General features: G+C 40.1%; 15 protein-coding genes and 3 long non-coding RNA genes across 27 annotated transcripts in view; 7 read left to right on the top strand and 11 right to left on the bottom strand.

Annotated features, from left to right (window-relative positions):
* Nucleotides 1–3,752, bottom strand: part of pde8a (phosphodiesterase 8A) — a gene marked incomplete in the record, with an annotated part of 21,392 nt that extends 17,640 nt beyond the window's left edge. The window contains 1 exon segment of the mRNA XM_038701362.1: nucleotides 2,230–3,752. Within this exon segment, the coding sequence (XP_038557290.1) occupies nucleotides 2,230–2,382 (153 nt within the window).
* A 7,520-nt stretch (nucleotides 3,753–11,272) lies between these two features.
* Nucleotides 11,273–16,327, bottom strand: gatm (glycine amidinotransferase (L-arginine:glycine amidinotransferase)). Its single transcript, XM_038702200.1, has 9 exons — nucleotides 16,176–16,327; nucleotides 15,071–15,289; nucleotides 14,705–14,900; nucleotides 13,879–14,069; nucleotides 13,484–13,621; nucleotides 13,021–13,185; nucleotides 12,831–12,894; nucleotides 12,629–12,745; nucleotides 11,273–12,516 (listed from the first exon to the last, which is right to left on the bottom strand). Exons 1-9 carry the CDS (start codon nucleotides 16,242–16,244, stop codon nucleotides 12,404–12,406), a joined length of 1,272 nt encoding a protein of 423 aa, XP_038558128.1. The 5' UTR covers nucleotides 16,245–16,327; the 3' UTR covers nucleotides 11,273–12,403.
* A 2,623-nt stretch (nucleotides 16,328–18,950) lies between these two features.
* Nucleotides 18,951–28,571, top strand: zgc:158482 (uncharacterized protein LOC100009650 homolog). Of its 2 annotated transcripts, XM_038702198.1 has the most exons (11): nucleotides 18,951–19,322; nucleotides 20,199–20,254; nucleotides 20,456–20,665; nucleotides 20,843–21,001; nucleotides 22,475–22,599; nucleotides 25,522–25,716; nucleotides 26,129–26,219; nucleotides 26,364–26,562; nucleotides 27,244–27,341; nucleotides 27,496–27,626; nucleotides 27,769–28,571. In XM_038702198.1, exons 1-11 carry the CDS (start codon nucleotides 19,018–19,020, stop codon nucleotides 27,943–27,945), a joined length of 1,746 nt encoding a protein of 581 aa, XP_038558126.1. In that variant the 5' UTR covers nucleotides 18,951–19,017; the 3' UTR covers nucleotides 27,946–28,571. The 2 variants fall into 2 exon arrangements, with proteins under 2 accessions (XP_038558126.1, XP_038558125.1); XM_038702197.1 differs by lacking the exon at nucleotides 20,199–20,254 and having other exon boundaries at nucleotides 18,951–19,501.
* LOC119890799 lies at nucleotides 28,491–36,050 on the bottom strand. The gene is made up of 3 exons (XR_005442307.1): nucleotides 32,690–36,050; nucleotides 32,199–32,438; nucleotides 28,491–29,490 (listed from the first exon to the last, which is right to left on the bottom strand). It is a non-coding gene; the product is annotated as an uncharacterized LOC119890799 (long non-coding RNA).
* LOC119890798 (very long-chain acyl-CoA synthetase-like) lies at nucleotides 30,436–40,049 on the top strand. The gene is made up of 10 exons (XM_038702199.1): nucleotides 30,436–32,433; nucleotides 36,057–36,266; nucleotides 36,379–36,537; nucleotides 36,749–36,873; nucleotides 36,999–37,193; nucleotides 37,377–37,467; nucleotides 37,539–37,737; nucleotides 38,474–38,571; nucleotides 38,972–39,102; nucleotides 39,619–40,049. Exons 1-10 carry the CDS (start codon nucleotides 31,953–31,955, stop codon nucleotides 39,790–39,792), a joined length of 1,863 nt encoding a protein of 620 aa, XP_038558127.1. The 5' UTR covers nucleotides 30,436–31,952; the 3' UTR covers nucleotides 39,793–40,049.
* Nucleotides 40,050–40,186: 137 nt separating this feature from the next.
* On the bottom strand, nucleotides 40,187–44,126 carry hdc (histidine decarboxylase). The gene is made up of 12 exons (XM_038702196.1): nucleotides 44,048–44,126; nucleotides 43,728–43,900; nucleotides 43,529–43,642; nucleotides 43,287–43,409; nucleotides 43,042–43,179; nucleotides 42,819–42,962; nucleotides 42,222–42,288; nucleotides 41,939–42,101; nucleotides 41,701–41,791; nucleotides 41,511–41,609; nucleotides 41,265–41,366; nucleotides 40,187–40,987 (listed from the first exon to the last, which is right to left on the bottom strand). The coding sequence occupies exons 1-12, from the start codon at nucleotides 44,073–44,075 to the stop codon at nucleotides 40,223–40,225; spliced, it is 2,007 nt and encodes a 668-aa protein (XP_038558124.1). The 5' UTR covers nucleotides 44,076–44,126; the 3' UTR covers nucleotides 40,187–40,222.
* Nucleotides 44,127–48,584: 4,458 nt separating this feature from the next.
* usp8 (ubiquitin specific peptidase 8) lies at nucleotides 48,585–60,361 on the top strand. Its single transcript, XM_038700918.1, has 19 exons — nucleotides 48,585–48,714; nucleotides 49,406–49,582; nucleotides 49,799–49,943; nucleotides 50,082–50,167; nucleotides 50,281–50,419; nucleotides 50,891–50,933; nucleotides 51,040–51,211; nucleotides 51,432–51,594; nucleotides 51,732–51,873; nucleotides 52,446–52,732; nucleotides 52,840–53,331; nucleotides 54,259–54,333; nucleotides 54,520–54,818; nucleotides 55,788–56,009; nucleotides 56,100–56,310; nucleotides 57,428–57,664; nucleotides 57,794–57,936; nucleotides 58,173–58,305; nucleotides 58,753–60,361. Exons 2-19 carry the CDS (start codon nucleotides 49,479–49,481, stop codon nucleotides 58,909–58,911), a joined length of 3,252 nt encoding a protein of 1,083 aa, XP_038556846.1. The 5' UTR covers nucleotides 48,585–48,714; nucleotides 49,406–49,478; the 3' UTR covers nucleotides 58,912–60,361.
* Nucleotides 60,362–72,835: 12,474 nt separating this feature from the next.
* mapk6 (mitogen-activated protein kinase 6) lies at nucleotides 72,836–89,459 on the bottom strand. 2 transcript variants are annotated; one of them, XM_038700642.1, is made up of 8 exons: nucleotides 89,262–89,459; nucleotides 84,191–85,068; nucleotides 83,743–84,060; nucleotides 76,746–76,890; nucleotides 76,241–76,405; nucleotides 75,918–76,113; nucleotides 75,530–75,647; nucleotides 72,836–75,262 (listed from the first exon to the last, which is right to left on the bottom strand). In XM_038700642.1, exons 2-8 carry the CDS (start codon nucleotides 84,425–84,427, stop codon nucleotides 74,156–74,158), a joined length of 2,286 nt encoding a protein of 761 aa, XP_038556570.1. In that variant the 5' UTR covers nucleotides 84,428–85,068; nucleotides 89,262–89,459; the 3' UTR covers nucleotides 72,836–74,155. The 2 variants fall into 2 exon arrangements, with proteins under 2 accessions (XP_038556570.1, XP_038556569.1); XM_038700641.1 differs by lacking the exon at nucleotides 89,262–89,459 and adding an exon at nucleotides 85,891–86,035.
* Nucleotides 89,460–108,617: 19,158 nt separating this feature from the next.
* Nucleotides 108,618–119,363, bottom strand: leo1 (LEO1 homolog, Paf1/RNA polymerase II complex component). Its single transcript, XM_038701895.1, has 14 exons — nucleotides 119,240–119,363; nucleotides 117,659–117,807; nucleotides 116,154–116,443; nucleotides 115,340–115,548; nucleotides 114,905–115,009; nucleotides 114,713–114,810; nucleotides 114,341–114,489; nucleotides 113,943–114,027; nucleotides 113,666–113,760; nucleotides 113,431–113,565; nucleotides 111,807–111,942; nucleotides 109,501–109,693; nucleotides 109,269–109,366; nucleotides 108,618–108,949 (listed from the first exon to the last, which is right to left on the bottom strand). The coding sequence occupies exons 1-14, from the start codon at nucleotides 119,295–119,297 to the stop codon at nucleotides 108,833–108,835; spliced, it is 1,917 nt and encodes a 638-aa protein (XP_038557823.1). The 5' UTR covers nucleotides 119,298–119,363; the 3' UTR covers nucleotides 108,618–108,832.
* Nucleotides 119,364–122,610: 3,247 nt separating this feature from the next.
* tmod2 (tropomodulin 2) lies at nucleotides 122,611–142,787 on the top strand. Its single transcript, XM_038701122.1, is given in 11 exon segments — nucleotides 122,611–122,743; nucleotides 129,031–129,253; nucleotides 130,583–130,739; nucleotides 138,158–138,280; nucleotides 138,656–138,730; nucleotides 138,815–138,945; nucleotides 139,039–139,081; nucleotides 139,084–139,145; nucleotides 139,243–139,386; nucleotides 139,862–140,006; nucleotides 140,601–142,787. Coding segments are annotated over 10 exon segments (1,038 nt in total). The 5' UTR covers nucleotides 122,611–122,743; nucleotides 129,031–129,127; the 3' UTR covers nucleotides 140,633–142,787.
* Nucleotides 142,788–146,621: 3,834 nt separating this feature from the next.
* LOC119890490 lies at nucleotides 146,622–149,914 on the bottom strand. Its single transcript, XR_005442237.1, has 3 exons — nucleotides 149,799–149,914; nucleotides 148,442–148,496; nucleotides 146,622–147,438 (listed from the first exon to the last, which is right to left on the bottom strand). It is a non-coding gene; the product is annotated as an uncharacterized LOC119890490 (long non-coding RNA).
* A 382-nt stretch (nucleotides 149,915–150,296) lies between these two features.
* Nucleotides 150,297–155,730, top strand: lysmd2 (LysM, putative peptidoglycan-binding, domain containing 2). The gene is made up of 3 exons (XM_038701786.1): nucleotides 150,297–150,740; nucleotides 151,818–152,158; nucleotides 154,869–155,730. The coding sequence occupies exons 1-3, from the start codon at nucleotides 150,495–150,497 to the stop codon at nucleotides 154,918–154,920; spliced, it is 639 nt and encodes a 212-aa protein (XP_038557714.1). The 5' UTR covers nucleotides 150,297–150,494; the 3' UTR covers nucleotides 154,921–155,730.
* A 111-nt stretch (nucleotides 155,731–155,841) lies between these two features.
* scg3 (secretogranin III) lies at nucleotides 155,842–168,892 on the bottom strand. Of its 2 annotated transcripts, none has more exons than XM_038701784.1 (12): nucleotides 168,421–168,892; nucleotides 167,517–167,569; nucleotides 167,315–167,357; nucleotides 166,896–167,123; nucleotides 165,374–165,516; nucleotides 164,889–165,047; nucleotides 164,567–164,801; nucleotides 164,033–164,149; nucleotides 160,819–160,902; nucleotides 160,243–160,353; nucleotides 159,023–159,112; nucleotides 155,842–156,763 (listed from the first exon to the last, which is right to left on the bottom strand). In XM_038701784.1, the coding sequence occupies exons 1-12, from the start codon at nucleotides 168,521–168,523 to the stop codon at nucleotides 156,645–156,647; spliced, it is 1,485 nt and encodes a 494-aa protein (XP_038557712.1). In that variant the 5' UTR covers nucleotides 168,524–168,892; the 3' UTR covers nucleotides 155,842–156,644. The 2 variants fall into 2 exon arrangements, with proteins under 2 accessions (XP_038557712.1, XP_038557713.1); XM_038701785.1 differs by having other exon boundaries at nucleotides 166,908–167,123; nucleotides 168,421–168,891.
* Nucleotides 168,893–169,086: 194 nt separating this feature from the next.
* On the top strand, nucleotides 169,087–169,953 carry LOC119890489. The gene is made up of 2 exons (XR_005442236.1): nucleotides 169,087–169,651; nucleotides 169,785–169,953. It is a non-coding gene; the product is annotated as an uncharacterized LOC119890489 (long non-coding RNA).
* A 6,912-nt stretch (nucleotides 169,954–176,865) lies between these two features.
* Nucleotides 176,866–199,424, bottom strand: tnfaip8l3 (tumor necrosis factor, alpha-induced protein 8-like 3). The gene is made up of 2 exons (XM_038701836.1): nucleotides 199,074–199,424; nucleotides 176,866–177,970 (listed from the first exon to the last, which is right to left on the bottom strand). The coding sequence occupies exons 1-2, from the start codon at nucleotides 199,117–199,119 to the stop codon at nucleotides 177,408–177,410; spliced, it is 609 nt and encodes a 202-aa protein (XP_038557764.1). The 5' UTR covers nucleotides 199,120–199,424; the 3' UTR covers nucleotides 176,866–177,407.
* An 11,233-nt stretch (nucleotides 199,425–210,657) lies between these two features.
* On the bottom strand, nucleotides 210,658–213,626 carry LOC119890709 (aromatase). The gene is made up of 9 exons (XM_038702087.1): nucleotides 213,386–213,626; nucleotides 213,104–213,254; nucleotides 212,849–213,003; nucleotides 212,565–212,729; nucleotides 212,317–212,431; nucleotides 212,084–212,195; nucleotides 211,795–211,957; nucleotides 211,313–211,554; nucleotides 210,658–211,115 (listed from the first exon to the last, which is right to left on the bottom strand). The coding sequence occupies exons 1-9, from the start codon at nucleotides 213,579–213,581 to the stop codon at nucleotides 210,858–210,860; spliced, it is 1,557 nt and encodes a 518-aa protein (XP_038558015.1). The 5' UTR covers nucleotides 213,582–213,626; the 3' UTR covers nucleotides 210,658–210,857.
* A 3,638-nt stretch (nucleotides 213,627–217,264) lies between these two features.
* On the top strand, nucleotides 217,265–222,251 carry gldn (gliomedin). The gene is given in 10 exon segments (XM_038700834.1): nucleotides 217,265–218,006; nucleotides 218,877–218,928; nucleotides 219,017–219,034; nucleotides 219,172–219,270; nucleotides 219,763–219,864; nucleotides 220,046–220,171; nucleotides 220,461–220,544; nucleotides 220,634–220,759; nucleotides 220,946–221,096; nucleotides 221,186–222,251. Coding segments are annotated over 10 exon segments (1,743 nt in total). The 5' UTR covers nucleotides 217,265–217,487; the 3' UTR covers nucleotides 221,652–222,251.
* On the bottom strand, nucleotides 222,207–269,588 carry dmxl2 (Dmx-like 2). Of its 7 annotated transcripts, none has more exons than XM_038700827.1 (56): nucleotides 269,165–269,588; nucleotides 262,836–262,961; nucleotides 262,520–262,591; nucleotides 262,279–262,357; nucleotides 261,934–262,078; nucleotides 260,918–260,984; nucleotides 260,645–260,817; nucleotides 259,245–259,425; nucleotides 258,949–259,129; nucleotides 258,178–258,393; nucleotides 257,810–258,081; nucleotides 255,213–255,434; nucleotides 254,742–254,971; nucleotides 254,319–254,524; nucleotides 253,728–253,849; nucleotides 253,170–253,259; nucleotides 252,947–253,055; nucleotides 252,724–252,843; nucleotides 252,359–252,586; nucleotides 251,021–251,307; nucleotides 248,513–248,685; nucleotides 247,766–248,417; nucleotides 247,167–247,496; nucleotides 246,962–247,081; nucleotides 246,315–246,450; nucleotides 243,465–243,575; nucleotides 243,117–243,286; nucleotides 242,424–242,521; nucleotides 242,139–242,304; nucleotides 241,352–241,616; nucleotides 241,007–241,209; nucleotides 240,038–240,430; nucleotides 238,326–238,508; nucleotides 237,925–238,221; nucleotides 237,624–237,815; nucleotides 237,422–237,498; nucleotides 236,981–237,111; nucleotides 236,306–236,551; nucleotides 235,822–236,004; nucleotides 235,430–235,513; nucleotides 233,977–234,167; nucleotides 233,699–233,835; nucleotides 233,528–233,613; nucleotides 233,140–233,341; nucleotides 232,095–232,212; nucleotides 231,088–231,153; nucleotides 229,789–229,875; nucleotides 229,398–229,519; nucleotides 228,042–228,180; nucleotides 226,801–226,861; nucleotides 226,515–226,642; nucleotides 226,340–226,417; nucleotides 226,119–226,210; nucleotides 225,966–226,018; nucleotides 225,647–225,864; nucleotides 222,207–224,104 (listed from the first exon to the last, which is right to left on the bottom strand). In XM_038700827.1, exons 1-56 carry the CDS (start codon nucleotides 269,249–269,251, stop codon nucleotides 223,895–223,897), a joined length of 9,411 nt encoding a protein of 3,136 aa, XP_038556755.1. In that variant the 5' UTR covers nucleotides 269,252–269,588; the 3' UTR covers nucleotides 222,207–223,894. The 7 variants fall into 7 exon arrangements, with proteins under 7 accessions (XP_038556755.1, XP_038556757.1, XP_038556756.1 ...); XM_038700829.1 differs by having other exon boundaries at nucleotides 254,319–254,521; XM_038700828.1 differs by having other exon boundaries at nucleotides 262,279–262,354.
* Between the last annotated feature and the right edge of the window lie 18,770 nt (nucleotides 269,589–288,358).

Below are 288,358 nucleotides of genomic sequence, written 5' to 3'. Positions count from 1 at the left end.
ACTATTTCACTTCAAATAGTGAAAAAATCAAAAACATTTCACTATTACAATTTCCTTAAGCCCAATGTGACATCTTCAAAATGCTTGTTTTGTCCGACCAACAGTGAAATCCCCCCCAAAGACATTCAGATTATAATCACTTAAGACAAAGAAAAGCAGCAAATCCTCACATTCGAGAGAAGAATATTTAGCATTACTGGTTATCAAAATAGTTGCCGCTTTTAGTTTCTGTCGATTAACTAATGGATTAATCAACTAATCGCTTCGGGTCTACTTTCTACTGATGCCTACTGGGATCTGGTGCAGCTCTACTGTTTCAAATCAAACAGTGACATCTCTCAAAGTCTCTATTCCCAATTATATTCCAAATGAAATGCAAGAAATTAGGGTTTTGAAATGACAATGTGCTGCAAAAGGCCTTTTTAAATCCAATCAATGGCTGTTATTGATCTCTTTTAGGGAGAAGAAATCAAAAGAGCGACAACCAGCAGCAATGGTAGGTATCACTGACTCTGATGGGAATTTTGATGAGAGTAACTATAACTTACTTTTCTATACATTATGATAAAGTTCAACCTTCCCGATCACTTGGGGAAAATACAGAGGATGTTAAACAATGACACTTTACACAACAGGGATTAACCATTTCCAGCTGAATGAGATTTGTATACCATTAGTCAATCAGGGGACTAATTCAATCAAAGGCACAGTGAGTGTCTTCACGTGGGGGCATCTGTCACACTGACTTCACACTGCATCCTGCAGTGACATTTGGCCACAAAATTCAGCTTGACAGAGGCCCTCAAATAGCCTGCGGTCTGTCAGACAAACGCACACATATTCATGAAAACAACCAACACACAGACACACTCATGCACCACTAAATTCACAAGATCACACTTTTTTATGGACATTTTGTGTTGGCAGATGCCTGCAGATGTACACAAACATTACAGCGTGAGCTTCCTTCCTTTTATTATCAATGCGGCACTGCTTGAGGCTTCTACATCATTATTCTTCATTCAGACATAAAATAACTGTTCATAACTCAATATTGCTCAATTACTGCACTTTCTACAAATGGGATGGGGCCTTTTGCCAGTACACATGAAAACCAGGATCTTCACTTCTTAAGTTTGCTGCAAAACAATTACATCTTTCAAACTCCTACAAACACACATCTGCCTATCAATCTGAATAGGAGTGACAAGTTGTTCTTATGTGCATAACCTCTTATAATAACAGGAATCATCATCATCTTGATTAGAAACACCTATTTGGTCCCTGCACACAAGATGGCACAGCACATTTTGTTATCCTCTGTCCTCTATCCTCTGTATGTAAGTGTAATTATTTGTGGTCCAATACACAAATGGGACTGTTATTTTTTGGGATGATGTAACACACTGATGGCAAATGTTTTGCTATTATGTCACTCAATACTTTTCACTACCTACCCCTACTTTCCATTCAGAGATCCCTGTCCACTTTTTAAAACACTTACAGTTAAATGCTTCTAATGCATGAAACACAAAGTTTAGGCCTTTATAAGATCCAACAAAACAGGACATCCTATTGAAAACCGCAACTGACAGAAAGGTGAAGCTGTGTCAACTGAACCATGTTTGACAACAGATGTCAGTGCTTCATGCTTAAAATTTTAGTCGTATAAAGCGCATTACTCTAGCAGTAAGATTATACACATCATGTAGACATAAAGCGACTGAGAACTGCTATAAAAATTTTCTGTATCCTGACTCTTACAAAGAGAACAATACCTCAGAGGTTAATGTGGAGGCCTGTGACCCCACAACCCTTCACTGAGTGTGTATCATGGCCTATTTGTGATGTCAAGCATGGATTTTTTTGTTTGTTTGAACTGAGTTAAAATGAAAGTAATGCAATGTCTATCAAAATTTAAAGAAACTGCTATATAGCAGCTGTGCTGTTGTACTGAACAGTCAAATTTATAATGGCTTTCAAGTTTTCCCCTATTTCGGTCTCCTGGGATAATCTACTGCATAGTTCTTCCAAAATATTGCCAATAAAAATTAAGTTTTGGAAAAATTATGGTATGGTGTCCAAAAAAATCATAATAGGAATCATATAGTTATTGGCCTCTAGCAGAACAACTTTATGTAACACACACACACACACACACACACACACACACACACACACAAATTGTTCCTGTGTCTCTGTAAATATAATGAATATAAGTTGCCTCACCTTGCAGCTTGGGGGTTTTAGGGGTAGTCCCAAGGCAGGATTTCCTTGATGCTGAGTGGTATTAGTCTGCTGGGGTGAGTGGGAATCCTCGGACTCTTTTCCACTGTGGTAGACCACCCTATCAGAGATATGAATACTTGAAGCACAGCCCATGCTTCAACCCACTTCAGCCTTTTTCTTTTTGCGCAAGTGCTTTACTTTGAGGCTACTCAAGTGTCATTCGCCCTCTGTTTTTTGTATTTTTTTTAATTTTTTTTTAAAAAGGTCCACCCTTCCTCCTAAGGTTTCATTTTTTTAAATATATATATATATATATATATATATATAAATACATATATGTATCATCTAGGCCACAGCAAAGCCGGTTCTCCAATTGCTCTGACACAAGGCATGAATAATATATTTTTCTATCCCCCACCCTCAAACCAGGAAGCTGATTTTCTCCCTCTCTTTTTTCGCATGAAGTTAATTGGAGGTCTTTAATCAAAGCAGCTGTCTTATCCACGAGAACCTGGATTCCGTTATTCTTCAGCTGAGCTGCTCAGATCCCCAAACACGATTTTATCCCTCATTCCGGCTTCGTACCACATCACCATTTTCTCATTTTCCCCCAACTTCACTGTTATCAAGTAGGCCTTAAAAACACACACCATGCAGTCCCCCCGCCAGCTTCATGCAATAGTTTTATCCATTTTTTGTGTCCACGGTTTCATGTGTAGTCGTCCTCCCCCACCCTGGAGCCATCAAAAATGATGCTTTTCTCTCTCTCTCTCTTTCTTTCTCTCCCCCCCCCCTCTCTCTCAAACAAACTGGTTGCCCACTTCAGCTCAAGACATGGGCCATAAACCGGTTCTCACGACACTTTGCTCCAGTCCTGAGCGGTTCATCATCAACAGGCTGAAATATTCACACTACAGGGTGTTATTCTGGCCAGTCGCTCCGATGTCAAACACCCGTCGTAGAACATAATGCCGTGTAGTCCGGCGGAACACTCCATTTATCAGCCCAAATTCACCAGTTTAGGAAGCGAAGAAATCTTGTTGGATGGCTTGCAATCTCCATTCAGGCATTCGCTATCAGGTTAAGGATGATCCGCCTGATATAAGAAGTCCAAACCCGGGTGCAATTGGCTACAGTGTTACCAGGCTCCGCGATTTTCTCTCATTCTGAATGGGGGGAATAGGATGTAGAGGCTGTCAGACTGTAATGTGTGGATGTACCACCTCTGGAGAATGCAATCGCTTGAGAGAGACACATAGAGAAAAAAAAATCTAAAAAAACAACAACAAAAAACCCCCCACAAAACAAGACCGCTCCGTGTCCACAAGTTTCGGATCTGTTACTGGGGACGGCTCGGTTATTCACGGTTGACGAGAGCGGCAGTAAGGTAGAATCGAGCTACATAATGCTGATTTTATGTTTGTCTTTTCTCTGCCTTTTCTGGCGTTTGCCCTTCCAATTCTTCAGCACTGCTTGACAGCGGCACATCCAATAAAAGCACCCGCAAGGATTGACCTACAGCCTTTACTGACGTTAATGCAAATGAGCTCCGCGCAGCTAATCGGCGTCGTGCTCTGCGCCGCTGGGTGGTCCTCTGCTTTCCGTGGGAACTTTGAAAGCAGGAAAAGAGCTCACACAGACAAACAGTGAGCTGGGTGCAGGTGCATTGGACGTTTTCTACAGATTGCACATGAAAACCAGGGGAAAGGTGTTTTTGGTGGGTTTTTCACGGTTCTATCTAGTGAAAAACAAGCCTAATTTACAGTGGTAGTTACATGTTTTGGAACAGGCAATGAAACGGTTTCCTTCGAATCTCAAGTGTATGGAATAACATTTGTGCCAAAATTAATTATATTTCAATCATGCTTTATTAAAAAATCTGTAAAACATACAGAAAACTATAAAACTTAACTAGTACAGAAATGATGAAAAAAATCTGCATACCTTGCTTTGATGTACTGTTGACACAGTTTTTCCAACTTTCACACAACACTTCTCAACAGTTCACTGGAATAAATTCTCCTTTATTTTATCATTTAGTATTTATAATACCGCACTGTTCTTATGCACGTTCTCTAGTAATTGAGAAACATTCTCTTCAGTCCAAATATTCAGGAAAAAATAAAACTGGGGTGGTGATGGTGCAGTGGATAAGACCTTTGGTATGAGAGACCCGTGTTCAATTCCCCCATGTGACACATCCATCAATGTGTCCCTGAGCAGGATACTTAATGTCTGACCTCTGACATATATAACAATATTAAGCAGTGATGGCAACTTAAGTTGCACACACAGTGACTTGAGACTTGTCCTCAAAAGACTTCAAGACTTGACTCGAGGTGCGGGACTTTTGAACAATGTTTATTTTTAGGAAACATCTGATGAGCTTGCTGTTACTCCCCTCACTCTGCTACCTCACATATGAGAGAGGACAACAAGCACGGCAGCTGCTGAGCCATTCATCGTAAACTTTGGCTTTAAAACTTCATACAATATGACCCAAACAAAGAAGCGCTGAACACAAAATAGGTTAGTAACCTGAGGTTAGTAAACATGTTTAGCTTAGCATTGGTCATCTAACGTTAGCTTGCTTCTTGATTTAGCTAAAACCTATGAGAGGTTAACTCTTACTGTCGTTCGTTATGAAAAGAAGAATGAGCGTTTGTTTGCTTGCCAAACGTCTGGTAGTCGATTAACGTAATCATTTGCATCCCGCTGGCTGACATAACGTTAATTGTTAACGTTGGCTGCAAACAGGTTACAGGTTTATTGCTGATCATGTAACGTTACAGTTTTATTTAGTTAACATTAACACTGGGTTTGTGAGTCTGAGGAATGTGTTGACTTACAGTAGTTTATAAGCTGTCATTGATTGCATTGCAGATTACATGGTTGTGCTCTCCTGACAGTTAGTAAAAAACAGGTTACAGAATCCCTTATAGCTAAGCAGTATAAAAAAACAGTCTGGATTGAACACAGCAGGTGATACAAAATTCTTTATAACCACGAGTGACTTGACTTGGACTCTTGCTCAAAGACTTGAGACTTGACTTGGACTCTAGCTCAAAGACATCCTATAATGCATCCTATAGCTGCTTTTCATTAGACCCCCTCTCTCTGGCAAACACTTGTCTTTCAAATGCTATGCCTCAGGTTTATATCACAGACTTTCTGTTATAAATCTGTAGTCTTAAAGGCTGAGAAAAGATAAACCTGATAACATCATCAGCATTCTTAGAGTTAAACCTGCAGAGTGAAACTTTTGTCTCCCCCTTCTGACAGTGACGGTAATTACACAACACGGTCACATGCTTCTTACATACAGTGTAGACTGACATACTGAGTTGCTGCTGTTGTCCACCATGATGTGAACTTGTTTGCCAAGGGCTTGAAAGTAACAGATGTTCATTTATATGTAAAAGTCCTGTACTCTAGCTTTGACATAGGTCCTCACAGGCAGAGTAGCACTCCCTATGACAAGAAAACTGACCTTTTATGTATAAAAAAATATGGTTCCCCTTTAACATGTGTCAAACAACGCCTCTGTGTTTTGCCTTCCATAACAATGAGCTTCAACAGCCTAAACGCTGCACAGAGTGGCTGTTTGTTCTCAGTGGGATTTGCAGTACTAGCAACCCTTTCACATTACAGATTATTGATTCAAGGTTAGTACCAATAATAATTTCTATTTGGAGCTTTAAGCAACAAATCATATGACGGTGTGATTAAATTTCTTTAGACAGTGCATGAAACTTCATGAAAATCACTGTAAATCACAGCCTCAGCTAGTTTATTGCTTTGCTAAAACAAACACAGACCAGTGGAATACAAATAATCTAAGTGTTAAATAACTCTATGTTAGAGATATGATAGATGACAGTATATAAATGAAGCCACTGACAGGTCATGCTCAATTCTTTATAAGCTTTTAGTAACACTGGCTGCATTATTCATGAGGGGATGACATGTTTACTGTTGCCTTATTTGCACTTATGTCATTTATGTGTGTTTGGCTGTCAGTAATTGTCATTGTACTTTGTGCTGCTACATTCTTTAGCTGGAGCACTTTAGAAATGTAAACTTGTAATGTGTTTATATTTGGTTCACTGTCAAACCACATGTTTCGTCTACAGTGTAGACACTATATGTAAACTTTAGTGGTGTCAAATTCCTTTTCCACTAATTATAATTTGCGTTAAAGTGGATATGCCAAGTTTTACTGTCCTATGCTCTGTAGTTTAAAATACACAAAATTGCGTACTTACCAAAAATAAAAATTACAACATTGAATTGTTATGTGAAAATTAGCCTGATATTGACTGAAGCATGTCTTCCGATATTATCAGACCAAAACAAACAACTGCATTTCTGATATGACTTTTAATATCAGTGTTAATAAATCAACCTCCAATAACACACAAAGTTACCTTTTTTCCCCTCTAATAAATCAAAGTTTAAGTTGAACTACCCTTAAACTGTGATTATTTCCATAACTTTCATCAGAATCAACAGCTGAACAGTTGAGATAATCAGATTTTATTTGACGGGTGAAAGTATTCCCCGCCATTCTGTTCTATTGCAATCAAATTAATTTAGTTATTGAGATTTCTGATGGTATAAGGTTAATCACCACCTTATGATAAGACATAAGTGGGTGCAACAAAAGCTGTACACATGTATGCATTTCCTTGCAACACTTACACATTACCAGGCAGTCAGAAGACCATTTTCAGTCAGTTTACCTAAATCAGAAAGTTGCACATAGTTTCTGTGTTATTTGCAGGGATTTTGAGACTTCTCTCACTCTCCTAAACAATAGAGGTAAACTGATTTATAGTTATGTTTGGAAATGTATAATTAAAAAAGATGTATCCAGGGCATGTACTGTATGTAGTATGTTTTAGGCAGCTAAGCATCTGGAGTGTATAAAGCTTAAGTCATCCATTACCATTCACTGAAAGGAGTTCAGCGCTAATCCTCCTGTAGTTCACCCTCCACTTCTGATACCCCATTCTCTCTGTCTGTGAATAGGAAATAAAAAAGCCCTAGAAGGAAAATGTTTAAAAGGAGCTGCACAAGAAACATATAGTGCATCAAAGAGTTGGTGTGCAACGCTGTGATACTGTTTCTTCTAACATTCAAGGTCATCTTCTGTGTAGGCGACCATTTTAGTTAGAGAACACCAGATCGGCTTACAATAGATGTCTTGGTGAAATCTGGTAAGAAAACTACTGTACAGTCATTCTTGAAGTTAACAGTTATCGTGGCAAAACACTCACCATTTAGTCATGGAAAATATGAGCATGCAGAAGGTCATGGACAAACTAATTACATGCAGACTCCAAAACTCTTGCGTTTACATATGTAGGCAGGTAAAACATTAAATAAAAAAACGTGATTTGTGATATTGGGCTGTATAAATAAAATTTACTTGACTTGACTTGAACTCTCTTATAAATAGACTCTTATATTTTAACTTTAGGGGTTCAGTACAATTATTTGAATGAAATATTTCTGTTGGCCTATTCAGTCAAAACCAGAAAAAGTGTTTTCTGTTGCTCTTTACTATCAATTACTACGAAAGATTCAAAATGAAAGTCAGAGTGGTTAGACTGTTTTGCTGAAGGCAGTAAATTATAAAAGGATGTCCAATTTAAAGCAAATGTTAAACACAAAAAATGTTTTCGTGCTCCACACATTTGCCTGGGAAAAACTATATACTGACACAGAGTTTGCAAATGTTGGACTGTTTTGTCAGATTTTAAACTTTTTAAATAGCTGCAGAACAGCCTGGATATTACAGCAGACAATATTGTAAACTGGGCAATGTAGAAATTGGTAGCCACTCCATTTCATGTCAACAAATGTCTATTGAGCTTTTTAAACAGTTCAGTGGCTCACAGTATATCCAAACACAACACAGAAAACAACATTATTACTACACTGCTGCGATGCTGCTGTATTAAGTATTGTCTGCACACATTGTGCTTGCAGTATCTTTGTTCCACATGCAGTTCTTGGCCAGGATCCAGTGCAAAACTGTCATTCAGGTTACACTAGACAAGTTAAAGGACACCTTGTTCAAATGATTATATTAAAACCTCTGCATGAAACCACACTGATGTGGATGAATTCACTTCTACACTGGATCCGTGACCCACTGCTGAATGAATGTTGTTTTATATTGTTAAATAAAGATTTACAATGGCATTTATATGAATACTTCAGACAGACAGAGGGAGAACCCACAAATCACATTGTTGTTTGGTTGACAGAGGAATAGTAATATACAAATAAACCATTTTGACAAAGAGGAAAACGTTGTGTGACCTGCAGTGAGCAAAGTTCTCCGTGCAACCAGCTTCATCAAATAAATGTTTATGCTTGTGATAGTACTTTAACATACTTTTACATACAAAAAGGGGATAACAAAAAGCTAGTAGTGGTTGCATTATGGGGGATGTAGGATTGTCCAGGTTTCTTGAGCTTGACCAATACCATAGACTTAAAGTCAGGATATCCCATTCTTTTTAAAACTGACTTTCACAAGTTCCCCAAACTTTATGGAAGTGCAATACTAAACCACTGGAGAGGCCCTTTAATAAGTAGGTCTTATTATTTAGTATGTAGGCATCCACATACAAGAATACAATAGTCTGTATGACTACTGTTACTTTATTTTGAAAGGTGCTATATATTATATAATTGACAAAGAAGATGCAATCTAGTGAAAAGGTGCAACAAAAGAATATCCAACTACCTTCTGGTTTACTTTACACTGTGAGTTGGAAATATGGTTAGTGCATTGGACAATTTTGAAAAAAGATGGACTTGCTGAGCTCATGGAAAAAGTGATGTTCACCCTGGATGTCTACCCTGTTCTGGACCTAATTCAGACTGTATGTCTCCCTTTGTCAAAAGAATCTGAGAGGGTGACAATTGTTTTCCTGCCGATATTGAAACATGATCATTACTAGATCCCAATCAGTTTTCCTGTTTGAAGGCAGTTGTTGAGGCTGCAGTATTAGGCACTTAGGCAGCTGTACAAATAAGCAATACATCTGCGGAAGACTACATATAAGCACGAGTGGGGTGGTAATGGAGGTATGACTGAACAGCTGCAAAGAGAAGCGACTTGGCTTCAAGTGAACCTGTACTGACACACTGTCACCTTCTATCCAGAGTGTGATTCTGAATGTGATCTATCAGTGCAGGAGGCAGCCACTGGCCACACCTGTAGCCTGATAGCATTTACCCTGTAGTGACTGATCCAAGCCACATTGTGACAAACTGAAGCAGTTAAATAGGCAGCGTGCTTGTGCTGAATATCAGAGAGCTGCACATAGTCAGGATGTGTCTACTGGCAGCAGACTGTTTTGGTCCCATTAAAGTCATATGCTGTCAATGAATTCAGACTACCAGCACAATGGGATCACTCCTCAAGTAGGTTGTCACAAATCCTGTTTACTTTAGAGGTCTTAAGTGTCTACCTTTGGCCACACTTAAGAAGACACTACAGTATATAGCTTTAGTTTAGAGTGATGCTCTCAAAAGAAATTAAATAAGAACTGACTATAAAGATGGAAGAATTTAAAGTTTGAGAGAGGGTACAAAAGGTATTTAGATTTAATGTAAAGGAGTTTTAATTACCAACAGGTTATGGAGAACATGTATTGCTTTCTGCAAATGTATTTCACAACAACATCATTGTCTGATTGTGTCATTCATAAACTTTATTTCTAATTGTTCAACATTGTTAAACCTTGGAGTGCTATGTGTAATTTTCACAACTAGATGGCAGCAGAATGCTGACATCAACATGCATACAAAACTTTTCTCACAGTTTATTTCAATGCCGTTTTTTCTGTTATTATGAAACCTTTCCAGCATGTTGTAATTTCTAATTTATTTGGCATCATACAACAGATCACTATATTGATACCATTTATAAAATAAGCTTTGACATTTTCTTTTTCAAATCTATTGTCTTACAGACTTCAAACATTAAATACTGAGACATTCAAGTGTGGTTCTCCTAAGGTACACTATGCTATACTACAGTATACGTTTTTGCACTTTAATCTTTAAAACTTTAAAACTGCCTCTGACCACAACCTAGCCATTAATTTTAACATAATAAAACAGATCTTACTTTTCCAGATAACCACTGAATAAACTGTTACCAATACTTCACTGCCTTCAACTTAAATAAAAGTAATACAGCAGTTAACATTTTTTGAATCTTACAGTAAAGTCTATTCCTATTTGCATTGGCAGTAGTCCCGTTTACATGATAATATATGATGCAATATTCCCCTCCACTGACACCATAGCCTAGTTAATGTTTACAGACATAAAGGTGTTAGAGTACATGTGGTGCGATTTATCCAACAGGTGAATAGATCCCAGGTTTGCAGGTTTGTGTGACCCACAGTGGCCTACTTTATTTAACTAAACATGTGGCATTCAGCAGTGGTTTGAAATTAAGTATATTTACTCCACTACTCTCCTGACAGTACACTTTGTATTTGTGATGTTTTTGTACTTTACTTGAGTATTTCCATTTTAGGTTACTTTATAATTCTACTCCAATACATTTATTTGACAACTATAGTTAGAAGTTACGTTTCACATTGAATATTTCAACTAAAATATATGAACAGCCTAGAAAATATTATGTATTGTTATAGATAAAACTCCTTAATATATTAAGAAGTTGAAAAACGCCACCTTAACAATATTAAAATGCTACCAAAACATTAATGCATTTTACATACCTCTATGAAAGGGGCCACTCTGGCATGAGTACTTTTACTTTTGATACTTTTTTGCTGGTTTGTTTACCTAAGTCCAAACATTTGATTGCGGGACATATCTTTAACTTAGTGGTGCTAATACTTTTACTTTAGTAAAATATCTCAGTGATATAGATTAAAGGTCAGGAAATGCAATGCTACAATGTTTTTTCACACCAGTAATGGTCCCATTAACAAAAACAAATATCACAAATAATATAATCAAAAGAAAATTCCCAATCACAAAATCACATACAGCTCTTTTTAATTACATTTAATAAGGCTGCATAATACAAACCATCACTTGCATTGCTCTGTTGAGCCATAACTTGAATAGCTTGAACTGATTGTTTCCAAAGAAATATCATGGCAGACTTGAACAGGGAAAACATCTTATATCTAACTGTATAGGCAGCAAAGGAATCATAAAACATTACAACAACACTTCACAACAAAACACACAAAAGCAGCCAAGCACTGAGAATGACTGGTAGCATATAACTGGCCCAGATTTGCAATAGGAGAAATCAGCCGAGGCAAAAGGTATACAATATCTGATATGGACTGCATACTTTTTATGTAAATATATAAAAAAAACTAATTGTTGGGAAATCCAATAAAGAGTATGAAAAATATAAATAGAATGGAAGACTACATATAAGCACGTATGTTCAACAACGTAACAACTTATACATTTCTTTAAATAAAAAATACTTTGGAAAAAGATAACATGATGGTTTTTGACTTTTCATGGGGAGGTAGCTTCTCTCCTCCTGTGTCCTTGTTTGATGACTCTCACATACCAAATTGTACCTTGTCCTCAAAGTTATGACTTTTGATGTATAAGCCATAAACAATTAAGCTTCGCAAAAGCCAGGCCAGAAATGCAGTTAATATTGAGATTACTGATTCAAGTAAAGTAATGTAAAGTAATGTTCATCGTGTATATATACTGTATAGAACTGTTTGCAGAACTGTTTGCAAAGGCTCTGTGATGCACAGCAATGTCAAATCAAGACAATTCATACATGTAAAATTAGGACATAAAGATGCAATCTAGAAAAAAGACTTTGGTGCCACCTGTCATGTTAAGATTGCCCCATTATTAGTTTGTTTCACACAGGTTAGTATACAATACGTTTCACAGGTTTGACTTGCTGCAGGTGACGCCCATTTTAAACATACACATATTTCAAATGTGTATACTTTTTGAGATTGAAACAGTAGATTTTTGTATCACAAAGCTCCGCCCTTCATTAACCTGTGTGTACATAAATGATTAATTCACAATTAAAATTTAACAATTACAGTGGTATTAAGATTTGGGACTGAGTCTTTAATATCCAAAGCTCAATAAAAACTGCCTATTTCTGGCAAGGCTAGTGGAAGTAGGATTGCAGGGTACCACGGCGGCGAACATCGGTTGTCCAGCAGTGGAAGCCACCCCCCAGGGAGTTGGCATGACGAATGCTCACCTTTATGGTCTTGATACCTGCAACAAAAACACATCGCAGCATAGAGGAAAGTTTGTTCCTCATAGATGAATGGGAAGATCAAAAAATTATGCGAATGTAAGTTGGAATAACTTCAATATATGAACTCACCGAGACTCTCAAACATTTTCTGAATAGTGCTTTCACTGGCGTCAACCATAACACGCTTCTCATCCAACATCAGGACGTTCATGGACAGCCATTTGGAGGACATCCACAGTGGGTGGTCTACATAGAAAGGGAGAGTGTTTTTTTTCCAGTAAATATTCCAAATGTTCTGCTTATGTAAGAGAAGATAAGTTTTAGTACCCACCATCAGGAATCAGAGGTGTCGGAGGTTTCACAATAGTCCAGCCAGCCTTCTTGAACATGTCAATCTAAGGTAAAGGAAAAAAGAGAAGCGGTGAACATGTGGCACTTTGTAGTGTTTATCAAACCAAGTTAAAGTATCAGTCCACAAGAGGGTAGCATAGGGCAATGTGAGCCGTTTCCTCTTACAGTACCTGGCGACATGGGCGATCAGGGTTTGACAGCACAAGTCCTGGCCCAATGATGTTAAAAGTGGCATCAATGTGCATGGGGTTTGGGTCCTTGAATGAGATTATGTGGACCTTGTAGTCTGGGGCAAGATGACGACGCATCCACTCAATTCCCATGTAGTTTGTAACCTGCAAATAAACTCCAAAGTTTCCAGTGCAGCCTTATTTTATGCAGGCTACCTGTATTAAGTGTTGAGTGAATAGCCTAAATGGTGATCACAAGCTCACAGAGACTTTTATATGTCATCTACAGGTGAGCTATAGCAAAATGTTGCTTTATCTAATCTCTCACTCTGCACGTTGCACATCGCTCTGCAGGTCACTGACATTCAAGCAATGACTGTTATATAAGAATGAATTTGCTTTAAGAAAAGTCACCCTCCTTATCAGATAGCAAGCATGCTTTTTAGTTTAACAGCCTTCATACCTGACTCCTCTGTACAAAAAGATCCCTCCCAGCTCGGATGAAATCAGCAGCATCGAAGCAGGGCTCGTGCTCTGTGGTCACAAACTTCCCCTCAGCGGCCAGCTTGTGTCTGTCCTCCACAGTGCGGATGGGGTAGTCCTGAATGACACCGTGCAATTGATGATTTACATGCATTTATGCAGCAATATATAGTCTCTCGCCACGTACAGTGCAATAAACAGCACAGGGCTAAGAGGTTTACAGGTTGAGTGTTGAGATTAAACACATAATCCCAACCCTTCAAGAAATATAAATCCCACATAGTCCATATTTGAAACATTTAGCATGTGCTGTCTTGAGCATTTACCAGCAGAAGGTATGGCATCTCAAATAAATCTCACAAAATAAGCCCTCACCTGATCATACAGGTCATCGGCCATAGTGGGTTTAGGAGCAGTGGTCCATTTAGCACCTTTTCTGAAGTACTCTTTGATCAAAGGTCTATAGGCTCGGTACTCAAAGAAACGAGCCCTCCAGGCCATAGGAGCCTCAATAATCTCATTTCCCACAACCATAAGGATGTCTCTGGGCATGGCAGCATACATGCCTACAACATATTGAACAATACACGATTAGCTTACATAGAATATTTAATAAAAATACAACATTAAATGTGAGACCAGCGGTGGGAGTAGTCTTTAGATCATTTACTTATGTAAAAGTAAGTAAGTAGGGTAATACTAAGTATTACATTACTTTAACATTCAATTACAAGTAGAAATAATTGCGTCCAAACTTTTACTTAATTAAAAGTACATAAGTAGTATTAGTTAAATGTACCTAAAGTATCAATAAGTACTTGTTAGACAGAATAGACCCTGTCAGTGTTATCATGATATTACAGGACCATTATCATTGATGCATTAACAAGTTAACAGTACTTCAGTGTTGTAGCTGGTTTAGGAAGCTGATTTTATCTATAAACTGTTTGTGTACTTTAATCTATAAAAATGCATCATACTGATCATAACAGATCATATGCTTAAAGTAAAAAGTACAACATTTCCCTCTGAAATGTAGTGGAGTAAAAGTATAAAAAGTACAAGTACTAAGTTTGACTTGTGACTTTGTGGATTATTGGCTTTGAGTAGTGATCTACTTCTTTACACATGTTTTAGACATTTGATATTAGTGGGAACTGAAAATATATAGTAAAGGCTTATCAGTGAGTATTTTTTTTACCTGAGGATGTGAAGTCTGGAGTTTTGTATTCCAGGGACCAGTTGATGGGTTCTGGCCTCTTCACACTGACGCCCTCGTGACGCAGAATATTGCACATTTCTTCAATCTCGGCGACAGCCTTTTTCAAGTGGTCCTCAGGAAAAGACTGACCCCCATACTTCTGGTAGAAGGGCCAATACTTCTCATATGTGTTAGCCTGTTGAGGGGTTTACAATATGACAACATGGAGTTAATCTCATTGCCTCACAGTTCAATTTAGGTCATTTCACAGTTTTGATGCTCTCTTGGTAGAAAGCCTATACAGCAGTGGCACACACGGAAATATTCTGCATGTTTCACAGACGTTATCTTGACATTCTGGCTTACTTTCACTTCCACAGTGAAAGGAGGCACACAGGCGTTTTCAGCACGACCCACGATCACCTCCTCAAGAGGGTCCCATTCATTGTAGCTGCAAACAGGACATTCCTGCTGCACAGGCTCAGTAACATGTTCCTCTTCAACGACATGCTGCGTCTGTGCAGCCGCTGCACTTGAAGTGCTTTGGAAGGCCCTCTGCACCCATCCAGTCACCGCCCGGCCAAGCTGAGGAGGGAAAGTTTTTATTGTTTTATATTTTGCAACACAAAAATGTGCTGTGGGTGTGACATCACTAAAACCAAGAAAGGCTTTTGTATAAAAAATGCCATTTCTTTACATGGAAGACTTTTTCAGATAGAAAATACAATGTATACATATTAATACAATTTGTGTATTAGTTGTAAACAAAATTATGTGTAATTTACGTTGCTGTGTATTCTGTTCTTTTGTTTTAGTGCCAGAAATGAATGAAATTAGAAGTCGTACAGTCAAAGAAATGACCCAGCTGGCAGCTCACATACAAAAAGGCTAATTCAAATACAGTAAAACTGTGTAGGCTGATAAAAGGAACTCGGTGACCTTAGAAATCAATGAGAAAGGCATTCAATTTGTTTGGTGCCAAAGTACACGTGTTATTAAGAAGCAGTATCTCCACAGATAGTGTGGCATCTGCTGGCTCAGGATCAGCTCATGTGTCGCTGAGTTTGGGAGTGCACCTGTGCCAAACAGTTGTTCACTGTCACTCAGGGACCAAAGGAAAAAAAGATTCTCTCAACAGTTGCAAACGAATAAAGGAATAGGTCTGTTTGACTTAATCTGTGTTTTTCTTTTTAGCCCGAATGGTTGATTAGATTGGATTGTCTTTTCAAGATTTTAGTATTTCAATCAACCAAAGTGCAAACAAACAATGAATTGATAAATCAGTTAAACTGATCTCAAATGAAAGAAGCAGCTCAGATGAAGCCTAGTGAAGAAAATGTTGAATATAATATAATACTTTATTCCCATTGACTGACATGTGCTTTTAAATTTTTTTTTAAACAAAAATATTGTACTTTGTCTAAAATTTTTGAAAAAAAAATAAAAGACATGAAACCACCATAATACCAACCATGGCTCCGATCAGATGGGCCGCCTCGGCCCCCCTGCTACCTCCTCTCAGACACCTGACTCGCAGCATGGTCCAATGTAATAGTGAGTTTGTCAGTGAAATCAAACAGCAGCGCAGGATCCACCTCTGAGTTTGCTCTCATGAATGAAGGCGCCTCATCTTTATAGGAGTGGGTCTACGTGCCTCTTAGACCATTGGTCGCTTTCACATGACTTGAGAAAAAGCATTTCTGAAACACAATCCCTTATGCCAGCAAATTCTTATCAGCTGGGCTGAGTTAAATGCTCCAGAGGAGAATATTGCTGTAACATTGTGCAGAATATGTTTTGTCAACCTACAAAGCAGTGACAGGGGAATGGTCGTTTTTGCTCATAAAATAACTAACAGTATAAACCGATTGAAGACATTTTTGCATTGCAAAAGCAAATACCAGTGACTACACGAAAACATTTGCTACTACATAAAATACCAAAAACACATAATAAACACATAAACTGAGCATTTTTAGTGAGTACATTAATTTATTCTGTAATTCAGAAGCAAGATTCAGAAAAGGAGTTCACACAATCAAATAGAAAGAGTGCCTTGTGCGTGCTGTGTCACCACATGCTTCACTGAGGTGTGGTCACAAGAATTTCACAACCCAAAGACCTTATTGACTCCTGATATTACCTGGCCCTCTATAAAGAAATCTATGGTTAATGCCCAAGGTTCAAAGGACATGCACTAAGGATGCCTTCAGCTCCCAATAGTCTGCTAGTCACAGGGAGAATTTTGAGAAATCAGCTATTTTATCATTAAAGCTGCATTAATCAAGTCATTGGCCACAGAGGGTAAGAAAAACTATCTATTCGAGTAGATAGTGTTGTTTAGTCTAAGATATTGAATTGAAAGATAAAATTACTGATTAATGCTGGTCTAACAGAACACAATTGGAAACATTTGCCAGTTTCAATTTAAGTCAATAAAAGACCCCCGTGCTATTTTTAGACCTGTTTCATAGCTACGGATCTTTAGTTTTAACTTAAAGTCCTGTTAAGTATTCACTTAACTCTTATTATCTTATTATTAATCTTATTATTGTTTGTAAATAAACATAGTTAATACATATTGACATACTCCCCAGCATACATTGTATTTGGGCTTAAACAAAGCCTTATCTCTTCTATGGATAAATGAAAACATGCACTGTAAAATTGTTCCAGTTTCTTTATATTTTATACAATGCCAATATGTTTGAATATTTTTGAACCTGAAAATAATCTTCAGTATCTTGCTTTAAGTTGTATGTCCATCTTTACAAACCCACGTAATGAGGCCAAATAAGGGTTTGTTTTTAAGAGCAATTGCTTGGTGAAAAGTTGACCACATACAAAAAAAGAAAAGAGTGCCACCTGCAGGAATTTAAAACTACTTCAAAAGAACATCCGGAGAAAAAAACAGTTCTTGTGGGAAATCGCCATTTTTACAATTCTGGTATCACCAAAAATAATAGACTGTGTCTGAGGATTAAACTTCTTAATATTTGTCACTGTGTGCTGCTGTTTGAGTTTGTGTCTGTGTGTATGTCTGTGTGTATACCTGAATGCACATCAGCCAATCATCAGAATGTTTCAATCCATAATCCATCTTTAAACACAGGGTTAGTCCCATTACCAGTGGCGCAAAGTAACTAGGAAAATATCTTAAGTTCTGTACTATTTATTATTTTGAGGTACTTGTACTGTACATGAGTAATTCTATGTTATGCATCTTTATACTTCAACTCCACTAGACTTCAGAGTGAAATATTTTACTTTTTACTCCACTACATTTATTTGAATGCTGGAGTTACGAGCTACTAATCATATTAACAGATTTACATAAAGGTAAACATAGGACACATTGTTGTAGATGAAACCAGTGGTTCCCAACTTTTGGCTTGTAACCTCTTACAAACAAGAAGTGTCACGTGATGGCCCCTTTTCATGTTTAAGATGTCTGAGAGTAGTTAGCAGTCCCACCAGAGACAACTCCCAGCTAAACTTCACATGGTTTCATTTAAATAAATGTTTGAGGCCCAAGGTTAAATAATCCACAATTTCATAAAAATAAAAAACAAAGATTAGAGAAAAGTCAAGTAAATAATTGTGTAATCTGTAGCAGAACTTTCCCCCCATTTCCCCCCCTTCTTACCAGCCCTACATCATCTTCCACTGCACAGATTTGGATGGTGACTGACCCTTAGGTTGAGAACCTGGACTAAACTGCTTATCTGTAGGCTATATAACTGAGTGGGCTAATACCGGTCCATGTTACTATGTTACTATATAATGATCAAAGAAACTAAAAATGTAATTTTTGTCATGTTAACCATTGGAGAAACTAGCAAGAGACAGAAAGCAGTCCCCTCTTCCGTCCATACTTGCGGCTCCGCCTACTGCATCAACTGATCCCAAAAAAGCTGCAGAGCGTTAGTTAGGCTACATATTTAACCTCCACAGCCTTTTACAGCTGACCTACACTGACCTTAAGTGTAAGAGGTATGTGGGTGTTTCTTGTTTCTTGTTTAATATCCTTTAACCTTTTCTTCTCTAAATAGCCTAAATCAGTTTTGTCACTTCCAACTTTTCCTCTTTTTTTGCAATAAAAGTAGCGATACGCTGCTGCTGAGCTTTGTGTCCTTCAATCATAAGTATTCCAAATTATTTAAAATATTTCCCCTTTTCCATGAACTTAACTTACTTTCTGAGAAAACGCCCCGCCCCACTGAAAAAAATCCGTCTTTGTAACATTCCCCATTTTGCAGCAGGAGCTGCACTTATTTTTTACAGGACCCTGTGGCTTTTTCAAACGAGAAAACATGCTGGAGATGTATTTAATTTCAGTAATTTTAGCAAGTATCCTCGTCTTACCATTCGCACTCAAAACTTTTTCCCCTTATCTTTGGATGGATATTTTGTATTTCAGGGTTCTGCTACGGATTTTAGTGACTTTTGTGTCGAGACGAAGAAGGAGACCTCTCTTTTTTGTTTTGGATCGTTTCTTGGAGCAGACCGCTGCGCATCCAGACAAGCTGTTCATTGTGTTTGGAAGTGAACGCTACTCTTACGCTTACACAGATACAAGGAGTAACCAAATAGCCAACGCGCTCCAGTCTCATCCTAGGTATAAAGCTGGGGATACTGTTGCCCTTTTCATGGGGAATGAACCCGCCTTCATGTTTACCTGGCTGGCGTTGGCTAAATTAGGCTCTCCTGTGGCTCTTCTCAATCACAACATCCGCACCAAGTGTCTGCTGCACTGCTTTAACTGCTGCAAGGCTAAAGTGTTGATAGCAGCACCAGGTATGCATGTGTGAACTTAATGAGCAAAACCTTTAGGGAGTTGGGCCAGCTTTTTAAGGAGCAGGTTCCAACTTGAACCACCCATTCAAGTTGGATGTGAGTTTCTTTTACATAGCTGTGACATTTATATGGTTTCTGATTTCAATTTAACCTCTGTCAAGCCTAAAGGCCTAAAGGGTTTTCGGAGAAGAAGAAGTTAAAATGGGAGTGGCACAGTGGAAAATACCTTTCAGTAGTATTTGGCCCATATGGGGCACAAACACTGAAATCCTTTTACATAATTAGAAGTGCACAAATGAATGAACAAACATAAGTTTGAAATTGTCATGGTATGCACTCAAGAATTATCTTGGATGGACCCCTGCCTGATTGATTTAACACTACAGTCATGTGGAGGGGAAGGGACTTAAGCTTATTAAATGGTGGTGACATACTTATACTAAGACTTAGTATGACAGTCTCATACTAAGAATATTTGCCATTTGAAGATAAATCTAAAATAATTTCATATCCAATTGAAGTTGAAATTTCAAGCTCCTGTGAAAAATAGAGATTTCTGTTTCTTTTGTTAGATGTTGTTGTTACCCTTCAGGTACACAATTTCTCCCTCATTTTCAGAGGTCTCAAAAAAACCTTTCAGGTTACTGGAACAGCTTTTAATACTACAAACAGTATTTTTGTTCTCAAATTACTGCAGTGCACGTTGTCTCCGGTACCATAGTTCACTGACTGTCCTCCAGCATCTAGGCTCAGGTGATTCAAATCAACTGTCCACATCTATAATTCCTATAACTAATAAGTGAAAGTTGAGTTTCCATAAGCCTTCAATCATACTTGCATTTTCTGTAAAGCTGCATTCTTAACAAATAATATTGCGCCAGTATCTAGGCAAGTCTTTAATTAATCTAAAACTTCTATCCAGTGGTTATGATTGAGCTGTATGTCCCTTTCTAGAGCTACAGGAAGCAGTGAAGGATGTGTTGCCCTCCCTGACAGAGCAGGGTGTCGTCGTCCTCCTGATGACCAAACACTGTGACACACCAGGAATAGAGAGCTTCTCTGATAAAGTGGACGAGGCATCGGACACCCCGCTCCCTCGATCCCTCAGATCACACATTACATTCAAAAGTCCTGCAGTTTATATTTACACCTCTGGCACTACAGGTATTTGAGTGGCTGCATTGATCTGATTGTTTTTCAGTTGCATGTGATAATCTGTGACCACAACATTATTGTCTTTAAGGTTTGGACCCCTGCCTGATTGATTTAACAACTACAGTCATGTGGAGGTGACAACATAGTATTTAAGGTTTGTGCTGTTTGTGTCTTGTTGTATTTCAGGTCTCCCTAAGGCAGCTGTGGTCAACCAAAACCGCCTCGTTACAGCTCTGGCTGTTCTATCTTCAAACGGTGTAACGGCTAGTGATGTCATCTACCTCAACCTGCCTCTGTACCACACAGCTGGATTTGTTATAGGCTTTGTTGGCTCCATTGAGACAGGTGAGACGATGGAGATGTAGTCTCAACAGACAGACCAGACACATATGACTTTGCGAGACTGTGAGAGATTCCTTACAGACTGATGAATACCATAGTGAGATAACAAGGAGTTGTTAGGTTTGTTTTATTTTCCTCCATTTGTGTCCTAATTTGGAATTGCTGGGTACAGCAGTCCTTTTCACGGCTAACACCACAGTTGACCTCTGGACAAGGCATCTATGTTGCAAGGTGCTGAAAACCAAATAACTGTACTCTAGAGTTACTGTTTTTCAGGCCAGACTGTCAGAGGTTACAGGTCACACTATCCTTCCTAGTGTGTAAGCAAACAGGCCACAGGGAGCATTTTTATACTATAAACCAAACAAAACTTCAAGATAACCAAACAAAAGGATTTGTGAGTGGTGACAGTGAATGTCACACAAAATGTAAGCTGAGATGGGTAGTCTATGCCAGATCCGGGTTCAGTTTGTTTTCATACAAGGGGTGGACGTATTAAATACAATATTGCATTAAAGATTATACACAGGTATCATAATGGTAATTACATCCTGACTTTAATTTGAAGATGTGGGTCCGCTAGTCAGTGAGGTCATGTGAAGTTTAGGAAAAAAGGTAAGAGAACATTAAATACTGCAGTCTATATGAAAAGTAGATTTTAAACGTCTTAGAGTATTTCTTAATCTAAAATCTTCAGATTGCCCACACCTACGTCATACAGTTTTTACATACAGTCACTGTCACAGAAAATTTGGCAATTTTGAAATCTTTAGATTAACAGATGGTGGGTGTTTCTTCATGGTTTGAGAACATTCTAAATAAACCACTTAAAAAGTCACTGAATTAGCAGAATACACATTATCACAAAGCTGACAACAAAACTTTTTCGTAGCTCATGAAAAGTTGACATTTTGGAGATAATTGGTTTTCACAGGACAGTTATGATAGTTAGCATACAATGATTAATCAGGCTGTTTCAAAATCAGCTCTGAGTCATTTCACTAATATGGGAAGGGAAGGCGGAGGGCAAGTAATTTGCTTATGCACCAACTGTGCCCCTGAAGATTATGTAGATTCATAGATGTGGCACCTTAATAAGTTTCTCACACAACCTAAAAATGAGGCTAGTGCTTTTTGAATTGTATATAATTGTAAACGGAATTTAAGTCATTTCTACACGACACAAAAGTAATACCCCTGCTCCACTTCTACCTCCCTGAGGTTTTCCAGCCCCTGGGAAACTAAATCAAAGAGTCTTTTGTCACTCTGAACCAGTAATCTGTACAGAGCTGGGTCGACCAAAACCAGATTACTTCTCCTTCCTCACTGCTATTTTCTAAATAGGCTAAAGTTCACGCCACTATTATGTCTGGGTAAGCAGCACGCACGTGTGCTCGTACACACACACACACACACACATAAAACTGAATCTGTTGTCATCATATTTTTATGCTGCTTTCCTGTCTTATTCTGAAGGATCAACTATCATTCTGAAGAGGAAGTTTTCTGCCTCCCAGTTTTGGGATGACTGCAGGAAAAACAATGTGACCATTGTCCAGTACATAGGAGAGGTGATGCGTTACCTGTGTAGTACACCGAAGGTAAAATCACTGTCACTGTTCCCGGAGTTTCACAGAGCGTCGTTCAGCCATGCAGAGCTCAGTACTGCAAAACTTGAAACTCCACAGTATAGCAATATTTCAGCATTTTTTAAGTATGAATAATTTGTTTTGCAGATATAATGTATAACATATAGTCAAGCCCGAAATTATTCATACCCCTGGCAAATTCTGACTTAAAGTTACTGTTATTCAACCAGCAAGTTGTTTCTTGATTAGAAATGACACAGGCGTCTCCCAGAAGATAATAAGACGATGTACAAGAGGCATCATTGTGGAAAAAATTATTAAATTTAATACTCAATTATTAAAATTAATACTCATCTTTTATTTACATTTGAACAAAAATGGCATGTCCAAAATTATTCATACCCTTTGCAAACTTTCATAGTCTATGGGAAAATCCAAAGATCTATACCATTCCAAATAGTCCAAGCTGTTCTAAAGCATCCTAATTACCCTGAGTCACTGGGAACCGCTGTCTTAATCAACTCAACAGGTGAAAATCAGAAGCTCTCTGCTGTTTTGTGGACAGTCATGGCTAAGACAAAGGAGCTCACTGAGGACCTGCGGCTGCGCATTGTGGCTGGCCACAAGTCAGGAAAGGGCTATAAGACCATATGTAAATGTTTTGAAGTTCCAGTGGCTACAATGCAAAGTATTATTAAAAAATACAAGACGTTCCACACTGTGAAAAATCTCAGAGGATGTGGTCGGAAGCCAAAAGTGACACCTGTGCTGGCCAGGAGGATAGTGAGAGAGGTGAAAAGAATCACCACCAAGGCCATCCTGATGAATCTGGGCTCTGCTGGTGGCAACATCTCAAGGCATACGGTCCAACGGACACTGCACACCGCTGGGTTCAACGGACACAGACCAAGGAGGGCACCACTTCTCCAGATAAGGCACACAAAAGCCCGCTTGGCCTTTGCAAATGCTCATCTGGACAAAGAAGAAGACTTCTGGTCTGTTTTATGGTCAGATGAAACAAAAATTGAATTGTTTGGCCACAATGATGTAGCCTTCATTTGGTGTAAAAAAGGAGAAGCCTTCAACCCTAAGAACACCATCCCCACTGTCAAACATGGTGGTGGGAACCTAATGTTTTGGGGTTGTTTTTCAGCCAGTGGACCAGGGAACCTAATCACAGTAAATGGCACCATGAAAAAGGAGCAATACATCAAAATTCTCAACAACAACATCAGCCAGTCTGCAGAGAAACTTGGCCTTGGGGACCAGTGGACATTTCAGCACGACAACGACCCAAAACACACAGCAAATGCGGTGAAGAAATGGTTAGCAGACAAAAACATTAACGTTTTGCAGTGGCCCAGTCAGAGTCCTGACTTAAATCCCATCGAGCATCTGTGGAAGGAGCTAAAGATCAGGGTGATGGCAAGGCAACCCTCCAACCTGAAAGAGTTGGAGCTCATTGCTAAAGATGAATGGGCAAAAATACCAGTGGAGACATGCAGAAAGCTGGTCAGCAATTATAGGAAGCATTTGATTGCTGTAATAGCCAATAAAGGCTTTTCGATTGATTATTGAGACGGGTATGAATAATTTTGGACATGCCACTTTTTGTTCAAATGTAAATAAAAGATGAGTAATAATTTTTTCCACAATGATGCCTCTTGTACATCGTCTTATCTTCTGGGAGACGCCTGTGTCATTTCTAATCAAGAAACAACTTGCTGGTTGAATAACAGTAACTTTAAGTCAGAATTTGCCAGGGGTATGAATAATTTCGGGCTTGATTGTATACATATTAAAACTGTAACTATTTTAAGTTGCTGATACTGCCCATTAATTTTCATCTTATGCCAATAAGCATCAATTATTCCAGGTTCACCCCATTTTGTTTTCTTTGTAGTGTGGAAGAGCCTTTGCAGCAGTGTCTTGATCATGTGACAGTTAAAACTCTCAAGTGAAACCTAAACCAGTGGCATTCAGGGTTGGAAGAACTTTAAGATGACCCTCCCTCTTACTCAGAATAGAAGTCAAGTGACAGCTAAAATGGATGTATTAAAGTTTCTGTCATCTGTGGTTGTGAAGGGGCTGTTATGATGTGATAAGTAAATCGTAACCCTATTTACTAACCTGCTACTTTATTTATTAACCTACTTAACCTGCTGTAAAAACTCCTTCGCTTGAGACATCTGCCGCCATTGAGGCAGATCTAGTCAGAGATTAACTTCCCAAATCTGTACATTCCCACAGTGCAGCACAGCTGGCTTACCAAAATAGAAATCATTAAATCTCAACTATCGGGTTCCAGCCTTCTGCGTCATTTTCTGTAGGCGATTTAACAGCACAAAACATTATGGATACATACAGGAAAATACACATTTTACATTTTAAGTATCAGAATGAGTGCATACTTTTGAGACCACTGAAAGGTGCATCTATGGTATTTTAGAGTACTGCAAACATTATGTCTACGTGTAATTCCATTCAGAGTATCTAATTGCATCACATGAAGTGCAGTCTCAATTTACTGCGTGACCTTGTCCCCCGAGCTGGTTTATCTGTATCTGGTCACCTCAGGAATAGATGCTGGCCTTTACTTAGAAAGACCATATCAAGTAACTTGGCAGCCAAATATCCCTGGACTAGTACGCAACTTTAGGGTCACATTTGTTACAGTGAATAGTGTTTCTTACACTGTATTTGTAGTAGTTTTTAGAGAGATGAGTATTTTTAGGTCACTCTGATATGTCACTGCTACTGTGAACTGGTTTCTAATGTCACATTCTTACATATAGGCAGGGATTAGGCATACTTGATCAGAATGAAGAACTACGACTATTCATGAATTAAGTATAAAATGATGAAATGAAATAAATGATGTAGCACTTGCAAAATGCTTAATGTATTATTTTTTATTTTTATATGAAAATGCAGAGAGAAAATGACAAGGACCATAAAGTAAGACTGGCCATTGGCAATGGTGTCAGAGCAGAGATATGGAGAGAGTTTCTCAATCGCTTTGGGAACATTCAGATCCGAGAGTTTTATGCCTCCACTGAGGGAAATGTGGGATTTGTCAACTACGCAGGGAAAATTGGAGCTATTGGACGAGTCAATTTCTTGCATCGGGTAAGAATGAGAGTTTTTTGAGATGTTGAATCCAGGGTGAGGTTTTGAAGGAAGACTTTATTCATTCCATTTATCAGAAACATTCAAACTCAAAATCACCAAATGTGGAGATACGTGGTTTTCACTTGACAGGAAGAGTATGAAAAATTGCAATCTAAAAAGTAACTAGTAACTAAAGCTGTCGGACAAAGAAAGTGGCGTAAGAAGTACAATATTTATCTTTGAGATGTGGCGGAGTAGAAGTATATAAAAGTGCATCAAATGGAAATACTTAAGTAAAGTACAAGAACCTTGAATTTGTAGATGTAAATGTACTATTGTAATAATAAGAAGTATATGTTTTAGTTCGCTGTTGGTATAAAGACGTATTGGGAACAAGATGCAATACTGATGTCTTTACTTCCTCCTGTAGAAGCTGTTTCCCTACACTCTGATTAAGTATGACACAGAGCGGGATGAACCAATTCGAGATGCCAATGGCCTCTGTGTGGTGGCACCCACAGGTGAAGAAATAAATCCTTGTATGACACTCTGGATGTCTTGTCATCAGGGACTATTTACCAACCAAATCAGGATCCCAGTGATGGGGCAAGTAGTCCATTGATAGACACTGGCAGTAAAAGACGTGTCTTGGCTTTTTCTTTAAGGTGAGACTGGACTTCTGGTGTCGAAGATCACAGACATTGCTCCTTTTGTCGGCTACGCCCAGAATGAAGAACACACAGAGAGGAAGAGACTTCGTAATGTTCTCAAGAAAGGAGATCTTTACTTCAACAGTGGAGACCTAATGAGGATCGATAACGACAACTTCATTTACTTTCAGGATCGTGTCGGTGACACCTTCAGGTACAGAATGCCTCTCCACCAGGATTTAATTTTGAAGCATAATATTTTCTTTTTTCTTTTTTTTAACAGAATTACTTATAGTTTTATGCAGCAATATCAGTCATATTATACAACTACAAATGAAAGACTTAAACAAATAGAGGATAAAACATCACAAGGGCAGTGACCTTTTACTGTTAAAAGAGAAAAGCAGGACAATAGTCAGTTAAAGAATTTATTACAGGCAAGATCCATATGAGACGTGTCGTGTGTTTTAATTTCTGTAGAGTTGATTTCTTTCCTCATTAATTTACCTGCATTACGTTTAAGAGAGACATTTTTCAAAAAAGTTTTGTTTTTTTCTCCCAAAACCACTTGGTTTTTTCCTTTTTGTATTTTCATGAATAGCATCTTTCAACCGAAATTTTCAAAACTGGAGAATTTTACATGACAACTTTAATAGTAACATTTTGTTCTAGCTCACAGCACCATACATTTCCTATTGAACACTGAGTGCCATTTTTCAGCAGTCCTGCAACAATAATTTTGTCTACATGTTATGCACCACGCTCCTTTAGAAAAGCTATGTTTCTATGGAGGATATGTTTCCTCTCATGACTTTAAAATGTACTATTGCTTTATATTTAAAAATAAAACAACAAGAAAAATTGATATGTACTTGTAACTTGTTTGAGCCAACAGGTGGAAAGGTGAGAATGTGGCCACAACCGAGGTGGGTGACATTCTGACGCTCAGTGATTGTCTCAAAGAAGCCAACGTTTATGGAGTTCAAGTGCCAGGTGATGGTCCTTTTCTCTGTACATTTTTACCTCACAGTATGTTTAGTAAGAATATCATGACTTCCAAATGACACAACACTGAAAGTAGATACTGATTTTATAATAAATTAAGCAATAAAGACAAGTGCTTTGTCTGTTTCTGTTTTACTTGTAGGGCACGAGGGGCGGATAGGGATGGCAGCTGTCACTGTGAAGGAAGGGGCCCAGTTTGATGGAAGTAAAATATATAACCATGTGGTTAGCTACCTGCCCTCATATGCCCGACCTCGCTTTATAAGGATACAGGTAATTTTGTTTCACACAAACTTCACTGCATTTCACTTTTGGAAGAAACACCATGTACATTTAATTACAGTGTTTGCATCATGTGAAAAAAAATGATGATATTTTGAGACTGTACCTGAGTGAGTATTTTGATTCCATCTAGAATGTCATGGAAGTGACGGGGACTTTCAAGCAGATGAAGATGAAGTTAGTGGAGGAGAGTTTCAATCCAGGACGTATTCAGGACCCTCTTTACATCCTTGATGATCGTGAGAAGAGTTACATACCGTTGGCAGCTCAGGTCTACAGCTCCATCATATCAGGAAGCATCAAATTATGAGTAGGTTCTTAGTGTTCTGTCTGGCTGCATTGATACTTATAATAATGAACTTCCAGCTCTGTGACTGAATGTTTTTACTAATACTCATATAATTTGTATAAAATAATATGGACACATAAACGCCTTTATTAAAAGTAAATGGGAATCAGAAGTGTAGGATTCATTTGTAAGGATTTGTGTAAAGGGCTGGAATCAGCCTGCAAGGGGAGGAGGGAGTTTGATAATATGAATGACATATTTACTGGCAAGTGATAATATAAATTGTATATTTACTAGCATGATGACAGCTTTCCAGTATGGGGACTGCTGCTTTTACTTTGGCAAGTCTGGTAATAGTGATGCTGTTGGGATGGTGGGAGGGGTCTCCCATCGCAGCAAAGACACCAAAATTTATAAACAGGAACGTATTTCAATGTGATGCTTCTGACAGACTCCATGGAAAACTAACAATAAGACAGTGGCTACTGGAATTCCTCTCACAGGTACTATCTTTTGTGAGTAGCATGTAGTGGTTTAACAGTTACAGAACAGATGTAGAATGGGGCTTAACATGATTTTTATGTTTATGTGCCAACATCTGTAAATATGAATTACTGTTCTGAAAATTAAAGTGATTGTTACTGTAACCAGAAGTAGTTTTCATGTGTATGTCCTGATTTTACTCATCATAGTGACAACAATAAAAAGAAATATTCTAGGTTTGATAGACATGGACAAACCACAAGGTGGAGACAAATGCACACGCTTGTCTCAGTCTTCAGTGTAGTTTGGATATACATATACACTACATCGACAAAAATATTAAACAAATTAATGTGGACACCTGAAAATTACACCCAGGGATTTTCTCCTATTCAGCCTCTCTGGCATTAATGATTTTTAGCATTAGTAGCAAGGCCTGGCTCACAGTTGACATTCCAGTTCATCCCCAAGGTGTTGGATGAGATTGAGGTCAAGGCTCTGTGTGGGCCAGCAAACTAGAAAACCATTTCTTTAAGTAAAAAATATAAAGAAAGAAAACGATAAAGCATGTACTAAAGGGTCAAGAATCCTAAATATAAAACAGACAATAAGATAAGATCTGAAAGAATTATTATGTACTGTATGGCTGTTAGTTAAATTACAGTTTGTGCAGGGATGTTCAAAATATTTACATGGGATTTACATGTTCAAGAGTTTACAGTATAAGTGTCCTGTATTGTAAGGATTGGGTTAGGGGGGCATGTCAGTGGGGGTCGTGGACTGTAGCCTTCTGGCGTAGGGGAGTGTCTGAAGCGGAAGTAAAAATCCTCTGCTGGGCTTTCTTAGTGAGGGAGCTGATGTTCCCAAGTGGATGGACTCCACAGTGTCACCTGGGTGATGTGGGTGGAGCTGGGCTCATTCTGCAATCCACAACCATCTCTATTGTCTTAAGAACATTGAGCTCCAGGTTCCTGATAGTCTGGGAGTCAGAGACATGTTTCCTAGCCTCACATGCTGCCTCCTGTCAGACAGGAAGTCTGTGATCCATTTGCAAGTGGAATCACTCAGCTGGGAGAGCTTGTCCTGCAGAAGAGTGGGGATGATACTGGTGAAGACTAAGCTGAAAACCACAAACAGGATCCTAAACACTTCTTCCAACCACAAAACAACACAGAAGTTGGAAGCACAGTATTGTCTTAAATATTTAGTGGTAGACAGTAACTATGTACATTTACTCAAGTACTGCCCTTCATTGCAAATTTACTTGAATGTTTTCTTTTCATGACGCATTATTCTTCTACTCCACTACAATTCAGAGGGAAATATTGTACTTTTTACTTTACTACATTATCCTAACAGCTTAAGTTACTTGGTACTTTAGAAATTAAGATATTTTACACACAAAACATACAAAGAGTCAATAAAATGTGTTTTGCTTTAAATAAAAGGACATCTGAAACGATTAGTTGATTGATAGAAAAAAAATTGGCTATATAAACTATTTTGACTGTTTAAGTAACTTTTCATTTAAAAACATTTAATGGTTCCAGCTTCACAAATGTGAAGATTTGCTGCTTCTCCTTGTAATTATTTGAATCATTTTGAGTTATTGTTTATATTTTAGAAGTTTGGACTGTTGTTTGGACAAAACAAACATTATGAAGGTGTCACTTTGAGCACTGGTTAATTGTGACAGCATTTCTCACTATTTTCACAATTTTTCCAAACCAATAAATCAATTGATTAAATGGAGAAAATATTCAACAGATAGATCCATAATGAAAATAATCCTTCATTCAATATGAGCGCCACCTCGTATCAAGTTCTTTTTCCTGATTATACTTACATACTAATAAGTATAATAATAATAAAGTGACATTTTCAATGAAAATGTCACTTTATTATTATTTATCATTTATTGTCACTGAGCGTCAGAATGTCACCCACCTCGGTTGTGGCCACATTCTCACCTTTCCACCTGTTGGCTCAAACAAGTTACAAGTACATATCAATTTTTCTTGTTGTTTTATTTTTAAATATAAAGCAATAGTACATTTTAAAGTCATGAGAGGAAACATATCCTCCATAGAAACATAGCTTTTCTAAAGGAGCGTGGTGCATAACATGTAGACAAAATTATTGTTGCAGGACTGCTGAAAAATGGCACTCAGTGTTCAATAGGAAATGTATGGTGCTGTGAGCTAGAACAAAATGTTACTATTAAAGTTGTCATGTAAAATTCTCCAGTTTTGAAAATTTCGGTTGAAAGATGCTATTCATGAAAATACAAAAAGGAAAAAACCAAGTGGTTTTGGGAGAAAATTATTTTCCAGTGTGGTATTAGTATTCTTTCTTAAGGAAAGGATCTAAATACGTAATCCAACACTGAAAATATTGTGTGCTGAAGTACTAACATTTCTTTTAGGTAGAATGAAGGAGCCCAATCCATGAAAAACAGCACTAAGTCAAATGTACACAGAAGTATGTGGAGAGGGATGTCTATATAGTTTTTACCATGTTTGCTTTTTTTGTTTATTATGGACTGACATGGACAGTGTATCTGTTTAGCCCCCCCTACAAACTACTGCAAGTACAACTTTTACTGTCAAAATCTGTCAGTTCTAATCAGTTAAATGGCAGTTCAAATGTCATGTTTTCATCGATATATACAGGAAAATAGTAAATATACAAACAGACCAGACATAACAGACGCAACAGTTATGACACAGTAAGTAATTTCCCCCCAGGCCCCGCCATCTGAAACCTTTGAATCCATCACCCTCAAAATTGCTGTTGTTGTGTAATTGTAGTATAATATATACCCTGTGTCTCAGCAATCCTGGTGGAGGAAATGGTGGTTTTATTCTTTTATGATCAATTTGCTGCTTAAGATAAAAAAAGACGGAGATTTACAGGAAGTTAATCTTTGATTTTAAAACTGTAAAATTCATCAAACTTGTTTTCACTGTTATTGTCTTGGTTAAACAGTGCCACAAAGCAATTCTTGTAGGCTGTAGGTCACACTGATGTTTATGCTAATTAAGTGTATTTTTCTCAGTATCATGTCTTAATGATGACAAATTATTTTTTTACTCTTTATTAGTTGATCTACAGTACTACAGAAATAAGGACAGAACAATGTTGATAAAAAAGATTTTGTGTCATTGCTGCCAAATTATTATTGGCAACAATTTAATCATAACCTGGTTTAGGCAGCGTTCACTGCAAATAGGGAGGCTGTTCTTGTTCTGACAAAATAATGATACCACGAAAATAAAACAAACAGTAAAGACAAACAGTAAATGCTTTAAATGTATCCTTTCATAGAATTGTGATCATTGCCACTATTGGCAACAGTTGGAGAATTTGTTTCAACTCAGGAACAAATTGGCCTTTGGGCTCTTTTGTTTTACTCGCCAGAGAAGAAAATAGTTCAAAGTTCAAGGGGCGTAACTGAATAAGAGTATATTCAGCTGTAAACTGCTGAAACTTGAACCTTTGAGGGCACTTGCAGCTGCAGGACTGACACATATCTCCTGATTACAATGTATGAATATATTTTATACACCGCCCTTACAGGTTTGGCAATTTTGCCATTATTGATTTACTTGAGAAATCCTTATATCCTGAAAGATTTGAACTATGCAATTACTGCAATTAAAATTTCTATGCGAGTAAACAAATTCAAGAAGCAGAAACCCTTTTACAGTATTTTGGATTGTTTTCTGGACAAAGTCGCGAGGCAGCCGCATAAGAATTTTATACTTTTCGAGGAAAGCTCCTATACTTACTGCCAAGCTGACCACGAAAGCAACAGAGTGGCCAGAGCTCTCTCCACGCATGCCCACCTGAAGGAGGGAGACACAGTGGCTCTCTTCCTGGGCAACGAACCGCAGTTTGTGTGGCTCTGGCTGGCACTGGCCAAGCTGGGATGCATAGCTTCTTTGCTGAACTACAACATCAGATCCAAATCTTTGCTGCACTGCTTCTCCTGCTGTGATGCCAAAGTCGTTGTCGCTGGTGCCGGTAAGCTGGGAGGTGACCGAGAAGGATTATTATCCCAGATTTCCGTCTTTCTGCATAATTTATTTCTAAATGTTGCATTAGGAATACACTGTGACACTGGTTTTCCAGAACTCCAGAACACTCTTAAGTCTTTAATAGGGGAGACCGGGTATGGTTGTAACACTTTTTGCTACAGCAACTATACTGTATTCAACATACTATACTACTCATTGAATTTTGTAGCTAGAGTTCTCAAACTTTTATACAAAGTACTCACATTTGTTCACTGCAAATGGCACCAATTCAATCCTCTACAAGAATATCACAGACCTCCTGAGTTGATGTCAAATGCATTGTGTTCCCTTGTTACAACCTACCCCAATACCAGGGTAGGTTGTAACACATGCTGGCAGGGGCGCCACCATATAGGGGGGGGAAAGTTAGGACAATTCCCAAAAAATAGGTAAAAACTAACATCAAATTATATTTATATAAACCATCATCAATGAGTATTTTAAATATAATAATACAATTAATGATATCTTTGTTTTTGGCAATAGAAGTTAAATATCCCCATTGACCAAAAAGTCAACATCCATATTGACAGACCACCTCCCATATCTGCATGAAATGGTTTGGTCCTGCCTTAGCGCGCTGTATCAGTGACGGTCATAGACTGTATGTAAAAAGGTGGTGATGTTTAGTTGCAATTAGTAGATACGCCAGAAATACAGTGATCACAATGTTGCATAGTAAACCAAAACCTGGTTTTCAAAAAAGGAAAGAGAGAAAAGACAAAGGAAAGGATGTCACTCTGGAACCCAGTTTTTCACCAAGAAAGGTGGGTATAATAAAAGGCTGTGAGTGGTGTTAACCTGCTGGCTTAATGTCAGCAGTGAAATAAGCTAGCTGCAGACAAGTGTTAGCCTACATTTCATCAACATTCAATCAGTGCAGGGAAACATTTGTTGGAAACAGTGAGTAGATTACCTCAGCCTGCATGTAATTTACAGACAATATTAAAATAATCCAGTTTGATACATTTAGATTTAATTATGGCTGTTAAATGACTTCTATAGATAGTTAATTTTACTATAAAAATACATTGAGACTGTAAAAGATTGCCTTAAGGACGTTTTTATGGTGGCTTTTAACCTTAAATCAAATAGTGAACTGCATAGGAGAGAGCCGGGACGATTGAAACGCGGGACGAATGAAACACAGCGATTTTCTCAGAGCCCATACAAGTCTGACATGCCAAATTACCTCAGCACATACAGTCCTCAGTACTTAACAGAACCGGGGAAAATCAGGTGGATACGTCACACTTTTACGGAGTTATACGAAAGAAGCTGTTTTCAATCACGGAAAGTAAATTCACTGAAGCAATCTTTTTTTTTGAATGAGGAGTTGTGTTTATTGTTCCATGTGCCATGGTCATGATCACATGAAAGATTAGTTAGTACTTCAACACATCCTGAAGTTTTACAGTTTAGAAACTAGTGAAGTTGTCTGTAGCATTATATTTTAAAATGACGATTGAAATGATGATATATTTGAAAAGTGTTTCAATCGTCCTGGCTCTCCCCTACTGTATGTAGACTTACATGTACAAATCACCAGTATTGTGTTAGTACTAGTATTGAACTACAAGAAGAAAGACAGTTGCAAGCCTTTAATTAGAGTTATGTAATGCTTTTGATGGGACAGTTAGGTCCTAGAGATGTGGTGACGACAGCTGCACAAAGGGGGCCCAATTAGATTTTTTGGCATGGGGCCCAAAGTTTCTGGTGGCGCCACTGCATGCTGGGGTAAGTTGTAACAATAAGACAAAAGAAGCAAAAGTAGAAGCCACACCATGATATGCTTCAAAAACATGTAGTTATATAAAAGAACTATGTTTCTCTCTCACACAACGGACTATGTCTGATGACTCGCGCGCATGTACAGTATGTGTATGTAAATTAATCTATAGAATAAACTTGTTCAGTTATAAATACTACTAAAATATACTTTAAGAATATCTTTGTACATCCTTCTATCCTTCTATCAAGAAAGAGGTGTGTGTCTATGTTTGTCAATGTGTGTATATTCTTAATCAGACTCACAGTCAGTGCTTTAAGTGGGCCGGTACTCACCGGTACGCAGTAAGAGTTAAAAAACATACAATTTTATCTGTATAGTATAGATACTAAAGAAAATAGTCTTGGTCAAAAAATTTACTTTCTTACCTCAAAATCATTTTTTTCTCTATATATTCTGAATGTACCTGTTTCCAGACTTGATAACCACCATGTCGGATTGGGGAGGAAGAAGGTAAAAAATGAAATGATCACCTAAATCCTATCTTATCTTTAATTGATGGAATTGGTGTTGTTACAACTCTCCCCATGTTACAACCGTGCCCGGTCTCCCTGTTGTCCCACAAACCTGGGGGCGGCAGTAGCTCAGTTCGTTAGGATTAGGCTGGGTTCAGTTCACCTCCTGGAGACTGCCAAAGGTGGCCTTGAGCAAACCCCTGAACCCCTAGTTTGCTCACTGAGTGGCAGCCCCCTCACTCTCTCCATGTGTTGCTATGGATCTTGTTTGTGCATGTGTTTCGGACCTGTGTGTGAATACTAACAATAATAACAGAGTGAAAACATTGAATTTCCCCCTGCGGGATTAATAAAAGTATATCTTCATCTTCATTTAAATTTCATTCTTCTTCAGTTCTTTAGGTAGGAGTCTTGTCTTGAGTATTGTCCTCTTCTTTAATAAATTATCAATGATGTTAATGATGTTTGTATCCTCAAGTGATTATGTTCTTTGCATGTTGTTTGAATATCAACCGATACTGGATGTTTGAGGACAATGCTGATGTCGATATCCAATAACTATATATCACCCATTAAATAAAGCAATTTTCTTTTAAAATAGGCCTAAACATGTACCATGAAATGATGAAAAAAATGTTAAAATATGATCAAGAGACATACTTTGCAGACAACGGTTACTTTTCAGTAACAGTTGTTACTCAATTATTTGCTTAATCTCTCACCAGCAAGATACAATTTCCACGACACATGACATGTAACAAAACAGGAATTTAACTGAAAATGTCTCAAAACTATTGTATACTGTAACTATTCATTTTTCTTTGGTAGGATGCACTGGTGGCCAGATACTTTGCAGTTGAAAAATCCAATTCAGTTCAGATTAGTTCTCTCTGGTGGACAAATTATTATGACATTATTATGGAGACACTAAATTAGCTCAAACCTACTTTGGAATTTCTGTACTGCAATTTCTTGTTACTTACAGTAGCTATCGCCTGACAAACACACCGATACTGATATATCTGCAATAAGCTGATATCGGTAGATGTACTACCATTTCTATTTCAGAGTCCATTTCCTTTTGTTGTCTCAAAATACAAATAAAGTATTAATTAATAATAACAATAATAATAACAATAATTCTAATAATAATCTTAATGATAATACTTAAGCATTAATTAGTGTCAGTTGTTAAATTAATATCAAAGCTGGACAAGTTCTGAATAGCCTTCATTCCCATGATTCTCCACATCTTTATAGATTGTTTTCCCAATTCCGTTGTCACTACATCGACCTCCATGAAGCTGTCTTATTTTTGTCTCTCAGAATTGCGAGGGGCTGTGGAGGAGGTGTTGCCCACCTTGAAGCAGCAGGGCATCCGTGTGTTTATCCTCAGTGAGGACTGTGATGTGGAGGGCATTGAAAGCCTCTGTGATAAAATCCGGCAGGCCTCAGACGAGCCTCTGTCACCTCGGCTGAGAGCCAACATTAACATTAAGAGTCCTGTGCTGTACATCTACACCTCGGGAACCACAGGTAATCTGAACTTCTAATCTGTGTTCGTATTTTTTGTGTGCAGGCCTTGAGCGACAGAAGTAGGACAAAAAAGAATGCCACGTCTGTTTCTAATGGTGATATTATCTTTTAGGTCTTCCCAAGGCAGCTGTAATTAACCACGAGAGGCTATGGATGTCATCTTTTCTTCAGTCTATTGCTGGCGTATGCTCAGACGATATCATCTACATTTACCTGCCTCTTTACCACAGTGCTGGCTTTCTGATGGGACTTTGCGGCGCCATAGAAAAAGGTAATTCATGTCATCATAAAACTTCAAAATACGATATCCAATTCTGATGAGTTTACTAAAGGTTAAACTAACAGGTAAAGGACTTCAAATAACCATCAGTTTAGCTCTGATTTCCACTGTTTGTATTTCAAAGTCCTCATGATCACAAATACTTACTGAGCTCTGAGTGTGATATTATATGTTGCTGAAATCTGTGCCTCTCCATTTCTAGGCATCACTGTTGTTTTAAGACGTAAATTCTCTGCCACCCACTTCTGGAATGACTGCAGAAAGTACAATGTGACTGTTGTTCAGTATATAGGAGAAATTATGCGCTACCTCTGCAACACACCAAAGGTAAACCTCAGGATAATATTACATATAGTTATATTGTGTCTGACTTGCAGCAGTCAGACACAAGACCAAAGGTAAACATAATGTGTTTATTATCTCAATTTCACTGGTCCTTCACTCTCCTTTAGAAAGACAATGACAGAGATCATAAAGTCCGACTGGCTTTGGGGAACGGGATAAGGGCTGACACCTGGGCTGATTTCCTGCAGCGATTTGGAGACATTCGTATATGTGAATGCTACGGAGCCACTGAAGGAAATATTGGCTTTGTCAACTACATTGGCAAAGTTGGAGCTATTGGCAAAGAGCATTTTCTCCAAAAAGTAAATATTTGTCCCTTATGCAAACAAATTTTATTCAACTTTTACAGGCGATAATTGCATCATTACAATATAAATAATATGTATAGTACAGTAATGGTAATAATTTTAATGTGGGAATCAAGCTTCTTTATATGACTGATAACTTTATTCTTTTCCACGTGTTTCATTCTTGTTTTTTTTCAGATGGGATGTCCATATGCACTGATAAGATACGACACAGAGAAAGAGGAGCCAGTCAAAGACTCCAGAGGATTTTGTATTGAAGTACCCAGAGGTGAGCCAGCCTCCTCCAAAAATATGTTCAGCTCTTACTACATATATCGTGATTGTTGTTTTCACCAACAGGAGAGACTGGTTTGTTGGTGGCAAAGATTGGAAAACTAACACCTTTCAGTGGCTACGCTAAGAACAAGCAGCAGACAGAGAAGAAAAAGCTGAGAGACGTGTTTGTGAAGGGAGACTTCTACTTTAACAGTGGCGACCTTCTAAAGATAGACAACGAGGGATTTATCTACTTTCAAGACCGCATTGGAGACACTTTCAGGTACGTGGGTGTGTTACGACCCGGCTCTCAGGCTGCAACAAAGAAGGAGGATGCAACAGATCAAAACAAAAGAACAGTGTGGCAACGCATTGTGGAAGGCGCCAGCACCAACCTTGGTGTCTTGGTGGGCAGGCTTAAATAGGCTGGGCTCACTGGCCAGGTGCTCCCAATCTCCTTGTTTGCCTGCAACACACACACATACACACACAACACCACACAGGTCCCAGACACAGCTCCTCCACAGGATGAAACAAATTGAACCAATTTGACAAGGACAGTAAACAATGGAGACAATGATTACAAATCTTGGAACAGTGGCTAGAATTAATACTGTTTCATGATGTGGAGTCTTCATTATTTGCTCAGCTTGTCAAATTTGTTTCATGTCAAAGGCAGAACAATGCCTGAACTGTGTAATATGGTTGACCTTTGTAGATGAATGTTATCCAGAATCCCTGCAAGTTTTACCAACTTTAAGTTTGATTAAGAAATCAATACATCAAATATGATTATATTTAAAACAGTTAAAGGCCTTGGATTTAGATAACATAATTTCAGGAAATGCAGACAAAATTAAGAATATTCATTTAATTATTATTTCAGCATTTTCTGCAAATTTTAAAGGTTTTCTCCGACTATGCTTGTATCTAAATTATAACAAACTGTTCCCAGTCCTAAATGAAAACAATGAAGCTAAGTTATGAGCATACTATATTTGTGTTGTCATCCAATATAGGTGGAAAGGAGAAAATGTGGCAACCACAGAGGTGGCCGATCATTTGCTCATGGTGGACTGCGTCGAGGAGGCTAATGTCTATGGTGTGAAGGTGCCAGGTAATAATTACATTATTAGCAATGATTTAGGACTGATAAAGGACATACTCATTGGATAACTGTTATTAGAAATATCTTATGTGGGGTAAATTGTGTATCTCCAAAATATGAAATTTAGTAAAAGTCTTTCATCTGACCACTATATCTGTTTGAATCTGTTTTGGGTTTATAAATATTTAGTAAGACCTCTTTCACATTCCCATCAGTAGTGAATCATTGTAACCATGAACCATGTAATCCTGCAAATTAAGTTAAAAAACACTGAATGAGAAAAATATGAAACAGGAAAGCATGCATTTAAAGTGCCCAAATACTTTGCCATAATATGAAACATTCAAAGAACTGTTTGTCCTGGCGAAAACAAAAAATGACGCGTACTACTTTGACCTTCACTGATTAGGACATGAGGGACGAGTTGGAATGGCAGCACTGAAGCTAAAAGAAAACATGGACTTTGACAGCAAAGCTACATATCAACACGTCAAAAACTACCTCCCCAGCTATGCAAGGCCCCGTTTCATTCGCATACAGGTAAACAAAGTCCTGCTGAATTTACTAACAAGATCATGATGTTATGGCAGAAAATCTTCTTACATTTAATCCTTTTATGTTTTTTTACTATTATTATTATTACTAGTATTGTTATGTCTTATAGATATACATGTATTGTTTTTTATCCTTAACCTTTCCTCTCCTATACTCCTTATGTTAGTCGATATTAACTAGGGTTTAGGTCAGAGCTGTGAGATTGTTTTGGTGTTTTCCTCTCTTGTTGTTCCTCTCCTCTCCTGGAATGTTCATTTAAGGCTGAGAGAGGATCGCTGTTCCCCAAAACATAGAAACCTAGACTGTGTAAATGATGATGCATCCCTTTGCTCGGGGCCAGATGTCCGAAGCTGCCCTAGGCAGCAGGTCTCTGGACCAACTGTATATGTGTTTTAGTACTTCTCTGTTTATTCTCTTTTATTAATAAATTCTTTAACAGGAATTTAACTGAAAATGTCTTGAAACTATTGTATACTGTAACTATTAATTTTTCTTTGGTAGGATGCACTGGTGGTAACTGGGACATTTAAACAAATGAAGATGAAGTTGGCAGAGGAGGGCTTCAACCCTGCTGTCATCAGGGACCCTTTGTTCTACCTGGAGGACAATAAGGGCTACGTGCCCATGACTCAGGAGATATTCAGCTCCGTCGCAGAGGGAAGAATCAGGTTCTGAATGAGATCAACGTTTATTACTGGATTGTCAACCTCAAATAGTAGATTCGATTTTTATGTTTTAGGTGATATAGGATGCTAAATAATTAATTAATAATTAATAATTAAAATAATGCTAAATGACCTGCACGTTGAGTGTTTATGTACAGCGCATTTCATGAGGTACTTCATCTTCTGTGGAGAATATTGTGTACTGAAATAATTCAAGGGATGTCATTTTGTTTCAAATACATTTTAATAAAAATATATTGAAAACAAGATTGTAAATGAGCAAAGCAATCCCAATATCACTGACACAGTTAGATAGTGATCTTCAATTTGCCAAGATCTGACAGTGCTGGTTTAGCGCCATCACACCTGGTATAGTAGTAAATTGCTTCATTATCAATGGCAGTGTGTGTATGAGCTACTGTACACTGCTTTCAAGGTCATTACAGGTGCTTAGGTGCTGTGGCAGTTTCCAGAGGAGTTGGTGCAGGAGCTGTGCTGGCTACAGGAGAAGAAGACATACAGTTCATTCTTCTGCAGGTTGAGGACAAGTGTTTTTGAGCTGCCTGTGAAACCTTCAGAGGGCAGCACAGCTGGTGGCGGCCACACTGCACCCACTGGTTGCAGAAACTGGGCACACTGTAAAACTTCGTCAGCTTTTTAAGGACTTGTTTACCCAGAAGATTTGACGGCGTGTCTGTAATCTTAAACACAGGGCCGGATCCTGTCATTGATGGAGTGGGGAGGGTACCTGCAGCATCTTTAAGGCTAGGCCTTGTTTCAAAGTCATTGCCAGACAGCGGCCCAATGTAAGTGTAAGGCAGAGGCTCGCTGTTGCAGCTAAGGGAGCGCATTGGCCTCCTAGATCGAGTCCAAACCTTGTCAATCCACAGCTCCACTTCAGCCTTCTCCAGCATGGAGGCAGCGTTCTCTCTCTCCTCAGAACTGGTATCTGATTCTGGGTTTCCATCAGACCCTAACACCTCATCTTTCCCTGATTTTGGTTGGCCTGCATTATTCTCAGCCAGAAGAGTGGAACCCATTTTGGAGATGGTGCTCCAGTCCTTAAGGATGTCCTCTGCGGTAGTAAACTGCGAGGTCACCGTAAATCGGATGATGCGTTTGGTGTGAATGTCTGCAGGGATGAGGTACATGGTGCCTGACCGGGTCAGTCTTCTCAACAGCTCCTGGGTCAAAGCATTTCCTCCCTAGAATAAAATAAAATCACTTAATATATTCATAAATGTTGCAGGGCCAAAAAACTCCAAAGCTTCCAAACAAAATCAGTTCAAGGTTTCTGCTCTTTTTAATGATCACAGATATTGATCTGCCCTTCACCTGTGCTTGTTGACCTTTGAACAAGGTGTGACAGGGAAGTCTTACATCACAACAATGATTAGCCAGACATGTTGCTTAACAAAGATAAAACTCAATTTAAAATTTTAGTAGTTTGCTGTGTAGATAGTCTAAATGTGTGCTACATACTTTCAGACAGAAGACCACTAGGCCAAGGTGCCTCTCAGCAGGAACCTCAAAATTTGGGTCATTTCTTATGTGAGACTCCAAGAGCTTTGCCATCTCAATCCCCTAAAAAAGACAGAATACATTTACATGTCAATTCTGAGAACTTAAAAACAAATAAAATTATGTGGGTTACCATAGAATTCTCTCATCTGACAATATCTCATATTTATTCTTATAACAATTTGCAGAGAACTTAATGCCACTTACATGTCTGATATGAGCCTGGAGGTTTTTCAGTCCAAAGGAGCGCATAACAAACCAGAGTTTGAGAGAACGGAAACGTCGACTCAGGGGAATTTGCCAATGCTGGATAACATGAAAGAGTTGTAAGATTGCACAAAATGATTCACTATGATAATTTAATCTTTAATTTGGTGAAGACATGTCAGTATCATACCATAAAATCTGTGGCTGCCTGTGAGTTTTCATGTCTGAGGTAAATGGGATCAACAGTGAACGTCTGTTGGAGCTTGTATTTATCCTTCACCCTGAGAAAACAATGTTAAACCATATTACCAACCAACAAGCATCTTTCACATTGAATTTGGATTTATTGGTATTTAATTTCAGATCTAATTTCAGTGATACTGTTTATTTCTATAGAGGTGAGATAAGGCTTCAGTGTTCTTTCTCACCAGAAAGCTGTGCAGTCAAAATGGACCATCATCCACTTGGAAGGGTTAAAGACAAAAGAGTGAGCAAATTCAATGCCCTCCAGGGACCAGCGGAGCTCAGGACAGAAGTAGGCTGAGCCAGCGTACGCAGCATCAACATGGAGCCACAGTCCCTCTTCTGCACCTGTAGAAAATATTTAAAGTACTGTAATTCTCCTAATGCATCCCAATGGAACAACACAATATTTTGATTTTACAGCCAGTGTTAAAGCAGACATTGTGGGGAGTAAATTTGAAGACGTACAGACTGGTCCCAGTTCAGATAGATTGTCAAAGGCACACACTCCTGTGGTTCCTAAAGTTGCACACAACTGAAAAGAGGAAAAAACAAAGTTCTGATACACACGTTTTTATCACTTTTTCAGACTTTTTCCTAAGCTTTGCTTTTTCTTTTTTCTTTTTTAGAATATTAGAGTTTCCCTCTTTGAGACCAAAGCATTGTTTAATGTAAATCATCTGAGAAGTCTACAGAGGAAATGTCTATTTGAAATGTGACAAGGAGCCACAACTAGACACTGCTTTTATATGAGGATTCACAAACCAAAAAGGTCCGAAATCACTAGGTTAATCTTTATTCATAATTATAATGAATATATTGTATTTTATATGCTTGTATGTATTTTGTAAAATACTTTTTTGTGAAGTAACTAGTAACAGGTAAATGTAATGGAGTGGATATTGGATTTTCCTTAAATGCACCGACATGAAAGAGATAAATAATTCCTCCTTGCTTAAAATAGTTTAAACATGAAAAAACACTGGTAAACACTGGTATGATTCTTAAAATCTCCACATAAACACAGCCTTACCTCCATGATACCCACCAGTGTCCAATACCTACCATGAAAGGGACCAGTCCCCTCCTCCTGTCTTCTTGTATGGCTTGTTTCAAAGTTTCTCCTCTCAGAGACAACTGCTCATCAGTGGGCAGAAACCTGATCTTCACCAGAGAGATCAGACCTGCCTTCTCAACTGAGGAGTGAGCCTATAAAAGCAGTTGCACATCAAATCAGTTTTATCTGGTTGATTGTGTTAGTTATTGTGAAAGAAGTGGTAACACTGACCTGATCTGAAGCGTAGGCCACAAGTCTCGAATTTAGGACAGAGTCGTCCACTTCCTGGTCAAGCTCAGCCCGCAGCTGCAAAATTCTGTCTTTCCTGGCTGCCAGCAGAGCAACCAGTGTACTCTCACTGACAGTGCTCTAACAGGAGAATCAGGTAGAAGAGAAAGATAATAAGCTCCCTTTTAGCGCAGAGACAACTGTATGAAGATTTTGGGTTTAAAATAAACAGATCAAGGTGTTGTAACCTGCAGTATGCCTCCACCTCTGCTGCCAGGATGGTGATGCAGGAAGAAGGAGGGGAGCCCCAGTGCTTTACACAACCAGTCCATCACATTCATTTCCAATTCTGTACATGCAGGGCTGGAGGCCTGTTCAAAACCAAAGATAACCAATATAATTAATTTGGATTGGCATGACTTTGTTATTGCGATGTTTTTGTTGTTTTTAGGTAGCGTAGTGGAGAAAATAGTGCAGGTTGTCCCCTCACCCAGGTGAATCCAACACAGTTGATGGCATCGGCCAGCATGTCCCCGAGCATAGAGGGCCATGAAGTCAGACTCGGGTAGTAGGCATGCATGTGAGGACTCTGCCAGTGAACCACCTGGGGGAAAAAGGTATGAAAACACATGCTTCCTTGCCATAGTTTCACATTTCTGATATGATGATGGAAGACAGTAGGAACCTACTCCTGGCATGATGACTTTCTCAATGTCGTTGAAGATACTTTCCCAGTCCTCCGGCTCTGCAGGTGCAGTGTCAGGAAGAAGGTCCTTCATGTAACCTGGCTTCACATCTGGAATCACCCTCCTCTCCCTGATGGTGCCCAAGTACTGTGTGATGTAGTCTACCAGCTCCTTACCTGATCAGTAACAGATACTGTAACAGCTGGAATGATATTCTTATTAAAATGTATCAATCGTCATCCTTGGCTATTTTTATAAATAAAGAAATACAACAGCACAGACAAAACAAGTCAGTATATAGTAAAATAGAACCTAATTATTACCTCTGCGATTGTATTCCTCAGCCTGCATTTTTTTTAGATGAGAGCTCTTTAAGTTAATTTGTTGCGTGTAACAGGTGGCTGCAATGATGCTTTGTGTATTCAGTGGCCGAGATGACAGAACTATATAGACCCTGTTGTGAAGAACACGCCCTTAGTTGGTGACGCATTTCAACCACCAAACAAATGCCCTTCACATGTTCTTTCCATCATTTGAATCGTTGCTCGCATCGCCTTTTAACTCCACATTTGCACTAAATATTTGCCCTCCTCTGGTGGTAATGATTTATTTAATCACATCTCAGAAACATGGAACTGTATTTAGCACAATAGTACAATATTTTTAACAGTATAACTGACAGTTTATGTAACAATATTGAAATATTCTTTGTGCAATATACATCAATCCTTTGGCTCCTGAACACACATTCTCTATATAGAGAGAAAATGTCAGGTGTAATTATTTTATGTGCAATATAAAATCATATACTTCCTATGTATCTAAAATATATATTTTCTATAACTTGTCATACATTTAGAAACATGTTTGGAATGTATTACAAACATTATACAAACATAATGCAATCACACACACAAAGATACATATATACAATATGAATACCTTTGAGGTAGTGTCAGGTGTTTAGTGGAATTCCTGAAAGTGCCTAATGCAATTTGTCCATGTCTCTTCCCCATGTCATGTTTGTGGTGGGGGGCGGGAGTGGTTGGGGGTGACATTTATTGGTCACACTGATGGCCTGACGTTATTATATTGGTAAAAGACCTACTGATGCATCAATGCACATACCATTTTACTGTTGTAGCTGGTTGAGGTGGAGCTAATTTTCCAACCTAAAGTTCAGGTCCCCTCCAAAGAGTTAGGAGATACATTTTAAAGGTATTGAAATTAATAATCAGAGTAGAAAAGAAGCAAAAGCAGAAAAACAAAGTTCTGCTACAGACACCTGAACTTTCAGACAGTCTGAAAAGTATAGATGTGAAAACACTTACTAGCAGATCCACATGTTGGGAAATATGTCTAGGGTTGTTGTTTTTACACTTTTGTTTTTATATGGATACGCTACATACAATGTGTTAACTAATGAGCTTTAGAGGTGCTGGTAAGTGAATTTTGTTACCTTTGGACAGAGCCAGAGTAGCTTTTTCCTGCAGACTTTGTGCTAAGCTAAGCTAATTGATTGATGGCTACAGCTCTATTTATTTGCCACACTATATGGTACAGATGAGAGTGGTATCAATCTTCTTGTCTAACTCTTGCAGAGAAAGCAACTAAGCATATTTCCCAAAATGACAAACTATTTTTTTTAATATATTCAAGGCCTGGCCAGAAGATTTGACTCCAATGATATATAAAGTATATATTTGCATCATACACCTCTAAAACAGCACTGCTCTCTCACAAAAGGGTAAAAATAATGTTCTCAGAGTTGATACAAACAACATTCTCTTCTATTACTTCTCATCTTTCCTGAACGCATTAATGAAGCTGATTGTTAAGGCACAGCAATATTTGGGCTGTATGATGCTTCTTCAGAGGCAAATAGAAAGATTAAGTATAGGGGACATTACAAAAGGATGAACAATGAATGCGCACAGTAAAAGGAAATAGGATGATGAAGGCAAACCTATCTATGACACAGCTAGTAGCTGCCTTTTAAACTCTGACAAAAGCTGGAGCAGCACCTGGACTGTTCACACACTCTGCATTGTGCCAGCGGTTGGACGCAAATCTAACAATAATTCAAACACGTTAAGCACACATCAATGTTATATGAGAAAGACTATGATGACAGGTGTTGTGAGAATGAGATAAATGTGAAGAAAAGGACACTGGTAGCTACTGTTTCTGGTTCTTGAGGGGCCTTCATAAAGACCACTTGATTGCCTGGACACATATAGTAACATGAGTCGCCTGTGCTTTAACTCTGATGGCCTGTGTTTTAACTGATAATTGTTGTCTGAAATACTATCTTATATTTATATTATATTTAATGTGTCTCTGCAGTCTCTTGAGCCCTGACCTTTGCTTGGCCTCCAGAGACTTATGGTTGTACATGTTCAGATTTCAGATTAGATGTTGATTTCCAGTAAAAAGGAAGCGTCTGCTCTTGCTGGTATCGCAACCCTTAAGAGGCATCCCTGAGGACACATGCGTGTACCTCGCTCACATGAAGGGAAGCATGAAAGGTGGTGTGAAGATAACAGGAGGGTCAAGAGTTTTCATCATTTGAATCTATATTATGTGTATATATGTATATTATATGTATATATGTATATTATATGTATTTAAAATGGATTTTCATTTGTGTATATGTATAATTTTGTTTAAGAATTCCAGGTTATGTGTTTAGTGCCCTACTCTCTGGAATCTAAAGTGAGAGAGGAAGAAGGGACTAGGAAACTTTTGAATCTAGAGTTAGACATTTAATACTGACGGTTAGGCCAGTACTTAGTATTGAAATTAGCTTGTTTTAAGAGGTCAACGTTTTTTCTAAGTGGTATCTGAATTCATAATACACTAAGAGCGCCGGGAGTTGGTGACCTGAGAGATCAGGGTTTCCTTGCGGTGGGCCACTTGTCGCCACAGAGGCAATCAATTCTTTCAAATGATTCAATGAAATTAATAAAGCACCAGAGGATGTTTATCTAAGCCATTTGAAATCTGTACTCCTGTTCATCAATATTAAACCTGCAGAATTAATAAACCTGTTGATTTTCAGAAAGTTCATTAGGTAGAAACAGGGCATGTACACTTCATTATTTATTAGCGCCATATACATGTGATTGTCAGACATACTTGTTTTTCTGTCCAGCACCTGTAAGAATCTAGCATGCGCACGCTTGTTTCAGCTTTTTCACCAGGAAAATTCAGCATCATTTTTAATGTAGATTTTTGGCCTTTCATTCACATAGGTGCATTTCTTGTACTGGATTCAAACAGCAGCATTTTTCAAAAAGACATCTTTGTAACACATTACTCACATTCAGCAGATATAAGTCATCAGCTCTATTACACAATGTTTCTGTCATTAAGTACAAACTGTTAAATTTGTTAATCACATGTTTTCTGTTAAACTAGTTACATTTTAAAACATGGGCAGTACATTTGTTTTCCACAAAACATGACTTGAAAGTTTTCTGAATTACAGTTGAGGTCAAAATTCTTTGAATCTGGGCAATAACTGCTTCACAGACTTTTGATCCCACTGAAGACAGGAAGCCCAGTACCAGGCAATGACTAAGGTAATGGTAAGTGTGTGTGTGGTACAATACAGAGAAGTAAGTGTTATGTGATATGGCGCAGAGCACACTGTGACTATTGTGCTCACTGTGAGCCTTTACATCTGTGAGTCTGAACCTGATGAAAGCAGGTTTAACCATAATTGTGAAATTGAAGCTCTAGCACTGCCTTGTGACATCAAAGTCAAAGTGCTTCCTGATGGATCTTATTCTGTTGCTTTTATTCAAATAAGCTGAACGTATAAACATGACATCAGCCAATCACAAGAAACAACATTGGGTTTGATAATTTAAACCAAAAGTCAGAAACAATGCATAGACAGAGGATTTCATCACTTAGTTGGACATGAGTAGGAGCAGAAAAGAGACACTGATAATGGCAAGAAAATTGATGATGATGAAAAAAGAGAAACAGGAGCTAGGCGTAGGTTTAGGTTTAGAAACTTGGTAGCTGGCTCATGGTAACAGCAACTTTAGCATATTTTCAATTAAGAGTTCAAGCTGTGGTAGAATAATAACTGATTCAATTCATTTTTACTTATATTGTTATTTTCTTTCCCTTTAGCATTCTTAATTTATTACTGGAAGGTTGATATCTGGACTGGCAATATAAATCTAAGAGTAGCAGCACTTGCCCTTCCCTTGTTACCACCACTAAACTTACATTCTTTTATATTTGTATTTCTTTATAATTTGTTGTTTTGTGTGTGATTGTGTATTTCTTTGAAATTTGATGTTTTATTATGTTTTGTATTTGTTCTGTCTATTGATTTTGACACAAAAGCTTCCTGTTGTGGATGTGTGTGAGTGTTAACAGGACATTCCTGAAAAAGACACCACCGCTCTGCTTTTGTATTTTTGTTTTATTTTATTCCTGTGCAGTACTTTGTTAACATTGTGTTTTTAAGCGATTGATATACAAATTCATGGAAAGCAAAACTCCTTCTTCTGGATGCTCTTTGAACCCTATATAAACTCTTTATTGGTTTATGTTTGATGTTTTGAAAAGTTTGATCTCACAATCAAACAATAACATACAACAGATTGCAAAACATTTATGATATATGGATTCATTTCAATGCCACTTAAGCCATCCCCACAATGTATTGCACAAGACAACAATGTAATTGGACAGAAAATGATGTCCTGTTTCATTTAGGTTTTTAGACCACAATCTTCCACAGACACAACTAGTAGTTTATATACAACTGTCCCTTTTTAAAAAATATTTATATATGCTTGTATCTTTGCTTTGATAAAGATGTGTAAAGATGTTCCAGAAGGTGGCAGTAATGCAACATTAAGGATGCCAGCTGCTGCAAAACCTCAAAGAAGAAGAGGAGAAGGAGGAACAAGGAGTCAGCTGTCAAAAAAAAGTAGCTAAAGTGTAAGCAACCGATCAGAAAGAGGTAATATTCTAATTAACATTATATTATTAAACAATCGTCCACTGTGTATGTGTCGGCATTATTACGAAGGGACATCTGTTTACTGCTAAATGTGATTATAGCCGTGACAACCTTTGTTAGCTAACCTAACGTTAACGCTCAACTTAGCTCAGAGCGTAGTTTGCTAACTGACGTAGCTAGCTTAGCTGGCTAACGTGAAAGGTAACACGGCTACGTTAACATTTAATTTGGTAAACGGTGTTTATATTAACCCAGTGGTTGGTTTGTGCTTGTAGTTATTCGTAGGCTGGCCAGCAGTCACCCAGTCATGGCAAATGGTCGCGGCTAACATTAGCCAGGAAACTATTTCATGTTGTTGTCGTCCATATTGACTTAACGTTTAGTTACCTGCGCCAGCTGACTACAAGCAGAAGCTACCTAATTTTGGCTAACGCAAGGTGTAACTTATAATCGACGACATCCTATTTTCATTGTAATGGTCCTTATTCTGTCCATTTTCAAATGCTTAATGGCAGCTAACAGCAAAGCTCGTTTAATTGTAATTTCACTGAGACGTGACTGATAATATTGGAAGCAAACAGTAACTTAACGTTAAATGTTTAATAGATGCGATTTGCAACAGGAATTGTTGAAAGTTTTCGAAACCGCGTGTGTTGACTTTATTTTGCTATCACATGTCACATGTTTCCAGAGATGTTCAGAGCTTGTGTACAGTACAGACCGGTTGCCTGCCTGTGAGCTTTGACTGAACAAAACCCGCGAAGATGCCTGCAGTATCCACCGGGGTCAAGGAGCTGTATCTGTCCACATCTCTAGGTGACCTCAATAAAAAGGCTGAAATTAAGCCAGAAAAGACAAGCACCAGAAGGTAACGTCAGGTTTCATGTTTACTGGTATGAACCCAGTGTGTTAGCCAACAGCAATGATGTAATGAATCAAAAGTCCTGGAAAACACACTCATTACACAGAGCAACTGTGAATTTGTCTCTGTCTAGAGATGGGGGAAAATGCAACAAATGTCCCCAGTCAAACTTCAACTACGGACATTGCAAAAGTTGTTGGGTTTTTTTTTGCTGTGTTTCAGCTATGTTCAGAGTGCCTGCAAAATCTTCAAGGCGGCAGAGGAGTGTCGCCTTGACAGAGATGAGGAGAAATCTTATGTGCTGTACATGAAGTATTTAACAGTATATGACATCATCAAGAAGAGACCAGACTTCAAGCAGCAACCGGTATAGTTAATAATTGTAAAATTGTAATCTGTGTGTTTTCTTTGTTAATCTAAAGGTGTAGTGTTTCTTATGTAAATAAATGTCTTGAGTAAAGGAAAAATATTTCTGAGTAACTCTTTGCTATTCCAATGTACAAAGGAGTATTACATGACCATGCTTGGGCCAAACAGCTTTAAGAAAGCAATTGAAGAAGCCGAGAAGCTCTCTGAAAGCCTTAAACTCAGGTTGGAGACTTTGTTATCTTACACTGTACGCACCTTATTATGTAATGCGCAAGCTGCAAGCTAGGACACCAGAACATGAGCGTGTAATCGTGTAAACTTTACATTTTAAACAGGTATGAGGAAGTAGAGGTTCGAAAAAAACTTGAGGAGAAGGAGAGACAAGAGGAGAAGAAAAGGAGGGAGGAAATAACAGAGAAAGATGCTGGTCGAGGCTCTCCAAAAGCATCAGTAAAAAAGAAGGACAGCAAAAAGGTAGCAATGTCAAATAATGAATATACTGTCATTGTATCTTCATATTAAAGAAACATGAGGCAGATGCTTCATTTAAATGAGAACTATTTTAGTCTGTGTGTCTAAAAGTGTTGTTTTGCAAGTTGCAAGTTTTTGGTTGAGTCTAGTAAAGCATTTACCGCACATTTGTGTGCCTATTGGGAAAGAAAATGTGATTTAAACCTTCAAACATTTTCTCTGCCTATGATATAAATGAACTTGGTTAGGTTTTATTTCAATCTACTCTCGCTTCATAACAGTAATAACATAACACTACTATCTTAATGAACAAATATGAAAGGCATTGATGTAAGTAATGGTATTTTCGTTATCATTTCTGAGGTATTTTATGTAAGAAGAAATCAAGCCCAATCCAATCAGTCAAATCAAAATTGTTAGCGTATTAACAAGATGATGGTTTCAGCATCGATTTCTTTCATGTCTGTATGTCAGGTAAATGGAGAACAGAATGAGCTGAAGACTGCAACATCAAAATGTAAGCAGTGTAACACAAAAGAAGTCTGAAATTTCCTGCCATTATGTTTAGTCCTGTACCCATGAAGTATAGTCTTTTGTGTTGATTTGATGACTTTATCTGTTAGCTGCGGGGCCAGCTGGTGGGATCACAGCTGAGAAACTTTTCCACATGATGAAGGACCAGACAATTACAATAATTGTTATGGATGCCCGCAGCCACACAGACTTTGAAGAGTCTCACATTCAGGTCCCCGCCCAGACCTGCATCTGCGTGCCTGAAGAGGCTATTAGCCCAGGGTGAGAAAAGGGTTTGGGGACAAGGCCTGGTTGTTTCTTTGATCTGATACTGAATGTGTAATCTGGTTTTGGTTGTGATAGGATGAAATAATCTAAATTCTTCTATTAACTTGTTTTTCTGTTTGCCCTGTTTCTGTCATTAATTGTCAAACAATGACAGAAGAAAGTCTGAACTGCTTAACCTGATCTCCTGAACTGAAATATCATCATGCCTTTTCAGAATCACTGTGAATCAGATTGAGGCAAAGCTTCCAGAGGTGTCCAAAGAGCATTGGAAGCGAAGGGGATTTGTGGATTATATAGTCCTGCTGGACTGGTTCAGTTCTGTCACTGACCTTACACTGGGCACTACATTGCGGAGCCTCAAAGATGCCCTGTTTAAGGTGTGTGTGTGTGTGTGTGTGTGTGTGTGAGCGTGTGCGTGCGTGCGTGCGCACGTGTGTGTGTGTGACTGTATAGTATGAATTACACCAGCAGAATTTTCCCGTGAGGTACAATAATGTGTTTGCACACTCCACAGTGGGACAGCTTCACCTTCCTGCGTAGTGAGCCGCTGGTGCTGGAGGGAGGCTACGAGAACTGGCTGTTGTTTTACCCTATGTACACAACCAACGCTAAAGTTCGGCCCCCTAGGCAGAATATCACCAGCACCCTCCCTCAGTGTGAGTATAACTAGAATGCATTTTACAAGCTATGTATTTTTAGTTGGCCATTTATTTATTGCCAGGGTTAGTGGTAATGTAGCTGTTATTTTATTTTAAGAAACTGTCAAAGAAAATCAGTACATTTGTAAAATAAAGTGTGCTTTATTCCATCCCAGATTTTATCAAAATGTCATACTTTCAGATTCACCACAGAATCTATTCCTGAACCTTGCATCCCACACTGTGCTTATGTTTTCTGAATTTGATCCCTTCCTGTAATGTCAGTACACCAAATAAATGATGTCTGTTACCAGGTTTTACTGGTCTCTTGCTATAGGAAACTGTTTGTGTGTAATAAATATACACAATAGTTTCCAAAGCACATTTTAGAGGCTCTGAAAGGCTCTTAAAATAAATGTTCCTACATAAACTATATTGCACATTATGACCAGTTTCAGAACCTCCATTCTTTCCCAGTAGCAGTGTAAAGGCTTGTGTTAAGTACAGTGTAGCTGAACTCTTTAGTCTAATGTTTCTAAGCAAGTCATTCTCTCTTGAATTAATTTTATTTTCTTTGATGTTTTCAACAGTGAATTTTAGCTACCCATCCCTAGAGGAACCAAAGCCTCCGGCCCCACCTCAACCAGAGCCTGAGGTAACACCCGAGCCTCAGGAACCTTCCACTCATGTGCTGGTGAACGGGGTTGTGCCAGCAGAACCCCCCGCATCCAAAACTTCTGTGGTTACTGACAGGTTGTCAGACATTATCGGTTTGCCCGTTGCAGGCTCCACAAATTCTGGGCTAGACCATAGTAACAAGGGCCCTGCTGCACCCACATCCAGCCAGACACCTGCAACAGCCAAGGCCTTCCCACAGGTATTGTATCTACCCTGACACTTTTGAAGAAAACCAAACATTACGACTCTCAAGTGTGTCCAAACCACACTCATGTTTTGTTTAACCCTCTTGTTCTCCTGTCCCAGTTTGACCGTACCAAGAAACCCTCTGTCCAGGTGTTTGATGAGCCTAAGCCCAGCCAGAACGGATCAGCGAATGACTCTGCCCAGAATGGACCACTTGTTCCTGACCGCTCAGTCAAACCACCCTTAATCTCCAACACGTCTCTGTCTAAAGAAGAACAAAGTCAAATACACTCTGAGGTGGTGGCAGTAATGGAGAAGGCGAGGCAAGAGCAGGAGAAACGCATCAAGGAGCGTCGTTTGGAGGAAGAGAGGCGGGAGAAGGAGAAGCAGTTGAAAGAAAGGGAGGATAGTGAGAAGAGGAAGGAAGAGGAGGGGTCGGGAAACCATGAGAAAAAGAAACTGGAGAGGCAGAAGGCAGAAGAAGAGGAAGTCAAAGAGAACAGGGTGTGGGAGGACAGAGAGAGGAGGGGAAAGGAGCAGAACCCTGACACACCCTCAAAGAGTATGTCTCTGGACTCCCCTATTCCGAACCATATTGTTAGTGAAATTAAGGTGAGTTCTCTTGTCTTTGTTCTTTACCACTACAGTTTGGTGTTACATTTCACCCCATAGTTTGTGGGAAGGTACATAAACAAAATGAATGTTAAAGGCAGGTTTAACATTTATGCTATATATTATTTTTAAAGATAAAAGATCTAATAATGTTATACCCCTTTTTATACAGCTGACTCATGTAAGTTGTGGGTCTACAAAATGCATATTTAATCCACATTTGACACAGAGATGGCTGGTATCTGCAAATGTGGTTCACACACTTCTGCTAAACCATATAATTACCCTGAATTACATTACAGAAGAACCAATTAAGTTTCCCTTTCAGTTCTCTCTGTAGGCTTACACTCTCACGTCTCACCCACTAACTCTTATTGTCCAGCTCTCGTTATCTCTTTTCTGGGAGTCTTTTCATTGATATTAATTCATATTCGTTTAACTTTTTTTCCATCCTTCTCATTTCCATTACTAATGTATTGTAGATGCCCATTGACCCAAGCTGGTTCACTCGCGTTGACTCATTAAGCTAGACTGCCATCATGTGTTTAACCTGCGTCACTGTCAGTCAGAGTGGAGTATATGACAGACCCAAATCATAAACAATTTGATAGATAAATGCAACAACCACATATGCAATCTAAATACTGGAGATGATTTTGTGTTGCAGACATTCTTAAATTGATTTTGTTTAAAATGTTTCCAGTTGTCTTTCCCAATTATTATTTCTACATTACAGAAATGTGACTTTTTGGTAAATGAATAATACAGTTGAACAATGCCAGACATGTTTGAGACACTGGGCTTCAGAAACACCTGTTGCCCTGAAACTCTGTCATAATTGTTTTTGTAAAGAACTTTTAAGTGAAGTAAGTGTGTGTGTGTGTGTGTGTGTGTGTGTCGGTGTGTGTGTGTGTGTGTGTTTCACAGAGGGAGCCCCTGACGAGAGCAAGGAGTGAGGAGATGGGTAGGAGTGTGCCGGGCCTTCCTGTTGGTTGGATGAAGGTACCAGATGTTTAAACCTGAAATACGTTAAGTCATTTGGAGTTTTTGAAGATGAAAGATAAAAGTTAAAAAGGGCTATCTATTAACTGAGAAATAATTATTTTCTCACGCCTGATTTGTTCTGCCTATTGTTCTAAATTGAGTCATGTTCCCCCCCCCCCCCCCCCCCCCCCATTTTTTTGCTAGTTCCTTGACACAGTAACTGGGACTTACCGCTACTACCATTCCCCAACCAACCGTGTCCACCTGTACCCTCCTGAGGTCACTGTTCCCCAGACCCCACCCTCCACACCGCCAACAGTCAAACAGAAACCATCACAACCCGCTGAGCCAGACACCAGCCGTGAACAAGAGCGGGAACAGTCCAAACTGAAACGCTCCTACTCCTCCCCTGATATCAGCCAGGAGCTGAGAGAGGAGGCCCAGAAGAAAGCCACCGCCCTGACCACTGCTGCTGTCATACCCACCATCAACAGAGAGACCAAGTAAGGCTCACAGATGTTTTATGATACACCAGGCAAACAGTGTTATGTCTGCTTGGTATGATTTGTCAATGCAACTTATAACATACACTGAGTGACCAAAAAATAAAAATCCCTGTATATTATAAATTATTATAAAGCCTAATGGATAATGCCTCTGTGAACATTTTTGATTGTTGACAGTGTGTCAGAGAGATGTTGATTCAACCCTATAGCTTCTGATATTGTTGTATTTGTGTGATTTAATTACATTTTTTAATATCTTGCCAACTAGTTGAGTTGACTTTTTTACAAGTTGTTGTATTGGGGGGTTTTCTTCTGGTCACTGGGCATGTATGGATATTTAAAGCTGATTTGTGTTGTTAACCTGGAACCAATCCCAACAGGGACAACACTGAGTTTTGATTTAATGGTCACAGCATTTCAGTTACTATATTTCAACATGTAGCCAGAACCTGCTTCACAATGTAATATAGTCATTTGGATGCTGTTGAAACAACAGTAATATGTAACCTGGGGATCAAAATGTTCAGCTTTCAGCCAAATTTAGAACAGATCTAACCGAAATGTGTGACATAATATGACAGGCAATCTTCTGAAACAGTGCTTACTGGGCTCAGCCTCCAGTCATGTTCAGGCAACTGTGATAAGTGGACAATGTATGCATGAATCATATACAGTCCCCTCCAAAAGTATTGGAACAGTAAGGCAAATTCCTTTGTTTTTCACTGAAGACATTTGGGTTTAAGATCAAAAGATGAGTATGAGACAGGAGTTCAGAATTTCCGCTTTTATTTGCTGGTATTCACATCTAAAAACACGAAAAACTAAAACAAAGGAATTTGCCTTACAGTTCCAATACCTTTGGAGGGGACTGTATTATCATAATTGAGTTACACATTGTATTTCGTTGAGTCTTATCTCTGCAGAAACAAGTCTGATATTCTCTCATTGTGCTCCTCTGCCCTCCAGACCTGCTATTGCTAAAGCGTATACTAAAGTAGAGATTGTGCGACCTTCGGCTGCCAAAATTCGCAACCTGAATCCTACATTTGGTGGTCTTGGCGCATCATTGACTGGCCTTCGTAACATGGGCAACACATGCTACATGAACTCCATCTTGCAGTGTCTGTGTAACACTCCTGCCATGGCTGAGTACTTCAACAACAATTACTACCTGGAGGACATCAACAGGTCAGGTCAAGTGGAATTACCTACCATAAAGAATCAGGTTTAATTAAGGAAATATTTAACATCTTTGTCTCTGTTCTCTTCCTCTGCCAGGTCCAACATCCTTGGCCATAAAGGGGAGGTGGCGGAGGAGTTTGGTGTGATTATGAAGGCCCTGTGGGCCGGTCTGTACAAGTGCATCAGCCCGCGGGACTTCAAGATCACCATCGGCAAGATCAATGAGCAGTTTGCTGGCTATGACCAACAAGACTCCCAGGAGCTGCTGCTGTTCCTTATGGATGGACTCCATGAGGACCTCAACAAGGTAGTGCACACACTTACAATTCTTAGACATAACTCACCTTTGAATTAAATATTGAGTGAATAAATAATGAGTAATTTATTCCTTTTAACCATGGCTTTCTAAGGCTTGCTTTCTACTACCCCTGTATGTTGTTGCACATTTGCCTGTTAATAATAAAACTTAGTCTTTCATCATTTTCTTTCTTTCTGTTTTTTCAATGGGTTTCATTTTGATGGCAAATTAGAGAGTAAGTAAATAGCTGTGTGTCCTTGGTCCACCTGCAGCAGTGTGAGTGTAGCGTGTCTGCATCTGTCAGAACCTCTGCATGTAGACCCAAGACATGCCTCATTGCCTGTATTGACTGATTGTGCTGGCTCCATGTGCGTTTGAATGGAGGCTAGGACTAGGTGAATTGGTGAAAAGACAGAAAAGGATCATTTCATAGCTTAATTTTTATGTTATTCTATTTTTAAACTTACACAAAACAGTAAAACCTGATCATTTTTCAAAGACATTTTTCCTAGCAAAGGCCACTGTTAACCTTTCAGAGGAGATGGTTTGGTAGCTTTGAGATACTGTGATACTGTCTCCACCTGGGGTTGAGTTGAAGTAGCACTTTCACCCCATTTAACATAAATAGCTATTCAGACTTTCAAATTTAAAGGATATTGCCAATTGGGTTTTAACAGCTGATGACATGCATTTCTCATGACACACTCTCCATCTCATCAAGTCCCTTTTGTGTGATGTTCAGACCTGTCTGCCCTCAGGCTTTCCCAGACCCAGTCTACTTTGTCTCTCCAGGCTAATTGATAAATCAGTCCGTGTAATTGATGAGATATTAACTAGCAAGTTTTCACCTGCCTTTCACATCTTCCTGCCTATTCTAACGAGAGTGAACTGGCTGAACTGCATGCTAATGAAACTGAAAGAGATTAGATTTTGATTATTAGGTGTTGAATACAAAGTTTATCACTTAGAAATTCAGTCTGTAGTTCTCAGTGAGTTCTGTGTTTTTTTTCAGTGCTAACTGCAGTAGTATAATTATGACCAGTATAGTCTGGTAGTCTGTATCTGCTTTAGTGGGCTGCAGTTGTTCCTGTGTGCCATCATGTTGTTTCTCCATCTCTGGTGTCAGGCGGACAACAGAAAGCGTTACAAGGAGGAGGAAAACGACCATCTGGATGATCAGATGGCAGCCGACCTGGCATGGAGCAAACACAAGCTGCTGAACGAATCCATCATTGTAGCGCTGTTCCAGGGGCAGTTCAAGTCCACTGTGCAGTGTCTGACCTGCCATCGAAAGTCACGGATATTTGAGACCTTTATGTACCTGTCACTGCCTCTGGCCTCCACCAGCAAGTGCTCCCTGCAGGTCGGTCATGTGTATGTCCTTTACTGAGGCACAAAGTGTTCTTGCCGTAACAGCATTTAGATTTATTGTTGAGGGCAGTGAAAAATTATTAAAATAATTAAGTTTGAAATGTTTGTTGCTTTTTGGCAGGATTGTCTGAGGCTCTTCTCTAAGGAAGAGAAGCTGACCGACAACAACAAGGTGTTCTGCAGACACTGCAAGGCCCACAGAGATTCCACCAAGAAACTCGAGATCTGGAAGGTCCCACCCATTCTCCTGGTGCACTTAAAACGGTCTGTAGTGATGTTGACATTTAAAATGATGTAGACCAAGACTAAATTCTTCTTTACTTTTAGTAATACTATTTCTTAATTGATGTTTGCACTTTCACTGTTTGTGAAATAAGATGAGGAAACTTTGAAACAGTCCCAAGAATTTTTGAATTTTTAGTTTGGACTTTTATTTTTGGCCTTCTTCTCAGTGTTACCACATTGACCCGATATTTCTTTCATGTGTGTATTTCCTGCAGATTCTCCTTTGAGGGAAGATGGAAGCAAAAGCTGCAGACATCTGTAGACTTCCCTCTAGATAATCTGGACCTGGCCCAGTACGTCATTGGACCCAAACAGAGCCTGAAGAGATACAACCTGTATGGCGTTTCTGTAAGTAGAAGTGAAATTAATTCTGTGTATAATAATGTAATAAAGTGTATTGGGTGGACAAAAGACTGTAGGCTTATGCCAACAGACAAAACAAAAAACAAGAGAAATATGCTCAATACAGTCATAAAAAGAAGGTTAAGAAATGCAGACAATGTATGTAGTATTATTACTATTGATATGTAGGTATATTTTGTACTTCTTTCATAAAGCTGTCAGATCTTTGGTTGGCAGGGTCCATAAGTTGTTGGAAAATAAGACAATAATCTACTTCTACTTTTCATAGCAATGTGTTTGGACACTTGACACTTTTTTGTCTTTATAAGTATCAAGTATAAGTTAAGCACACACTGAAAACTCCAGCCTCAGTTTTTTTTTTTTTATAAGTGATGTAAATATGTGTTACCTTGCTGTTTAAATAAGCTTAACCTTCCTCTTTTCCACTACCAGAACCACTACGGCGGTCTAGATGGCGGCCATTACACAGCCTACTGTAAGAATGCCCTGAAACAGCGCTGGTACAAGTTCGATGACCACGAGGTGTCTGAAATCTCCACCTCCTCCGTCAAGTCCTCTGCAGCCTACATCCTGTTTTACTCCACCCTGTGATGGAGGCTGTAGCACACGGAGAGAGAATTCTACACCAGGGTAGCGACGCTCAAGCCTAGAGGTTGTTTTTTTCTTTTTCAAATCACAGCTCTGAGGACCTGGTGCACGTAGTTACGTGTTAACTAGTCGTGTGTGTGCGCGCAAGGACTTGACTCGAGCGAGTGGCTATGAGATCCCGTCTGGCGCAGATCGGAGAAAGGTGCAGGCCCACTGTGCAATGCTTCAGCTCCTAGAGGACCTTATACCTGTTAAACATGCCGTCTGTTCATATTACTGATAATCTAGAGACTAAACGGATGCTCCTTTTCTTCTTCTATACCTTGATGGTTGTGTTGTAGGGCTGACAGCTGGTTCAGATGCTCTTCACTGTCATTTCTGTTGCACTCAGTGTGGATGGCCGTATCGCAGAACTGATCTTGAGCTTTCTTTTACCTTGTATACACCAGGGTTAACAGTTAGATGGCATGTACATACTTACCACTGCTGATGTTGCACATTTAAAAATGTAAATACTTGAGGACAAGGTGTTATCTGTTAAGTGACCAAATTATAATTTTTTTTTTTCTTGAAAGTAGCAGCCATCATGGTATCACCATATTCATAAAGTCAAACCATATGTTTTAGGGGTTTAACTCTATAGCCTTTTGATGTTTGACATGATCTTAAAGGTGGTGGAAGTGAGTGCAGAATTTGGCATTCTTCATAAAGAGAAGCAGGAACTGAGATTATTGCTTGTTCATATTAGCCCAATTCTTGCACTTACACAATATGCAATCAATTTAAGTTGTTTATGTAGGACACATTGTTTAACAGCAGACGAATCAGAATGCTTTGAAACGATACTGAAGCTGAGATCTTGTTCGTCTTACTCGGTCCTGCCAGTGACAGAAAAAAAACGTACCTGCTTCTATAAAGGTTGTTGTAGAATTAATTCTCTGTTAAACATACTTAACTCTTTACATTATTATATTCAAACACAAAAAGTATTTAGAGGAACAATTACTGGGATAACGTGGCCTTCTTGGCTTATACAAGTGATGCTGGTTTTGAAGGAACATGTTTCTAGGAGGCTGGAATTTTGATTTATCTGATTAAATTTAGTACTGACCCATGAGAATATGAAGACGTGAGAAATTGACCTCATTGACTTTTGACAGGAGTGCGTTACTGTCAACATTTGATGCCTGACTTGCTGACCGACCGACTGACAAGGGCAAGCACAAACTATACTGATAATTGTTTTGAATGGACCACAGATCTGAGGTGGCAGGATTTGACACTCTGCTTCCTGAGTACAGTTTTATTGCCTAGCATGAGATCATAATCGTTTTTTCTTTTTACTTGTACATGTTTATTTTATTTCCTAATGCTCTAAACAATTGTTTCAGATATAACAATTATATTAACCTCAAACTACTCATGACTATTTATTAAAACTGCTTCAAATTAGTGTTTGTGCCTGTGATTGTTTCAGAATCTATAAGCTATAGTGGTGCCACATAAACCATGTTCTAATCCCTTTTCTGGTGAAGTTATAGGACAATATGGTGTACAAACATTACAACAGTTGGCTATAATAATGGCACAAAAGTCAACAGTTGATCTTTTTAAAATCTATTTGGAATAAGGTTTAAAAAAAAAAAAACAAGCATCAGAGATGTTGTCTGACTATGGAAGTTCACCAATGAGGAGCAGATTATTGATAAAACCCAAACAACAAAAAGCTCAGTCCGCTCATGGATTTAGTCAGAGAACTCATAGTCCATGAATCTTTGGCTTTTGAAAAGGCTCGCGGCTGTAGAGCAGCATGTAGGCATTTGGAGACTGCACCAGGCTGTCCTCTACCTCTCTGACCGCTGAGTCGTCAAAACAGTGCCAGGTCTGGGTCAGGGTGTTTTGGCACAGAGCTGTGTAGTGACCCATGTTCAGATTACCTATATGATTCTAGAGAAAGTAAGAGTTCATTTAGATCAGTGCTTCTCAAACTTTTTCTGTCACTCCAAAAAAAGAATTAAGTGTAAAACATGAAAACGTCTACCTACACCTTCCGTGTTTAAATAATCAGCCATTAGATACAATTTACTGCCATCAAAAGATATTTCATCTTGAAATTAATTTATGTGTGTATGTGTTTACGCACCACAACAGCATAAAGGCAGTAAGAGGAATATGAGGTATTCTCTATCGAGCTGGATAGAAACGGGGTGAGATCAAGCGTCGCAGAGAAGAAAACATTAGTCCTCAGTTTCACTTGATTCTTCCCCTTGCAACCAAACCTGCAGAGGAGATAAAGATCACATGGATTTAAGAAGCCATTACAGCTGATAATACCTACAACATTAGCTCTCTAGTATTTCCAGGGTAATGCATTGTTTATGTACTTCACAAGAATGGGCCACAACTTGATGAATGTTTATGCTCACTTAAATCATCCATTATTAAAATGTCAAATTAGTGTTTTTGAGTATCATCACCATCACCATCACCACCACCACCACCATCACCATCACCACACATTTCTACCCACCGTTTCAGGTGCAACATGAGGATCTCGGGAGGTTTGTCCATACAAGTAAGGACTGCTGTTTCTCTCCTCAGCCCACATACTGAACACAGCATCTGCTCGCCTCCTGACAGGGTAGTCTGCTCGAAGAACAGTGACAGGCAATCCTGCACAGCATAAAGACAGAATTGTGAGACAGCACAGAACAAGACCACCAATATCTAAAATATGACATGCATACAGTCTGGATGATGCTTTTAATGTTGCAAGTTGGAAGCTGCAAGCACCTGCAGCTGTTACAGGGTACCTGAATGGAGCACTTAATGATATCTGTTGGAATTGGTAGTGACAGTACAGTGAAGGTCTGTGTGCTGTGTGCCTGGTGGTCGCAGTGCATGCAGAGAGTCATGTAGCTCAGCTGGCCCTCAAACATGTGGGTGACAATGGTGGACTCCACCGCTGCAGTGGCACAGTTTCTATTCTGTGCTCGTCTCTGCTGTCGCATTGAGGAGCACTTCTGGCGCTTTGCAACCTGGAAAACATACACAAACACACACAGATTGACTCTTTCTGTAGGTGTAGTAATTTGCCACATAGAGGTACGTGGTGAGTGATGGTGCACATGTGATAACTGTAGCTGCACCTTTATGAGGTCGTCATGGAGTGCATTGAGGAGAAAGAGCAGCAGTTCCTGGGCGTCTTGCTGGGAGTCATTGTTAAACTGGGGGAGGATGGAGCACAGCACAGACCTGGCCTCCACAGGAGCACAGCTGGAGCTCCTTCCCATCCACATCTCCTCCAGTAGACGCACAAACACCTCAGCCACCCGGCACTTAGACCTGCATGAACAGAGGTTAACCCGGTGGGGAAACGAAATGTCAATTTTCAAGCAAGTCAGAAAGAGAGCTGGTGGGTGGTCTTACCTTACCAGCTCTTTGCGAGTGTCCTGATTGAGGAGGTGCTCTACAAAGGGCACAGTGGAACACAGACACTGTAACACAGCGTTTAAGTAGCAGGAGTTGCCGGAGTTGTCCAAACCGCACACTCCTGGTCTGTTCCACCTCTGCTGCCTCACTGCAGAGCTGCGGCATTGTTTCTTATTTTCCATTATCTGACCACAGCTGAAAGTATTTACCCTGCAAGACCAGTGGCAGAACCACATTCTTATTCCTGGGCAATGTTGCACATTGTATCCTAATTTAATGTAGTCACAACATTAAAAACTGGATGTGGCACCTTTGGATCTGGGAAATTGTGTGTGAAATTTTTTTTCGTTTGTTTTGTTGTTGTTTTTTTCCCAAGATCTAAAAACATGTAGGATCTTATTAGACATTAGAACAAAAAGTAAGACTAACCTTTGCTTGGAAGGATTTGTTAAACTTGTCTCTTGGTATGAAGTGCTGTTCAGCTGTGGCAGAACAGGCACAGTGACATTGCTGTCCATGGCCAGCTGAGAGGCCAGAGTCCTGGTGAACTCGGTCAAGTGGAGCTGCCTGTTTGAGCCCTGGCTCTGCAGAGTGTGGAGCATAAATGTGTTGATGCAGAGGATGTGTAGCGTCGCCCAGAGGCCTGGGAGAAACACATCCGCCACTGATCCTTTCAGGTCCGACTGAGGAAACAGAGCAGGTCCGGTCCAGCCCTGCAGGTGGGCTACATGTTCAGACAGTGAGCCTTCACATGCTTGTTGGAGCTGATGCTGCGTGACTTGCAGAGCTGAAGGTGATGTTGGGTCCGTGACTTGCCTTTTAACAGTTGGAACAAAATTAATATCCACCCCTAAGCCATTGAAGGTGTCTGTGAGCCTGCCCTCCATCCAGGCAGAGCTGTCCAGCTGAACTGGGTGTCTGTGGCTGCAGAAAGGTCTCAGCAGGTGTCCGACCACCTGCTCAACTACAGGTTTCCTACTCTGCCTCTGGAGTTGCTCTGGACAGTACAGAAACATGTTACAGATGAACCCTGAGCTCATGTCACAGAGGAGGGCAAGAGAGAGAGAGCAAGGACTGTGCTCGTAGGAAAGTTGGTATTTCTTCACAGCCAGGTTGTGACCAGGTGTGTATAAGGCCTGGTAGCGTCTGGTTAGGTGGCAACAGAAAGCAGAGAGGGCTTCCAACTTGTCTTCATCCCCGAGTCTGGTCAGAGACAAGAGGTTGGTCTGGAAGCTGTTTCTCTTCAGAACACCCTGCCAGCCATCCAGTTTTAGGGTCAGCTCAGAGCCAAAGCTGCAGTTCTCTCCTACAGACAGACCGCTCTGTAGGACTATAGAGAACCATGTTAGCGCCTCGGCATACTCCCCTTCAGAGAGATCTGCACTTTGGTCTCTGTTCTGGCTGCATGACGGACGGTTAGCTCCAGCCTTCACCCCAGCAGCTCTCCTGATCAGCTCCCGGACGGCTCCTCTGTCCAGCACCTCCAACAGAAACTCTCTGGCTGTGTGGTAGACTTGGTAAGTGGGTCCAGTCTGAACCCTAGTGAGCGGCTTCACTTTTTTGGACCTGAAGATGTTTGGCAAACACAGTCCGTCTCTCTGGGGGTCTCCGTGCAGTTCATCCACTAGGTGGCACTCCTCTGACATCCAGGTGCACTCCCTTACTGACAAAGCCTTGGCCTTCATCTTAGCCACTTAGTCTAAGAAAAAGCCATCTCAAAATAGTGATGGCTTCTCTCACGCTGATCTGAAACCACTATGACATGGCAGAACAAGCCACAAAAAAGCTGTCTCCCTGACGTTTCTCCCTGTATCCTGTTTAGTTTAATGACAAGAGGAGGAGATAACTAGACACAGTGCACTCAAGTGTTGCTCTTATCCTATAGGGTGTCTGATGTACTGTGTGTGTGTGTGTGTGTTGATCTGCTTTCAGGTGAAACACTCTGACACTCATGAGAATCTGTTGTTGAGGTAAATCACCAGGCATCCCCTGTAGCCAGACAACTGTGTCTTGGCAACCTATAAACACAACACTTTTACTCTCGTGACATGTCTTTGTCCTCTTGAGTGTCATTTCATGACATGTGTTATCACTTTGCTTCTTAGTTTTACTATCAGTCATTATCTGAGGTTTTAACAATCTTTCATACACTCCACCAGATGGATCTCTATAGAAAAATGTTTTAGATGCAGATGTTTTAAGCTAATCTTAGAAATACAGCTCTTGTACAGCAAATTCTGCTAGTGACATACCATAGAATTCTTTATATGTGATTACATTTTCCCCATTTTTTGTGATGTCATATACAAAGGTCTTTTCTTTCTTTCTTGGCAGCAGATAGAAATCTTCAGTTTGCGAAGCGTGAATGCTCTTCTGCTGTAACGTCCTGCTGCACACTCCACATGCACAACCAAGCCAAAGGTATCAGTATCAGGTATTGTAAACGGGTCTCTGTGTTGGAGGGTGAGTGATTTTGTCCAAGCGTCACTTGTGCACCCAAATGCATTTAAATTTTTTGTGCAGATTATACAGAATTCCCTGTTCCTTTGGTGGACTGGCATGTCTTGTGGTTGGAGTGGCCGGCTACTCCTGAACTTATTCCTGAAGGCACATCCTGTGATTCAAATGTAATTAAAAGGGTAGCCCCATCACCAATATTCAGATACAGCACTGAGGCTATGTTATCACTCACAAATTGATTAACATGTCTTTTATTACATAGACTAACACCAGACAACAACAACAAAATCTAGAAAACGGCTGAAGTCATGAATGATTTTGATGGTAATTTGCAAGAATCTGTCTGTTTTTAGGCAGTGTTGCCTGTGAGATGCAATACACAAATGTCTTTGTTCCTTCCTTTCTTGGCAACAGATAAAAATCTTCAGTTGGCAGAGTGGGAATGGTCTCCTGCCATAACGTCCTGCTCTACGCTTAACCACAGCCTGATTTGCTGGCCAGGGAGCAGCACTACTGGTGCTGTCCATGGTTAAGTGCCTGGCTCAAGAGCACATCAACAGTGGTAAGGAAGGAAAGGCTCATGCAATTCAGTAGCAAAGGGAAGTAATAGCAACGTCACTTTAAACCTGGGGATTTAGACGTGATCATGTTGCCCCCTACATGTAGAGAAAGGTATAGCATACAACTTTAACACTGGCAAAAATGTTGTTAATCCATAAGTAAATACTAATCCACATAGTAAAAGGCCATCAAGTCTACGCTTACAAATGTTGTCAAGCATTAACAAAGTTTCTCACTCCCACCTGACATAAACCATAAAGCCTGCAGGCATGAATGCTAGTATCTCTGCATTATCCTTGCTTGCAGTGGCAAGTTTCAGTTAAACAAACATTTGCAGGTTTAAAATTTAACAAATAAATCCTCTAACGCACACGTACACAAATAGCAACTAGAAAAACAAAAATCCCTAATTGCATTGAAGTGTAGAAGCTATTATTTTGCTTGCCTGTAGATGGCACACATCACCATGTCTACGTTTGTGGGTCTAAACTGCTTTTCGAGTTTACTGGTTTCAGGTGCATTAGCATCAATGGCAGTGGTGTTCTTGTTTCATAGAGTGCTTTCCTTTGGGGTCAGATCAGTTGAACACATAAAATCTGGTAAATTTCAGCCAATTTATTCAGCCAGCATTCTATGTTTTGACAAAACACATTTTTGCTTCTACAGATTTTATCCAACAGTCACCATATGGGACCAGAAATATCGGTTGGAAGCTTTTATTTTGGCTTCAGCACAATTGTAATATTCCAAGTGGTTAAGCTGTGAAATGCAGATATATTTGGCAATGAACACACAAAAACAAGAGGCATTTTCTCATCGCTGTTTTGACTGATCATGATTAAAAACTACAAAATTAGTCCCCTGTTCATTTCACAAAAATTCTGCTATTTCCATTGTTGGTCTAACGTTCACCTGGGATTTTACCTGTAACCTCCAAAAGAAGGTATAGTTGAGATAATATTGTTTGATTAAAAGTGTATTTTAAAAAAGGTATGATCATAACACATTAAGCCTCAGTACCGAATGATATGATGCTAACTCTGTACATTTCTGTCATGCTAAAGTAGGACTTAACAAGCAGTTTAGAAACTGTTTTTTTCCACAGTGAATTTACTGTATATGCTGCAGCACCGGGGCGTCATGGCAATACCCTGCCTTCTGTCACTGGAGGTGGAAGAATCACACAATTACCTTGAGGGCTCTGGAAGCTCTCTTGCATAAATCACAGCCACTTTCAAGCTCAAAATATGTTAATCCTCTAATATCAAAGGACGTCTTCTCTCCTTCAGTACGTCCTTTGAGCTTTATGCATTTTCTAATTTGAGGCCTATTCATTTACCCACAGAAAACATAATCCAGTATCCACTGTTACATGATGTGCTTTACTGTGAAGTGGCCAGTTCATGTCACCCACACAATGAATAAGAAAATACAAAGGCGATGATTTTATTTCATGTAGGATTCTCAAGTGATACATATGTAGGCGATATTTTGCAGTACAACACCACTCAAATTATCTCCTGAAAACACCGGGGCTGTTTTTCCTTTTGATGCTCTGTTGGTGAAACCACTTTCTCAGAAACTGCAACCCCTACTCTTTTTGTTTTTCTCTGTGTTGCTTCTGTTCTCTGGAAAACAGATGGACAAAGTCTTTGATTGACAGAGCTTTGGTGACTTTTTGACAGAGTTCTTCGGTGGATGCGTTAACATTTTAAAACTGTTGCTTCATTCTTTGTGAGCTACAGTATTGTAAACATAAGTCATTCACCAAATACAGCTTTAGTAACAGTTTAGTCTTGATTTCATCTCAGTTCTAAGGTACAAAGGTAAGATATGGCCAGAATTTTAGCTTAACAAGAATTAACTAACACAATCAGAAGAATGTAAAAAAGTAACAGCTCTGATGTCGTGTCAAAGACTATATGTATTGTGTTACAGATATATCTACTGAAATTACCATGCTAACCTGCTAGCCCCGGCCCGGCCTGTGTTGTAATAACACTTGTGCCTTGACAGGCGATAGTAAGTCACTGTAGTGTCCAGTCTGCCCTCAGTCCAACGTGAGAGGACGAAGAAGTAACTTAGAGCTGCCCTGAGGGCTTGTCAGTCACTGCTGCTACAGGAGCTGCTCTCTCTCCCTCGAGAGACTGTATGAACAGCCCAAATGGTTAACATAGTCTGCCCAGAGTGAGCCAGTGTTGGTAGGCTACAGCCACTAATATTGGCAACCCACTGATATTCTAATATAAACCAAATAAATTCTATTCTATTATAGATGTTATAAATGACCTTATTCTGATAAATGATGAAATATGCATCCTATGCTTGACAGTCCTTTTGATTTCTCTGTCCCGCTTACCGCTGTTATCCTGGAGTTTCAATCACCCCCCCTCCCACCTAAGATTTTGTTTTAATTTATTACGTAGGCTACTTATTCCAAATAATTGTCAGTTATGTTTAAACCGAGTAACTGAGAGGAGTAGACCTTACACAAAAGTATCTGGTGAGAAAAGTTTTAATACAAGTCTTTAGCCATCTGATAAACAGTCTGAGTACATTTTTCTACAGTGGGTTTTGTCCCCTGTCTCTCACACTGGAAGTCCATTAAGAAGGGATCTCTTAATGCCCTGTATGAACAAGAGGAATATGCTCAGCAAGTGAAACCTGGTTAACTGTTCATATGAGCACCTGAAAATTTTGTGAACCTATCTTTTAAAATCAGTATAACTTCATTTAATTTAAGAAAAATAGTGATGGAAAAAGTACTCGGATCATTCCATTCCAGGCTGTTTGATCTATAATGCATGTTGTGTACAAAAAAATCTTAAAGTAACTATAGCTGTTTATTAAATGTAGTGAAGTGGAAATCACTATTTCTCCTTTTAAAATATAGTGGAGTATAGCATCAAATACAGGTACCTCAAAATTATACTCAAGTACTTGAGTAAATGTTTCACCACTGAGGAAATAATATAAAGATGTCAGTGAAGGTGACATTGCTGATGCTCCCTCATTTTCTCTGCTAATAACCTATGAAAGGTCACGTCACATGAGTTAGTCTGACTAACAACACACACCACAGGGGCATCTTGTCTCATTTTCCCTTGGCCACATACTGACTGGGTGAACTCTTTGTACAACCATTCATTATATGCATTAGGCACACACATAGTTATTTGCATGCTTGGTAAATTCAGAGTTCATTTCAAAGAATAAGCAAGATTGTGAGTGTTGCAGTACACCACACTGTAAGTGCTGATGCTGTTCATTTCCCTGCACTCTGGTAGGTTTAGTAATACACACAAACACAGACAACACTCACACACACACACTGGTTCTTTTTATGAGGAACAAATTGTCCTCCCCTTTTTGCTGCTGTGCTCTTGTACCAGGGTGTTCACAAATTTGCAGTGCAAATGAATATAAATAAAAAGGCAAAATACACCTGTGTGAGTGTAAGAGGGTGGTGGGAAACTGCATTTCTAATTATAGCCGTGGTGTCTCTGTGGAAAAATACATTATGCTGCATTTCTGCCAGAAAATACACAGTACTGCACATCATTGATTATAGAATAGTTTATCTAGATACACATTGGATGTATCTTACTGTACCTTTGTCTGAAACAGAAATGTCTTTTTTTTTTGAGTGAAACCATACAGTGGAAACATCAGAGTCCGGCAAAAGGTCAGCTTTGTTTTGGAAACAAGTAATCGTTATTGTGATGGGAATGTATGCAGGCTTTCTTGTGAGGGTGGCTTAGAAAACTGGCCACAATGTGGAAAATGAGGACAACTGATAGGTCTATCTTTCTTTCCCTTTTTTTTTCTTTTCAGGCCTACTCGGCCATTCACCTGCAGACCTGAGGACATTTGCTCACAACTGTGAGTACAGTACAGTGATCCTCAGATATGTTTATCCATAATGTTAGTACAGATCTCTGGAAGCCCCCAAAGATGATTATAATTCACTCAATATCAGTGCTACTTTCTGGACACATACAGTATAACAAAAACAAACAATAATACAATGTTGTGGAGAAAGCTTCATTAAGATTACTATATAGGGGGGGGGGAACTGTTTTCAGGGAGTCCTTTCTCAAATAGACCTTTATCGTCTTCCTGAGGGCAGGAGGTCAAAGAAGTGATGAGCTGGATGTGATTGTTCTTTGATGATGCTGTGAGATCGGCGTAGGCAGGTTCTGCTGTCACAGCGGACCTTCAAGTACTCAGGTTTAAACGATTGGGTCACATTCTTCATAAATATCTGTGTATCGACATAGTGACCACTCTCTTCATGAGCAGTTCTCTGAGTATCTCTGTTCTCTAGTAACTCTCCGTTCTATATCATCTATACGGTCTGAGATTCTGGGATATTCGGGAACTACTTTATTAACAATTCATTATCAGGTTATCCGATTTCAATTTATGAAATGGGGGACAAAAGATAATGAGGCTTCAGCAGTCTGAATCAGCCAAATCAAGTGGGTATATTCCTGTCCCCAGACAGACAGTTTCCTTGCTGAGCTGCAGTGGAGGAATAGCAACACAAAGAGGGAATTTCATACTAAAAACCACTGTAACTTCAGAAGACAGTGACACAGTTTGTCTAATTCAAACAGCTGAATCTGCATACTATGTGTCCAATGTCTAAATCGAACAAGGAAGGCTTTTCACAGCCAGTATGTAGAGGTGGAATTGACACTGCAACCACAGTCTTTCAATGAATATGTTGGGATGTGACATTATCTGCCTCTTTTTTTTTTTTGGGCCACTTACTTGAGCCCAGTGCAAACAAGTAGTGAACACAATATTGACACATTCATCTTTTCACAAACATTTACTTATTTACACATCCAGCAGTTTCAGAGCAACATTATCATTCATTTGTGTCATACGTGTCCACTGTTCCAAGTCCAACTTGCACTCTCTTTTAACTCAAGTCCTCAGGGAAATTGACATACTGACCATACTGGCTCTTTAGCTGCTCAATGCAGTCACTAACTGTGTCTGTCTGCTGTTTGGTGATGAGGAGGTAGTGTACAATAGGTTTTTGCAGGAAAACAGCTGCCTTGTGCAGCTACAACGATGTTATCAGAGTGGTGAGTGTGAGCAAAAACAGTAAAGTTATGGGCCAGGCAGCAAAACAATCAACTGCAATTTGTTAAAAAACCTCTGATAAGCAGATGGAAGCTGCAGATTAAGGTTGTCATTTAATTCTTATGATAAAAAATGTTGATTATAGCTGCTTTAGATTTTTTCCAAATCTGCAGGTGATATTTTTACTTTGGTGGACTTTGCTCTCCTGCAAGGAATCAATCAAGAATGCTGAATTTGGAAATCTGACATCAAAACCTTTCTTAGAAGTCGTATAAAATTATAAACTGATCTGATGTCAGTGGTTTAGGACACTATGTAACATTGGCAGTAGTTAGTGAAGGTCCCTGAGAGCTGATGTCTATTTATAAAGGCACTTTGTGTTCTAACTTTAGTACCCAGCGCTCTGCACAACTGAATATGGACACACATTTTGACACTGAGGAGCCATAATGAGAGCCTCGTTGTAGCAGATAGCTATTGGAGGCTTGTGTTTTGTCTCCACATTTATTCAACTACCCTGCAAAGACCTCTGCCAAACAGATCCTCTATACTGAAAGTAATTTCAGTACTTTCCGTTGGAGAAAATTTTGTAGAAACTTACATTGACTCCAAAATATCACACTATCTCAATATTTAAGTTTAAGTTAGATCTTCAACATTGACTTTTAATTGGACTTTGAAAGAGAATAGTGTTCATGACCTTGCAGGTGATGTGTTACACTACTGTCAGCTGACAGATGGGGAGCTGCTTATCCTGGATTTGATTTTTAATCTGACAACCTCCGGGCCTGAGGGACACCTCAAAGGGTGAGGCACGAGTGGTAGTCAGGAGAACGGAGGAGGGAATGTGGGAAATGACGTATGTAGGTGCAAGACTGGGGGGAAATTCGTAGCACTTAGTGCGGATGAAGTAGCAGCAGAGTGGAAGGATGGAGGAGTTTGTCTCATGACGATGGTAATGGGGAAACCGGTGTTGACATTTGAGCAGTGATGCAGACAATCAAATCAGAATCATCACATCTTTCTGTAGAAGAGAGAACAAAGACTGAGAGAAAGAGGAAGCTGCAAAAATGATATGACATAAGATAGGACGGGAGTGAAAATGGCACATGATATTTAGATTCTGACCTACATTTAGTCTTTAGGCGCTCCTCTTATTCTATCACCTGTCAAAGAAAGTCAGGCATCTTAGTTTACCTTTCATCAGAGTATTCCAGCAGGGTTCAATCACTATGGCTGAGGATTGCATTGTTACCAAGTGAACAGAAAAACAATACATAGCTGGCCTAAATTTTCCCAGCAGGAAGTAGCAGCAGTGAAAAAACCAAGCACAGCTGTAGCTGATTATAGGAAAACAACCCGCGCCTTTGTACCACAGCTTTCCCCTTTCTGTAAGGTTAGAGTTGTTCAAATGAGTCTCTGGTCTGGACAGAGAATCATGTGCATCATAAACCAGTTTTCAACCGGTTTGGCTCACGTATGCAAGTTAGTTAAAATTGGCCCAACCTCGATCAGCTACAACTTGCATCAATAGTAATAATTCCATTTGAAATGGTATGCTTTACATGTTATGCTGTTTTACTTTTATACTCAAGTATGTTTTGCACACACATCCTTTTACTTAAATAGCATTTTGAATGCAGCAGCTTTTTACTAGATTTTTACTGGATTAACTGCTCCTACTGTGAGATCCAAAGAATCAGGTTTACTCCCATGTTGGCGCATGAAGCCAAACATCTATTAAGAAAAATGCAGACTATTAATGTACACTGTAAAATATCACACTATCTCAGTATTTAAGAATTATGCACTACAGGAAACTCATGGCTACATGCTTTTGGATAAATAAGACACCAAAATGCCCTTCTTGTGGTGAAAATGACTCCCCACTAGGTGTTCCAGATTCCAGAATTGACAGTCAGGGTGACATTAGCAATGTCACCACAACCTGCAGGGACCCACTGTCATAATCTGATGTAGTCAAGTTGTCGTGAAATTTCAAGTTTTAGAGAACTTTAGAAATACACATAGTAAGTCCAAGTAGGTTGTGTGTCTCTATTGCAAAACAGGCAGCCAGAAAATGTGCATATTAGTTATGGAATTCTGTTTCTCTGCAGCGTTTTATACCTCAAAGCTGGTGAGACTGTTTACCAAGTCGACAGCTCTGATATGGTGGTCTGAGCCAGAGCCACATTTAGCTGATGATTCAAAGCTTGTGTCCCCAGCACTCAGTGTAATTTAGTCTGCCTACTTATCATTAAAAGTGGGGTCTAGAGGTGACAGCACTGTAGTCAGCACGTCTTCACCGAGAAGGATCTTGTGGCTGTGCCGTCATTAGGTTAGTCATCCCTGACCAAAAAGAGAGATACAGTCTGAACTCTTTGCCAGTAAATTTATTTTGAGATATTTTGTAGAACAGGGGAACCAATGATTACAAAAAAAGTCCATACATGTTCTACATGCTACACCTTAACCTAATCCATCATGCTTGCCTGGAAAAAGTACATAGAAATTTAACAAAAAGTACAATTAAAACTGACATACATTATACTCACCATTAACTTTACTTTTGAATGTACCTTTCCTGCCTCCATGCACGCAATTTTTTTACATTACATTTAGATAAAAAAAAATTAAGACTTTTAGGCGCTTCTTTAAACCATTAAGCAGTTTTTCCACTAAAGACAGAATGCACCTATAAATAAAAAACAAAATGAACAAAAAGAATATCCATTTCAACAATATTGGTGGAAAATGGAAAGCCTCAACTTGTTTCAGAACATAACAGATGAATTTGCATCCTACTGTAAAACAAAAAGGACACTTACACGCCCATATAGTGCCGAAATGAAACTGGAAGTCTGTCCAACTCCTAAATCTTCAATAATCACATTGAAATAACACCATTTTGATAAAATAAATATCGCACATCTGTTAGAAATAAATAATGATTACTGAAACAACTCACTATGTTAAATGCTAAAGTGAGACAGATTTCATCTACACGACCACTTCATTTCATGGTATGAGGATGGTCATGTGTGTAAAGCACTAGTGCGGCTTCGAGTGTCTCTCGCGGCTGTTACCTTGAGGTAGATAACACATTTACATTAACGCCTACGATAATGGTTGCTGCTGGCATCATGTGTCAGATTTACAGTATGAAAGGGTTATTAAGGAAGCTTTCACCGGGGGGAAAATATCAGTCATAAACAAAAAGTTAAAAAAAGGACAACCCCCCGTTGTATCCCATCCCAGGAAGGGGTGTTTGAAAGCACTTTTAATGCCTACAGCAATGTTAGCGTCAACCTCCATCCTTCCTTATGTCACACCCAAACCTCATCTCCTTAATCAGAATTCTTCTCCTGCCACCCACCCATCTTTCTTCCAGCCATTTCTCTTTCTGTTCATCTACAGTACTTCAGTTTGCAAGTGACATGCCATGTTTAGCAATGAGGGCGTAGACATTAACCCATGAAGGCCTGGCGATCAAGGCTCAGAGTGATGACCACAACTCTTTAAATATAATAACTCACTCCTCTCAACTCTTAAAACAACAAAATATAATAATTAAAAGTAACCATAATAAAAAAAAAGGTATGAAATGATTCAAGTACAATAATATACCATATTATTATTTTTTTTTAAAAACATAAAAACAAAACTGCAAAGATTGTGAGGGAGGATATATATTTCTTTAATTAAGATGTTTGAAGATGCTGCTGTATGTTTTGTGGGCAATTTGTGGGGAGCATTTGACAGCGCAGGGAGTGAGGGACGCCTGGATGGATTTTAGAGGCAAGTCATCAGTGCTGTCAAAGCCGGGCAGGGCCAGAGAGTCCAGCTGCATATTAAACACAATTTCTGTGTTCCTGCCGAGGAAGCTCTCGTCCAACTCTCTCACCTCGGAGGGCTGCGGCTCCGAGCAGGCCACAGTCTCTCCAACCCCCTCTTCCTTCCGGCTGAACAGACGGTCCAGGTAGCTGGTGTACGAGCTCTCCTTCTGGAAGTGGTCCTCTTTGCGAATGTCCCAGCATGCTTCATCTATCAAACAGCCGTTCTCCCCGACTCTCTCCCCGGAGCCGAAGCTCTCCCAGGGCTGAGCAGGCCGGACAACGTCCCCGCAGACGACTCCCGACCCTCCTCCGCCTAACTGGGCAAGGTTTACCAGGCACTTCTCTTCCTTCTCCTGACTGATGGACTTTGACATGGAGCCTGAGCGGGGAGCCTCCAGCTGAGAGACGGAAGAGTTGAGCTCATTAAGGAGGCCCACCTCGTTGAGCAGGGCCACCTCCTGACAGGGCTCTGGCTGCAGGCTCAGTTTTATGGTGCTGGCGATGAAGGAGTCAAAGTCAAAGCCTTGGTTCTGCTGGCCTTGAGGCTTCTCTGTCTGGTGTTTCTCCTGCTCTCTGTCCTTCTCCACCGGACTCTGGGTCTTCTCTGCCTCCTTCAGAGCAATCTGGGCCTTCACCAGCCCGTTCTTCTCGCACTTGCTCTTGGCCTTGCGATCAGCCTTCTCCTTGCTCTGCTGCTCCTTCCAGTTGGAGAGGTCGATGATGAGCTTGGGTTCGTAGTAGTGGTTTACTTCACTGTCTCTCCATATGAGGTTGTCCAGGTAGGAGGGCGACACAGCCTTGTAGTTACAGGTGTGGCTACACTGTAAGTCACAGTATTTGTTCTCGTGGTGCCCATCATCGTCATCGTCCTGCCAGGATCGCTCAGGCAGGAACAGAGTGGAGTAGTCGAAGGATGGCTCATCGAGGAACTTCTCCCGATCTCCATCAGCATATTTACGAGGATCCACCTGGAACCAGACAACAACCACCATTTAGCCTTTATCTCTTCAAAAAGACACCTGGTAAAGCTTTAGTTTACAACACTGAAAGCCATTTTCTATTTGTTATGTATTCTTTTAGCGCAATACAAAAAGCTTAACCTATGTATCCTCCCATCTGGAAGCACATTTTCACAAAACTCTTATCTATAAGCATTCAAAATGAATTTCAGCTAAACAGAAATAACTAATTGTTTGAACAGAAGTATACGATGTTTGTCAAAATTCAACACACACCTGGACTTCCTCCTCGTCCGTTACGTCAGAGAGTGCCCTTGGGTCCACCTGAACTTCATCTGGGTCGTGGGTGCTGTGCAAGTGCCAGTCAGCCTCTGACAGCTGGCTCTCATGATACCTGACGGAGTATGAAAGAGACGGACTTAAAAACTAAAAAAAAAAAAAGCTCTAGTACAGGATCTGACGATGCAAACAAACCATTAACCAATACAAAAAAAACAAACAAAAAAAAACTGGTGACCTGTCTATCCATATTATTACTGTTTATTTAGCAGACCACAAAGCAAACTATTCTCCACTGAAAAATGTCTGAACAGGGAAAATACATAACTTTGCATTTCCGAGCCTGGTCACAGAGCGCTTGGCGAGGGAAAGTGAGCAAGCATACCTGTCCCAGTTGTGGCTGTGGCTCTGGTCCATGAGCAGGATATCATCTACTTCATCCTCAATGTGGAAGGGGTGCAGAGAAATAGGCTCATCTAGGGGGAAGGAGTAGTCAGCCATATAGGGGTGGGCTAGGGCCTCCTCTGCTGTCAGGCGATCCATGGGGTTGAAGGTCAGGATCTTCTCCAGGAAATCCAGGGCTGGAGAGAGGGAGGACAATGAGATTATCGAGTTGGAAATTTTCATGCGAGATATGACCTTGACACCCGTCTTTGGTCTGTACTTCACAAGCCTGCAAGTACTTCTGTATGAATAAGTGGTACTCACCCTGGGCACTGACATCAGGCAGCAACTTGGCTAGTGGTGTGTGAGGACAGGACATGTCGTTACGGATGAAGACTGGGATGACGCTGTGGAGCTCCTGTCGGTCTTCCTCCCGCAGTACAGGGATGGACTCCAGGATCAGCTGCATCTGTTCCAACTCGTGGGCCCCTGAAACACCGGGCAAACAAACCTCAGGTGCTTTCTTAGAAGAGTAAGACAACATTCAACATCTTTCGTAACTGAGTTAAGTTTGTTTTGTTTTGAGTGCAGCAGATCATAAGAAAAGAGTTTTTTCAGTTCAGCTCAAGGCAGTTTCAACAAACAAGAACAGTCAGCAGCAGCTGGATTTGCAAAGGAGAGCAATATGGATAATAAAAGCAGACTGACTCTGAGCCAATCTCTGCTCTATATTTACCTCAGAGTCAGCCGCTTCAAATATTGCTTGCCGGCATGTTTGCATATGAGGTGTTACAGTGAGTCACACATAAGATAGTGAATCAACATTTACCTGCAAAGAGGGTTTTCCCTGTGAGCATCTCAGCAAAGATGCATCCAGCTGCCCACATGTCGATAGCTTTGGTGTAGTTGTTAGGAGAGAGCAGCAGGCGGGGAGACCTGTACCACTTGGTGACCAGACCTTCAGAGAGATGGCCCTGTGTTTGAAGGAGACATGGAGTATTTAGTGAGGGAAAATAACTCAAAATGAAAGTATGAAGAAAGTACGACAACCATATTTTCTAAACCCCCCCCCCCCCGTTTATGAACGGTTATGTCCTCATGTTTGGTTGAGGCTCTGAAATCCGTTTACCAATAATGTGCCTGCATGTTTATCTACTGTTAACACAAATCCAAGAACAAACCATGCCTGCTAGTCCATGCTAAACCACACAACCCCTGTGCCGTCTCCTTGACAGACCTGACCTGGTCACGTACACAACACAGCACAGAGACAAAGACCCCAGAGACAAATGGGGGGGCCGACACGTGCAGGCCCTGTCAGCAGTATGAGAGCGCGATAATCCCCCGCTGCCATGCACTCCACTCTCACACAGTGGCTGACTACTCACTGAACACTCAACACAAAAGGAAACTGACCTGTGTGATTGTGTATGCGTGTGCACACACACACACACACACACACACACACACACACACAGAGGGGGAGGGGTGGTGGTAAAACAACACCCATGCTGCCCTCTCTCCCCCACATGCAGTGTAGTTTGTGGTGAGACCAAAATGGTCGTCTCACCACTGACCCAGGCTCATGTTTCTGCCCTATGCTAGCTGCAAATACTTGATGTCACTCTATCCTGGAGTGTATCACTGCACGTCCTTGTTTTGATGGGCCTTAGGTATGGGCCGGTTACCAGTTTCAAGATATCCCGTGGTATGAAATAGCCATGGTTTCAAAACCACTAAAATTTTCCGTTCCTGCAGGATGAGCAGTTTTTATGTTTCATCAAAGACAGAAAGTGCAGGAATCCTGCAGGTTGTGTGCAGTAAAGAGTGTAACACGACCTCTCCCCCTCAAGTTGGTGCGAGCAAGTCAGTCAACTGTGTATAGGATGGCGAAGAAACGGAACCCCTGAACATTTTCCCCTGTCAAAAAATACGGAGGAAATAGGACAAATTTGACATCCCATCTATGGGACCACCCATCATTCTTTGCTAAATTCAAGACAACATTTTCTTGAAATTAACATTTGCAACATGCTAACAGTCAGTATTACTATTGGCTTGTTACCGAGGCAGATAACAAGGCTAATTAAGTAGCTAACATCAGCTAGTTTCACCCCTCACGTTACTACACAGAGCGAGGAAGAGTACTAAGCGATTTAGTATAATAATTAAATTTAGCTGGTATCACGTCTATACTTGTCTTTAAGTCTTACATTCGTTAAAAATCATGACATTTAAAAAACAAAAAAAACAAAACAAAACGGAAAATAAAACTGCTGCTGTTTGTGGTGAGACCATACAGACGGGGAATGTGAGAAACACTCGTGCTCTCTCTCCTTATACTGTATATGTGCATCAACACTGAAATAACAATCGATTTTATAGCATTACTTGATATTATTCTTAGCAGCAGTAGTGTATGCTGTTGTTGAAAATTAAATTATATTGTGTTCAATGGAAAATGTTTTTTACCCAAACATTTGAAAACTAAACATTTTAGAGCAGTAATTGCAATACCATGATACCGTGATATTTTTGCTTAAGGTTATCATACTGCTAAAATCTCATGCCTAATGGGCTTATAAATTACACACCATGTAAGACTGCAGATAGAACACCTTCCTTTAGGTAACCAGCTAATCTGTTTGTCTCAAGTGTAGCCGGGGCTTTTACCAAGATGCTGATAAAGTGGTCGAGGGGTTATAAGGGGAATTACAAGGTACTGACACACACACGGCTGTCAAGCACCCATTCTGAGAACAGAAACCAAAATCAGAAATACTTCATTGATCCCTGAGGGGGAATTCTTGTGTCACAGTTGCTTTCTTTGCACATCAAGGCACTGAAAGGAATAGAAATTTTATAGAAGTACTAGAAGGTTGTTATGTAGAATATAAAGAAATATGAAAATCTGAAAATAAATATAACAGTGTGGAAATGCACAGTATATGACAGACGTGTAATGCTAAATTGTAGTAGTGAGTACTGATAGTGTTGAGGTGGAACATATAAATCACTAAAAAGTGCAGTATTCCACAGAATACCGCACATTATTTCTGGAGTTATTTCTGAACAGCCAGTAAACTGTCTGACCTGTGTGAATGTGGTAACAGTAGAGAAATAAATGAATAAATGCAACAAACTTAGTTGCTACAGAGATTTGATTAGGTTAGCTTCAGTTCATTGTGTGGTGTATGATGGACTCTGAACTAAGAAGGAGCAGATTAGAGTTTGCCTACCAGCTGAGGGCATAAAATGCATAAGGTAAACATTCCAGTTCACATTTTACATTTACTGATCTCTCTGTGAGCCACTCACCACACAAGACAGACACACGGGCATTAAAGCATAAACCATCTCAATACCTCTGGCAGTAATTGGTGAATAACTTAACCACCTGACTAGACCAGGCTGACATTTAATGATTCATAGAAGTGGTTAGTCACAGCAACCTTTAGCAGGCCTGACCAGATGTCAGTAAAGGTGGTTTTGCTGCTTCACAGAAACTGGTGACTGTGGACCAAAATGATTTACTTGCTGACACGGAATATATTTGAGGCTTAACTGTCAGAAACAGACTCCAGACTGGCATGAAGGCCCGTCGTCCTCTAGTGGGATCTGTGTTTACAGCCCAGCACTGTGCAGCTCGACTGGATTCTGCCAGAGAACACCAAAATTGGCAGGTCCGCCACTGGCGCCCCCCCCGTTCTCTTCACAGACGAGAGCAGGTTGACAATGAGCACGTGACAGACCTGAAAAGAGTCTGGAGACGCTGTGGTGAACATTATGCTGCCTGCAACATCATTCAGCATGACCTGTTCGGTGGTGGGTCAGTGATGGTCTAGGGAGGCATTTCCTTTGACGGCCACACAGACCTCCATGTGCTAGCCAACGGTACCGGAATGAAATCCTCAGAGCCATTGTTAGGCCTTACGCTGGTGCAGCGGGCCCTGGGTTCCTCCTGGTACAGGCCTATGCCCGGCCTCATGTGACCAGAGTTTGAATCCAATTGAGAACCTCTGGGATGTTATGTATCGTGCATCCGATGCGGACAAGTAGCACCAGACTGTCCAGGATCTCACTGATGTCAGGGAAGAGATCGGAAATCCCCCAGACCACCATCCGCTTTCTTATCAGGAGCATGCCCACAATATGTTGATGTTGTTGGGAGTGCACACAGGTCCGTGGTGGCCATACACCCTACTGAGTACATTATGAGTTGCAGTGACTTCTTTTTCGGTGAGATTCTGAATCCAGCCCTCACTCAGTTGCTGATTTTAGTTTTCCATTGTTAATCATTTTGTTAAAAAAAATTTACAATGTACAGTAAAGAAACTTTGAACTATTTTATTCATCGAGATCTGATGTGTGATTTAAGTTTATTTCTATCTGCTCTATGGCTGATCACCATAATTCCTGCTACTTGTGCTTCTTGAAGACGATGATAAAACTACAATTAGATGCAAGAAACTGCAGGATCTTTCCAGGTTGGAGAAAAGTAAGGGAAACCACCTCTCTAAAATTCAATAAGCCTTAAATCTGTTCCCCAGCATTTTTCTTGTTAGATTCTGTGAAGTCTGGTGCCAGACAGGCCTGTTGCTGGCTGAATAACTAGGTCAAATGTGTGCGCGCTCTTGCAGTTGTGGTTTGGAGTGTGCATGATCCTTGTGTGGCAGAAAGGAGCTCTGTGAACCCTTCAACCCCTCTTTTTATAACATTCCTGAAAATCTCTATATCTCCACAGATTGCTGAATTTTAAGCTGAGGCACAAGATCCAACAATTAAGAGTTTTCCAAGTTTACATTAGTGCAACTACTTTCACTTATAGCAAAATGCAAAGACAATTGTCTACATCAATATAATATCTGTATGTCCCACTCACGTCTGTCTTGGGCCTCTAGCCTTCTCTTCAAAGGACAAGACTTATATATAGTAAATAATTTGACAGACTCAGATAATGTGACATGTAAAACTAAACTGGGTTTCACCTCATGCGTTGCCACACTGAGCAGATGCGATATCACTTAACTAAGGCACACATTAAAATGTGTTACACTATGCTGGAGTAGTTTACACCCTCAGCTTCATTTGAAACCAAAACAGCTTCCAATGGTAAACCTAAATGGATGAGTGTTATAGCCACAGCCTTCTCTTTGTCTTGTTAAAAGGGCGGGCTACAACTGGAAATGTACACAGGCTTTAGATCAGCTACAAATAAGGCCCTGAGCAAAACTCCCACAACGAGACAAAGAGCTGGCTGGAGAAAGGAGGGGAATAGGGGTTGGAGAAGTTGGATGAGTGCACGTGAATTCTTGTCATTCTTGATCCTGGGCCACCACGATGGCCGGCCTTAAGGTTTCACACCGGCAGAAACAACTCGCTTTCCCAAAACAATGGAAAGATAGCACAGAAATACAGGTAGTCTTGGCAAACTTTATACAGCATACTTAAAACAAAGCCACGCAGGATTAATAAAAGCCTGAAGGGAATCATGAGGAGTTATATTTTTATTAACCCAAGCAAAGCAAAAAAAGTAGGAACGTGTAAGGAAAAGGTGTAACAAATCCTTGAGCCTACAACACTGATGCATCTAGATACCTCATTACTGAAACTATGCCAAAACCGAGGTTCACTGGTAAAGAGCGCTTCTTTATTTAGAAACAACGTTATTCAAATAACTTGCACTCAGCCACACAGCCGCTCTGGCTCACCCAGCCTGCAAGAAGTAGAGCGTGGTTGTGAAAGTAAATTTGCCCCCAGTGATTTTACCCAAATGTCTGTCCAACACTAAAACCTGTTTTTTATAACACCTCCACACTTCACTGAGCACCATAGTATCGTGTAGGGGTGATGGGATCATTTTCAAAACAAGTCTGGTGTGAGACACCAGATGCACAGTCAATCAGATGACGATAGGTGTCATGAAAAAGTGGCTAGTTGAGATATCTCACTCCCCACCACCACAACTATTGTTATCATAGTTGAGACAGACAAAACACAGCAACACAGTTTGGAAAGGACAGCAGGGTCAAAGCCTATTAAAGTCAGTCTGACTGTAGCATTTGTATCCTTGACAAAAACTCAGCAGCAATAGTCTGCTGCAGTACTACAGCAGACAATAGTCAAACACAAGAGAGCGGAGTCCCAGTCAAGCAGCTTTTAAATACCCACTTGCCTGCATGGTTTCCATCAGCCAAAACTGCTTATATAGAAGGGAAAAAGCCCGAAAGGCCTGCATTAAGGGAGGAGTGCAGTAATGTTGAAGGGGGGCGGGGGCAGGGGTGGGGGGGTTGAGTTTCTCACACAGTGACTCAACTGTGTGAGAAAGTCAGCTAACAGCCTGCGCCTTCCTCTTCCTATTGCAGAGAGATCTATTGTCTCCATCATAGATATGAGTCATATGAGAATACAGAAGTGTATGTGACTACACCGCTAAACCTTAGTAGTCGTGGTGAGCTGGAAATGAGCAGTTCTGGTAAACAAGTGTGTGTAAAGTCTATCTCAGTGTAATGTGTGCTGTGAGCAGGATCAGGCTGTGTAAGGGATATGAATGAGGGTATGCCAGACAGAGGGATCAAATCACGTGAGCCAATTTCAGACCCTCCAATGACTAATCTGAGACACGTGTAAGCATATGACTGCCTCGGTGTTCTAAGGAGATCCAGCAGCTACAGAGGAGAGACTTCCCAACCTAGATTTCCCTCACACCACCATATGGCCTTCAACTATAATTTTCTCATCTTTTATAAAGGTGACAGAAACACACAAGGGTAATACAAGCCACCCACCTGGCTACAATTAGACAGGGTGATCCATATCTTTCTAATACAAAAGCAACCCATACATTTATATTGCTAATTACACTGCAACACAAAACAAAAGTTTATAGAGTGTATTAAAATGTGTACATTCATCATCTGGTGTGTTGACATCTGGCTTTTAATGCACTGGTTTACATTATCCCGAAATGTGATGAGACAAGGAAAAAGCCAGTGACACAATGAACAGTCGTCTGCAAGACCCAATTTTCTTGATTCGACGTGATAATGGAGGTCCGCCCTCCTGCAAATGGAACCGAGGGAAAACTAGTACTCTGATATAAATAAATCGTCATATATTTTAATGCAGCATGTCCATAACAGATCTGCTGCAGCCTCAAGCCGTCAACATCATTAGAAGCTGACAAAGGCTTAGGGCTGAACTGCGCACGCTACATTCAAAGATTTGATGTTTTTTTTTTTTCACCTGGGAATGTGGATTATCTTCATCTCTGTTAAGCCACATTATCATAAACCCACTCATTTCAGTTTTTCCCACAGAATGACTAACTGTGGCGAGGGACCAGGTGCATGTGTAACAAAATACTTCTCTGCAAAAGGGGTCACCAAATATACTTTGGCGGCCATTATTATCTCTGTGCGGCCCGCCCATGTACAGTCTGTATGTGGGAAACACACTTTGAATTGTTACACCCGTAATGGAAAAACTCAGTTCCCAGGGTTGGGTTTTCCACTGCCTCACTTCTCCTGACAAGGGAAACAGAGGCGTTACCTCAAGGAACCACACCGCATCTTGTTTACGTTCTGCTATGAAACTGCGTCACCCTGGGGGCCACCACATTACTGGGCAATAATGTAAACATCACGTGTCAGAGCCAAAAAAGCACTCATTTTTGGCCAGAAAGTGTGTAAACATAGTTGTGTTTGTTCTTCTTAGAACTCTAGTCAATGTAGCATCCGCTTATGATAAACCCCTATGAAATTCAGATTCCAAATTTCCCACAAATACAAGACTGACTGCAACAGCTACTTAGAGACTGGTCTTACCTTGTGAGAGTAGTGAGGGTCCATGATGCGGGCCAGCCCAAAGTCCCCGATCTTCAGTACCAAGTCCTCTGTGTTGACAAAGAGGTTGGCAGGCTTGAGGTCGCGGTGCAGCACATTGGCAGAGTGAATGTACTTGAGGCCCCTGAGGAGCTGGTACATGAAGAGCCTAGCGTGGCCCTCAGACAGAAGCCCCCTCTCTAGCAGCTGACACAGGTCTGTCTCCATGTACTCCTGCACAATGTAGACAGAGTTGAGCTCTGTCAGGGACACCACGTCCTCAGTTAGCCTGCGACCGCTGGGGCCCAATGTCTCAAACACCTGGTGACATAAAAAGAAGGGTCAGTGTTTTTAAATTTGACATGAATTCATTCGGTTTTCTTTCAACCTCAAAAAAAATAAAAAATATAACTACTCTTTGCTACTTTGTTGCACACCCCTTGCAACCTACCTTGACAATGTTGTCGTGGTCGAGGCGTCTGATAATCTTGATTTCCCGCAAGGCATGCTTCACACTCTGGGGGTCGGTCAAGATAATTTTCTTCACGGCTACACGCTTATCACAGTCAGTGTCAACTGCTGAGAACACCAGGCCGTTCCCTCCGTAGCCCAGAGGCTTCAAGTCCATGTAGCGCGAACCCAGATCAAAGCCATGGATGTTCATCAGTGACTCAAACTTCTCTGCCATGATGACTATTTTTGGCGTTTGCGCCAAGCTTCTGCTATCTATAAGCTTTGGTCTCTGACCGGTGTCAAGTCCAACTTGAACACCAACAGGAGTTTATCTGACAATTCCCCCACCACTTTAGAGGCTGAGCTAACTGACCCCTGTACAGACGACTACCAAGTCCCCCCTATCTGGCCTTCACTGTCAGATGTGGGGCACTAATATGTGGGTAAACTTTCTTTCCATCTTGAATAAGCCACAAAAATAATAATTTAATTCCTCCTCCGATGAGTGGATATCTTTAACTGAACAGTTCCTAGTTGACTAGTGTTTATAGACTGCAATGGAATGGACTGGAATGGGGCCAATTAAAAAACACAGACTATGTTAAACTATAAAAGCATTTAGTTGCATGTTTACAGTGCAGATACATTCAGTGTATGACTGGTCCTGAGCAGCTTTATATGATATGTGCTTAATTGCACTGTTTTCAGATTTATTTATGTATCTGTCTCTTGTAATTTTCCTGTCACCTGATCTATGAAACTGAAATTAGTCTTGACCTTAATGTCTTCAAAGTAATGTTTCGCTCTCAATGATCAGGTGGCTCAAGCTCGCCACAGTCGCAATCAAAGCTATCCTCCATTTTACTTGGGAATAACCTGAAAGACAAGGCAAAAACAGAACAAAAAAGCTAAGAAAACAATAGATGGAGTGGCAGAATAGAAATGAGTTCATGTAACAGGATATTTCCACAAACTAACCCGCCCTTCCAAGAAGTCACACCTCACCATTATTACGTTTATAATATGTTAAGGATTTCACAAAAGCAATAGACAAACAAGAAACTGTGTTATTCCGGCTTTAGGTTAAGCGTGGTGTCAATAATAGAAACTAACCCTCCCCCGTCCGGTTTAAACGCTCGCTGCTCCGGTTTCTGGGTATCGATAAAATTGTGAGATAAAACACAAGAGGCTGAGCTATGATTAAAATCCGCTTAACGTTACATACCATACATTTACAGCAAACCCACCCGCTTTTATTCCGAGTTGTACATGTTCATACGGTCTATTTTGGCCTTCACTGAGTCTGTGACTGGCTGGCGGAAAAACCCCAGGAATAGAAGCACTACGGCAAGCTGACTTGCTAACGTTACTAACAGACCTCCGTCGACTTGGTTTTAATTTATCACATAAACATTGCCACCCGCTAACACACACACAATTATACGTGGAAAACAAAGCTCTCAAGACACGTCCTATTTCGTAAGTAGCAAACAAAACGTTAATGTGAAACCCGAAGATACCGCGAACAAAGGGGCTGTTGTTGGCGGAGGCTTCTGACTACGTGGTAACGGCTTTCCTTGCGCTAAGCCGCACAAAGCCGACGTTGGTTAAACCGCTAAAAAACGATCGCGAATCTCCGGTGAAATGACATACCATGTAAATAACAGCACACAAATCGACATATACGAAATTACTTACAGTCCGTATTCGTCGCATTGGTTTCGTTATATATTTAATCAAACCTAGACGAGGTTTGACTGCTCTCCGCTCTCGAGTTCTGCGGATCTGTTGCAATCGCCATTTAGGCTGAAAGGGCGGCGGTGACGTCAAAAGGCCGCCTTCATGAACTATCGGAAATATCCCTACTTCTTTGAGAGCCCTTCACAGATTATACTGTGTGATGAGGCGATCATTTGCTGTGATGATAAGGTATGGTTGGCCTATTACAAATATAAGTATATAAATAAAATGTAATATATTTTATATATTGCTGTATTAGCTATAAATTATATTCTGAAGCCACTATTCTGTTCATTCGCTAATTTAGATGCAGGAAGCTAGTGCAAAAACGGTTGTTAACTAACATTAACTGCTTTATCACCAATTAAATTAAAAATATATTTATTACATTAAGTGACGTTATCTTATATGTACATTTTCATATAGCTATTTTTCACAATCCCAAAAACAGTCTCTGTCTCATCTTTCTTGTAATGCCTTTGTTAGAATTTGTTAGGCACTTATAAATATGTAGGCTAAATGAATAGAATGTTTTTTTTTAAATATTTGTCTACAAATGATGGTTGAAGTGAGGTTTTATATGTAAAGTACATAATTAAATAAATAAAACAAAAGCCACAAAAACAGCTACTTAAGATTATGGCAGCCTTAAATACTGTAATGTGTCAGATATTGTGGGCTGTCTAAGTAAGCAGTACGGAGCCTGTCGTTGTAACAGCTCCGAGCCGTACCTGAAAGCAGCAGTAGTCGTATTCAAAACGTGTCTGGCTGAATGAGGATCACGTGACAGCGGTAGATTCAAAATCCAGCAATATTCAATATTTATGATAACAGCATCAATGATGCCAATAACGCTGTCAGTAAACAAGATTGTTACAAGCATATTTATGTAGGCTAAATATAACACCTTCAAAACAAAGTTCAGCCACAGATGCAACTTGAAACAAATAAGCATCGACTAGGCTATATGCCTTTTAATCCCAGTAACGTAAAGAAAGACATACAGATTTTACTAAACATGTAAAGAAAGACAGACAGATTTGTACTTTTATAATTTTTTTTGCTGTCAATAGTTTTATTTCACTGCCTCCAATAAACAAAATGATCTGTGATAAAAGATGAGGGAAAAGAACATTCTGAATTTTATTATCTGTCCAAGGAGAGATGAAAATGCTGCAGACCAGGCGCTGTAACAGTTGCATATCTTACATGAGTTAGAGATCGCGCAATTTATGTTTTCTTCTTTCTATTTGCTGTTTATTATTTCACATTCTTCCCAAATAATATACTATAAATGTATATACGCTAAATAATAAAAATGTAGGCATAGGTAGGCCTGCCAATATCTAGACCCCCCCTCTCTTTACAGGCTGGTATTTCTCCTATTTTACATGCGTTTGTTTTGTTTTTTAATGTAGGCCTACAGCGCTTGTTTGTTTTATCTTAGCAAATACATTCTTGTTATCCGGATTAGTCCACAATTTGTTTCCCCAATTGTTTTTTTGTCTTTGGTGGGAATTATTGTTGTTTTCAGCTTATGGCACGCAGTATTGCATTAGTCAGTGAGAAAATCGCTCATGCAGGTCACTCACTGCGGCTTGCGGATTTAGAAAGTCCATCTGGCACCGAGATGCGCAGGGTGTTTCTCTTTTGGCGGTCCGCCCTGATCTTCCTGCGGCTTACACATCCCGAGCAAAACAAAGTCAATAGATCAACGAAGGCACTGTTTTTCCTTGCTCAGATCCGTCATTCAGACTGCGGATTTACGGTGTCCTACAGCGCATGGCCCTCTCTGGCTGTGGATACTGTGAATGGATGAATGGATGCATGCAGCAGCATCACAACCGCAGCAGTCTACATCAGCATCCGCAGGCAGACCATGTGAGAACCCATGTGCCCGAGAATGCAGATGCCTCTCACAGGTCGGGATGGGCTCTGCGATGGAGAGCAGAAACTGCATGCGCACTGAGAGGGATGCGACAGACTTGGAGAAAGACTCATTGTCTTTGTTATTAGAAATTATATTGGGCCTACCTTAGTAAGCTATGTATAATGACGTCGTAGTTTATGACGAGATTTTGTCTCACACCAATCCCAAAGACATAAAGTTAAGTAATAATGTATAATTGTATCTTGCTTAGCTAAAGACAGACAGAATAAAGGGAGGTTCATGCAATAGAGCCTCGGTTTGCTGAGATATACTTAGTACAGCCTACTGTGTTTAAGGTAAGTTTATTGACTTTGCCACAAGAGAGGAAAGGCTTGAATGAACTAGGCCTACTTTAAGAATTGTAGGTTTGCAATGAATGTTTAGTAACTCCTGCTAAAACCATCCAAGTTTTGATTTCCATCCTCTGGGCTACTCAAAGGTCAGAGGTCATGAGACATTTTGAACCAATGTCCTCCTGTTGAAGGATGCACTACCTTTCCTCCCAGCCAAGACACTTTACATCCTCCACAAGTCAGAAACCATAAGAGAGACAGTTTAAAATGTCCTTTCATTAGAGTACATAATATGCTCAACTTGCACAAGCCTATGGCCTCCTTTCACAACCCTCCCTGATTGCTTCTGATTAAAGCTATTAATAATTAAAAATCACATTTGTGGATAAGGTATTGGCACTTGCTTGCCCCATGAGTGCTCTTTGCCCTCTGCTGTAGATGAATGAATAGAGGGGAGAAGGTAAAGCTGTATCTCACCCTACCTGTAGGGGTCATAAGATAATTCCCTCGCACTAATTGTTTTGGAGAAGACATATTTAAAAAAAATAGTCTCCCTCTTCTTTATAATCGTATTCCAGTCACAAACAACTACTAACAGTGTGTCTCCAATGGGGTCCATACAGCCTCTTCTGCAGGCCTCCGACAAATAGTTGACATCAAGTCTTCACCCAACAAATTGTAAGATGAATAGACATTACAGTGGCATCTATTGGTGCCACTTACAGTTACTATTAGTGCTGTACTACTGTAATGCTCTATATGGTCCAAATCTAACACTGTACTGTGCTGCAGTCCAGTGTCTCTTGTGTGACGAATGAAGTTGCACACATGTTGTTTACCTAAGTTCATCCACTGGTGATGGTGGTATCACTCCCACACACACTTTCACCTGTAAAGAGAATCTGAGTGTGTCTCAGCCACATTCCTGCATTACTATACTCCCACTTCAACACCAGACGTATCACCTGTTCTTTACGTTTTACCTGTTCTCCACGTTTAATTGTTTTGACCTATTTCTTGGCAAAAACTGGAATATTCTAACATCACTAACACATTACAAATGTCTATTTGTTCCTTACGGAAAATGCAATCTTCATGCCACTTACCGACACTGAAATTCTCCTGAGACGACCGGAGCAACATGGTACAGAAGTTAATAGTCCAATCCAGGAAAATTAACTGTATATCCAACACTGCCAGGCAGACAGGTGGAGGGGTTTTCTGCGCAGTCCAGTATCTCCCTGTATATGTGTGGGTATGTGAATGTATTCTCAGAGCTTAGGCGGTGTGTTATCCTACTCCATGTGCCTCTGGTTGTGAGGTGGAGCTCCATGGACAGTTAATATAGGCCAGGGAGGAAAGGGGAGGAGACTGCTCTGTATGGCATGGCCTGTCAGTGTGTCAGACCCACTACCAGAAGAGTTCAGTGCCACCACCTCTCTCTGTCTCTCTCTTTCACTGTTAAATGTCTTACTCTCCCCCCAGCTAGTTAGTGATTCATGACTTTTATCTGTTAGCTTAAATTAAAGGATTACACTACCCTAAAGGGTTATGAATGTTCTGCATTTCTTTGGCTTAGGAAAACGCTCCAAAACACATTTGATTGAAATGAAAATACATGCACATATTGCCATAAACAAGGCAGATTTTTATAACATTACAGCACATGCACACACCATACTGTCTGTGGAAGAAGACACTTTTATGTGTTTGCAGTTCTTCCTCTGAACGGGAGTGTTTTGTGTTTATCAATGGGGGGTTTATGAAGTGGTGATTCTAAAAATGCCATAGAAGAATCTGTTTTCCTCCTGCCCGACAACTCCGATTTCTTTCCTTCCTTCAACCCATATCTGCTACCCATGTCTGCCACTCTCTGCTTGTGAGACAGGTCCTGCTGGCAGGGCTCCCTCCTCTGTCTCAATCTGCTTGTCAGAAGGCAGGTTGCTGGCATCTCAACAGACTTTGGACTGTAAGGAAATGTGTGCATGTGTGTTTGATATTTAAACCATACTGCTGAAGGGACCGGACCAGCTGTGTGTTGTCAAAATATCTGAATGGACATATGAGGAAATGAGGGCAAAGCTATGGGTTTTATTGTTGTTTGAGTATATATTGCTTTTCCTCTGACTGCTCTCTTATCATTTCTACCTAAGATGAGCATATGTTTGTGTGGGCGTGCCGCTATGTCAGTCTACTAACACCTAACACTCAAAGGATAGCCTGTATGGGCACCATTAATGAATTTATCACTTATTACCCTGAATGAGTACAGTGAGAGTCTGTCTGATAGTCTGTCTCACTGGACCTGAAGCCAAGGTGAAGAATGGATCAAGACAGGGCATGAATTCCTGCATTGCCATTCATTTTAGTGGCCATTTGACCCTTACAGGAGCTGTCTCATGTTCACTTCAGATACCACATAACTGGGGTATTTCACAGTATTGTGAAAGAGGCCTACACACCCTCTGAGACTGTGTCTCCAGTATAAGGAGCAACATGTTTACGTAATGGCATCCTTTATGATTTGATCTACAGTAATTCACAGGAAAAGATTTCTGCATTCTCCTATACTTGTTTGATTACTTAATTTTTTTTAAACCTATCTGGTCTTTGCTTGAGATTTTGGAAAAAGCCTCCTGTTCACACCAGTTGACTCAGAGCAAACTGGCTGTCTAATCTAACTGCTTTCTGTTCTGGGATGTTTCCCTCTTCCTGTGTCTGCATCGAGGATGTCCACTCACAGTCAGGTAAAGTAAGATTAGCGTGTAAAGAAACACACAAATTTACTGTGTGCAGGACAGATGGGATGGGATTTGAATGACTTACTCCAACTGTTAGTGGTACGTGATATGTGATGAGGCTAGCACGCTTGTCGAGGGTCTATCAGTTGTGCATATTAATGCAAAGAATAAATGTTAGAGCAGCAACAAGTCTTCCTCAATTTATGAATCACTTTTCAAGTCTAAATGAAAAGAGAGGAGAGGAGAGGACCATCAGCTGTCCTCTCACCATGTGCGAGTTGATTATGCTAATACCTAAAGGGCTCTGTGTGTGTGTGTGTGTGTGTGTGTGTGTGTGTGTGTGTGTGTGTCTTGGGGGTATGAGCCATGCTTTCAATGATGTGATGTAACCCGTTTTGCTTGCTCCTGGCCCTCAGTTAAACAATAAAAAATCCTGTCAATTCTCAGGATTTTCTGCAGAGAAATAATTAAGCATCTGGCAGGGACATTGTGTCTATTGTGTGTGTTTGATGTGATTGAATTTGTTTGTATGGGGTCGGGGATAAAACTCTGTGTTCTGTGGTGATGTAAGAGGATCAGAAGCTCTGGAATCTGGAGGTTTCTTAACAGGACTAAAACAGAAACCTTTCACTCGTAGGTGCTTGTGTGTTTAAAACTACTCTACGGGTTCAGATAGCAAACAGCTGGTCAAAGTCACTGTCCCGGCCAAATGTCCAAGATCTTGGCATAACAGTGAATTAATGTGGCGTAAATTTAGATGTAGCCTTAAAAGCCATGGAAGTTTGCCTGCACACATTTAGACAACTGGAGTAATCATTTTAAAGTATGTTGTGTAAAAGCAAACCTTATACACTATCCAAACATGCTATCCTCTCCAGGACAGGTATTACCAAGAAAATAACTTCCATAGTCTCCAGCGGGAGTTTGACTTATTGTAAGGGATTGAAATAAATCCTCTAAGCAACCTAAAATTCGGAGTAGAAAATAATCTTACAGTTCTTGGAAAGTCATTTGAAAAATGTTTGACATAAGTGGAAACTCTTTTCTTCTTTTTTATGACAGTAAAACCATAAAGATAAAAAACAAGGTCAAAGTCAGATGCTGCCTGTGTTTTCATCCACAATAGTGATGGAACAAATACTGGAAAAGCTCACTGTTCAATGTCTGAATAAGGTCATAAAATCCTGATTATTAACGTCGAACACACTGCCTACAGCACTCCAATGGAGAGAGAGAGATAGAGAGAGATTGGTAGATTGATAAAAGGCTGTGTATGATATCTGCTATGTCGATGTGTGATAATGTTACCATAGTACCTCTGTCCGCTCCCTCTCTTTTTACTGTCTACAAGGTCTTATTACTCATAATATTTGGGTTTCAAATAAGATCAAGGACAACCTGTGTCATCATTATCAGCTGTCTACTATCTGAACATATTTCATAACTCCTGCTTTTGTCTCCCTCAGTCTGGTTTGTGCATGTTGTTGGTACTGTATCCCATGATTTTACTGATTATTATCTCCGTGTGCTGTGTCAGTGATTGACTAATTTTATATGTCTGCATGTAAATGCTGGTATTTTGGGCAAATAGAGCGTATCTGTCTGCACTTATGTGTATTTGTGCAAGTCGAGGTCATGATGCTGTTCCCAGCTAGAAGACCTGCGACATCATTTTCAGCAATTACATAACATTTCTCAGACTTTCAGGGGGACTCATTTGCATTTCTCTCCAGTCCCAAACAGCCGCAGCATCAAGCCTCTTATCCCACATCGGGTCACACCAGCAGTACGTGTAGGATTGATTGACCTCTCCTGTCAGAGTGTGTGTCACAGGTGCTGAACAGCAGCGCTTTCCATTAATCACAGACTGATCACAGCTGAACCTGAAACTCACACAGATTACTCGCCGTGTTGGACTCCATCCCCATTCAGTTTCCCATCAGCTAAACTCAGGAGGACTACAGAGTGGATGGTGCATCGATGTGTAGCAATAATGGGCAACACAGCCAGCCAACGGTATTAAGATTACCAGCAAGTGATCAGGCAGCCAGCTTGGATCAGGCCTGTCTTTTCAATGTGGCAGCAGTCTGTGAATAGCACTGCAGCTGCTCTCCCTGCCCTGCTTCCTTGGCCTTCCTGCATTGCCTCTGTGTCTGTCACTGCAGATCGATGCAGCACTACAACAGGGAAAAAGCACACAATGTTCAGTTCCATCGGCAGAGTGTCAGGTCTAATGGGGAGCCTGTGTGACCAATCTTGGCATGACCTAGCCAAGCTGTCACTGCGATCTGCCCACCCCTGCATACAAATCATTGGATTAAAGGTTTCACAATGCTCCTCTTGGATTGGCTATCTACACATCTCTGGGCTGACATCACCGGCGACCTTCTGTAAAAATGCTAAGGGTCCTTATCTGAGATGTGCCCTTATCCTCTCCAGTTATAACTACATGTAACACAGCTTTAAAAATGAGATTTTCCAGTCACACGGCAAGCAGGCCTGTGACAGCCTACAGATTGGCCTGTGAAAAATATCAATCATTAACCTGTACTACTATAGCATGGTGTGATAGGAAGGGAAGTGGAAAAACACATTGCTGTTGCAGGTCAACTGCACTGCATCCTTCGTCTATCAGGGGACACTGAACTCAGGTTTGTTTTGCAATAACATGTAATCCTGTACCACGGAGTGCTACAGTTCTTGGACCAACTGAGGTGTGTGTTCATTTGGTAATCTGGAGACTTGTGTGTGTTCATGTGCGTGCGTACGTGTTTTCCCAGCTGCATTACATGCTCCACAGTAGGCCTACACCCTTGTGTGGGATGATAGGTTGGAGCAGAGTGTTTTGGTGGATGGGTCATTGCAGTTCAGTTTATCTCTGCTCCTCTGCACTGCTGAGGAATATATTGCATAATTTTATAAAAAATGAAACGGGATTAGAGTTGGTTTTTTTTGCATCTGTTGAACATTTCTTTGCAGCCTACATAACTCTTATCAGGAAGGATTATATTGGGAGATTGGGCAGTGCAGAGGATAGAGGGATTGTATCATTATCCAGTGGTTATATAAGGGTAGATGACAGAGGAGCCCCTACCTCTGCTCACCCCTCTATATCCTGCTGAACCGTTTCTTTTCTGTCTAAATGAAAACACCTCCTGTGATGTCCCTGCGTAAGTTCTCCAGTATAGATGGGAGAGATCAATACACTGGGTTTAGTACGAGTATGTGGTGTGTGTGTGTGTGTGTGTGGAATTGCATGTGCAATGTGATACATCTGGTAATGAATGGATGACCATGTGCTTTCAGACAAATCCAGTGCCACAGACAGGCCAAGGTGACAAGCCAGAGCTAATGTTTTACACCTCTGTTAAATACCCCCTGACGCTCAGGAATGTAATGAAAGACTTTATCCAAAGACAAAGTTCAAATTTGAAATATTTTGCCTCTACTTCTCTGCATTTAGATCAATAATTTGCATGTATGATCACTGCTATGTAGATTAATTTATGCACACCTGCAGTAGAACTCAGTTCAAGTAAAAACAGTACAAAGAAGACAAGCCTGTCTCCTATGATATGTTTATTAAAGGCATAGTTCAACATTTTGAAAAATGCATTTATTATCAGAGTCAGATGAGAAGATACTCACATAGTTGTCCATTCAATATATGGCTCCTAGTCAGCAGCTTAGCAAAAGACTGAAAATAACTATCCTGGCTCTAGGGAACAAAATCTGACTACCACCTCTTAAACACACTAATTAACACGTTGTGTCTTGTTTGTTTAATTTGTGGAAAAACTGAAGTCTAAAAATCTGTGGTTTTATGGGGCCAGAGTATTTCTTGGACGGGCGCAGTCTTCACCCTGGCCTTGCAAGGGAACCAGCAGAGAATCCAGGCTTTCTCCTTATGTTGGTAACAAACATTATCCATGTGGATTTAATTTCCAAAATGATTAAATGCACATTAGTTTTATATAAACTTACTTTCTAGGAGACTGCTTTGAATAAGAATAGTGCAACATGGATTCATTTGACCAAATAAATAGACTTGATTGGGTAATCAGAATCCAATTTATTAACTTTTGTACATCAGGGCAGATAAGAGAGAAATCAATGGCTGTTTTTGTTTAATTGTGTAACTGGTCTTAGTCATGCGTGAGCAGCTAAACTCTGCAGGCTGTGTTCCTTTTCAAACAGCAGAGGAGCACAAATAAGCAACGCAAGTGTCTGATGTGGAGTGGCAGCTGAGTTTAAAGCACAAACAGACAGAAGACAATTACATAGAAGTGGTAGGATGGTGCTTTGAGGTTTAGAGTTTCATCATAAAGCCATTGACAACCTCTGCCTATCTTTGTGTCTCCTAGCTTGCTCTTCTATTGTTTCTGAGATTTTTGACATTTCAGGATAACACTTACACACCTCACCCAGATTTTCAGCTGCTCATGGCAACGTCAAACTCTGTACAAGGAAATGACTATGGTATGATCTGTATTGGTAATGTGAAAGGTGAACAAGCACAACCACACTATTTATTTTTCTTCTGGTTGATGGCCTGACGCTTTGTTAGCAAGCCTACCACTTCTGCGTGTGCACTGTTCTCACAGACAGTGCATGAACAAATAGGCTACTTCCTTGCAATAATCCCTTTCACGAGAGAGGGGAGCGTCTGTGGCCGAGAGACAGGCTTAATAGAGTCATTTCATGCGGAAAAGAAGTTGCAAAAAATTAAGATCTACACTTCACAAAGACAGAGCAATATAATTGGAGAAAGCGGGAAAGATACAATATAGCAGAGATTTATTCATTTACATTGCATTCAGTAAGAAATGTACAAAATGTGATTACGTCCGTATGTCCACAGATACATTCAGACATTTAGACAACAGCACAGGAGTTTCTCACTGCAAAACAACTTTACAAAACGGTACAAAAAACTGTGACTCAGGAATGAGGGAGGAATGAATCAGGAATGACCTGATGATTACTTAATTGTTAAATTGTAAAAAGTAGTTTCTGAATATCTCAGAACTGAGGACCGTATAGACGATAATGGAAAGTTACGACAGAACAGACTGAGAGATACTATATTAATAAATCATTACATAATGATTAGTTCATTACTACCTGTGAATCAACATACAGACAACTCTCTTCATGAGTAGCTCATCTAGAGTTAATGAGTAGCTCAGTAGAGTAGTAGTAGTAGTAACTTTTGCCTTCCCAAGTAAAGTGGTAAACCATTTACATGGTTAAGAAGTGGGATTACTTAGCAACTCCTTAGTATAATGTATCACTTTACTTGGAGATTCAGAAAAAGAGTAAGTAATGATTAATGAATTAAGTAATATTTAAATCCTATCATTTTGTGCCACTCAGAGTTTATCAGGAACTAGAGTGGTCAGTATGTCTATTGATAGATATTTCTGAATTAATCATTATGTAAAGATTCATTAATGTGGTATCTCTCAGTCTGTTCTCTAATAACTCTCTATTATCATCTATAGCCTACAGGCCTCAATTCTGAGATATTCAGGAAATACTTATTAACAATTAATTAATTATCAGGCCCTTCCTTCCTTTAAGATTGTGTGTACTGTATTGTAAAGTGTTTCCAGAATTACAGTTCTGCAGTTCCCCTCAGCTTTAAGGAGCTTTTTAGTGTTTTTCAGCTCATTATTCGGCCTGTAACTTTTGCCAGTTGAACTGTTAACTATCACCACTCTCAAAGATGTTTTCGACTGCATCGAGCAGCTGTTTTCTGCAAAAAAGCTATGCAAATCCACTGTTCAACACCTCATGTGAAAGAGGTGTGTTTTAACATCCTATATTCAACTATAACCCAACTACCGACCATGCAATGCATCACCATGTATTAACATGTTGCTTCACCAGGGTCTTTTGTGTTATGGGAACTCTTCCTCAGGAGTGCTAATGAGGACCTAAGAGTCAAACAAAGGAAACAGCAACACAGGTGAGTACAGGGGGTCAGCAGCTGTTTGCTTTTTCTTCTTCTGTGTTGATGCAGACAAACAAGAGACCTCACCCCAGGCTGGCCTGTGTGTTGATTTGCTTTCTGATGTGAGACTTAGGGCTTTACAGGTAGACACACTGGGAGTGAGTTAGCAAATGTGCCCTACTTACTGATAAGAAAGCAGAGCCACAAAGTGTGCAACAGTGGTCTTACATCTGCTGCCAAGCACTCGCCCTCCCGTCTGCCCATCAGGTTTGTGTGTGCAACCAACCAATCTCCCACATGTTACTCACATACAGTAAAAGAAACAACACACGACAGACTGAACAGTATGTACTACAAATTCACAAGTAAATATGCGTTCTTGTACACGCTCCTGAATTCCTGAGGCTGTACTTAAGGCTTCAGAAGTCAGTTATATAATGTAATAGCGTCAGAACAGGCAGCACAGCATCTCATTCCTTGAAGCAAAATGTCCAAGTAGCCATGCATTTATGCTGTGCTAGTTGGGCTGTGTATTAAAACACAAAAGTAACAGTTTTATTATTACTCAGTTTTATGTTACATATTCAGACATCACATGAGAAAACACATGACCTTTCAAACTCTCATATACATGGCTTAAATATATGATTCAATATCATGCATTTTGATAGCTTTTTGGAATATGATGTACTATATCTCTGGTGCATATGTTTGATCATGTCCTCATAAATTATTCTTCATCCAAAGGTTGGCCCCTAAAGTCTCTCTGCAATTCACCGTCCATTTCCCATGGCCCACTGTATCAAATATCTGACATCATACATGGGAGACATTTTCCAGTTTAGGGGTATGCCTCTTTACATTGATCAAGTAATCTTGCCTTGATCAAGGTACTACATAAAACTCATCTCACATCAGCGACAAAACAGCTTGTCTCCTAGTAAAATACTGACCTCAGTGACACAGTAACTCATTGCAAAAACGACCATGTAGCCTTGTGCGGTGTTGCATCTTCCGGGAAACCCACCAAGAATCACTGAAGTCACATGGTATCCAAATGAACTGATTCAACTATGCCATGTATGGATCTCTGCAGGAGTGTCTTGGGTTATTCTACAATATATTGAACTATAATAAAAGTATTTTGTAAGAATGGGCAAGTTGATTCACTTCCAAAAGCAGGTCATGAGGTTAACCAGTCTTGTTTTATTGGTGCAGCACTCTATTTGATGTCTTATGCAATCAAATTGAGCAAAACAAGTGCCAACAACACCGGCACTATTAAAAATTAGCCAAACACATCAAGCTTCTTCAGATAAACAACCAGGACACACTGTGTTTGTACAAATGGGTATTTTTCTCATCACCACCTCCTCCCATCCTCTCTCCATTTATTGTCCTCCTTTTCATGCCAAGGTAGTCATACGCACAGATTTTGCCGTCAGCAGTTTCTACAGTGTGATTTGGATGTTGTTCAAGTTTAAAGAAGTTGTTGTAGTTTTATACAATGCGTAAAAACAATCTTGCAATTCTTACAACCATATACTGTATGTGGCCAACAATCAGTATTCTTCTAATGTGGTAAACCATACATTTTCAGAAGAGACCTGCTTTAATTATCTCACCTTTATTAGACTAACAATAAAACAAGAAGACAAACACTAAGTGTGACAATGGTAGTAAAATGTAGAGTAAATTTGTGACTCATTTCCTTCTCTCCTCTGAGAGCATATCGTCGCTGTCGGGCAGAAACTCCTATCTCCACATTTTATCATTTTTATTTTTTTAAATAAATCAGTGTTATTGGTCACCCTTTACGTCTGTCTGTGGTTTTTACAAATATTTTACCAATACAAAGTATAAAAACAGCTTGTGACTCTCAATGATGCCGTGTTCAATTATAATAAAAACACAGGGTTTTTTTTATTTCCTGAAAAATCACGAGTTGGGACATAGAAGGTTTGTGCCCGACAGCGACGGTATATTACCACATGTGCTGATACAGCAGACACCTTCGTCCTTGCTCTCCCACGGTTATGTGGCCTGCCCAGCTCCTATACTCTACTACAGCACTGCTTTACTCTCCTGGAAGATTTAGCTCTTGAGAACCTTTAGCCTACATACCATGAGAACTGGGAGAGGCTAGTTATTCCAAGAAATAAAGTTAAGCAGTATTACCGACCTCCTGTCAGACAGGTTGACACAAAAGAAATTCAGACAGTAAGGCGGTGAAACAGAAAGAAAAGAAAGGTCTGTGGAAACTAATGAAGAGTTTCCATGGGGGAGGAGGGGGCTTTAACCAAGGAGACATGTCATGGCCAGCAAAAATGTAGTCTATCTGATTAATCTGGTAAGAGGCCAAGGAAATAAGGTGTTGAGTTAGGAGTTTTGTTATATGTGCGCACTACAGCAAATACAAAAATAAAGTAAAATACAGTTTTGAGATGAGTGAGGAAAAGATTTGACAGATAAAGAAAAAGAAACAAAAAACTCTATTTGACCTGGACATGAATGGGTTTCTATTTCACATCTTTTCCAAGAACCAAAATCACATATACGGTGCGGCCTATTTTTAACAGCTTGCCATTTGCATCATGCTGTTACTGTAGATGAGAGGAGTATAGATGCATGGGTAGTGACCTGCAGCATGTCATGTGGCCTGCATCATCATGAAGTGATTAATACTTACAGAGGAAATCAAAGCAGTAAATATGGGAAAGATTTGAGGACAAATTAAAACAGCAGATCATAGATGCGAAGCCCCCTGCAAAGTTCAACAGTATTACATAGTGAATGGTCTTAGTCCAATTTGTTATCTGTTCACATTGCCAATGCACCTAACAGTCATAAATGAAAGAATACACACGAGAGTAAGCTAATTTCAGAAGTGCTTCACACAGAGGTGGCTGTGTAGTGAATGACGTGGAGGCAGTAGGTTTAGGTCAGTGAGTTTAGTTTAGAGGGGGTGAAGAAGTCTTCGCCTGTGAAGAGGAATCTGCGTCCTCAACAGAATGTGCTGCTGTTTCAGTTCAGGCTTGCCGTGGGGATTCCTCACTAAGAGAGGGCCTGGACCTCCCAGCATGCAACAGAGCATGCTGACATTTGTTAATTCAGTCAGTCAGTCAGTCAGTCAGTCAACCAGCCAGTCAGCCAGTCCCCCTTTCTTGTGGAGGACTATGTACTCAGTGCCACAACGAAAAATAATCATTTACATGTAAAAGTCTTGCATTCAACCCTGCATGAAAAAAAGTAAAGTCAAACAAGTCTTGGCAATCAAATTTGCTGATGATCCTACAGCTGGAGAATATTTTCTTTAAACTCTATCTTTCCAAAACTAGATTTCTGGAAGTTAGTGGAGGAAAAGTAGAATGTCTTCGGAAATAGACATATATAAAGCAAGTCTTTGTAACTTAGGCATTCAGAGAAATAACACATTAATTCTACAAATGATCCAAACCTGGTCCATTTGAATAAATTCATGGTCACTCTTGTCACCAAAGTCATACAATCATCCTTCATGAAGTTTGGATTTGAGGGTATATTTTTCCCAATATTAGAAAGCATGTCTCTAGGTGTCCCAGTCATGTCCCCACTGTTCAATTTAAAACATTGACTAGTAATCATCTTTGTTGACTTTGTCTGTGTCGTCAGAGCTCTTTTATGACTGCAAACTGGCATTCAATCTAATGTGAACTACATGTAACAGCACGTTGTAAAGGTGATTCGGGTTCGAATTACAGGGGGGATTGGGGGTGTCTGACCCCCCTAATTATGGCTTGGACCTGTTGGCAGTTTTGCTGTAGAATAATGACCTCTGACAACAAACGTTGTCGTGTGGTATGGGACACCCATGAACTGGTGTAATGAATTTGATTTATCATCTACAGACTGCACACATTAGTTAAACAAGCAAGGATATTGTAAGCATTGTAAGATTTTAGTTTACTGAAGCCGCGCCTGCGCTGTACTGGGTTTTCTTTCTGGCCTGGAAAAAAAGTGTACCCGCCCGGTTGTCACTGTATAATTTGCACCCTGGGTGATTCATTTTTAAAGTTAAAGTCTTTTCTTATCACACTTTGACATTGTTTTGTCTCTCGTCTGCACTTTTGACATTCTGGAAGGCAATTTACATCTTGTTACCGATGAAACGTCTGCAGCATGTGTGTGTGTGTTCATCTTAATCTGCTGAGCTGTGATTGTTAATATGATGTTGAAAGAGAAAATCCCTCCTCACAGATCAATCCTCTTAACTGATTAAAGCTTTACCAGAGGTTCCACTCCCTGCAGCCATCTATAGGTCAGCCGCCTGCTGTTATGGAGCACATTGGGTTCAGTACTGATTAGGGCCATTACAACTGTTGCTGTAATGAAAGAAATAATGTTAAGCTAATGAACCTTGATAATTGAAAACTGTAATATATAGCATTACACAAACAGTAATTATTTTGAGTACATTTTGAGCACAGTGCTCAAAAAAATTAAACAGATTTTTTGAATTCGGCCAAGTCTTTTCATTTTTGAGCTCCATTCACTTCTAACAGGCAATGTGACTACTAACAGATAGTAATTTCAACCAGGAAGACTATCTTTATGTGTCACTCATTCACAAGTCACTTTCTCTCATACACCCTTGCTGTTATTGCCCTCTAACAACTGACTCTGGGCGATCTCCCTTAGTTTTCCAATAAGGTTTTACCACAATCAGCATAGCCAATGAAGTCACAGTCAAACTTTAAAACCCTTCTCTCCTCTATTTCTATGCCTCTACAGCTGCAACACCCCAGTAAAGTACCACGTCATCACAATGGGGTCTAATTGCCAAATTAGTTTTCACGTTCTCCTATTCAGTGCACCACATGTCAATAAATTATTGTTGTTTTACTCAGTCAAGTCTCTCCTGATTGACTTTTATTGCTTTCTCCAAATTCTACTTTAGTCTTGACCCAGTTTGGACACTTTCCTCTGTGTCTGCATTTATCTGCTATGTCAAAGTTAAAGAGACTGAAACTGGGTCAGGCTGAGCATGTGAGGGGCCCTGAAAAGAGGCTAACCAGCAGGCTAGACCATTGTCCCCTCACTCCAGGTATGAAATGAGAGTGTGTATTTGTGTGTGTGTTTGTTTTTGGCTTCTCTTTAATGCACTGGGTGTTCTCACTCAACCGATGCTCTATTTGTGGAAGTATCCATGGCAATAATGACTTGCAGTCATGGAAAAGGGGCGGATGGACAAGTGGATGCGTCTATTTAGCACACATGGTCGAGATCTCTGTTCTCAGCCAGTCTATTTACCTACTCAAACAAGAGTGGGGGAGAGGGTTGAACAGGTTGTGAGGCTAAGGATGGGTAAAAATTTCAAGAAAACCAAAGAGAATTATAAAAAGGAAAGAAGGAAATTGGAAGTAAGGAGTTTAGGGAGTGATAACAAGACCAGAGGCCCCAGGGATAATTTGGATTTGCAACAAGACACAATGCTTTACTTTCACAACATGACTAAAGCTGCTGCATTCTGCTTTCCCAAAGTATATGCCATTACATAATCAGCATCCTACGGCATTAACGATGCTGTTTCTGAATCATTTACAGTAGGAGAAAAGTACTTGCTCACCAGTAACACATTGCACCAAGTCACAAGAAAAAGATCACTGACTGGACCAGTGATTGTGCACTGCTGCAGCAGATATACAGGGACTTCTGAGAGAGGGAGGGAGAAATGGAGACAGGGTGGGAAAACAGGTAATTAGCTGAAAGCAACTGTTACCTGGAGACTAGAGATGAGAATGGGTGGAAGAAGGTGCGCGCACACACACACACACACACACACACACACACACACACACACGATAACCAGATTTTATAATTCCCTCTCTGTCGGGAGCCTGTTTTGAGCAGAGAAAAGGTGTTAACTTCAGCAAAAACCAGCTCTCTTGCTCTGCAGCACCACTCTCAGCAGTCCACTGTGGAGTGATTTCATAGACTCCACGGAAGACAAAGACAACAGAGTCCTAATCATCAGTCATCAACCAATCAAAACAGACATCTAAATGAAAGTGTCCCAAAGGGAATATAAATGCATTGCAACCAGGAATGAGGGAACAACCCATCCCTGTTTGCAGTGCTTGCAAATTTGTTCCAGAAGACTGAGGGACATTATGCCATTAAAGCTACATTATGTAGCATTAAAGCTATCAGATAAAATGCTAACAACTTCTTGCATCATTTGCATTATGCGCTGTATAAAAGAGCAACTATTTAAGATCTCTTCAGATTTGTTTCAGTGTTGCTCTGAAATCAAGGACTAAATATCTGTGTTACTATGACAATTGTGAAAACAGGTGGTTACCACCGTCAGGAATCACTTAAAATAAAGTGATCATTCAACCAAAGTCTGTGCAAATGCTCGTAAGAGATCGTACATTAGTCACCTATTATCCTGCTCTAAATGCTTTGGCTTATCTAACTGAGGTGGTGAGACAGGGGGGAGATGACACATAACTATGATGGAAAGATATAGACAGAGAAAGAAAGAGATAGTTTGCTTGGCTTGGTGCTGGCAGGCTGGTTAGATAATTGAAGGTCAGGAACAAGGTGTAATGTGCTGTGAGTCGCACTGGGCTCTGAAATACCGCAGGCCTGGGGAGACTGGGCAAGCTTTCGGCCCACACATGACCTTTTTCGCATCCTCTGTTCTCTTTTACAACATTATTTTCCTCTCTTTTTTTAACGTCCTGGTCCAAGATACACATCCTATCTCGTTTATACCCAGTTAAACCAGAAAACTGACTAGTGAACAAACTCTGCTGCGCAACCAAATTTAAATTAATTCACTTCACCAGGGCAACACAGGATGCACAAGATAAGTGTTAGACGATTTGTGAGTGAGCGAGTCAAATTTGGGACAATGTGCGTCAATTGATTCATATACAAGACACCTGTAATATTTCTATATTATGAAATAGCGCAACCATAGAAAACATCCTGGTTAAGAATATTTCACCCAGTGTAAGATTATATAGCTTCAATAAACAGTATGTGCAAGCTGATATAGTATATACCATACTGTCAGACAGTGTGAAACAGAATGATTTTAACAACCTTAAAACTATGATCAGGGTCAATCAGGCCTGGTAATCAGATACTTTTTGGCATCCTACCCTGTGGAGGAAGACTCCAGATCTTCCAGGTTGATAACAGTTTGCAAACAATACTGCATGGCTTAATGCAAACTGGAAACATTTAACAATCACACCCCTTTGACAGAACCCCTTTTTCAAACCTGATGTCCCATGATATCCCGCATGTCAAGATGTTTCCACAAGATGCAGGCATGACACCTGGGTCAGAAATTGTGTAACAACATTGTCTAATCTGTGAATCACATGTCCTGTGTTTCTCACTGAGTAAACAGTGATGTAAGACGTCTTAAGATCATTTACTTAAGTACAAGTACCAATACAACAATGTAAAAGGCTATATTACAAGTAAAGGACCAGTATTTAACTCCTACTTAAGTATTTGAGTAAATTCTCATCTGATTAATATATTATTATATATGACATTATTAGATGATTAATTCTGATGCATAAGTTTGTAATCAGCATTTTAATGTATTAGTTAGCTGTGGTGTATGTAGTAAGGGTCTGGCCCCCTCCAGTTGGCAGTACCTTCATCTTTTGGTGAAATATTGGATAATTTTACCTCTTTGAGACTCAGACTGCTATTTAAATAAAACCATTTAAGAATGAAGTTGATAAAACACATCTGAACACATCTGAAACATGACATGGGTCACCAATAAGACACTGCTTTGTGTAAGGAGTCAGTAGTCAAAAAGGTTGGGAGCTACGGTTTAATCTTTAACAATGCATTGCATTTCACAAGATCAGAATGTGTGTTTTTTAGGTAAAAACCTAATCTGAAAAGTATTGAGTCACCAACATGACACTGCTTTGTGTAAGGAGTCAGAAGTCAAAAAGGTTGGGAGCTATGATTTAATCTTTAACAATATATTGCATTACTCATCATGTATTTTTTTTTTTTGGTAAAAACCTAAGTTGAAAAGTAGCAAGTAACTCTAACAAAATTTGTGACTGTAAACAAAAAGTACAGTACTAGAGTAAATGTACTTCCACCACTGAGAGCAACCCTTGTGAATGTGCATGGGTCTGCCTGAACCTGGATTCAAAAATCCATGTGGGCTGCAGAACACTGGTCAACCCTTTTAAAAGCCTGTAATTACCATCCTTTACTCACATCTGAGCTCAGAGAGTGACAAATCAAAACTGTTTTGGTGCATGGTGTATTTGGGGGTTTAGTGAGGCAGAAGAGTGTGCCTGGAGAAGCTGTGCCACAGAGGGTCAGCTTGCTTGTTTGTTTGTTGTTTTTTTTTTTGTGTCTGTTTTCGGAAAAGCTCAAGTGTAATCTGTGCGCAGAGCAGCTCACAGTTGAAGGTGACCCGTTGTTTTCAGATTAAGCATCAGAACAGGCTGACCCAAATCCTTAAGGTCAGAAGGAAAAAACATATCATACTGAACTGTTACAATTGTGCTTGTGTGTATGTGTGCATGACTAATGCACACCTGCTTGTGCGTAAGGGAAAATGCTAAGACCCTCGCTGCAGTCTCTGGGCCAGTGTCATGTGTGAGTGTTTGAGGATCCTGTGGTGAAAGTAGAGTATTGTGTTTCTATTTTATTTATTAGGCCTCTTATATAAGCACCAGCAGGGAGAGGGGGCATACTGAGACAGGGTTAAAGGGCACTGAGCTATGAAATACAGTCAGGGTACACAGAGTTGTGTACTGTAATTGAGGTAGTTAAATTAATAGTATAATAATATGTGAACAACAACAACAAAAGAACGATAATAGACAGAAAAAAGGACCTGGGCCATATAGAAATCACACCAATGATTGTCGGGAAATACTTGACTAAGTCTGAAATTAAATGGGAATTACACATTAAGAAACTCAAGTTCAGTGCAAAATGTATCCTGTTTCCACCAGAGAAAACAAACTTAAAGTCTGTACTGTTTGTACCTCTTATACTGTATATTCCTATATTTTATGGTTAAAAATATGTTCATGCAAGCATCAAATATAGCTCAATAGAAAACAGAAAACAATCGATTTGGGTGAGACAATACAAATTATGAAAATATAAATATACATGACATTCAATATATTACACACAATGTAGAAAAGGGCTTTAGGCCATCCCAACAAAGTCAGACAACAAAGAAGGACAAGTACAAAAGTAGGTAAATATTTTCACCAATCAAAAGAGAAAAAGAGAGAAAAAAAATTTCATGTGAATAAACCCTGTTAATAAAAATTTAGCATGAACAGGGTCAGAATATTTTCTGTCCTGGGAGGAGGCACAAAGCATTAAGTTAAGTTTAGTGTACTGATTCAATGACGGTCTTTGTTAATTTTCAAATTAACACCACTCTAGCATCATAAAAAGCAGTGTAACTGATGAAATTAAGGTATGACTCAAGGAACATACGTAGTTGTAATATCTGGATACACACACAAACACTCAGGTCAACCAGGGCATCAGTGCAGGCAAACAAAGAGGAGGCTGAGATCACTCAAAACGCATCTCTGTTTACTTCAAGGAAGCACCTGGCCTAATACTGACCCAGCCGCTGGCTCCCCTAGCCCTGGGCCTAATCGGCAGAACAGTGGCCAAGTTACCCCTCAGTGACATCAGTGACTCAGCTGTCTTTCAGTGTGTGTGCCTGCAAGGCTCTAGGAATTGAAAACATACTCTCTCTGCTCTGCTTTTGCCGCTGTCTGTGCTTTCTTCACAGAAAATGTGATGTTACAGGGAAGAAGGGGTAGCTGGGAGAATCAACTGAAGTGATACAGACAGAAAGACAAAATGAAGGGGGAGGAGAAAGGAAAAAAGCAGTGTGAAATGCTGCAGCCCTCCCCTCTGTCTCATCCCCCACTGCTCAGTGCTGACTGTGTGTAGCAGCCCCTCCCCTTTCCTCCCCAATCCTTACTGTGTGGAATTGGGTTTACATAACCCACTGCAGTCTGAGATATCGCAGCACATCACTACTGGTGACACCTTCTCTTTCAAGGCAACACACAACATTTGCATGAAGCAGCATTAAACATTCATAGTATGTACTATATATTGCTTAGCATGCGCTATACAGAGGACTACTCACTGCAAGACAAGCTAATGCTGCTGGTTACAACTAGCCCTAAGCAATGAGTGTTGTAGTCACACATAACCTCATTCCAACCAAGCAGCTTTATTATGTATTTTCAGGGAACTGGTCAGATTCCAAACACTCAGAAAATACCAAAGGCTCGGCTGTCCTGACAGAACCTCACTTGTACACACGCGTGTAGAGTGTGAACAGTGCCCAAGAAGTCTTTGATACTTCTCTCTCTACTGACAGTAGTCTATGGCCATGTTAAAGCAGTGCGTGTGTGTGTGTATGTGTGTTACAGAGTCCGTTGCCAAGAGAGAGAATGCAGCCAATTTATGTAACACTTACTTAATCACTTATTATATTTTACCAGTTTTGTATTCTGGGTGGCAGCCAGTCCTGCTTAGACAGGGCTAGGGGAGAGGTTAGATTTGAGGGTTGTCATCCATCTCTGGGAACCCAATTTAATGCTTCTGTGTGTGTGTGTGTGTGTGTGTGTTTGTACAACACTGTGCGTCATTCTGGCTGATGAACTTGAATCAGTAACTGGGACTCCGCATTCCCCTCTCACTCTGTGGCTTTAAAAGGGATCAAGTCACAATGCCTCACCAAAGCTCACTTGCTGTCTAACAACTGGAGCACTGACGTACGAAACCGGACTGGAATTCTTTCTGAGAGTCCTCAAATTACTATTTTTAAGTATTTCATAATCATATCACACAGTATGTTTTGAATTATACAATTGGATTTGAAACCTGAAATTCCTCAACTTCAACATGTTAGCATGCTAAATTAGCATTCAGTTTAAAGCACCTCTTTGCCTCTATCATTACATCCAGCCTCAAGAATCTGTCTTGTTTGAGTGCATTTTGACGTTCACCTTTGATTTTAATGTCATAGACAAAAACATTTACATTTTTAAATTCAAGCACAACAGATGTTTTTATGTGTTCAGTGGGAGATTTTGGGAAAAGTGTCCAAAATTTTTCTCTAAATAGTTGGGCATAAAAAACACAATGAATAAATAAATAACTTAAAGGTTATTTCCATTGCAGTCCGTGTTGGAAAGCTATCAAGCTATTGTCAAAACCCTGTTAACTCAAGTAAAAGATGTGTTTCACAACTGACCAAATATATAGTCATGTAGTCTTCATGTTGTTGTTGTTTGGCAGAAGTGGGGTAACGGTGTGGGGAAGAGTTGGAAAATGGAGAGTCAAGCTACACTCCTTCCCCTTCCTCAGGGCTTGGAGGCAGAGGACCTTTGCTCACGGTACTACTCAATTCCCAAATCTCTTGCCACTCCTGTCAGGTGGGGTTTAGTTGGTTCTTTCAACACCAGTCTCCCAACTATCCTCTCCAGGTCTTGAGGGCACCTTTTTATCCACATGAACTGCATGATCTTCAAAGCCAAACTGATCTGGTCAATGCTGTGTTTTGTTATGTGAATAAGTGATAGAGTAAGTGGCGGGGTCTGTACAACACTTCAAAGAACCTCCTTTTTGTTTGGAATATGGACTAAGCATTATGTTTCAAAATCTCACAACAGTGTGATTCATGCATATGAATCATAATGCTTAAAAAATAAATATAACAGGGCCTTGGGAAGGTTTGGTTACATAAGACAACCATTTCTTTATTTCTCACCTCTGCTGTACACAACATGAAGAACCCCCCCCCCCCCCCCACACACACACACACACACACACACACACACACATATACACGCAGGTCTTAAGAAAATCTACAAAACAAAATATGGCTGTTTATATGCCATGTGGGCCGAGCACTAATAATACAGTGGAATTATAAAAAAGTGAATTATTCGTCATCCTCGTCCTCGTCCTCCTCTTCATCGCTGATGACATATTTCTTGGCCTTCTTGGTGGCCATTTCCTCGTCATCCTCTGCCTTTCTCTTTCCTGATCCCTCGCCCTCCTGCACAAACCAGAACATAAGAGGTGACGCACTGATATGTAGTCAAGTGTCAGTAGTGCTGACAACAGCGAACATTCTGTGCAGCTTTTCAGTACTTTCAGTTTGTCATGTTACAGTTGAATTTCTTTCCCTGGCGGTACCACAACATTACTTTTTGCAGAAACACTCAGTGCAAAATGAAATGTACGTTCAACACCAGGACCAGTATTTTCTGTCCTATTCAGTTCACATGAGGGTAATGTGACGAGTTGGCTTTTTAACCTCAACAGTGTACTGCATCACACTGCCCCCTGTCTATCCAGCAGGTTACTACACCTACCTCATCGCTGTCTAGCTTCTTGGCCTTCATCAGCCTCTGGGCCTTGTCATCGTCAGAGCCTTCATCGCTGTCTGATGAGTAGATCCTGGCTCGCTCCTCTAGATTGGGTGGAGATGGGGCAAAAGCAGGAGGATGTTCATTAGACGTCAGTGGCTTCATAAAAATGGTCTCACTTGTGAGAGAGTATAAAAAGAGAAAGTGACTGCGGTAAACATAACGTGTTCGTCCACACCTCTCAGGCCTCCTCCTCCCTTGTATTTGCTCTTGATGGCTGCCAGGCTGATGGCTTCCTCGCCCTCCTCCTCGTCATCGTAGCGGTCGGGCTCCAGGTAACTGCTGCTCAGGCCTCTCTGGTGCTGCTTCTCCCTCATCCTCCTCTGCTGCGACTCTCTGCGGATAGATGCTCGCAGCCGCTCCTCCTCTTTCTGCCAGGAGACACCAGTGGGAATTATTTTAAGCACTGGCTTCAAGTTTGACATTTCGTTTATAGCTAGTTATTTATTGTAAAATCGTTTGGTTACACTTAGGTAAGCGCATAAATGTGTGATAAAAAATTCACTGTGTGGTACTTCTGTGATGAGTAGCATCTATCGTTTTTCCAACCTACTTTAGATGAAACCCTGCCTACTTCTATATGATGAAAGCCTCAACAGCTGCATGCCCATGGAAATCAGTATGAGCAGGTAGCTATTACGTTAACATTAATAGCTGGATGTTGTTGGTAGCATGATTTGAGAAAACAGTGACTTGGAATGACTTGAAAGTAGATTTCATAACAACCTGACATAATGCTTTAGAATTTTGTGACAACACATCCATAAACAGTAATCATGGACTTGATAGTCTTACTGTTGCTCTTGCAATATATTGAAAGTGAACTTTCAATATATTGCATGTATCATATTAAAATGTTAATCAACGAAAGATTTAAGATCTTTAGTGGAGGCACACCCTTAATGGAAACAGCAAACAGCCATATATTCCTATATAACATGGGTGCATTGTTTATGTGAATAGTTTAAACCACCCAGCCAGTCTAGCTAGCCAATTCTTGTCTCATTTGCGGTCTGATAAACACTTAATTCATAAAATTCAGTGAGCATATCGCTATTTCCAAGCCACGTGAGCTGTCATATTATCTGTATCTGGACACTGCATAGACCTTAAAATATTGACAGTTTTTAAAAATGTTTTTGAAAATTAAGACACATTGAAAGCAGCATTTAAATGGACACAGCTTTTTAAAACACTGATTACTCATCACAGGAAACTCTACTGTGATTGGTTCCCTGCCACTTGTGGAATGTGGGACTCCTGGTTTTTGAACCAGGGACGGCTACACGATACACCAGCACCACCCAAGCCATACTTTATGTAAACAAGATTACTGAACTATATTTATACAATAACTTTAGTAAAACAGATGTAAAATAGGACAAAGGGAAGGTGTTGTTCTCAGGAGAAGGGGGCTAGAGGGAGCACATACAGGTACAATGGCATCCTGACTCTGGCTAAATCTACATCTGTCCACCACAGAGGCTCTATCCACAACATGGATGGGTAACTAGTATAATGAGTTTATTAGTATAATATAACAAATTAAAGGCATCACATTAATTTTAGTATACTGTTAACATAAATATATGACTATATTAATTATAGGATGTTACTATATTCTTTATAATTTCACATAACAGTATACTATATATCTTATCACTTGTATAATATTACAGTTACAGTAGTTTCATTTTTGTGGGTTGTTTACATCCATTAAATCTTTGTGCATGAAAAATGGCCTACATTGATCTCTAATTTGTTGATGCTAATTACTAACTTCATAATCAATAATCCTAAGCATTCATGCATAATAATGAGTTCAACATTTGAAAGTTTGCTGCAACAGTCAACCTTTTTATAATGCCCCTTCCCATCCAGACTTTGATTGGTCAAGTTACGAAGGGTGACACTGATGAGCGCAATTGACTTAGCACGCTATGTATCAATCTTAAATGGACATCTCAAGGTGGGAAAAAAATAAAAATAAAGAAGAAAAGGGAGTAGTGGGTTGAAGTCCGCAGTCAAACTCATCTGCTGAACATCTGTCATATTAATCTGTTTAACAAGGTACAATGGGAACACTAAAGGAGTTCTGTGTCAAAATATGGAATATAAGCATGAGTCGCAGGTCACACAGATCTGGTGAATCATAGACCCCATTTACACCTTGTATTAAAATGCAGTTTGGGTAATCAGACTGCAGTCGGATAGAGCTTGACCTCATCAAAGTACAGATGTAAATGTACTCAGATTAAAATCATATCTAGATACCTCCCAGACTTGCAGACACTACATCCATTTCACTGACCACTGTGTGACATCATAATGTAAGCATGTCTGGTTATGTCTTTATGTGACTAGACATGATGCTTGTCAGCAACTCATGCAAACTCTTTTGCTGCCTGTGGTAACAAAAGCTTCTCAAACAGGGCGGAGAAAATAGAAACAGAACATAACAGATGGACAGTGTGAGAGTGTTACCTTAATCATTTCGTTGCGATGTGACTCTGGATCTCGTCCAGCCATGGGAAGGATTCTGATCTTCTGCGTCTTGGAGCAGCGGTCAGCCAGTGACAGGGTCATCTTCCTGTGGGTGGCGCTGTCTGTAGAGTGGGGCCTGGAAGAAAACACACCACGTCAGATTAAAAGTGAATGTGTACATTTCCCCAGTGCTTGTTCTTTTTTTTTTTTTTGGTAATTTGCAAGAAAAGCTTAATTAACCACAAAAATGATAAGATTTGCATTGCAAATTGGCAAAACACATCGATGTACTGCCAAACAATGCACTGAGAAAAGTAGCAATGAGCCAGAAAAGGTAAGGAATAAGAAGACAGATATAAAGCCAACTTGGATGTAAACAGTGTAGGTTTATATTCTTTTAATTTGCTGTTTGCAAATGGTTTATGAGGAAGGAAATTCATTCAACATGTTTGCTCATTTAATGATGCACACAATGTGTTCCGCTGAAAAATACTTAATGCAAACATATACATATCTTTCAGCATCATACAGCTAAGACAGCTTGTGGATGGTTTGAAATTGGCAGCAGACCTCACCGAACACTAGCCTGTTTTCCACGCTGTGCCCCACCAGTAGATCCTCGACCTCACCATTAGTTTTATAAAATTGTCTGTTAAATGTTTTTGTACCAAAGTGTTTCAGTGGAATAAGCGTTTTATTCTGTTTCTGTCTGCATAGATACCAACATGTATCGCTGCCTCAGCTTAGTCATTTTTTTATATAAATCATTTTTACTCAACAAGAAGGAACTAAAATGACTCCCTACATTATCAGCTTTTTTGTCATATTAGATTTATTTTTGCAACATTTTATCAAAACATTTTTATAATTTAACCTACAACTAATTCATGATCCTGCCCTGAGACCATTAGAAGCCTATCAAAGCAGAAAATGTTGCAGCGAATGAAGACATACTTTTTGTTTTCAGATCAATGCGCCTATGATTTTTAGAATCTCTTCTGTTTGGCAAATTGAGCCTCATTAGTTAACCAGCAATAACAGAAGAAAACTAAGCCTAAACTCTGTATCCATGTTGCTTGAATGTTTTTGTTCCATTAATTTCTGTAGTTGCCTAAAGCTCCTCTTTAAAAATAAAAACACTGTGTCCTAACCATTTGTACCCTGAGCAGCTTCAGCCCTAATCCTAATCAAAACTCTGCTCTGATGATAATACTCAGTCAGAACAAATAGTAAGGTCCTGTCTGGGAGGCTGGAGGGTTGTTGTGCATTAAAGGAGCTTTGGCCAGTGTCCTACTAGACCCATGTGGTCTGAGAAGACAGAACATCCAGGTAGACTTGGGGGCGCTAAGAGGCTTACACACTTCTTATTGGGAGAAACCTGGGCAGCTTGCACAAGGTGATCCAGGGACTTAAAGCAAAGAATGCATTTCTGAATGCAACTTGAATCAAGGCTGCCATTGTCGCTGTTTGAAATTAGAGGCAGCCTGGGGCTTATTTAGTCTACGGCTGTCAGAGAAAGGAGGAGTATCCCTAGCAACTCATAGTTTTTGCTTCAGGTCTGTGTGAGACTCTGGTCTTAATAGCAGCCCGTCAACAACACAACAATGGCATGTTATTGTATTACCTGAATGTGAGTTTGGTTTTGAATACAGCCTGTCCCTGCAGTCCAGTGCCCTGTCGGATGAACAAGTGGTTGTGGTCTCCCTGCAGAGGAGCTTTGTAAACATCAAACACCTCGTTTCCCAGGTGGAGGGACATGCTGCAGCAAGAAAAAGACATTTGAAAGCATAAAAAGTACATAGCACGTCCCGTGTGTCAGAGTGTAATAACCTCAAAACCCAGCTAGACATAACACACACCTGCCATCAGACCATTTGACAATGCGAGCGTTGCTCTCTCGTGTTTCATTACCCTCCTCGTCTCTCTTGGCTCTCCACCGAATGGTATTCTCCACCTGCGGGAGAGTATTATAAACTCTGGTCCATCGTTTGATAACAAAATCGAGTCACTTCCGAATGTCTTGACAAGTGTCACATGTGTTCTTAGAGGCTGATAATGCTTTCAATGTATTTCCATTTCAACCCATACAGACAACTACAAACCCATTCATATACACACATAAGATGGACTACATACCTTCAGTTTGAGCCTGGTCCGTCCCTCTTCATCCAGCATCTCTTCATCTTCAAATTCATCCTCATAGTACTGAGGATCAAAGGGTCTAAAAAGGGCAAATCAGTGAAAATCAAATATATACACCTTTAAGTTACAGAAAGGCTTTTATGGCCACCAATAAAATTTAGGCAAACACCACAAAGGAAACTTAAGTAAAAACTCTTGCAATTCTCCTCCTCACTAGCAGCAGAGTAAAAGAATCCTACCGGGTGATGTCTATTGAAAGTTTCGGAAAAGGAGTGAGGAGAGGCATATTTTCAATCTTTTTATCTTTTCCCCACATTTTAAAAAGGACATAAGAGCTCATCAAGTACAATGGGTGTTTTTAATGTATTTATTGACAGTGCCATGGTTCTGACCTGGGCTCCACAGACAGGAAGTTGGGCAGCTTGACAAAATAAAGGTCAGATCCCAGGTCTGTGCTGACTTTTGGAATCTCTACTTCGATCCGCGTTTCGGGCGCGGGTTCCTCTTCGGCCTGCTCCCCCTCCATCCCATCCTCTGTATCCTGGACACAGAAGGGAAGGAGAGGAAGAGGAAGAGAACATTTCAAAAACAACACTGTATGATTCAATGACCTGCAATAATAGGGATCAGCGCAGAGAGGCTTAGCGGGAGGCTCTGAGGAAAAGAGATTTGAGAACTCTTTATAAAAAAGGATTTGGCACAATTAAAAGAGGCTTGGTGATCAGTGGAGGAAAGAGACGGAGAGCGAGAGGAAAGACAGATACCAGGGGCTGTCCCGGGGTCGGAGGCTTCTCTGCATCGCTGTCGGAAGAGATGTCGTCAGCCTCTCCAAACAGGTCGTCTGCTGCTGCTGCCGTCTTATCTGTGGAACAGCATGGAAGAAGGACTACTTTGAAGTACACATGTCCAGTGGAAATGCCAAATTTAACAGTTGTATAATGTTAACAGTTTCTTACTTTTCTTTGTTCCGATATCACTGTCTGAATCTGAATCAGAGGCGGTTTTTGCTTTGGTTTTCTGTCTCAGGAAATCATCTTCACTATCGCTCCCCTTTGCAGACTCTGAAAATTAAAATCACAAGTGATTAACAGTATAATTTCCACATGACCGCATGGACTCTAAAGGTACAGAACACATCTTACAAATGAAAAAAGGAACATTACATCACATAAAAAAACACTAAGGGAAAGATTAATATCATATTAATCTCAGAGTTCTGAGATTAATCAGAGTTCTGAGATTAATCTCAGAGCTCAGGATAAAATTTTCACATATGGCCTTAATCCTCTTCCACAAAACGTAATGCGTGGAGATTAACACGAGAGGCTGCCTCATGATCCAGGTCAAATACAATATTTCTTCCATATTTGAACACCAGACCCCGGGAGTACCTGGCTTCCTGTTCCTTGGTCCCTCGTCATCAGAGTTCTCTCTTTCTTCATCAGAGTAATGACGTTTCTCCTCGTCTTCCTCGGACAGGTCGCTCTTAGCCCCTCCTTCCCACTTCTCATCATCTGACTGGTTTTCCCTGCCAGAAGCTTCTCCATCAGAGTGAGGGGTGCCAGGCCCCGACTGCGGAGTCCCAGGATCGCTGTGCATGCTGGTTTAAAACAAACACGTAGAAATAGATCAAGAAAAGAAAGCCTGGTCCTCCAACAACAAAGGAGCACGTCTTAAAATAACTTTACAGGTTAGGCTGTTATTTTGCCCACACAAGTACATTTTGTGATGAGGGCTAAAACAATAAGTCAATTATTAGTTGATCAGCAGAACATGTGTTATGAATATGATATTTGAACTGATTCATTGTTTAATTTATTTTTAAAACATCCACTTTTCGAGCTTCTCAAATACGAGGTCTGGCTGCTTTTCTGTCACCACAAATTGGATTTCTTTGTGAAGATGTCTCCTGGGGCTTTGGGAAATTACCATTTGGGCATTTTTCACAAGTTTTTCAACATTTAATGGACAATACATTTAATTGTCAAAACAAATATCATTGTCAAATTTTTATTTGTTGCAACTGTAGTTAAATGGTAAGGCTGGTAATATTCCATGTTTTTACTGTTGTCAACAAATCCCTTAAAAAGACCAAAACAAACACTCATTACTTCCTGACTTCACCAGTCTGTCTGTGGCACTTAGCCCAAAGCAAATTTAGTTATTTACAGCATGGTCTAATATATAATATAATTTATGGCGTACCTTCTGTCTGAACGGACACTGCCCCTCTCAGATTGAGGGCTCCCTGCTCCAGACATCCCACTGCCAGCCGGGCTTCCTCCATCTGACCGGTGGCCCCTGTCCTCCTCGTCATCATCCTCATCTTGATGGCCATGCTCTGAGCCGCTGTGCTGCTCTGCGTCAGAGTGATCGTTGTCCCCTTGGTCTGAGTGCATGCTGGCGTCCGACTGGTTCCCTGATGGTTCAGACTGGTTGTCGCTGCCGCTGCGTTGACTGTGTGGCTCATCCTCGCTGTCGTCTCCAAACAGCTCCTGTTGGGTAGAAGGAAAGGTGAGTGAGTTTAGCTGATGTACATACCGGCATCATCACAGCATACTGTACTCTGAAATACCATACCTCTCTGCCATGTACGCACACACACCCATCCTGCAACTACAGACACAACTGTGACTGTGAGAGAAGCATACATAATGTTTGTACTGTTGCTCAGTGTTTCTAGCAGGGGGTGACAATTTAGTTATTATAGCTGAACCTTGGGGTAAAAAGGTAGGGTTCATATGCAGCCAGGGAAAAACCATTACAGCAGATAGTTGAGAGGCTGCCAAACATTCACAAGCTGACTTTCAATTAGGGTATTCCTTTTTCCATCTATAGGAGTGCACATGCAAACTTCCACTGTACTTTTCAATCAGTCCACAGTTAGTCTATGCAACATTTTTTAAAAGAAATAAGATGTATTTTGGATGAGGGCAATTTCAATGATCAGTGGTATCCCATAAAAAAAAAAAACTATGGTAGACATTACAGAGCAATGACTTTTGGTGAAATTGTTTCTATTTCTCCTCTTGGGTATGATAATAAGCAGAGTCTTATGTAACTGACAAACGTGAACACCCAGGCTCAATAAAATGAGAATGCAAGACAGAAATGTTCATTTATTTCTTGCCTTTATACCCCCATTCCTCCTCAGAGGTCATTGTGGGACCTGAATTATAAAAATGACAAGCTGAACATTTAATTAAGTGACTATTGGATAGGATTCAGGCTAGGGCCAGGCAATAAAACAATAATGACAATTATCCCAATGTAATTTTCCTCAATAACAATATGAATAAATATTCAATAAATTAGCAATTACTTTTTCTATTAAGATATTTATTATTAATTTTACTTCTGCATATTTGTTAATAATAATAATTATCATAATTGTTCTGAATGTTCTACCTCAGATATGTTAAGTGATCCACTGTTTGGCATCAAGTGTTTGTCATGTTCTGACCATTAAGAACCAAAGTTCACCGTCAGGTTTCTTCAACTTTCACTCTGAAAACAAAAATCAGCCTTTAAACTTTTTGACATTTTCGTGATCGTTTTCAATGTCAAATGATTTGAATTTTTTTATTGTGATAAAATTTTTGGCCACATCGCTCAGCCCTGAGTCAGGCAGAGCATGTCTACTCCTGCACTACCAGACCGACATCCACACTGTTTTTACCGAGTGTCATCAGTCAAACACAGACACACACCTTATTTATACTGGGTTTTCCTGCCTCCTGGCCTTCCTCTTCATCATCATCATCCCGTTCCCTCTCACTGTCACTGCCACTGCCTGAAGCGTTGCTGGCAGATCGCGGTCTCTCCTGCTCTGAGTCTGAACCAGAGCCAGAGCCAGACTCTGAAACACAATAAAGACACATAGTTCACATCAGTTCACAGAGGGTGGTTGTGTCTTAATTATCATTATTCTTATGACTCTCATTACACACTCTACAATGATAACTCATTTTCTGATAACTGTAAAACGTAGAGTGTAAGAATGAGTAAGCATTGGCGATAAATACAACAACAGATTACATTGCTTTTCCAATTGTAGCGTGCAGTGGTGTTGTCCGGGACTGCATTATAGTGGCAACACCACTGCAAACTACAACCTCAGTAATAACATTAACATTATTCTCTGTTATGTTGCATTAGTATATATATGAAAAATAACACATACTGCAATAAAGGATGTTGTCCATGTCTTCCACCCTAATGCTTCCTTTGAATACGTTACATACGTTTGAATGAATATGTTTGCAGCTGAAACTGGTCTTTGCACGGCATAAGATTTGACTGATACTTTTAGCTGTCTGTAGACAAAAGTACTGGGACACGTACAAATTACTTTTATGACATCCAATTATAAATCCATAGGCATTAATATGGAGTTGCCCCCCCACCTCCGCAGCTAAAACAGTCCCGCTCTTCTATAAAGGCTTTCTACAAGATTTTGGAGTGCATCTGTGGGAACTTCTGCCCATTTAGCCAGAAAAATTTTTGTGAGGTCAGACACTGATGTTGGATGAGAGGGCCTGGCTCGCAATCTTCTTTCTAGTTTATCCCAAAGGTACATGATAGGGTTGAGGTCAGGGATCTGTGCAGGCCAGTGAAATTCTTCCCACACTAAACTGGGAAAACCCTTTGTTTATGGAGCTGGCTTTGTGCAGGGGGACACTGTCATATAGAAACAAGAAAAGGCCAAACACAAACTGTTGGTCTAAAAGTTGTATGTTGCAGCGTTAAGATTTCCCTTAACAAAGACCACACCATGAAAAAAGTAGTATTAGGACAGTAGGAGTGTCCCCAAAACTTTTGTCCTTATAGTGTATGTAACGTTGCTGTTAAAGCTCAGTGATAAATTAAAAAAACAATTGCAGCATACTCTCTCATACTGACACAAGCTGCCCTTTAGAACATTAATTAACAAGTGTTAAAACACGATGCTGCTTTCACGCACAACAACGTTTACACTAACATTTGGCCGACTTCAACATGTGCTTGAGAAACACTGTAACGTTATTGCAGTAGTTAGTTTGTTTCATGAACACTGAAGGGTGGTTAGCTTGTTAAAATAAAAACTGACAAAATGAAGGGCAGAACAAACGTTTAGTAAGTTACCGTTAAACATCCTAATCATAAGACACAGCTGTGAAATCTGTGTAAGGTTCAGGTCCCACTGTTCCCGATCATCACATGGGCAAAGCTACCTTCGGCTTTGCATCGGTAAAACCTCGATACCCATAAAAAAAAAAAGCAAACTTCCTAATCAAATGAGACTACATTACCTCGCTGATCATTGTCGCTGTCTCCATCACTCCCGAACAATTCATCCATGTCCGCCATTTCTTCCCAACTGTAGTAAAACTTAACCTACAGGAAATGATCGCCGGGCGTTGAGGTTTTGTTTCCGAGTTCAGGCTGAGGCGGACACGCCGGTGTAGTGAGTGTTATCAGCCGCAAGGAGTCGACATGCACCACGGTAAACTCAGGGGCCCTGGTCACCACAAAATAAAATACTCAATTATTACTCTAAATGCAATGGTTTGATATTTATTTTTTGTTTAAATAGTTTCCTTTTTAAACAAATAATAAACAGCCAAATATATATTTAGAAATGACTATCTATAACACTTTTTTCCCTGTACATCTTGAATCTTGAGCTGCTGTAACAAGCAAATTTCCCAGGTGTGGGATCAATAAAGGTTATCTTATCTCATCTTAAGATATAAAAGAAGATAAGCAAGAAATTCAAGGTATCTGTTAAGTATCATAACACACAGTAGACTCAGCTCCATCTTGCATCCCATGTGTGAAAAAATCTGGGATATCATGGCTAGAATGAAAACCAGGCTGTAAATTATATTGGTTATTTGTTTCAGCAATTTAAACATTGAAATCCATTTACATTTTTCTCACAAAATTCCGTTTTATTTTTAAATTGTTTAACTGTCTGGAAACCCAGCAGCATATTTTTATCATTATCTAACTTCATATTGGATCATCTCAGTTATAACATTTTAACATCCCAAATGTAACAGATTACATACAACTGATGTCTTTACAGTAGGTGAGTACAGTACTTCTTATTTCATGTGAAAACCCACAAAGCAATCAAAAGTTGCCATTTAATAGTGTAATATGGACCTTTGCACTGTTATTAATGTTCATGTATTTGTTAAATGCCTGTTTTATTATAATACAATAAAATTCATCACATCTTTGAAAAAGGAGAATAGATATACTGGCAGGTTACTCAATGCAATCTGACTCCACTGTTGCATGACGTCCACATACATTGACAGTTGTTTTTTGGTGCATAAAACCTACATTTTACTCTATATTTTAGTTTGTAAAACATAAACGTGTTATTCATACTGTACTGTACATGCTACAATTGTTTTTACCTTGATTGGCTTCCTTGAATAAAAGTTTTCACAGATATGCCTGAGGCATTTAGCACATGGCCATCACAAACGGCCATCTTGGATTGATGGAGTCATCAAGCAATGAATATCTGGAATACAAGACAGTAACCACAATGTTGCCATCAATCAACTGACACAGTCCTCAAGTGGCTTGGAGAACATAAACATGACACATTAATCCAAAATGGAGTTTAAAGTAACTGTCCACAAATGTGTCTTGTTGTTTTATTTATATTGTTTTTATCTCACTCTTTCTTCTGTACATTTTGAATATCAAGCTGCTGTAACAAGCTAACTTCCCAGGTGTGGGATCAATAAAGGTTATCTTATCCCATTTTAAGATTATCAGGAGAAAAAATTCATAGCATCTGTAAAGTATCATAAAGCACAGTAGCCTACATCTTCATCAGTGATATCATGAATAGAATAAAAACCTTGTTTTCTATTTTATTGGTTATTTGTTTAAGCAAAATTTGAAGTTGACTTTCTATTGCTATGGGAATATTATGGCAATATCATTGTGATGCTATGGAGGATTATATGTATTTATAAAAAACATAAATTATTAATGAGTAACCAAATACTGACTTTTCTATTAAAAACTCCAATAGGAAAATGAACGCACATTTCAGCAACTGTATTTATTGGAATTGTCTTCCTTCCAGCCATCTGCTGATGTAAGCTCAGGCTTTATTGGTGTTTCACTTGGCAGCTATTGGAACAGTGAGTCTCATTTTTCCTAAACCCAAGGTAGGTTAATGTGTGAATGTCTATATAACATGCCTGCCAAATCCAGGGCATCTGTGTCTGGATAACCCACTGAATCAGCTACCACCCATTTGCCATACCTGATTATTTTTGACAGTCACAGGGCATTGTTTATATTTTAACACCACAGAAGATTTTGACCATGTTGACTACCAAGTGGTCTGTCACCCTGTAGTAAACCCTGCCTTCAGCTGATATGTATTGATCCATGGACAGACACTCATCTGTGGTGCGAAACTGATTTAAAATGACAGCAAAGTCATCTTCCTCTCTGCTTAGCTTAGCTGATTATATCGTTTATCTGATTTCAGCAAAGGCTACTTTCAACATCTCATCCCAAACCTTCTGTGCCACATGCAAGGCATCTTGTTGCAGTGAACATATTGTGTGAACCGAGAGGGTACATGAAATTCTATCTCCACTATTGTATAACACGGTGCAGTAAAAAGAAGATGAGCTTTCCCTGATCTTTAAAATCAAGAATTTTAGAGCAGGCCTACACAAAGTGTGTCAGTGTGGGTATTTGTGTGAGTGAGGCAGGGGAAAGAGAATTTAGTTTTTGTATGAGAAAAGGAAATCAGGTAAACTCTGTACTCCCCTGTGCAGCCAGAGCCACAAGTCAGAACTGTCTGTGTCTGTGAGTTTTGCCTTTTGTGTGTGTATAGTGTGTATTGTCTTTCCAGGTCTCTGTGGTGCTAGGTAGCTTCTGGTCCACTGCTTGGCGTCAACTTGAAGTTGCCTCATATCTTCTTAGATCCACAGACTTCACTCTGAACACATTTACATTTTGCCTGAAACACTTTACATAAGAAATATTATGTTTGAACTTTATCACTTCATTCTTATTTTCTATCACTATATTTCTTATACATACATTTTCTCATATCTTATCTTATCTGAATCTAGAGTCTAAGGACAGATGGGGTCAATGTTGTGCACATTGTGGCTGTGGTGTGATTTGGGGCCATACAGTTATAAATCACCTTGACTTGACTTTTCACTCTATTTCTGTTTTCCTTACTTTTGATCAAAAATAAACTATCTGCAATAATTCCCTTTAGATAAAACCCATGTCAACTCATAATAGTGTAGTAGTGAGAAGTTTGACTAAACAACAAATCTTAACTTATGGTCCACTTACCAGATTTTTAGGGGTCTTTTAACTACTTCTTAAGGTATCCAACAGCAGATGGAGTTTGCTTCGTTATCATGGAGATACAGAGTTATCATAATGAGCATTTATAAGGTCCTGGTTCATCGGATACTGATTATGTGCTTTTTAGACAGTGAAAATGTAATAGACTGAACTGGTGGCTAGTAGATTATTTTATTTTATTTTATTTTATTTCAATGTCCTGTCTCTCATCTGATAGGTCCTTCTAGATAAAAAAGGTGGGCTTATTTACGCCATTGGTCCATGCCTCGCATACTCTTTGTTTATTGGTTCAATCAGACGTCACTCAGAGAATTCTCTCCCTCTCTCTTCCTGTGTTACCGCCCTTGGGCTGAGTGAGAAATCAACCGCTGAAGACATCGCGTTTATTGGGAAGACTGGCATTATTTGGAGATTCCTTAGTTGGGTCCTACCAGCCTCAAGTAAGGAAAAATATACATCGGGGGTTTTGGAATTAGTATGTCAATTCAGTGAACTTGCTAGCCGTACTGTTTTACACACTGTCACTTGAATATGTGTGCTGTGTAGCTGGGTGGTTTAGCTAAACGGCTAGCAACTTCAGTCAACTGCAAAGGTTAGGGTGTTAGCTGCTACATGTCATCGCATGCTGTTACTGCATCCGATAAATGTAGCTACGTTACTAAAGTAAGTGTCCTGTAAACCGCTTGGTGTGACTTTAGCTGTTTCTTGGCTAATGTGTGGTGTCTTTTCGCTAGACGACGGTAACCACGACGAACATGTTTAAGTTACTGTCAGCGTGGTAACGTTAATAATAAACATGTCAAGAGCGAGTTAGCTAACGCCGTTCCGTAGCCCGCTATGTCCACAAGAGATGGATGAAACTATTTCAGCGAAGGCAGCAGCCACCAAAGGAACATAACGTAACTTACTTGATATATATTAGATTTGGAAGTGCGATATAATGTGTCATTTTATGACACTAATATATGTTATCTAATGATTCTGGTGTCGGTTGGGTCCATATTTTTTGTTTTATTGTGTTAGATAGTTGCTAAGCAATCGTACGACTAATTTAATCTCAGCCGCCCATCCCTGTCAGCCAGACAATACATTTTAAAAACACGGCATCAGTACCGTCAGTGTTTGTCTGTTTAACTATAAAACAAGACTTTCAGTGTTTTTTTAAAGGTCGTGCTTTTGGTGGGATGACTAACTCCACTGTGGAGGGTAAGGGGAAAGGCGTGGCTTTAACAGTAAAATCTGTTAGATAGGTACGAGGTCATTGTACGTGTGTGTGTGTGAGCGAGTGAGTGAGTCTGGTGACACACTCCTTTTCCAAGAGCTGATTTAAGAGTTATGTGTGTTGTTCACAAAGGTAGTTTGACCAGCAGGAGCTCAATGGTGAATGAAGGGTGTGGTTCAAGTCTGAAGGAGGACGTCTGCAAAGGGAAGATTTGTTTGCTCTTTTAGCCTGAAGGCAGGTGGCCCTCCTGAAGCTGTGAAGCAGGTATTGTAACCAGGAGCAATTTTATGGAGACTGCTGATATGGCATTTTTGGTGATATTGTTTACTGTGTCACATTTTCTGCAGTATGGTATTGCAGATAAACAGGCTCCCCAGATAGGATTAGTTTAACCTGCATACCTTTCATGGGAGAATGAAACGTGGCTGCGAGTTAGTGCCTACTTTCACCCTTGGTGTAATGCAGCCACACTAGAGAATAGTGACTGAATAGTCTTTAAAAAGGCGTGAAAGTGGCAGCCTTACTTGAACCTGTATTATTCACACTCTTACTCAGATGCTGAGTTGAAAGACGGCACCCCTTGAAATCAGTTCTCATTATATAATAATGGAGTGCGTGTCTGGAGTGTGCTGCTAAAAGAGGGGAGTACACAAATCATGCATGTTTGTTAGAGAAGCACCCCACTTCCTGCCTAGCCTGACCAAGAGTTGGAGGCTCAGAATAGTAATGATGTAATGTAAATGATGATTTTCTTTTTTTCTGACACATATATGCTGCATTTAAAATCACATACTTTCAGCACGTACTGCAGCTGCCCTTAGTAGTACTGTTGCATGCAGTATGCATACAATTGGGAAATACTACTTCATCATAACATTGCAACATTTTCTGGCATACTTAATAGCATGGTAGTATGGGTATTGAAACGCACCCATAATTTTATTGACAGATGACATCTGCATGATAACTATTTAAACAATTTTTATTCTCCACCATATCTTAGTGACAGCATGGATTGACTCTGTTTCTATCTCTATCTGCTTCCATCTGTTTTCTATCATTTCTGACACCTTAGGAGGCTGAATGCAAATAGAATACATGAGAACTGAGCAACAACAGGGTGGAGAAACAGAAGGGTAGCGAATAAAAGTGGAGAAGAGTAGGTGGGAGGAGGAAGTACAGACTCTTGTCCCATGGGCAGCAGAGCTGGGTCATTCTAACTATAGTCTTTTTGTGGGTGTTGTTCTATAATAATGTAATAACCAGTTAGGGCTTCCTGTTCATGTCTGAGCTGCAAGTTACTGTTCCTCCAGCTTCTGCCTCTGAGAACCAAAATAGCACAGGCAACCTGAATGTTGATCACAAGAATTATACTTGATGGAGATAAACTTAGTATGTTTTTTACATGTGCTGCGGGTTATATGATATAAGCCACTTTTTAAAATAAGACGATCCCTCACCATTTGACTTAAAACATGGGTGAGTTTTTTTGGAGGTAGTGATGATGACAAAGGTAGAAACAAATATTTTACATTTCACTTCCCCTTTTCTATTACTTCATTTCTAAAAGAACGTGGCCCGTATTCTGCCCATGAAAGAAAGTGAAAGAAACCTATTCTTACAGTAACTTTGTTTTAGGGCTGGACAATAAAACAATATGAATAATTATCGCAATATAATTTTTTTCAATAACAATATAACAGATGTTCAATAAATATTCAATAAATGTTTAATTTTATTCACTTGAATCATACACGAATTAGGACTTTTTTTTTATTAAGATGTTTATTTTGTTGAGGAAAAAGGACTGAAAATTTACTTAATTTTAATTTTATCATAATTATTTTGAAAGTTCTGTCTCAGATTTGTGAAGTGATCCACTGTTTTGCATCAAGTGTTGACCATAAAGAAGAGTTTAAACCACAATTAATCATCAGGTTTCTTCAACTTTCACTCCTTTAAACTAGAAAGAAATAACGATTTGTTACTTATCGTGATAATTATCGATAATGAAAGATATGAAACTTTTTTCGTGATAACATTTTGGGGCATGTTGTCCAGCCCTTCTTTGTTTAATATTTTTTTGTGACCTACTACTAAATTATTTAGTCTCAAGAATAATATTTTTTGGTCTTTTATGCAGACATGCAGTAGATGAGATTTTCTATTTAATTGTAGTTTACCGCTGAAAATGTGATCATAGTAAACATCTAGCCTGTCAGGTGAACTTAAATTGTGGTATTTGTGGTTCTGTCCCTGCACAGTCCTCAGTCATTTGTTTATGAGTCCAACAGTACCGTCTGAGTGTACGGGTCAGTGTAGGAAAGCGTTGGTGAGTGTAGAGTGCAGACAGGTTTGCAGTATTATTGGCTCAGAGCCATCTGTTGTTGCCTTGAAGGATTAGCAGAGAGGAGAAGGAGAAAGGAATCAATCAGATTGGACTAATGGATCCTCTGTGTCTCTGCCTTGGCCTGAACCCACCCATTGCCATCATTATCCTTGTCTGCATGCTCCACTACTCTTCTGTCTGCACACTCAGAAGAACTGGACCATTGTAAACAGTGGCTGTTGTTTTAAATGTGTTGTGTGTCTGTAAAGTGGGAAGTGTTTTTGAGTAGGATAATATGGTAAATTGTGTTATTTTAAGCTGAGCTTGTCATAAGAGCATTATGTGTGTTTGTGTGTGCGTGTGCATGCGCTCGTGCACAGTGTGACTTAGCCCTTATCCCTGGTTTGCGTCTGTGCATTTTTCAGATCCCTGCCAGAAATGTCATCTCGTCATTGCCTTATGCACATCCCAGAATTAGTCTGGGTAATTTAACCAAAATTAGGACCAAGAAAGTCATAAATCAAACTTCATAAGATACAAAAACCATTCTTTCCATACGCTCTCACTGGCTAGCAAAGATTGGGTTGGAAGTAAATGAAAGGAGTTAGGTTTTTATGGCCGAATACATCAAACGTCTTCATTTTCAAACATATTTCTAGATTCTGGAAACCTGGCAAGCTGTTAAGGGGGGGAAACAGTCATGATCACAGTAAAGCCTCCATATGTTTTTCGTGTCCCTGGACATCTTGGTGTTGATTATGAAATACAAAACTCCCTTTTCCAAAAACATGCTGGCAAAGGCTTGTGTAATTACATCAACGTTACAGAAGACTGCTGTTGTGAAAGCAACACGCAAAACGATTTTCATATTTTTTTATTTGATTTTTAATCTGTCAGATAATGCTTAACATAAAACTTATTTGGATGTACGTAGTGTTTCTTTAATGCTGTGTTCATAATTTCACCTTCATGTAATTTTTTCGGGCATTGTCTCCTCAGTCTTCTGGAAGCAGTTCGGTTTTGCAGTGTCTGCCCTCAAGCAAACCACTTTCCGCTGTTTGTCTTAAGTCTTCAGCAACTAAAAGCAGCCTGGCTAACTGTCAGATAGAGACATGCAGTGGGAAAAGTGGGTTGCACTGTGAGTTGCACAAGACAGCAGTAGACCTAAAACACCTGCTAAAAACAAGGTGACATTAGCAGAATTATTTCCCCTTAGAATCCCATATGAGAAGATTCTCGGATGGAAAGACATTACAGATGTATTTGCGTTACACATTGCCAGAGATATGGTGCCCATATAGTTGAAAAGCCTGGGTTCATCCACATGCTGAATACAATCAACCCCAAATACAAGCTGCAAAGCCGAAAGTATTTTGCTGAAGTTCCTTTGTCTGTGTAGGATGTTTTTAAGAAAACAATTTGGGTGTGGTGTGAAAAAGTCAGAGCCATTTTGCCCAGCCCTACTTACTTGTCTAGCACTTATTATCTTAGCTTTAGGGCTAACGAATATTTTCATTGTCTATTAATCCGTAGATTATGTTCTTGCTTTATCAGTTAGATGTTTGGTCTATAAAATGTCAGAAAATATCAATCAGTGTTTCCCAAAGTCCAAGATGACATCCTCAAATGTCTTGTTTTATCCACAAAGTTATTCAGTTCACTGTCATAGAGGAGTAAAGAAATCAGAAAATATTAACATTTAAGAAGTTGGAATCTGCGAATTACTTCTGAGGACCACTTTCTTAAAAAATGACTCAAACCGAAATACTTGTCTATTCATTTAGTAGCCGACAACTAATCGATTAATTGTTGCAGCTTGACTGGCTGATTTCCTTCCTCCCAATTAGCTGTGACAGTATGCTGCAGTAGCAGTATACTAGACATTACTGTGTTGACTCTGTTTCCCAGGATCCGAATAAACATCTGTACAGTAGAACGTTGGGGTGAGATTATTATTGTCGATCATTATATTCATACTCTTTGATTAAAGTCATCGGTGTTGACATTTGGGCCCAGCTTTATGTGCTGCCACTCGGACATGCAAATGCCCCTTCTCTGACTCTCATAATCATTTCAGAAATGAATGTGTGTAGTTTTAGTGGTCTAATGGAGGAGGGAAGGGGAAGGATTAGTCCAGGACAGAGCTTGGATTGTAGTGACAAGGAACCAAACAGTACGAGAAACACAGACTCTTCAGGGAATTCCTCTGAATTGGAGAAATCACTCAGGCGGCTCTGGGGAAATGGTACTAATTGTTTAAAGAATCCTTGGCTAAACCAGAGTTTAAGCACAGGGTATTTTTTTCTGCTGTCACTGCATTTAGAGATGGTGCTTTATTTCACTATGACATGAATCAGTGAGACTGATGTGATATCCCTAAGTGCTTGTGCTCATTCTGTAATTACACACACAACGTTGTCTTTACTGCAAAAGTGTTTTCTTTTTTTTTGCCAATACTGCGAGCCAGCCAATTGGCAAAAGACTCGTTTTAGTTCTAGTGTGCGTACAGTAAAGTGTGTGTGTGTGATTAGGACTAAGACCATCTGTGGAGTCCTGCAGGGAATCTGGAAATCATGAGGTCATTTTGTGTTCGGGCTGTGGCGTGGGAGAGGGAACTGAAGGCTGAAGCCTCTTCATTTTGTTTGACAGGGTACACACTCTCTCCCTTACTCATTCACTTATCTGAGCTTTATTTAATCTAAACTGTGGTGTTATTTTCTTATAAATCTATTCAATAGTTTATTCCAGTATTTCCTGGCACTGTTACGATTACAATTAATTCTTCAGGCCGTTAATCCCTAGAAGAAAAATATAAACATGCACTTTCATATCCATTACCATAAGCTTATTTTGTTTCTTTTTTTATGTTGATAATGTGTTCTGAAGTAGCACAATGTTGTTGGTGATACTCAAGGTAGTAGTCAGATGATTTTTCTGAGCCGGAGAAGTTCTTCTTTGTTCCAGCTGTGTGTGTTTGCATCACTGCAAGATGTCATTATTCAGCCCATCTGTGATGGACTATTGTTTAACAGGGATGAGATAAACAATGTTTACCTCATTTTACGAGATAACATTACATTACATTGTTTTAGTCCGCTAAATTTAAAGGAATTATCCTGCCTGTCTCTAATCATGAATGTTTATTTGTGTGTGTTTGTGCCCTTGTTTGTCTTCAGGTAGCCTTTCCCTATTCTCGAGCAGTGAGCCTGAGAAGAAACAGTGTGGCAGCGTGGTCTGCACCTCAGTGTTGCTTAGAAAGCTATAGCCAGCACCATGGCGCTGTCGTACAAGAAGGACCTGGACAAGTATAAGGATCTCGACGAAGATGAAATCCTCAACAACCTGTCGGCGGAGGAGCTCAAACAGCTGGAGACAGCCCTCGAGGAAATGGACCCTGAGGTCAGGCCCCGATGAGGGTTGGAGGAGCTCCAGGGCTCTTTAGCGGGAGGGAGTTCCTGTGGCAAAGGGATTTATTGGGAAATGGCCAATTTTAAAGATAAAAAAGACGTGCATTTTTTGCACCTATAGAAGCTTATAAATATTTGGTGTCATAGATAGTTTTTTCTCAAATAATGTACAACACTGCAATCTTAGACATGCATAAAGTTGTCACATAAACTACATCTAGTTTTACAAGGTACAAACAAGTGTATGCCTCTCGTCTTTCCTGAAATGCATTGGACAAATGAAAGGGTGGATTTTTCCCAGCCAAATAATAATTAAAGAATAATTTAAACAGGGAGTCTGAGTTGTAGTAGCTCTGTCAGCAGCCTGCCAAGTGTTTGTTTGTTTATTTGTGACTGTAGAGTAGAATGAAATCCCTCCCAGCGCCTGGGCGTTTTAGTTAAATTCCATCTACCCCAAGTGAGATCACCCTACATTGTGACCCACAGGAAACAGTCAGCAACAGTAGGGGAATATCAGTATCTGGATCTTGTCTCATTAAGTAGACAAAGTAGAATTTAGTGTGTCCACAAAAAGAAGCACTGCATTTGGTTTAAATAGCTTCAGTGTGCACAGGCTGGATAGTCAAACGTTTCACATTTTTCACACATCCTTGTTCCCCTCCCCCAAGTTTTCACTCACTTACAACAAATGGTCCACAGTTGGTTAGACTATTATGTTAGGTATTTTATGCCATAATGTTTTGGTTGACATATCAAGTTAAACTAGTTCATAGTATGTTTATTTCCTGTTCTGGGAACTTGTCAAACTCATATCTGGCATTTATGCCAACTACCACACAGATCTGAAGATACAAGGGATATACAGGCATTTGCTTGCAGCGCTGTATCTGACAAAGAAGTTTGAGAACACATCAGGGTTTGGAACAGACAGGCACCCAAACCTTAACCTGTGTGTGCTTAGTACACACTTAAGCAAAATGCTTTTAGAGCAGAACAGCCTACTTAAATAAAACTGATGCTATATGGATGTCATAGTACATGTACTGTACCTTCATCAAGATACTGATATCACAAACTGGCGTTGGGCCAGATTGGGCAGCAGAGTGGCAATACAATGAAACCTGTATTTTGTGCTGCATGGCACTGTTTCAGGAATGTTCAACTAATTGCATGAATGGATATGTTTTCGTTATATAGAAGGCGTGTTTGTATATTTTACTGCTTACAACACACAATTATGATTTTACCCTTTACCCAAGTATATAGCAAGTGTATTTAAGCCTTCAACAGTTGACAACTCTAATGCGTCTCTTCTCCTCAGAATGCTCTTCTCCCGGCTGGCTTACGTCAGAAGGACCAGACGGCTAAGAAAGCAACAGGGTCATTCAACAGGGATAGCCTCCTCAAATACCTGGAGAAGGAAGCCATGGAGCACAAGGACAGAGAGGATGTAGTGCCCTTCACTGGAGAGAAAAAAGGTGCGTGGCTGTGTGTTTGTGAACAACTGTCCACGACCGTGCACCAAACAGAGGAAAACAAAGAGGAACAGTCCGCACTTGAATGATCACACTTAAGCATATCAGAGTAACTTTCACTGATAGCTTTTTTTATTGTTGTGTGGCATTTCGACTTTAAATAAACGTCAGTACTTACAGGTAAAGTACAGATCAACACAGACAATGTAATGAAAGGCTTTCCAATTGAGGAAAACTATTAAGGTCAAGTGATGTCATTGAAATGATGACAATGAAGCTGACTCCAGGTTGTACAGTGTTATAAAGTGTAACACACCTAACTCGTGATTAATATCATTAGTGTGGTGCTGTCACATGTTAGTAACATATGTCTCAGGGGATGAAGAACCGAGGTGTGTCTGTGTGTGTTTTTGTGTCTGTATCAGCAGTACAGATACACAGCAGTAATTACTATCCAGCTGTCTTTGTAGGTATTATTAATGCATGTCTGCTCTTATGCAACATACAGCAGTGAGGGGGAGGTATGTTTGTACCAGGGGATTGGAGGTTGTTAGTTTCAAAGGAGGAGGCAAGGTTAGGATTAAATTTATTGAACCTTTATTTATTGATGTTTTTCTTCTGGCGTCTCCAATTGTGTTGAGGCCTGAGATATATCAGCAGTTTAAATATATAATATTTCAATATAATAAAAGGCTTAACGTAGGGCTGGACCCGAATAATCGAATATTCGACCATTGGGTACACATTCGATTTTCAATTATGAGATTTGATTATTATTTGAGGGTTTTTTTCGCGCGCCTGACCTCCGCCAACAGCAGTGAACGTAACACTCCAGTTCACGTCAAAGGGAAAACGAAATGAAGCCCTTAGCTGTGTGGGAGCACTTTAAACTGAGTGATGACAGCAGTAGTGTGGAAGTTATGGTGTTGATTAATTTTACAATTGCTTAATTTCATTACAGATCACACAACAGTCAAATTTCCTAAATTTTAAAATTAATCAGTATCAAACTGTAGGCTGGAAACAAACAACAACACAATGAACGCATTTAAATAAGCCTAATTATATTAGGCCGATTGTAGAAGAAGAGCATTTTGTCGCTATAATTAAAGTTAAAAGTGAATTTTGCATAATAATGTGTTAGATTTAGTTTCGCTACCGGAAACACCGCTCATCCTGTGCGCTCTCTGCCTGGACCCCCGACCAGCTAAACTATTCCCGGATTCTGCTCTGGACCTGCTTGGATCAGACTCTCTGCTACGGTTCCTCCTGCTCTGTACAGCAGGCCACCAACCCGATTTGGCACGCATTGATTTTTATCACTTTTCTCTAAAACCTATTTTTGCAAACTCGTCCCAGACGGTTTCACCAATCGACCTGAAACTTTGGCAGGATCATCTACAGACGTCGCTTTTTTTTTTTTTCCATAAATTTTGACTTATGTGTCTTTACATACAATTTTACATAAATGCCCGTAAATCAAATTTGGCTTAAGCTATTGTAACCAAACTTGATGTGTCTGTTCAGATGCTCAGTCCGAGCTTCGCTGAGCAGTCCTGGGATATTCTTCTACTAGGGGGCACTACACTTGCAAAAAGTTGATACCTCGTAATTTGCTGCATGGAGTCGTACAAAATTCGGTTTGTACGATCTAGGGTCACTACTCAGTTGATGCATAATATTTGATAATGATTGCTCAAAGTGGGTGTGGCTTATTACAACAAATGTAAATTTCTAGACATTTCTCATTCCAAACTTCAAAAAATCTAAGAAAATTACCCGTACGTCCTAGAGAGCTGACATTGTTTCAGCACAAACAACGTAACGTGACAAATGTTTGCCTCACTGTAACCTATGGTCAATTCAGAAGTCAGTCACTGTATATTTTTCAGAATGTGCTAATTCTATTAACATCTGTATCTCCACAAGTCTTTCTTTAAACGTTACGAAAATCAACACAAACATTCTCTAGATGGCCGATCTCAAGTGTATCAAAGGAACTTCAGATCTGTCAAACAGTGGGTCTGCAGTGATATTCAGTATCTTGCCATAACTTGTACAGTATGCACAACATTTTCTTCTTGGCTCAGTGTTGGATCAAATGCCACCAAAATAATTGACAACACACCACAAACCGGCAGAATCATGTGTGATTTTTGTTCTCTGAATTTTCTCACCGTCATCTTGACTGTTTTAGGCATTTTAATTTTAAACTGACACAACTATCTGGGTCTGGCACATGTGACGTCACTACCTTAACTTGTGAGAAGGTGCGTGGAAACAGACTCTCACCAGTAGCTCAGTCAGTAAGTCACCTACTCTGGAGATCTGAAGTTCCAGGGTTCAAATCCCCAGGTGACTAAGTTAAGTAAGCTGAGATTGGGGGTGTTCAGATCATAGTGAGTCTAAGTTCTCTATTTTATTTGGATCTCGTGACCCTTTATTCCTATTCCCATTATTTTTCTCTGCTAAAAAGAGTTTGTGCAGCTTAAACTTTAAATCTTGGAAACACAAAATGTCACAGGTGGGTTGAACATTCTCTCAGTAGTCCGGTACATATAATGACACTCTCTGTTCTCAAGGTGGTGCTGTAAAAATCAAGTTTGCGTTTCTGCAATTATCTGAAAGTCCAAATTCTTTCATCACTTTAATCTCTTAAGTCATCTGCATCTGTTCTTCTCTTCTGAAAATGTCAAATGTTGCATTTTTCACGACTTGTTTGGATCCCGATCATTGCCACTTGTAGCTATATTGATATTTATTGTCTTTTGTAGTCTCCTCTTGTAACTATACAATAAAGTCCTAATGCTATTGAAAATAATGTTTAATTTTACAGCAGTTGAATGGAAATTATAATAGTCATAAAGTTGTCTACACAAAGGGGAACACAATTATCAGAAGTTTCCTGACATTTGTCATAACACAGTTGATGTTTATGGTGGAAATTGTCTCACAAGAAGATGAACTTAGCAAACCACTGCTAATGCAGATGGGATTCATGTTGCTGAAAAACTGAAATGACCTGATTGTCTCAAGAGAAACTAGTCCTACTCAAACAGGTCTTATGACATACTTGTGGTAATCTTTCAGGAAGATAGAAAAGGGAGATGCTTTATGTGACAGCACGACAGAAAATAACTGAAGTGAGTAGAGTAGAAACATTACTGGATAGAAATTCTTGTCCAGAGAAATTACTTTTCTTGGGACCTCCGTAGATCTTAATGCTTCTCCCTCACTAGAGAGGAAATATGGAACTGATGTCTTCCCCCCTGACCCTGGCCTGTTAGAAATTATACTCTGTGTTTGTGTGTGTGTGTGTGTGTGTGTGCCCCCTATGACAACATGGAAAACTCAAATAACTGGTGGTTCTGTGGAATGTGGCTGATTCTCATCCCCTTGTTATACTCGCCCCCTGCTGATAAATTGTGTGTGTGTGTGTGTGTGTCCTTTCAATAACGCACCTAATTTCAGAGGAAAACAGCCTGCTTAAATGCCATGGCAACCACTGCAGCCTTTTAACCACTTAAATGTTATAATATTGGGTCAGTCATTCTTATTACTTTCCTATAAACAATCCTTTCTAATTGTTCATTCCTTCTGTTCCTTTTTGATTTCCTCCGGTGTTTGTCAACATTATTAACATTAACATGTTCTGGCTAGAGGGTGTTTGAAGTTATATGCAGAGAAGGGTGATGATTGTATGTATTTTAAGAGGTGCACATTATTGGTGGCATGTTCAGTGAGGTTCCGTCCAGAGCAAAAGGAATATTTATTCAAGTTTACAAGGTTGTTTATATATCATTATACAACACAAGGTTGTATGAGGACTGTGTTTGAGCACCAAGCATCATCAGTGTAAAACGCACCTCCTGAGTCTTGCGCTGACAGCTCGGAGCATGGTCTGCCCACCGACTGCTTGATCTGGGATGTTGGGTGGGCAGTTCTGTAAAGATGTGTGCACAACAGTCTCTGATTCCATTGCTTGGCCAACATGAGTCCAATTTTGTCCAGACTAGACCTTTTTAAAAGCAGCCTTAAGTCAAAGCTGGGCCAACATGGCTCCTATCCTGGCTCTCTTTTCTCTCCTCTCAGCAATCACCGCACCGGTCGTGGTGCCTGTTCCTGTTGATCTGGCTGGTGGATCGTCTCAAGGTCCGCTGCTCTTAAATCCAAAAACCCTGTCTTCCTTTTCCAATGACTGGATTTCTGTCATAGGTTATTTGTGTTTCAGCAATAAAACCGGAAAAAATAGATGAAAAATGTTGAAGCGATGAAAAAAGTTTAGCAAAGTTTGAAGGAGCTACTGGCTGCTGCCGGTTGCCTTAGCAATTATTGTTATGCTAATTGGAGCATTCAAGGCAAGGGTCTGATAAACATTTGTTGTTAATGTTTGTTAAGGTTATAGTGGAGGCTGTTGCGCCAATGGAAACACACAAACGTAGCTCTGTAATGCTTGCCTCCAATGTTCAGTTTTTCTTGTGAATTCTTTTAGAGTTGAAACATTAAGCAGCCATGTGTAACAGTGAACTGGTACTGCAAAGGCAATAAATCAGTTACTGCAAATGTACTACTGAAAATTTAATAATAGTTCAGTTATTTTGGTTGGTTTGGCCATGGATGGCCTTGTAGGTAATTAATAAAATATTAAAATGTATTCTAAACGTAATGGGCAACCACTGCAGTGAAGCTAAAATTGGTTTTGTGATATAACAGGACCTCTTAGATTTGTTTAGTATTCTGGCTGCTGAGTTCTAGATAAATTGCAATTGTGGGAGGTAAAATGAGAGTCACAGTAGTCCAGGTGGGATGATATAAAAACATGTATTGGGTGAACAAACCCACAGCTTAGAGTCAATGAAAGCCAACACTTTATTGTAAACATCAATAATAATTTAAAAAACAATATCTGGGTTCAACTGACTATCCCACTTACTGTAGTTGTAGGTAAACAGTTTTCCTGTGCAATGAGGGGTTATTACCATCATTGCGGTTACCTTTGTTTAGGTAATCTGGCTAAACTGCTTGGAACCTATCTAATATTGTGGACGCTCATATTTCTTGCCTCATCTGACTTTGTTATAGTGATGTCTCTGCTTTCCCAGACCTGAGTAATTACTTTGTTGAGTAAAGTGTTATCATAAGTCATGGAAATGATTTCCAAAACTGCTTTAAGTTATGTACTGTTATCTTGTGTTTAAAAATCAAACTTTACAGTACTGTGATCAGCATGCACAACATAAGGATGGTGCATCATGAGTGAATGGGATGACTTCTCAAATTAAAATATGCTTAAGGCATTGATTGCACGAATGACAAAGTCTGTTGCATTGATGGGTAAGAAATTGCAATGGAATCTGCTGGGATCCTGAGTGTCAAGTCAAAGCTCTTCAAACCAAGCATTTCCTGCATCTGTCTGATACTCCAGACATGCCTGATACCACTGTTACAGGCAGACACCAACATTATTGATGTTCCTGTTTTCCCCTCAGCATTTGTATAATGTTGTACCCCAATGTGTTTTGCTCATTTATTCCATGATATATGCTCCTGTGGGATCATACAGATGACAGGATTTTGGCCCCGTCTTCTTTTTGCCTCGGGGGGGGGCTAAATGTTGCTCCAGAGGCGCTGGCACAGGATGCTGCCTGATGACTGTATTTACTGTTTACTGGCTTTCAGGAAGTGCCAGAGCCCCCATGAGGGACCAGTTTTAACAATTTGGCTGGCTTGACTGACTTCGATGTAGGGAAAGAGGGGAGGGTCTGTTCTTGTGGTGTTTTTGTTTAAGGAGACAGGCACATAGAAAGGCAACGAATGGCACCGACTGGATGGTCTCTCTGTCCAGTGCAAGTGTTTGTTGCTCCAGCAGTGCAGTTTAGATTAGAAGCCAGTCATTGTTCCATGACTTCCTGCACTCTTTCCATTTCGTCCCTCAGATAGGTTACCATGGTAATATCACGGTTGTCAGACAGTCATGGCCGGATTGAGTTCAGCTTGTCTGAACCACTGATGGTTGGGAAATGTTTTGTAAAATAGCAGGAGACCCAAACTTATTCCAACAGCACATTTCTGTTGTTCAGACTTCAGCTCCTTTTCAGAAATATTACAATTATTGTAAGTGTTCTAAACAAGAATTTCAATTGTTTTTATATTTTTAACATTTAATAACAGTGGGTATAATTTGGATTTTGTAACAGAAACAATACAGTAAATGTCAAATGAAGTGAAAGGGCCACAAATTGATCTGTGCTAAATCCCTGTGCATTGCAGTAAAACATAAAACGGTATTTTTCTGTTTATAGTAGGTTATTTGTTATTTCACCATTTTACTTCAACTTCATTCTCCTCCTTATCTTAGTGTTTTTTTTGTTTACTCACTACTTGAATTTACTCACCTTGCATTTCCTCTCACTTTTCTTTTCCCCACACACGCACACACCTACATGTCTAGCTCTGGTCTCTTACTGAAATACAGCGGCATGTCCCGCCTCTTTCTGTTTCTCTCTCCATGTATGTGCCTGCTCTGCTGACTTTCTCCATCAGCAGTATGTTTCATAGAGTTGCCGAAAAGACACAGAAGTCGTGTTTTGGATTTTCCCACCTGCACTTCTGTTTTTACAGCAGCAGCATAGCACGTGCGGGATAGGCTTATTTATGACGTAGCCTATCGAAACGGTCGAAACCAACTAGGGTTGGGCAATGTCTACAAAATTTCTATCGGACAATGTCTACATTGAAACACCGGGATGGACGATGACATCGGTTTCACTCGCACAGATTTCACTCAGTTAAAAACTTGGTAGCCTATGACTTCACAAGTCGTGGTGGATATTTTACAAGCACAGACCAGGTAATGTTAAAGCAGCATTGAACACATAGGGTGCAGATGTTGGTTTCGGTTGTTTGATAGGCTGCGTCATTAACTAGCCCACAAGAGGTTCACCTGCTGCCGTGATAACAGATCGCAGGTGTAAAAATACGGAAAAAAGACTAGTTCTGTGTCTTTTAGGCGACTTTATAAAACGTACTGCTCATGAATTTAAAATTTCTAATGATAATGTCCGTGGTGATTAAAACCTGCTTAACGTGATGATGTCGACCCAACCGTAAAACCAACATGGTACCGAATGACATCTTGTATGTCTTGTAACATAATACCAGATAACATCTCTCTCTGTGTTTCTCTGAAAAATTATAAAATGGGTCACCGTTAAAGTCTCTGTGGGAAACACTGAGATTATAGAAATTGAAGGTTGTGTAACATCTCATAAAACCTTCAACCGGCCTGCATGTACCTGTGTCTTCTGTCTGTGTTGATGTTAAAGTAATTTATTGTCTGCCCTATTTTTATGAGGGCTGAATCACCTCCTACTGAGTTTAGAATTTGAATTAAATCGCCCTTTCCCTCTTTCTCCATATAGGTAAAGCATTTGTTCCTAAGCAGAAACCAATGGAAACACGCAAGGAGGAAGTCACAACCCTCGATCCAGAATTAGAGGAAGCCCTGTCCAGCGCCACAGATACAGAACTGTGCGATCTCGCAGGTGAGAATGAATAGATGCCTTTTGAGAAAACTAAGAAGTCATTGTTAAAAGGCTTTAAAAACATCAGTCTGTATGAGGGTTTCTTTGAAAAGGAAGCGGTACACACAATGTTGTAGTTGTGAGAAACGTTCAGTTTGCCTGAGCCCAGTCTCTGCTGCGACAGTAAAACACAAGCTCCTTTTACTCTGACTATCTTTCCCAAGGCACCACCCTTTTTTGTGTGCGATGATGGGGGAATAAAAGGGCTTACTGAGCAAAATAATACCACTTGTCTGCAATGATCTCTAGATTTGGTTACAGTTACCTGTAGAACACTTGCATGCACACTGATTCCTCACCACAGCTACTGAGTCTATGGTATGCTTTTGTTTGCAGCGATCTTGGGTGTTCATACACTGGTCACAAGTACTCAGACATATGATGGGACTGGAAGTAAAGAGGGTTACAACAGTAAGTACAATCAAAGAACTGTATCTGTTAATTCAAAGGTCCCAAAAGGGTCAATATCTTGACCTCTGTCTGTGTCTTTTCTAGATGTGATCAAAGGGGAGAAGATGAATCCAGTGTTTGATGAGCCTCCCAATCCCACTAATGTAGAAGAAACTCTGCAGAGGATAAAAAACAATGACAGCTCCTTAACAGAGGTCAACCTCAACAACATTAAGGTACACAGAAACACAAGTGTGTGTGTGGAGAGTGTAGTGTGTACTGTGTATATCCCTGTACCAATGGCAGTGTGTCTTTTGTTGGTTTTTCAGAACATTCCAATTCCCACGCTGAAGGAGTTGGCCAAAGCCATGGAGAAAACACGCACGTCAAGAAGTTCAGCCTGGCAGCAACACGGAGTAACGACCCAATTGCTGTGGTGAGCGGATTGTGGGCTTTTAATAGCTTTGTTCACACCCGACAACTCCATATTCACGCCTTTGCTTTATTTCCTCGCTTCCTCTTTCTCCTCCCAGGCGTTCAGTGACATGTTGCGGGTGAACAAGACATTGCGAAGTTTGAACTTGGAGACCAACTTTATCACCGGGACAGGGGTGCAGGCTTTGGTCGATGCATTGCGAGACAATGACACACTCACAGAGATCAAGATAGACAACCAGGTACCAGATGCTTTGTGACACATGTCTACACATGCACCAGCACACCAGGATCTGAAATTATCAGAGGCTTTTTAGTTTTTAAAAATCTTTAAGAATTCCTGTGAAATTAAGATTAGGATGGTAAAAAGTATTTTCTTTTTTGAATTTCTCTTTGCTAACTTGTTATGTTATTTATAGTTGTAATCATTCCGTGTCACTGTAGGTGATTACAGGGAACTTATGACTGAGGTAGTCTTTGCACTCTTTTATATAAAGTGGTTTCACACAGCCTGAAGTAGTCGAATGTTCTGTGCAGCTGAAGAAGATGCCAACTGACACAAACCACTGGCTGAATAAAACAAAATACCTGTTGAGAGTTTTCAGTAGTGGAAAAGTTAATTAAGTTAAACCCTATCACTATGGTCTGGGTCTTATATTCTTTTCTGCTATAAACCAAAATGAGGTTCTGACTGTAATATTTGTGTGTGTGCTTCAGAGGCAGCAGCTTGGTACCACCGTAGAGATGGAGATAGCTAAGATGTTGGAAGAGAACAACAGCATAGTGAAGTTTGGCTACCACTTCAACCAGCAAGGACCTCGCTCCAGAGCTGCTGCAGCTATCACCAAGAACAATGACCTGGGTATAACACACACACACACACACACAAACACACACAACAGTTTGAGATTGCAAAAGCAGGGTGAATTGTCGCCCACCACATTACCTTCCACCTGGTATCTCTCTTTGGGAGAGTGGGTCATGACAATTCCAAGATCTCAGCAGTTCATTTGCATTTACAAATGTGTTTTTTCCTCATAAGACGTCCGTCAACAGTGACCTCTCCTCTCTTTTAGCCCCGCATCCTGTCAGAGTCACGGTAGCACAGGTGTGATGCATGGGTGTGGCTATACTTGTGTCAGTGCATCGAAGTGTTTGAATGACGCATTCACTGCATTAACAGTATGGAAACTGACACGGTGTGATGCAGCTTTGAGAGTGATGACCTCTCACTTCTTGTTATCTGTACATGCTGACACACGCTGTTGAATTGTGTAAACGCGTAGCTCTTGATGACTCACTTAGTGTTTACATGATAAACTAACAGACCTGTTTAGGTTGAAGGTTGTGTAGCATGTTTGCAGTTCAGTCTTATATTCTTAATTCTGTCAAATCAATTGATTTGGGGAAAAAATTAATGCTTTTGCCTCTTTTTCATTGTACTTTTCCTCTCTAGTCCGCAAGAAGCGAGTGGAAGGGGACCTGTAGGGACGGAGCCTGACCCCTCTCCCAGCCAATCCTGTTGTTTCATCTCACCTTGTGGAATAATTTCAGCCAATGACCTGGTCTCATCTCACTGTGTGGAAACTTTAGTCTTGTGCCAAACTGTGGGGCAAGGCGTGCTTAACCAGAACATACATCCGAGAAGAAGGGAAATAACTGGAATTGCCCTCTCCCATACACATGTGTATACATATTTGTTTATTATTATGTTGAAGATGTAAATCTGTTTAGTTTTAGTAATTTCATTTCAGTTGCTCCTTTTTTTTTTTGAGCCTTTATATGATCTGTTTAGACTTTTTACTTGCATTTTTCCTTTTATACAATGCTATAATCATGTGAAATAAACGTGGAACTACCAACTAACAGAAACAACAATAACAGCTTTGTAAAAACATTAACTCACATTAAGAACGCCCTGTATCCTCAACCATGATAGTTTGCTATTGGGCCTAAGCTTCCAGTGAAATTCTGTATTGAATCAGCAGACTTCGTTATTAGAACAATGGGGATAGCATACAGAATGGTTAAAGCCTGGCCATGACTAGTACCCTGCAAACCTTGTCTGACTGTACAGCTGTAGATAACACATCTTATCATAAGATAACGTAAGTCATGTAGTAACAAGCGGACTCTAGGTTCTGATGATGCTGATCAGATCACTGTTGTACTTTCCATCTGCATGGTGGTTTGCAGGTGTTTGTTATTGCCTTGTAAAGCCAACTTGACTGTCTGGCTGATGTGGAACGGTTACGTTTGTGCTGGCCTCATGCTGTAGTCAGTCTGAGAACAGATGCTGGCTCACCCCTTCTGTTAAGTATCAGTGCATGTTTTATATTACTTTACTGTTTTATTCTAACAAAAAAAAATCTTGTTTTCATATGGTTCAAATTCTGATGTTGGTTATTCTGACATTGTATCAGAGACGGTTGAGGAAATTGTAATTAGTTTTTGATATTTTGAAACAAGTAAAAATGGGATTTTACTGTAAAAGGAACAGGTTATTAACCCCAGTCCAGACTGAAAAGGCTGAAATCTTCTCTTACAAATGATGCTGCAAATGTCTGCTGAACACACTGGCTTTCTCTGATGCTTAACCATGCCAAAGACTAACACATGCAGTGCTTAAAGTATCAATATTGAACTCAATAGTCATTGGTTCAGGTTTTGGCTTTGTCAGCTACAGTCACTTCCTTACGGTACAGGTCTGGGAAAGGAGTCTGGGTTAACAATGATATGGACTTTGTTTTGTTTTTTAGATCACACCATGCCATTACATTTCCCCCCCAATTTCTGTCATTTAAAGCTAAGTGTTCTGTTCAGTGACAGGTGAAGAATAGTTGGCGAACAGTCTGTGTGAAACTTCTCAGGTTGCAACTACTTGTGAAATGTTTCTATGAATTATATCTCCCAGATAGAAAGTCTTGTACAGATCGTAAATTTTACTTTTCCCAGTCCCTCATACAAACACTTTCACTTGGCTCTCAGCAGTAGCAGGTCATTCATTATGTAATAGATGACAACATGCTATGTGTGCCTCCAACTGAACTTCCGTAGGTACACTAACCTGCTTGAGATGGGTCTAACAGAACTAAATCAGGAGTTACTTGAAACTTGTGTATATACTGTTTGTGTTATAGGAACAATATATTGGCATGAAGTCATCAGTTGTGATCATCATGTTTCTCTCGACCAAAAATGCTCTTTCATCTTAACATCCTCACATTCCTTGGACAAGAGCTGTATGGCTAAGTTCAGTACTTTGGGCTTTATATCCGTGTACTTCTTCCATGATCATATCAGCTAGTATTTTATTCTGAATCTTTTTGTTTTTACATCGCTGTGCTTTGCTGGTGGACAGTCAGTGGAAAACTGCTTCTCTGCTTGGGCTTGTTGAGAATATTCTGTGATTCATATTATGTATATTGTAAAATTGCATCTCAAATTCAAAGTGCACACACACACTTTTATGTGTTTACCACACAAATGTACACAACTCCTTGCTGAGATTTTTTTGTACCTTAAATCAATCCCACGTGTATACTCAACATCAGGAATATATGTTATTATAAAACCACAAGACTGGTAAAATGCACTGCTGAATATAAAACATCCTCAACAATAAATGTTTTTACATACTGTCTATGCATTCTTTGTCTTTTTAATGTTTTTATTAATCATTAAATTGTACTAATACAGCATTTAATATTGACCCAGTTTCCTCTCCTCTGTTGTCGTTGAGATGCTTTGTTGTTGGCAAGGGAGCAAACTCCACCTGCTGATAAAGGCCACCAAATGTGGCTGGAAGCTCCACAGAACTGTAAGTGGACCTTGGGCTAAGATGTTTAGTCAAACTACTTTTTCCAAGGTCAATCATGAAACTTCAAGCTCAACTATATTGTAAGCGTCCTGTGTACGTTCATAATTCTGCATGAGATTTTGGGCCAGATTTACTAAGAAAATGTCTCTGGGCAAATGTGCGTTGTGGTTTTCATTGAGTTTGTGGCTGCAATGTGTTCATTCAGCTTCTGATTTACTAAAATCTCCTGGTGCTGAACCTCCAGATGCACTTTTGGCTTTTGTTTATGTCTCCTTGTCAGAGATGGAGAATTTCCCACAGAATACATAATCAACACTGATAGCATGTCTCTTATTATTTCCTCCCTTAATTGCATATGAGGAGAGAGACGCACCAAAAGCCTTAGTAAATCTGTCTCTTTGTGTCTTTTAAAGCATCTTATCTAGAATTTATATTAAATGTAGATTTAAGCAGTTCTTGTTTGCATAGCAAAAATGCATGACCCCAGAGGATCCAACAGGGTAAGAGAATTTAAAACAAGTAGTCATGCTAGCTCCTCATTGCTCTGGGCTTAATGCTAACATCAGCATACTAACAATGGCAAATATGCTGTTAGTGTTGTAATTAGCACTAAACATAGTACAGCTGAGGTTGATGGGAAATTGGGAATGTCAAATCAGAAGATCACCAAGGTACTTCCTCTGGCGACCATGAATGTAACAAAAAAAATGGCAATCAAGGCATGTCATTTAAAAACCTAAAATGTCAACCTGGCAGTGGCTCCAAGGAAAATGTCAGTGGGTTATCCAAAGTCAAAAGGATCATCATCCTCTATGGACCATGAATGTTTGTAACAGACATTGAGATATTTCAGTCTGTACGAGAGCGGTCGAACAACTAACGGCCTGACTCTGTGTTTAACTACTGAGGGGAATTTAAAAGTGGCTGTGGTCAAAATCTCAAATTCAAAATCTATTTTTAATGACTGATAGACAGGCCTTTTGGTTTGAGAGGTATCCTACTCTAGGTGGTGTATACATACGGACCCTTTAATCAGATCCAGTTTTTCAGATTGTTTGCACATGCCTGAGAGATGATGTAATGTATATGACTACATCCCTCTCTGGGTTTCCTGTGCCAGAGTACTGCGGTGAGCTGCTGTCAGAGAAAACTCTGCACTGCTGGCAGTGAACTGTGGCCGGGGGAAGGAGGGGCGTTGTGTGTGTGTGAATGACTCAAGTGTTTCCACTCTGTGAGAATAGAGAGAATGTGAACAGCAGGTTTATATCATGTCTGTTAATCACACCAGGAGGCATAATTTCAAAGAAAAAATCCAATCCTAGAATCAGAATCTGAAAGTAAAATACACATCTGTGTGCTTATGTAAGTACAGAACAACTATTCCCTCAGATCATGACTATTAATAAGCACTGCTCCTCCGCATGTGGAAAAAAAAGACTTTAACTAACAGTTTCTAGTACATGTCGTTATTTGAGGTTGATGCTCAGAAAGCACTGTCATAAATAGGATGTTATGTGTCGTTTTAAGTAAAAGAGGGAGTCTATAAAGACAGTGCCTATAAAGGACATATTCATGGGTCATATTAAACATAGCTTGCATGCTGACTATACATTACCAGAGGTTATTACAAAATGGAGACATGTTGTAGCTGTTAGTCAAGGTTGGTTTAGTATGTTGCCCCAACACCAGAGTCGACTTGTGTCCACATGAATGTGATGCAAAAAGGGAGCAGATGTTGTACAGGTGTCTGTCTCCTCATCCTCTCGAAAAATGTTTGTGCTGACATATTTATCTGAGAACACTTTAAGTCATATGTATCAGTGTTTTTAATCCCCAAACCTCTGCTCCTCCCCTTCTTCACTCTCTCCACCAGCTTTCACACAGGAGCTTTTTTTCCTCATTGGCAGGTATGTTCATGTGCTGTCCTACAGTTGTTTTTCCATCAGAATGAGTGCTGTAGTTAGCCCTGCCAGCCCTGAACAAAACTCACAGCAGTCCCTCTCTTGCATGACCTCATGCGCTTGGTAAACAAAGGCTCACAGATTACAAGAGAGGAGAGAATGGGAAGGGCACTCGCACTGTATTCACAAACAGGTAAAAGGAGTGAGTCAATCAGTCCCTCTGAATCAAGTACTACACCACAGGTAATATGTTTATTTTAGTGGAAAGCCAGTGCCAAGCTGAACTTACACCCATGTTTTAGGTAAGAAATAAATAGAAATCATCTCAATACATACACTTTTGGGCATTGCTGAAACTCCTCATTATTAGAGCTGACATGTTATCAGTACCAAGAGAGCAAAGGATGGTGTCTCCCAAACTAGACCTCATACCTGACTGGGCTATGTAATTGTCCTAAATGAAAGCAGTGAAACTTGAGAAGTAAGCGACATCTGTGAGTGTGTCTCATTGCAGACATGCAAACTGTTTGGCTAAGTGTACTTCATCTAACTATTAGCAATAGCAGACAGGTCACTGTATACACTGATCAAAATTATAAACTTTAGTTTTTGCCCTCATTCATCATGAGCTAAAGTCAAAGACTTTCTGTGTCTATTTCTCTCAAATATTGTTCACAAATCTTTCAAATCAAATCATTTGTGTTAGTTCTCCTTTGCCAAGATAATCCCTCCACCTCACAGGTGTGGCATGTCAAGATGCTGATCAGACTTTACTTTTGTTCAGTGCATAAAAAGTGATGGTGGAAATATTACTTCTTTCAAATTTGAATTCAGGGAAGATGTATGATACGCCATGGGTAGTCCTAATGAATAAAAACTGCATCCTATAGTAAACAAAAGCTTCAACCATGAATGTATATAAAAAGGCTTCATCAGGAATAACAGCCATCTCGATCACAAGGCATCCAAAGTAATGCTGTTGTATTTATTTTCCTTCCTTTTTTGTTAAAAATAGCAAGTTGTCTCAGTCTCAAAATGTCAAACATATTCAGCCAAGTGAAAACACCAGTGAAATCCCTGTTCAGAGTGGGAAAATAATTATTAGCAGAACTATAAAACAATAGCTGGCTCTTGAAATCCTCTCTGTGGGTGTGAAAATAAGAATTTTACAATTTAAAGAACTGCGTGGACATCTGAACCAACTTTCCTTGAAGGAGTGGATCGCTGTAGCATTTTGTTGCTCAGTGTCCAGATTAAGAAGTTCTATACTATGATTAGTCTGTATATAAGCAAATCAAACAGTTCCCTTCAACAAAGACGCTCAGATTCTTCTGAAGTGTGTGGATTTTCTTAACTTCAGAAATATTATAACATACATATCTGAGTAGTAGACTCATACATGACAAGCACGTTCAAATGAGTGATTAAATGGCACCATCTAGTGGTTGAAAATATTAGGGACCAAGTGCAATATTATAAAATGTCCAATAGGGGTCAGAAAATAACTAAATGATCCATATTTGCACGTTGATCATGTTTCGACATTGATAATAGATCGATACCTCTATCCAACCTCATTATCCTAACATTAATCTCATGTAGATGAATACATTTCATTTTTTGTAAGCCAAAAACAACAGTATAAAACTTCATGATAAAACAACAGCGAACTTTTAAATTATCTGTGTATAATTGGAGCATAAATGCTCCCATGTGAATCGCTTAATTATTATTATTTATTTTTATTTTTATTTTTTTTCCAGTTCAAAAACAAACAGTATGAGTACAGAGCAGAGAACTTGCCAGGGGAATAAAAACACATCAAGGAAAATATTATGAATACATAAAAAGATATAAATAATAATAAAAAAAGACCAAAACAAAATGAAAGGAGCGGGGGTTATAAATCTACAAATATATTGTGTAAAGTAAATAAATTCACCGTTTTGATAGCTTTCTTGTTTTGGAATGAGTTTATCATTCCTATATATAGATTAATTTCTTTCTTGAGTAAGGTAAATATTGGTTTGGCATTAGTAAATTTACATTTGTGGATACAATATTTAGCAAAAATTATTATCAGGTTAATCAAAGGTAATTGTCTTCAAGCTTACATTCAACATTCACAAAACCAAAAACAGTAGTTCAAAATCACTGTAAATATTATCAATCACAAATCTACATACATCTTTCCACAGTTTCTTGGTATAAGTACAATGCCACAATAAATGGGCTATTGTTTCTACATGAACATCACATCACAAGGAGCACATAATGTCAATATCTTTTTTTAACTTCAACATGGTCTATTTTTCTTTAACAGTTATAGACTGAAATGAACCTCGGTCCTCACAACACAATAAACCTTGAAGCCCTACAGGCTAAATCAGATGTAGCCACCTTCGTGATAAACTGATTGCAAGAGTGATATTGCACTGATTGCAATATCTTCTCTGCCAAGACCTGTGGGTGCAGTTGGATCAGGAGGTGGCTCATATGATTGTTGTCTTAGTAACGTTGTGACAGATGACTTACAGTGTGGTTGCGCCTCCTCCCTCATTGTTTGTTTTTGCCTATAAGAGAAGGAGAGGGTGGGGCGATGTTAATGAAGTAATCTGATTCCTACTGTAGTTAAGTCTGCCATTGAAGTCTCCTGTTGTTGGTTTGACTCCTGACTAGAGCTCAATATAGATATAGATTTTAAAAAACAGTTAACTTTTTCGGGGGCAAATTGGATCGTTTTAGACTTGTGATCTCTTTACCTTAAAAAAGCATTGATTGTTGCTTCTCCTCCTCTTAACCTATACCTACCTATACCCATGTGTGTTGGATAAGTCAAGACCAAAGATGTGGAGCAAATACAATATAAATAATGAACTGATTCACAATTCAATCTAAAAAGTGTCATCTTACATTGAGAACATCGTGTATAATTAATGAATTAAGCTCCCTCCTCCTGGTCTCTCTTTGTACTCATAAGTTTAATGACCTGATTTCCATTAGAAAATGCCAGACAGTGAGATTACCACAGCATAATCTATAACCAAGAGAGACTAATTGAATAAATTAATCATTCAGGGATCATGAATCCTCTTGTTGCATCCCAGTGTTTGTTCCTCAGCAAGTTATATTTCATGGTACATGAGATACATCCTGTGCATCCCAAAGTAGCACCTGCAGTCTTTGTGTTCCCCACATTACTAAATTTCACCAACACTACATTAAAATGAGTGTGTTAATAATATTTGTACCATCCTTGCTTTCCCCTGCAAGCACTGTGTTTCTATGAGTAAGTAAGCACATGTTTCTAACTTCCTAACACAGTGATTCAAACAGGAGAAAACAACCTCAGGGAATTCAGCACCATTCTGGCTTCTGAATAATCATGCCTTCCACAGAGTGCACAGACGACAACAACAGGAGGCAGTGAAAATTTCCACCAGCTACCATCCAGTAATGAATACATAATGAGAGTCCTGCCCGAGTACACATATTGGCTATCGTGTAACTTGAGATTTAACTGGGATTTATCTTGTTGTTCATCTTTCATTTGCCGCTGTACAATGATTAACTGACCTGTCGCAGGCTGCAGGTTGATATCTGACAATAATTCTCAGGTTTTCATCCCACCCTATAGAGAACAAGAAAGATTAGATAATTTAATAAATAATAATTTATTGCTGCAGGAAAAGTAATTTACTCTTGTCAGTGTAATACAATGGAAACACCAATTTACTGAAAACCTGACAATCACAATGTAATTATTGGCGTAACCAAATAAGTCAAATCAAAATTAGCCACAAGTGCAAAGTGTAAAGGCTTGAATGGAAAAAACATACAGCAAAGCCCTTATTCAATACACTGTCGATGGAGTGTAAGAAGATTGAAATAATTTTCTGCTTGATTTTCTCCATCTTTTTTACTACATCACTTAATTTACATTCTTCCTTTCAATTCTAAAAATAAAGGGTAAATGTTTTGTTTGCGTGACTGATGTCAATATGATTCCAGTGAATATGGAAAAATTACTGTATAAACAGTAAGGTCCTCACTTGACTTTATGAGATTGAAATCCCAGCTCAGGAAAATCCCATGTTTATAGCTTTTTCCATGCGGTGATAACGTTGTTATTTTTATGAACGGTTGATCATGAGACTGTTAACCAGCTTCCTCTCACAGGCGCCATCCAAAATGATCCTGCATTTAACAGCACCGGCTTCAGATGCCACATGTAGTGGTTAGTGGTCACAAAGACCTGCTGAATGTTTCCACCCAATGTGAAAGAATCTGTGCAGTCCCCCTTCATATATGTGTCCGAAAAGAAAAATGAGTTATCTAATGATAAGCTCAGTGTAGGATCTAAGGAACTTTCATTGTAGCTATATATGGAGAGATTATTTTACTGCTCATTTACAAGGTCAATATGGCAAAAGGGATAACCAGCACTACTATTGAGTCCAAACTCCTGGACCAGCTTTGTATTTGTTAATGATCAATAATTTGTGCTAATTTATTACACGCATTTAAATTACTAAAATACAACATTTAGCCTAAGCACATATACTGAAACAACAAAGCCCTTAAAACTTAACTCTGGGCTCCTGTACAAGATATGGCCTCAAGATTAGGTAATAGATGTTACCTTAAGGTCCCTTTTTATTGTATATTCAATCAGTCAATCAATCAATGAAAATTTATTTATAGAGCACTTTAACAGCAATCCCGAAGTTGCACAAAGTGCTGTACAAAGATTAAAAGCAAACATCAATTTACAGGTTATCACATACATATAATGTATACAGTTAAAAACACTAACAAATGAGTTCCTCCAAGTGTCATCCTCAAGGGTCAAAAGCCAGATTGAAGAGATGGGTTTTAAGACAAGTTTTAAAATCAGACAGGAAGCCTAATGGTTTAGTTGTTTTAGTCTTACCTAATGATAAGAGAAAGGGCATTCCACAGTTTCATGGCTGCCAACGCAAAAGCACTGTCCCCTTTAAGTTTGCGACGAATTTTTTTATATTGTGATTTAGTTGTGCATACAGTATTAATAAACACATCTGCAATTAATTAAATGGCCAAAAATACTAATTAAATGTGTCACTACAAACAGGTGACTAGGCCTACAACAGCATCTGTCTTTCCATACTGCACTTTATCATATCTCATGAATGTCTAGCTTCTCGGGAATGGTTGATTCATAGATTTTAGTTCTAGAAAATATGTTGGTGTTTCAGTTGAAGTAAGATTACATTTTTAGTTTACTCTAGCAAATTCCAATTACTTGCACTTCAGTGTCATTAAAAAAGTTTCAACCAATGTTAGTCACTATCATATCAATATCTTCAATTACTTTGAAAGTGTCACCGGAAATTGTATTACTGTTGTTCCTCCTGGACGTCAAGGCGTCCTGTACGTTTTTACGTCAACATAACGTATCTATGACAAAGCGAGCGGTGAGGTAGTGGTCCCCGAAACATGTCTCTTATCCCCTGGGTTGACATGCTGAACATGACCGGACATGGGAATCTCCCAGCCGCCTAAATCAGCGATTTTCTTTGCTGCAGCTGGTCAACCGGCGCGTTAAAACAAACAGAGGCCAGCGGGCTCTTTATTTATTCAAGAGAAGATGGCGGAGTTTTCGCCCGTCCTGCCGATGCGGGATGGAGGAGGAAGACTTGGCCAGCCCATCTTCCCTCGGTCCAGGTCTGGTTCCGAGTCAGAGAGCGAACTGTCCCAGAGCCTGGCCCGGACCAAGATCCGCTCGTACGGAAGCACAGCTAGCGTCACGGCCTCTCTGGGGGAGAAATACATTGAGCATCGGGTTACAGACACTGATACCCTGCAAGGGATTGCTCTCAAATACGGTGTTACGGTAAGGTTGCCACACAGCCACTGCAATGCTAGTTTGTGCTTTGATGTTCACCTTGATAAGAAGATCTGATGCAATATAAAATCAGTGTTAATTCTTTTGAGCACTCCCCCTCAATGACAGATAAGAGGTGCAACCCACAACATCACTTATATTTTCTCTATAATGTGTACCTACATCACGTTTGCTTATGAAGTCACTAATCTGTCAGGATCTGTCCCCTTTAAAGTCAGTCCACGGGACAAAGTCATCTTTAGTACAGAAATATCACATTATAGCCTTTGAGGTGTTGCAGCAGCAGACAGAGCTTTTTAGAAATGCTGTTGTGAAGGAAGTTGTGACCCATTACATTAAGAGTATTACTGTATTTCACTTCATCTAGTAGGATTAAGGGGTTACTTCTCGATTTTACTTTAATATTCACAGCATGTGCCAACACCAGTGTGGTGAAAGGTGATGCCAGCTCTGAGAGCCCACAGTATATGCAACACAAAAAGGAGCTGGAGAACAGAAGCAGAAACTATTCATATTCCCAGTCATGCCCCTGCTCAGAACAGTCAAAGCAGCCCAGACCACAGACTGAAACTGAAAGATTTATTAAGTTTGCATGTATACTTCTCCAGCTGAGGCTGGATTACCAACCTGGCAAAGTGGCAACTGCCCCAGGGCCCAAGTTCCCCAGACTGCCTTTAGCCCCCAAAAGCCCACTGTGTGTTAAATGGTTGATTTAAGTAAAGGCACATTTATAAAATTTTGCACCAGTATCTACTAAATCAGATCTTGTGTGCATAGGTTTCCCTATCCATTGGATTTAGCATGCTAAAACAGCTGCTGACAAACCTGATCTCCAACCCTAATCTCAAAGTTAAGATCTTGTGGCCAAAGATGGACAAAATAAAAACAGCTCCATATTTGGATATCTGTGACACCACACATTTATACAAGGTGTTATGGGGTGATTTGGTCCTAATGTCTAAGCTAAACTGCAAAGGAGCAAAACAAGAAAGGTGGTAATTTAGTCATAGAATTAATCATACTATTTTAACCCTGTCATTTCCTCTGTCAACCCTGATGTGCCAGATGGAGCAAGTCAAGAGAGCCAATAAGCTGTTCAGCAATGACTGCATTTTTCTGAAGAACAGCCTCAACATCCCTGTGGTGTCAGAGAAGCGCTACATATTTAATGGACTGTCTCTGGAGTCTCCTGATGGGGACGGTGAAGCAGCATGCCAGGAGGCAGATACCCCGTGTATAATAACGCAGGATATCGAGGGACCCTCGCCTTCCCCTTCCCCGCCCCCTGCAGACTCCAAACCCCAACCAACAGAGGAGCTGTCAGCCAAAGACTTCTTACATAGACTGGACTTGCAAATTAAACAGTCAAAGCAGGCAGCACGCAGGCTGAAGGAAGAGGAAGTAAGGTGAGGTGTTGAACAACCCCCAGCTAACCGCTGCTTCTTTTCTCTGAGTGCAAATGTTTGGTGTACACTCTTTCAGACCAGGTTGTGAACACATTGCCAGTGATTAGATTTCTGATTTGACCAAATTAAAGTAAGTCACCTGGACTAGTTCTTCCTTATAGTAATGAATATGGCATTTAATCACATATTGTTAATTCTGGGTGTGATAGCTAACATTTGTGTCATACAAATGATGGGTACCTGTCAGCAGCAAATTGTGCTACTGTTTCTTGGTTTGGATAATAGCCACATGGGGGTCATAAATGGTGAATCATTTCTTCTGCTTGCTGAACTTTGGTGTATTTGTTGTGTTGGTAGCGTTTCTATAAGGGTTTGGAGACAGGATATATTTGTAAGTATGCTATAAATTCAGCATTTGTCTTGGGTGTTTTGTTGCTGGTCACTGCCCCTTTTCCAAAAAGCAGATGGCCACAGTTCAGCTCACAGACTTACAAAGGGACTAAAGATCATCTTAGCCTTGAAATGCTTGTAGGAAGTCTGACCCAGACTCTCATCCCTGAGCTCAGTAGGTGATTGTCATAAGTCCCAATCAGCAAGAACAGAGACCAAATGCAGGGACGTGAAAATGTTTTCAGAGAATGACGATCGAAGATGGGAATCAGGGTTTCGCTGTTCTGCTGCACCAGTCAGATGCCACGCTAAGCAACAGTCTGGCATTTAGGAAGATTTGGCCTGCTGAATCAGACTTGAGCATGTCTTCCTGACACTACATTTTGAGACAGAGAACGCTCTTACATCTGCTCAGTAGTGAGGTAGAGAAACAGGCTTTGCTGCTATCAGTTTAGGCAGGACTGAGTGACACTGCAGCAGTGTCCTCTACAGATGTAGAGTATAGTTGTTTTTCCACTTCAGGCTCTCTAAAAGAGTTTTGCTCATACTATAATTTGTTTGAATGGATTCAGCTCCTCCGGTAGCAGCTGTTATGTTAATTTCCTTCCTGTGGGCCTCAGGGGAACATAACCTAACCATTTTGGCAGCTGAACTGGCATCAACTGTCCCTTTTTATATCTGATTTCTTTTATCACTGATGGTCGGAAACCATCTTATAGAACTTTAAGATCTCCGATTTCTGCTGAAAGAATAAGGAAGGTCTAATTAATCACATTAATCTACTGAAACTGAGTTCATATCATATCCCTATAATTCAACCGTAGAATAATACAAGGATTGTGTTGTCCTACATCCTGTTGTCTTTAAGCGACAAGAAATCCTCAAGGCAGCTATCTTTATTAACATAATGTGATGAACAGTCACTACTTCTCTGTTTGAAATACCAATAAAATACCATCAGCCAGTGTATCAAGACAATATGGCAGCACATATTTCATCGTTGTATGACCACTGACTGTTCAGCATTTCCTATTAATTTTGTCACGATGTGCCAGTAGCTCTAGACCTGTGTTTTACAAAGGCATGAGCCTTGAGTAAATGAGCAAGACAAAGTTTTATTTTCTCTTTAAATGTTTACCTACCAGCTGAGGCAAAGCTGAGCAATGTGTTAAAGCTTTGTCCCTGAATACAGCCACATCACTCCGTTGTTTAAACGCAGTCCTAGAGCAAACACAGGCTGCATGCCAGTTTGGCTTCCTCCCTAAGATGAAACAAACCACAAACCTCTTAAGCTAAACTATTGGGAATAGTTGACTGTTCACTGTTGAGTGATACATTCCCTTCATGTTCATAATAGTTTGATATCAGTAACTATAAATTCACTGTATGAACTTATATTTGAAGGATTTTAGCCTGAAAGTGATCACATATTATTATTCCGCAAACTCAAAACTGTGAAATCCAGCAGCTTGCTTTTAATCCAAAGACATCCCTTCTGTCACTTACATTTATTGCAATCGTAAAAGTTTATAGTAAAGTAGAACAAGAACTTAAAATGTTAAGTTGTTAAATATGTAAATATATGATCAAAAAATATTGAATGTAATAGAGGATACAGCGATAATAGATTGATAATAAAAATGATTAAGTTTGGAATATGTCGTAACAGTTCACTGTTTCCATTAATGGCCTCTAAAAGACCAAACAGCACTTAGCACTTGTGGGGGGTTATTCTTAGTTTGAAATATTGATCCTGTCATCATCCATCAGGATTTTTCTACTCAAAGAAAAAGCAATAGCTCTTTAGCAACATTCTTTTAGTCTTTATTCTTCTCTTTCCTCCCTTATATTTGTCCTGCAAAGATATGGTGTAAAACCTTCCTTTTCATCCTCTACTGAGTTTGATCCTTTCATATTTCTTCACCTTCTTAATTGTAATCCTTGCCCGCTGGACTGTTCTCTCGACCTTGTGAATAGTTTGGACATAAAATACAGATTCTTCTCAATGAAGGAATTTGTGACGGCTTGCAGTTCTGAAGTAGCTTTTCTAAGAGAGTGAACTTAAAAGTTCAACTTTATGATTGAGCTCAGGACATTGGTGTGCTGTACTCTGAGGCACTTGTCTGGCCAGGTGAGCCTTCAGCTGTGACGGAGAACAATACGGCGGTTTGGTTAGGCTCATCCATTATTCACACGCGGTGAGCGGTTAAGCAGTGATAGAAAGAGAGGAAAGTGTGTGTGTGTGCAGTCATATTAAAATGTGTTTCAACTGTGGAAATCTAGAAAAAAAATTAAACATGTTCTATCTTCTTATTCGCAGGAGCAATGAGGAGGACTACACCGCCCCGACAACGTCATACCAGGACATATAAAGGAGCATTGTGTTTACCCGAAGCCCTGTCTCAGATGCAGACACATACATGCTCACACGAACACTATCACAACCTCATTGCTTTTTTTCTCCCCTCTCTTTACCTTTTTGCTTTTACCAAACCATGTTGAACAAAAGTGTCATGTCTCTGCCTTTTTATTTATTGATATGCGATTTTGATTGTGATTGTTTAGTACAGTTTTACTGGGATATTTAGCAGCGCAGAGCAGCATCTGTTATGCGGTAAAAAGCATCCAAGCACACATGCCCATCCACTCGTCTTATGCTTCTGAAGCTGCTGTACAGAACCCACCTGCTGCATATGTACACACACACACACACACACACACACACACACACACACACACACACACACACACACACACACACACACACACACACACGCGCGCACACACACACACACACACACACACACACACACACACACATACATACAGCTAAGCAATTCCAGAAGGATTAGCTTGTTAGACTTGCTAACCGCTTCTGATGTTCTCAATCCGATCCTAGAATAGTATCATTGGAAAGTATATTCAGGCCTTCCTCATCAGTGTTTACCCCTGTATGAGCTCACCTCAAACAGAAGTGGTGGATAGACTCAAGCCTTTGAACACGTTCCGTTTTCCTCACAGAAACTTTTTTCTTTGGGAACAGACGGGACTGCTCTATTTTCTGAGGTGTGAATGCATTATTTATGTGTGGAGAACTGTCTGTTACAGCTGTTTTAATTGTGCTTTAAAATTCTGTTGGTTTTATTTGGAAATATGAGAAATAAATATGTATTTAAATCAGACTGAAGATGTCAAGTGTTTTCATGACAATGCAGGTTCTTGTGAGCGTGTGGATGTCAGTTATTGGTGTGTTTGTTTTGTTTCTCCTTCATTGTCACAGTTAAGTACACAGGTAAAGAAAAGGCAATGTTTTAATTGCTTTTTAAACTTTAGGAAAACATCACAAATATTTACATTTAAAAATACTTATCTTCTGTCTCTACACAGATGGAAATGTTGAACTCACAGAGACATGCAGAGAGAATTGAGGATACAGACACGGCCTCCTAGTGGGCCCCAGAAGAATTACATCAGAACAGAACATACGAGTATGGAGGGCGCCGACTGACATGACACGTGACAAATATATTTTTGGTAAAATAAAAAGCAAGAGTACATTAAGATCTTGCACATAAACTGGGAAAAAGAAATATAATAGGCTAAGACAGGTTACACAGAATGATTACGAGTTGATATATATGTGATTTTGTTTGCAAAAATGCATTGAAAACAGTAGTTGATGACAAAGCTACAGCATCATACTCTTATAACATTCATTTCCCACAGGAGTCAAGTTGGAGTAAATGCTAGAACTTAGTTGGACGTGTGAGTTGGTTACATAAAATACTTTGATTTCTCTCAATAATATACTAGTGATTATTACTCTGCTATCTTGGCGTGCAAATATCAGTTAGGTAGCTGTAAAGAACAATTTTACTGTTATGGTCTGGAATGATTAAATCACCTATTTTGATCAATTTTGGGAATGTCTGGGAGGGTAAACAAGTTCCCCTTAAGCAGGTAGTTTTGAATACACAGTTTATACTGTACCATGCCGTGGGAAAAAACTAAGTAGTCAGGGTTGTGTTGGAGATTTTAAGTTTCAGATTCAGTCCTGTGTTTTAGGCCAGGGGTTGGTTGGAAATGGATGACGGCGTTACAGGCTGCTGTAGATCCTCTTGATGGTGTCGCCTTCGTCCTTGGCGATGATGCCCTTTTCAATGTAGGAGTCAACCTGTTGGTCCATGAAGTCCTTCAGCTTGGAGAGGTCATAATCTGGAAAGACAGACACAGCAAATGGTGGGTTTATAATCTGAGATTCAAAGAGGAAGATCATGAGGTTATGAGGATAGATCAGACATTAAACTCCTGAAGCACTGTCTTCATAAGACAGCACACCCAAACAAGCCATAATCTGATTTGGTAGTTCATTATCAAGGAGGATTAAGGTCAGAGTCAGCATGTTTGGGGTTAAGAGGATGCCACATACAAGCATGAACTAAGAAGGCCAAAAGATCACAGAGTGAAACATAATTTCCCAGTGCTCAAAATTAAATGATTTCTAACATTCAATTTCAGTGTAATCAGTTTCAAGTTTACCAAATCAGTTAACTCAAATACTTCATACGTCTTTTAAAAAAGTGTGTTCACCTTGCTCTAGACAACTCATTGTCATTACATGTACCACCATAAGGCTGCAGCAGGATGTGGCTATATTTAGAGATGAACACAACCTTACTCTGTGTTATCCATCATGGTAACAAATGAGTTTTAGAGAGCAGGCAAACAGCTGCTGCACCACTTCTCCCAGCTCCAACTGAGTAAAGGCTGAACAGAAGGACAGAGGACAGCCAAGAAGTCGCACAACAACTTCTGCGCCTTCCTAATAACATTTCTACGTAGCAACAGCAATTTATTGCATTGCTTCAAGAAACAGTTGCTTTGCTGATGACAAGCATGACGTGTGTAAGGGATTAACAGAATGTGATTAGAGACAGTAACCTCTTCTCTCAATCTTGGCTGTGAGGAGCCAAGAGCCAAAACCAGGATGTTGCCTCTACGTCCATCTGCTCCTGTGGCTAATCTGTGTAGTGTGTGGGCGTATGCACACGCACACACACGAGCGTATGCACACATTTAAACACACAGAGCGTCCGCTGAGATTGTCCTAATGGGTGCTTCTGGTAGAGTAAACACAATAAATGGCCCGTCACCACTCTGTTTCTATGACACTGTTTTTTGTTTGAAAAGACTTTTGTTCTGCTGCAGCTGTAGCTCTACCGAAGAGGGAGAAAAAATATAGAGAATAGGAATGAGGTGAAATTTAGAGAGCAGTTAAACATGTAGGCTCAGTGTGTGTGTTCAGTCTGAGCTTGCCTGTTCTGAGACCATTATCTGTCTGTGTCCTCTGCCCAGATCACTGACAGGCAGGCGGGGAGGCCCCTGTTGTCCCAGACAACCACTCCACAAACTAGAATGCTAATGAAGTGCCCTATATAGAGCCCGGTCGGAGATGAGCACCAAACAAAACTTCCCTGCTGCTTTGGCCCCCTCCGCTCTGGACTCTGCAGCACTATAAGCTCAGTGTCAGCTTCTTTCAAACTTTGTTTTTATCTGCAATTTCTCTGTCTTTGAGCTGTTTTTCTGACTCACTAGTGGCTGAACCACTTATCGATTGGCCCAGATTATTTTAGGCCACTGAACCTCAGCAGTATATATAAATCTGACTGAGCTAGAACTTGTTTTTAGTTTGAGATGATTGCCAGTGGGCTGATGGCCTGAATAGTGAGAACTCATTAACATATCTTTCTCTGCTGCTTAATTAAGCACCACTGGGCATTGATTTGACACTGTGGAGAGTCCAACAGCAGGCTTTCTTCTGTTAGACGAGTGCACTGGTGTGTGTGAAACTACCACCATTTTCACAGCTCTGCAGACCCGGAGCAGTTTCTGGGTCACTTCTTTATGAATGCTGACAGTTACAGTAAGGATGTAAATAAACAGTCAGAAACACTGCATGAGCAGACTGATAACAAAGACGTGATAGTCTTTTCAAGGCTTTTTTGTGTTGTTGTGATAGAAATGCTAATTATGCACCAGACGCTATAAATGCAGAGGAACAGGTAGGAGGGAATAAATGAATAGACCTTTATCTCAAACAAGAAAGCTGCATCATGAGTAATTAGAACAGACTCATCAAAAATTATCCATATTCATGAGATCTGGAGAGAAGCATCTATCCTGGTATCCCACACTCATTTTAATTGCAAACTGGGGCTAACAAAAAAGCCTTCAAATTTTCTGTTCTTCGGTGCGTCACCTCAGACCTCTGTGACCCACCACAGTTTAGTGAGAAGTGGGTTTGCAAAGGAGAATGTTTTTCTTGTTCTGGCTCTTCAAAAATCAGAGAAGGGGGAGCAGTTTAGACAGACCGGTTAAAAAAATGATAGTGTATGGTCATTTGATAGACACACAAGACTTTGGTTTGGTAGCTGGTTTCTCTCATCTATCTCTTAGTAAGGGAATGCACCTCACCCTCTTTGCCTTCTTCTTTGCTGTGTTTCTTCAGCCACTCAATGTTCTTCCTTATGGCCTCCAGATAAGTCTCTGACTTGCCAGGCTGATCTAGTAATAAAAAGAGAAAATGATGAAAAGGAGACATTAAAAACCTCTTCTATGTATTAGGAGGTAGAAAATAATAGATCCTTCACTTCTGTAGTACAGTAGCGCTCAGAAGAGTCTAGTTTCCGCCAAAGAGTAAGACAGTGATAGCACTGACTCATCAATTATTTATACCCCACAATTTTCCTAAAGCGTTATGAGTTATGATTTTCATCTTTCAAATTTCAGCAGCAATGGGAACATGCTGGCAGCCAGGATTGTACTTTCATGTTAAACTAGCAGCACAATAAGACACATTTTTTTCTGGTCCAAAAAAGACACTCAATGTGAAGAAATGGCAGCTACAGTATGTTTATGATAGCTATAGTTTGAGATTTAACCAATAACCAAAAATGAAGACTAGACTAGACCAGACTGCAAATAAAATTTGGAATATAATTCATGCCCCTAACTTTCCATGAATATTATATTATGAAACTCAGTGCAACCTGTTAACATACAGGTAATACATTACTCAGGATTTACTTAATTTCCTGCTGAAATGAATGTCCTGGTGGTAATCCCTCTCGATATTCCATTTTGTTTGTCTTTTCTATTCGTGCCTGTGTTTGTGTGGATCTGACTGATCAGCGGATAAAGTACAGTGTACAAGGACAGAGAATAATGTCAGCTGTGACAAGCTTTCCTGTAAGTGTTATTGGACTGGCCTAGTTCAGGGACAAGCATGGACTGGCTATGACTGGCCTGCACTGCACAGTGTTGTTTATTCCCTATCATCTCTAGTGCGTGAAAACAGAAGGTCTGAAATGGTCTCGGCCATTACACTCAAACAAAATTTGTTGACCTTTCACTGAGATAGAGCAAAGAAGATGTTTAGCTTTATTAAACTGATGTGGTGGAAATTTGCTATATTTGAGAATTCTGCATTTATTTAAGACACAAAACAATAATAATGCATAAAAAACAAACAAACAAACAAAAATGAGTCATGCAATTTACAAGGCACACAGTTTATAATTTTTGAGGGGCAAAATGGTATAGAATTGTATCAAATTATTTTATCGAATTATCAAATCACTACACAAATGCTATTCATGATTCCTCTGGTCATCAGGACTGGATAATGGACTGACTGGTCTCAGTAGATGGCTGCTCCTCCTTGGTTGAGTCTTTCAGGTTCTCATACTCCTTCTGCATTTTGGCAGCCTCTGCCTTGGTGTTGTCATCCTCATCCAAGTTTTTTCCTACAGCAGAGTCAGTACATGGGGCATTAAGAAGTTTTGCTGGTAGAAATACTTACAGCAGTAGTTAAACATTTTGGTAAATACATGCTGTCTGGTGGAGACTAACATGTTAAATACTGTTTGTTTAATCTGTGCAAAAACCGAAGTGGAATATTAGCTGTTTTAGTGAGGTTTGTCTTCCAGACTATTTCTTGGCTGGGAGCAGTAACTTAAAACACCTCCATAAAAAACTGAACTGTCATTTTTTTGCATTTAGGATTTAACAAACAAAATATAATGTGTTTATTGACTGGCTGCTGGCTATAGCCTTATATTTAACGGACAGATTTGAGAGTGGTATTGACCTTCTCAACGAACCTTCGTCAGAAGGCACATAAGCATATTTCCCAAAATTACATTTGACCATGTCGAAGAAAATTATATGATTACATTGATATTTGGAGGATAACTTGTGAGGTTGTTTACCATTGGGTCCAGAGAAGTCAGGAGGTCCAAGAGACTTGCCCAGCTTGTTCTTGGTCTGCATGGCTATCATGGCATCCAGGTTCTCTGCAGGTGGGTGAAACATGCCAAACATTTACTTTTAGACCTGGTTAGCATTTTGTGTAATCAGTTCACTCTGCAGACAATGAATGAAAACCTCTTAACTTTTTGAGTCCCACGCTGTCCTGTGTGACTCAGAGGGTGATAATCATTAGAAAAGGGTTTCATCTAATTAATGAAAAGGATCCTCTAGAGTTTGACAAGAGTGATAAACAAAATGTGGTTGTTTTCCATGTTCGTTTTCAATAAGTTATTTATTCAGTAGACTAAATATTGAAAAAATATTATACAGTATAGGAACTTTACTTCTAAAGGCTGTATATAGTATTAATTATATCCCTCTCCCCTACAACATTTACAGCATCCCCGCTTGAACAGAACACAAAACAGTTTCCCATCTTTATAAAAATCTAAAGCCATTTATTTGGCAACATGGCTATAGTTTTTGCTTTAGCAAAACAACCACATATATTTGGGTAGTTAATTAATTTTTTCTCAGGGTCTGTTTATATTGTATATATTATACTGTAATATTACAGTGAGTTTCACATTCACAACAAGATTACAGAATTTAAAAGTCCCCAAATCAGCCAGGGAATGACACAAACAAATCATATGGTTTAGTTTTAAGAGACTGAAGTTAAGTGACAACTGATCCTCCATGGATTTGCAAAGGGGTGAACATGATGTTAAAAAATAGAGGAAGCAGATGTTCACACACCCCAGGCATCAGCTGAAACTTCATCCTTTATATTACGTTCCAGTAACACTTTACTTTAAGTGCCCCATATTTAGCTTTTAGAAACTCTCTTTTAACATTTAATACCTGGTTTATAACACACTATAATGCAGCTGTATACATCTATAAGGATATATATCTGTTTATATGGCAGCCTCCAGTTATGGGTGCCTCACAGGAGGAGTTATAGTTATAAGATATACATTAATGAACACTTCTAAGTACAACTATTATATGTGTTGTAAATTTAATAAGTGTTTATATAGCGCAACTGCAGTTGTTAAATAGAGAGACATAAAGTAAAGTTCCTAAGAAGCACCTCTCCAACTGAGTAAATATTCTGGATTATAACATACATATTGGAAATTTTGGCCATTTACATTATGCAATGAAGGACACAAGAGAAGAAAACATAACTACAAGTTGAAGCAGAGGAACAGTTTTTTTTTTTAAATTGGGTTTAGAATATTAGATATCTGGATAGTAAGACAGCCTCGTTTAATTTCTTGTTATCTAAGCATCTCACTTTCACTTGCACTTTCTGTCTATTCAAGCCATCTCCTCCCACCTGTAGCACAGTGGAGGCCCATTCTTTCACCATCAGCCCACACAAACAAACATGTACACCACTCCCACCACACACACTCTCTTCCTCTACATCTCTCTTTTTCTAGCTTGGGGTCTGTATCACCCTCAGGCAGATTAGTGTTGATTGACAGCTGTGTGTATTCAGTTGTGTACCTGGGTGACTCACTGGAGCATCACAGCCAGTTGGGGGTGGAAGTGGGGAGGGGGACATTAACATGTTGCTAGGAGATGGTGGAAATCCATCCGCTTATCTCCTCACAACCTATGCTACATAAAGCCAGAGAGGTTGCCTTGGAAACTCACATTTTGTGTAACGATATATGCCTGTTTTGTTCCAGTTTGTAATGTCAGTAGGGTCATTTGCTCCGCTGTAAGAGACAACAATGGCCAACTGCTGCTAGGGGTCATCAGAAGGAGTATCGATTAATCCTCCCACAGACTACATAGGTCAGCTTTAGTTATAGTACTTGATATCTTATAGTGGGACATACACATTGTAAACCTATTCTGATTAGGTGCTAATTATATTTCTGATCTGTGTTAAGAGTAGTAAAACAGGTAGTTACTAACTTGATTGGCTGATAATCAGATAAATATATAATAAATCTGGAGCAGTTTTTGATTATCATTTAAGTCTTTTACTGACCAAAAATCCCAAACATTCTTTGTTTTAAGCTTCTGAAAAGTGAGGATTGGCTGCTTTTCTATGTTTTATATCACTGTAAATTGAACATATTTCTGTTTTGGGCTGATTGCAGGCCTAAGTGAGACCACGTCTGCCAAGCTGATTTTAAAGCACAATGACATCTCCTCCCCATGTATGAAAGAGCATGTCATTTCTATTTTTTTTCTGCCTGGAATGTCATCTGAACAGAGAGAAAGAGATGTTGGGTCTGGGGTTTCCAGAGGCTCATACGAAGAGATGACAGCTGTCCCTTATAGGTGGCTGACCTTTCCACTGGCTACTGATGTGATGGCCAGCTATGAAAACCAGCTTGGTTATATAGGGCGCCACTGACACTAATCTGTCTGTGCAGGCTTCACACTCCACTGCACCGGCTGATGGGGAACATTAGCTTGACTGAACACAAATAGAATGCAAGGAAAAAACACACAACACACACAGAATGAGCAATGCATGTACACTAGTTACTAATGCAATGGATAGATTGAAACTTTCATCCACATGTCAGCTACACATACACAGAGCTGTTTAACAAGATTGAAATCAATATCATATATGTATTAATATATAACATGATATGTGATTGTCTGTCTTTAAAGTAATCCACTGTAATGCATTATGTCAAAAATAAAACCTTGTAACCTTTAGTTACAATTTGGAAGGAACCCTTACTTTAGACATCATTTTGTAACAACAACACAATTTGATCATATAATCCTGACTTAATTCCACAGAAAGTAGATATATGATAAATTCAAAACAATACCTTAAATCAAGCTCTAGAATATATTTTATGGGTTTTTATAGCTGACTTTTTCCTGGAGCTTCTAACCACAGCAAGACTATATGGTGGTGGGGATGAAAGGTTTGTAAAAAGCTAATAAATCAAGATTGAGTTAAAGTTATTTTATCAAGCTACTAATCCCATGGTCAAGAATGAACTGTCACACAATATCACTGAATAATTGCCCTGTCCTATGTACTGCAAGCATAACATTATTTACCACAAATGCAGAGAGGTCTTCAAGGACTGTGGCCCCTGTCATACGATTTCATGCCTCAATCTCTGACACTAAATGTACCGGACTATAGATAAACAGTGCTGGTATTGTGTTGTGTCTTACCCAGATAGGACACTCCCTCCTCTGGCGTGATGGTTCCGTACTTCACCATCATCTTCACAAAGTCAATCAGCGTCTTCATGATGGTGATCAATGTCTCTCTCTCCTGATTGTCTCGATCTGCAACAGCAAACCAGACACATTCAAAACCAACATCTATCATTGATGTTTTGTTAATGGTAATTGGTGTTTCTGTTACCACATGGTGTTTGACTGTGGGGGTCATGATGATAGGATTATAAATAATTAGTAGTGTGTGTGTATGTGTGTGTGTGTGTGTGTGTGTGTGTGTGTGTGTGTGTGTGTGTGTTTCATCTGTACTTCATCTGCAGGAAGATGTGTTGTGGAAACAAAGGCAATCAAAAAAAATCATCGACTCATCCTTAAGAACAATATCTCCATGACAACAACAGCTCTCTAGTCCTGTTCTTGATCTGAAGAACTTCTATTGTTGGATGAAGGATGCTGTGAAGTGTCGACTATTGTGCCTCTGATCTAAAATGTCACAGCCAGCTCGATGTGTGTTTGTGTTTTTACCTGAGTCGAGGCTCCTGAGCAGACGGTAGAAGTTTGGGAAGTACTGCAGGTCCTGGAGCCCATCTTCAGGGCTCACCTCATTGCCCTCCTCTGTATCTTTGTCCCAGCTGTTGTCGACTGTGTCGCCCTCCTCTTCTTCTGCATCCCTCTCCACCTCATCCTCAATCTCGTCATCATCTTCTTCCTCATTGTCCTCGTCTTCCTTGTAGCGGCGGCTGGGTGGCTCCCATGTGTCCTGGAAATGCCAGAGTGTTGGTTGTTACTGTTATCATCCTTTTTGTTATCACTGTTGCCGTTACTATCACTTCTTTGCAGGTTTTACCGTGTTTGTGTCTGAACCCTGGTCGTCCTGCTCTCCCCTGGTTTCTTGGTCGTTGCTCTCAATGTCCTCAATCTCGTTGTTCTTGGCATTTTTGGTGATGAGATCCTGGAGCGCCTCAGCCACCTGGTACTCCAGAGTATCCGCTTGACTATCTGTGATCTACAGAGAGACAAAGGAAAAAGAGACAGACTGAGAACAATTGCATGCAATAACAAATGTGCTGTGAGATGTGATAAACCTTTATGTAGCTCATATTGATCACTGAGAGATTCATCTCAGGGAGCCATTTGGGCACTGTCAAACTACTTATTGAGCGCCAAAAAAGTAATTCACAACCAAAATGAACAGAGCACAATTCACACATCTCTTCCTGTTTCGGTGAGGAAGCAAGCAGTGCAGAGAAAGAGAGATTCCTGTTGAGAAAATGTCATGCTGCATGCTGTGTGGAATTGAACAGCATGCGAGAGAACAAGCTCATGACCTACCAGCCCCAGTTTGAGCAGTTTGGAGACGATCCTGTCGAACACCCCTCTGTCGTCCTCCTCGTAGATCTTGTTTGCGATCTTCTGGACAATGTCTTCTGCTGTCAGTGGAGTGCCGTCGACCTGACGGAAGCTTTCTGGGTCATCTGAGATTGGACAACACATATGGTGTCATTTGTAACTTTATAAATATGCTTACTAGCTGTGTGCAGGCATAAAGCAGGTGTCTCTGCTTAAATTCTTAATCTATTTGACTGAAAATACTTTTTGAGTACTATCATAACTGATAATATTATGAAATATTTTTTCATCTTTTCTCCATTTTAACCATTAAACACAAGAGTTCATGAAGCTCGTTGTTCCTTTCTCTACTTTACTCCATCCATCTTTTCTTCTTCTTTGTCTCTCTATTGTACCATAAAATGTTAAAACTACTCTCATTAGGTGGAAAATGACTCGTTCAGTAATAAAGGACTTGTCCTCTCCTTTCCTCATATTCAACACATTTATATTGCCATTACCACGTACAAAATGTGCCACTGTTACAGCTTGACTCTTACATAACAGTCCCTGATGCTTCCAAAGGTCCACGCACAATAAAAATAAGCATTGCCATAATACTTCTGCCTGTATTGGTTGGTTGAATCATCAGTGATGTACTTTACCTTCAAACACAAGGTTTATTTCTGTCTCACTCTAGGAAATAAGAAATGATATCCAGACCGTGCATGCCAAATTTAGATGTGGAGTAACCTGACAAGCTGCTTGTCATTGCCGGGCCGACAGCATGAATCGATGAAGTGTAGCACTCATCCCTTTGTGTCTGAGTCACCTCACCTCAGAGTCTCTCTGCTTTATGCTGATGATTGAACTGAATTATAAATTACATTCACATACAGTGAAATGTGTTGTGATCTGAAATCTACTAAGAGATCATATCTATGTAGATATCAGCAAATGATTGGATTTTGAGTTGACTAACAAATTTGAATTCAAAATTAATCAAAGACTTTATTTGGAACAAATTGAAGACAGGATATGGAGACACATATGTGGACATATTGAGATAATGCTAGATCAGTCAGAAATGTTGGATATTTCTAATTCTTCATTATTCCAAATGAGAGGGAATCCTCATTCCAAGCCATGTATTTAAAAGTCTCCTGTGAAGAGATAAATGAAGACACTGGTAAAGTAGCCTTTCACAACTGCAGTGTCTGTGAGGGAGAGGATAATCTTTCTCTCTTGAATGCACGTGTTCTGTCTTTGGCTCTTTCTATCTGTCTGCTTATCCCCATTACACATACACGTGTTTTTCTGCCTACTCTTTCTTAAAATGTCTGCCTGGTGGCCTGTTACTGACAGATAGAAGCACACAGCATGATGCCTGTCCTTTGATGAAGGGGGAAAAAGGCACACAAGCAGAGTGGCTCAGACCCAACACAACAGCTATCCCACAGCACCTTTACAAACAATGCCAGGATGTGTACCTGCCAGCAAGGTGCATGGTGACAGGTGTGCATACCCTGGTACTTGCCATAGTCCATCCCGCTCTTGGTGGAGTCATAGTCCTCAGCCAGACGCCGGCTCTTGGTTGAATCTGATTCATCTGGAACGTACTGGACCTCCTTCTTGAGCGGCAACTCAGTGGCTTCCTTTGATTTCTGGCCATCGGCCAGTGACTTCAGCACGGTTAAGTCATCAAGGTCCTGCTCCGACTCTGTGTCCTTGGAAGCGGTGGGACGCTTACTCTCTGAAAGGCAGGAGAGACAAACTGATCAAACTGGAGAAATACAAGAGGTATGATTGTGGTTACTGTAGTTCTGATAGTTCTTGTTTCTCAGTACAGATGAAGCCTGTTTTACTGGAAGTGCTGCAACATGAACCCACTCAGCAGGGCGGGAATAAAGTCATTCATTGATTGGCAGTAAGGTTTCCTCTTACCAGCTGACTGTACTGCAGCCTTCACGCTGTCCGCCTCAGCAATCTGGGGAAATGATGAAACAAATAATTTCCACTCAGGATATAAGCTGTGATTAATAATGTTTGCTGGGCTAATACCTGGGTTGTTTGACAAGTGACCATAAAGCCCATTTGGCCGGATATTGGATGAGAAAATTAGGTACATGGAGAAAGAGGGACTTACCTGCTCTTGTAATGGTTTTTCTTCTGTCAACTGTCTATTGTACACAGTTTTATCTGCAACAGGGGAAAAATATAGATGTAATTGCTAAACTGGTGGCTTAAAGCTAACTTGATTATTAATAAGCAGACCCAGATTTTGTAGGTCACAAATGTAAATGGCAAATAGATAAACAGGCTATGAATAGATACTAATGTAACCTACTTCAATTAAAAAGTAGCCTATCACATTTTTTTCTTTACTTTATTGAATTTTTATTGACTGACTTTGTCATTCTAATGCATTTCCAGTTTTCAGACTTATACGATCGTTTCTGTTCTGACAACTCACCACTGCAGAGGCAGAGCTTAATCGGATTATCAAACAAAAGATTAAACTGCGGCGAAAATAGACCACAAGCGACCATAACGTGCGACCTGGTGTCATTTAAAACACCGCCAGTCACTGCTGAGCTGGAGCTGAAGTTTAAAGGCACTGCTTTTTGCAAAAATTTGTTAGTCAACAGGTTTGTAGTTGTAGTTTATAATGGAGCGCCTGAAACAGTAGCATTTAGGCTACAAAACAGATAAAATCTCTACAAAGATGAACAGAAATTGTCAAGACATTCATATAATATCAATGCCCATACTGTATGAGGTGTATACAGTGTGTAATGGCCAAATTTAGTTTATGAGTTTATCATAACATTGTAGCATTTTCTTTTTTCAGGCACCATGTGTGCTGAATAGAGAGTTTTTTGACCTTACTGCACTTTGTGGCGTTTTTAAAATCTCCTTTGTTATCACTGACTGCTTCCAGAAACTGTTCTCTCCAACATTTCTGCAGTCTTCTTGCAATAATACCTCACAGTACACAAGACTACTATACTACATTTTTATGTCAAGGTTAGAGGCGATGACCAACTCACCACCCGCTGAGGCTGTAGGTGTAGGGAAGGCAGATATCTGGATCACTACATTCAGGGCTAGAAGCTGGAAAAGGACGAAAAGGCCAACGGATTTTGACGCCATCCTGAAACAAGCTCTCTCGGAGTGTCCAGGAGGATGATATATCCTGGCTGACTTGCTGTCTGTGGTCCCCACCTTCAGAAGAAAAGTGCTGAATATGTGGACAGCTCCGCTCCGGTCAGGCCGGCCGCTGGTGCTGAAACTGCCGCGGAGGCTGCGCCCTGGGTACCCGCTCTGTCAGACGCACCGGGCGGGGAAGGATTGTCCAAATCTCCGCTGTGCAATGGAGCTGTTGACGAGTCACGGTGCTGAAACCAGGTCACCTCTCTATAATTATAATCAGATAAGCAGGGAGGCTCTTCAAGCCCCGTGTGAGATACAGCATCACCGGCCAAGGCAGTAATAGTGTCCACTACAAGACCTGCCCCCTCTGTCTTAAGTGAGGAGGAGGAGGAGGAGGAGGAGGAGGAGAAGAACACTGCAAAAAGTGTCCGATCTACAAAGACGTTTCAGCTGGAGTTTTCCAGGGGAAACAATATGCGAAATCAGTTAGGCTATATGATATCGCGTATTTCTGTCGTCAGAATATTAAGAGTTAATTAAGTTTAAAAATAAATAAATGGGCTATAGAATAGTCTCGATACAATTGGCGTGAACGTTTGAACCATTATTCAGTCACTTTTTTATCAGAAAAATCCTGATACACGTGAGAATGCACTGGAAGTGACCAAAAAAAAAAAAAAATGTTACATCACATGCTTAACTGCTAACCCATAACATCGCTAAGTGTACGGGCGGATAAACAAGCTGCTGAGTTGAATACTTTTCGCAGCGTTTGAGGGGAAAACCCGCCCATTTCGTGCGTCACTAACCTGCGTCACGGTTGTAGATTGTCCACTGCCCAGTCAATAGCAACCGGTATTAAAACGAGAATCAATTAGATACATAAACAAAGGGGAAGGCGTGATAGGCCAGTTTTATGACCACTTTGCTTTCATAAGCTCAGCGAGTTGCTAATTAGATGTAGGCTTACGTCTGTTATGGATGATTCAGGAGTTATTGGGATCAGTTTCCAGTGGCCTATTCAGTTCCCAATATAAGGCTTCTAACAACACTTAGCTGTTTAATTTCCCAGGTTTTGTATTACACTTTAGTAACAGGAGAATGTGCAGAAGAATCATTTGCTTGAGGGTAAGTATTCTTGTCCTTGAACTGAAGATGCTTCACCTATTATAGAAATTGTCTTCAAATAGATGTAAAATCAGATCATCTTCATGAGAAACACTTGATGATCTACATAAACAACACATTTCATGTCTCACAGGGTGAAAGGAAAAGGTGGAGTGTGGGACTCCTTCATAGGAAGCTGTCTGGATGCAACAAGCAAGTCATTAGTTGCTTCAGGGCATGTGATTTGGATGATGTGGCATGTCACTGTTAATCCTCTGGTTTATGAAAGCCTTATGTCCCACATAAAATGCACTCCAATCAGTGATTGGTCAATTCTTCTAGCAGAGGAATCATTTCATTTCACTCCACACATTTGTTTGTGATGTTTGACAGTCAGTAAACTGAGATGAACTCTTCGCTTCAATATCTTTCCTTTTGGTAGTAGAGTAAATAGCTATGACTTAATGCTCTTAGCAATCAGTTTTTCCCCCGCACAGTATGTAGGAGTGAAGTTTTGTTAGCTCTCACCCTGTTGAGATTTAATATCACGCTTGGCTGCTGTGCGACATTAGTGGTTTGTGTGTGCGTCTCCTATCTGTTCTTTATCAGTTCAGCTTGCTTTTTGCACATTTAATAGAATACAATATGATAATGTCATGCTTTACTGTGATTTTTTTTACAGCAGCTTTGTTGGCTTGTAGGAAAGGACAGGAGTCACTAATGCATTTACTACAATTTACTACATCATTAATCTTATTATTTACATCTGTCCTTTCCCTACCATGAAAACGACCTATACATGGTGCAACAAAAAACAGGAAAGTGAGGAAGAAGTCAATAATGCTCATTCTGCGCATGCCCACACAATCCTGATAAGTGGTCTAATTGAGCAACATAAATGAAAACACCTGTGTGGCTGAACTAATGATTCAACCTAGAAATTTAATAATAATAATAATAATAATAATATTTTTCTGTTTACTGTCTATACCATGTTAGTTTTACTACAACAACAAAAATCGGTTAAAAAATAGACAAGTGTATTTTGTTTGAACAGCATAGTTTTTTAAAAACATAAAATCAACTCAGAAGGTGTAGTTGTGATATTATGACAACTGCAAGCTGGTTTTCTTTCTTAGTAGCCAGCATATCAGACTCTATCTTGTTTTTATCCTGCGCTGTCTCAAGGAAGGTTTCAGTGAGTGAAGACCATGAAACATACAGTATTAGGCTACACAATATACCCAACATTTATCAAGCAGTGAGCACTATAATCACTTCAGATCTATTAGTAACAGAATGAACAATAAAAGTTAATTATTAGCAGCTTTAACAACATTGACAGAATAGCTTTAGTTTCATGAGGTATAGGTGATCATGTGTCCAACACATGAAATTAAACATTTAGGTTATATAGGGGGTGGACAAAAGTAAGCTAAAGTTAATCAAATAGTCCAATACAACAACGTCATTGGTTTAATGTTCCTGGCATTTATGCAGTTATGCTCATTATACAGAATACACTAGTTCAATCAAGAATATATGTATTCATCATGACCATTTGTTTCACATGTTGAGAAAACGCCCATTCTGACACTTCATAATAATATAAAGACTCACTGTATCATCGTAACCACCACTATTAATTTTAAATAGCATTCATACTGGTGCCATTTTGCCAACGCTTTAAGATCGTAGAAGTGTTTCTGCTTCATCATTATGCCCTGTGCAGGGCAGGATGGGATGTTTGCCACCTTCTGTGGGATGACTGTACTTCCTGTCCTCTGTCTGCTTCAGCAGCAAGAGTAGGAGCACTGCCAAGAGCAGGCCTATCGGATACTCAATCCAGTAAGAACCCCAAAGGACACCTCCGGGGAATATCATGTAATCATCCAAAGCGGTGATAATCACCAAACAGATCAGGGGAGATTCTGAGGCTGTGCAGCAGCGCTCATTTATTACTACAAATATTTTATTTTTCTTGCTGATCCTTTCAATATCTGTCTCAGATTAGCCTGTCACATGTGCTAAATGTGCTGCAATACTGACACCTTGTGTGTAGAAACTGTAATTACACATTCTTCTATCATTCGTTCCCTTCAGAGAAGACAATCTGTCAGCAGCCACCCCTAAGAGAAATTATATTCCCAAAGACTTCCTGACCTCTGATGCAAAAAAAATCTCCCGTAAACACTTGGTTTGGCTCTTTTATTCCATAACTGGCTTATTCACAGTTTTCCTGTAAACGCTGCACCAGTTCATTTTTCTTTTACTTTATGCTGTTCTGAACTGTATGAAAGCCTCTGAGCCCAGTATACTTGTTTAAAAAAAATAGATGGTTTCTTTCATCAGTCTATAAAGTTTCCTATTCAAATTCTAAGATAAATGAAGGTTTATTACTACAACACATCTAAAATGGACCACTTCATCATAAATAAAACAATTAGAACTACTTGTTTTATGTTGTTTTTAGCATTCAACAACAACAGTCTTAGCCACTGAAGCCAGAGTCAAAGTCTCATAAGTGAGATGTAACTGTTCTTATAATAGGCTAATTGGGCTTTTATCTTTGTTAAAATTAAGAGTCTTTCAAATCTTCCTACACGCTAGTAGAAACCCATTTACAGAAACTTCTTTAATGTATTATCTTTTTAGAAATGATGGAAAAAGCATTACATGACAAAATACTTGAAATTAGTAAAACATAAGCTGACTTATTGACTGAATACATGAAATGTATAGAGAATGTGATTTCTTTTTTCATTTAACCTGAACATCCATTAATCACATTTTGGTCTCTTCGATTTTCATTTGGTCTTCAAATGCTTTATTGTCAATTTTCACCAGCAAAATCTAGGTTGGCTGTATGCGATTATTCCCAGATCAAGTCTGTTACACATAGTGGATATACTGCCATCATGTGTTTACTGAATACCACAGTTTGTGCTGAGATCTGGCTTTGGGTTGGTTAGCTTTTAATAAAATTGTACATCTCATACAGATTCACATATTTGGTGCAGTGATTATAATCTAGATCGCAATTATATATTATGTAAATTATTTTTAATAAAATAAGCAGTAGAAACTAGAGAAGCTAACATAATTGCTGGCAGCTTCTGAGTAGCACAACATTTATTAGTACTGTTAGCTTGTCCACACATTTGTGTTGCTGGAGTTGTTTTTCATTGTTATAGTGGGTGAGCCAGGCCTTTCCATTCTTAGTTATTAAAGTGAGAATTTGAAGATTACAACAGAAATTACTTCGTATCCAACTTTGTGGTAACAGTTTGAGGAGGAAAGCCCTTTCCTCTTTTCATCATGACAATGTCCACGTGCACAAAGTAGGTCCATAAAAAAATGGTTTCCCTAGTGTGGTATATGGAAGAATTTGACTGGCCTACAGAGCCTAGATCTCAACCTCCTTTGGGTTGAACTGGAACATCAACTGCGAGCCAGTGGACAAAACGTGATAAAGTACCTGATAGAGTGCCCTCTAGGATGCCCTTTCCAGTTGACAAATCAAAATAGAGTGCCCACTAGGGTGCCCTTACACTAGATAAAACGTTATAGAGAGCCCACTAGGGTGCCCTTCCAGTTGACAAAACGTTATAGAGAGCCCACTAGGGTGCCCTTCCAGTTGACAAAACGTTATAGAGAGCCCACTAGGGTGCCCTTCCAGTTGACAAAACGTTATAGAGTGCCCACTAGGGTGCCTTTCCAGTGGACAAAACATGGTAAAGTGCCCTCTAGGGTGCACTTACACTAGACAAAATGTGATACAGTGCCCACTAGGGTGCCCTTCCAGTTGACAAAACGTTATAGAGAGCCCACTAGGGTGCCCTTCCAGTTGACAAAACGTTATAGAGTGCCCACTAGGGTGCCCTTCCAGTTGACAAAACGTTATAGAGTGCCCACTAGGGTGCCTTTCCAGTGGACAAAACATGGTAAAGTGCCCTCTAGGGTGCCCTTACACTAGACAAAATGTGATACAGTGCCCACTAGGGTGCCCTTCCAGTTGACAAAACGTTATAGAGAGCCCACTAGGGTGCCCTTCCAGTGGACAAAACATGGTAAAGTGCCCTCTAGGGTGCCATTCTGGTGTAGAAAACATGATCCAGTATAGTAATGGGTGCCTCTCTGGAGAAAATGCAATACAATATATGGGCTGCCCTAAATTCTAGAAAATTAGTTGGCCTCCACATGCTCCAAAGTGCGAGATAGTGTGCCCTCATGTGCCCTTTTTTTCTTTTGTGCACCAGTACCCCACAGCATACAGCTTGTGCCATTCAAATTTTGTTTACACCTGTCCCTCAAACAGCCTGAGCTGACCATTGCTGAATGGGATCAAATCTCTGCAGCCAGGCTCCAAAATCTTGTGGTTTTTAACAATAACATGCTGTATTTTTGTTATGTTCATGTATCAACATACCTTTGGCCATATTGTGTAGCCACGACTAGGAAAATGAAGGATAAAAAAAGGATTGGTGCAGCAGAACCAAAGATTCTGTGCATTCTTCTGCCTTCACATTTATCAGCGCCTCAAAAGGCTTTATACAAATTTTCTTGAAGGAGACCATTTATGTTTTTCATGGTTTGTGACATTTACCTGACCTGATAAGCAATTATAGTTGGGGGACAAATTGAGAAAAAACAAACACAAAAATATGAAAACCATAGTCCACCAAGTGTGTGTTTGAGGGAGAGGTAGTGGGGAGCATTGTTGACATTGTATTTATTTGTCTTTTTCTGTTGTTTGTAAACGCCCTCTGAGTCTCTTTTGGGGAGGTCCAAACAGAGGATTTCTCCAGAGAACAAGGCAGAGATGGAAGAACATGAATTTTCTCTTTTATCCCAGGGGCAAGCAGTTTGTAGGACTTCAAAGACTGGAGCAGTGACTTAAGGATTCATTCCAAAGGAAATTCAGGAGGATGAGGAGGGGAGAGGGCTTTGATATTTCATCTATTTAGAGTCTTTACAAATACTATGTAGAGGACACTTTTAGTGTTTTTCAAGAAACCCTGTGGTTAGTTGGAACAAACAATCCTTTGTGTGGACACATTGATCCATTCTTTTATTCAGATTGCTATCTAGTCACCAGGTTGATGTGAATAGGTCCCATTTGAAGTGGTTTCTTTGTTCCATTTGAACAGCAGTTATGACACGTTGTAACTCAATGAAATCCCTTTTATTAAACCTTGATAGGAGCAACTTACTTCCAAATGACTACAGTGTTTTCCCAAATCACAGCTGTCTCCCTCAGTGAGGTATTCATTTATGTGAGGAACCAGCTCACCACTAGAGGTCTATGCTTTCCTCTAAAAAACACACAGTGGAGAACAAAGAGCAGATGGACAAGTTACACAGAATCAGAAAAGGGGAATGAGGCTCAAAAATACACATAAAATATACAATATATACAAAAATATACATAAAAATATGAAAAGAAAAGCAAAAATCTTAACAATTCTCCTATTTGAAACTATTTAATTGGTTTAATTTGAGACTAATTCTGGGTAAAAAGACTGCACATCTGTCACACTGCCAAATCCTGGTTAATAATTTTTCTCAGCTTTACTAGGTGTACTATTTTAACATTTTACCACCTACAGGAAGCCATATTGAATGCACCAATAGTTCTCTGTGTTCCTCAAGGACATTTTGAAAGGTCACATGTGCACATCTAGCCTACAGAGGGGATCAAACATGTGACCTTCCAGCAGCGTTATCAACAGTTGGGCCTCCATTTCACCAGCTGACATTAAGTGATGAGGCTGGTGACTCCTTCCTCATCCTCTGATCTTTTGGGTGGCAGCTTTGGGAGTTCATTAACAGCCACAGGCTGTTTTAGTCCACCAGCCCTCCTTGACATTGAGAAGATATGTGTGTTGTGTGTGGTCTTGTTTAACTGCACTTCTGAAAACAGTTGTAAAATGTCATCTGTGGCTCTGGAGGAACTTTGTCAAGTCTGAGAAAATGACCCCATAACAATGTCTTAGGGGCTATTTTTGCTAAAGCTTGTAGACAGTGTTATAAGCTTTGGACATAGAGTTTGAAAGATGTGGGCAATTTTAATGTATTACTAACGTGCAATACTTTCAAGGACATTCAAACCACTCTTCTATTAAATATGAAGCTATGCTGTTGGCAGGAGGCCACAACAAAAGGGATATCACGTGTTAATTAGTGAGCTTTAGAGATGCTGCTATGGGGATTTTTTGACCTTTGGATTGCGTCAGGCTATATTATATTTTTTTATTATATTATATTTCTTGACGTTTCGAGTCTTTATGCTGAGCCAAGCCAGCCAGCTGGCGGCTCTTGCTTCTTATTTACAGTAGATAAGAGCCAAATCAAGCTTCTCGTGTAAGGTACAGCAAGAACGTGAATAAGCATATTTCCCAAAATGGTGTACTTTTCCTGTAAGAGTAATGCATTCGATGGCAGGACCTTCTAAGGAGATGGCTTAGAGAGAAATTTTGATTTATGGTAAAATTTTCTCAGTGACCTAAACTACATATGAGATCAGAATCAGCAGGAGGCAAAAAGAACAAAGGGCAATATAAGTAAATTAGGTATGTGGTTAATGGCATGAATGCCACCTTTTTCTTGATGTCCAATAACAGTTATAACTAACTACATAACTAACTTAATGTGTGTCTCACAGCAAGTATGTGAGTCCAAATGAAGGCTTAATGTGTGGGTGGTCTGTCTGTTTTGTGTCTCTACAAGGAGACATAAAACTGAACTTCTTCTTCACTGGCTGCCAAAATAATTCAGCTGGAGTCACACCAAGCCACCAGTAATAGGTTTTCCTGGACTGGAGAGTAGAATAGACCAGAGGGCATCTAATGAACCAGAAATGACAAATCACTAATTTTCCTGCTCATTTCAAAATGAGTGATGGCAGATTTATTCCTGGTATGCATGTGGGTCAAATGGACAGGAAAGTGGTAGCTTAATGCACAATTTGTGGCTTATTTTCCAGATCCGATCCATCCATGCAATTTCTATCATGGCTGTGCCCCTTAAAACAGGCAGCAAACTCTTTAGTTATTTTAATTTTAGTACATTTGAGGCATTATTCTGAAAGTAACTGGCAAATCAGTGTTTTCCCTCACACATCTAAGAAATGAGGGAAAATTATCATTATGACTCCCAAAAAGAAGGAACATACCCATCTATCCTAAAACCTTTCCCGTTCACATGGAGGTATTGTTGTCAGAAGAACTGCAAGATAATGTTTACAAGAAATCTTTAATAAAAGACAAGTGTTACACCCTTGTAGAGAAGACTGACATAGTCACAGATACATAACACACACCATGTCATAGTTGGTCTTATATACAAACACATTATTCAAGAGAATCCCACACACACACACACACACACACACACATACACACAGAGCGAGAGACTGATTACTACCACTGATTATCTTCCATATCCAAATACCTAATGTATGTTTTTTGGCCATTGGTACAGTACACTTTTGCACACAAAAGGGGATGACTTGGAATGCTTTAACACTGTGCAGCAATGATCCACTGAGTGGAAAGACAGTCTCAAAAATCCATCATTGAACACAGCAGCAGGATAGTTACAACTAGCCTCATAGAAATGGATGAAGAAGAAACAGGAAGACGAGAGCAGACAGGCAGACGATGTGAGTGGCCAGGAGTGAGCAAGTGAATAGGAAATAAAAGGAGGCAGGAGAGACCAGCGAGATAAGGAGCAAGAGGATAAAGAGCTAAAGGTGAAAGAGGTCAGATGTGAGAGGTTAAAGCGTTCCTTCGTCCAGCAGTTTGTTGATGCCGTTGCAGATCTTCCTCAGAGAGAGTCTATACTCCTCTCCGTCCCCGTACAGCTCGGCCAGGAACTCCCCATGGGCAAAATGGTTGAAAACATGATCAATGCGTGCATGTGAGCGCGCGGTCAGGTGATGCTCGACCAGGGTGTGAAGCAGGTCCCTGCACTCCAGCAGGAGCTCAGACAGAATATTCCTGTCAAAGGTGTACTCCACCTCGTAGAACGACACTGCCGTCATAGCCGCTTGGTTCATCTTCTTCTTGAAGCGCTCCACTGTGTCCAGCTCGTCAGGGCTGAACTGGTGGTTGCGGTACAATATGCCGATCTTCAGGGCGATCTTTATGACGTCCTTGATGATCTTGTGGGCCTCCTTCTTGCTCTTGGTGAACTCCCGGCTCGTCTTGTAGAGCTCGTCCAAGATCTCGCTGCTGGTGTCATCTGTCAACATGTTGGCCACCACCATGGTCGCCATTTTGCTCAGGATCTTCTTCTGGGCCTGCAGGGCCAGGGAGCGAGAGTTAAAGCTCTCCTGCCCTGAGAGGAGAGAAAAGAGAAAGACAGAGAAAGGCAAGTATGTCAGAGTCAGTCCTTACGGTCAGAAATCTTCACTATATCATATAATTTTTTAAAGGAGGAGTGGAAGGAACAAACCAAACAGTGGAATAATGATCCTTCTCAAGTAGCAGCTTTTCATGCACTGATACTTTAATGCAGTATTAATAGATTGTGTTGGCCTATTCTACTCTCCTTGTTCTGGGCAACAGAACAAGCTGGCTCATAAAGTTGATAATGCAAATGTGCCTAGTTCTACATCCAACTTACATGGAACAACATTTGTATTCATTTGGAGTTATGTCTCTGCGCACTTGATGAATGTAAGTCCAATATTCATTCTCCTTTTAGCCCTGTGTTGGATTCCACCAACTCCTGAGGGAAATACTTGCATCTCTAGCTGCTAAATGCGGCACTAGTCGCTAACTTTGTCATTTGGTGCTGGGCGGGTGGTGTACAGTCCTATTTTGTTGTTGCTAAAAACAGCTATCTGCTAAGAACATTGTCCTATCCCACCTCAATAGATGTTGTCCATTTGTAGATGTGAGTCTTGATGTTAAACACATTGGAAAAAATAAAGTGTATCTTGTTTTTAAGTTTGACTGAAAGCAAATTTGTAATTCAACTATGGTACTTTTCAAAGGACATTAAGAACAGGCAGTATGCTGTGCCTTTAAGAGATATTGAATGGATAAACTCAGATATATTTTCATGAATACACTAGACTGAGTATTTGAAAGAGATGGAGCACTTTTCCAATACATCTTTATTCATCTTTTTATTATGGTGTTTAACCACCTCCCTTAAATTTCAGCATGTTTACATGTAACAGCTGACTTCCATCTGAACAAATGGGCTTTTGAACCTCTGTTGACCCATTGTAATAAAAAATATGGGCACTTCCTTTCTCCAGTTTTCACTGACACTACTTTGTCCTTGCATAAAGAACTCTGTGTTTTTGGTATGAAGAAAGGCTAAATCCAATTCCAAACTTATAACTGAAGCTAACTAAAAGTTTATTTGACAAAAAAGTATTTATAGAGTTTTTAAAAAGTTACAAGTTACAAAAATAATTCAATACAGAATACAGTCTCAGTGCATGAACACATGTACAGCAAGGCGGCGTCCTTCCTAGAGCTGCTAGTGATGTGGGCAGGGAGGAATCTGCTCTGGATAACATCAAACAGCTGTACACTGATAAGAACTTCTTTGCACACTGTCTCTCCACAAGTCCAGATTGATCACAGTTTTGTCCCACTGAAGTCGCTATTCATCATAGAGGAGAGCATCAAAAGCTGCCTGTATCTTCATACAGCGATGCCAGCAGCTTAACATGTGTCTGTGTGAATGTGAGGAGTGGGAGGACGGAAAGGGGTTTTATTTAGGTGCCACCCAGCTACAAATTACACACCAGTTAACTCCTATTATGATTACAGCTCAGGAAAGAAGCCTCACTTTTTCCTCCTGATCCCTGGGCACATTGTCAGCCTCTTCCTCCTCCACATATATGTCCAGAGAGAAAGAGAGAGAGAGAGTGAGAGAGAGACAGAGAGTATGGAGGCGTCATTGCCCAGTGAGCACAGAACAGCAGATGAGCCAGAGAGTAGCACTTGCTTTGTTGTCACTATAATTTTATTAAAACAGACAGCTACGTGACCATGCAGAATTCACACCATCATCGTATCATCTGTGTGTGTGTCTATATACGTTTGCTATTTAAATACACACATACAAGAGGTTGAATGCTGCACAACAATTGAGAGAAATCCCATCCGTGGTATTTCATGTGAATGAGCAAAACTGACATTTCATGTGTTGGTCTGAAGCTAAATGGCATTTCGTGTGTGGACATATAATTTACTGTGACATTTACAACTAATAAGGCAAATGTCTTTGTCTACAGTCATTTCCCAATACATAAGCTTTGATGTACTGCTCCTTTGTTCAGCTTTGTGAGAGTAGGGGTGAGATCTATTGTATGTTAGACAAAAGAGGAGTGGGTAATTATAAAGATATCATACCGATGGTAAGAAATTGTCTCTGAAAGATTTCCAGTGTGTATGTGAGTTAAATTAACACCCACTGCATAAACACAGACAGGTGGGACACAAATGAAATCCTTGTTCATGGGTGGCATCCTGACTAATTAAACTCACCAACCAATTCCTTTCCAATCCAATGAGGCTCTTTGAAGTGATCAGCATGTTTTTAAAAAGAAAGTTTTATTAAAGCCTTTGTTACTGTTAACTGAATGTGACTAAATTCCTGATTGTGTCCTCATTACTGCTTTTTCCATATTGTATTTGAGTGCAAACTTCATAAAAAATCCTCTTGATTTCACTTAGAGTGAAAAGTTGTTATGGCCAACATATTAGCTAATAATTGCCAATTCACACACAGCAAACACATACAACATTACCTTACATTTTGAGTAGTTTTTCTGGTGACTTAGCGAATGGAAGTCCTGTATTCACTCATCTAGCTCTGTTTCTGTCTCTGTTAACTCCTTAGAGAAACAGCCAGCTTTTTAGCTGCAAAATGGATCACTTTCTTCACTAGCTAGTTGCTAAGTTAGTCCGGCCTTTGTGCAGCTGATGGAAACAAAGTTGATGAGAGAGGTGAGACTGGACCAAAATGTTTATGCTGTGGGTCACTAAACCAAAAAAATAAGCTGAATGCTAAATCTCTCTGCAGAGCTGAGGGGATTGCAATGTTAGGGGATAGTTCTCTGTGTGTTCATCACTATGAGCTACTCCTTTCACATTATGGGTAGTCATACAACAGTAATTAGTGCAGCTTAAAGTGAATCAGAATTACCTAAGAAAGTAATCAAAAAGGACATGTACACAAAAACACGTACATTGGTGGACAGTATATAAGTTACTGTTCTGTACTACTGACACTACAACTACACATAAACACATTAACAATACTGTGGGGAGCAAAAACAGGAGGCCAGTTGATTTTACTTGAAATAAAATGAATAACTCAAACTCTCATTTTTTTTTATTTCCCTACATAAATCATGTTCATCCAACTAAGTTGCACTCGATAATTTTACCCTGGTCATCCCCCTGGTAGCTCTATGCCCCCCAGTTTGAGAACCACTGCTCCAGCCAATGACTCTGTATAAATCCTAAACTTTCAACAGTCAACGTCAGTCTGGAAGAAACGAGCTAGTGTCTTATTCCTGCAGGCTGCTGTTTAGAGAGTGCTCTTAAAAACATTTATACCAAATGTAAACTATATGGCCTGAGGCAATGAAGAGATAACATATGCGAATATACTGTATGTTTCACATAAGGAATATTTCCACAATATTTGAATAGCAACACCAGGACATGTGACTGTGGTTCTCATTAGGCAGATCTGTGCCTCTCATCAACAGGCTCTCTTTGTCAATGTTATTTCCTGTTTCTCTGAAGCAGCTCTTTGTTCCAGTGAGCCTCTGATATTCAGAAACCCAACTGGATAGATTTCTGAAACCCTGGCACACTGATAAAGGTGACAGCTTGCTCCATAAAGCCGGCCTTGTCAGGCCAATGGTCATGCAGGCTATGTGGATTTGGATCCAACCAGTGTGTGTGATCAGTCACTTTCTAAATGAATTTCTTTCTGTGCAATTAAATAATTAACATCTGTGATTATCACTGCAAAGATTAGGTTAACTCATAACTGCAAAGAGTGCTGCATGAAAGTAACTGATTTGATCTTTTCTGTTTTTAGTGCAGAGCTAAAAGTAGACTAATTATTCTTCTGCCACCCCCCACTACACAGCCTGGAGCCTGTTTCTGAGGACCAGCAGGTGGCTATCGACTAACTTGCTTTGACCCCTGTCTCAAGTCTGTTCACACATCCCAGAGTGGTGAAAAATGTAAGCAAAAATGAAGGAGTGTGGGGGGAAAAATACTGTGAAGAATAGCCATGAGGGTGCTTAAGGTGTGAGTCAGAGTGCTGAGGATGGAGGTGGGTGATTCAGAATCTGGCTAGAGATTTTAGCACATCACAGTAAGTGAGGGTAGATGATTAAGAGTGCACATGAAGACACTGAGAAGTCTGAGCTCTCACACACTCACATACCGCCTGTCACCCAGAGGCTGAGATGAGTGACATGCATGGGCCAGTGTGTCAGAATGAGTTAGAGAAGAGCCCAAGGTGTCAGGAGAGAGATGCCCAGAAAACTGTCTAGCTTGTTACGTATCTCTCACCTGCTTTCACACTTTCTCTCTTGCCTGCTCATTATTTTCTCCACATCACTTGTCCTCAAGTGTAAAGTTTTCACAAAATAAAGTGGGTATTGTGTATGGCATGTGGGAATAAGTTACTGAAAACAAACCAGTTCTCCACCAATGTCAGTCCATCAGAGTGGTTACATAAGTGTGTTTTGGGAGTTGTGAAGTTTACTTTTAACATCGGGATTAGTAAGGTGCTTGCTGCTCTCTGGCCGCGGCTGTTGACTAGACAGTCTCTCTTTGTTCCGCCTGATGTTTTTAGAGCGCTGAGTCAACAGTTTCTGCTGCGCTGCATCAGAACATACATCCAGTGTGGAACATGGAGTGCAGCCAAACCTGCCCTGCTAAAGGTGCCCTGCAAAAAATGTCCATCTGGACTGATTTATTTTCATTTCAGTCAGAGACACTTTTATCAAGTCACCATTAATAGAAAGTGGCTATACAGTATACCAAAACTAGTTTGCCATTTTAGTAAATAGGGTTATTCCTTTTCTGGTGGAGTTATGGCGTATTCATATTATCGTTTGAGTCTCTGAAACGTACCTACTGCTAGCAACATTTGCACTATAGCTAAGGTGGTGCTGTTTCGTAATATTACAGCTAACTTGCTTAGCTAGGTGCAATTCACGTTAACTGTCATTTTAACCAGTATGATAATTTTGTCTAACAAACAACAGGCTTAAAACTAAATGTGCTCACCAGAGAAAATGAACAGCCAACTCCTAATAAGCTTTTTCAACTACGCTGGTATTTTTTTTTCCCCATCACTTTATTTGCTGCGCTGGTTAAATTGACACAAGTAGCATGTAGCTGCAGTACTGGAGGCTGCAGTTTCAGGACCGCAATCCTAGGACCGGAACTGCAATTCCAGGACCCTTGGTTACTTTGATACTGCCAGCTAGCTGACTGGCTAGCTAGCTATGTTACTCTTTACAGCCCCCCGAAGGCAATTACCCTTACCACAACCACCAACGAGTGTGTGCCTAAAGTTATTGATTATATGCATGTTGACCGGTTAACCCTACAGCTGCGCATGGCCGACGTGCTAGCAGACAGGGTTAATCTCCTTCGTGTTGCTGTGCATTACCAACACCACTCCACTAGATGGCACTGTCGCAAAAGAACTAAGGTCCTACAACTGCGGTCCCAGGATTGCGGGGGTCCCTTTTTATATACAGTCTCTGGGGGGTCCTGAAACTGCAGCCTCCGGTACTGCAGCTTCATACTATTGATTGACACAGTGCCGTTGGTATGAATCAATCTAGCCTGATTGACAGGTTGCCATAGTAACGACTTGTCAAGCACAGATACTCCCGCCCTGAAGCATACTCTGCTTTATAGTCTATTTTCCTCAAAATGGGACCATAATTTACTAAATGAATATCATGTTGTATTGACATGAAACTAGCAATTGAGACCATAAACTCATTAGGAAAGTGTTTACTGAGGTAATAAATCAGATGAGAAGTAGAGTCATTTACCATTATTTCTAATGGAACCAGACTTATTTTGCAACCAGAAGAGTTACCCCCTTGCAGGTTTCGCGTTCGCCTAAATTCTCTGACCGTAAGCTTCCCACTTGGCTAAAACATGTTTAAGAAGATTCATACATACAAATGTAGGGGTCCAGCCAGCAGCCATTTAGCATAGTTTAGTACAAAGACTGGAAACTGGGGGAAAGAGGTAGCCTAGTTCTATCCAAAGGCAACAAAATCTTCCTAGTGCCTCTCATCTACCAGCAAAATCTACCAGCGCCTCTAAAGGTCACTAATTAACACATTGTCACAATGGCTGTTTCACTTTTTACCAAAACAGAGAAATATGACAACATCAGCCCTGTTTTTGGTTCATTACACTGGCTCCCAGTATGTTTTAGAATTGACTTTAAAATTCCCATACACACCAGCACGTACCTTGAGATACTCGAGCAGAGGTCTGCTGTCTGTTCCAGAGTCTCAATTGAAAACTGAAGGGGACAAAACATGCAGTCAGGGTCCCGAGGCTCTGGAACAGCCTGCCCGAGGAAATCAGGTGGGCTGAGTCAGTGAACTCTGAAGTCCATTCTTAAAACATACTTTTATAGGAGAGCCTTACCTGATTTTTTAAAAGTTGATTTTATTCTAATTTATAGATATTTAATATTTACTTTAAACATGTATTTTAGTCTCCTAAGTGTTTTCTTGCTTTTCTCATGTATTTGTTTTTGTGTTTTTTTGTCTTTGCACTTGTTAAAGCACTTTGTAACTTGTTTTTGAAAAGTGCTCAATAAATAAAGATTATTATTATTATTTATACTTGTCTTCATTTCGCTCAGTCTGCCCCTCTGTCCCTGCCTCCCGCTACTTCTCACTTTCCCCACCATGTGTTTCTGATGAACCAGACCAGATGCCCTCACACCTACCCACAAATCACCCCAAAGTCACCTGACTGACTCCCATATCCACCGAACACCTGGTCACATTCCCTGTATCATCTCCACCTGCTGACACACCTGTCTCTCATTATCTCATCAGTCCTTCAGTGTATATAACCAGGTCGCCAGGTCACCAGCTCTTTCTCTTCGCTAGTTTGAGCACTTGTTGTGCTCCTGTGTTCCAGCCATCTGTGTCTCTTCCTGATATTCTGCCTGACATCTTCTACCCGTGTTTTGACTTGCTACCTCTGTATGACCTGCCTACTTTGACCCCCTGTGTTAGTTTGCTTGTTTGGATTATCTTCAGTTTAGTTGTATTTATGTAGTGCCAATTTATAAGTAAGTAGTAATAAGTAAGTAATCTCATTACACTTCTCATATAGAGCATGTCTAGACCATACTCTGGTTGTATTTACAGTGATTCTCACCCTAAGCAAGCAGCTGAGGCTGACAATACTAATAATAGGACTAATAATAATATTTGTAGCAGTGGGTGGCAAGCAGGAACATGGGGGCAGTAGGTGGCTTGCAATCATAGATCCAGACTCTACAGCTCCGGAGGCAGAAACACCTGCTGAAAGTGAGAAGAGAGAGACAAGAAAGCACAAAACCAGGGGGAGGGAAGATGTTGTGTAAGTAATATGCATAATGGCATAAGATTGAATGCAGATGGTGAAGGAGAGGGGAGAGAGGATCTCCATGCATTATGGAACTCTTCCGGTTGCCTAGGCCTAGAACAGCACAACTAAGGGATGGTCCAGAACTCACCTGAGCCAGTTGGGGCTGGCTCAGGTGAGTTAGCTTTATCATAGAGGAAAGTCTTTATCAAAGAGGAAAGTCTTAGCCCTACTCTTAAATGTGGAGATGGCGTCTGTGACACACGTTATATCTCGTTTGTTTACTTCCAAAAAAAACACGTTAATTAGTGAGCAGTGGACACTGCCATTATATTATATATATGATTGGACATAACTAGTCAGCTGGTAACCAGACAGGATATGAATGAGTCAGTGAAGCATGCAGGTGAAGCTGCTAATGTCAATCAGCTAATGTAAGCGTAACTTCAGTGTTCTGCTTGAACTAATACACTAATGAACCAATGCTCCATGGTCTTTCTCAGTTAATTAAGATACCAACATCTTGAAAAAAACATCTGTTAAATGAGTAGACTTTCAGTGGAAGTTAAGTGAACTGATTCTGGAACTTTTCTCCAGGAGATTTAATATTTGTGTAAGTGATAAAACTCAGCACTAGATGAAATGACTGGCTTTTCTGCAGCATGCTGGGCAGCTGGACTATGAGATGGGGTCCCAAGGCTTGTGTTGGTCTTGTTCCAGAGTAACCACAGGAATGAGCCATTAGCAGGACCAGCAGCTAACACTGACAAGGACTGACTGGCCTTTACTGAGTCAACGCTGGAGGCACTTGTGGGCTCATCAACCGGAACGCTGCACAGAACACTCGTCTGACTGGGGCGACTGTGTGAGTGTGTGTGAATCTGTGTGTCTTTCACTGGCTGTTGGGCTTCATGTCTCGACAGCAGAAAAAACAACAAGAAGATTAATAGAATACAGTCAGTCGTTTTCACAATTTAGATATAAGACTGTTAGATATTGATAGTAATAACCAAATCCATCTGCATGGCCACTAATTGGCCAAAGTGATTAATTAAACTAAAATAAAAAGCCAAGGAAAGTAAAAAAAAAAGACTTATAAAATGAAATCAGTAAATTAGATGCAGCATGTATTCATATAAATAAAGAATATAAATAAACAAAGATAGGATTAAGATAACAAAATGTAATATATATATAATATGTCGTATAATATTATATATGGTATCGTTTAACACAATAACAAATGTAAAACTAAGCTGAAATTGAAAAAAAGTTAAAAATAAATTAGGGAATTAGTAAAAAAAAAAAAAAAAGAACCCTCCACCTGAGTGCAACGTTCTTTTCTTAAATTGTTAAAATATTTTCTATTCTGAGCTATTTAGCGAGTCATTTACTTCTGCAGCCATTAATTACATGATGGTTTTGCTCTGAACTATTCAGAGCTTCTGCAGGGCTAAAAATCCTGCCTGTATCAGATATCTGAGACACACACACACACACAGGAAACACAATGCTTGATCAGTGCTTTCCTGATTGGGGTTGCTAATGACAACATGCTCATGCTCATCTCCAGTATTGGACAATACCAGGTCACACTCTCTGCACAGGTGCATCGGATGTTGTTGTTTATTTTACCAGATACATGTTCACCACACATTGTCGTATGTGCTCACACAACAGACACAGGTGTTCATGCACAGTCGTTCATTAAGGTTGAACAGGATGAACATGTCACAGTCAAAAAGAAATTTAAAAAAGCATCTATTTACCAAACTTTTAACTGCTTAGCACCTGTCACCCCTTCCTCTAAACATGATCAGTTTAAACAGCCAAACTGTAAAGGTTGCTGACCAACAACCTAGCTCAGAAAGTCAGAAAAGTAGGAGAGGATTGAAGTGTTTTTGGTGAGTGACAAACAAAAAAAAGCTCTGAGCCCTGAAAAGCTTCCTTGCAGCCCAGTTGTAGCCATCATTAAAATTGCCCACTGTACATCTACTTTCCATGTGCAACCTATTTTCCATTTCACGGGCAGTAATGCATTTTTTAACTGAATAGCGAATACAAGGGTTTCTGAAATGAACAGTTTCCGGGTGTTTCTTTGCACCCTGTAAATGCTAGAACAGCAATAATTTTCCAGATGTTTTCCTTTTCAGATATTTTCTTTTATAAGGGGACTGCACCACAGTGCTAATCCCTTTTTGCCTCATGTGTACTGTAAAGTTGGACTTCTGCAGTAGTTGCATACATTCATATTTTACATACAATAGACAGACTTTAAAGTCTGCTAGCTTTTGTGCTGTTGAAAGAAGTCCAAGAAAGGCTCACACTAATAAAGTATAAATAATAATAAAGTCACCCATCAGCACTGCCATTTCATAGCGTACAATCACAACCTTAACAATGTATCAATAAGAAAATGTCAGGGAAAATGCTCTTTGTACAGGAGAGGTAAACAGGGGTGACAGCTTGACTTCCACTTCTTTTGCCATGGCCTTTTCATCTGCTTTTGGTTTCCAGTTAGGAGCTGCTGCAGACTCTCTGTGGTTGCATTTACAAGGCTTGAGGAAAACAATGGAGCGGGTCATTCAGCAGCAGCAAAGGGGTTTTTAATAGCCTGCAGGGTTAGTGTTAAGCAAGCCTGAGAGGCCAGTGGACTTGAGTGGATGGTGTGTTGTGCCAGCTGGTACCAGAGCTCAACTGGAGCTGGGAGTAAGACGTATTTTATTTAGTGTCACTCTGCAGGCTACAATCTTTGTGTTTCTCAGTTCACTTCTGCGATTTCATTTCCACACATAGACCTATAGTTATTAGAGCGTGTAAAGATACATCACAATACAGGCCTTCATACACAAAGGAAAGAGCTGCAGAAGTGTCTAGGCAGTGGAATAAATTTGTTTTGTCATTTCATGTCTCTCTTCCACGTACTCTGAACCTGCAAAGGTTCCGTTCTGGTGTATTTTTGACTGCCACAGCTAATCAGAAGATGACTCAAACATACCACAATCTGCTCACTCTCTGTCTACCATGCAACTGTAATGCATGTGTGTGTTTGTATCTAGATGAAAGTAACTGGGGGTGATAAAGACTTTGAAAGATATGGTTTCTTCGGAGTGAAAGAGATTGAGACAGTACAGTGTAGTGCACTGATGTGCATTATTCATAATATGTAAAGCCAGTTTCTAAAGGGTTGTCTCGTGCTGAAAGAGGTCATTCACTGTGTCATTAACAGCTCAGGATGTAGAGGAACATTCAGACCTTAAGGGTTAATAAATAACTGCTTTCAATACCTTGATGACTCTCATTTGTGTGAACTGAGATTAACAAGTGTAAAGTTCATTCCTTTTTTTAGATGTGGATCATTTAGTGGCTGAAAGTGGAATGTACAGGTTACAGCTAACTTGCGCTTTACTGGAAGAATGTGTAGTGGCAGGAAATACAGATTTATTCTCCTCAGAGATCCCCCAAGGCTCATAAAAAGGCCTACTGCTAACTTTGTCTAAACTTTGTGGGCAAGACAAATGGATGTTGTGTTATTTGTGTGCTGTTAATGGTTTGTGCAGGTGTTACCGGTCTCTGCTTTAACCTAGTTCTTCTTTTGTGCCAAATTGGGAACATAGATGGGGTGAGGCACAAAAGACACTACGTCCTCACAGAAAAACCCCACGAGAAACATCAAGAAAAAATACAGAAATACCCGTCAAGGGAACATCATAAAGGGCAAAAACAACTAAGAAACCAACAAATAGGGTTAGGGATGATAAAAATTATAATGTTGATAAAGTACTTAATGCAAAGGCAATAAATGGTCAGATCAAAACCTCATCCTATGAGTCACTTTTTATCATGTTTTTGTTGGAGGATTTTGAATTGAATTTTATCCTGATAAGAGGAACATGAATAGCAAATGGCTGAAGAGGTTTGAGAGCCTCACCACCAGCGCAGGAAATCAACAGATTCATACTTGACTTGATAAATCTGTAGGGTGATGTATTGGCCAATATTTTTTCAGTGCAGATACTGTATATTGGCATCCGCCGCTGATAAGTAAAGAACTGTAGTGCAGAAATGCCAAAGATATGTTTTATGTTTATTTATTTTAAAGCACTGACAAGTTCGTGTTATTCTGTAAAATATCCCCCTCAGTATGCATGTTGGTGATAATTATTTAATAACCCAAATTATTGGATTTTTAACATTGTTTATGTTATGTGTTTATGTTCAGCTGAACTATCATTATCAGATATCTTTTAAAGCTCTCAAATATCACTATTAGATTAAATAATCCATCATTTGGAGGGCTCTGTTATACACATGTTAATTTTATATTTATGTTTGGATGACATTATACATGATACAATTGCTGCACATATTTTATTAGTGAATTGTTCTGAAATTCTGATTATGCTTTTACATTGTTTTCTGTTTTTGCAACACATATTTGGTTGCATTTTCTCACTTTGCAGCATTTGTTCTGAATGCTGCAGTGTTGTCAAATTAATGAAAATGTTTTCCTCATTTGCTTGTGTTCGACCCATTTGCTTGTGTTTTCTTAACTTGCAGTGCGTTGAGCTCTCAGGGGCACTGTAAAATAAACCCTTCACTAACATCTTCCTGCCTGTTGGACTTGTGAGTATATTGGTTTCAGTCAAAAGAAACACGGATTTCATTGAATGGAACTGTCAAAACTCGACTCAGCATTTCTGGCAAATGCATAATGGAAGAAAATCATATAAACAGAACTGTTAGAAGTGTTTCCCAATAACGTCAAAATTGATGTGTGGTAATGTAACTGTAATGAAGAGGCCTGATAGTATGAGACCATTTTTGAAACTACTAAGTGTGTTTTTCCTGGGACTGGTCTAAGTGCTTCTCCTGTGACTAACAGCCCAGGGAAAAGCACTTAGGAGTCTCTCTGAGTCAGGAGGGACACATGATTGCCGTTGACCACCACACAGCTTTACTTAATACCCCATCCCTCATCTCTTCCTTTGTCTCTCTCTGTCTCTTAGTTTTAATGGCCATGTCCCTGTGGAGTTGAACCAGAGTGATGAGGTGAAATGTTGCATTGGCAGGAGAAGTCTGATTGATTAATGTGCCGCTGGCTTGATCGCCTGTCACAAGGAGTGGGAGGGTGGAAATGGGGGAGAGAGAGAGATATCAGAGGTTTGATCTCCACCTTTAGTTCAGCCCTTGGCTATCACAGTCACTCCTGGTTGTGAAGACACAAGAAACGGCTGGTATCCAGGACATCCTGTTAGGACACAGGGTGGACTGCAGGGCCCTGTAAGATCCCCACCATTTGACCTCTAGTCTGCTATAAAGCTAATGTCTTCACCAGCTGTGGTTAGCTGAAGTTTGCCATTGTTTGGCTAGATCCATGCCCAGTTACTGTATCTGGCTACCCGTACATGGGAATTGACTGGAGGCTCTGCTTCCCTCCTCTGGGAGTGTCTCTGTAAACCTTCTCTGCCACAATCATTAGCTGACAAATTCTGTCAGGTGGGAATTGGTTGGTTGTGAATAAATTACATATTTGCTACTGTCTGCTGAGACTTTCTGTAAAATAATAAGGATTCACTATTGCAAGGTTTTGCAGCCAGTGTTAGGCAGGTCTCTGAAACTGTCCTGGCTCACAGGAAGTGATGCTTTTTACAATTTTGTAAACACTGACTGTGCGGCCAACCACCATGACTGGACAATCAAAGGCGAGAGTGCTAACTACAGTCAAACTTCACTCACAAAAAAATGCAAAGAAATGCGAGAGCTCAAAAACAGTAGCAATATATTTATAGAAAGCTGGGTACTATGGGTGTGTGTGGACTATAATGATAGACTGTGAGACTTAGGCCTAATAAAAAACAGAGGAGGATAAAATATTGGGGCTTTCCTTACTTTATCTGTCCTGGAACCCAGACACAAAGTTCCCTTAATTTTTTCCATCTGAAATAAAGTAACAAATTTACAGAGAAAGAAAGATGGACATTGTGGGCATAGCTGGCAGTATGTGCCATTTCATTTCACAGCATTCAGTCAAGATTAATAGTGAGCAGGAGAAAGTAGAAATGGGGAAAGCTGAAAAAATGAGAGGAAAGATAATGCGTTTGCTTGAAAAATGCTCTGAATTAGCGTGGATAAAAATAAATACATCAATATACAATCACAGCCATTCTGACTGTCTGCAGATGTGTCACTTCATTTAAAAGGAGCGTGGAGGACAAGGATGGAGGAGGTGGGGGTGTTAAAGAAAGAGAGGTGAAATCATATGTCCATATTTTGATTGTCTAGCTCCTGTCAGTGTCCCTTTACGTCAAACACAGACCCACACAACATCAAAAGCATCTTCTCACACTCTTTCCCTTTTATATCATCTGCAGCTGTATTCAGAACGAGCTGTGGCGTGGGTCTTTGTCTTGCATTCATGAAGCTCTCGTCTCTTTTTGTAAATCTCTTCCTCTCTCTTCATTTCTCACCAAATCCACACTGAGCTGAGCATGAGTGGCAAGGAAGTAAGTGTTTTCAGGCCATGGGTGAGTCGCTCCTCTCATAGACCTCGGCCAAGGCTCAGCATGCCGTGGCATCGTTTACAATGACAGACAAATACTCGCATGCACAATCATCCAGGCCATGCCAGCTTTCCCCATAACTTTGGCCTCCTGGTTTGTTTACTAGTTCGCCCACCCTAATTAAGTTTACGAGTTTAAAGTGAGGTAACGGGAAGTTTCAAATCACTAGAAGTGCAGAGGTCCCAAGCCCCTGCCCTAACTATTGCTGTCATGAAAAACTGAAAGATGTTACATGGGTTTTATTGTACTGGATGGGAAACTTGACCCTGCCACTTTAACAAAGACAAAACAATGATTTTGTTAGGTGTCCACAAGTACAGCTCCCATCAGGCTTTGACTGCATGCCAATGGCTAATGGGATGCTAAATGTATTACAGTGACATCTGTAATAAGTAGCCGTGTAAGGAATATTAAGATCTTTCACTTAAGTAAAAGTAACAACGTCACATTGTAAAAATACTCCAGATACAAGTACTTAAGGATCAATTATTTTTCCCATTTAGATTTTATTTTTATGATATGATAAGAAATATGACAATAGAAGGACATGGCTACTGCACTGACAAGACAAACCAGTGGAAAGAGGGAGAGGGAGGGTTACAGTTTTTTATGCATGTTTTTCTTGTTGACTCTTGTCCTTAGGAACACAGGCATGCACATGATCTTACATCAACACATGCTGTGCTCCAGCAGATACTATATTTCCTGGTGAAATATAGTGGAGTGTAAGTATAATGTAGCTTAAAATGGAAATACACACGTAAAGTACAAGTACATCAAAATTGTACTTGAGAAAATGTAATTTACTTACTTTTCACCACTGGTAATAATGCAAATTACAAAAATCCAGCCCACATAACTTTACTCATCAGGATACAAGGCAGTTCAATCAGTTTGTCGATTAATAGTTCTGTTTTTACTGTGCAAAGGTAGGTAGGTAGACAGGCATGTAGGCCAGTCATTCATTTTATTCAGTCTGTCAACCCACAATTATTGGTTTGCCAGAGTTGAAGAGGGGAGCAACTGTTGCAACATAGTAGGCTACAGCAACCAGCAGTAAACCTAAAACTGAAAAGCATCCAAGATGAAGTTTCTGATATTCTAAATAAAATGAAAGTCACTGTTCAGAGGAAGGATTACAGTAAAAAAAGAAATGATCTACCACCAGGACAAATACATAGGTATTTGTCCTGGTGGTAGATCAAGCATTATTGTAGCTTTTCCTTGTTAAAGAGTTCGGACAGTTAGTGAAGAGTTACTCTTCTTGGACAGGTCGGTATTTGTAAAATATTTGGGGTAGGCTATAGCTATTACATTTACTCTACCTAAATAATGGATTTTGCCTTGGAACTGTGGAGATTTCTCTTTATTCAAGTAGCTACATCTGAACGCCAGCTGGGGCGAGCTCCTGCAGGCACACCGTAAAACTTTGATGAATAGCCCAGGCTTTTATTTGCTAAAATCACTGAATTGACCCTGCCTATATTTGGAACAGTCGCCCAACTGGGACAGGCCTTAATTTCTTTTGCACAAAACTGAAACTACCATGAAAACAGTTTATTTATTTCAACCAGTATAAATATGAATTGTATTAAAATGTTATATCAAATAATATCAAATACCCTAATTCACCTGATCTAGCTCTGAATGACGGCTTATGCAAAAAATTCCCAATTCCCAAACAGTGTATGACAACTGTTTTACTGAACGCATTTCATTCTCATTCAACATGAGCAGGAGAAAAGGAGATATTTTCTAAAAAAAGTTGAAACTTAAAAGTTGAAATGATAAGAATTAGGAATTAGATATGATAATGCAGACTGTATTTAATGATAGTGTCTTTAGTTCTGGTTTAACATTGTGTGGGTCTGTTTTGAGTGGTCCTGATGGTCTGCTGTTGTGTGTCTGACCTGCTGCCAGTTTTGCTGTAAAATAGTGACCTCTGACAACAAACGTTGTTGTGTGGTATGGGACACCCACAAACTGCTGTAATGAATTTATCATCATCTACAGACTGCACACATTAGTTAAACAAGCAAGGATATTGTAAGAAAAGTTCCACACTGCAGGTTGGAACACTGCACACTGTTGGTACAATTACATTAAAAAGAGCATTATACAACATATAGCATTTAGCATTAAACAACTACAGCTCCCATTGGTGAGGCAAACACAGCATCAATATGGCAAGCGCCATATGTTGTTTTATTTTCAAATAACGAGTTCAGACTCTACTAGCTAGTACAGTAGTAGATGTTACAGCTTTTCAAAAAGACAGATGTAATAAACCCTCAATGAGAAAATAACATGTAGTTATGAATGTTCGGGGAGCAAAGGTTAGCCAAGACAGGCGGAGGGGTTCCAGCTGTCTATGTTGCCTCAATTAAAAGGTTGCTCTTACTTTGATAGGAGCATAAAATTGGATAGACTTTGAGCTTTGGCCTTGATGACTCTCACTGCATGACAAGCTTTAGTATAAAGCCAAAGTGCTGCTGCTCTCTTGGCTGCCAACCCACCACTAACTAATGACCAGGAAATAACTGTGGTTCACACACACACACACACACACACACACACACACACTGTAGATGGTAGATTTGTTTCTGACTTTTAGTGACTACATTTCTTCTTTCAACTTAACCCTCTCCATTTCAAGCTGAAATCTAATCCTTCCATGAGTTCATTCAGATCCCAGCCTTTAAGAATAACAGTGTGGCATTTTAGTTTCTCTCTGTTGCCCTTATTGCCCATGAAATTTGAAAACCCACACATGTAATTGCCACAACTGCTATTTCTGTCTGCTCTGCTGCTTTCTATATCCCATACACAAACAGTTTTAAAGGTACACTGATTGCAGCTTAATACGACATACCGCTCAGATAGGTGTTGTGATATATTATGCTAAACATAGGTATTCTACTTTGTCCTACCGCAACCCGATAATGCTATATTCACAACAGCTAGTTCATTTGTGTTAGAGTTAAGTGTGAAAAGCTTTGTGTGTAATTGCCTCCTACTCATCCTCATTTTCTGTTTCTATTTTGCTGCCATAATAGACAAGTGAGGGAGGAAAAATGTTCCATTTAATTTGATATAATCTGCATGGTAAACCCATTCTTTTTCTCTTAACATAGAGAAGGTAGGTAAGACAAATCCATACTTTCACATAACGATGAAAAAAATTTGCGAACCATAAAATTTAAGTTGAAACCAGAAACTGGACCAAAAAATTTAAACTTTCCTCAAATGTTCAAGAAGTGATTATGACTTTAAATGATCACAAGTGAAGAAATAAAACAACACACACACAGAAGTGCCTCCATCACAGCTCTTATGTACAGGATTTACAGATCTAGATACCTGTACAGGCTCTGTGCTCCACTGACACCAGTCCAGCCTTCCCTCAGTACACAATGCTCTCCGTCAAACAGCTCGCCTCTCACACCAGGCGCCACTATTGACTGTTTGCTTTGCTTCGACTGGCCCTCCAGTGAAACCACAACCTTCTCCTCCTCCTGAGTGTGGGACTGTAAGGCCTTGTCAAAATGCCTCTGTGGTCTAATTTCATGTTTCAGTAATGGCTCAGACGTGGGGGAAACAATTCTCTTTCCAAATGTCCCACAAACACTATGAAATGCCACAGTATTGTTGTGTCCATGCATGCATGTGCATACGAGGGAAAATGCACTGGTCAGGGACCTGGGAGTTTTAGGATTCGTATTTCATTGCAGCTAGAGGAAAAGAAAACACTTTCTCCTGAGTCGTCTTTTCCACATACAGTTTCACTCCTGTTTTCTTTTTTTTTCTCAGTTCATGTTACAATTTTCCAGAATCAGCTCCTGGTGTCTCGAGTGTGTGATTGTATGTGTGTGTGTGTGTGTGTGTGTGTGTGTGTGTAGAAGGCTAGGGTGCAGTAAGCACTCTCCATCTGCGGCCCAGATTAAAGGCGGAGGAAAAAAAAACAAGGATGCATGTGTTGGGAGAGCTCAAGACGGAGGGAATGAGCAAGAAGGGCGCAGGCATTTATTTCAGTATGTGTGTGTGTCTGTGGATGGGCCCACTCTGCCTGTCTCTCATGTGTAAAGCATGTGGCGAGTCTGCCAACATGGCACTCATGAGGCAGAAGCTCTCCTCTGATTGCTGGGTACTCCTGGCCTGGTTTAATGCAGAATGATTTTTTTCTAAGACCTTTGAAGTGTTCGTGGATGTGCCGATTAGTGGCAATTAACAAGGGCAATAGAGTTTGTTAGTATGTAAATGTATGAATACTGAAGATCACCTGGATGAATATTCAACTTCAGTTGTGTCATCAAACAACATCTGCAGTTTTATTGTTTATAATAGACGCACCAGCAACAGCCCACATGCCCTTATGAATCTCACAGCTGTTATTGCAACAGCCAAACAGCATTTCTTTTCAACAAGTCTGCTTTCCATAGAAAAATTTCAGTAAACACAAATGGTTGGAAATAGCTCTGCAGATGGCAGATTGGGTTATGGAGTTGTAGTGAGTCGCATCACCATGATGAATCAGCCACAAGTAGACTGTGGGCTGATTATTCACCAACATAATGTCCAGCTAATACACCAGCTAAATAATAATCCAAACCATTATGCAGGAGTATCTGGAAATCATATTTAAAAGTATCAGTGAAACGCAAATGTGTCTGTTGTGCACCCAATGTGTGATGTGAACTCCAGCAGTCCTCCAGCAGAACAGGTGAGTTGACAGTCAGTCTCATCTTGACTTATAATTAGGTGTGGTCATCGCCACTCCACCACAGAAGGGAAGGACAGGACTGCTGGGTGAATCAGTTTGTGGGTATTGGTATGGTCAGTGGCGTGCTCATTGCATGCCTGGATAACTGTGTGATTATGCTGACTTGGGTACTTCTTTCAGAGTAGTTACGGCTGAGCTGTACAGACAACAGTGGAACAAAGATATTCTGATTCTCACTCCATAGTTCAAATCTTGACTCTCACGTGATAACCTGTCATAAAAAAAGTATTATACCATTCTATTATGCAGTCTCCCCTGAAGCAGTTCTCTAAGTGTAGTTTTTTGCATCAAGGCATTGTGAGAATTGTGCAACTAAAGTAAAATACAAAAGAGGTTGAGGGAAAGTCGGTGCAACTGCTAGTGACATCCAGGGATGTTGCTAATAAAAAGAGTATCTGATGGTGAATTTAAGGAAACATTGAACTCCAAGATATCAGTCTCACTCTCTAACAACAACAACCACATTAACAGCTCAAGGGCAGAGGAGAAGGCCAAAAAGGTCAAAGCCACCTAAAACAAAATACCTCAATATTTACACTGCTGAACTTTTGTGCCAGAATACATAATAAAAGCATAGATCAATCACACATCCCTCATCCACATATCCACGAATAAGGGTCATGTTTGTGTACAGCAACGCTTTCAAAATATGCCTGTTTTCAAAATACTTTTGCTCAGGTTTTGTTGGGACAGTTGACCTTATAAAATGAGGCATACCATTTTTTTTTTCACAGACAGTAGACTGAGTAGAAGTTGAAGCACAGCCACAAAGCACGACGCATTTTGAGAATGAGTCAGGATTTTTCTCGACTGGGTAAAATGTCAATCTGCTTTTGCTCTCATGTCACCCTTCATTTTCAACACGTGTAATGTGTTTTTAGGCAAGAAAAAGACAAGCCTATAAGAGTTAATATGTCTTATGTAACAAAGGCTATCACACTGTACATTGCTGGAAGCTTTAGCAGAACACAGCATCTGTAGAAAAATGTTAAATGTTTCCATGATTTACCTTTGGCCCAGTGTCTGGAAAACAGAGTACACCACTTCACATGAAAGTGAAATGGATAAAGCCTACGTGTTTAGAGATTGACATGGCCATGCGCACCAATATGAGCATCCTGATTGATGTCTTAACGTTGAACGGTCTGCCTGAAATCAGTAAATGATACAGACATGTCATCACCTACAATCGATGTGTCCAAAACTTTCTGGCTCTTATATTAAGGTTCTTCTCTCTTTGCAAATAGACCAAAAGACAGACAGACAGTGGGCCAGATGGACAGACAGATTTGAGTTCAACAGAGCATCATTAACACATAAAGCTCTATGTCCATTTCTATGTCAAATTAACAGGCAAACAGCCACACCATCACCAACATTATCACACAATCACTAACTGGGGCAGCAACAACGTGCTCTGATAAATAATATGTCCATCATTTAGTAGATCTGCTGATAGTACCCAGGGACAAAGCCTAATGGAAAATAATTTTATGAGAACCCAGAGTTCTGTAATAGAGGATAAAGTAATTTAAATCATCAGTCTTTTTACAGGAGGTATGTGAAAAAGAGTAAAAGTTTCAATTGCACTTTGAACTCAAACTTAACTGCAGAAGTTTGTTTCATCTCCTGGCATAAACTTTCCACAGGATCACAGTTCAATAAAATGCATACACGAGTGGAATGCTGAGAAATATCCAATGAGAAACACAAAATCTTTTCAAAATCTTAAGCAGTGTTTGTTTGTGTATCTGAATGTTTAATGTGTGAGTGCAACTGTTCAACTCTCCTCACTGTAATAAATGTTTGTCCTGTACTCTGACACCATAGATAAAACGTCTTCAACAGGATTTATTTATCAAACAACCACACACAACTTCCAATAAACTGTAAATCTACAGATTTACATTCATTCTCCGTGAGCGTGAGAAGGAAGACTTCAGCGTTCGGGGAGGCTGTGCTCTCTCTGTAGCTGGATGTGTTGATGAACAAACTGCCTGCACGTGTCGGAGCTTGCCTGTTCCGGTGGTGACCGCACACTCATCAAGGCTCTGCCAGTCACCAGCATCACAGTGAACATGCATCAGAACTCACAGCAGCACAGGAGTGAGCTACAGATACTGGACTAAGTGACTTTTAAAGTTGAAAATCATATGATTCTTGATTTTTGGGGGCATTATAGAAGTATTCACATGTAAAGGCAAAATGCTGATTGGGAGTCTGCTTTGTGAGAGAAATGGCAGTTGATGAAGCTACAGCCCCGTGGACAGAATGTGTTTATGTTGAGGGTTCAGTACCTGCTAAAAATGCAGGAAAATGTGGAAATTTTGCCGTAAAACAGGCGGAAAGAACTCGCTGACCCTCCAGATAAACTAATACTCTTCAATGTAGAATGTATTTGCTTAAAGACTAGTTACCACAACATGTCAGGAACTGATGCTGTAGTTGCAGAAATGGTCTTGAGGCTTAACGAGGCTTACCTGGAGAGAGGTCTCCGTCACTCTGCTCTCCGGAGTCTGAATCCATCTTGCCCTGCAGGACACTCGGAGGCTGCAGCAGCTCTCTGATTCCTCTTTCTTGTTGTTCCCTTTCCTCTCCAGAGAGTCTTCTGATTTCTTCACTCAGAGAAAATTTGTTTTTTAATGCAATTTCTTGTTTTTTTTTTCTCCTGGTGAGCTAAACTCCCCCTCCCAGCCTGGAAATCAGCTGTGAGAGGAATGCTACTGGGCTGATTTGCTGAGCTGTCCTCCCTTTTTTTGCACTCTTTCCCTATTGCTGTCTTCTCTTCTCCTGACTCCCTCAGTTTCCCTCTTTCCTTCTCCCTCTCATCTACTTTCCCTGTTTCTGATGCTCCCTCCCCTCGCTCACTCTCGGTCCGCCCCCTCTCGGTTTCTCCCTCCCTTGTCTCTGCCACTTGGTCCCCTCCTCCTCCTCCTCCTCCTCCTCTTCCTCCTCCTCCTCCTCCTCCTATTCTGTGCTGTCACACTCAGCCTCTTCACGCTCTCTCCACTCAAACTCTTTCTCTACCTCTTTCTGTATGCTGTAAGTGCCGTCTCTTCCTCTCTCTCTCTTCCTCTCTCCCTCCCTCTATCTGTCTCTGGGTAAGAGTGCTGCCTGTGTTTTAGCAAAGCAATGGGAGAGACTCATTCATGGCAACTTGAAATTCATCTCCAGCAGTTTAAATCCCATGACCTCTTGTTACTGGCTGTTATACAATCAGTCACTTACAATCTGAGGTGGTCAGTCACATAAAGTCAGGCCAGGTCATTGTGTTACTATCTACACTAATCACTGAATGGATCTGAAATGTTTTGGGTCATTTCAATGTGTTAGGAAAGTCATTTTTGAGTTGTATTAGATGATGATTTACATTTAGAAGTATAATTAACTTACATGACTACTACCGTACAGTTCTTGTGTGCTTTCCAGCATGCAATATTTCATAGTCGATCAATAAACAGACACCTTTTCAAAGCATTAAAGTTATGAAATTCACAGCATTCTTTTCATATTTGTCGTCTGGGTTTGATTTTCTGATCACTTAGCTTATAAACCCAAAGTCCTTGAGTGCCTCACTAAAGGTAGCTTTCAGAACACTCCCTGCAATAAAATACATTACTATTTAACAAATATATAACTTGATGAATTGTATGAGACTGTAGGGGATAATTAATCTGTATCTGGGTAGATTTAAGCTTGCCTGAAAGGTCGGAGTCCAGTTAATTGTCAGGATAAACTTTGGTGAACTTCATATTTCTTCTTTTCATTGTAAAGCAGTCACAATAAACATGCAAAACTGGTGTATTCTTTAATGTTGCACTAAACCCACTGAGAATTATAGTATCACGTGACTTACAGTTCCCCTTAGCTCTACAGAGCATTTTAGCTTATTTTTTTGGTTCAACTTCACTGTTTTGGTGCACTCATCTACTTTATTTCCAGCAGCAGGCAGCTGTTAAAAAAAAAAGCTCTGATTGATCATCGAATGCTAAAAACCAGCTGATGAACATAGTGGAGCATTTAGCAGCCAAAGGAAGTTTATTTAAGAAGGAGAAGATATTATTTCTCAACTCACTTAATCTCTTGCGAACGGAGCCCCTGAAGTCCCATAAGATTGTACAGTCCCCTCCAAAAGAAATTGGAACGGTAAGGCAAATTCCTTTGTTTTTGTTGTTCACTGAAGACATTTTGGGTTTAAGATCAAAAGTATGAGACAAGAGTTCAGAATTTCAGCTCTCCTTTTCTGGTATTCACATCTAGACCACAGCATTCTTAGGTGAGCAAAAGTAATAATAATAATCTTAAAGTAAATAACATTTAATATTTGGTGGCATAACCCTTGCTTGCAATAACTGCATCCAGCCTGCGACCCATCGACATCACCAAACTGTTGCATTCTTCATTTGTGATGCTATTCCAGGCTTTTACCGCAGCTTCTTTCAGTTCTTGTTTGTTTTGGGGTGTTTCTCCGTTCAGTCTCCTCTTAAGGAGGTGAAATGCAGCTCTATTGGGTTAAGGTCAGGTGATTGACTTGGCCAGTCTAAAACCTTCCACTTTTTCCCCCTGATGAAGTCCTTTGTTTTGTTGGCAGTGTGCTTTGGGTCATTGTCCTGCTGCATGATAAACTTCCTCCCGATTAGTTTCAATGCATTTCTCCGTAAATTGGCAGACAAAATGTTTCTTCTGAATTCATTCTACTGCAACCATCATCAGTTACATCATCAGTAAATATTATTATAATATATGAGCCTGTTCCAGAAGCAGCCATGCACGCCCAAGCCATGACACGACCTCCACCATGCTTCACAGATGAGCTTGTATGCTTCATCTCATAAGCAGTTCCCCTCTTTCTCCACACTTTGGCCTTTCCATCACTTTGGCAGAGATTAATCTTGGTCTAATCAGTCCATAAGATTGTGGTCCATTCTTCCTGGGTTGCATCTTGTGGTGTGGCCTCTATATTTCTGCTCTCTGAGTCTTCTTCGAACAGTGAATTGTGATACCTTCACCCCTACACTGTGGAGGTCGTTGGTGATGTCACTTACTGAAGTTTTGGGGGTTTCTTCACAGCTCTCACGATATTTCTGTCATCAACTGTTGTTTTCCTTAACTGACCTGTTCGACGTCTGTTGCTCAGTACACCAGTAGTTTCTTTCTTTTTCAGGACATTCCAAATTGTTGTGCTTGCTATGCCCAATGTTTGTCCAAGGGCTCTGGTCGATTATCCTTCTTTTCCCAGCTTGACAATGGCTTGCTTTTCTCTCATAGACAGCTCTCTGGTCTTCATGTTGGTTTATCTTCTTTAACAGGAAATGCAGTCTTTATAGGTTTGAACCAAGGATGAAAATTTATACTAGTCATGCAGAGCTATTTAATGTTTGGATAATCAACCTAAAAGGCAACACCTGGGCAACAAGAAACATCTGTTCCAATAGTTTTGCTCACTTGAAAAATGGGTGGGTTCAAACAAAGGGTGGTATGCCCTGAATTGTTTAACACATCTAGATGTGAATACCTGGAAATGAGACCTGAAATTCTGAACTCTTGTCTCAATCTCATCTTTGGTCTTAAACCCAAATGTCTTCAGTGAACATCAAAAACAAAGGAATTTGCCTTACCGTTCCAATACTTTTGGAGGGGACTATCAGTGAACATCAAAAACAAAGGAATTTGCCTTACCGTTCCAAATACATTTTAAGGAGTTTAACAGCTCTGAGCTTAACCCTGTAGTTTTTTACTCTTCAGTTTCGCGTCAGCGTGAATCTGATGGAAGCGCGTGCGTGGAGACAAAAAAAAGCCATCATCATCAATGGAGCTCCAATACTATGATTCACCATGGCAACGGGTAAATAAAGGCAGAGCCTCCATTTTAATCGGGTGGAGCTATAAATATGAATGCATGCCAACGCAGACCACGATAGGTTATTTATGTTAAAACGCAGGAGTAAAGGAAGGATCAATACGTTAACAATATTAGGCACATTTTATACAGCGTTGCTCATTCATCATTTACCACACTGGGATTTCCTTAATGAATGATAAAGTGCTGGAATTCTCCTATAGCCCATTACATTCATTTTAAATAAGCTACAGGCCTATTTATTCAGCTGTAACCTGATGGAACAAAATGCCAGTGGCAATAGGTTAACTGAAGATCCATCCATCCATCCATCGTCAACCGCTTATCCTGCGTACAGGGTCGCGGGGGGCTGGAGCCAATCCCAGCTTACATCGGGCGAAAGGTGGGGTACACCCTGGACAGGTCGCCAGTCCATCGCAGGGCCACACATAGACAGACAACTACTCACACCAAAACCTAAGGACAATTTAGAGTCACCAATCAACCTAGTCTGCATGTCTTTGGAGGGTGGGAGGAAGCCGGAGCACCCGGAGAGAACCCACGCGGACACGGGGAGAACATGCAAACTCCTCACAGAAAGGCCGGGGGGTTAACTGAAGACGAAAATATTAATCGAACAGATTAGACATAGTTTAGGCTATAGACTACTCATGGACCTGTGATTGTAAAGTCACAGTCCGACTCAGTAGGTTAGCCTATTAGTGGAAAATGTGTTCAAACTGACTGTAAAGCTTTAGACGTCTATTTTAAAATCTTGCTCATTTCGTATTTTATGAAATGCTATCAAAACACATTAAGAATATGCAGCTAGTAATGAAAAACTCCCTTTTAAACTACATTTATTTGTTTCAGCTGCACCACAGTCATCCTCACTCAGAAATAGTCACATTATCTCCTGTATGATAAATACAATAGGAATGTTCCAATCAGTGCAACTACAATATGAAAGTTTACTGTTCATTGGTCAGTTTTATGCAGATTAGTTTAAACAGTAATTAGACTACTGCAGTAATGTGGCTCACAGTAAGTGTTTTTGTGCAACCTGACAGCTGCCTCAATGTCGACAGAGACACTGTGTTATAAAGAAGGACAGTGTAGCTTATAGATTTTATTCTGCGCTGTGGATAAATCCTCAATGTCCAAAGATAACTCTCTGTCCATACATTGATGACAGATTGATCATAAAAGTGGTCTTGTTCAAGATCATGTTTGGGTAAAAAAACTAGCCTATCTGACTGGGATATAGATATTTCTCAAGACATAATTCCAATATGTGCATTGCCACCAGCAGAATGAATGAGGAAATGTCAGACTGCCCTTCAGGAGAGGAGTCAGAGAAAAACTGAGGAGGTTAGGTTAACAGTGTAAGATGCTGGGGTTACTGATCTAGAGTTTATCTGATCTCGGGTCTCTGAAACCAAAAACCCAGAGTTTCCCTCATTTCGGGCTAAACACACTCAACAGGGCCAATAATGTTTGTGCACAAGATAAAAATAAAAATCCTCTTATGGGTGTTCAGGGGCTCCGTATTAGTAAAGTTTGTGACTTTGACTGGAACTCTCACTACAAAAAAATTCTTATTCTTATTTCCACAGCTGAAAACGAGAAACAAATAGAGACATTCTGAGAAACACAAAGGCAGTCACGTAGTGAATAACAATTCAACACAAAATAGCTCCAAAATATTAAATATGACAGTTGAAGTCTAAAATGTGTTACACCATCTCAGGGTGGGTTCCTCTTATAATCAACATGAATTACTTTTTGTTTGTGGTCTGTGAGACAACATGGTTCAGAAGAGTGGAGGCAGGTGGGCGTGCAGTTGGTGGTCCAACAACAGTTGCAGGCATTACCATCTCCCAGGTGTGGCGCTGACTGTTGCTCAGCATGAACACTGGGCACCAGATGGCACAAGCCTGCCTGCCCACCGCCCAAGGCTCACTTATCTTCAACACCATGTGCGTTTGTGTGTGTGTGCATGTGTGCTCTCTTCTGCAATATTGCAGTGACAAAACGAAGATATTCCAGTAATCACAACAAGCTGAGCTACTCTGATCTTAGCAATAAAGCTGTGGATTTCTTTAACCTTAGAGTTGGTGTATATAGGCTGTATGAGCATGAATAGAAACAAAGAGTGCTATTGCCCTGAGAAAAGGAAGCATAAAAGTGAGTCTATAGTATCACACTTTGTTTGCTTGGAAGAGCACTTTGCCTTTTGTTTTTAAAAGTCAGAGAACCTAAATATGAAAGTGAAACACAATATTATTATTGAGCACAGTTAGGTCCCTCTGGCCTTTGCATATGAGCTCTTGAGTTTTGGCTAAGCCTCAGTAATTCAGTTTCTGACATAATCACCATCATCAGCATCTCCATAAATGTGCCCTTAGTAATGTTGGTCCTTTTGCTTGTATAACTACAAGCTACTGTCAAATCTACTGTCTCTCTGCATGATAGGACAAACCACCCACACTACACTAACAGGAGCTAATGACCATTGGTAAAAGAAGAATTCAAAATCCTCTGCAAAATACTTAAAGGTTCAGTGTGTAATATTTCTGAGGATTCATTGACAGAAATGCAATATATCTATATATATAGATATAATATCTATAACTATGTTTTCAATGGTGTATAAAGACCTTACATGAGCTGAAGTTGTCTGTTTTCTGCTGGACAGGTAATTAATTTAAGTTTGTCAGTCTTTAGCGATGCAAATGAAAGCTGTTGTTTGATAGCTTTAGCTAGAAGCTGGCCATAATCACAGAGAGCCGTGTCATGTTTCCCCTGTCAGTGTCTTATGTTATTGGATTAATTTCATGTAGCCTTGTTGTTCTCCAGCCTGTGGTTTGGCTTGTCCAATTACTTCAGCTCATCAGTAATTGGCAATAAAACTAACCTTATCAGGCAGCTAAACTTTTACTGCTCTGGTAGAAAAAAATATGTTGTTGGATTAATTTCATGAAGTTATTCTCCAGTGCTGTGCTTTGGCTTGTGGTGTAAAATATGTAGTTACTCTCTCTCTCTCCAGCCCTCTGTTTTGGCTTTGTGGGTTATGTTCCTGAGATCAGCTGATCACTAATTGGCAATAAAAGGTAGTTTCCAGCATGAAAGCTCAGATCAGCCAGCTGAACTTTTACTGCCCTGGTAGCAAAAAAAATATGTTGTTGGTTTGTAATTTAATGTAGTTATTCTACAGCGCTCTATTATGGCATTGTTACGTGGACAGAAATGTGGCGTTATCATCCTGATTCAAGCCATCACTTTCATGTTTTAACAGGTCGAGGTAACTGGTCAAAATTATACTGTTAATTAGTTTAATCCATCCATCTATCCATTATCTATCCTCAGCAGGGCCACAAGGGGCAGGTGTATTCCAGCTCACATTGGGTAGGTTCACTCTTGACAGGTTACCAGTCTGTCACACGGCTGACACATACAATCACACCTACAGGCCATTTAGAGGCACCAGTTTACCTAACCAGCATGCCTTTGGATTGTGGTAGGAAGTGGTAGAGAAAGTAACGAGGTTACATTAAAAAAGATGCACAAACACAATTTTCAACACCACTTACAGATTGGCGACTTCAGTAACTTCATGACTTCACAAACCATGGAAACAACAAGCTTGTCTCAGTCATCTGCATCACTTTTCAGTGTCCCCTGAAAACAGTTTCTGTTGTCGTCTGTGCTACTTGCATCAAACTGAAAAACTCAACAGTACGACTTTGGAACTCAAGTTTCTCTCTTACACCAAACTAATTGCCTTGTTAACTCGTCATTCAAACGCGACAGAAACCAGTATAAACTCACAAAAACCATCTTAGTTAGACTTTCCACTGTTCAATCAATCACTAACTCTGATTTGGTTGAAATAAACCCTTGATTCACAGAGCTGGATATGAAAATATTCTAGCTCTATGTGCTCCTGGGAAGCAGTAAATCACATTTTTACTGTCGTCAAAATGGCCTCCGTCAGTCTCAGAGGCTGTGTTCAGACCCGGTCCGGCTGTGTTCACTGGGAGACTGCTGGTTCCGGTTCTGGTGCCCATTCTGGACTCGGTCAGCTAATAGGACACTATATTAGCTCCACAGCTAACTAGCTAACAGTCAGTTAACAGCAGTTGTGACCTGATATGTGATATGCTTCCTCCTATTTCTTTGGCATATGAATTCAACAGGTGGAGGGTCGTTTCAATTCTAACACATTGTACCATTGAGCTCTCAGGGCCACTGCAGTTAAAACCTTTCTTTGTTATAGAGAAATTTTGTTATAAAGAGATAAAGTTATGTTCTTTTATGACAAATGTTGATGACAAATGTTTCACCACTGCAATTGTATTATTGGTGTCTTAGAATTCTGTGTGGGCTGCTCACTTGTCTGTGCAGTACTACTGCTATAAGATAATAGTAGCAGTCAAGTAGAAGTAATATTAAGTATAGAAGCAGAATAAAATGTATGTACTAGTAAAGCACAAGTTACTTTAAATTGTGCAGGAGTACAGAACTTGAGTATATACCACTGATAATGACACATTTTCAATGAGCTGGGTGTATGCTTTTGTAACACCATCCATCCATCCATCGCCAACCGCTTATCCTGCATACAGGGTCGCGGTGGGCTGGAGCCAATCCCAGCTTAAATCGGGCGAAAGGTGGGGTACACCATGGACAGGTTGCCAGTCCATCGCAGGGCTTTTTTTAACACACATTTTGAAAATGTTTTGAATTCCATAACTTTCTCAGTCAAACCCAAACTGGTGCAAACAAACCAGTGGTTGGGCAGAAAAGAAATAAAAGATACAACTGCATCGATGGAGAAACAAGCTGCTGCTAAACTTTTCAGCTTCAAACTAAAACCTTGAGGTAGTCTTATTTTGAAAGCGTGCAGAAAATAGGGACTAAAAGAAGAAGATGACGTTTCCTGTAATGATGGGCGCCACCACTCTCCCCTGATGTTCAATGAGAAACAAATTAGCTGAGTATGCAAATCGGGCCACATGAAACGGCCATGGAGTGAGAGTTTGCCTGTGATCCAGTGCCTTTACTGGCAGAGAGCCTTGCAGTCTGGGCATCTTCAGACAGACTGGTCTGATGAGACAAATTCATTCCTGTTTAAAGGGAAGGAGTTTTACAGTGATTTATATGCAGTTCATCCATCCATCCATCCATCCATCGTCAACTGCTTATCCTGTGTACAGGGTCGCGGGGTATGCAGTTCATATGTGCACACAATTATCAGTGAGAAACGTTCTAAAAAGCAAATGTCTCATAGTATCTTGGAAAAGTGTTGTTAAATGTAGGAGGTACAAGTCGCATTGATAATGTAACAGCAGAGATGAGTACATTGCCAGCTGACCCTTTCTGGTAGATGTTTCCATGGCAACCAAGGCTGTCTTTTAATGAAGCAATAATCCAGCAGGGTACAGAAACAGAGACAATATGGCCACTGGCATTTGAGAATTTTAGCATAACATAATGTGTCTATGTGTGTGTGTGAGTGTTTGTGGGCGGTAAATAGCATGTAATCAATCAGATTGTCATGATCAGAACCCAAGGCAGGACAGTCTAAACTTTTTGCTCAAGGCTCATAAGTCTGAGTTATTTTAAAACCTGTCTGGCATCCTGCCTCTATAAATCTGTCATGCAGCAATAGAAATAAATGGAACGGGACGGAAAATATACATCATGTGACTGACAAAAACCACAAATGAAGAACCATGGACTTCCTTAGAGAAAGAACAGACTGAATATTCCACAGAAGTGCATCAAATTCTGCAAGGCAAGATGTTGTAATGATACTTTAAATCAGTGATGACCCATTCTGGTCCAAGTAAAACACATATAATACATTATTTTTATCGAGGTACCCTACCTTAAAAGCATAAAAGGTGTTTCAAAGTGTGAAAACTTTCACTTAAAAAGATGCAGGCATCATAAAACCAATATCACTGTGATAGACACACAGACGACCTTTCTGACAAAAGCATGCAAAGCTGACACAGTTTGAAACCACAATCATTATTCAATTCCTCTTTTCAAACTATTTCCTAAACTTACACTATCACGCACGCACGCACACACACACACACACACACACACACACACACACACACACACACACACACACACCACAGTCTCCAGTAGTAGACTTGAAGTGAAAGTTACCACAGATCTATTTAGCAGATGCCTGATATCCCACAGTTTGGAGCCACAGAGGAATCACATTAGCTCAGTCTGTACTCTGAATACTGGAGCTCTCCACATTTTCTCAACTACACATCTGAAACTGCCTCAACATCTCCAATAATTGGATGGATTGCCATGTAATTTCTACACTGCTCTCCTAAGGATGAGCTGTAATAATGTTTGTGGACTTTTAATCTAGCACCTCCATCTTCAGAAAAAACTTTTATTTTGAATCAGATATCTGAATATAGGCATTTCCATCAAATGTTAGCATGCTAACACACTAAACATCTATAAGATACAGATAGATAGATAGATAGATAGATAGATACTGAGGTGATTGAAAAAGACTATTAGGTCCTTATGTGAGGAAGTGATAATTAAGGCAACTTTTCACCCTGAAGCTACTGTACACTGTAGTAAGTGCTAACAAATATGACAGGTGTTGTTGGAAGTGACGCTTTAGAACTTAAACTGATACAGCTAAAACATGTTTTTTTTATATTAATAAAATCTTTCATTGCTACCTTTGTTGATCTACCTGTTTGGCAATCACTGGCTGTTTGGCCTTTAGTCATCCTCTACAGAGAGATGATTCAACTGATATTTTTAAGCAGAAATTAACTGATAAATAAAGCATTGCCTTAAGGACTTATGGGCTGTGGAAAAACAATCTGACGGAAGAGCAACAGGTGTTGTATGAGAGGAACTCAGCAGCAACAGATTCACAGGATATTCAGCACGATATTTCCCAGTATTCCCACTATGTTCATACATTTTTAATGACTTAATTCTCTCTTAACTATTAATAACAGCATCAAGTTTTACAAAGGTGACTGTTTTGCTGGTAGATTTACAAAATACATCTGACAAAGTGTAATCATAGCTCCTGCAGTGTACATTAGATGATTACCATCCAGAAATGAGACTGAGGATGATGAGAATATAGTGATTCACTCTCTATATCCCAGGACACCTGCAAGGAACAGTCCGTGCCACACACACACAGACACACAGACACACACACACAGACACACAGACACACAGACACACACAAACAACACTCAATCCCTTTACAATGACAAAACATATTTATGATTAAGCTTCAGTCTCAATATAGACTGACAGTTAACACATACAGTAGGTAAAGTAGTTGCTTAAGTGGTCCAGTGGTATTAGCCTACCATGCACTGTACACAGCACAAGCAGCTCCCAGTTGTACCAGGTCAGTGGAATTGAGAATGAGACTCTCATGCATCACTGATAGACAGCAGATGGTTAACAACTCTGGAGGAACTGCACCGCACAGCTGAAAGCCTTATCTACATGAATATTTTCTCTTAGCTTCTACCTCAATACCTCCATCTCTGTTTCTCTTATCTTTCAAACACACAACCAAACAAACATGTTTGCAAGTAGAGCTCCTGTGGACCTTCAGCGTAAACCTTTGAGTGGTCCCGGTGCTTAGAGAGTGGAAGCAATACAAATTGAAACATCTGTGTGTGAAATATATTGCCACGTTTGCCCAGAGGCAGAGAGCAATTGCACATAATGAACAGATTGGTTGCTATACTTGACTGTGCTGACGACCACATCATTGCGTTATGTGTTGCAGTGCCCCCTCCTGACCAATATTTGTAAATACTCAGACATTGTTCTGGCGCATTTATCTTTGGCTTTTCAAAGTTGGAGTTTTTATGCTTGATTTTTAAGAAATTAAATTATTTTTTCATAAATGTCTTTTTTAGATAAAATAAAATTAGTTAATATAGCACATTTAGACCATAGACTAAATGCAGCTAACAGAAAATAGCAGACAACTCAAACAAGACTTCAAATATCAATGTTTTTAAAAAGAGACAGGAAGTAAAATAATAAACAGTTGAAATAATTTCAGTTTAGGGTGTGTGCTGGTTCATATTTTTTGTATTCTAAATATGCGTGATTACATTCAGAAAACAATGAGAAAATGTGCAAAAAGGAAGACAACAACACATAATATTAGGACAATAATTTACTTCAGTATTTCTAAACTTACATTTCACATAATGCATAATAGTTCAAGTAGAAATACAATGCTAATACATACCAAAATACAAAAGTGGGCTTTGTACAGTTATAAGATAATATAAACAAAGTATTGGAGATAATGTAGTATATGTATATATTCTGCATAAATGTATCAATACAAATGAAGAAAACAATATAGGTCAGAGTCTCAGAGCGTTTGCCAGCTACCTCTCTGCCTGGGTAAAAATCTCATGCTGAGATGTTCGGCCTCCTGCTGATGCTCTACAGGCTGCTGGGAGAGGTTGTTGGTCTGTGGGAGGCAATCCAGGGTCAAGCCCTTATGGGGGCAAACAGAGAACTGGGAGAGCAGTGTCACCAGGATGGATTTCATCATCATCATGGCGATGTGCTTACCAACACAGGCACGAGGGCCAGAGCCGAACGGCTGGAAGTAACGACGCGGGGCCTAAATAAGGACAGTGGGGAGGGGCAGAGGACAGATGGCACAGTTGAACCTGATGGAAACATGGTTTCAAATCATCTTTTACACCAAGCCCCGCCCATTTCAAACCATTGTTCTAAATTTGGCTAAATTATATTTTATTTTGAGTCTCAGATAGATTGCAGATAGGACAACTGAGCAAGAAATATACATCTACTTACATTTTTTTGAAAGTTTTCCAAACTGAATTCATTGGGTTTGAGGAAAAACTCTGTCCGGTGCATGTGGCCGGTGTTCAGAATGATATTTGTGCCCTTCGGTACCCTGTAGCCATCTATAATGTCATCAGACAGGGCTCGACGCATGGTGAAGTCCACCACAGGGTGGAAGCGCAAGCATTCATTGATGAAGCTCTCCAGCAGCTGCAACTTCTGAACATCCCCGTTCTGAAGCTTTCTCTCACCTATAGCGAGACAATGGCAATGACATATCATACTGTTATATGTCTCTAAAACAGCTTCAACAAAAACTGAACAATACAACCTTCGTGAGTAGAATTTATTGCAGTACTGTTGTATTGGACTGCATTGCTTTTAGCTAGGTGTACTATACATAATAAACTGGCAACTGAGTGTATGACAAACTTTTGTTTTGCTTACTTGCACAGTATTTTGTTTTACACATCATGCTCCAAGCTCCTTACCTACAACAGTGTCTATCTCCTGTAGCAGCTTCAGCTCCACATCTGGATTTTGTTTGAGGAGCAGCAGCATGAAGAAGAGGCTGATGGACAGAGTGTCTGGTGCTGCGATCACCATCTCCAGCACACACTGCCTCACATTCTCTGCAGACAGTTCTCCATGGTTCTGAACACACACACACACACACACAGAAAAAGTTAAAAAAGTTAAAGTTATATTTCATTTCTGACATATGGGTTGGAGGAAGTGCTGAAAGGCTTGAAGAATGAAAAAAAAAATTCCCAGACTGACCTCTGCAAATATGAGCTCTGCGGTGAAGTTGATGTTGTCCAGTGTATCTGCCTGCTCCACCTCTCGCCTCTTCTGTACTACAAGGCTCTCTATAGCATCTTGCAGCTCCTGGCTGTGAGATAACAAATATATCACACTTGATTATAAAAAAAGTTCCCAGTCACAACACCTAAAGATAGGTTTATGCATGAAAAACATGATAATATGAATGATAAAGTGGTAGAGTGACTCACGCTGCTGTCTTGTGTTTCTGGTGAATCCAATCAAACTTGAAGTAAATATCTGGTTTGATCAGCACCGTCTGCCATGTGTCAAAATACTTCTGAATCTTCAGCAGAAGTTCTTTCTCTGGACACAGGGTATCAAGAACATAACATGGTAGTGAGTAAGATAAATTCACTGTTTCTTAACTGACCCAAGATTATTTTACAACTTGGATGATGACTCAAATTAAGTAAGAAATGTATGCATGCCTACTCACCACTCACAGGTACACCCAGGAAGAGTCTGTTGGAGATGTCGACCACAGTGCAGCGCAGCAAACTGAGGACATCCACTTGATCCAAACTGTCCAAGCCGTCTAAGTGAGTCTGTGTGGAGGAGACGCAAACCTCCACTGTCTGCTGCAAGCTCGGACCTGTCAGGGCTGACACAGAAGATGAAGGTTTTAGTGATTAATGTTAGTCACATATTTAGAATCTGAAATCACTGAATAATTGGATCAATCTGAAAGTCTGCAAGGCTGATTAAAGGCTAAAATATTACCTTTGGTAAAATAGGTGCGTATCTTTTTCCAGAGATTTACGTTATTGTTAAATATGATGCCTCGCTCATTCATCCCGATGCAGCTGAGTCCCTGCTTGCTCCCAAAACGTGACGTATAATGTCCATTCTTCAGTACATGGTGCACCGCTGATGCCCTTATGTTAAAAAAAATATATATAAATGAAACTACAAATAATCAATTTACAATTGGATTGACCATTTCTTTTTTCATCAGCATTAACAGACATAACCAACCTGCTGAGTATAAGGGTCTCCTCTCCTTTGATCCAAACTCTGACAATGTCTCCATACTTCTTGTTGTAGTAGTTGCTGGCTGTGCCTATACCAGTCCAGAGGAATCTTACATATGACAGAAGTGGCCCCAAACCCAGACAGAAAGAAGGACCTGTCGTGGTAAATGGCAATAAATGTATATCAGCTTATAGCTAATTCAGCGATGAGGTTAAAATAGTAACATAAACTGCACCAGCACAAGGAAAGAAACTGTTAAAGTGTCAAACCAGATATGTCACCTACCTGGTACACTTTTTTTGTCTGTGTGGCTCCAGGCAACCAGCAGCAGACAGAAAAGCAGTATTAGGGTTCTGGTTGCCACAGAGATGCCCGTTGATCCCACTGCAGTGGCATTCAGGGACATGGATACGAGGTTTGCCGCCATGGCATCCAAACCTACAGGAGTCATCGCCCATTCACAAGCAGAAATCAGATCCATGAGAAGGCAGATTTAATACAACCTACACACGAATGCACAAACCCAGCGACTGCACTGAGTGATGAAAGTTGCCTCAACAATCGTGGGCTTTCTCTTTATATGTTGTCTGTGCTGGTTACGAGCCAGGTCAGGGTAATGCAAAAGCCACAACAGAGCAGGAAAATGGTAAACATTACACTCGTAACCTTGACGGGTTGGATTTGTGCCTGTGCCCTTGAGCGTACAGGATTTAGTTCAGTAGTTGCATGTGGTGCATTCCTATGTTGGCAAAAGCTTCTTTCAAACATTGTATTTGACATTTTGGTGATGAGAAGCAAGTTTTGCTCTTCCTTTGAACATCAAAAGAATTATAATTATTATTATTATTACAGCTTTATCTTTCTTACAAAATTAAACATTTACACATCAGTTTTCTCAGATTTTTTTTTCTATAAAAGAAAGAAAAACAAGGTAAAGCTATAGTTAAATAATACATTTAAAAATGTTCACAGTTTTAAAAAATAGTATATACTATACTTATGCTCTCATTACAATCTCTTATTTGGAGGGACTGTTTAGAATTGACAGTATTTATGATTACTCCATCAGACTACCAGTAGGTGGAGAGGCAGAGCAGTGGGCAGCTTTAAACATGAAGTTAGGAAAACAAAATCACATACACTGACTATTATTAGGAGATGACTATGCGTTCTGTAGTTCTAAGCTCTGTAGCAGCTCTTGTGCCTCACTGACTCAGGGCTGTAGCTACCATATTTTGGGGAGGAATCAGAGACCTCAAACGCAGTTGATTTTCTATTTAAAAAAAGTTATACATAATGGGGGTTTTAAAGGCAGATACCATATTTTCTACACCCAAGATCATTAAATGTTAGAGAATTTTCTTTTTTATTCTAGCCTAGGAAAATTAAGAAATACATAAATTAATATAAACTGTACACCGATGCAACAATTTTCCTCACCAGAATTGAAAACAGGGTGAAACGATGAGAACTCTTGTTTTGTGAAACTGTTGTATTAATGAAAAACAATGAAACATCTAAATTAATAGTACTTTAGGAAAATGTTTCAGGTCTCTGCTCAAACCTTTGACCTCAGTATTTTTAACCTCTGTCTTGGCACTGACACCACTATGTACTATTATTGTTTTTTGGTTATTTTTTGTTTCATCAAACTTTAATATTTCTGCAGACGCAACTTCTGTGTCTTTCTTTTATTTTCTTTAATTTTATTATTTAGCAGTTTGTGACAAAGCCAATGCTGTTTGTTCCATTTGCTCGTTCCGTATAAAGGACTCAGTGAATTCACTCACCGCCCACTTTCGAGTCCAAGAATGTGCACTGTTCAATTGGCCGACTGTGTTTTGAGGCCTGGCCTTGATAACGATGCCCTGTACGATGGCTTAGACCTAGATTGTTCTGCATGATTAAGCGGAGACAACTGCCCTGTTTCTTCCAAAAACAGAAGTTAATGTAACCTTGTCTCTGGGCTCTGTGTTGTGGTCAACCACATCTTTGTCTCCACCACATAAGTGGGGAGTTGTTCAGATTTGAACAAACGCGACTAATGAAAAGATGGAGAAAAGTACTTACATGTATGATGTCTAACGCCCTTTTTTACCTTCACTTTTACATTATCACCCTGCTTGTACAGAGGGGAAGTTCCACATGTACATGTATCTGACCACTGTGGTTGAAGAGTATGATTAGATGTTCCTTAGTAAATGTTGTAAAACAGAAACTTGTTAACTTATGATAACAAGTCAGAGGGGTATGACATGCAGCAAAATTTAATGACCATACACTGTGTAACAACAAACCTGAGGAATTGATCCCACAAGTCAGATTTAAAGGAGCACTAAAAAGTTGGCAAAAAGATATGATAACAGCTAGAAGATGAACAACTCTCTCACAAAACATTGGGAGTCATGTGCCAAAGAGAGTGTGGCTTCATTGTTCCATCTCTACACTTAGATAATAGACTTTCCTTACATAACATACTTAACTTGAAAATCTGAGTTTCTCATTTTGTTCAATTAAAATTCAGGCGGTTTTAGACATCAAATAAATGCATTTTTAAAATCTTTTTATTGACTTCTTTATTGATTTTCCATTGTGTGCCATTTTACTGATTTAATGTAATCTATTCTGATATTTTATTCTATGGCTTTGCTGAATTGTGGCATTCAAATAATAGTACATTTTGAACTTGTGAAACTACTTAGATAACAGTGTAAAGAAGAAAAAAAAGACCCCAAGTCTCAAAGAGATTAGGTGGGTGGGAGGATAAAGTTTGTAGGAAAACACGTCATGTCATCTGGCTGTCCTTGGCCTGGAGCAGCAAAGACGGACATGGACCTCTCAGTCCTGTGGTAGGAAGAGAGATAAGGCTGCTTTCCCAGCAGCTGCACACAGGAAGAAGGAAACAGAACCAGAAAAGATCAATAAGAATCAAGAGGTGGAGAAGATTTTTGTGGGCATGTCGACATATTTACACCACATGGTTCATGTTGATGTAATGAATCCTCGCTTTATCTGAATCATTTAGCAGCTTTGCAAACATTACAGTGTTCAAAATCGAATCCATAGAGAAATTTGAATCAGATATCTATGTAAGAAATGGTTGCTTTCCTCTGCCTTTTGAATGAGTGAATGTGAGACAACAAAGGAACCATCTCAGTGCCCTCAAGACTGTGTGCATCTACACATCTGCTGGAGCAATTCAGGCTGTCCAATAACTGTCTGTCAGTGACCTACAGCCCCAGGCAGGAGCCCAAACTACAGTCCGGTCAACAGAACTCAGGACCTGAATCTAACATCAATGTTCCATGTCTACTCTCTCTCTCTCTACCTCTTGTGTGTGTGTAGGGCAGCTACAGGAATAAAACACAACTCCACATCACCAAAGAGGAATTAACTGTATTGCAACTGAAGCAGTTAATGGGCAATTATAGAAAATACACAAGTCAAAAAAAGAGACAGTACTAACTTCCTTTAACAGTGAAGAAGGCTTGAAATGCCTGGAATTTTATTTCTGCTAAACTGTCATTTGTCTAATAAAATGTCCCTTTTCTGGCCCAAATCAAAGCAGTGGAAATGGGTCATTACTGCAGTTGGTGGATGGAAACTATGAGGATGTGACAAGGACCAGCGCCTAGGGGGAGTAGTGAAGGGAGGATACAGGAGTTGGGGAAGAGAGGAGAGAGGGCATAAACCAACTCAGTGGAAACTATAATGATGTTAATGCATTTTGATGTGATGTGATTGGTTCTGTTATAATAATAATAATAGCAGATGGGGAGAATAATAATAAACACGTACGTAACCATCAATGACCAGTCAAATTTGTCTGGTGAATTCATGCTTTCATTTGTTATGTATGTGAGTGCTTTCATGCGTACATCATACAAATGTGCATATCCTTCTGTGTGCGTGTGTGTGTGTTTGTGTGTATGTGTGTCTGTCTGCCCACGGCAGTGCAGTAGAATGGGTTATGCTGAATATAAATCAGGTGACTGAACAGGCGGGGGTTTCTTCCCAGACAAGCCCAGAAGATTGTGTAATGCCCACTCCTACATTACTGGTTTGCGTTTGCATGTACACACTCACACACGTACACACAACCCCATTCTCCACTTGGAGAACAACACAAAAAGCACTGTATTTACCAGTCAGCCTTCAGATAGACCACCCCGGTGGAGCACAGACACTGAAGCTGACTGGACTCCATTTGGAGCTTTCAAATAATTTGGACCTTGAATTTAAGCAAAGGACTTCCTTCCTGTTGGAGTAGTTCAACTTGGTTTGATTTGATTTTCGGTAGGAGCATCTTGGACTACATCTGCACTGTTTGACTTTCATCTTTTCTTTGTCTGTTCACTGCTGTGCTGGAATTGTATCCCCCCTGTGAATGCTGAAGTTGGTGGGTGATCCTCAGAAAACAGGAGGTGAGGTGGTAACCATGTGGATCCCAACCCCCAGCATGACTCTCCCTCAGCGGATGGTGCTGTATGGGACATGTCTTGTGGCGTTGATGAACTCTGTGGGCCTTCTGGTGCTCTTGGTCCAGCAGAATCAGCAACGTGCCTGGCTAGAGCAGACAGGGACAAGGCTGACTGAGGTGGAGCAGAGCTCGGTGGTGGAGTTCCTCCAAGAGGTGCCAAGAGGAGCGGCGGGGATGCGGGCAAGCATAGCGGAACACCCGCAACACCAGTACCAATACTCCAGAAATAAGCGAAGTGAAGAGCTGGAGAAGGAGCTGCAGCAGGAGCTTCACCACGAGGTCAGCCAGGAGGTGGGAGAGGAAACAGAGAAGAAGATGAAGCTGAAGCACAAGCACCGACACAGCCAGAGTTACCACAAGGCACACATGCAGGATGACATGATGATGATGATGACTTACTCCATGGTCCGGTGAGATGAGATACCTGCTGGTGGATTGTAGATGAGATAGAAAGAGTGAGGGAATGCAGGCAAATAGATTTATAAATGTGAAAACATTATTCAGTCATTCCTGACTAATGTTGGAACACCAACTGTTTAAAATGTGCACTGGTCCTGGGGCCTGTGACCATCAGGGGCATCAAGGTTTCAGTTCCAGTTTATGGTAATTTGATTAATTGTAAATTTGCTTAGTGATGCCTAATGCTCCACTAGCACAGTACAAACTGAAATAATAGGGGCCTTCAACCAGCATTATTATGTAATCTCTTGGCACAAGTAAATTTTTTAGATACTTGTATGTACTTGAGTATTTCTATTTTGTGCTATTTTATGCTTCTACTCCACAAAATCAGAGGAAAATATTGAATGTTTTACTTCACATTTGACAGCTATAAGTTACTTTGTAGATCAAGATTCTACACACAAAACATGATCAAAATCAATAAATATTTATAAATATTAATGTTTATAAATTGCCTAATAGCATTTAAGTTTAGTTTGATTAGCTACAGCAATAACATGTTTCTTAAATGTTTAGTATCAGAAATAAAAATCCTATATTATAAAAACACAGCTATAGACATTGCTGCTGCAAGAGTCCTTTTACTTTTGATACTTTAAATATATTTTGCTGATAATACTTACGTAACATTTTAGGTTTTATTTGTAATGGTGTATTTTTATAGTAGTATTATTGCTACTTTTACTTAAGTAAAGGATCTTAATGCTTCTTCCATCACTGCTGAAACGGGAGGGGTCAATGGGGGCATCATAGCTCATTTTTGCTTCAGGGCCCTGTAGTTGGTTAATCTGACCATGTTGCTAAAAATTAAATGCATATATTTTTACTCTGCAGATCAAATTATTGATAGACATTTGCAACAGCACCAAGGGAGTCTGTATAGCCGGTATGTCTCACTCACATACTTCAAACTACCTACTCATGTCCATAATATCAAATTTTATTCACCAACATCTTCAAACCTTCTGTTGCAGGACCCCCAGGACCTCCTGGCAAGTGAACTCTTAATTCTGGATCCAAATTTAAAATCTAGCTGTACTGTGTCTCCTTTGTGACTTAGTGACCCATATATTTGCTGAAATGTGTTTTCCATTCAGCCTGTGGTGAAGATTTCTTTGTGTTACTGCAGGTTTGCCTGGTGTGGACGGTATGCCCGGCCACAATGGGACTGATGGCATCCCAGGACTGAATGGACTGCCCGGGGCTGATGGGAAAAGAGGGAAAAAAGGTAAGGAAATAGTGAGCATATTCTGTTTTTACTCACCATCCGTTTTTATTTAAACCTCGGGCAATGCTGGACATTTTAGTGAAGAACTACGGGTACAATGTACAAGTCACAGGGTTGAGTGTAACCTGGGGGTTAAAACACCAAAAAGCACACAAAGATAAAAACTCAAAACATACCAGCACACCCGGTTTCCTGATATATCCATGTATCATAATGACATCAGATTTTTTTCACAGTGGATTCTACTTGTAACATATAAATGACTGAAGAGCTTGAAACAGCTGTCTTTCTAACCACATTCTCAGCTAATATGGGCTTTGGCTAAATGAACTAGAAATATTCTCCCACTTCGCTCTGTTCTCCTCCACAGTGGATGGCGTGATTCACCCGAGCAAGTCAATGGAATAATTCATAACAATTTTAACAATAGGGCAAAGTGTATTGAGGACATGAATGCAGTCTTAGAGCCATTTTGCATAATGTCCTCCTCAGGGCTGCCAGGTGAGACAGGAGAACCAGGTGAAAAAGGAGAGCGAGGAGAGCCTGGTCCGCCTGGAGAGAACGGACAACCATCCAATGACGTCATTATTGAGGGCAAGTAGAGCTTTAAAACCCATGACTTGGTGTCACTTGAACCGTTTTTCATCCCTAACTTTAAATGAAAATAATGTTGGATGTAAACAATTGCAAACATTTCTTTCAGATCTGGAACATCCTCACAATAATCTACTTTTACACCCAGAGAGTTTAGATGTTGTCCTCTCTTCTTGTGCAGGTCCTCCTGGTCCTCCTGGTCCTCCAGGACCTCCTGGCCTTATGGGTCCTCCTGGACCTCCAGGCCCTCAGGGGCCTCCCAGAATAAGGCACCACCGAGCCAACCTTCAGGCTGCTCAGACCCTGAGTAAGAGCCCTTTTTTGACCTTTATCAAACAGTTGAGATTGAAAGGTCATTCTTAACCTTGGAAACAGTAGCTGTCAAAACAATCTCATCAGCTGATAGCTGGTGCTCTCGATCATATCAAACAATCTTCATTCAGCAGATGGGGAGAAGATCCGCTGAGGATGATCGTGTGACATGATCGAAAGCGCCAGAACAGCTACTACCTGGACCTTGTGGTGAGATTGTTTAGTCAAGTAGGGCTACACACCTGATCAGGGTGAATAATGTAAGATGAACTTGTTTCTAACAGGGCCCTTACACGCAATTTCAAATGATGAAAAGTCGTCTGTAAAGAAGGCTGTGAAACTACATGACAGGCCAGCTAAGAAGAACGGTGGGTTTTCAGAGAAGTTAGTCTACATGCTCAGTACATGCTATGTGGTAGAGAGCATCTAAGCTTGTTGTTATTTTGTTTCCCCTCAGAGTGCCTGATTAAGTCTCTGATCAACCCCAGGAATGTGACAAAGATGGAGAGCACATTTGGCACATGGATGAAAGACACCGCTCAGCTAAATGATGAGCGAATATGGGTGGCAGAACACTTTTCTGGTAGGTTGGTTACAGAGGACCATCTGCATGGATACTGATAGAAGTGATATTAAACTTTGTCTTTCAAATCCAGGTCAAGGCTCTGTGTGTCAAATCTCCTACAGGCATGTTAGACTATAGGATCTAAAAGCTGCACAGTTTTATTAAAGCAGTTTGCAGTGAACATTTTGCTCGTCATGCCCCCAGGTCGTGTGGTGAAGGAGTATAAAAGCATTGCCTCCTTCCAGAACAGCAGCAGTGACATTGTGGATGTTAGAAAGTTTTACCAAGGCTGCGGACACACGGTCCACAATGGTTCGTTCTATTATCATATTGCTGGTACTTCCAGCATTGCCAGGTAGGACCAACAGACAGTGCAATGCTTTGCTATCGTTTCCATTTATTCCAATGCCTCCGGTTAACAACTCACTGCTTGTTTGTTTACAGATTTGACTTTGATACCAAGAAGCTTCACACTCTCACTATAGACAATGCTTTGTACCACAACCTCGCCTACCTGCTCCACAACTCCAAGACATACTTCAAACTGGCAACAGATGAGAACGGCTTGTGGCTGATTTTTGCCTCCAGTGTAGATGAGAGCATCATGGTGGCCCAGCTGGACCAGAAGACCTTCTCTGTCACATCCTACATCAACACCACTTACCCCCGCACCAAGGCGGGCAATGCCTTCATCGCCTGTGGGGTCTTGTATGTCACCGACACAAAGGACACCAGAGTCACCTTTGCTTTCGACCTGCTGAAGGGAAAGCCAGTCAATGTGACTTTTGACTTGAGGTCTCCAGGTGGAGTGCTGGCAATGCTCTCCTACAGCCCCAAGGACAGACACCTGTATGTGTGGGACCACAGCTACGTCAGGCTCTACGTGGTCCACTTCATCTCTGATGAGTGAGAAACATCCTGTCAGAACATGACAGACAACATGCAGACATAACTGCTACATAGTGAGCAAAATGCCTGCTGACCAACTATTCACTCCATCTTTGGATATTATAGTAATAATTTTAAGGGTTTCAAGAGAGATGTACACCTCAGTCTCAACTTTATCAACCGGTAGAGCATTGCTGTCACGTGCTAAAAACAAGTTTCACTAGAGGGAAATCAGTTTTTGGTCCATAATTATTGTGATACTGTCAAAAATAAATACTGCTATATTTATATCCTATCCGCAATGTACACAAGAGATTTTGGAGTTACTAATGGTGTGAAAACATATCATTTCGTATCAAACAGTTCACAATTTATACAAATTGAACTTATAACTCTTTGTTGTAAGTTGTTAATTATTTAGCGTATTTGCATGACTATGATCTTTTATGTATTTTTTTATATAGATATGTTATCCCACTGACATTCTGTATAGATAGTCCACCTGCATTTGTAATGAAGCATGGTCCCTGGTTACTTATTCCTCTCGACAGAAAAGAAAGAAAAACAGTGCCATATCACCCTGATGAAATAAAAAGAATTTATTCACTTTACAAAGGTAAAACTCTGACAATGACCTGTTCTCTCACACACCTCCAGGCTCAAGTGCCCTAATAAGCGTCTACCCATGATATTGGCTTCTTTTGCATTATTACATGCACACACACATACACACCAGACACCAGTAGGACCATCGGTAAAACACATACAGTACACATAGTGGGCAGAAAGAGGGAGAGAAACACAAATCTCTTTAATAAATACCATACATACACTTAACAAAAGTTACAACTAATCCAGCTGGTATGATACAAACCAAAAATAAAGAAACGCTTTCATGTTTGTACAAGCTGTTGTGGTATTTCATATATATATATATTTATATAATTTATATATTAAAACTATTTTAAACTTTTTACTACTAGGCCAAATAAAGCCAGACATTCATTTGTATTTAACAGTTTCTTCTTCAATAACGTATTTATTTGAAATAAACTTTTAGTGTCTCCAGAATTTGAGTGCAAATATCTATTCCTTATGGATAAAACAGTAAAAACAACTAGCGAGGTAACACACACTTACATACAGTAGACTGTGTTGCACATCTCCCAGGAGATACAGTAAAACCCCTTACATTCCTAAAATAAAAAGGCAATACATTAAATAGATTTACAAAGGAATGGTCAACCAAACAAACACACAAACATATAAATAAGTCAAATAATAAAAGTATAGTTAATAAAAAAACAAAAACAAATTCAAGAATATCTTGTGCAAAACCAGAAGTGAACCTTTGTGTTTCTGCTCTGGGTGGGTGGGCGTTCAGCTTTGGACCAGACAGATGGAAACACTGAAATCACAGTCACAGGAGTAAAACAAATCATCTTTCAAACAGAAATGTTCTAGCAGTGAGTCCGCCACACAAACAGGCATTTGAGGGCAGGTGGGCAGGCAGGCATACAGATGGCAGACACAGCAGTGTGACCACACACTTGGGGACCAAACCAGGCTGGGTCTAGCCCAAACCTGGAGAGGCCAGAGTGAGTGATGGGCAGCCAGTGAAACAGAGGGTGAGGGCAGGGGTTGTCACTATAGGAGCATCAACTCTTCCATAAGGGCTGAGAAAGGGTCGGGGGGGGGGGGGCAAAACCATTTAAACAAAATGCAGATTCCAACAACTCAATTCACACTGGAAACCACTGACTTAATAACAAACCACAGTGCTGGATACAGTAGATGCTAAGAGATTTCAGCTGTGGGCACAAAATGACGACAGTTACACACTTTTAAAATTTTTGCTTGAGCACTTTTACAGAGCACTATCAATAGACCTGTGATTGCACTGCGTAACGAGAACAGGACATGCATAGCTTCCCTATGGACACACTCTAAGAGTAGAGATTCTTCAATAAAATTACAATAAATCTAGCTTTAAAATCAAGTATGATACCTTTTGCTTGTAACTTTGCTTTCAACCTTTGAAGAAATAAAATATTTGCAGCTCCGTTTTTCATTCTGTATATGATTTACATCACCAGTAAACCCATGAACACTGCACACTCTGAAAGATGCCAAAAGCATGGTGATCTTTTGACCAACTCTTCCCCATCAATTATACTATTAATGCCTAGTGAGTATTACGTAAGCTTTTTGTGTTTTATCTTTCTGTCTCTTTCCTCTTTGGACACTCAAAACTGGAATTCGGCGTTACAGGATATCGACCAAGCTGCTGGGGATATTGTAGCGGTCAGGGAGGACCCTCATCTTCAGGGTGCCGTCTGCTCCACAGGTGAAGATGCGGTTACCGGGACGCGTCTCTACCTGCATGACGCCTGCACCGATGTTGCGGAAGATGGACTGCTTGGCATGCTCGGTGCTAAAAGAGTGCATGAGCCCGTGGCCGGCTAACTTCCACACCTGGAGACAGAGAAAGTAGAGGGAGAGAGGATGGAACGGGTGTTAAGTTTCTTTTCTTCTTTTCACACCAGTCTACTGTTCTTTGTTATTTACATTATGCGGAGCCTGCAAAAGCCACTGTCAAGTGCCAAATTCACTGTGAGTGCTGTGACACTGTGGTGTGAAAATAATTTTTGTCCAAAACAAGTTCATCCAATTAATAACACTTGATAATCAAGCTGACTAAAGTCTCACCATAACCAGCATGGTATCATGAGCAGAACTTGGCGCTATTAAGAGGCTACGAAAGGCTAAGCCTCCTGAAAGTGGTCATGTTTTTTGGTGGAAATTGTGTCTTAGACATTGCTCTGTGAATAGATATCTCAGAACCTGTTGTTTCTGGCACGTCACGCCGCTGCCACTTGGTCATTTTATCAATTAATATACTTTGGAGCAAATAAGCCCAAACTTACCACAGAAACACAAATCCTGAACTGCCTTAATAACTCATCACTCTGAAACTCTTGTTCCAGTCCTAGGTTGCGAAGCTGTTTCAGGAACATGTCCAGCTGAACCGAAGCCGTGGTTACAGACCCACCCTACTCTGCTTCTGATTGGCTAGTAGTTCTTAACTAGGTACTGCGCATGTGCAACTGCCAACATGATCAAATAGAAGTGAGATGATTCACTCGGTAGCTAAAACGGAGCGTTCAAGCCACAGGGTAAAAAGAGGTGCTGCAGCAATGTGCAGTATGAAAGAATATGTTTGTAAACCTGTTCTGGTACAACCACTTGACGGTGGGGTGAAAAGTTCAACTAACAAATGAATGTGCAAATTGATTCAACTGAAGAACCAGATGAATCTGAATGAAAAACAAAAAGGAAATTTGTATCTTGGGTAGCGAAATAATACGTTATCTTTGAGCTGGACGGAAAATTATACTGCAAAGCATGTACAACATACACCTCGATAGCACATCAAGTTCACTAGTTCAAGGCAGCACATCCAACAAAACAATGGGACTAGACAAGCACTGGAGCTTAAAGCAACATGAGCAGGCAGCACAACAACATAATGACGTGGAGGCTGCAAGAGCAGGTACCCCCACTGACTGGCAGATGAACACCTCTAACTTCAACTCTTTAAACATTCTTTTATGTAACCTTTTCATTATTAAACTGTAGAGTTACTTAATCACTCAAAATATAAAGGTGCCTAAAATGCCAAGCTGATGCCTGGTTGCCAGCCTGGCAACCACTTTTCACAGTTAGTGGTGAGCCCTGTGTAGCCATTGATTTGAGAAGTGCCTTGCCTCTCCAAACATCGGATGGGTCAGCTACAATAGGGTGCTGTTATAGGGGATGTCGGATTACCGGAGCTTATTAATACTGGGCGGGATGACTGCCTTTGCAGTTTTTTCAACATTTCATTCATCAAGCGATTTTCTGATTTTATCAAGTAGGTCTGTACTCTAAATAAGACATTAATCCTCACTTCACAATAAAAGTATTACTGTAGAAAATTATGTTTTGTCAGTAAGTGAGTGATGGAGCACGTGTCACCTTCATGTTGCCCTCTGCAGAGCCAGTAACAAAGAAGTCCTCAAAGGCATCCAGTGCAAGGGCCTTGATAGCTGAGTCATGGGCCTGGAAAGTGTGGAGCAGCTGCCTCTGGCGGATGTCAAACACGCACACAAAGCCCTTTCTGCCTCCAGTGATCAGCAGCTGCTGTTTAGGAGCATACTGCAGCACAGTGGCCCCGTTCTCATGGCAGGGGAACGCTGAAGGGGTGGGTGGGAAGAAATGTGAAATTGGATCACAAAACAACTGTATGCAAGGAAAAATCATTAAAATACGCTTGTTTGCATTCGGGATTTATTACCGTGGACCATGGTATTGCTAGGTGAAATCAGAGTATCCCACAGGCAAACATTTCTGTGGATAAAGTAAACCAAGGATAATATAAGACAGTCAATACCAACGGAGAAAGATTAGTGTTGGTTTAATAGTGTTGTTTCTCAGTGCAGATGCAGACCTGTTATCATTGGACTGCCCAGCCGTGGCGATGAGGCTGGAGGACGTGATGAAGGCAAAATCACCGCAGGTCTTAGTGTGGCACTGCCAACTCTGTCGGCAAGAAAAGGACAAGTAAAACAAATATATTCACTTTAATGATTCATATTTAGGGTTTTGCTGGTCTAAAGATGTATATGAGTGTGCTGGGGTGGTGATTAAGGAGGTGGGAGGTGACCTCACCAGGTAGGGTTTGGGGTTGGACGAAGTCTGGTTGACCTGCCAGAGACTGAGGAAGCCCTCTCCGTCAGCAACTCCACACTTCAAGAAGAAGACAGAGCAATCAGAACAATCACACCAAACAGATAAAACACAGATGTTGCAATATGTTTGTGTGTGTGTGTGTGTGTGTGTGTACCTTATTGCCCTGGGAGTTGAAATAGAGCCGGGTGACTCTAGCATTGCCTGCTTGTCTGAAGCAAATGAGCTGCTGAGGTCTGTTCCATTCAAACATTCTCACACTACCGTCCTGAGCCCCTGTCATGTCTGAAGCGTGAACACACACACAAACATACAGAGAGAAAAGGCGAAGGGAGAGAGATGGAGGCAGACAGAGGGGGAGAGAAATTTACCGAAAGATGATCACAAATAAACTGTATACTGGTGATGGCCTCATATGCAAAGGCTTCAGTGTGGGCACTTACAATACTGATAGATGGGATGGGATGTCATTCGCTTCACATTATTTAGATTCCTTTTCATAATCTGAAAAACATCAATAAAAACATCGGTTTATCTCACAACGCATAATGTTAAGAAGATGAATTATAGATTTTAGGTAAAAAAACCTTCACCTGTGTTCTGTAGGAATTTGTTTAAAGATAAATGCTTATCGATGATGCTGTTAAACTGACAAACAAATAAGTCAGAGGTTTCTCTTGTTTTAATAAAAAAAAGATCACTTGCTCACTAGTACAAAAAAACAAAAAGAAAACACGATATGAACATTTGAATATTAATAAGCCGAATTACACCAACTAAAATTAAACTGATTTCATCTGCTTTCAGAGCTTTCACCTTAACTGAAAGTCTGTGCTTTATATATTATAGCCTCAAAGACCACTCATAAATCCTCTTGAGTGTCCACTGTTGCTGTCATGATATGCTGCACATCAGAAGATGAGGATCGACTGACTATCAATCTCCACTAACCAAACACCACTGCACAATCAAGAAAACCCCTTTCTGTAATATGCTGAACCTGTAAGACATCCTCTGTCCAGTCTTCCTTAAGTGTCTCACGCTCAACAACATCAACATGGCTAGGACATGGAGAACCCTGACTGTGTTTAAGTGTGACGCAAATCTGTACCTTGGGTAGCCGGCTGTGAGAGTGGCTGCTATCTGTGTTTATATGCGTCCATCTCTGCCATGCAAACGCACCCCTTCTTTGTATCAGCCTCCATAGACTCAGCAGGGAACTGTTTAGGCGGCATGACTCAGTTTGACAAAACATTGATAAAATAAAAAATACAAACGTCTACTGAAAATGTGCAGGTTGTACAACCTGCAGAGTTAAATCCTAGTAGTCAATTGCCTTCCTGTTTATGTTTGGTGTTAATAACTTGAACATTTATTCATTTAGCTGACGCTTTTATCCAAAGCGACGTACAATTGCTATACATGCACGCCTCTGGAGCAACTAGGGGTTAAGTGTCTTGCTCATTGGTGTCCAACAGTGGATTTGAACCAAGGTCTCTCACACCAAAGAAAATTAAATCTAAAACTTTACTAATGCATCTATTGTGGAGCACAGACATTCGAAATGCAAAGACTGCAGTGTGACAGCACATATTCAATGCCATCTATAGGGATCAAAACAGAACTTAGTTTCCACTTCTGGTGTCTTTGTGTCCATCTGTGTTTGCAGTGCATAGACTCGTACCACACTGGCTCCCATGCTGGTCTGCCCACTGCCGAGCCATGGCATGGATGCAGAGACTGCCATCTGTGGTGGTGCAAAGGGGACAGAGCTAGCCTGGGCAATGTTGGTATGAGAAGAACGATAGTCTATGTCGTCGGAGCTGTAAAACAAAAAAAAAATCACTCGTCATTGAAAATGTTTAATTTAGTTTAAAGTTTCAAACATGGACATTCACACAGAAAATATTTAAGTCAGCCAGTTACTTACCGGGTTTCTGCATGGTTCACCATGTTAAGTTTAAGATTTTCATACCACATAGAATGCAATATATACTTGGTTTAAAATCACAATGCAAGTATGATGGAAAACCAGTGTGAACGATATGGCTTAGAATTATTTGACATTTTTTCCAACACTTCCCAGCAGTATATAACAATAATTTGTTACGATATAATTAAGTAAAGACCTGGACCCAGAAATGCTGCAGTAAATGATGATGGCATTAACCATTTAATAATGATTCATTCATTTAAGTTTTTGCTTAAATGAACACTTGCCCATAGTGATATGATGATCTTAGAAATATTTATATAATTTTATAACTATCATCACAGCCTACGGCAGGCCTATGGCATTTCCTGTACAGTGACACCCTGTATTGCCTACAGAAAGCCTGGAAGATGAGATAAACAAGACCTTTATCAGGATAAACTTCAGACAGCGTTTATTCTACTATTCAGTGTGGAATTAATTACATTTTTTATGCAAATTTATTTTTGCATGAACACGTTACCTGAAATCATGTAATCGATCCAATACCAACATTTAGCTAAACGTTGATTGAATATGTATCTGACACATCGAAATAATGCGTAGGCTTACAAATTCAGCCCACCTTGTTTTTCACAAGCTACTTGATCCAAATACTGAATATGATACTGGTTCAAAACCATTAAGTTACAAGCTTTAAATCATTGATATGACAAAAGTTTAACTTGGAGATTGAGACCACTGAAATTGAGTTGAAATGATCAGCTACATGACCAAATCTTTTTTTACATTCACACACTCTAATTTTCACTCTCTTTACAGTCAATGTACAATTAAGAAAGAATCAAATTTTGATCAGCTTTATTTTTCCCTAATTCTAATTCAGTAAAATATGCCTGTATCGGCCTTGATACTGATGCTTAGGAACTTCTCAAGACATCCCTATGCAGTCAAGTAATCCTATGTGGGGTGGACAAATATTTGGCATGATGCAGAAATAACTGATTAACTAACTATCTGTTATTTTTGTGTGTAGGAGCAGAGAGGGTTGAAATTGTTTCTATGAGGACAGAAAAAAGGCCACTTATGATATGCCCTGAATCTCACCTGCGGGACTCCTTATCAAAGTCATCCCCTATCCAAGTGTAGGGCTGGACAGCCACCAGACTAGTCACGTCCACCTCCTGTACATCATGAGTGGAAGCCAACACTATCTCGTTGGAGTTAGCCTGGAAATGGAGTGAAGCAGGGAGTAGATGGACAAGTAGGGAGGATGAGACAACAACAAAGATGGACTTAAAAACAGTTTCCTCTAATTTACTAGAAAGGAACGGATATATATTTGTAAATTCAGAAGAAGTTTCCAGGAAAGGATTATGGAATTACCCGTTACTTAGTACCAAATTACATCCGGGAAACATCTTGGGAAAAACTTATGAAATTATGGAGTGAAATTAAGTGCACCCAGTAATTGTGTCACTCTCACACACAAACGTACCTTATTGATTGCAAATGCCATTATTATATCGGATTCCTTATGAATGATTTTAGCCTTGCCTCCTGGGAAGCCCAGATCTGCCTCCACCTGGAAAAGCCAAAAAAACTGATACATCAAATTTCAAGACAAATTAAAGCTCCGGGGGCCACTGAGTAAAAGTAATGTTTAAAAGCCTATTCTTATAGTGTTCATGTTAAGTTAATTTCCTTCTACTGGCCGGAAAAATACATTCTTCCAAAACACTTGCATTGGGCCATCAAGTTACTCCAAAAATATTCACGTCAAGTACAGCCACATTCGCAAGGGAGAGCAGTAATCATAGGACATGTAGAAGTACACAACTAAATACTGACAATTTAGACTGTTGATTTGGGATTCCCCAGTGACAACACCTGCACAATTAGCAAGCCTTACACAGCCCTGACAGTGAGCATGCAAGTTAGTAAGTCCACTGTACGTGCCAGCTCTCTTAAGGGGAGCTTTGTTTTGGCTTTTGGGTCCAGCAGAATCAGTCCAGCTAGAGAGGAGAACGGAGTCAGAAACACAGGGAGATGTGTTATTGGTAGGGATCGAATGTGAGGTTATTTGAGTGAATGTCAAAGGTGTCCCAGTGAAAGGGAAAGATTAAACGTTAGATCTAAGCCATAGAAGCTTTAGCAGATTTTATGCCAGAAAAATTGCCAGAGCAGTCACCATCAAACCAAGCTCGGGAAGAGATGTCAAGAGCTTCACCAAGTGGTGCAACCTCTAACCATAACCTGCAAACTAGAGTCCGATCGTTATGGGGTTTTTAAGAACGATACCGATTTTGATATTTGAGGATTTTAAAATCTGATATATCGGCCAATATTATTTTTTTCTTCTTTTCAGAAACACATAACATGTGTAGTTATGAGACCTTGCCAAGAGAACATAAAATAATGCAGTTTAAATTTTTTTAAACTAAATAGTACTTCGAACAAAAGTACAGCTGATTGTGTCAGTTGTCTGTTGTTTTGCGATGGATTTGTGGACAAACTATGCAACAACAACACATAACACGACTGAAGGATCCGTCTGCCATCTCTCCCTTTCTTTTTTAATCGTCATTTATCGGCTCTATAAACACCAATATGGATTTATATGAAATTAGCTCATATTGGCTCTACTGCAAACCTAAATCCTGTGCAATTGGTGTACAATAATCCTTTATAAGTTTAATGCACTTTCTCCCCCAAGCTTGGCTTTACAGTGACTCTCCCGGACAGACAGATGGACAGACAGTGCCAGGGCCTGGGCTGGTACAGTAAATGATACTACCTTATAGGGACCGCTAGCTCCTGCTATGCAGTTTTGGCTTATATGGTCCATATGGTTCTCTACAGACTACACAACACACACAAAGGCAATATAGACACAAAACACACCAACACGGCACAACACAAAACACATGTACAAAGAAAGAAAAATAAAACATGGAATGAAAAGAAAATGTAAAAGTTTGACAGGATCTTTGATGTACTCTTGGCGATAAAATATAAATGATTACGAACACAGTCCACCTCATTAGCATGGAGCTACAGTCACGTAGTAGGATGAATGGGGATCTGACTGCTACAGTTTAATATGAAGTAATCTGGTTAGTCCAGTATGTAAAGACTGAAATGAATTCTGTAATAACAAACTAAGGTTCTGGGACCATAATCCCTCAGATATTTGTCTAATTTTGGACTGGCAGCTACAGTAGAAGTCTGTGATGTAAGTGATTGCATAACAGTGAACAGTTCCAGACATCACAGAAGGCAGTGAACTGTCCTGTGCTTGATTAAAGATGTCTGAAGTGTCAAAGCAATCATGACAATAACAAAAATATTAACTACAGAGATAAGTGCTCATTTCTTTTGCTATTGCATATCTCATCAGTCCCATCATTATTCAGTCATCATCATTATGGGTGTCATGTGGTTATTATGGTCTATTTTTAGTAACTTTTTTCAACACAGTCATAATGTCTCTTCATCTGTAGTTTAGACACTGTAGTTTACTCACAGTAACTTGAGCCATTTAAAAGGGCAATTTTGTTTTACAGATTATTTTTAAACCACTAATAGTTAAATGTAAGACAAACCCATTTTTGAAAATGTAATTTCCAAGCGAATATATTCTTATATTGGGGTCATTGTAGTAATTGTGTAAGGGGATGAATATACACACATACACAAAAAGAAAAATGCAAACATTTTGGGGTAAATATCAACTAACATGGCTTGTTAAATAAAACAATGGCGGGTTTAATCATCATCATTGTAGGCCTGTGGGCTGCTGACCTCACTCTGCTTCCTTTTCTTAGTAAAGATGTAACGGATCAAAGTCTCCTGAAGAACATCCTGTTTTACCAGGAAATGCCAAAGACGTCGGGCTGGAAAAGACTGGTGGTTCTTTGTCCTAAAAAAAATAATAATATGGACAAAACATAAATTGGCCACATATGAGTGGATCCACTTAGGAGACTTGTGTCATGGATATTTTTTATTTATATGATCTGATACTACACACATGACTGTAATTTGCAACATATTTGTTCAGTGAAATGTATATAAGCATTATTGATATGGAAACGGATAATTGTTTTAATATTGAAAATTCTCTTCCACTGTTTTATCCCAACTACATAACACACAATATAACCATTCATTCATGTCATTACCATGATATGTAACCACTGACTGTTGCTGTTTAATTAAGTGTTCCGAGTGTGTAACTTGGTTGTGAAGCCAAAGTATTTTAAAACAATTGTTATATAAGTATATAAACAACCTTTTAATCTTATCTACTGTTGGCTCTAGGCTGCTTGCTATTACTATTATAACAATGTAGTTTAGTCAGAGGACTCCTATTTATCAAAGCCAAAGTATAAAGTATTTCAGGGTGACATGCAAATATCAAATCATTATTCTTTATGATGTGCAATGTTGTCTGTGATCTGTAGAATGTCTTTGATGTAATTTTTGAGGTATTGCATTTTATTAGTCTTAGTTCTTGGGTGCAACATCTATGATTGTTCATTTTGAAATTGATCAACTGTACCAGACGGGTTCCTGAGCTACACTAATATAGTTGTGCTAGTGTTAGTCTTGCAGTGGTTGTATATATTTCATTTGTTGCCTGAATTGTGTCTCTTTTATTTTGTTACTGTGCACTGTCACTCTTCGCTAGTATAAAAGTCATTAAGTATTAATTTGAGGATTGGTATAATCTGCTCTGAATTTATAGAGTAAAATAAACTTTAAACGTTGTTATATCAATGTTTTTAATTACCCAGCCCTAGTGTGTGTCTATATTTTTGTATACTGTATATGATTTAAATCTCACTTGAAGGGTGTGTTATCTGGCTCCAGCATGGCCTTGTGTCGGAGTATGGCGGGGCCACCTCCTGAACTGAGGTCAGTAGGGAAAGTGTTGATGTAGTTGGGAGGCGGGCCGTCAAACTTGTTCATTCGCTCCAGCAGAAGCTGCTCCCAATTCTCTAAAGTCTTCAATACAGCGTTGCTGAGAGGGGAGGTGACTGGCAGTTCTGTGACACAAACACATATGTATATGTATATACTCACAACAGGCAGCAGCAACACCAATTAATCATTTATTCATGTATACAAATTCAGAAATATTTGTATTTCAGTGTATCTTCATCAAGTATACATCTTACTGTATATTAAGATTTAAGGAGCTGTTATGGGTCAATGATGACGTGAGAATGTACCTGTGAAGTCAAGGCCAGTGAGAGGGAGGAAGTTTTTGACGTTGTGATGAGCCAGTTTCACCATAGCCAGGCGGATCAGAGCCCAGCTACATAGCACATAGACAGACATGCAAGAAGTTTAAAATCTGAGGCAAAGACTTCAAAATAAAAAGAAAAGAGGGTGAGCCCTACCTGTAGGAGTTCGGATCAGAGTGCTCCGTCATCTGTGTGTCAGAGAGGAAGGCGTCGTCATCATCATCCTCATCATCATCTGCGCCGCTTTCGTCTGAGTCATACAGAGCACTGCTGTCTGACAGCGGCAGGAATGGCTGAGAGGGAGGAAATAATGAGAAGAGAAAAAGCAAATGAAAAAGGCAGATATAGGGAGAGAGAGGAATAATAATAACCTGTAGACTACGATTTACCAATCTCAGTAGTCAGTTCCACATATGTAGAATTAAATGCCTTACTTTGGCCACAAAGTAGTCCCACATGCTCAACTCTGGTGGAATGAACTTCTCCCGGTATGCAGGTCTCTCGGCGGGCACAGGAGGTGGGGTGGCTGGGGTCTCTTTTACAGGGCGTCCAGGAACAAGCATCCTCATGTTGAACCTACGTCTGTATCGGTCCACATCCTCCGCTGGGGGCTGAGTGGGAGCCACTGGGGGGGAGGGAAGAACAAAGAGATGGTATCTTCAAACACAATGAACTCTGATAAGGTCAATTTGCAGCAGACTGCAGTATGCTACACTTTTGTAACTTTTGTACAAATGATGAGTGTCATTTTAAAGGCAAAAGAGGGTCAAGAAATAGATAAGGATAGATTTGGAGGAGGAAGTGAACTGCATACACACGCTACACAGAACACAGTATACTCTACATCCACATCTACATAGAGCTGAATTAAATTTTGAACATTAACCTTAATCTGGTCTAAAACAGAGGTCCTGTACAATATAACTTTGCGATCTATGACTTGGATGAGTCATAGCACAAGAAAGAAAATTAATAGACTTGGAAAAGAGAGATACAAATACACAAATACAAACGTTTGGGATGGAGACACAGGAAAAGACACACTAGGTTGTGCACAAACCTGCACCATTATCCTGGGTGACTATCTCTGGCATCACACCAGAAAAAAAAAACAAGACAAGACACAAACCAGAGTAGACAGTACAGTTAGACATACAGCTACTCCACAGACAATTACATAACTGAATAATATTACATAAATAACTGACAGTGTGTGGCACGAAATACATATAGAACACACATCAAACGAAATTTTTTGAGCAGCTACGGGGGCAAACTTTAAGATTGGTGACATTAACATTTATTTAAGTGTAGAGTGTTAATTAGAACATGACAAGGAGGCATCAATGCGTCACATCTGTGTATAGCTGTGTGTTTGTGACATGCATGTAAGATGGCAGCGGTGCTTAAATGTCAGAGTTTTAACATTTGCCATGATTCCTATCAACAGGATGGCATTTAAGACCCCCCTTACCAGCTCTTCAAAAGGCTCTTGGCTTTACTGAGATCCATCTCAAACTCTACAGTGATAAAGAGTCTAAATGCCAGCCCGTATCGTTCTACCACCACAAATACAATGTGAGCACAGATTACTTTGGCCTAGTGAATATAAATGAGAATTGTCAAGTTCAGTCAACAGACTTATACAGCATAGCTACTCAGGAAATGGCTTCATTGCTAGAAATTTAAAAATCGGATGCAGACAAACAGCTGAATCAAGTCACATAAGAGCTAGTATCAGTACCTCTGCTACAAACTACTGATATAAATCTGGTCCATTCACATTATTTTTAAATATTTATTTCTACAAACTGGACAAAAGAGAACTAATTATGCAGTTCCAGCCCTACAGTTATTTTCATTAGTCTAATAACACTCAAGGTGTACCTGGTTGAGTCTCAGATTCAGATTTAGTCTGAGAGGGTTGCTCAGCCTTGGCCTCTGAACACTCCTTGCTAGGCCCAGCTGGTGCTTCAATGGCACAACAGGAATGACACAATGAGATGAGCATAGAGGATGTTACAACATGTACGTGCAATGCACTACACACACACACACGCACAACGTCACGCACAGCTGTTGGCTTATCTTAACACTGAACACAGATGACTATGTCTTCATAGCACTAGTGAGCTTTGTTGTTTGTAATGGACATTCAGTAGTAGCTGCACGAGAGAGAGAGGGGTAAGTCAAGCATCTGCAACAAAGCAAACCTGTACAGTTACCATGCACTGCAATCCTTCAAACCAGCACTGCAATCCACCAGCCCGGTTACTCACAGCTGGCCTTAGTTGCTGATGCCACAGCGCCCAACCCCTCTGCCCTTGAAATGGGAGGAGGGGGGCGTTTGGGGCGCTGGGTTTCAGTGGGGATGGGAGAGGGGTTTGGGGTGAGGCTGCTCTGCTCAGGTCTTCCTGTCTCTTGAGACTCCTCTGGCTTTGTTGCCTCAAACTCAGTTGGCACTGGGACATAAGGCAGAGGGGACACTCACACAAGACACTACACAGGAGCAGCAGCATCTTAGGAGCATCATCAGGACAGGGCTGGGTGTATGTTTATGGAACTATGTAGGGATGGAAGCATTGCCTCAGATCAGAGATAAGTCAGGATATAGAAAGTCAACAGGTTCAGCAGTAGAGGACAACGGAAAGATTATACGCACAGGGACAGATTATGAAGACAAGGGAGGAAGACTAAAGACAACAATGACAATGATGATGGAATTAAAGGTAAAAGTAATTAATGACCAAACAATAATTATACCTGGTGGGGCCTCAGGCCTCTTTGGCCTAATAATGACTTTAGCCCCTCCCCCAAAGACTGCGGCCCACACACGGTTGTTAAGGGGATGTGCTGCCAGGCGGAAGAGTTCATTGCTGCTGTGAGTGGACAGGCCATGGATGAGCAGTGCAAGATAAACTGCCAGGACCGCTTCACACAGCAGCACGTTGAGCCTCGGCTGGTCCTCCTCCCTGGCAGACGTCAACAGAGAAATCAGGGACGACACACCTGCAGAGGGAGGACACATAAATATAACATGGTTTTTACAAAAAAAAAAACTCCAGAGCAGAACAAAATGCTATCTCTGCACAATACAGAGCACACTTATGAAACATTTGCATGACGGCATGAACAGTCTTTCCGTTTCCTTCCCAGAGGCCATGAAGCTCCTATTATAGAACACCATCTGCCTCTCTGCATAAACACAGACTGCCTGCTTTGCTCTGCTATTCCTCTCCCTCTGCTTTTCATATATTCTCTTAGTCATTTCTTCATGCCCATCATGCCATTGTCCCTTTCTATGCATTCTGTGAGGATTCTAGAAAATGATCTAACTTAGCTTGAATGTCAGTAAAACTATTTATGAGAGTATGAGAACAAAAAGAGCTTAATCTAACCCCAAAATACCAGTGGTTGGAAAAGCAGGGGCTTTGTTACCTGGCCACTGTGCAGGAGCGGAATTGGGAGTTATATGTTCTTCAATGCTTTCAGTGCGGAGTCGTTTCCTCTCACTGAGCAACAGGCCCTGGTACACCATTCCTGTAAACTGATTGGCCTCGGTCTGGCTGCTGCAAAGCCAACAACAGAAAGATAAACCGTGAGTCACAAACATATAAAACGTACGTGTTGCTCATTGGTTTTCTTTCCTAAAATGAAATGAGAAGATAAATATAAATCTCTTGTTTGGATCTTGTCTGAGCTAGAGTCAGGGTGTGGTTAGCTATCTCATCTTACAATGATGCTGTCTTGAAGACAAAAAGTAGCAGTGATGGTGTGCTTTGTGGACTGAACAGGGTAAACAAGACACCAAAACAAAAGCATCTATGGTCTTGTAGAGACAGTTGGACCTGCGGCACTGCACTGCAGAGACATAGTTACCTGTAGCTGTGACTGTCACACAGTGCTTGATAGACGCAAGCAGACAGAGATGCTGCTAGTGTGTGCAGAGTATTCACCTGAGGGTGAAAGACAGACACAGTTTCAGTTATTCAATATTAGAATGATGTCAACTTGAGATGAGAAACGCTGGAGGCAAGCTGCTTAAGTCTACATAAAGTTAGATTCTTATTTGAGCTCTGACCCGATCATCCATGATGTCAGGATGTGGAGGGGTGTTCATGAAGGTCATGGTGTGGAGGATGTCGTGGATGTGGTTGCTGAGGTGGAGAACGGGATTGGCTATGACCGTCTTTGTGGGGGCAATGCAAGCCGATAGCAGAGGCAGTGTAGTAGGCAGAGGCAGAGGAGACTGCAGCTGCTTAACTGTGGTTTCCTACAGAGTGAGACAGGAATATGTTGATTTGCTTTTGCGGGAGAGAAATTGTTTCGCATTAATCCAGTAAAATTACATAACATACGTGTGTATGAGTGTGTACGTGTACCTGCTGGCTCTCCTGCAGAAGGAATAGAAGCTCCATGCGAACAGAGGTGACTCCTCCTCCCTTGGCTCCATGAAGGCTACAGTAGGACAGAAACACCCTCAGCAGGGCCTGGTTCTTCCTAAGCCACGCCTTGCGTCTCTCAGAGTGCTGCTGCTTGGCTTGAAGACGACGTCGCTCCATCTGGTGACGCTCGTAGGCCCCAGCCTCTGTATGGTCCAGGGCCTCTTCTGATATATCCACTGAGGCTGTACGCTCTTCCCAGCGCTCTACCTCTGAATCTTCATCCTTCCTCTGCACCTTTGTGTTAACAAAATTTTTAAATAACCATGCTCAACCGAGAAGGAAAAAAATCTTAGTCCATGCCAGTTGCATAAACTAAATCATATATTATCAAAGTGTACCTTGTAGTTGCAGATCGTATGCATGGCTGCTATCTCCTTCTCCAGCCAACTGTAGAGCTGAAAGCGGAGCTTCCCTCCATCCACCTCAAAGCCTGTGGCCAGCGTGCGAAGCTCTGTCATCAGGATCTTTAGACAGGCGCGGAACTTCAGCTGCTCTGCTATCACATCCACCTCTGACTCACCCTGAAACATATGAGTGAGTTAAAGAAAAAGGCCTGTGCTTTGCTGACCTTATGGAAGCATTCCCATGAGTGTTTAAGGATGTCCAAATTCAAGTCCGCAAAGGACCTCAAGCACATTTTCTGAAGTCTTCCAGAGAGTCCATTCTGGGTGCAGATACCTCCCCTTTTTTAACATAGTGAGGCTTTGTCTTGCAAATTACTAATGTGAATTCCGCTAAAAATCTTTCAGATGGTCATATCTACTAAAGCAACGATTGAGGTTTACAGTAAGTCTCATCTCCAAGTGAGTATAATTTGAATGCAAAACTTTTAGTTGTGAATCAGACAATGCCCCTTTATTCCAGTTGCGACGGCCTGTGGCATCATGAGTGGGTGGGGTCTTCTTTGGTTTCGATTGTTGCTTTGTGGTGTTTACCTTGTTTTAGCTAAGCGGGAAGCTTCCGGTCTACAATACGAAGCCGATGCGGAAGTCCCTGAAACCTGCATTCTATTGAAAATCCAGCAGGGGGCGACTCTTCTGGTTGCAAAATGAAGTCCGGCTCCATTAGAAATAATGTGAAAATGACCCTACTTCTCAGCTGAATAATTACCCCAGTAAACACTTTCATAATGAGTTTATGGCCTCAGTCGCTAGTTTCAAGTCTTCTTCAATACAAAATTATGTTGATTTAGTAAATTATGGTCCCATTTATTTTAAAATAGACCACAAAGCAGAGTATGTTTCAGGGCGGGATTATCTATGATTGACAATAGATTGACAATAGCCGTTACCACGGCGACCTGTCAATCAGGCTAGAGCCTACTCTCGGCATTGTGTAAATTTAACCAGCACCATTGAAAGAGCTTATTAGGAGTTGGCTGTTCACTTTCTCTGGTGAGTACATTTAGTTTTAAGACTGTTCGCTAGACAAAGTTGTCAGCCCTGTTAAAATGAAAGTTAACGTGAGTTACAGTTGCACCTAGCTAAGCAAGCTAGCTAGCGCCACACACAACCGTTAGCTCCGCCGTATCGTCACTTCCGGGGACTTCCTGGTTGCAAAAACTCAACATGGCGGCGACCTATCAGCCAAACTCGAGGCTTCAAATGGCAGTCCACAAACCAACGGATGACGTCACGATGACTACGTCCATTTCTATGGTTTTTGCCTACTACAACACTTTCACAGACATTACAGAAACTGCAGACTACAAACTTCATACTTTAATTATGCTAATTCGAAATAACTCTTAATTTGACTTATTTTTGGTAAATAAACATGTTATTAACAGCTTTTGTTGTGGCCTTCTGAGACAGGTCGTAACACCAGTTAACTCAGCGGAGGAACTGACTGAACCAGGCCAGGATTTGTCTTCACATAACATCAAAATGACAGTCTGTGTATTTGCTGTTATAGTGGAGATAGAAGTTTATAAATTAAAACTGAACTTGGGTAGATTTAAAATTGAGAGATGTTTAATGTTTCAAACATGTATAATCATCATTCCAGTATTTGCAATTGTTCAAATGGATTCTAGATATATTCTTCCTACCTGTGAGTTCTCTCTCTGCATTTTGGAGCCGCCAGTCTCTGAGCCTCCATTGGCTTTGTTCTCAGGCTCTGGTTTCTTCATGGTCAGACCATCATCATCCTCGTCTTCATCATCTTCCTTGTCTTCTTCCCAGTTCAGCTGCAGTCCGTCGTCCTCTATCTTGATCATAGGCTGGCTCCAATCCAACCCACCCACACTATCATTTCCTCCCAAAGCATGGGCAGGGGCTGCAGGGAAGCCCCAGTCCACACCACCCAGGGTGCCATTTTCCAGGGTTTGGCTTGAGTTTAAGTTGGCCTTGGATGATGCTTTGCTCAAAGGTGAGGAGCCAGATTTCTTGGTAACTTTGGGAATCTTGGAGAGCACTTCCAGAGCCAGAACTGGGCAGCCCACCTACAAAAGATTTAGATATGATTAAAACCATGGGTAAACACTTGCTATATAATCTTTGCATGTCTGCGTTTGTAATTAACATTTTATCAGACTTTGTACCTCTCTACATTTAATCCGTAATTTCCACTAAAGTAATAAATATAAGCACAAGATCACAAACGTGGATTACTATAGAGACTCAAACAGTCTCCACATAGTTGGGTAGGACTGCTTTCTTTTGCTCTGTAATTATAGAACAAACTGCACATCAAACTCGAGCTAAACTCTCTGGTGTCACTTACCCAATTTAGGAAAGTTAGAGAATTATTATAATGTTGCATGCAATTGTTTCCCTTGAATTGTATGTCTTGGTTTGTAGGTTTAATTAAGCTTTGTATGTTTTAATTACTTGTTTGTGTGTCTACTGTACATGTTAAGATGTTTACACAGGGCACAGCCTAAAAAGAGACTCTTATCTCCAGTTTTCCCTGTTAAAATAAAATGAAAAAGAAAAAAACTGTAATAGGAGAGGTAGATAAAAAAGCTTCATCAAAAGAACTGGATTGGAAAGAGTGTCCATATTATTGATGAGCTCACCTTGAAGTGTGCATTGGCAGTGGTGAAAAACAGTTTGCGCTCTATAAGGTTGATCTCATCTGCGCTGCTCTTCTCAGCAGTGAGGCCTACAGTTGTTGCTGTGCCTTCTGGATTTGCAAAGTGGCGACGGATGATCAAAGGGTGTGTCCTCAGGTAGTTATAGAAACTAAACACCACAGGGTTACAAGATTTCACCATCACATCTAACAAAGGGGGATGAAGAAAAGGGAGAGAAAGAAAAAGACCTTTTAACATAGCACACAATACATGATGAGCAGGGCAAACGGGCTTCAGTGGATCTTTGGAGCTGTGTAACACTGACTGAAATGTCTGCAACCAACTGACCAGGGTTCTCATCATCCTCTTTGGGGATTCGCTCCAACAGTGTGTCCAGGGCTCGGGTGTAATCCTTCATGATCCAGTAGGCTATGCTGCGGAGGAATGGGTCAGGGTGTAGTCTGGAACAGTGGTAGCCACTTCCATCCCTGTTACAGCCCAGGACCTTCTCATAAAGGAGGCCTTGACAGGTGGATGAATTCTCAAAGTCGGCCTCATACAGCCTTGCTACTATCATGGCTAACTGGAGATCCTCCATCTTCTCCAACAACACCTACACAACATAGAATAACAGAGGAGAGGAGTGAGACCTGGTTACATCTGTAGTTCAAATAATAAATATAAATAAGCATTAAATTTAAACAAAATTTAAGGAATTTTGATGTAGTAATTTCCACTGCAACCAATAAATGTAGCTGAAGGCAGGCTTTTTATGCATCAGTATATCAGTATAATTGAGACTTCTCTTATGTGATTTAAAGGCTGCAGAATATCCATCTCTCAGCAACACATATCTGTATAAAGGTACAATGTACATTTCATTGTGATAAAGGTAGAGGAAAAAAAACAAAAATGTAGCGAAAATTAAGGGAGCTACTGATCACTGCGTTTAAACGTGCTGCCGTTGCTATGGGTAAAAAAACAAAAAACACAAGGCCATGCCAAGTTTCCACTGTGGCAGAAATGAAAAGGAGTGTTGGAGCAGACTCAACAGTAATAAGTTATGACTGTGTATCTCTGTGTATCTTGTGTCCTGGTGAGTGTAAAAGTGTGTGCTTGTGTACGTTATTCACACCTCTATGGCGTCTTTGAGTGATCCAGCCAGTAGGAAGAAAGCAGCGGACTGTTCAAAGCGCTGCTTTCCCAGCAGGGAGAAAGCATTTTTCAGAGCTGCCTTTCGCCAGCGGTCTTCAGTGAAGTTGTTCTTGAAGAATTGAGTCATCTTCTCATCATGCTGAGACCTGAGAAAAAAAACCCACATAGCTCCCATGAAGGTTGTGTGAGAAACTTCATTGAAATTAGAAAGTAACTCAATTCAAAATAATTAAGTGTTCATAAACATAAAATGAAAATGTCCTACCTGAAGAGGCCCCACAGGACAGCTTTCTTCTTCATGGCCAAGTAGAAAAGAGCAGCATCTAAAGGATCGTTGTGTCTCTGGAACGCAGCTTTACCTATCTGATTACACATAAACGTAATAGTTACTAAATGAATAGTTCCAGATTTGAATTATTGGCTGGAATTATGTCAAGTGCACTTCAAAGACAACGCAGGAATAAAAATTTCGAAACATTTCCAATCGTCACACATGCCAGTATAAATGTTCCTCTCATTTAGCTACTGTTAAAGACCAATGCACATTAACTATTTGCTTTGCTTTGCTCTTTGCAATAATCCTAAATTCTTATCATTATAAATGTATACTTCCTGTAGGAAATACATTTCAGCTGGACAGTACAGAGAACAATGCAGATTAATCCAATATAGGTCACACTGCCTTTGAATATTCAGTACAGTCAGGTTTGATGGCTGAACTACAGGGGGTGTACACATGACAGGAACACCTGATGTGAACACTATTTTTAAATCTTATAAATACCTTTATTTTATTGAGACATGCTGGTTCAACTGTGGTATTTCTAGAAGGTAGCTAACAGCAATGTTCTCACTGACTGCATTATACTATAAGGTGTTCATCAATCAATCAACAACATACAGGAAAATAAATTACATTATATTGCAATTTAAAAGAAAAATGTTTTTTTCCTGGTACCTTCTCAACCATTTTCCGCAGTGTGTTGATGTTGCGTATCCACCAACCCACTCCAACAGCTCTGAGCTCAGACCATTGTGGGTCACTTCTCTGCATGGCTGGGATCATGTTTAGCAGCTCTTCTTCCGCCTCTGAGTGGAAGGCCCATGCAAAGTGGCATGTCGATAGGCCTGCCATAGCAACAGACAGAGGGATAGCGAGAAGAGAGAGCAAGAGGTTTCATTCCCAAGATTAAATGCACTAGAAATCTACACCTCATAACCACAGAATGAAAAATATAGTGGTATTATCACACAACGTCTTATATACAGGATGCGTCACAGCAGTACAATGAGCAGTGTGTTTTACCCTGGTGAAGCAGCTGCATGCGATAGAGGGGGGGCAGAGAGGTGAGCAGGCAGGTATGAAGACGCATGGCCAGCAAGTACCTCAGTCCACACTCATCGAGAGCCTCAGCACCTACACAAAAACAACACCAGGGAGCTGTCAGCTTTGCCACTTCACTGTTACTCCACCGACCACTCTATTACAAGGGCAGCTAGAAAGCAAAGCCCTTCAGAAACTCCACTATCACTTGTGGTCATGTGATCCTGTCAGAGACTGTCTCTCTTGTCCCTGAACCTTCTTACCCCCTCTGTGCTTACTTAGCCTTGGAACAACCTGCTAATGTCTTCTTCTCAAAAGACTAAATAAATATGATGGAAAATTGGAGAAAAAAAGTCTGTTTAATCAAATAAAGATTTGATGGCTGGAACTATATCCAGGAACACACAATCAAGACAAATTATGCTTAGGTTTTATGTCTATAACCTTTACTCAACTTTAATACAATATTATCTCTTACCAAGTTTCACAGATAATGGACTGGTAGACAATGAGGCAGGCCAACATGCCAAATTACAATACAAGCCTAATCTGCAGGTATGTGTGCATCATGTATCTTGCATACAAAGTACATAATACAGAATGTGGCAATGTTTTATTCATTCGCAAAGAAAATAAATCTCCTGTCACTTGTCCTCTCCCCTGACAGATCAGAGAGTAACAGCTACAGAATAAAGAGCCAGCAGCTGGCCAGTCTCTTGCTCAAGGACACCACAATGAGGAGGATTATTGTACATGAAAGAACTTGAATCAATAAAAAGGTAACAACTCTAAACGTAAGAGCTTAGATTGCCACAGGGTACTGTCACATGGATGTGAGCATAAAAATAAACACCTGTGGACACTAGAAAAAGGAGAAGAGGTCAGCAAGCCATGATATTTTGGTAGGTCACTACAACTAAAACAATGTTTGCTAGTTGAAAACATGTATAATACTGACAGATCTTTGAAGAGAATCAAGCATCAGAAGTAACCAAAATATATTGTGTATGGTAAAACTTATTTGAATACAGGGTTACAATATAAGATAGTTTATTGTGGTGTGAAACAATTTTTGTATGTTGATGTGGTGACAACTCCCGTTTGTGGAATACAGACAGAATAATCCCTAACTCTATTAATCCTTGGTGCAATATGTTATATGTATTCTATGTTATACAATCTACTGTATTTATCACAGATATGATTGTAACCTATACACACACAAACATTTACAGGTGAAACTCGAAAAATTAGCATATTGTGCAAAAGTTCATTTATTTCAGTAATTCAACTTAAAAGTTGAAACTAATATATTATAGACTCATTACATGCAAAGTGAGATATTTCAAGCCTTTATTTGATATAATTTCGATTATTGCGTACAGCTTATGAAAATCCCAAATTCAAAATCTCAGAAAATTAGAATATTACATGAAATCAATAAAAAAAAAAAAGCACTTTAAATACAGAAATGTCAGCCCTCTGAAAAGTATAATCATGCATATGAACTCAGTACTTGGTTTGGGCCCCTTTTGCATGAATTACTGCCTCAATGCAGCGTGGCATGGATGCTATCAGCCTGTGGCACTGCTGAGGTGTTATAGAAGACCAGGATGCTTCCTGCGGCCTTCAGCTCTTCTGCATTGTTCGGTCTCATGTCTTTCATCTTTCTCTTGGCAATGCCCCATAGATTCTCTATGGGGTTCAGGTCAGGCGAGTTTGCTGGCCAATCAAGCACAGTAATCCCATGGTCATTGAACCAGGTTTTGGTACTTTTGGCAGTGTGGGCAGGTGCCAAGTCCTGCTGGAAAATGAAGTCAGCATCTCAATATCGCTCGTCTGCTGAAGGAAGCATAAAGTGCTCTAAAATGTCCTGGTAGACGGCTGCACTGACTCTGGACTTAATAAAGCACAGTGGACCAACACCAGCAGATGACATGGCTCCCCAAACCAACACAGACTGTGGAAACTTCACACTGGACTTCAAGCATCTTGGATTGTGTGCCTCTCTATTCTTCCTCCAGACTCTGGGACCTTGGTTTCCAAATGAGATGCAAAATTTGCTCTCATCAGAAAAGAGGACTTTGAACCACTGAGAAACAGACCAGTTCTTTTTTTCTTTAGCCCAGGTAAGACGCTTCTGACGTTGTTTGTTGTTCAGGAGCGGCTTGACAAGAGGAATACAACATTTGAAGCCCATGTCCAGGACCCGTCTGTGTGTGGTGGCTCTTGATACAGTAACTCCAGCCTCAGTCCACTCCTTGTGAAGCTCCCCCACACTTTGAATGGCCTTTTCCTGACAATCCTCTCCAGGCTACAGTCATACCTGCTGCTTGTGCACCTTTTTCTTCCACACTTTTCCCTTCCACGTAACTTTCTATTAATGTGCCTTGATACAGCACTTTGAAAACATCCAACTTCTTTTGCAATTACCTTTTGAGGCTTTCCCTCCTTGTGGAGGGTGTCAATGATGGTTTTCTGCACAACTGTCAGGTCAGCAGTCTTCCCCATAATTGTGAATTCCACTGAACCTGACTGAGAGACCAATTAAAGGCTCAGGAACCCTTTGTAGGTGTTTTGGATTAATTAGCTGATTAGAGTGTGACACTTTGAGCCTACAATACTGAACCTTTTCACAATATTCTAATTTTCTGAGATTTTGAATTTGGGGTTTTCATAAGCTATACGCAATAATCATCAAAATTATATCAAATAAAGGCTTGAAATATCTCACTTTGCATGTTTTGAGTCTATATAATATATTAGTTTCACCTTTTAAGTTGAATTACTGAAATAAATGAACGAATTTTCGAGTTTCACCTGTATACTGACCTGTGTACTGTTGGTCAGTGGAGCTGGTGACCTCAGCACTGGTGGTTGCAACAGTATCAGCTAAGGCCACCAAGAACATCTGCTCCAGTCTGGTCAGTCCTGGTAGGCTGGAGTGCATGAGGTGACTTGACAACACCTGGACACACAAAGAAAGAAGGAGATGAAGTAGAGCAACAAGAAACTCAGAACAACTGATGGAAAAGTATTATCTGTGTGTACTTTCCAATATAAGCCATTACTATAAATGTTGTTAAATACTACCCAGTCTTACATGACCCTATTATTACATTGCATATGGAAACATTATACAAAAATAAACACATCCTCATTGAGAGAATATTACCAGATTATTTTGTGCACATTACTCGAGTATTACCCTGATATTACGGTCATGTTTCATTCCCATTACTGCTCTTATCACAATTGTCATTGTTGTAATAAGATATTAAATTGTGTACTATGTACCACACTATCTATCTATTATCTCTTTATTAACAACTTTATTCCAATACAACTGAGGAATGAAAAGAATATGTATTTGGGGACTTGTCTCCCCAAATAAATAAATACTACATCAACAGTGCAGTGTCTCTCTAGAGTAATCCACGTTTGTGCAATGAGACCCTCTTCTAAAAATACAGCAATACCTGAGCATGCTCTGGTCCAAAGTAGGTAGGTCCATATTGAGAGAGGTTGATAACTCGAGACTTCTTCTCTGGTTTGTCAGTAGCAAAGTTCACAAAGTCATCTGTGGTAACTGTTGCCACCTGTTAACACAGGAGGAAGGGAGTTAAAAGTATCAGTGGAGTGCATCTTTCCCAACAAAATCAGAGCTCTCTTAAATGTACCAACCTGGAAAAGGTCAGAATATGCGTCCTCTGTGGACTTCTGGGCTCCCTCACCGTCAGCCACCTTAGTTCCCTTAGCACCCTCTTCTGCTCCCTTGTATGAGGTATCTAGGTCAGCCAACATGAGGGAGTAGAGCGGCAGGGGAGGAATGGAGTTGATCTCTGTGTAGTCCCTGCCTCCATCGCGGCCAGCCACAATGGTGTCTTTTGCTGTGCTGCCAGTCACACTGATGGTCCGGGACAGATGTCTCCTGGATCCACCCTCACCCGCCTCCACATCCCTCACAACAGCAACTTCCCCGGCAATACACTTCACCAGGTGAGCGAGAATGGCCTGATACATAAAAATCGTTGGGTTATCCAGCATATACAACAATGTGGATTAGATGAGCTAGATCACCCACACATCCCTGTTCATCTATCCGACAATGTCTGTGGCCATCTGTCTTTTTGGTACTCTAATCCAGAATAGGTGGGCCTCACTGCACTCAAGCATTCTAGGGATTCAAATTATTTTTAATTTTTAAATAAATAAACAAACGAGAGCTTTAAATAACCGTTTGCATATTTTGGATTTAGTGAATGAGACCGAAACAGACTCACCTTGGCACGGCGAACCTTGCCCAAGTCCATGAGTTCCAGCAGCTGGGTGGGATGGTACTGGGGTAAAGTCGGGGACAGGGAGTGAGCAGCTTCAAACAGTCCCCCTTCCTGAAGTCCTGCAGGAGCACGAAGGACCTCATCTACTGCAGTATTCCCTTCAAACACACTCTTAGACCTGGTTCTCCCTTCAAAGGCTGAGGAGGAACCAGTAGTTTGACCTCCAACAATGTCTGCTGATGATAGATTTCCCTCCTCTCCCTCACCAGGCTTCTTGTCTTGATGCCACTGGGCATACACATGCATTTCACAGTCCATGCCTACCACCAGGATGCCGTCCCTCACCCAGGACAGGGAGACTGGCAGAGATGGTGTACCATCCACGGAGGATAGGAGGTCCACGGACCGAAGCAGAATCCAGCGTGAGCGGATCCCCTGCTTGATACTGCCCCCTAGAGGAAGGGTGATAACAGCCACCCCCTCCTTGCTGCTAGTTTGCTCATTGACTATGCCAGAGATTCGGCCGTACATGAGAATGTTGGACCCAACTCCCACAGTGAGGATGTGAGATCCATCCTCCTTTGACAGCCAGTCCAGGTGGACATAGTGTTTAATGTTGGGGGTGCTATGGTCTCTGCTCATGTACAAGTCAGACCTGCAGAAAATGATGAACTTATGAGAAACCCATACTGGTAAACATACAATGGTTGACAGAATATGATATAAACAAACAAGCAGTGCCCTCCTGACCTGCTGTAGACAAAGAGGTTCGAGTCCACACTGACTCTTGGATCCAGGGTTGACGAGGGTCTGGTAAAGTCGTCCAGGTGGAGAGTTTGCTCTAAAACCCACTCTGAGCCACCAGTAGACTCACATTCATAGATGGACACATGCATGGAGAAGTCTTCTCCAGAACCCTGCAGCTGAGGACAAAAGGAGCACTTTCTTAAAATGTATGATTTCTTAGAATATGTCAAATCTGACACTGTGGACCAGTCACCCAGGCATACGGTAAATACACAACAAAGTTATGTTGGCTCTTAAAAGTACCTTTTCAGTGCCTGCACAAACCACTATCTTGTATCACATCCTGAAGTACAATGAAAACCTAGACTCATAAGCCAGACTGGTGGTAATGGACCTTGACTGAACAAATATAAAGTAGCTAAATAACTTCCTTAGAATGTTTAATGCCACTTTACATATATATATACATATATACACATACAGTGGGTACGGAAAGTATTCAGACCCCTTTAAATTTTTCACTCTTTGTTTCATTGCAGCCATTTTCCAAAAATCAAAAAAGTTCATTTTATTTTCAGTAATGTACACTCAGCACCCCATCTTGACAGAAAAAAACAGAAATGTAGAAATCTTTGCAAATTTATTAAAAAAGAAAAACTGAAATATCACATGGTCATAAGTATTCAGACCCTTTGCCGTGACACTCATATTTAACTCAGGTGCTGTCTATTTCTTCTGATCATCCTTGAGCTGGTTCTACACCTTCATTTGAGTCCAGCTGTGTTTGATTATACTGATTGGACTTGATTAGGAAAGCCACACACCTGTCTATATAAGACCTTACAGCTCACAGTGCATGTCAGAGCAAATGAGAATCATGAGGTCAAAGGAACTGCCTGAAGAGCTCAGAGACAGAATTGTGGCAAGGCACAGATCTGGCCAAGGTTACAAAAAAATTTCTGCTGCACTTAAGGTTCCTAAGAGCACAGTGGCCTCCATAATCCTCAAATGGAAGACATTTGGGACGACCAGAACCCTTCCTAGAGCTGGCCGTCCGGCCAAACTGAGCTATCGGGGGAGAAGAGCCTAGGTGAGAGAGGTAAAGAAGAACCCAAAGGTCACTGTGGCTGAGCTCCAGAGATGAAGTTGGGAGATGGGAGAAAGTTGTAGTAAGTCAACCATCACTGCAGCAATCCACCAGTCGGGGCTTTATGGCAGAGTGGCCCGACGGAAGCCTCTCCTCAGTGCAAGACACATGAAAGCCCGCATGGAGTTTGCTAAAAAACACCTGAAGGACTCCAAGATGGTGATAAATAAGATCCTCTGGTCTGATGAGACCAAGATAGAACTTTTTGGCCTTAATTCTAAGCGGTATGTGTGGAGAAAACCAGGCACTGCTCATCACCTGTCCAATACAGTCTCAACAGTGAAGCATGGTGGTGGCAGCATCATGCTGTGGGGGTGTTTTTCAGCTGCAGGGACAGGACGACTGGTTGCAATCGAGGGAAAGATGAATGCGGCCAAGTACAGGGATATCCTGGACGAAAACCTTTTCCAGAATGCTCTGGACCTCAGACTGGGCCGAAGGTTTACCTTCCAACAAGACAATGACCCTAAGCACGCCGCTAAAATAACGAAGGAGTGGCTTCACAACAACTCCGTGGCTGTTCTTGAATGGCCCAGCCAGAGCCCTGACTTAAACCCAATTGAGCATCTCTGGAGAGACCTGAAAATGGCTGTCCACCAACGTTTACCATCCAACCTGACAGAACTGGAGAGGATCTGCAAGGAGGAATGGCAGAGGATACCCAAATCCAGATGTGAAAAACTTGTTGCATCTTTCCCAAAACGACTCATGGCTGTATTAGATCAAAAGGGTGCTTCTACTAAATACTGAGCAAAGGGTCTGAATACTTATGACCATGTGATATTTCAGTTTTTCTTTTTTAATAAATTTGCAAAAATTTCTACATTTCTGTTTTTTTCTGTCAAGATGGGGTGCTGAGTGTACATTACTGAGAAATAAAATGAACTTTTTTGATTTTTGGAAAATGGCTGCAATGAAACAAAGAGTGAAAAATTTAAAGGGGTCTGAATACTTTCCGTACCCACTGTACATATATATAATGCGCGCGCACACACACACACACACACGCGCACACACACACACACACACACACACACACACACACACACACACACACACACACACACACACACACACACACACACACACACACACACACACACACACACACACACACACACACACACACACACACACACACACACACACACACACACACACACACACACACACACACACACACACACACACACACTATCAATTTTGGAGGATCCAGGCAATATAATGAAATGATGTTTTGTCACTGCATTTACATTTTTATTGCAATTTACAACCTCAAGGTGATGATGAATTCCCGCATCGTTATAAGTTTTTGGTTTAATACACTGAAAACACTATTACAAAGCTAAATTCTAATTTCCTACCTGTCCTTGTCGTGGCTTTTTAAAGGCCACGGCCAGCCTGCCGATGTAGGAGCAGGACACAGCTACAGGTCGTCCCGACACACATACAGCACTGTTGTTGTCTTCTTCCTCATTCATTAGGGACCAGGGCTCCCAGCGGTACACATGGTTGTCCTGGTCATTCTCGCTGTACCCGTCACCACCCTCCACAGCACAGTGCCAGAACCGCACGCGAGAGTCAGAGCAGGTAGTGACAATCAGATATGGAGCCAGGCACACAGGGTAGATAGATGAGGAACTCAGATGCCCTAGCAGAAAGAGGAGACAGTACAAAACAGTTTAAACATTTTAAGCAGGTTACTGCAAAGCATGTAAATGTGTTGATTTCTTGCTTTGTGGCAAATACATTTTCATATACATCTTGAAATCTGCCTGAGCAGACTTAAAGTAGCAGTAGGGAATTCTTTGAAATATGTTGCTCAATTTTGAGCAACATATTTGCTCAAAATTGTCACTATATCCTGAAAGTAGTACCACATACAGATAATCTGTAAAAAACAAAACAAAAAAAGTCATGTAATTTGCAAGAATCCACCGCTCCCAGGTCAAAAGAAACCAATCAGATACAGGAGTCTCTAACGCAGTCAAGCCCACTATGTTCTGCGCGTTGCTTCAGAAGTTTTGTAAACACAATGGCTGAGAAACAACCATCAGTAATGAAAGAGCTGCCCATCTCTCCTTTGCCAACAAAAGTGTACAAGACAAGTGTGTGCACTCGTCCTGGCTCCACACGGAGCTACTGGCTCATGTTTGATGCCATGGCGCTTTTATTGATTAGTGACAAAGAAGCATGTTGATAAAAAGTGGGGAACAACTTTTGAGGGGCACAGTGCTAGCCTCTTATCCCACGGTCAGATGTTGTCACAGCTTCCTCTGAAGCCTGGGGCAGTAAGCATGGAGGGGCTGAGGTCTTGACGAGACTCTCGCCGTGAAGATCTATGTGACCATCTATCTGACTATGTGAGATGAGGTTTCGCAAGGCAACTGGCTCCTTCTGCTACCATAGGAACCTGATGGTTTTTGGGCGGGGCTTAGCGGAGTGATATGAGCAGTAGAAAGAGATGAGAAGGTTTTGCACTGTATGTTCAATCGTTACAGACTGCTGCTTTAAAGACGGAAAGAAATAGAAGCACCTTTCAGATTTCTTTTAAAATTGTCAGCATACCCTAAAATTTTTTAGACCTTTCTAGGACTATTTCACCAAGTCACCTTTGGAAAAGGGGGTTTTACATTCCTTTTAATTTGGCAACAACAAGATAGTGTGAGTCATATGCGTGACATGTGTGTGCCCATCCCAACCTGCAGAGGGGGTGGCCCTCGTAACCTCCACCCCGTGAGGCAGGTCAAGCCGCTTGCTGTACACCAGCTTGGAGGTGAGGATGAGTTTGCTGGCTGATTGCAAGTTGGCTGTAGAGGCTGACCGTGGCAGGGGTCTGATAGGAGAGGTCTCTGGAGACGAGTCGGCATTCACAACTTCATTGGGAACCATTAGCTGGCTCTGGGAGCTATAATCTGGGCTCGGCTCATCTGGACACAAAGACACAGGAATATTATAGCTGGACTACAATTCAGTAGAGGCACTTTGATAAAAAGGTATTTAAAATTCATCCTTTCATGCTTAGACTTCCAGGTATGCCTATAACTGCTCAGCTGTGCGCACTTACCAACACAGGCCTGCACAGACCTGAGGTGCAGGTGCCACATCTGCAGGACAGAGTTCCTGTTGAGATCCTTTTCTATCACCACCAGGAAGAACTTCTCAGAGAATGGGGTAGGTTGGTAATCTGGATATAATAAAATTACATTATCTTCTTTGTCTAATGACAATCAGGTTTGAAAAAGCACAAGGCAACAGCCCTACATGGAGTTAATTTAACTGTGTTATACCTTCACCAGATGGAAAGGCTGGTATGTATGCTTCTGGTTCTTTTTGGGGCTTGTAACCTAGAATGAAGTCCTCTTGAAAGACATGCAGCAGCTGGGTGTTGGCGCCACACTGGATGCACATGGAAATAGCATCAAGGTTACTATGTCTATTGATCGGAAGGTTTCAGGTTTATGTCCACCACTGATCTGAGGAGGGTGTGAAAAACACAGAGCAGCTGCTAACCTGGTTTGTAATGATGTCCAACTCTATGATACATCCAGGTCGTGCAGTGGACTGCTGGCTGACAATGTTGAACACTTCACCCACCAGTTTCTAAACAGAGACACACATGAAAAATGGTAAATTATCTGGCTGGTGGTTGTTAAGAAGAGAGAGATAGAAAAATTTGCTTTACGAAGAACATAACCACATTTTCAATGAATGTGAGCTCTCTATGTCTGATGTAGGCGGTGTATTGTTGTTGTGCGTTTTAGTAACATTTATAAATAAAGGCAGCATCAAATGGAAATGATTATAAAACTCACAGATGTTGAAGAGCCCATAACAAGAATTTAATATCTGTGAATGATGTGGTTATATCAGATTTGTGATGTTTCATGGCCAATAACCCTGCTTTGGACTTGATTCTTTGTCCTTTGTGGCAAACAGTTTAAAGACCCACAGTGGGAGGCATGAAGATCCAGATACATAAAGTTCACTGAACAGAGACTCTAAACAGTGATCACATCCCAATGAGCAATAACATTATGTGCAGTGATGAGTCTGTCTTTTTCCACTCACAGACGTTTCAGGATCTGACAGCTCATCCAATAGTTTTCTGGCATCCACCACAGCTTGATATAGACGCAGGTTTTTACCGTCTGATGCCACAAAGCAGGCACTGGCACTGTTGCAGTAAGTTCCTGAGGGACATAACACAAAGTTTTTAGAAAAGTCCTGCAGTGCCAAAGAATGTATTAATTATCATTACCAACACATATTGATTTAAAAAATCATTAAATATTTGGTAGCCAAAATAATTACTTAAAAGATCCTTCCTCAGATAAACTAAATCCAGGTTGGACCTTAATTGCATAAGTTAAAATTGTTGCTTTTAAGACATAATCACAAAATCTGACATGCAAAACTGGATTAGCTTGACTACAGCATAATACTGTGCATACATTTAGCACAGTTTAGTCTTGACAAATAGTGAACCAAATATCATATTGCTCTATAAACAAAAGCAGAAGCTCAGATGATTCAGCAAAAGTGACACTTCCACTTTAAAGTTCTTGATAATGATTTACTCATAACATGAATTTTTCTGCTTTGTCATTCGTCACTGAGGTTAAAATTTACATCCGTATTAAAAATGCACAGTGTGTTTACCAAGTACAGAGCTGGGTACTAGAGTAGGTAGCCAAGCGACATTGCTGAAGGCAGAGGTGTGCAGAGAGTTAATGCGGGCCAGTTCAGAGACCCCTCCAGTGCAGGACAGGGGTCCAATGTGGTCAACCCTCCACAAGATGAGCTCACTATAGATGGCGTTGGGGTCATGGAAGGTCCTTGTAGCTGCATTACGAATCTGTTTCCTGCTAAAGGAAAAGTAATGCATTGTTAGAGCTCATGTTTTATGCAGAGGACAAGAAGACCATAATTAATGAAAGCGTGTCACAGCGTGTTACAATAACATCTATGGTATTTCAACCATGTGCTCCTTGCCTATTCTTTCTTTTCCCCACCCCTTTCTTATTTACTGCTTTACTGCTCGATGTACTACTTCTCCTTCTCTGCCTTTCCTCTGTTCTATACCTGGGAAGTCCCTTTGGTAGGGCAAAGGTGGGAGGCTGCTCTCCTTCCAGGCTGCTGGGGGCTGAGGGAGGGGTGAGCAGAGCATTATGGTGAGAGGACGTCAGCAGCAGTGGCAGCACTGTGTGGCAGGACTGGTCGTTCAGATGGAAGCGGTGGCCGCAGTACCGGAACTTATGAGATACCGTCAATACGTTGGAGAAGGCAGAACGCTCAGCAAATGTCACTGACCACTGCAGACAGAGGAAACCAATGAAATTTGAGGGCTGGGAAGGTTGAATATGCACAAACATACAATAAAATTTATTCATTTGGTTATGAAATTAAGATGTTAGTGTGAAATTTTAGAGAAGGTTAAAGGAATACATTAAGTTTTTCGGAACACATTGGTCAGCAGTGGTCATTTACGAAAACATGCATGCACTGGCAGAAAAAATGTGCATCTCTCAACTTTGTTCCCTAATAATATTTTACCTGGTTAAGAGATCCATCAACATGCTTGGAGACCATCATGACAGCAGGACTGATGCCAGGGTGAGAACTGGGAGAGGTGGCCAGGGCGGTTGAACCCAGGCCGGCCCCTACCCCAGCACTTTCACCCTCAGTCAAAGTGCAGGCGTACATAAGGATGTTTTTACTCAGTGAGTTGGCATCACCTGTAGGAAATGCCACTGGAATACGGGAGGAGAAGGAAACCTGATGGGAGAGTTGAAGGGATATAAAGACCTTTCGGAACACCGGCACATATTCTATAGTCTTTCAGTACTATAAAGACCTACTTTGCAGTTTATACCAATGTGATGTAAGCTCTCTAGTTCATCAGTAAAAACAACACTAACAATACTCTATCTGGCTTGCAGGTTTATGCTCACAAGTAAACCATAAACATGGACCGCTTATTGCATATTATATATAGCATACATACAGTATATAGGAACTTCATATGTTCATGTAATTATAAAGTTTGTGTAATACAATGCCACGGTGTGTGTTATTTTATTATAAATTATTATTATTATTATTATTATATGATATATAAAACAGATTGTGTCAGCATACAGTATAGTATCATTGCAGTCCAGACAAAGTAATCACAATAAGTAAGGAAATGCAGTGTTAACTAATTTGTAGTGATCCTTAGCCAATCTTATCAGATCAAATCCAACCATATTTTAAAGGATCTGTATCAGCTAAAATAAAGTACATCAAATTCTTATGCTTCTTTACTGTTTTTTCCCTTCTTATCCTGCTTGTGTTGCAGTGCCACTCTCCTTTACGACAGCCGAACTTGTGTGAAGTGTGTGAATGTGAAAAATGATTTGGGTACACCAGTGAGTGGCTGAGTTCAGACACTAAGGCTGACAAAATACACAGATTCACTAAACTCGGACTTCATGCACAACATGTACTCAACACTAATCATCGCCTTCACCGGTTAAAATGAAAAATGCCGCTAATTACATTCCGTGAGCAACTTGAAGGCAGTTCAAAAGGTTATTTGTCTGTTGTCTGGTTGACAGTGTCTGTACTAATTGTTTGTGAGGGAAGAAGTTTCACTTTGTGAGTGGACTGAGAATTCAGAAGTCGCTTTCTCCCATTTTAACTTGAAGCCAGACCAATAATTATAAACGTATCTTCAGTATTTAGATGAAAACAGGGTGTGTCAGATTTGTGTGTGTCAACTGTTATTTCAATGTGTCAGATACATATTTAATTGACACTACAGTATCAGAAGAACTCTGATAGGAATCAGGACGTAAAAACTTTACTGGGACATCCCTACTTATTTGCATAAAATAATTGGATTATTATACATGCACTCTTTGAAACCTTTCATATAAAGGTGTGAAGATATATATTAGGGCTGAAACGATTAATCGATTAATTTGATTACTAACATGCATCAACGCAAATTCGTTTACTTACTGTCACACATCGTGCTTACCAGTGTGATGTGCGACATTATGATAGCAACGCCGTAGGCTACGCACGTAGCCTTGCATTTATACTTGTGTGTCTGTGTCTCCATCATTGTGCAATTACATCCCCAAACGCTAGCTGGTGGTAGCGCTACAGCATCCACTGGGTTGACTTTTGTCGGCAGAGCAGGCTAACTTCCGGTTTAGCCCTCCGCTAACGTGAATGGGGGTAAAAATTGTATACTTGCGGCTGGTATAGCCTTTTCAAATGTTATCAACAAAATGGATCACATTCTGATTATATATAGGACCGGGTTGTGACGGTCAAATATATTGATCCACTGTGTTACAGTCGCTGTTTTGGCCATTAGCAAAAGTTACTTCAAAGCACGGGACACTTCCTGTCAGCTCAGAGGCATTGTGAAGCTACCTAGCCAACCAATCACAGTGCTTACACGTTGCCTCAACGTATAGTTAAATTTTTGAGGAGGTGCACGTCAGGCTACGCCGTAGGTGATGCCGCAGTGTAGGGGGCTACGCAGAAGCTACGACGTCGATTCGATGCAGAAGTATAAATTGCATTTAACTTGTATAGCACTCGGGTGATGTTTGTGTTGGTAAAGTAGTTGTTTGGTTGTTGGTCTGATGGTCTGTTTGCTGTATGACACATTATGAATTTCCGAAACGACTAATAAATATCTATCATCTATCAACATACACAGCTGATACCATTACCAGGGTGGGGGGGCACCACCGCCGCCGCCAAACAAAAGTACTTCTTAAACCATGCATCAATGAAATAATCTATAGAAGCTTCGAGGACTAAAATCAATGTTAGTTGCAGCCCTAATATATATAGTTACATGTTAATAATACACATTATATTCCCAAATATAAATTATATATTTACTCAGGAAAGATCACAAGACGACCATGGTGTTGCTCCTTCGGAGAAAAAAACGAATATTAGGAGTCTTTCATAAGGCCGTGGGAGGGCTGAGTCACCTTACATTTTTAGACAACGTTTAACTGCAGCTACACTCCTGCTACTGTGTGTGTGTATATGACTCAGTAAGTGAGTGAGCATGAAATTGATTCCCTATAGAATGTAAAGCGGCAAACGTTTTCTCATGAACTTGATTTCTTGCTCACCTGAACCTGTCTAAAGATGCCCTGGTTGAATTCATCCAAGTACTTTACATGCCAAACCAGGAACGACCCATCTGCGGGGTGGATGGTGAACAGCATGTCTGGGCTCTTGTTCCACTCTGTGGTCAGAGTCTCCATCTTCCTCTCCAGCAGCATGGAGGGCAAAGGCATGCTGGAGCTGGATCCTGGGGAGGATGCCTTGGTGCTTCCCTGCTCCCCTGGCTCACCCTCTTCACCGTGCTCTGAGGAGGCTTTGTCAGACATCTCGTCCAGGTCTAGAAAGCCAGACAACAATGTGTTTTTACAACATGATTTTGCTTTTAAGATAATGTTAGTAAGGAGATATATGTTGGTGTGGTTGAGGATCATACCAAAGTCAAACTTCAAAGGCGATCCTTCAGGGTCCAAAGGGTCCTCAGTAGGCTGGTCCAGCTGCTGTTCAGAGAACTTACGGAGCTGCAGCATAAAGAGGTCCATGGAAGAAGTGAAGCTAAGATCCTTATTGTTTAGCCAGTGAACCACAAAGCCTCCACCACCACTATCGTCTGAGTTGAACACTGCAGAGTCAGCCAGCACCGCTGGGATATCTGACAGAGAAAGGAGAGAGGTAGGAGGAAGAAAACAAATTTGGATGATAATAAAAATATTATAAAAAATAAATAAAATAGTACTATAACTTCTAGATTCACAGCTGTATTAAATGTGTTGCTCACTGATATGATTAATTTATTTCTAGTTACAGAAGCCATTTCTGCTGTATCACTCGGTTGCACAACGCGGGTCAAAGATATTCTGTTTTGGAGAGCTGTCTATTATGTTTAGCAATGAAGTCTCTTCACTAATTCATTTTATAACAAAAAAGAAAGAAAATCACATTGTAAGACTTACCACAATAATGAGCTATAACAAAATTCATCTTTAATCAACATTCAGGATATCTGTAATTCACTAATGCCTTTGTTTTCACACAGTTTGCAGCAACATAAAGATATTGTTGTTTTTGAACGATGTCACTATTACAGAGGGGGTCAATACAAACCTGAACATTATAAAACATCCTCATATGGTCATTAGTGCAACAATGTTTGGATCTATGGTGAAGAAATAAAAATATGCTTCTGAGCCAGTTTAAACAACCTTACCTGTGTTGGGGTTAATACTGGCTGAGATATGGAAGTGACAGAGGGCATTGGCATGATGAGTGATGTGGCGGTGAGTGTGTGCGTCCTGTGTGCCAAGCTGAGAGGGCAGCAGTTCACTGTGTGCCACCAGAGCAGAGGACCTTCGCCGGCCCCGGCGCAGATGTTTCAGGTGGTGGATTGACTAATCATAAAAGCACAGGAATAAAACACATTTACGTTATTCCTTTTTCAGAAATGGGAATTTTATATTTTCCTGTATCAGTTATTTCAGGTCAGATCTGATCGAGTAAGTGTACCTCCAAAGCATGCTGGATCTTGTCCTTATTGCCTGCCAGGCCTGGCAGGCTGGAGCTAAAGGAGTGAGTGTTCTCAGAGATTTGTCCCCCAAGCAGGCTGTCTTCTGGTAGCAGGGTCTCAGACCACAACCTACACACACCATCCTCGCAGGATGTCAGCAACACATTGCACACTGAACCCCTAGAAAACAACAGCAAAATGCAGCCGTCTTACACAGTGAGTATTTACTTTTTTTAATCTATATGTCCAAGATTTTTACCTTAAAAATATTCAAACACAGTACATTACTGTATTTTATGGAATAAGACAGAGTTCAATGTCCAGACATAAATATAATTCAGAAATGTAAAAACGCATGACATGTTGGTATGTGGCATATAAGTATACACTGGTGTGATTTACTCTACAACATCACTGCAGTCAAAGGTTACTATTTTCTAAAAAGCCAAATGCATATAACAACCCTTACACAATGGACATTATAATTTACTTCTCCAGATTCTCACTGCATGAGAGGAAATAACCTGGTCCTTATTCCTAAATCCAATAAAACATAACAGATTAACAAACTGTTGGATGCACTGAATATGAATCAAGAATATGTCTGATAAAAATTTGCTACTCAAACATTAAATTTTCTTTGTTCAGCCTATGGTCTTTTCCTTGAGATGGAAGAAAAGACAGAAGTGAAATATAAGGAGACTGCATCAAATTGATGAAATCACTGATTCACTCAGTGTAAAAACCAAACAGAGAACTCTCTCTCACTGGTTCTTCTTCTCACCACCAGTTCAAAAGTCTTAATTTGCTGAACAGCCACAGAAAAGTGCATCTAGTGCAAACTGGCCAGACAAACAGCAACTAGTGGTGATTGTCAGCTATAGGCCCTCAACGCCTCGCACCTGCCAGACTGTCCCCTTTATATGTGTTATGGTTCTAAAGGAACTTATTTAAGTTAGTAATAACAGTATTAGTTGTTCTTCTGAGAAAATGTATACATAATACAATAGTTTTTTTTACAGTGACAAACCTAATTCCCAACTTATTTTTATGTATGTCACATTCCAGAGTACAGAACACTGACTGCTTACTGGAAATGGGAACCATGGGTCAATCACACAAAAATGTGCAATCCTTGAAAGTCTACATTTTGAGTAACCACATCCTTTTCAATATTGCATCAGAGGACATAATTATGTTTTGATATCAACTGAATCATTATAAACTTGCCATAAAAGACTAGCAGAAGGTATTTGAATACAGGAAATCTGCATTTTTTGTTCCCTTCAACCTGACCCTAACAAATATAGAAATTACCACATGACTCAAGCGCTAGACGGTGTCAAAATAAACATGTTAATGGCCAACCTGACATGTGATTGTGTGTGTGCTTTCTTACTTTGCCATGTACTTGCTGGTCTTCCTCCAGGACATACCAGTGACTGAGCGTGGATGGGCCAGGTAAACAAAGGAGAAGTGAACAGGAGGAGACTTTTTATCAGAAGGGTCCTGGACCACCACTGCAGAACGCCAGCCCGTGGTGGGATACCACACCTTAAGTAAACAGTCATCCTGTGTATGCAAGAATGTAGAGATGTATGTTAACACATGTGTTACCACAGACCTTACAATTACGAAATGGTTTAACAATGTGTTTATATGAATCATATACCTTCCCAACTGTTGCAAAGTACTCCCCATCAGGAGACCACTTGGCAATGTGAACTGATGCAGCAGTCCTGACAAAAAAAAAAAAAAGCACAAACGATGATATCAGCTATATTCACTTCTCCACGGGAAATTCTCCAAAGTGGTTCAACTGTTTGGTTACTTTGCACATGAGTTATTGCTAGTCATTTCAAAGCTTGCAGTTCCCTGTTCTAATTTTTTTCCTGGGCATGCATATGTGTCATCAGATGACAATTACTAATATGTATTATATGTCTGTTTACACAGCTTAAGCACAGGCCACACTCAAAAGAGTGCACATACAAAACCTTTATATGAGGCAGTGTGCAAGTGAGTTAGATAATCAATAACTGCCTATAGGTTTGTATTTGTAAAAATGTAATTTCACAACCTTCAAGAAGAAGAACTAGAGTTTATATTTTGTCTGTTCATCACAGGGACTAACTCTTTCTGCATGACAAAAAACAACAACTAAAAATATCAGCTGACATATTTGTTTTGCTCCTGTTCGACAGGCAAAGGTGACAAAAAAAACAGTGCTTGCAATATAATATACAACTGTTCCCTCAAAGCCCTGAATAAAAAATCCACTTCAATTTTCAATCACAAAAGTGAAAATAAATTTTGGTATTTTCAAATATGAGTACATCCTCACTACCTGTGACAGAGTTGGCTAAGGAAAGTTTTTTCAGCCTTGACATTTACAAGACAACAGTACATGAGATGAGACAGAAGCTGGGTGAAGAAAATGAAGACACACAGGTCAGGCTGACACTTAGTTAGCTATCTGGATATTTACCAATGGCCATCTCTAAGGGGCCATTTACTTCAAAAGCAACTGTTTATCTGTATAAGCGTACTTAGCTCTATACCAAATTACCTTTGGATTTTGATTCTGCTGCTGACATTATGTACATAACCTTGAAGCAGCAAGTTTTTTTCCCTGTCAGTCATGTCTGATGCTTGTTAGATACAGTATGTACAAAAGCAAGTTCGTACTTGCACTGCCAGATACAGTTCCAGTCATTGAGGACAGGGTGGGGCTTGTCCTCATTCATCTGCCCATCCTCCTCCTCTATCAGGACATCTGCCAGTGGAGGACCCCACAGCTGGAGCCGCTCGGTTGCTGCTAGGATACGGTTCCCTGAGGATACAAAAGTTGTTACACACCTCTTGTCCCAGGTTGGCGACTACAGTACACAGAGCTGCATGCACACAGTGACTCTTATATAATGCACATGTTCCAGACAAACCACAGGGGACGGTAATATGACCTGTGCGTAGTGTGGATTAATTTAGTCAGACAGTCTGTGAATCAGTTAAACATAGAAGGCATTAGCATACCTTGTGGGTCCCAGGCCAGGTTGTAGGTGATGGCATCAAGGAAGAATTGTCCTGTCTTTTGCCACTGATAGTTAAGCTGCTTAGTGATAGGAGAGCAACACAGAGCAGTGTTATTGGCACAGAACTGTGATTAAACCACTATATATATATATATATATATATATATATATATACACACATATACATATACACACACACACACACACACACACACACCTAAAATACTGACATCCATGCTCACCTTGTGGCGTTTGTTTGGGTTGGTAGAAAGAGGTTCAAAGATGCAGACTGTGTTTCCGTAGGATGCAGCGATCTAAAAATAAAGATATTACTAAAAATTCTAAAAATATTACTCATCCCATCAGTGCTTCTGCACAGCCATTCCCACAGGTGAAGGGTAGGTGGGGAGTGGCACAGGAGAGCAGGAGATCAAGGACAGGAAAGCATGGGCAGTACTAGACAGATAAATGTATTTCTGTAGTGAAATTGATAATGTATTCGGTCTTCACGGAAAAACAAAAACTGGGAGTGTGTATAAGTATGCAGTTAACACTTACCCTGCCAAGCTGGTGGGAGCACTCCACACAGCCCACCTGTATGTTTCCATTCTGAGCTCCCGGGATAATCTGCACACACTCAAAGTCACTAGCCAAGATCACTACATCACAACCTGAGCCATATGCCTGAAAAAGAAATGGTCAGACGGAGGAACCAAATTAGATCGAGCCACAATAGACAAATGATACCAAATCCCTGAAACTTAAAATGATAAATATTACTGCAAATCGGGCCGGTGTTCACTGATTATTACATATACATATTTGATTATTACATATACATATTTGTGTGTATGTATGTGAGTTCCTTCTCCTTGCATGATGTGAAAACTAGTCATGGACTACGGAAGTGGAAGACCTTAATATCTGGTAGGGATGCATGAAATGAAAATTCTTGGCCGAAGCCAAAACTGAATATAATGAAAAACTTTCCCGAATACCGAACAAGGTTTTTCACATTTTTTTCCATTTATATTGCCAATTTTTTTACCATTGCATAAATTAAATAGTCAAAATGTCCTTTTCATGTGTTTCCCACAGGATTTGGAGAGACTATGGTGAAAAAAAGGTCATCCATTGTTTGGCATCAAGGGTTTGTCAAATTCTGACCATAAAGAAAAGTTTAACCACATAATTAACTATCTGGTTTCTTCAATTTTCACTCAGGAGCAAAAATCTGCCTTTAAACTTGAAAGAAATAATGATTTGACATTTATCGTGATAATTATCAATATCGAATGGTATGAAATGTTTTTGGGGCCGGCGCGGTGGTGCAGTGTTTAGCACTGTTGCCTCACAGCAAGTGTGGAGTCTGTATGTTCTCCCCGTGTCTACGTGGGTTCTTTCCGGGTGCTCTGGCTTCCTCCCACCATCCAAAGACATGCAGACTAGGTTAATTGGTGGCTCTAAATTGTCCTTAGGTGTCCGTGTGTGCATGGTTGTTTGTCTATGTGTGGCCCTGCGATAGACTAGCGACCTGTCCTGGGTGTACCCCGCCTTTTGCCCGATGTCAGCTGGCTCCAGCCCTCCGCGACCCTGTACGCAGGATGATGATGGATGGATGAAATGTTTTTATCGTGATAACATTTTTGGCCATATCACCCAGCCCTACTTTGAATCTCCATATATTAATTATATTATGTGATTAATCACCAAAAGCAGACCATCATAGCACTCAATAGCACTATATGAATACTGCATTAGCAGGGTGAGATATTACAGCAGGATTAGCACAGCCTGGCAGTCACCTTAAACCAAAATGGCATTGGCAGGTTGTGGTGGTAAAACGAGTAGAGAAACCATATAATGTAACAGTAAAACAAACAAGAGGCTGTTTTACAGATCAACTGCATGATAAATAACACCTACTCATGTGCAATAAGAAGACATAAACAGCACATGACATGCTAATTGCATACACTTAATGGGCAGCCCTGTGTTTAGATTTGGATTATATGCAGCAGGGTAAACTGATACAGTGGTGGTTGGCAGCAATGGCAGCAGCCCTTGGAAGACAGGCAAGCTGGCCTCGAAGCAACAGTACAGTCAGGCTGACGGCTTGTGTCTTTCATTATTCAGGAGAACAGGAGGAGAGGCTGAGAACCACTGGGTCACACAACAGGACATATATAAAGTGACAGCTGAGGATGGTAGTGAAGACTGCCATAAGATTATATTTTACATGCTACAGCATAATATGTGAGAGACAGGTAGAAAGAGAAGTAAGGGAGGTACAGTCTGTGCTTTACTATTACTGCGGCATTTGCTCCTGCACATTACAGATGGAATTAAAAGCGGTCACCGTCACGCACTGTCTAGGGCTGCTCTACACCTCTCTTCTCTTTCACACACTCACACACGTGTAAGAAAATGTGTGAGTCCGTACTACTGTCTTTCTCACCAAGGTAATTTGTTTGAGACAGGCTGGTAGATATGTGTGTATCCACCATAATTGGGGTGGCCTATCATCATTGCTTCGTTCTTTTGCTTTGATCTTGTGTCCTGTATTTCTTTCATCATCCACAAATGCATACACACGCACGCACACACACATGCACACACACAGCGCAAACAACAAGGTACTGAGTGGTGGCAATACTTTGTAGGATGGTTCATACGTAGAAGCAACACATACCTTTATATGGTCATGGTAAACATTGGCAAAACTTAACAGCAAGGGTTGCATTAACTGAATATTCTTTGTCATTTACTGAATTTTTTAAACAATGACAGAAATATGTGAAGGGCGACACATTAAGGGCGATTTACCATAATAAGTCATTCACATGCAACACTGTCAGTAACCAAATGTATACCACCTACAGTAGACCCCCTGTCCAGTTGGTCGATTCACATATTATTGTATAGTTAAGAGTGCTATTGCTATTTGAACACCATGAGGTAGGGATTTAGCAACTTTGCTGTGGTAATGAAAGTAGATAAGGGGAAGAGAGTGCGAGATCACTTCTGCCTTTCCATCTAATGTCACTAATTCTCCATGCTCAATGCATTCATGCGAGGATGTTCCACAGCTGCTACCATGTGTACCATTTCCATGTTTGTGCTAGTCAGATGGCATTGAGCTGTAGTCAAAAGCCTTAGCTGAAAATATTTAAAAACATGAATTGATCAATTCTGGCCTGTAGTAACCTGTACTCTCCGTCAATCTGTAATAAGGCATGTACTTTGATCCCACTGTCTATAGTCATATCATAGGGGCCTTGTTATTCCCTGTAACACGACCGCAGTGAAGCAATGTGCATTAAAAGCCAAACTATACCAAGTCCGGCATCAATCTTAATAACTTAATAAATCTAAAAAAACAAAAAACAACAGTGATATGTCCCATTTATTTGTCTATAGGTAGCAGGATATCAAAACGACTCAACAGATGTCTAGGAAATTTAGTGAGAAATAACTCCATGGACTAAGCAACAGTTTTTGTCTTGTATCTGGAACAAATTCCTCTACCATGTCATCACTTATAAAGCATGCTACTTCTTGGCTCAAAATTTTTGAACTGTAAGACATTTACTTAAATTTTTCTTTGTCTTTATTCCTTGATTTGCTATAGGCTGCACCCATTTCTGTCAGATTTTGTTTTATAATTTTGGTACATAACCTAATTGATGGAGTTGTAAAATGTCATTCATGTTTTGATTTGCCATAGCATTGTTCTGTAAATGGTGGCAAAATCTTGTATGCACGGCCCATTTGACATAAACTGCCATAAATCATACCTAAATGTGCCACTGCAACCAAATTTAGAAGACACATGCTATATCTACTCACAACAATCCAGCAAAACCTGGTGGCATTCTGCCTATAGTTGTTGCAACACTAACATGTTAAAATGAAAGGGGCCATAGGTCATGAGACTGAAACACTTATTCACACTTGCACAATACACTGAAACTTGAATATTCCCAGAAAGTATTAAAATCACATCCGCCTTCAGCCAATCTGCACCACTTAAAATAACAAAATTTTCATTCACATCCTTGCTGCACTGTACGCCCTCTCACTGTGCTTTCTAGTTTACACATGTAGTCTATTTTTAGCGGCTCACCCATCATTTGCATATGTTTACGCACATTTACAACATCGACCACAGGTAGAAAAGCACTGATATAAAAGCAAATATAGTCTTTCTAACCATGTTTTCACAACCTCTGAAGAGGACATTATCATCTAGTCTTCTGTGTTCACAACACTTATAGATATAAATCCCCCAAAATCGCAGAAAAATATTTAACAGTTGTTGTGTCATATTAGAAATTCGACACAAATGAGACTCGGCCCATTTTGAAGAATCAACTATTTAAATTGGCTCACTAGACTAACAATGACCGAGCAACTTTGTTTTACTGTTATTTATTCCAACTGCATTAAGTATGTCTTTCAATTTCTGCCAATATGCCAATGCACAAAGTTTAGTATGCACCACTGTAGACACCATGCTGGAACACAGAAACAAATAGCATGGAATGGAATGATTCTTGTTGTTGTATTTTAACCTGTGAAGCACCTTGGTCAACCTTGGTTGTTTTTTACTGTGCTATATAAATAAAATTGATACTGATATTGATCCGATGAAGCTCTAGCCTCATGCTTGCTAATTTGAACTGGTGCGTTCATGGCTGCTGTAGGATAGTTGTATTGCGTTATGTGTTTGCGTGTTGTGTCAGGTTCTGGCCTAGGAGCCCTCGGGGTCAGTGTGAGTGTAACTGCACTGGACATGATGTTTGGTGTTCTTCAAATACCCTCTCAGACACAGAAAGAAAAGACAAGGCATAGAAACTGGGGCCCTGTGGCAACACTCATGGCTTTAGCCTCATATACAGCTCTGTCGTATGTTATGTCAGATATGACCCTAGGTACAAAGCCAGCCTGTTTACATTCCAACAGCCTTGATATGGGGACAGTGTAAGGGTGAAATGGGGAAATTCATCTTTATAGTTTTAACAAAAATGCGCAAGACAATGAATTAGTGCGTTATATTGTAAAGGACTGAGGGAATCATAGAAGAAGGAAGAGAAGGTGTCGGTAGTTCTGAAAAAATAAAAACAACAACAACATCAAAGCACCACCTCGCAAATAGGCAGCAGGAGCAGACCAAGCCTAGATTTGGCAGCCATTAGACAGGCTCAGTTTTCTCAGCAACAGAGCTGTTCAAAAATTTACTGTGAGCCCACACTGGCAGAATTGAACTAATGCAGTCAGATCGCTTTTAGCTACAACCTTTGTAGTCATCAACAAGGCAAAAATCACTACATTGCTGTTTCTATCTTGAACCAACCTTAAATTTAAACACTATCCCTTCTGATACTAATCATGTTATGATACATTAGTAGCATATTTTCTCACCTTTCACTCTTTGTGGACAAAAAGCCCTAGACTTCAGATAAATACTTTTCTAAAGAATGTGTCTGCCTTTTTAGAAAATAATAAATTGCCTTAAAACATGAAAAATACTTTTAATATAAATAGATTACGGTAAATAAGACCCTCGAAAGCCAAAGACTTATCAAGATGACAACAGAAAGTTACCACTCAGTTAAAACACAGCAAAGGGGGTTTTCCTTATGATATGTTATTAAAGATCATTCAGCTATCAATAAAGTCATCACCGTTCATCGTCTGCTCTCAGACAAGAGCTGACTCAGGATGCTACAGTATTCTTTCTACTATGCTCTACTCCATGCTTCAACTCCAACCAATCCATACTACGCAAAAGAGCCACGACATGTGTTGAGGTTCTGAATTATTGTGCACCCCTTCCTATTCGCCATCACAAAAACAGTCTGTAATGTTATAGGTTTCCATGTCTCACTGCACAAAATGGAATATTGACCAGACCGCTCGGTCCTGTCAACCTGAGTCATAAAGAGAAATGATGGGAAGTTGTCAGGCCTCAGACAGACAAATAATCAATAAATAATATACATAGGATATGGTATGTTTGATCAGCACGCTTACAAATACATAAAGACTAAATGACTGATGTAATGAGCTGTTAAAGGGCCAACACACATCAGCAATTAAAATGTAAGTGTGTTCTCTTTCACTAAAAATGATGGCAGATGGCACGACGTTTATGAATGTTATTTTCGACACCAAAACACTGCCATTCAACCCTCCAGCTCATGTATCCATATATGGCTCTCTACGTCACGACTGGCGCAGCTGATGCTAAGATGACAGCGACCTAAAGATCCGTGAGGATTTAACGCCAAATGGTAGCAAGATTAGCTAGTTCTGCAACCAGATACAACACATAGCATTGCATCCAGTGTAACGTTAGTGGGTGCGCAAATTTTGTCAAGCCTCATGCGTAACTTAGTCATCTGTAGTGTGCACTGCGAAATTTCGTCGAGGCGTGCAAATATTTGTCAGTAATGTTGTGGTTGAGCAAAGGGATTCCCTCGCAGTAATTATAACGTTACGAGATGCAGCTAAAGGTCATCTGAGTGGCTAGCGTTAACGCCTAGGAGCGATAAATAATATAACGTTACCCCAAACAGAAGAGATGCAGACATTACTGTTGAGCATCTTTGTGAGCATGTTAGCTTTTCAATGTCTGACTGACTGTCAAGGTAAATGAAAGAGGGGCTTGTGACAAGGATGCCCCGAGTGGTCTAGACTCACTGTTGAATCTCTCGGTGCGGCAGTTTGGCTAGCACGCTACCTGGTTAGCCAGTGCTTTAGCTCGCTAGCCAGCCCGGTTACAGCCCAACATATCGCTGGCTAGCTAACTACCCAGCTAGCTAGTCATTCGTTAGCTTCAAATGGTGTCATCTTGAACAAATAATATCAAAATAAATCCTCACCGTGAAAGGAATGTCATTCACGCTTCCCACCGAATAGCAGCAATCTCCAGGGTTTACAGCTCCCGTCAGCACCTGATGCAAATGCATTTTCCTTATATTTTAGCAGCAGATGTTAATTTTAATTATTAATAACGAGTCCACCCTTTCGGTTTCTCCATCTAGCAAAGACTGGGAATTCCATCAGTAACGTTAACGCTGTCCTCGGCCTGGCAGTGTCGTCTTCCTCCACAAACGGTGGCGTTACGGGGAATTTGGGTTCGACCCGTCTAAATGTAATTTCACCAGGTCATTTCCTCCCATATATTTAAACATGGAAAACTGGCCGCCTGTCGCCTCGCGCTGTCAATACCATCCCTGCGATTAATCGTGAGAGCCGAGGCAGCCGGATCTCTGCAGCGAACCTGACATGCGCGTTCACGGCGTCGTCCAGGCACGACTGAATGGTCATAGATATGTTTAATCTAGACTGGGAAACACCAACTCTTGAATTTTACTGAGTGCTTCATTTCGCTTATTCCTGAATATAAATAAATAGTTGTTTATGTTGTCGTATATAGTCTTTATGATAGCTTGAAAAAAGGTCTTCTAATGATTTATCGTGCTTCTTTCTGTGGCACTGCACAGGTACTCTAGCAATACTTTTCTATGTTTACGGCGCGCCAGTTTGTGAAGCTGTAGCACTCCTCTGTCGACGAAATTAGTTCATTGATCAGAAATGTAGGGTCTGGGGTTAAACCAAAACAGACGAAGTAGTCATTTTGTCAGTGACACAAAATAAGTTATCGAATGGGAGAAAATTGTACACATAAAATAGCGTTAAAATGCAGAGAGAGCAGCCTTACTCTAACAGAAACACATTTATGAAGTTGTAGGCTAATGTTGTCTTATATAGGATTATTCGAGGCCTCGTCCTCTTCCGTTCAAGTCTAAAAAGGTCACATGAAATTGTAGTTTTTATGCTGCATACGAAACTGTGTTGCAGTCACTCAAACAAAGGAATGGGCAAAATCAATATCCAATCATTTCCATCCTATGTGGAGTTGAAAGTAGCCTATTACTCTGAGATTGTTAAACTAAGTATTATTTGTTAGATATCCAGGTATGTAGAACTGAACCAATAAACTTAGCTGATTAATGAATTAGTCTTTGACGGAACTGACAGAAAATTAATTCTATTAATTCTAACTTTTGATAATCAAATAATAAGTTTGATTAAATATTTGCTCCAGTATAACTTGTATTATGTTAGTAAATTAAGGTTTGGAGTGTTAGACAGACTAGTGAGCTCTTGGAAATTATGATGGCCATTTTTAGTATGTTCTGTTTTGTAGACCAAAACGATTAACCAGTCAAGAAAATAATTTGCTGATAAATTGATAATGAAAATAATCATTAGTTGCAGCACCAATGTCATTGGCAGCAGCTGCTGTCACAATACAAATTATAATATGCTGTGACATTGATTTTCACTACTGTTTCACATTTTACACAGAACAGAGAGTAAGTGAGCTAGACCCGACTGAGGCATTGTAGCTGCAACTGTCCCTCATCTCCTTATCTCATTCATCTCTGATGAGATTTAATGGAGCAAATCACCATTATACTGTTTGTCTTCTTTCCCTTTTATACCCCCTCTTGTCACAAGAAGCCACATTGTCACACTCTCTCCCTCATTGTTTCTAGATACATGATGAGAGGACTGATAGGGATCCATGGTGGTGATACACAACCAACCATCATTTGGCCTAGTTATTTAAGCCACACTGACATCATCAGACAGGGCCTGCCTGCCAGCCACCATGACACAAAGGACAGCAGAACAGAAAATTGCAAGGCAGTAGTCCAGAGACAGTGTGACACACACACACGTAAACTGTGTCAACAACAATAGTGAACACACTCATCCTGTAGCATGTGAAATACTGTGTCTATCCATTTAGCATTTGTTGACTACCATTTTCTGTGAGTGTCAGACTTTACAGCTGTTATATTTACAGCTATAATTATATCATAGAATAACTGTGTGCCTCTCCATAGTGATGGTCTTGATATAATGGAGGGCATCCATTTTAGATTATTTAGATACAGGGGATTCATCTCTTAAGTACCAGATATTGTGCAGTTGGCCAAGAGTGCTAAGATCATTGCGGAAAGAACAGCACCAACAATGAAGTACATAAGGATATCCCATTGCTATAGTATAGCTAACCTGTGAAGAGAAGAATGTTATTATGAGTAGTCTGCAGAGGTAAATCAGAGGTAAAGTTCATTAGAAAAGAAGATGGTATTTGAGATTGCAATCTGCCAAAAGCATAAAGAAGAAGAAGATGGTTCTTTTAGTGCCTGCTTCCTATGGATATAACTTATTATACATCCATGCTACTAACTGCATAACATACAATGGGGATGTAAATTATTAATACTGCTAGCCTTTAATATGAAACTTCCTGTCACTGGTGTGGAAACATGGATACTATTTTTTCCTAACTGAGTTTAAGTTTAAAGCATTTATGTTAATGGCAGAAATTTGCAATATTTATATATTTTTATGTCAATTGTATATTTGAATTGCTTACATCATACTTTCATGAATCCCTTGATACTTTTAGCTTGTGGAAACAAGAACAAATTGAGCAGCTGAGACTTTAATTTTAATTTTAACTTTTTTGGCTCAATCTACCACTGAGCAGCTTTCATAGGCAGGAATGGAGCCCCACCCCCAACGCAGTCTCCAGTTCTCTTTATACTACCATGGCCGGCACATATCAGGTTACAGTACCCTACAGCCAGTCATAACACTCGACTGAAAGGGATCAATGCTTGAGGTGGGTGTATCTTGAGGTGCTACAGGCACCCCGGCACACAAATATGCAAATCCTACTATCCCAAAGACATGACCCGCCCTACTCTGATGATGATTGCCTTAGCCTAACAATGATTCACAGAGCCCTTGCTGAAAGGACAGGAAGTCTTTGCTGTTCTGCTTTTCTGCCGTCTTCAGCAAATTAGCTTGAAATTATAATAATGTCTTCTAAATGCAGTCCATTTGTTCACAGTAGTAAGTCATTCAGGAATAAATAGTTTGGTATACAGCAGCCGTTTGGTTCATTTGAATGAACATTTCCCAGGTCTGATGAGTCAATGACCTATCCATTGATCCTTGAAAGGGGAAACCTTGTGTTATTGTTCTGTTGAGTCATGGCTTACTCCAATTTCAAACACTGTTTATTCTGTTCAAGGCATTGCATCAAATTACACAAGGGTTACTCTGTGATTGGATAGCTAGCTGCCTTCGCATCTCAGTGGCCTACACTTTCACTGGATATTGCTACAGTTAACGATCTTGAGCTAATAAAAAATGGAACATTAATGTTTCTTCTCACCCTCAGCAACCAGGTTGCTACTACATTTAATCTTTACATTTATCGTGGCAGCGACCTCTAGTGGCCGTATGATGCAAACACATGATAAAGATATTTTTTATATACAGTCTATGATTATAAATAGTCATAAAGATGTGCTCCAGTGGTGGTGGGTTGGGTGGAAGTTTAGTAACTTGTGTGTGCCTAAACCTAAGTCAGTGATAGTATGACCTGTGAACCAAATAGCTGTGCAGATCGGCCTTTGTATCACTGTGGTCTCCATGTGTTTATGTCATGTGACGGAGGTCACGTGATTTCCAAAACGTAGGTCCAGTCGGGAAACAGAGTTTGAAATTGTCGTTTTGGGAGGCCTGGACAAACACCACCGGTAGGGGCACTATTTTAGGATATGCTCATATGAGTCGTATTTGGAGGTAGGTTAAAACAACCTATGTTGTCGTTTAGGTTGGAGGACTTATTGGGAGGGCTATACCCGCTACTGTGAACAAATAGAATTTATTATGACTTAACAATTTCAAGCTAATTTGCTAAAGAACAGCAAAAAACTTACTGAAACGTCATCGTCAGGCAAAGCCAATCATAGGCAGGATAGGGCCGGTTATGCCTTCGCCGTTGTAGGATTTGTAAATTTGCCGCCTGAACGCCTTCTAAATGGCTGCAGTTTAGTTAGGTTTAGGCACCAAAAGTAATCAGTTAATCAGTTAATCCATTGTCACTTATAGATCTCTTACTTTATTTAATGCTTGTATGTTGTTCCTCAAATGTAAGTCACTTTGGATAAAAACATCTGCCAAATAAGTAAATGTAATTGTAAATATAAGTTATTCCAGCAAGTTATCTCAGGGGGCGTGTCATGTAGTAAAGTGGGTGTGTCATGTAACTTGCGAGACTGCAGATAGACCCTTGCACAGATGAAAAACAGATAAAAGGCTCCACTGCAAGAGGTCACCAGTTGAGGTGGGAGCGTCCTGGGATGGTCATGACTTGATGTGCTACAATTACAATTTGTGTGTGTGAGAGAGAGACAGCCAGAGATGGTGGATACTGAGTAATACTACTGTACGTATGGATATTGCAGAAGGATTGGAATAAGGTTGATGCAGTGTTTGTAGTCCCTTCAGTGCCATTGGGAGACCTGACCTACAGAGAACAGAATTAAATGCATTATAGATTTTCTCATTTCATGGATGGCTGCTAGCTGGAGTGAGCTCCATTCTAGCCCTGAGGTACAAGGCATTTTGCTCCCCAGGAAAAAGAAATATTGGAGCTCCTTTACAATGTTAAATAATAAAATCAGTGCACAGTATTTAAATATGTCGTGGAGTATCAATATTTACAGTGTGAGTGCCTTAGTTTTCTTTCAAAGCAGCACATACACTATATGCTGAGATAAACAACAGCTCGCGTACAATGGTTTCTTATGTCATCACAGTAAATGAGGAAAAGTGAATCTGACATTTTAATCAGACTTTGATTAAAACTAAATAATCAGTTTGGATTTCTGAGGAATCTTTTTCATCTAATTTTACAACAGAAACAACATTCATGCTGCTCTGTGTGGTTTGGCAATTTGTTGTTACTGATATGTGCATTTTGCCTTGTCACCCGTTTCAAAAGAAACCAGCAGGGAGCAAAGAACATCCAAAATTGTGATTTACTATAATTGTATTGTATAATTGAGTTATCTGTAATGTTTGCAAAAAATTCTAATGAGGCCCAGAAGAGCAACACAGGATATGTATCAATTATGTTGATTGTTGCTTTGAAATGTTAGTAATACGGAGATATTATGTTGGAAGAGAATATTCCAGATAGCTTTCAAAACTGCTATTAAATTACACTATTAGCTCCTATTAAAAAAAAAAACATACTGATGGTGGTCATGAACTAGAATAACAAGACCAGAATATTTAAGAGTCTTTTCCTGAAATCAGGTGATCTAATCAAGTTACTTTTCAAAAAAGTTAAAACAATTTTCAACTCTTACAATGTCTTTGCACAAAGCTCAAGAACCACAAGCATGACCAGGACACCATTACTGTATATAAATATCATGCAGGACTACACTGTGTTTTTTGCATATTATGCACTATAATTTCACTGGTCATTCTATTATTTTCTTATTATGTGCTGAGAAATTAGATGAAATGTGTCATACTAATGGCGGAAAAGCAATGCTGCATTCAAAACCACTAGAATCTTGTATACGATTGGTCACAGTTCTCATCTATCCATGTGTGAGGAGTTTGCGGCTCTTGCTAAGTGAGAAAGGAGGGATTTGGGAGCAGGCGTGAAACAGGCCACTCAAGTGTTCATCCATTTACCCTATTCATGAACAGATGTGTAGTACATGCCTCCGGTCTCAGATCATGCTGCATGCAGTCTCTGTCTCTAGCTTTATCTTCCTCCCCCTAACATTTCACGATGCTGCTTGTTTTCAACTGTAATAACTGATACTAATGATGACTACCTTACCTAGTGAATTGACAGAACAAATAAATAAAATATATGTAATTAAATATAATAATAATAATAATAATCGTTATTTGTAGAGCACTTTTCAAAAACAAGTTACAAAGTGATTTAACAAGTGTAAAGACACTAATACCCAAAAGACACTAATACAAAAACAATACAAGATAAAAGCATGAAAACATTGAAAAGAATAAAATACACGTTTAAGATAAATATAAAATTAGTAAAATAGAATAAAATAAAAGGGATAAAATAAAGTCAAATAAGATCGGGAAAGGCTCTCCTAAAAGTATGTTTTAAGAAGGGACTTAAAAGAGTTCACTGACTCAGCTGACTTGGGCAGGCTGTTCCAGAGCCTCGGGGCCCTGACAGCAAACGCTCTGTCCCCTTTAGTTTTCAGTCGAGACTCTGGAACAGACAACAGACCTCTGCCCGAGGATCTCAAGGTGCGTGCTGGTGCGTATGGGACTAAAAGGTCAGAAATATAACAAGGCGAGAGGCCATGAAGAGCTTTAAAAGTGATCAATAGAATTTTAAAGTCAATTCTAAAACATACTGGGAGCCAGTGTAGTGAAGCTAAAATTTTTGGGATAAACAAGTGAAAAGGCTGTTGCAATAATCCAGGCGTGATGAGATGAAGGCGTGTAAAATGGTCACGGTGTCCTTAAAAGTTAACATAGATCGAATTTTTGCTATATTTCTAAGTTGATAAAAACATAATTGAACAAGCTTTATGGTGTGCTGCTCGAAATTTAAATTACTATCAAACCAAAGACCAAGGTTCTTTGCCACAGGCTTAATGTGATTTACTAGGGAACCAGCAGATGGCAGTATTTGTTTTGCCATCTGCTGGGACCAGGATTTCTGTTTTGTCTGAGTTCAGCTGGAAGAAATTATTTGACATCCATTTTTTAACTTCACAAAGGCAGTTGTTAAGTGAACTCAGCATTCCAGGGTCTGTGGATCTGACGGGCAAGTATATTTGTCATCAGCATAAATATGAAAAGAAATGCCATGTTTATGGATAATATGTCCAAGGGGAAGCAGATACAAGGAAAACAAAATGAGCCACACCATATTTAACTGGACAGAATGAGGAGACATAGTTGTTTACAGACATCCAAAACTTCCTATTTGACAGGAAGGATGAAAACCATTCTAGGGCAGTACCAGAGATCCCCACACAGTGCCTCAGTCTGTCTAACATGATGTTGTGATCAATGGTGTCAAAAGCAGCGCTAAGGTCCAGGAGTACCAGGACTGAGCACATACCTTCATCAGCAGACATTAAAAGGTCATTGGTGACTTTAAGCAGGGCAGTCTCAGTGCTGTGGTACTTCCTGAAACCAGATTGAAACTTTTCAAATATTTTGTTATTTTCCAGCACAGTGAGCAGCTGTTTGGACACAATTCTTTTTAAAATCTTTGCAATAAAAGGCAGTTTTGAAATTGGTCTAAAATTTTGTGGGAGGGAGGGATCTAAACCAGGTTTCTTTAAAAGTGGGTTCATGCAAGCCGTTTTAAAATAATCAGGGACACAACCAGTAGATAGGGAGCTGTTGAAAACAGAGATAAAATGGGGCCCAACAGAATCTATTACTTTCAGTAAAAACTTTGTAGGTATTACATCAAGTGGGCTGGAGGACACTCTCATTTGTGATTCTGTTTTTAAAAGCTCAGACAAGTCGATGGGATAAAACTGGTTAAAACTCTCTTGTTGCTGGTGAGGAACCTCTGAGTAAGAGGCTGTGGGGGTAATAGAGGCTCTGATTGACACCACCTTATTGTTACTGTACTGTACTGTATTGTTACTTCCAGCTGAGGCACAAGGAGGGGTTGGGTTTACCAGCTGATCCACAGTCTTAAACAGAAACCTGGGGTTGTGTTTATGTGTAGTAATGAGTTCAGAAAAATAGTGTGTTCTCGCATCCTTAACCATTTTATTGTAGTTAATTAATAAATCCTTCAGACTGAGGTAATGGATTTTTTCCATCTGTGCTCTGCTTTCCTACATTCCCTTTTTAGGCTGCGAATGCTGTCATTTATCCAGGGTTGCTTACTAGCTTTAGACGTAGGCCTAACCTTTAGAGGAGCAGTAATATTTAGTGACGACAAGCAGATATGATTGAAGTGATCGACCAGATTGTTGGTGTTGGAAACAGACAGGTGTTGGCTTTGGCTCTGAAAGAATGCGCAAAACTTTGAAACACTGTTCATTAAAGGTGCGAGAACACACAGGGCTTGGTGAGGCAGCATGAGTAACAGGCGAATCGCAGCTAAAAACAATACATCTGTGGTCAGATATGGTCATGTCCACTAATTCCACAGAGGAAATGCTGACACCCAGGGTAAAAACCAAGTCCAGTGTATGACCACGGTTATGTGTTTGCCCTTTGACATGTTGTTTGAAGTTAAAAGAAGTGGCCATATTCAAAAAGTCAGTTGCATTAACATTGGTGGGGTCATCAACATGAATATTAAAATCGCCACAAACAACAATTCTGTCATAATTTAAAACCAGAGTAGATAAAATTTCAGGAAGTTCTGATAAAAATCCTCCAGGCGGTTTTGGGGGGCGATAAATTATAACAAATATGATAGGTTGCAGCCCTCCAACTTTAAGAGTGAGAACTTCAAAGGAGTTAAATTCATCACAGCGTACTTGATGACATTTTAAATTTTTCCTATACACTCTCACTAGCCCACCACCATGACCACTGACCCTTGGTTGACTAAAACAATCATATTGAGGCGGACACAGTTCAGCTAGCTGGCTATAGTCATTCATTTGCAACCATGATTCAGTTAAAAACATAAAATCTAGATTTGCAGACAAGATAAAATCATTTAAGATTAAAGTCTTACTTGAAAGTCATCTCACATTGAAGAGAGCCATTTTAAATGAGTTTGTTCTGGGTGCTGGAGTTGGTGCAGTTGTCCTAATCCTTAAGAGATTACTAATATTTCTGTGTGGGATGTGCACATTTCGGTTTACTGGTCTATGCGTAATGATGACAGGAATAGAAGTCTTTGGAACAGCGCTGGGAGCAGACGGCTTTACATGCCAGCAGGTGGAGACAGTTGTTTGTGGCAGTGAGGCAGAGTTATGTTCAGTGACCGGTGGTGTGTCCAGGTGTGCTGCATGAATGATTAGTCATTCACGTAAGTCATGTGTGGACCACACCACATGCTGTATGTGAGCAGCTAACATTTCCGAGCCCCGTTTGTTTGGGTGAAGTCCGTCTGTCTTAAAAAGAGACATTCTTTGCCAGAAAATATTAATTATTATAAATAAAATAAATAATTAAAAAATGTGCAATCAGTGATGAATGTACAAAGAGACACCAACAAACATTTAAAATGCACGATTGGAAGCAGCTGTCACTAACAAAACATGTCTCTATAACAAGTTATTAAAGTTTTATGATCATTGTAGAGGTTTGTTGACTTACAGTTGAATAATAAACAAAAGTATGAACTGTCATCTTATTTAAACAAAATTTCAGTTGATAAACAATAAAACTGCAGATATTGCCCTAAACTTTGACGTGTAGATCAGATATTTTTTAAAGCCTGTAATGACACTTTACCACTTTGTGCAGTAGTTTGTGTAGTGGAACTGTGGTTAGGGTCAAGGTCTACTTCTAATGGGGTGAAAGTCTTGTTATCTTTTTGTGCATGTGGCAGTGCCACTGCAGTAGGTCAGTCAGCAGCATACTGAGATGAGTACATTTTGAGTCACACAGTCAGCGTAAGTTACAATAGTCCTTTAGCTAAACATGTCAAACCATACTCACAGATCCAACAGTATGATGACGATGGTTGCTGTTATAAGAAAAAGTTTTGTCTTCTTTACTATAATTCCATGTTTCTAACACAGCTGCCTTTGCTCTCTCTCCTACTGCTGAATATCTGCTGTGAGAATTTGAACTCAGGCATGTTATATGACACACATTGCTCAAGTGCTTTCCCTTGCTTACCCACTGAGAGAAGAATTGGGTTTAACCATTGTGCTGTTCAAATCCAAAGCACTGCAGGGACGAGCTTGTATCTCAGAGCAAAAATGTCCCATTTCTTCAGCTAGAACCAAAGAATCCTGTCGCTGCTTTTTGGGACTAAAGGAGGCTATTAAGTTCAATGTTTATCACTGTCGTACCCAATCTCTGGCATCATCTGTCATTACAAATTAAAACATCCTGGCCAGGGTGCCCTGCTAGCCTAATGGTAAAGCCGCATACCACATAGCTGTAATGTCAATTAAAGGGGCATAATAGAGTTTCCAGCGGCCACTAGCGGTGCGGTTTTAAGATTGCAACCAGGTATGTGCTCGTACGCGAACTCATGAGCGAGCATAATCCGAAACACTACCACTTTCATAGAGAAATCCTGCAATAAACGCAGAAACACCAGCATGCAGGCTGTGGCTTTTCACACAGACATGTCCAGGCTCTGTTACTTCAGCGTTCCTGTCTCAGAGGCAGCTCAACAACAGTGTAACACCAAAATCTGTGACCTATCAGATTCTGGACTACACCCAAACGACGATGTTTTCCTAACCATAACCAAATACTTTGTGTACCTAAACCCAACCAAGTACTTTCGGTACCTAAACCCAACCAACTAGTTTTGGTGCCTAAACCCAACCAAACTGCAACCGCTTCACATCGTCCACAAAGCCTCTGGGCTTAACTTGCCATTTGGGTCACAGAATCTGATAGGTCACAGATTTTTGTGTCACACCGGCTCCGTAACGTTACTTCATTCAGCACAGCTAGCCGCATATCGGCACAATCCTCTCGGAAAAAAGGCAGAGTGACAGTGGCTAAACACAGGCAAAGAGACTGCTTCACACAACATGCTGGAAACTCAGGTAAACCCCTACTGCAACGTTACAGTACTAGTTTTATCAGTTGCAGGTTGAACTAATCCATGCTTGTTACATGATCACGGCACATTTACTGCATTTAGCCGACATGCTACATCATTAGCTCGCCTGCTGCTTTCAGTAACTATCTTTATTATCTGTTTATCTTTCGCCGGAGGCTCAGCAGTGTCAGCACAGCTAAATGTTTTGGATGATAACGAAATGGGTAGTGAGCTGGGCTGAATATTATAACGAGATTGTGTCACACTTTATAATAATAAGACCGCAGTAAGTAAATTTACTATAGGGTCAGTGGATGGCTCTTCCTCTGTGTTGTATATTATGTGGGTCATGTTAGTTACAGGGACTGAGAGGTGGAGAAGCTGTGTACCTGAGTATTGGTAAAAGGCAATAAATCTATATTAAACGTTACGAAGCAAACAGCATCAGGTCCGAGCTAATGTAGCGTTAGCTGGCTGCTCCTGGCTGCATCACTATAGGATAGTAAACAAATTGTTCCACATTTGCTTTTTACCGTTACATCATTTCTTGCAGGCTTTGACACTTTCACATAATACCAGTGGTACACAGGAAAGTAACATGGGTCGCGTTAGTTGCTGAATTAATGTGGAAAGCAATCGGATAACATTAGCAACTGCTAAGTGTTAGCCGGTGAGCTAACGTGACTTTCTTTGTGTTTCTCCAGCTTTGGTCTGTTTGGTCTGATGTGCTTCAGCACATGAACCTTTATCCTTGTTTTGTGTCCTTACGTGTAGCCTGTGTTTAGCTGGGAGCCGGTTGTTTTATGGTGTTAGTGGACTGCATGTTGTTAGCTGCCGTGTTGTTGCTGTAGTGTGAGAGAGGCTCGGGAGCGCGCACAGGGCTGAATCCGACCCGGAGACCTCAAATTAAAAGCAGAATAATGGCTGATGCAAGCAACAGAGAAAACAGGAGTGTGCTTCATTTCTAAGTGAGTTTTGAGCTCATTGACAATAAGGCAATGACAATTTGATTTATTAAAATCAAAAACTTACATATAGCCCCTTTAAAGTGGTTTGGAGTTTTAAAGAGACTTTTGGAAATTTGTACAGTATCTCAGAAAGACTGAAATTCCTGTGTTATTACAGTTAGTTGTCGGCAGACCCAAGAGTAGACACATAACACAACAGGTGGTAGTAAAAAGTAACAGTCTTTATTAATAAAGGTGCTGCTGGTGAGGGGGTTGGCAAGCATAGGGCTGGAGGGAGGCAGGCAGGTTGGTGGTAGTAGAAGTGAAGTGCACAGGAAAAACACACATTAAAGGAAATCCAGTGGAAGCAATAACAAAACTTCTAAAGTAGAAACTGGAGACAAGGGGGGCCAGCGTACTATCACAAAGGGTTTGGAAAAATCTGTCAGGAGTATAAAATAGGGTGGATGATAGGATGATTGAAGTCAGGTGTGCTGTGCCACCAGATGCCTGGAATGAAACTACACCCATACACACTATCATACACCAAGAAAGACAATGGAGAGAACCAGGGAAAACACACAGAAACCGCAGAGTCACAGCACTAGCTGTGACATCCTGTCTGTATGCTCTTCAGCCTCAGTTTATTGGTAACAGTATTTAATAAGATAAAACGTCTCTAACTGGATGGCAGTCAGTGCCTCTGGATGGATGGTAATGTGTTTTCTTTACTGAAGGAAAATTACAGCAGCTCATCAATTTGCGATTCTCATAACAGGTTAATTTGTTCTTTTATCAGCAGGCATCTTCTTGCAGTGGTTGAGTGTAATTACCTCTCCTCACCCCTTCGGCCTCAGAAATTTCTTCCTCCACATTACAGTATTTGATTTTGGCGTGAATGTTTTTTTAACCTCATACACCTGCTTCACTGTTACACAGTAAGGCTCATCTGTTTTCGCTTTCTTTCTTCTGCTCCTCTTCTATCTCTGTCTCGCACACACTGCAATCCTGCTCAGACTCTCAGCAATTTCTATGTCTGCAAAGATACTGAAGATTGATGACACCTATTCCACAACATCGTCTCAGCTTTGACACCGCCCCTTCTTTTCTGTCTCTCTCTCTGCACTCTTGTCACTTTCCCCTCCTCTTCCCGCTATGAGGAAGGTCAGACTCTCTTACTGTGGTTTAACTAGTCTATTGGTCTCTCCTCCTTTCCTGTCCAGCCAGCCTTGGGCAAACTGATGAATCTCTCACACCTCCAGTTGTTTCAGGGATTATTCACTGCCACTGCTGTGTGTGTGTGTGTGTGTGTGTGTGTGTGTGTGTGTGTGTGTGTGTGTGTTATTTCCTTTTCTATTCAGGGGTTCAGAATCCTATTCAGGTCTGTCCCTGTGCTCAACAATGCAATATAACTGTGTGTGTGAGTGGGTTCGCTCACATGAGTGCAACTGTGCAGAGTTTCCTCTGCCCCTTTTGTGCTGTAACAGGATAATCTGTTTTTTCATCTGCAGATTATTGAGCTTTAATGAGTTTCTCTGTCTCCTTCTATTCTATTTTTGGCAGGTGCCTGTGCTCACGCGCATGTGTCTGTTTTCCAAGTACCTGTGCATATGAGTGAACTGTAGCATACAGTTTGTCAGACACACATATGAGTTGGCTCACACACAAACAAACCCTACCAAAGCGGATAATCCTAGTTGAGTTACAACAGGTTACTCAGTGATGAGCTCATGAAAGGGAAGAGAAGAGAGGACATGTGGACATGACAAAGCATAACAGCTGTATGGTTTGTTTATATTATGCACCTCAGATGACTTTAGTTTGGCATTCACAAATCTTCAAATTTCAAGTTGTTTCTCTACAGTTTCAAAAATTTGCACAGAAAGAGGTTTACTCATCTGTTATTCATATATGCATCATGGGGCTTCAGCAGGTTCTTACTGTGTTATCCTAGCCCATGTTTCTGATAAAGAATACTGGACACATTAATGTATCAATATTGTAGTTTGGGCAACACCCTGAGAAGATGGTTAGGTCATATTTTGAGTTGTAAGTCTACCAGGGCCGGTCCTGACAGTGTTGGGGCCCTTGCACCACTTTTCTCATTTACTAAAATCCCTGCTTAGTCAAGACACATGATTTAGTCTTCCCTCCTCTTTTTTGTCTTTTGTTTGGGGATGTAACATTTTTAAATGTGCAGATCTGGCACCTTTTCACCTCAATGATAAGATAAATTTATTTTAATTCAGTTATAAACTCCTGGGCTTTAATAGCTCTTGTGTTCCAGGCATGTGCAGGTTTTCTGCTCATATTCAAAACTTTCTGCACATTCAGAATCTCTCCCACATATCTATGGAAGATTTTATTGGACTTTAATATTTGTAACCCACAAAAAACAATCCACAAATGTGTACTATGATGCGCAAATATTTCACTATGTGATGTGTAAAATCATATCCAAAAAAATACAGTGACTTCTACATACGAAAGTTTTTGCACATTTGCAGATTGCTTTCTGTCAATTTGTGGGTCATGTTACATTTGGAACTTCCTTTTTATGCATTTGTGGAATTTTGTCCAATGTGAACTGGAGTACTAGTACTATAAAACTGGATGAAAGTACAATAAAAATGATACTCAAAACTAACTGAAAACCAACAGAAATCTCACCACAAATCCACACACATGTTGACTTCTGCACATCCGAAAAAGTGCCGCTCACAGTCCCAAAGAGAGCAAGGTTGTGCTTCAGTTATTACATTTTTATATATATTTTACATATTACATTTAGCAAAACTACCAGCTACGTTACTACTCTGATGCTCACAGCGCACTATCACTGCGTCGCATCAACTGGGCAGAGTTGATTTGCGGCAAGACAAAAATTTTCTCTTGAGGTGCCCCCCTGACATTTTGCGCCATAGGCAACCGGCTATGTTGCCTATGCCACTGTCCGGCCCTGAGTTCTACAGTGTTTAAAAGGGATAATTTACTGCAAGAAAGATGTTTTTTTTTCTCAAAATAACTGGTCTGCCTATGCAGTAGAAGACGCAAATCTTTTTGAAATTGGTGCTACATCACCAGAGTAAACAGAGAAAAGGGCTGAGGAGTTCCCTTTTGCTCAAACGATAGAAAACCAACCAGAATGTCCAGGACCCACAGTAAGGTTGTCTTGAACGGGCCTCATAAAAAGCTTGTAACAAAACCCTGTTACTAGTGCACTTACTCAATGTCCACTTCTGTTTTCATTGGTGAACATTTACCACAACTACACCACTAGTTGTGCGTGGCACGGGGCAGCTCCATGCGGCTATCCTCACCAGCTGGCGATGACTCTCGGCTGTGGCAGCCTCTTCCTCCTCCATACTCTGTAATTACTCTGCACTGTATTCTGGCTTATATAAGTAGCCCTGAATGTCTGATTTCAGCATTACGCTATTAAGATAATTATCTTCCAGATCCATAAACATTGCCTTCTGCCAGTCGTCGTTCCAGCAAGTTGATTTTGGACAGGATGTTTTGATTTTGGAGTGGCGAGGATCTGATTCTCTTTATATCCAACTGTCTGTGGAGGTGGGTACACTGAACAACAGCCCTAGTGCCAGCAGAAGTCTACCGGATGACAGGAGCTGTGGGTGCAGGCAATGGAGAGAAGTTAAACATTGGTCATTTGCACACTATTACCCACAGTGTAATGAAACAAAGATAGTTGAAATCAGCAAATTTCTCTTTAAGAGTAGACCTGCAGCTATAGACCTTTTGACAATAACAGACAAAATGACTGGGAGCGTTCGCTGACACTTCTGTCATTGAACTAAGATCTACATAGGCTACATGTTGATCTGTGTTCACCGAAGTTCATGAAAATATCCTCTGACGAAACTATGTTTTAAATACAAAGGGAGAACAGTAGAATAACACTGTTGTGACTATAATTACTTAAAACAAAAAAGCAAATGTAGACTACTGTATTTGTGCGCAGAAGATTGGCCTTAGTTTCACTAGTTTGAAAGCAAGGGAGCTCTTTGGTCAACCGCTAGAGGTCACCAGAGGTATCATCACTTTTGTTTTGGTATCAGATGTAAGGGTTCAGACAGCATACACAGACAACATCTTCAGGTCTAACTACTTCCTTTTCCCATATACACAGGAAAGCCTATATTCTTTTTTGGGAGTCTATAAAATGTCTCACATGGGGCACCTTTTTAAAGCCAGCATGAATCTGACTAGGGACCTTTGTCCAGAGTCATTACTCTCTTTTTTTCTTAACATGTCCTGTCACTCTGCCCTGACAACTATCTATTAAAGGCAACATGCAATAGAATAACATTTAAACATTTTTTAACAACAAATATGGCTATTTCTGAGAGAAGTTTATTTGATTTTTAGCAAAGCAGCATCATTGTAATGTATGCTGCAGTACTATTAATTATTACACGTATTATGCAGTTTTTCTAAGTAGATGAAATTTCAGAGTTACTGTTTGTGTCAGAGTTTAGTGATTAGCACGTAGTGCCAACCATCCAGCTCCAGTATGAGGGATTATGCCACAGATTTAGTCCTTTTAATACCAACTTCATGGCATAGAGAAAATAAAATTTCTCACATGGGACACTTGTTACAGCCAAGAGATCTAAGGTAGATATCAGCAGCAATATCCCAGTTTGAATCTGACTAGGGAACTTAGTCCAGAGTCATTACCCTCTTTCTATATATATTTCCTGTCACTTCCCCCCCGACAACTATCCAATAAAGGCAACATGCCATAAAATGATGTTTAGAAATGTTTTTTAGCAACAAATACAGTAAAGAGAAGTTATTTGATTTCAGCAACATGTAGCATGCATTTTTGGAATGCATGCTACAGTAACTTTAACAGGATTTTACACATTGTGGCTCTATTAACCCCTGGATTCCATACAGTTTGATGTCTCAGGCTACACTGTTGCCAACAAGTGGAAAATGGAAAGGACATTCTGTACTGTGCCTGTTGACAAATTCAATCTTTCCTGAATTGACCCTCCACTTTGTGTTGAAAAGTGGTGGGGACATGAGGGCTCAGATTAGGAGCCTGATGATACAGTTGGATCACAAGACATGATGATGCAAGAGAACAAGACAAGAAGATTTTTAACACTATTTTAAAGAAATATGAAATGCTAAAATACATGAGCCTGGGATCTGGTGGTCCTCCCCCAGAAAAGTGGAGCATTAAACACTTAATTCTGGAGAAATTTTCTGCTCCAATTTACGGTGGAAACGTCTTTGACGTCTTTAACGTGAAAATTCATAAATGTAAAAATATAACAAAATATAATGCAGTAATCAGCAGCTTTTTAGCTAAAGTTACTTTTTTTGGACAATGCACATTTGTTTCTTCTATATTTAAATTGCATTGCATGTTTTCTCATTGTGCAAATAAACCTTTCTCAAAGCATTTTATTTGTTATTTAACAATTCTTGTTTTTTAAACATTTTAATTAATGCTTTCATAAAGTGATGGGGACAAAATCAGCCATTTTAAAATGAGGTGGGGACATGTCACCAGCGTCCCCAGTGTAAATGACACCAATGATTTCAGGGCTCTGTGTCTAAAATATGAATTCAAAATAGCTCTAAATATTTAAGCTTTAAAACAGCTTTTTATTTAACCAGGTTTAGACTTTTTGTTTATGACTGGGTGGTTTAGGAGCTCTTTTGTCAACTTTTCTTGAACATGTTGACTGTGGTAATGTTTTCCAATTAAGGTGCACAATCAAAAGTAGACAAGACAACTCATACACAGAAATTCAAAATACAGAGACAAGCAACTATTTTGGCGAGGTTGTAACATGTCTTACATCATCTCAGTTGCTTTAATTTAGGTCCCTCTATTTTGGGCCTTTTAAAAATCTAAACTGATGAACTGATATTCCACCATTTTCCATCTTAGGCTATCATGTTGTATATAGGGTATGTGAGATTTATGGAAGAAATTTTATCTTGTTGCTGCAACTGAAAATGGTATGATGATAGTGTAATATGACATAGTAGCCAGAAGAGGGTACTGTTGACTGGTGGCAGCTCACATAAAGGAACGTTTTAGCACTGATATGAGCAAGTGAAAGAGATGCAGACAAAGCTGGTGGGGGGCTGCTCTGTGTGGTTTTGGTGTATGAATAAACTAGACAAAGGATGTGAGTTACCCTAGTTCATACCAGGAGTAGTAGAAGTAGATGAAATATGCCTGTGTGTGCATTTTTGTGTATGTCTATACTGGTGAAATTTATTCTGACTGATTTATTCTGATTTATGCTGACATGTGCCTAATTTATGGACAAAGTGCATGGCTGTCTTTGTACATAAGTGAGTTTAGTTGTGTGAGTCAGTGTGTATCTGCTTGTGTGTATTTTCTTTTATGCACACGTGCAGTATGCATTTACTCATGTGTCTGGCATAGGCAGACGGGTGAACCCCAGGAATGTAGTAGCCTATAGAGCAGGAGGAAATTATTATACCACACGGTGCCACTGCTGCTGCTCGGCAGCTCTGCCCCTTCCTCCCTCCAGTTTACAAATGGATCTGTTGGCTCAACAACCTACAGTGAGATTATCAGGATTATATCATGACACAGAACAATGTGGTTAATCAAAAGAAAATGAAAATGAAAAGACAACAGATAATTAAGATTAGGAAAGCAACCCCACAAAGAAAATTGTTTGCTCATCGACTTAGTATGCAGGGTCAAGAAAGGTAGCAAATACACCCTACATGTACTTTGTCCTGTTTCTTTAAGTAGAGGACATTTCACAATTGTGTTTTTGTTAGAGTTGGCTAAGTGATAATTAACAGCTAGTGCCAAACATCAGCCCCAGTAGGAGCACAGCTTTAGTCATTTCATTACCTGCTAGTCATACAATAGTCCACATTGTGTTTAACAGTAACAGCATTTAACAGAAGAGTTAGAAATTGTATTCAGGCTGCTCAGGTTTGAAAAGGTATTTTTTTCTAATGGAGATTGGATAGAGAGAAAAGGACTGCAATAATAAATGGTGTTTTTGAATAGTGCCTGATTTAAAAGTGGACTGTTGTAAATGGTCCTGTCTGCCTGTGTTTTTGTACTCTGGCTGATCATTAATCTTAACCATCAGGACTGATAAGATGTTTCTAAAGAGAGAAGAAACTAAAAAATCACTCTTGTACTGATAGGTGTATGTGTAAGAGAGAGAAAGAGAGCATGTATAGCCACAGCATTTTAAAAGACCTTGAATTTGATGATGGTCATACTGCAGCCCTTGTAAATTTTAAAGGAAGCTCATAATAGATTTCTTATCTGAGCTAAGGAGACAATGAAGCCTGTGAAGAGGAAGGAACAAATAAAGGTATATGAGGTGGAGAAACAGTGGAGACTGCTTCATAGCTGTTCAAACAAGAGCCATTAGGCAATGGCAGGGGGAAGAGAAGCTGTGGCGAGATGAGATTCACTCCCACTAGCAGAGCAAGAGATTTTCATTTTTTATTTAATTATTTTTTTAAATAGTCAA

This window comes from Micropterus salmoides, unplaced genomic scaffold (genome assembly GCF_014851395.1).
Source record: "Micropterus salmoides isolate LMB-PRFRI ecotype aquatic unplaced genomic scaffold, ASM1485139v1 Ms_hic_scaffold_6, whole genome shotgun sequence".
Classification (NCBI taxonomy): domain Eukaryota; kingdom Metazoa; phylum Chordata; class Actinopteri; order Centrarchiformes; family Centrarchidae; genus Micropterus; species Micropterus salmoides.
This window is presented reverse-complemented; position numbering and strand designations above follow the sequence as displayed.

Excerpts from the sequence above, each read along its gene's own strand:
- dmxl2 (XM_038700827.1), bottom strand. The coding sequence starts at position 269,251 with ATGCATTTGCATCAGGTGCTGACGGGAGCTGTAAACCCTGGAGATTGC. Across the intron at positions 235,514-235,821 it reads ATCAGCAACTAAGGCCAGCT|CACCAGCTGGGCCTAGCAAG; the intron begins GTGAGTAACCGG and ends GTGCCATTGAAG. Across the intron at positions 228,181-229,397 it reads TTTGATAAGGAGTCCCGCAG|CTCCGACGACATAGACTATC; the intron begins GTGAGATTCAGG and ends TTTGTTTTACAG.
- LOC119890709 (XM_038702087.1), bottom strand. The coding sequence starts at position 213,581 with ATGGATCTGATTTCTGCTTGTGAATGGGCGATGACTCCTGTAGGTTTG. Across the intron at positions 213,004-213,103 it reads GAGACCCTTATACTCAGCAG|GGCATCAGCGGTGCACCATG; the intron begins GTTGGTTATGTC and ends TTTTAACATAAG. Across the intron at positions 211,116-211,312 it reads TGGAAAACTTTCAAAAAAAT|GCCCCGCGTCGTTACTTCCA; the intron begins GTAAGTAGATGT and ends GTCCTTATTTAG.
- LOC119890798 (XM_038702199.1), top strand. The coding sequence starts at position 31,953 with ATGTATGAATATATTTTATACACCGCCCTTACAGGTTTGGCAATTTTG. Across the intron at positions 37,738-38,473 it reads CGCATTGGAGACACTTTCAG|GTGGAAAGGAGAAAATGTGG; the intron begins GTACGTGGGTGT and ends CATCCAATATAG. Across the intron at positions 38,572-38,971 it reads CTATGGTGTGAAGGTGCCAG|GACATGAGGGACGAGTTGGA; the intron begins GTAATAATTACA and ends TTCACTGATTAG.
- hdc (XM_038702196.1), bottom strand. The coding sequence starts at position 44,075 with ATGCAGGCTGAGGAATACAATCGCAGAG. Across the intron at positions 42,963-43,041 it reads TGGCCTACGCTTCAGATCAG|GCTCACTCCTCAGTTGAGAA; the intron begins GTCAGTGTTACC and ends CTGCTTTTATAG. Across the intron at positions 42,289-42,818 it reads GGGGACTGGTCCCTTTCATG|TTGTGTGCAACTTTAGGAAC; the intron begins GTAGGTATTGGA and ends TCCTCTTTTCAG.
- zgc:158482 (XM_038702197.1), top strand. The coding sequence starts at position 19,018 with ATGCTGGAGATGTATTTAATTTCAGTAATTTTAGCAAGTATCCTCGTC. Across the intron at positions 22,600-25,521 it reads ACCTGTGTAGTACACCGAAG|AGAGAAAATGACAAGGACCA; the intron begins GTAAAATCACTG and ends ATGAAAATGCAG. Across the intron at positions 25,717-26,128 it reads GAGTCAATTTCTTGCATCGG|AAGCTGTTTCCCTACACTCT; the intron begins GTAAGAATGAGA and ends TTCCTCCTGTAG.
- usp8 (XM_038700918.1), top strand. The coding sequence starts at position 49,479 with ATGCCTGCAGTATCCACCGGGGTCAAGGAGCTGTATCTGTCCACATCT. Across the intron at positions 51,874-52,445 it reads CACCAGCACCCTCCCTCAGT|TGAATTTTAGCTACCCATCC; the intron begins GTGAGTATAACT and ends TGTTTTCAACAG. Across the intron at positions 56,311-57,427 it reads TCCATGAGGACCTCAACAAG|GCGGACAACAGAAAGCGTTA; the intron begins GTAGTGCACACA and ends CTCTGGTGTCAG.
- tnfaip8l3 (XM_038701836.1), bottom strand. The coding sequence starts at position 199,119 with ATGGATTCAGACTCCGGAGAGCAGAGTGACGGAGACCTCTCTCCAG. Across the intron at positions 177,971-199,073 it reads TGACGGAGACCTCTCTCCAG|GGCAGGAGAGCTTTAACTCT; the intron begins GTAAGCCTCGTT and ends CTCTCCTCTCAG.
- leo1 (XM_038701895.1), bottom strand. The coding sequence starts at position 119,297 with ATGGCGGACATGGATGAATTGTTCGGGAGTGATGGAGACAGCGACAAT. Across the intron at positions 114,811-114,904 it reads TGATATCGGAACAAAGAAAA|ATAAGACGGCAGCAGCAGCA; the intron begins GTAAGAAACTGT and ends GCTGTTCCACAG. Across the intron at positions 108,950-109,268 it reads AGAAGCTAGACAGCGATGAG|GAGGGCGAGGGATCAGGAAA; the intron begins GTAGGTGTAGTA and ends TGGTTTGTGCAG.
- scg3 (XM_038701784.1), bottom strand. The coding sequence starts at position 168,523 with ATGGCGTCAAAATCCGTTGGCCTTTTCGTCCTTTTCCAGCTTCTAGCC. Across the intron at positions 167,124-167,314 it reads GGCTGCAGTACAGTCAGCTG|AGAGTAAGCGTCCCACCGCT; the intron begins GTAAGAGGAAAC and ends CCTGCCTTTCAG. Across the intron at positions 156,764-159,022 it reads CAAAGAAGAAGGCAAAGAGG|ATTATGACCTCTCCAAGCTG; the intron begins GTGAGGTGCATT and ends CTGTCTTTCCAG.
- lysmd2 (XM_038701786.1), top strand. The coding sequence starts at position 150,495 with ATGGCGGAGTTTTCGCCCGTCCTGCCGATGCGGGATGGAGGAGGAAGA. Across the intron at positions 150,741-151,817 it reads CTCTCAAATACGGTGTTACG|ATGGAGCAAGTCAAGAGAGC; the intron begins GTAAGGTTGCCA and ends CTGATGTGCCAG. Across the intron at positions 152,159-154,868 it reads CTGAAGGAAGAGGAAGTAAG|GAGCAATGAGGAGGACTACA; the intron begins GTGAGGTGTTGA and ends TCTTATTCGCAG.
- gatm (XM_038702200.1), bottom strand. The coding sequence starts at position 16,244 with ATGCTGCGAGTCAGGTGTCTGAGAGGAGGTAGCAGGGGGGCCGAGGCG. Across the intron at positions 14,070-14,704 it reads TCCAGACTTCACATCCTCAG|GCATGTATGCTGCCATGCCC; the intron begins GTAAAAAAAATA and ends AATATGTTGTAG. Across the intron at positions 12,517-12,628 it reads GAAAATGTTTGAGAGTCTCG|GTATCAAGACCATAAAGGTG; the intron begins GTGAGTTCATAT and ends TTTTTGTTGCAG.
- mapk6 (XM_038700642.1), bottom strand. The coding sequence starts at position 84,427 with ATGGCAGAGAAGTTTGAGTCACTGATGAACATCCATGGCTTTGATCTG. Across the intron at positions 76,406-76,745 it reads AGGGAAAACCCTCTTTGCAG|GGGCCCACGAGTTGGAACAG; the intron begins GTAAATGTTGAT and ends CCGGTGTTTCAG. Across the intron at positions 75,263-75,529 it reads CGGACGAGGAGGAAGTCCAG|GTGGATCCTCGTAAATATGC; the intron begins GTGTGTGTTGAA and ends GTCTGGTTCCAG.